This window comes from Megascapheus bottae, chromosome 3 (genome assembly GCF_031878675.1).
Source record: "Megascapheus bottae isolate mThoBot1 chromosome 3, mThoBot2.hap1, whole genome shotgun sequence".
Taxonomy (NCBI): domain Eukaryota; kingdom Metazoa; phylum Chordata; class Mammalia; order Rodentia; family Geomyidae; genus Megascapheus; species Megascapheus bottae.
In genome coordinates, this window is record NC_143511.1 from 20,310,801 (window position 1) to 20,599,158 (window position 288,358).

General features: G+C 39.9%; 4 protein-coding genes, 1 non-coding gene and 1 pseudogene across 7 annotated transcripts in view; 4 read left to right on the forward strand and 2 right to left on the reverse strand.

The window, feature by feature from the left end:
- The first annotated feature begins 7,808 nt into the window (after positions 1-7,808).
- Positions 7,809-39,965, forward strand: Carnmt1 (carnosine N-methyltransferase 1). 3 transcript variants are annotated; one of them, XR_016534897.1, is made up of 8 exons: positions 7,809-8,123; positions 16,639-16,834; positions 17,656-17,819; positions 28,617-28,757; positions 29,901-30,079; positions 33,324-33,437; positions 38,288-38,410; positions 38,637-38,692. XR_016534897.1 is itself a non-coding variant. In XM_090329628.1 (8 exons), the coding sequence occupies exons 1-8, from the start codon at positions 7,879-7,881 to the stop codon at positions 39,456-39,458; spliced, it is 1,245 nt and encodes a 414-aa protein (XP_090185754.1). In that variant the 5' UTR covers positions 7,809-7,878; the 3' UTR covers positions 39,459-39,965. The 3 variants fall into 3 exon arrangements, 2 of the variants coding, with proteins under 2 accessions (XP_090185754.1, XP_090185755.1); XM_090329628.1 differs by lacking the exon at positions 38,288-38,410 and adding an exon at positions 39,357-39,965 and having other exon boundaries at positions 38,637-38,740; XM_090329629.1 differs by lacking the exons at positions 28,617-28,757; positions 38,288-38,410 and adding an exon at positions 39,357-39,965 and having other exon boundaries at positions 29,952-30,079; positions 38,637-38,740.
- Positions 39,966-47,162: 7,197 nt separating this feature from the next.
- On the forward strand, positions 47,163-52,686 carry C3H9orf40 (chromosome 3 C9orf40 homolog). The gene is made up of 2 exons (XM_090329630.1): positions 47,163-47,824; positions 51,465-52,686. The coding sequence occupies exons 1-2, from the start codon at positions 47,426-47,428 to the stop codon at positions 51,621-51,623; spliced, it is 558 nt and encodes a 185-aa protein (XP_090185756.1). The 5' UTR covers positions 47,163-47,425; the 3' UTR covers positions 51,624-52,686.
- A 14,986-nt stretch (positions 52,687-67,672) lies between these two features.
- Positions 67,673-199,390, forward strand: Trpm6 (transient receptor potential cation channel subfamily M member 6). Its single transcript, XM_090329291.1, is given in 39 exon segments — positions 67,673-67,753; positions 87,916-87,989; positions 92,667-92,705; positions 100,500-100,677; positions 101,768-101,981; positions 106,340-106,464; positions 110,354-110,525; positions 112,216-112,384; positions 113,982-114,105; positions 115,591-115,663; positions 115,768-115,868; positions 119,660-119,794; positions 120,441-120,494; positions 123,172-123,312; positions 125,187-125,330; positions 127,640-127,920; positions 130,447-130,675; positions 135,175-135,327; positions 137,393-137,539; positions 142,297-142,425; positions 144,697-144,948; positions 147,850-148,131; positions 148,422-148,588; positions 152,307-152,500; positions 155,588-155,720; positions 160,173-161,338; positions 162,067-162,176; positions 164,468-164,588; positions 166,758-166,849; positions 167,430-167,488; positions 169,988-170,013; positions 172,041-172,104; positions 174,610-174,665; positions 176,874-177,160; positions 177,625-177,707; positions 178,484-178,689; positions 186,093-186,144; positions 195,463-195,569; positions 198,662-199,390. Coding segments are annotated over 39 exon segments (6,285 nt in total). The 5' UTR covers positions 67,673-67,741; the 3' UTR covers positions 198,796-199,390.
- LOC150065039 (U6 spliceosomal RNA) lies at positions 186,872-186,978 on the reverse strand. The gene has a single exon (XR_016535081.1). It is a non-coding gene; the product is annotated as a U6 spliceosomal RNA (small nuclear RNA).
- A 28,517-nt stretch (positions 199,391-227,907) lies between the features above and the next one.
- LOC150065040 (zinc finger MYND domain-containing protein 19 pseudogene) lies at positions 227,908-228,552 on the forward strand (annotated as a pseudogene).
- A 16,041-nt stretch (positions 228,553-244,593) lies between these two features.
- The window catches only part of Rorb (RAR related orphan receptor B), a 186,288-nt gene continuing 142,523 nt past the window's right edge, over positions 244,594-288,358 (reverse strand). The window contains exons 5-10 of the mRNA XM_090329631.1: positions 274,980-275,101; positions 272,945-273,077; positions 268,539-268,646; positions 265,934-266,044; positions 262,374-262,486; positions 244,594-244,985 (exon numbers count right to left, since the gene is read on the reverse strand). Of these exons, the coding sequence (XP_090185757.1) occupies positions 244,830-244,985; positions 262,374-262,486; positions 265,934-266,044; positions 268,539-268,646; positions 272,945-273,077; positions 274,980-275,101 (743 nt within the window). The 3' untranslated portion in view covers positions 244,594-244,829. The remainder of the gene's footprint in view (positions 244,986-262,373; positions 262,487-265,933; positions 266,045-268,538; positions 268,647-272,944; positions 273,078-274,979; positions 275,102-288,358) is intronic.

Genomic DNA, 288,358 nt, shown 5'->3' on the forward strand with positions numbered 1-288,358 from the left:
TGTCCAATCTTCATTCAGAGAAATGCCCCAAGGAGACACCATTTCTCTACCTTAAGCTTGGAAACAAGGGTAAATGAATAGCTGAGCAGGATTCTTTCCTTCACTTTCTATATTATAGCAATGGTAAACCTGTAACAGTGTACCTTTGTTTTTTTTTTGTGTGTGTGTGTGTGTGTGTGTGTGTGTGTGTGTGTGTGTGTGTGTTTTGCCAGTCCTGAGCTTAGGCTCAGGGCCTGAGCACTGTCCTTGGGTTTTCTCAAGGGTAAAGCTCTGCCACTTGAGGCATAGCACCACTTCTGGCTTTTTTCTATGTACGCAGTACCGAGGAATTGAACCCAGGTCCTAGTACTAGACAAACACTCTACCACTAGGCCAAACTCCCAGCCCAGTAGTTTATTTTTAAAATAATCTTATTACAAACCTTGTGTTTCAAGGATCCTTGTTACAACCCAGTCTAGGCCAAAAAGTCCATGAGTCTCTTATTGTCAATTAGCTGTCAAAAAAACCCCAGAAGTGAACTGTGGCTCAAGTAGTAGAGCACCAGCATTTCATCCCTAAGCAGAAGATGGTAAGTGAGAGTGTGTGGCCTTGAGTTCAATCTCTAATATTGGTGTACACACACACACACACACACACACACACACACACACGCACCCTGGGTTCAGTTCCTTGGTATCACATAATCAAAAAATAAAATATTTTTTTGCCCAGTCCTGGGGCTTGAATTTTAGGTCTAGGCACTGTCCCTGGGCTGCTTTCTTGCTCAAGGCTATCATTCTACCCTCTGAACCACAGCATTACTTCCAGCTTTTTCTGCTTGTGTAGTACTGAGGAATCAAACCCAGGGCTTCCTGTATGCAAGGCATAAATTCTACCATTAAGCCAAATTCCTAGTCCTAAAATAACAAATCCTATGTGTTTTGCCTCTCATTTTCCCAAGTTTCATCCCAGTATGCATCTTACAGTCACATAACCTTTGCTCATCCCTTGCCTAGTCAATTATAACATCCCAAAGGGGCTTCATCAGGACTTCCTCTCTTCAGTTCAATCTGTACACACAACTGCCAGAGTTTGTATTTATAAGTTGTAAGTTATCCCATGCCACTCCTTTGATTTAAAAGTTTATTATTGCTGCCACATCTCCTCTCCAATATGTAGTGGGCAGGGCATGTCACTTCTCTAGTGTTGCTCCAAATTGGATACCCTTTGGCTAATTGTGAGAAAACAGCAGGTAAACCTAAATGAAGGGACACTCTATGAAATAAATGACCAAATATTCTTCCAAAGTGTCCAGGTCAAGAAAAGAAGAGGCCCTCAGAGATTGTTCCAGTCTGCAGAAGTTTAAGGAGATGTGACAGCCACGAAAATCCAGATCCAAGGTTGGTTAGGGCATCAGTGGAGGAGTGAGAGTGAATGTATATGTGTGTGTGTTTGTGTTTAAACTGAGCCTGGGGTATGAACTCAGGGCCTAGGTGCTGTCTCTGAGTATATTTGTGCTCTCAACAGTAGCACTCAGGCCATTTTCAGAGGTGTTTGCCTATTCTATTAGAGGAGGCATAGCAGAGAATAGCTTACATGTGGGGAGCCCACAGGCACAGGAACAGGAAAGCAAGAAGGGTCCAGAACAAAAGTCAGTTCCCAAGAATGAATGTACCACGACCTACTTCCTCCAATTTAGTCCCAGCTCTTAGTTTATAGCCCGTCCCCATCATACCATCAGATTATGAATCCATGTAAGGATTGAGTTCTTTGAAGTCAGAGTACTCAGAATCCAGTCACTTCCGCAAAGCCTTCCAGCTCTCAACCAAGCTCCCAATGCATTTCAAATCCAAACTATAACACATTTGTTAAAAAAAAAAGAAATTGTAAAGAAGAAATGAAAAGCGGGGCACTGGTGGCTCATGCCTATGTTCCTAGCTACACAGGAGACTGAGATCTGAGGATTGCAATTTGAAAGTCTATCTGGGCAGGAAAGTTCATGAGATGCATAGCTACAATTAAGCACCAAAAAGCCAGAAGTGGAGTTGTGGCTCAAATGGGAGTCATAGCCTTAAGGGAAAAAGCTCAGGGACAGCATCTAGGCTCTTAGTCCAAGCCCAAGGACCAACAAAAGAAAGGAAGGAAGGAAGGAAGGAAGGAAGGAAGGAAGGAAGGAAGGAAGGAAGGAAGGGAAGGAGCACACACAAAGAAAGGAGGGAGGGAGGTAAGAAGGAAGGAAGGAGAGAGAGAGAGAGAGAGAGAGAGAGAGAGAGAGAGAGAGAGAGAGAGAGAGAGAGAGAGAGAGAGAGAGAGAGAAGGGAGGGTGGGAGGCAGGCAGGTAGAGAGGGAGGGAGGGAAGGAGAGAGGGAAGAGAGAAAAGAAAGAAAGAAAGAATAAAGGAAGAGAGAGAAAAGAAAGATGAAAATAAAAAGAAAGAGGTCCAAGAGTTTGGCTTAGTGGTAGAGTGCTTGCCTAGCATGCATGAAGACCCGGGTTGGATTCCTCAGTACCACACACCTAGCCTTGAGAAAGCCCAAGGACCATGAGTTCAAGCCCCAGGGTTGAAAAAAAAAAGAAAAGAAAGAGAAAGAGAAAGAAAGAAAGAGAAACACAGAAGGAGAGGAAGAAGGTAAAGAAGAAAGAAAGAAAGAAAGAAAGAAAGAAAGAAAGAAAGAAAGAAAGAAAGGAAGAAAGAAAGGTGACAGGAAGAAAGGAAGGTATGAAGTTGATGCTGTTATTTTTAGTATTTTTATATGCTATAAAATAGAGCAACATTTAGTACAGGGCCAAGCACTTATAAACCTATTTATGCATTCCACAGAATGGGTTTTGAAAGTCTTCAAAAAGGCTCGTTAGATTGGATACAGAAATGAGTAACATAGATGGGCCTTCACACTCACAGAACACCCAGGCTAGCTCAGTAGGTCACGTAGCATAATGTGGGATTATAAACTTCCAATGACATATCTGCCTTGAGAACATGAGGCTAATAAAGATATACTTAGGGCCAATGATGAGTTGCCCTTCAGATTTCAAAGCTTTTCTTTACAAACATTTTGTGATTATGAAATATACCCTTGAAAATAATGAAGCAGCTACGGTGTTGACACGTTGAAAGTTACAGTTCAGATCATAGAGCCAGGGCAGAGATGTGTTTCCTTTTTTTTTCAGTTCATCACAATCATCACATGGGTACCTGCTGGAGATATCAGCTTTGGAAATATTATTCAGAAAAGCCATGCTGGATACCAAAATGGCTTAGGAAATCATAGACAAACTAAAGGAGAAAAGAACCAATTAAATCTAGAAAATTGTAGAAGCAAGGTACTGGTGGCTCACGCTGATATCTGAGGATCACAGTTCAAAGCCAGTCACAATTCAATGCCCTCTGTGTCATGTGGTCCCAGGACAGGGCACCCAGTTTAGTATACTAGAACATTTCAAGGTTCCTCAGCTGCATACACAATTGAGACCCAACAATCCCTGGGCGGCTTTCCTGACCATTGGGAACAGTTTTGTAACGAATCTTAGGCTTCTGTTGTCCTGTCTCTTGCTGCCCTACCTGTAAACAATAAACCTGCTTTATGTAGCTGGTTATCTGGAGGTGTTCTGTTTCATTGTGTTCAGTGCGTGGCAAAACTGCTTTAGCTGCCCCCAAAGCAGCTTCCTATCAGTCATGTATTGATGAATATGCTTTAACTGCCTAATAGATTGTGTGTGTGTGTGTGTGTGTGTGTGTGTGTGTGTGTGTGTGTGTGCGCATGTGGGCACACACACACTTACTTGTGTGCATCAATTCTGGGACTTGAACTCAAGTCTCCCCTCCCCCCGCAAAGCCTCCCCCCTCCCCCGCCACCAGGCTATAGCTCCACTTCCAGTTGTTTGTTGGTTAAATGAAAATAAGAGTCTCACTCACTTTTCAATCTGGGCTAGCTACAAACTACAATGGTTAGATCTCAGCTTACAGAGGTGCTAGGATGACAGGTTGGAGCCACCAGTGCTCAGCTAAACCAACAGTCCTTTAGAACAGATAAATAAACAACAGAGTACTTTTGGCTATTCTTTGAAATTAATTGGCCACGTGGTGAAAATATCTCAAAGCCTTCAGTGCAGATGGTTCCACGGTTTAGGAAGATATCCCTTGGGGAAAGTCAATGTAGAGAAGTTAGATCAAAAAATAAGCTTGAGGAGATAAATGTTTTCCAAGGCTAAAAAAAAAAAAAAGTATTCTAAGGAGCAAGGCACTAGTAGCTCACGTCTATAATCCTAGCTACTCAGGTGACTGAGCTCTGAGGATTCTGTTTTCGAAACCAACAAAGGCAGAAAAGTGAACGTGGGAATGCTTATCTCCAATTAACCATTCAAAAACTGGAAGTAGAGTTGTGGCTCAAAGTGATAGAATGCTAGGCTTGCCTGAAAGAACTAAGGGTCAGTGTCCAGGCATTTCTCTCTCAGTGTCCTGCAGGAAAAGTAAGAGTGTTTCTATCTTAGAAATAATACAATTGAGGCTTCATGTGAATTTTTAAACCAGCTATAGAGTTACTTAGTGGCAGCTCTATCAGCTTCTGGTCACCTTCAGCTCAGTAGGAATAGCATAAAAAACAAGAGACAAAGAACACATTTGTTGAAAAGAAAGAATGAAAGAATGAAAGAATGTCAGCTCTACTGTTCATATGTTCCTAGATAAGAAAGTTTTCTCTCAGACTATTTCTCCATCAGTCCTCAGTATTTCTTTGTGCTGAAGTCAAGGCCTGGGAGTTGTCCCTTAGCTTTTTTTGTTAAAGGCTGGATGGAACTCTTTGAGGCATACCTTCACCAATTCTGGCTTTTTGTTAGAACCAGTTGTCTCATGAACTTTCCAGCCCTGGCTGGCTTCAAACTGTAATCTTCCAATCTCAGCCTCCTGAATAGTTAGGATTATAACTGTGTTTCTTCACTTTTTTTTTTTTACAAAATTTTATTTGAAAAATAAAGAAATAAAATAGGAATGTTACATCTTTTCTCATAAACCTAGCATTAGTAAGGGTGAAGAAGTGGCTTTGATTTCCATCCCCTTCACTATCTGTTACCCTCATTACCATGAGTGAGTGATAGATATCGCAAAGGCCTTCAACATTTGTCTTGACGTATACCAAACTCATAAGTGACTCTTGTTCTGATTAATTATGTAGCCATTTTAGTGCTTTGGGTGTGTAGAGACCTGTATGGGCTTTCTGAATGATTTGCTTCAGGATCTGCTTCATGATCTCTTTACTTTCAACTTCCTCAGATCTGAGCACATTTTTTTGCCAGTCCTGGGCCTGAGCTCAGGGCCTGAGCACTGTCCTTGGACTTTCTCAAGGCTAGAGCTCTACCACTTGAGCCTCAGCACCACTTCTGGCTTTTTTGTATGTATGTGGTACCAAGGAATCGAACCCGGGTCTTGGTGCATGCTGGGCAAGCACTTTAACCACTAGGCCAAACTCCTGGCCTTTTTTTTCTATGTGTGCTAGGCAAGCATTCAACCACTGGGCCAAATTCCCGGCCCCTGAGCACATTTTTTGATGAATAACTAAAGGAATAGGTGAGGTGGATCTTCTCTAATAACAGAACATCTTCCTGCTTGGATATACTAGAACTAGCTTAGAGGTAGAGAGGTGGGGCTGGTGGCAGGAAAATTAGTGTGTGAGGAGAAGAGAAGGGTTACAGAGACTGCATTCTCCACATTCCACAATTTTTGTATGTAACAAATGGAGCATGTAATTTTATATCATATTTCAGTCAAGATTCATGATGTATCTAAACATAGTCTGAAAATCCTGCCTGTGATACACCTAAGCATACCACTCCATCTGTCATTTTATACAGTCTTTTTTTTAATTTATTTTTTATTGTAATTAAGAGAAGGGTTACATTATATTCACCAGGAAGAAGGTGAAGTAATACACCTTCTATCTGGTGAATATAATGTTTCTTCACTTTTTAAAGAAATAATAACATTTGCAGAACTGAGGTAAGGAACAACTATGACAAAATAGGAAAACAATCTTAAAACTGTAAAATAATGTTAAAAAGTCATGTTAGATAGTGTCATACTTCAAAAGTACAACCAGATTCACAACCAAATATGGAGATTTAGCAGTAAGATGGGTGGATGTAGTGCTGGTAACTTCCTATATGGCCCTATGATAACACATGATATTTGTTTTCTCAGGTTCCCTCCTCTATGAACACATTTGTGCTTAGAATGGAGCACAGCGGTAGCACAGATCCTACAACTTTCCAGTAATAACACAGAGTCAAATGATGCCTTTCCCGAGAAACGAATTAGAGGGCTAGCCTAGCATGTATCAAGTCCCTGAATTTAATTCCCACAGCTGGAAAAACAATGAAAATATTTTTATATTTCCCAAGAATGTGAAAAAATCGGTATGTCATTATCTTTGGCCTTCTGGGTTATAGTAATTGGGTTACTATGTCTTGTATCAGTATGTACTGCAAATTATCACCTGCATTATTTGTATTATTTGAAGTGTGAATAGTGGCTAATAGAATGAGAATTCATGCATAATTTCCACATGCCAGTCTTTACGAAAAATAGGTATTAGATAGAAAATGTGGATGGATAAGTAGGTTAGGGAAAGGCTAAAGAAATAATTCACGCCTGTCATCCTTCCCACGTTTCTATTATATTCTAAACTACTTTCTCACTATCTTACTGCGAACAGACTTTTTTTTCCACCTTGTCTTTATTTCAACTATTAGTATAAATCGTGAAACACAAGGTAAAGTCACTTTATTTCCATGATGATCCTATCTTTCCAGTGGAGGGGGGGGCTGTCTGGTGAGAGATAAGCATGTTTAACTTTTCTGAATAAAATAATGGTTCTCCCTTCTCTATTATTTTGTAAGATTGATTCATTAGAAGTGCTGTTACTTGGCGTGGGGGTGAGTTATTTTTCTAAGAATACTGCAGCATGAAGTGCAGCTAGGATGGCCATTTGAGCATAGAGCCAAGTGGAGAAATGAGGCACAATGGGAAAGAATGGAGAGGAGGAAAGAGGTTAGGTTCCATCCGGCCTCCTGAAGGGCTGGCGGGTAAAAATGATGATCCCAAGCGCTGGTACTGGATAGAACTGGGTTTCTGCATATATCTCATGTGTGCCACCACGAGAGAAGGTTCAGGACTTCTGGATGTGTGTGTGTTTATAAAACAAGTCCTCTGCTGCCCGGGCTGATGTGGAAACGCTAGACCCTGCTGCCTCGGCCTCTTCGTAGCCGGGGATGCAGCCTCACTGAGCCGGATTGGGGTCTTCAACCACTGGAAAGGTGATTTGTGCCTTACCGGTCCTTATGTAATTAAAGGGAATTCATGCCAAGTGAAGTGAAACAAGCGGAAGACCTTCTGAGAACTTCTGAAATTAAAGATCCCGACTGCAGTTACCAAGATCAGTTGCTTTCCCTGGTGCCCTTCCTGAGCCAGGCGCAGGATCGCGCGTCAGCCCGCCCCTCTGGCCTCCCACCTGCCCGGACAGGTGCCAGCGGTGCAAGCCCCGCCCATCGAGGAGCTCCTCCTCCTCCGCTCGCCCACCTGGCCCCTGGAGCCACGCCCCCCGGGTCGCGTCATCGTGACGCCATCGCGCCGTGGCTGAGACCGGCCAGCAAATGAGCGCTAGCGGCGGCGGCTCCGCGTCGTTCCCGGGCCCGCGCACGCGCACGCGCGCCAGCACCCGGAGTCTCGGAGACCTGGCGGAGCCGGGCGCGGATGGAGGCCTGAGGGCGGCGGGGGCGGGGCGTGCCGCGAGCTGGGGGCCTGTGGGCGGCGGCGGCGGGCGCGGTTTAAAGACAGGCCGGGCAGCCGCCACCACGCTTTCCGTCGCGACGAGACGCAAGCGAGCCAGGCCGAGGGCCGTGGCGGCGATGCAGCGACGGCGGCGAGTGCCGCCGCCCGCCTCTCAGCTGCCGGAGGGCGGCGGGGGCGGCGGGGGCGGCCCCGGCGGGCGCAGCGGGGCGGAGGAGGTGGAAGTGCAGTTCTCCGCCGGGCGCATGGGCTCGGCCGCGGCGGTTTCGGCGGCGGCGGCGGCCACGCGCAGCACGGAGGAGGAGGAGGAGAGGCTGGAGCGCGAGCACTTCTGGAAGATCATTAATGCCTTCCGCTACTACGGGTAAGGAGCCCGCCGTGGGTCCCTCGCCCCGCCGGGCCCGGCCGCGCTCACCGCCGGGCGGGGCGCCCCGACTCCCCTCCCTCCCCCCGGTACCGCCCCGGCCCCGCACACACCCGCGTGTCCGCCCCGCCGTCCCGGTCCGCAGCCCCGCCTCGCGTTCTCCCGACCTCCGGAGCGCATTGGCTCTCAGGCTCTCTCCAGCCTCCTTCTCTTGGCTGGGTTGACTTTGGGGAGGCAGAAGAGGGGGGGAGGTGAGGGGTGGGGTGGCCGAAGTGGTGGTCCGACTCTTACAGGAGGAGAGGACGGGGCTAAAATGAAATAATTAAAAAAGGAAAGGAAAGAAACATCGCCCAGAGCGGAGGGTGATGTTTTTCTGTATGTGAGTTATCGGTGTCTTCCAAACTGAAGCTATGGAGAGCAGCTCAGGTTCACCCCACACGTGGGGTTCTGTAGGACCCACTACCTCCTTCCTCTTCCTCACCCCTCACACTAGCAAGTTGTAAGGACAAAGCCACACACACCCCAAAACTATAGCAAGTTTTGAGGACACCGCCCCCAAACTGAAGCAAGTTGTGAGGACAACTCCCCCACACACCCCAAAACTGTAGCAAGTTGTGAGGACAACCCCACACACCCCAAAACTGTAGCAAGTTGTGAGGACAAATCCACACACACCCCAAAACTGTAGCAAGTTGTGAGGACAACCCCCCCACACACACCCAAACTGTAGCAAGTTGTGAGGACAAACCTACACACACCCCCAAACTGTAACAAGTTGTGAGGACAACCCCCACACACCCCTCAAAACTAGAGCAAGTTGTGAGGACAACTCCCCCACACACCCCAAAACTGTAGCAAGTTGTGAGGACAACCCCCCCACACCCCAAAACTGTAGCAAGTTATGAGGGCAAACCCATACATACCCCAAAACTGTAGCAAGTTGTGAGGACAACCCCCCCACCCCCCCAAAAAAAACTGTAGCCAGTTGTGAGGACAAACCCACGCACACGCAAGTGGTAAGGACAAATCCACACACACCCCAAAACTGTAGCAAGTTGTACGGATGGGACGAATTCACACACACACACACACACACACACACACACACACGCACACGCTCACCCCCCCAAACTGTAGTAAGTTGTAAGAACACACACACACACACACACACACACAGGCTCTGTGTTCAGACTCGGGACTTTGGTGGTGGTGAGCGATTGAATGGTTCGGCCTCCTGGCCCTGAATTGGGGTGAGTGATTTTAGGACAAATTTGCTACTTCCCTTAGGGGAAAGGAGGGAAAGCAAATGGTAGAGGAGAGCCACTTTTCTGCAAATACATAGACACTTCTCTTCCCGTTTTAGGTAACTTGTGATGGGTTCTTTATTCACACTCAATCAGCTTCCTCACTTCTACTGTTTTACTGGTGGATAGTGCGTACAGTCTTTTTACCTATAAACTTAACTGTTTCAAGATCTTGAAAAGTAAGCTGAATTTTCAGATGACGGTAACACACTTATGTAAGGATTGAAGAGTCACCTTACTTTGAGCCTGCAGTCAGAACCAGAGAGAATGACCTCTTGTGTAATTAAAACCGTCTTAGACTGGGTCCTCCCTGTGGTTTATACTAACTTAAAAGAATTGTTATTCATCTCATTTGTACTATGATTGTTGACATACATAAATCTGTTGCTGAATGTGACCTCTTCAAGGGCAGAGAAGAGCCTTATTTTATGTCATTGTTTTGTGTCACCAGTGCTTGGCAAATATAGTCGAAAGTCTATTCTTAACAAACAAAACCGTGATAAGGGAATACCCTCCTATTGTCAATTTTTGGCCAATGGTTAAACTAGCTTGCCACTGTCTGGAATTTAGATCTTAATGTAGGTTTAAGAGGTTAGGATTTAGTTACATTTGTGAAGGGGATTTTTTTTTCTCCCCTTCACTGGGGAGTGTGTTAAGAATTGAACCCAGCTGGTGAAGGCTTTGTATTTACTGGTCCATCGTGGAGCCATGAAAGAAGCTCATGAAAGAAGAAAATAGTGACATGCAGAGATCTTATTGAAATAATTTTTTAATTATAAATTAAATCTTGGAAGAAGAACCAAGGGCTGGGTTACTTCCCGTGTCCAGAAAGGAATGAGCAATTTGGACATTTTATTTCTCCAGATTTTGTAGCAGCCAAAGGAGAGAGACAAAAAAAAATGGAGAAAATTGAATTTGATACAAATGTATATAATTGCACCCAGTTTTAATATATTAGGACCAGTTTAAAGTTGCTGTTGTTAGGCATTGGATGAGTCTTGTGCTGGGTGTGGGAAACTTTGGCAGGGCTGGTCTTGAGCGTGGCAGGAGAGAATAGTGTGCTGTGTGCATGCATGAGTGGGGTGACACTGTTTCCTATACTCATCTCTATTAGCCTAGTATGGGATTAGGCAAGTTTTTATTTGCTTAAAACAAATGAAAAGAAATCCAATGCTTTTTATGTAGTCACTGGGTGAAACACTTTTCAAGTCCCTGAACAAAAAATAGTATGCCTTTATGCCTTAGAAATACTGCACTCAATGTCTAAAAATGAAATGTACTCTTTACTTGACTTCTGTAACTGTAACCTCTCTGTACATCTTTTTTTTTTTTTGGCACAATTCAAAATGACCTTTCCTCAATTTTATCAACTATGTATGATATGTGATGAATTTTTTTCACTTCCTTAATAACAAGAAAAACTGAAAAATAATACGCATGCAAAAAAGGAGCATGGAAAGCATTGCATAGCAGAAACATTTCTTCAACATTGTCCAGCACAGCGGCCACACCTGGATAAATTTAAGTGTACATTAATTATAATTCAGTAAAATCTAAATTTCTGTTGTCCAGCCTCACTACTCACACATTTCAGATGTTCAGTAGACACACATAGCTAGTGTTTACTGTGTTGGACTTGTGTACTTTTTTTGTTTGTTTTGCCCTGGTACTGAGGTTTGAACTCAAGGCTCTCCCTTAAGAAGCTCAAGGCTGGTGCTCTACTGTATAAGAGAGCCAAGGCACAGCATTTCTTGGCTGGGGAAGTTATTTCCATTATAGTAAGTATAGGAAAGATCAGATAACTTTCTTAGGTTTAGTAAAATGCCACCATTTCCATATCCTTGTTTGTTGGTGCATCCAGAAGTCATAAACATACACTCGAAAAACCTCTGAGCTATTTTCAGATGTCACCTATTTTAGGAGTGTTTTTGGGTATACAGCTTACCAAGCCGTAAAGATTGTGCTGCTTTTCGTCCTGCTCTTTAGAGTTACTTTATACCAAGCCTGGATGGCATAACACACCTTAATGTCTCTGCAGTCATGGTAATAAGTAGCCTAAATAGAGAACCAGAAGAGGCAGCTTGAAAGTACATGTGGACATTTTTAATGGCATTTTACATATTTTGATACATAGAGATTTAGTAGTGTCAATTCAGAGAATTCCTTTGAGTGGGCAGGATTGGGCTGGGAACAGCATGCGTGGGAACAATATTCCCAAGTAGCAGGTCTCCCAGGAATCTTTGGGAAACACAAGAGGCACTGTGGTAAAAGCCTTAGAGGTAGGGTAATTTTGAGGTAACTCAGAAACCTGCCCAGGCTGGCTTTGAACCTTGATCCTCAGATCTCAGCCTCCTGAGTATAGGCATGAGCCATTGGTGCCCAGCTTATTTAACATTTTGACAGTGAATTTTAAATTACTTCAACTCCACAGAGTTGCCTGAGTTATCAAGGCTACTTTATATAAAATAGGAGTATCAACCACACAGTCTTTCTGAAAATCATTTTGTATCAAATTTTAAAAAAAAAACAACTTATCCTTTAGGCCTTGTAATTCTGCTTTTGGAAAATTATGCTAATTTTCCTCAAAATAATTCTTGGCTATTTTCTGTTGCTATAACTTGAGTATTTCAGGCATGAGTATACTTGGTTTGTTGAATGCTCAGAAATTCAAGGCCATATGGACATATCTGTCATATCCTTGCTGATGGGAGTCCACAAAGTCAGAGGAAATATGGGGTTTCATGTGGTGAGACACTCTGAGCATGCTAGCACGTCTCCTTGTGAGATTGCAATCTCATGGGACTAGGGGTCAACATAATTGCCTCCCCCAAATCCTCCTTCATTTAAACACCATGATGTTTCCACCATCTGTATACATCATAGTATTAAATTTTAACCTTAGTTTTGGTGGGACATTTAAACCATTGCAAATATGAATACAGAGGTTAATGAAAATGACTAGTAAAACTTAAGAACTTTTTTCCAGTCTGGGAAAATTCTTCCAATAAAAAATGAATTATTAGGCTGAGTGCCAGGGGCTCATGCCTGTAATCCTAGCTACTCAAGAAGCTGAGATCTGAGGATCATTTTTTAAAGCGAGCCCAAGCAGGAAAGTCCCAGAGACACATATCTAGTTAATCACAGAAAAATTGGAAGTGGCACTGTGGCTAAAAGTGATAGAACTGTAACTAGCCTTGAGTAGAAAAGCCCTAGGAATAACCCAACCCCCAAGATTCTACTGATAAGTGTGAACTGACCGAGTTTGCTTCTCATCATATGGAATGCTAAATAGCCATATAGTCATAAAGTACTAAAAGAGCTATTTTTTCAATCTGGACAATGCTCTTCAAATTTTGATGGCCCATCATAGTAACCTGTGGATTTTGGCTCCAAGAAGAGATACCCACTTATCTGCTCTACCACATTTTGAATAGAAAAGTGCTAAACAAAGTAAGGTAGCACAGAAATAATTTTAGAACAGAGAGTAGGACAATGGTTACCACAGACAATGAATGAGGCTGAGACCTGGAAGGGTAGGCAGGGATATGCCTGGAGAGAATGGAGAAGCAGTCACTTATTCAAAAGGAGTAAATGATAAATATGTGAGGTGACAGATATGTTAATTAGCTTGATTTAATCCAGTTTGTACAGACATAATATCACTTTGTCTTAACACAAAATATGTAGGAAATTTTGCTGTGGTTTTTGCCAAAAGGGCTTTTAAAAACCCCGTTTTCTGCATTTTTTCCTGTTTGGATTTTTACTGTGAACATATTTCACAGAGATGCCTTTTATTTTTTGAGTACTTACTAAATTAGCCACAGAGCTAAGTGGTATGGGCGTTAATTCCTTCTTATTTCAGTGCAACTGTGGTGGACTGAAGTGTAATGGTACCTATGGTAATCATTTTTAAAATTTATTATTTCATTTTATATAAGGTAGTTTTGATACAGAGGAAGAAAGGGACCTTGACTATGATACAGGAAATAGGTAGTATAACTTGGGTTTCAGTACATCTCTGTCTTACTTCAGTCTGTCTTCTGTACTGTCTTCAAGGAGAATAAAGCAATCATCAATGCAGCTCTGACCTCTTGATCATTTCACTTCCTCTCTAAAGTCAAAGATAAGATTCTACAAATGTCATGATTTACCTAAGTTTTTGTTAAGAGCTTTCTCTGAGCTTCCTTATTACTGTTCAGTAATTGCAGATTAAGTTGATAAGAGAAGGACAAATCAGAAAATTGTTTGGATGAATAGAGAGAAAAATTTAAGCAATCAAATGAACCAACAGTATTTTTTCTTTTCTTTTCTTTTTATGGGTCATGGGTCTTGAACTCAGGGCCTGGGCACTTTCCCTGAGCCACAGCCTCACTTCCAGTTTTCTGGAGATCAATTGGAGATAAGAGTCTCAGGTTCTTTAGTGCCTGGGCTGGCTTTAATCCTCAGAGCTCAGCCTCCTGTGAGTAGCTAGGATTACAGGTGTGAGCCATTGAGCCTGGCTACCAACAGTATTTTTTTTTTTTTTTTTCCAGTCCTGGGCTTGAGCTCAGGGCCTGAGCACTGTCCTTGGACTTTCTCAAGGCTAGAGCTCTACCACTTGAGCCTCAGCACCACTTCCAGCTTTTTTCTATGTATGTGGTACCGAGGAATCGAACCCGGGTCTTCATGCATGCTAGGCAAGCACTTTAACCACTAGGCCAAACTCCCGGCCCCCAACAGTATTTTTTTATCTTCATTTATTATGGAATGAGTGCCCAAGAACAGAAATACATAGATTTGTATATTTAAAATGTAAGGAGTTGATACGATGAATGCCTGTAAATCTACTATCCAGTTTTTGTTTATTTAAAAACAACAACAAAAACAACAAAGCGAGATGTTGTAAGCTTGAATCCCAGTTCATATTTAGCCCAGGCCGGGAAATCTGTGAAACTTTTAACCAGGAAAATGCTGAAAGTAAATATGTGGCTCAAGTGATAAAGTGCCAGCCTTGAGCAAAACAAAAAAGCTAAAGGAAAGTGCCCAGCTTCTGAATTCATATCCTTGCCCTGGCATAAAAAGAAAACAAATCTAGCCCTTTTCCCTTCACACAAAAGCATGTTTCTGAATTTGAATTTTCTTGCTTGTCCACATCAGCTAACTCCCTAAGCAGCAAAAACATCATGTGTTCTTCTCATTGCTGTTTTCAACAAATATGTTGCTGGTTTTATCCATATTACTGTATCTGTACTTTTCACTACATCCCATTATCTAACTATACTGAACATTTCAGTCTACTGATGATAGACCTGTCAAAATCCTAGATTTGCTGTTGTTTATTTCTAACAGTACTGTTATTCATGTTTTCTTGAACTTGGGCCTGAGCACTGTCCCTGGACACTTTTTTGCTTGAGGCTAGTACTCTGGCACTTGAGCTACAGCCCCACTTCAGTTTTTTTTTCTATGTGGTACTGAGGAATCGAACCGAGAGCTTTGTGCATGCTAAGCAAGCACTGTACCACTAGGCCATGCTCCCAGATGTTTTTGTTGTTACATGTGCAAGGCCTTGTGCTTTCTAGGCAAGTGCTAACATTTGAACCATTCCCCGGGTCTTTTTCTCTCAGTCAGTTTTCCTATCAGGGTCTTGAGGTTTTTTCTGAACATGCCTCAGACCCCAATCTTCCTATCTGCACCTCTGCCTCCCAAGTAGCTAGGACCGCAGGTGCTCACCATCATACCTAGCACTAATGGGAACATTTGAAAAGTTCCTTGGATGTACTTGTAAGGGTACAGTTGCTATGTCATTGGGTAGATAACATATTAAACTTTAGTAGGTAATGCAAACTTATTTTCCAAAATTAATGAACTAACTTGGGAACCCACCATAAATAGATGTGTTTGGCTCCATAGTTCATCAGCATTTGATCTGGTTAGGCTTTACAATTTGCCAGGATACCGTGGCTCACTCCTGGAGTCCTATCTTCTCAGAAGCCTGAGTTCTAATCAAGGTTAAAAAAGCCAGTCCAGGCAGGAAAGTTCTTGAGACAATTATCTCCAGTTAACCTCCAAAAAGCTGGAAGTAGAGCTGGGGCTCAAGCTGTCCCTGAGCACAGAAGCTTACGGATGGTGAACGTGCTCAGAGTTCAAGCCCTAAGAGTAGCACAAAAAAAAAAAAAAAATTGCCCATACGGTTGAAGTAAAAATGGCATAATTGTGAATGTACAGTTAGCTTTTTCTTTTTTATGGTCGGTTGTGGGGCTTGTACTCAGGGCCTGGACACTGTCCCTGAGCCTCTTTATGCTCAAGGCTAGCTCTCTACTACTTGAACCAAAGTACCATTTCCAATTTTTGAGTGGTTAATTAGAGGTAAGAGTCTCACAGGGACTTTGCTGCTAGGCTGGCTTCAGGCCCTGATCCTTTGATCTCAGCTTCTTGAGTAGCCTAGGATTACAGGTGTGAGCCACCAGTGCTAGGCTACACTTAAATTTTTGAAATGACATTTTCTTTTGGGGTTTCAGAAGTAACTAGTTCTGAGCCATGTCATTAAAAGTTACCTGGAGACTTTTGAAATGCAAGTTGTGAATATCGACATAAGAATTTCAGTATACTTTTGTAGTCTGTATGATTTTTTTCATTTTTCAGAATTCAGCTTCATTGGCTTTTGGTTAGTTTTGTGTTTGTTTTAAATTTTAGCATGCTGTTTGTTGTTTTCATGGTTCTGGGGATTAAACTTAGGTCCCTCATTCATGCTAGACAAATATTCTACCTTTGAGCTGTAAGCAGTCTGTTGTAACTTATTTCTACAGGAGCATTTTGCTGATTTAATTAGTGAAGAAGAAATCCAAGACATACAGCTAGTTGTGCTAAAATTAAAATTTGAAAATAAAAATCAGAGCATACAGTGTTGCACATTAATCTTATCTCTGTTGATAATGTTTCACTTTATGAAATATACCCTAATAAAATGGTATATTTTCACTTTTCCTCTTCTAATTGATGTAGATGTCAGTTTTTACCATTCATAGGCCATCATGTGCTTCATTTATCTGACATGGATTAGTAATTAAACATGGAGAAATCTCTAAATTGTTATTCTTAGGAAACCAAAGGATTGTAAATGGAGGGCAGTATCCAAGTTGTAAGGGAGTAATTATATACGAAGACAATCTTAAAATGAGGTTGTCCTCTGATGAGAATTCTTTTGCCATTTAAAAACACCTTTTATGTTTTAGCACCAGTATGCATGAGCGAGTGAACCGAACAGAAAGACAGTTTCGATCACTGCCAGATAATCAACAGAAACTACTTCCTCAGTTTCCTCTTCACTTGGACAAGATCCGGAAATGCATTGATCATAATCAAGAAATACTACTGACCATTGTGAATGATTGCATACATATGTTTGAAAATAAAGAATATGGAGAAGATGTATGTGAAAATTTGTTCTTTTTGTTCTAATTTTAGGGTTAGTTTTTATATTATGAGGTCTTTATCTTTCTGAATTTTAGCTTTATAGTTGTGCACAGGTCATTTACTGCGCTGAGAATGGTTTCACTTGTGTGTTCAGTCATTTGATGAGGCTGTAAGAACAGTGTGGCACAGAGGCTGGTGTTGCTCACTGATTTTGTGTGTGTGTTTTTTTCCCCTTAACTCAAAGATTATTGTAATGGACATTTTGACATCGTGTCTTAAATGCTCTAGTATGTAGGATTAGTCACTTAAGTTTTATAAAAGCATTCACTAGCTATGATACATTTCCCTTGATAAATGAATATGTTTCAATATCTGCTATCAGTGGATAATTCTATACTTTAAGAAATTATTTTCAGTTAAACCTCTAGAGACTGACAGTCATGGAAACTGAAGTCTTCTTTTTGAATCCACAGGGTAATTACAGTTGGCCCGCTGCAGCTTTTGCATGCTGCCCCATCAAGTGACCTGAAGGGACCTTCCTCCTCTCTTAGAGAGGATAAAATGTTTGGTCTCCATAGCAGCTCATTTCTGATCCTTCTCTGAGTAGACTGCTTCGTTATGTGAAGCTTTTATGATTAATGAACCTTTTAATCTATTGAGGGTAGAAGTGATACTACCAAACTATGCATTTAGTATCTCAGCTGCGCTTGAACCCTATTGAGGTGAAGGCTAGGCTTTCTCCACCAAACCACCTATATAACCCTTTAGTAGCATGTCCATTCGAGCATATGCAAAATTGATTCTCTGAAGCTAATTGATTTCTGTCTTTTACACAGGGGAATGGAAAGATTATGCCAGCATCAACATTTGACATGGATAAGTTAAAATCCACATTGAAACAGTTTGTGAGAGACTGGAGTGAAACTGGGAAAGCAGAGAGGGATGCCTGCTACCAACCAATTATTAAAGAAATTTTAAAAAATTTTCCAAAAGAGACATGGTAAATAGTACCTTGTTTTAAGCCACTTTCCATAAGATGTGTAAGCACTTTGTTTCTTTATAAGACATTTTGTTTCTTTATAAGACATTTCACAATCTTGATTCATTTTTGTAGTTGCTCTGTGCCTGCATGTTTTGCATGTATGAGTGTTACATTTGTTTTTGGATACTTCGTGTGAAATTATAGTTCATATCATAATTTTCATGCTGATAACTTATTAGAAATTAGGAATTAAGTGTAGGGTGGTAGCCTTGAGCTGAAGAGCTCAGGGACAGTGTGTAGGCCCAGAGGTCAAGTCCCACAACCAACACACACACACACAAAAGAAATTAGGAATTAAGTAGTAAACCATTAAATGAATATTTATGATTAGTAATGGTGTATCTTTTTTATCATTTTGTAAAGTTTTGTCAAATTACTATATACTTGCAAGCAAATAAAGGGTCTGTATCTCAAGAAATGTTCATAACTTCTTTTGTGACAAGTCTGGGCAGTATGAAGCCTGTGGTCTACATCGATAAATAAATATAATGAAATGCACAGAATGACAAAGGAATCAGTTATTTTGAAGTAAACTTACCCCAAATACTTAAAGCCTAAATTTGTGCTATATATTTTTGATATATATATTTCATACTATAGTGTGAAATACAGTGGCAGCAAGTGTAGTTCTAAAAATGTTCAATGATGTATATGTTTTGAGACTATGAACTGGTAGTCTCAAATTGAAGTGCAAGTATTGTGATTTTTGTTAGCAGTAAAGTGACAGTATTAAGCCTGTTTGTTTCTTGCCCATGTGAATAATTGAAGGTAGTATCAGTTAAAAGTTGGTGAATTTGAACTATAATTTTTTTCTCAATTCCCTTCCCTAGACCTATTGTATTGTATCCACAAAACTTTGGGGATCTACCAGTCCCAGATTCATAGCCCCTGTATTCTTCTAGATATGTCAGTAGATGTGTCTCTTAAAAAAACAAAAAACAACTAAACTTTATTTTCAAATACCTTCAAAATTATAGCTGAGTTGTATGACATGTATAGACTTCTCATATACACTTAATTCATTTATAGCATTTATTATTGGTGCTTCCTCCTTCCTTTCCCTGCTTTATATGTGTCTGAAGCTACACATGTATAAGCATATATTATTTAAGCTATTTGAATGGTCAGTTTCTTTTCATCTCACATTAAAAAAAAATTTCATTATTGTAGAGGTGATGTATAGAGGGGTTACAGTTACAAAGGGGTTAAGTAAGGGGTTAAGTCAGGTAATGAGTACATTTCTTTTTCATCATACCTTTTAAATGCTTAATACTTAATTATTTATTCATAAGAAAAAAGGTGTTTCTTGTAGTTACTAAATTCAGAAAACTTTACCTTAACAGCCAGGCATGGTGGCTCACACCTGTAATCCTAGCTACTCAGGAGGCTGAGATCTGAGGATCAAGGCTCAAAGCTAGCCCAGGCACAAAAGGACCTGAGACTCTTATCTCCATTTATCCTCTAGAAAACATCAAGTGGGGCTTGGCTCAAGGGTAGGGCGGTAGCCTTGAGCTGAAGAACTCCAGGACAGTGCCCAGGGTGAATTCAAGCCCCATGAACCACCAAAAAAAAAAAAAGAAAAGTTTACCTTATTAACCATTGGTATGGAATCTAATCATATACATTCAGATTTCATTGTCCTGTAATGTCCTTTATAGCATTTCCTTTTCCATCTAGTGTGGCATTTAATTGCCAGTGTTTCAATCTTTAATCTAGACCTGTAACTTCTTTTCCTTTGATTTGATGGCATTCACTTAGAAATACAAGGAAGTTTTTTTTAGAGAGTACTATGACCTTTTCCAGACACCAGAAACATACAGTATCAATCCATCAATGAAAATTTTAGTTTTGATCACACATCATTTATGATGTAACTTGACTTTTCTACTGTTTACTTACTATTTCCCTTTAAACTTACAAGTAATTCTGACAAGACAATTTAGACTATGCAGTTCATATCCTGCTTCCTCCCATCCTCCTTCCTGTTGGAATTATCCTCTGTTGATGATTCTTGCATGAAACAATCTGCTGTGATGCTTGTAAATTGGCAGTTCTCTAACTTTGCGAATAGCAGACTACATTCTTCTTTAAAGAAGAGTCCTCTCATATGCATGTATTTATTCCTTTTCAAGAAGGATTCATCATTCCTATTTTACTTGTGTGGATCATAATTCATTATTATTACTATTATTATTATTATTATTATTGTGTATGTGTGTTACTTGGCTTTGAACTTGGGGGCCTTGTACTTGCCAGGTCCATGCTTTACTGCTAAGCCTCAATGCCATTTACCTTTCAGCATTGCTTATTGTTCTTGCTTATGGTTGGACCTCAGTAGGCTTCTTATTGTAGATGAGATCACAGGTACATACTACTATGTTCAACTTCTTTTTGTTGAGATGGACTCTTGTGGATTTTTATGTCAGGGCTTGCCTGCAACTACCAACCTTCAGATCTCACACATATATCTGGAATGATGAACATGTTATTGGGCTGTGGGTTGAGAAGGGTCCTATAAACTCTGTCCAAGATGGATTTTTGAACCTCCAACCTTCCAAGTAGCTGAGATCATTCATTGGTGTGAGCTACAGGTACCCAGCTTCATTATGCCATTCCCAACACCCAGGTTTCCTCCTTGGTTTCTACTTGTCTCTATATCTCTTTACTGTTTTCTACTCTGAGAACCTTAGCTTTTAACAACGCAGTACATTGATTTATTTGTGACAGAATACACAAAATTGTTTCATAAATGCTACATCTATTACTAAAAGTAACCTAGTAAAAGTAGTTTAGGATTTACTAGCTCCCAAGCTAAGGTAAATGAAAAAACACTTTTTTCATAATATTCTCGGTAGAACATTATGTTTTTTTTTTTTTCATTGAACTTTACCATCTTTAGGTTTGTTCTGTTTGTTTTAGTTTTCAAGACGTTCGCTCTCATCCTCGCAGATTTATTTTGCATTTCATGGACTACCCACTAGATAAAAAAGTAGGCAAAAAAGTGATTCTTAGTCATTCCCTTCCATATTCTGTCTATTTTATTTCACATTCTTATTCGGTGACATTGTTAGTTTCTCTCCTTCCACTACTCCCCCTGTAAACACAGACATTTAATATAATCTACCCCTACTCATAGCTACAGTTAGACTGTAGTTTAAATAATCTGCTACATTTGGCTATTTAGATAGTTGATAGTATCTTGCAGTTATAATGCTGCAATTAATTAATGCTGTATTTTTATGTTGCTGAATTTAAAAGGTAAATTACCTTGGTTACTGTATTGGTTATCGATTGCTGTGAAACAGATTACCACAAATGTAACTGCTTAAACTAATATGCTCACAGTTTCTGTTCATCAGATCCTGGCTGTGGCTTAACTGGATCCTCTGTATTGGGTTATACAAGGCTGTAGTCCAAGTTCCTGCTGGGCTTTGTGCTCCCATGGAGGATTGACTAGGGAACAACTGTTTCCAGGGTCACTTGGGTAATTAAAGGCCTTGGCATCTATAGCTAGAAGCTTTCCTTATCTCCTAGAAGCATTCTTGTGTATTTTCCCCCGCTGGCCATGTACTTCATCTCACGTCAGCAATTAGAGTCTCAAATAAAACAGGGTCTTTTCTATGCAGTGAGCACTTCACATATTGCATCACTTTTGCCATATTCTGTTGATTAGAAACAAGTCCTAAGTCCAAGTACACTCAGAGCAAAGGAAAACTGAAGGCGATGGGAATACAAGAAAGGCCAGTTTATTGTCTTATCTGCTACAATGATTGGCTGCATTTTCTTATACATTTTCTTGTACATTTGACCAGCACTATCTGCAAGAATATGTTTACCAACAGCCCTGTCAAGCATTGTGGTCTTAAACTTTTGAGCATTGCCAATCTGATGAATGTGAACCCATCTTGGCAGAGTTATTGTTTTGTTTGTTGTTTTGTCTTGTTTTTGGCCAGTCCTGGGGCTTGAACTCAAGAGTGTGGTGCTATCCCTGGGTTTGTTTTGTTTTTGTTTTTGTTTTTGCCCAAGGTGCTAGGGCTCTACTGCTTGAGCCACAGCTTGGCTTTTGGCTTTTTGGTGGCTAATTGGAGATTATAGTTTGCTGCCTAGGCTAACTTCAAACTAAGATCCTCTCAGCCTGTTAGGTTGCTAGAATTAATATTCCTGAGCCCCTGGTCTGGCTGTTGTGGCAATTTTAATTTATATTTATTTTAACATGAGTAAGTTTGAACACCTTATGTGTTGAAGGGATGTTTTTCTTTTGTAGTATTAGGAATTAATCCTGGTCATAAATCACATCCCTTCTGTTTTTCAGGTAGGGTCTCCCTAACTGCCTGGGCTGGCCCTAAAGCAGGTAATCCACTTACCTTGCTTCCTGAGTAGCTGGAATTAAAGGCTTGTTCCACTGGGAGTGGCTCTTTCATGTTGAACATTATATACTCATTTTTTTTTCTTATAATTGAGGCAAAAGTGTTAACAAGGAGCTTTTAAAGTTGGTTGGGGAGGTATGGCATAGTCCAATGGTATAACATTTAAGGGAGACATTGAAGTGACTTAGATACAGTTTTTTGGTATTTAATTCTGCATGGAGAAAATAAAATGGTATGTTGCTATGAACATTAACCCCAAAATTATTTGGTTACCCAGCACTTGGGAGGCTGAGGCAGGATAAGATCTAGGACATCCTGGGCTGCACAGCAAGGCCCTGTCTCATAGAAACAAAACAAACCCCTGGGTTTTTGTAGCCCTTCAGAATCCAGGGTGGTTCTGGGTAAATCTGGATTTCAGATCAATTCAGAATCTTGCTTGTTTGAATTCACTATATTTAGGATAGATTTGACTTAACTAGCTTTTTGTCCCTCCCCGCCTCCCTGCCTGCTTTTTTCTTGGTTTTATTTTTTTGGTGCCAGTCTTGTAAATGTATATACCTGATTCCAAATAGTTTAATTTTAGGGAAACTTTGGTGGATGTACTTCTATATGTGGAAAGTGTTCATGTAAAAGACATTAATTTTAACATTACAAGAACAAAATATTAGAAATACATGTCTTTAACTGGTAAATTGTAATACCATCATTCACTGGATGATTAAGGAAGCTCTGGGTACTGGTATAGAAAGACGTTCATAGTCCATTCCATCAGGGTTTGGAAAATAACTCCACGTAGTAAAAAATAGCCAGATAGTAAATAGTTAAGGTGTACAATGTAGTGAAGTCTTTTCTTAGGTTGTTATGGGAATAAAGACTAAAACTTGGATGAACAGGCAGAGAGGGGCTTTTCCATGTGGACCCATTGTACTTTATTTACAAAAACAACTCTGGGCAAAGCAAAGAATTTGCTGAAAGCATAGAGATGTGAGCCCAAGGTTTGTAACATCTGAGAGAAATAGATGAGATGATAATTTATATTGATATGGTCATAATTTAAAGTGAGTTTCTGTGGGTTTGTTAAAGCTCTACAGATTTAGATGAGGAAAATCACTTCCAAGATCAGTGAGATGTTGTCTTGCCAGACAGAGTAAGTTCTTTATGGGAGAGAATGATGAGGGGAATTGTTTGAAAGCATTAAACATTGCTGATTTATAAACCACCCAGTTTTTGTTTTACTTAATAAAGATGTCCACACTTAGATGTGTTTAATCTTGACATTTTACCATATTTTCTTCAGATACATTTCTTTTTTATTAAAGAATTTAACATTTAATTTTACATCATAATTCAAATTACGTCTTTAACAAACAAATATTCAAGAAGGGAATCTATATATACAATCACTGGCACTTAGATTTTAGAACATAATTAAAATTAGGCTGATGGTTTGTATGTCATAGATACATATTAACCTATGTAATAAAACATGTCTGTAGAGTCATAGATTTTTATGTCTATGTAGTTGTGTTTATATTTCCAATACCATGTCCATAGCTTTGGGTATGCAAATATTGAGTCTTCGCTCTTGTACTGTTTGGATCTAATAGCCTTTTGTTCCTTTGGTCTTGACTTGTCTCACTCAACATGATTCACTCTAGATTCATCCACTTCCCTGTAAATGCCATTATTTTATCTTGTCTGTTGTCTATGTAAAATTCCATTATGTATATATACCACATTTTTTTGTATCCATTCATCTGCAGTAGGGCATCTGGATTGTTTCCATCGCCTGGCTATAATGAATATTGCAGAGATGGAACATAGCCGAGCAGGTGTCCTTATCATATCCTGGGTTATGATGCTCAGGATAGATGCCCAGGAGTGGTATGGCGGGATCATAGGGAAGGTCAATTTTCAGTTCTTTAAGAACCCCCCACACTACTTTCCAGAGTGACTGAACTAGCTTACAATCTCACCGGCAGTGTAGTAGGGTTCCTTTTTCTCCACAACCCCTCCAACAACTGTCATTGTCTGAGTTCAACATCTTGGTATCTTAAGGGTTGTTTTGATTTGCATTTCCTTTATGACCATGGATGATGAGCATTTTCTCATAAGCTTTTCTGCCATTTTAACCTCGTCTTTTGATAAGTCTCTCTTTAGTTCCCTTGCCCATTTAGTGATTGGCTTGTTGGGTTTGGGGGGGATTAGTTTCTTGAGTTCCCTGTAGATACTGTATATTAAGCAGTTGTGTGATGTATTATTGGTAATTATCTTTTCCCAGTTGGTTGGCTGTCTATTTCAGTAGCTATGCTTTTATCTGTGAAGAAACTTTTTGTTTTTAGGTAGTTCCATTTAAAAAAACAAAACATTACTGATAAAGTTGAAATGGTCCTGCAAACCTGAGAGTGAATCCCTTTTGACACTAGCATGCAGTTGCTTTGTAGTTCAAATATTGTATTGATTTACTATGCCTGAAAAGCACATTGTACTCTTTTGTACAGTTTTAAGGTTTAATGGTTTTGAGTATGATTTAACAATTTTTTTTTTGGTACTGGAGATGTGAGCCCTGCCCTGTGCACTCCCTCCTCAGTATAATGATTTTTACAATTTATGTATATAGACTATCACGGTTCAGAACTTGTGGACATGATGTATTGCACAAATTTAAGATGTGTATTTAATTTTAAAAATAAAAAAGTGAAGTTATTATACTTTAATAACCCAAGATATCTAAAATAATTTCAACATAATCAATATAAAATCATTTATGGAATAGTTCACATTCATTGGCCTGTCATATCTTTTTAGTCTCCTACTTCATATTTACAATGTATTTCATTTTGTATACAACTAGAATGGTTGTGATACAGAGAACTACTTGTGTATGTATTCCTACCAGCAGAGGTCAGACAAGTCTCATTCTGTGTTTCAGCATCTTTTAAGACCATCTTGCTATTCTTAAATGTATAGTCCTCATCTTCTCCACAAAAATACCTTGGTAGAAATTTATAGTATATATATTTATAAAAGAGTACATTAGTTTCATATACATTATATTTATTGTAGTAGTGGAACTTTAATTTTAATTTTGTTTTTAAAATATATGTAAATGTCACATTTTTACTATGTTAATTGTGTAAATAATTTATGGAACTTTTAGTCTGCTAATTCTTTTATAGTTGGATAATAACCTGTTAATAGCAGCTGTATATGTAATACAATTAATCAGTTTTTAATTCAAACTAGGTATATGGAGTACTGATTCTGATGAGTTGTAAAAAATTTTGTAAAAGCTATCAAATGAGCTTTTCACAATGTTTGGTGGAATTATTTGCAGAAGATTTTCTTTCTTTCTTTTTTTTTTTTTTTTTTTTTTTTTTGCCAATCCTGGGCTTGAGCTCAGGGCCCGAGCACTGTCCTTGGACTTTCTCAAAGCTAGAGCTCTACCTCTTGAGCCTCAGCACCACTTTTGGCTTTTTTCTATGTATGTGGTACCGAGGAATTGAACCTGGGTCTTCGTGCATGCTAGGCATACCAAACTCCTGGTTCTAATTCAGAAGAATTTAAAGTTAAATTGATTCCTAATTTCTTTATGATAGTGTGTTTAAAAAAATAAAACTTGATCATCAGCATTAGAAATTGTAGCAGATTAGTAGCAGTTATACTGTGTATGTTCATGCTGGTGCTTGAATTCAGAACTTGGTACTTTTTTTTTTGGCCAGTCATGGGGCTTGAACTCAGGGCCTGGGCACTATCCTTGAGCCACAGTATCACTTCTGCCTTTTTCTGTGAATGTGGTACCAATGGCTTCATGCATGCTAGGCAAGCACTCTACTTTTAGGCCAAGCTCCTGGCCTACCCTGGCACTTTCGATTGGCATTTTCTCTTCATGGCTGGCTCTACCACTTGAGCCGTAACTCCAGTTTTGGCTTTTAACTTTTATTACTCTGTGAATTTGTCTTCAAATATTTTGCTTGCAGTTGCATTATTTTAATTTTACTTTGCAGTTCAGGGTTCAAATTGTATTGCAAATGTCAGAGGAGAAACATTCTGTGTCTGAACTGTATCCCTAGCCCTTATTTATTTATTTAATTTATTTTTGTGTGTGTGGGTTATGGAGCTTGTACTAGGCGCTGTCCTTGAGCTCTTCAGCTAAAGGCTATCGCCCTATCCTTGAGCCAAGCCCCACTTCCTTTTTCTAGAGGTTAATTGGAGATAAGAGTCTCTGGTCCTTTGAACCTTGGTCCTCAGATCTCAGCCTCCTGAATAGGATTACAGGTGTGAGTCACCACGCCCAGCCCTTATTTATTTCTGTAGCTGTGAACACCCACTCAAAGACTCATGGGTAGGAGATAGAAATCCATATTTTGGCAGAGTAATCAGGAACTTAGAAAAGTAGGCCTGGTAGGAAGTGACAGATGAGAATGAAACCTGGGTAGGTTACCATTGTGGGGTGTGTGTGTGTGTGTGTGTGTGTGTGTGTGTGTGTGTGTGTGTGTGTATTTGAATGTACATGGTCCTGAAGATTGAACCCCTGGTCTAGTTTCAGTAAGACCCCTGTATTCATGAATAGTATTATATGGCTTCTTAATATTATTTTACTTATATCAAGTATTAAAGGATATATTAACTGTCTCTTTTAGATGTATTTGTCAGAAGTCATGTTTAACAAGCTTCTTTGTTTTTTTTTTAATATATAAAATCCAACAGTGAGTTTGGAAGTTTGGCTTAGTAGTACTAAGAGTGTTTGCCTAGTATGCTTGAAACTCGGTTCGATTCCTTGGTACCACATACATAGGAAAAGCCAGAAGTGGTGCTATGGCTCAAGTGGTAGAGTTAGAACTCAGGCTAGAGCCTGAGAAAGCCCCAGGACAGTGCTCAGTCCCTGAGTTTAAGCCCTGACACTGGCAAAAAGAAAAAAAAATCCAACAGTGAAATATACATGTGTTGTGTATATATATATATTATATTAGTTTTTCAGCATATTATTGGTTCTGTACAGTACCCTGGAAATTTCCTAAAAGCCCCAGAGGGCTATTTGTGTCTTTTTCATTTCAAAGTCTGATAATGCAAATGTTATCATTTAGGCTACTGGTAAGATGTCCTTGTGTTGTTTGAGCCTGCCTGAATTTTAAAGCTCATATAGTTTAAAAAATAATTGTAAAAAGTAGTTAAGTTTGTAAATTAGATTTGAGTACTAACACATTAGGAAATACAATAAAATTCTGTGTGTGTGTGTGTGTGTGCGCGCGCGCACGCACGCGCATTTGCATACACACACTTCTGTCATCTTGAACTCAGGGCTTCATACTCACTTGGTTGTATTGTTTATGGCTGGTGCTGTTTGTGTGACACTTCCAGCCCACCATTTGCTGTTTAATTGAATCTCATAGACTTATCTGGGCAGGCTTTGAACTGCTAACCTGACACTTTAGCTTCCTGACTAGCTAGGATTACAGATGTGAGTCATCAGTTCCCTGCTGTGAAATTCCTTTTTAATTGGCATGATGCCAGCTGATATTATTTTTCTATAAATATCATTTTACTTTTCTCAAGATTATTTTTTCTTGCCAAAATTTTTATGATGCTAAAGCATTGTCCCCTCCCTCATTTTTTTTTTTTTCAATTTGAAAGAATGTAGCCAAGGGACTATAACCTGGCAGTGTGGTGCTACTAAACGGAGATTAATCTAGTTGTGAGGCAATGTTTTAGTGTAATATGTTTGTGTTCATAAATGCTCAATTAGAAAGCAGTTCCCTTCTAGCACTAGGAAAGCTCTGGTATCAAACCAGCTTGGGTTTCGCAGAGAGACCCTTTTTTAAGAAAAGAAAAGAAAAAAATTGAGGGGAGGGTGGGGGAAGAAAACAGAAAGAAAAGACAGTTGACCATTTTCATATATACATGCCCTTCCTCTTTTTCTAACTGAAATAGTTAGAGGTAGAGTTTCTGGCATACAGAAATAGTAATATATTTTAATCTCTTTGCTACAAGTGAACTTAGTTTTTGTTTGACTGTATCATGATAGAATTATTCTGTTCAATTTTCTCACATGTAATTGGAATCACTTTGGGATAATTTAATTTAAGACAGATATACAGGTGCCTCCTGTGAGGAGTATGAGTTGATTTCACGAGCTTTCAGAAGGAAAGTAAACTATTTTCTTTTGGAAAAAAATTGAGGGGGAATAAAACTTTACCTAATATCTGAGCACATAATTCCTTTTATTTTTAAAAGATTTATGCTTAGAAGTATATCTCAGTTTTTTGAAACCAGAATCCTAGTGAACTTACTGTTGAATAATTGAGTTTTTAGTTGTTAATGTGGATTTTGCCTCTTCTTTTTTTTTTTCCTTTGAGGGGTTGGACATAATTGCCTTATTTCATTTCAGGGATCCTTCTAAAGTAAATATTCTGGTACCTGGTGCTGGACTAGGAAGATTGGCCTGGGAAATAGCTATGCTAGGTTATGCTTGTCAAGGAAATGAATGGAGTTTTTTTATGCTCTTTTCTTCCAACTTTGTACTCAACAGGTATTTCATTTATTTTTTGCTGGAAATAGTAATATCTCACAACCAGGTTGATTTACTTTTGAACAATTAAGAATTTGAAGAGCAGCATGTAATACTTGAATATGACATATATAGATCATACATATATGTTTAATCCAGATGTAACTTACACAAATTACCACTTTAACCAGTGTTTCCTAATTAAGACAATGTTGAGGGCCGGGAGTTTGGCCTAGTGGTTAAAGTGCTTGCCTAGCATGCATGAAGACCTGGGTTCGATTCCTCGGTACCACATACTAGAAAAAACCGGAAGTGGTGCTAAGGCTCAAGTGGTAGAACTCTAGCCTTGAGAAAAGTCCAAGGATAGTGCTCAGGCCCTGAGCTTACCCCCAGGAATGGCAAAAAAAAAAAAAAAAAAAAAAATGTTGAAAGTGGCTGAGTAAAAAATGCCTTTAGAAAATGATTGAGCATTCTATGAAATGGACCTAATTTCAGTACAGAACCATAGGACTAATGAAATTATGCTATAGGAAAGACTTTTGTCATCGATCCTCAAACCTCTTCATCCCTTTGTTTCTTTAGTGGAATAAGAGTTCAGGATAGCATTTTCCTTAATAAGAGTTCGGGATAACTGTTCTCCTTAATTGAGGTCATATTAAATGGCCAAGTATACTTACATGACTTAGTCGGAAGAATCTCAGAACTCCTCTGGCCTCTATCAGAAAAGGTATTAGAACAAGTTACCTATTTTTAAAGTCAGAAGAGCAAAACAAATAGCTGCCTGTTTAAATGGTATTTTATCCCAAGTGGCAGTAGTGAGGAGAAAGAGGGTTGTACAAAATAGTTAAGTAGCTAAGTAAAGGGTAAACTTGTACTTAAAGCAATATTACTTTTAATAGCATGTTTTTCTTGAGTTTGACATTTAAAAATTAAGTTTTAAAAATTTGAATAAAAACATAACTGAATTTAATTTTTTTCTGTCTTTTAATCCATGATTGGTTGTTCCATCTACATGTTTATGTACATTTTCAGCTGAGTGGGGTATATAGTGTTACCACTATTAAGTTCTAAGTATGCAAACCTTCAATTATATTGCAGTCTGTAAGGTATATTTGCTTGGTTAAATCTTTAGTTAACACTGATTGGTATGCTCATATTTTGCAGATGCTCTGAAATTAATAAATATAAACTTTATCCCTGGATCCATCAATTTAGCAATAACCGGAGATCAGCTGATCAGATTCGACCCATCTTTTTCCCTGATGTTGATCCCCACAGTCTTCCTCCTGGTTCTAACTTTTCTATGACAGCAGGGGATTTTCAGGAGATTTATTCAGAATGCAGTAAGTTCAAGCCTTAAAAAGGTCTTGTCCTTTATTTTGCACTTTAGGAGCCACTCCTTTGGTCATTCATTAACTATAGATTATAAAGGAAAGCAGTGACACTTCAGAATATTTCCAGGGTCTTGTATAAGGGCAATGGTGGGAAACATAAGCATATATTTACAATTAAATGTAGTATCTATTGTATCTGGTCATGTAGGACAATATGAAAGAAAGGCTCAGATGTATAATACAAAAGTAAGCTAGGCTGGGAGTTTGGCCTAGTGGTAGAGTGCTTGCCTAGCATGCATGAAGATGCTGGTTTGATTCCTCGGTACCACATACATAGAAAAAAGCTGGAAGTGATGCTGAGGCTCAGGTGGTGGAGATCTATCTAACCTTGAGATAGTCTAAGGATAGTGCTCAGGCCCTGAGCTCAAGCCCAGGACTGGCCAAAAAAAAAAAAAAAAAAAGGTAAGCTAGTATAAGGAAGGTTTTTGTAGTTAGGCTGCGCCTTGAAGTATAAGAAGGCTGTATTTGAGGTCAGCAGTGGTAAAAGGTACAAAGATAAGACCACACAGGGATCACAGCATAACTGGACAGGTGTGGGATGAGATGTAAGTATGTTTGGTAGGCATTGTAGAAGGCATTATATTCTATCAGATTTGGATTTTTGTCTTGTGAACTATTGAAGATAGGTAGGCCTTGAGAAGGAACATACTAATGTGAAATGTAAAGGGTTAACAGAAACAGAAAGAGAACCAGAATGCTAGTCAACAAGGTCATTTTGCAACTTTACTTGCTGAGTGTCTACCAAGTAGCCCTTGTGTTGTTCTTTTTTTTGGCCAGTTGTGGGCCTTGAACTCAGGGTTTGAGCACAGTCCTCGACTTTTTTTCTCAAGGCTAGAGCTCTACCACTTGTGCCACAGCATCACTTCCAGATTTTTTTTCATATTTTTTATTGTAATTAATAGAAGGGTTATATTATATTTGCCAGATAGAAGGTGCATTAATTCACATTGATACCCTTTCTCATGTCTTGTTCCCTTTTCCCTTCCCACCTACCCTCACCCCTCATCTTGTTTTCCCCCCTTCCCTATCCAATTTTAAATAACCAAATACAAATATATCCAATATATCAGATAACAAAGTGAGATACTGTAGCAATATGAGATAACCAAGGGACAGCAAAAGAGATGAGAGATAACATAGTACATTAAGGACAACAATCACTCATTATATGGCTTTTGTTTCTATATCCTAGAGGTCCTTTCATTTAGCATCATACTATATGGCCTTATGTATCTAGGTTTTGCTCTATTGCAAATCTCTGCTAGGAGAGCCCAAGGTTTCTACTGATTATGACAAATGAGGGAAACCATTGAGCCTATGTTCCTTTGAGTTTCCAGCTTTTTTTCTATATATGTGCTACCAAGGAATCAAACCCCGGTCTTCGTGCATGCTAGGCAAGCACGCTACTACTAGACCAAACTCTTGGCCATTGTGTTCCTCTTGATATTGGAAACCAAACTGAGAAAATGAAAGTCCCTATTGATAGGGGGAAGAGATCCAGTAACAATTACAATACTGTGAAGAGAAAGGTTGGGAATCAGAGCAGCTTGGGGGACGGGGGTCTGCTGTATAGAGTTGTCAGGGCAGGGCTTTTAAGAGCAAAACCGAAAAGAAACTTGCTAAGCTGAGAACTGAAAAGTGTAAGAAGTCAAGGCTTTTGTGTATTTGAGGAGTATGTTATAGACAAGGACTAACTGGGCAGATGGTAGCAAGACTCCTTGGTTCTGTTGCAAGTAGAAGGCATGATGGGGAGATGAGAAAGCAGAGCATTGATGAACAGATGTGGAAGCCACAGCAAAGGTGGAGATGGGAAGTTCTTGGAGAGCAGATTAGATTAGCTTAGAAGCATTATGTATTTAGTTTTCTCTGCACTGTAGTTTCAGTCAAGACCTCAGCTTGTTATGCTGGCACTCTACCCCTTGAGCCACTCCAGAAGTCTTATTTTTTCTACATGATAGTTTTTATTTTTCTCTGAATTCTTAAGATTAGGGCAGCCGTGTCTGACACCATTGGCTCATGCCTATAATCTCAATGATCTCAGGAGGCTGAGGTCTGAGGATCTGCTAGCCTGGGCAGAAAAGTCCCCATCTTATCTCCAGTTAACCACAGGAAAACTGGAAGTGACACTGTGGTTCAAAGTAGTAGAGTGCTAGCCTTGAGCAAAACATACCCAGCGACAGTATAGCCTTGAGTTCAGGCCTCATGACCAGCAACACCAACAACAAAAAGATTAGGACAACCTGTACTCTGAAGTTAGAGACAGAAGTGCATACCTGCCCGGTAAATTCAAAATAGGAATGAAGTAATGGAAAGCTTCCCTTAAGCAATAGGCTCTTTTCAAGCACGGTTTGAAGGAGTAGAAGGTGATGGAAGGCTTTGGTGGAATCTGGTACCTGCAATCCTCTTATCCCTCTGCCTGGCAATAACCTTCAAAAGGTTCCTACCTTCTACTTCTGTATGCTTCTTCCCCCTTTGTTCCCTGGAGATTACCACAAGTCACGGTAGGTGGGTTTTCAGGTGTTTTGATGTGATTTCTCAAATTGGGCACAAATGCCTACAGTCTTTCTGGAGCCTGCTAGAATCTGAGGTTAGCTGTGGTTTAAGTCAAAATTTAAAAATTGAAATGATTTGTTTTGTCTAAATAGATTTAATGAAGGCTAGAGGATATAAGCATATCTCAATGCGTTGCCTGTGTAGCAACAAACATAAACACATATATACAAAATAGAGAATCTGGGGCCAGGAACTGGGCCTAGTGGGAGAGTGCTTGCCTAGCATGCACAAAGACTCAGGTTCTAGTCCTGAGTGTCACATCCATACAAAAAGCTGGAAGTGATGCTTGGGCTCAAGTATTAGAGCTCTAGCCTTGAGAAAGCTGAAGGACAAAAGCTCTGAGTTCAAGCCCCAGGACTGGCAAAAAAACAAACAAAACAGAAAGAGAAAGAGAGGCTGAATAGATGTTAAACACACTCTTAGATATATCATTTGAGTAATATCTACTAACAACCTGAGTGCTTTATCAACTTATTGGTAAAGCCTTTATGAACTGGAGTTATCTTCCATAAGTGATTATTTGGTAACATTAATTATAATCCTGATGTGACTTGTAGTTAAAATAAATATCATGTAAGAAGTAACTAAGTTTAAGGCATTATCTAAAAAGCATGCAGTAATTTGATTTGTTTTTTATCAGATACTTGGGACTGTATTGCCACCTGTTTCTTCATAGACACAGCTCATAATGTAATTGATTATATTGATACAATATGGAAAATACTCAAGCCTGGTGGAATTTGGATAAATCTTGGTGAGTGCTTCATTGTTTATTATAAAGAGTTATACATTAATCTGAGTAATTACAGCTGTATTTACATTTGGTAACTTCACAGTCCCAAATGTCCATGAATCTTACAATTATGTTGTGATGTTTGAAAAGCTCTACATTTTCCTTTAGACCACATTCTAGTGTCAGTATATACAACATTTATGTTGTACATAAATATTTATGTTGTACATTTATATTTAGGACAGTCTCATGATAGTCATAACTTGAGAGCATCCTAATTTCTAATATGATGGTAAATATCTTCCCTATCCTCCATTCCATGGAGATAACAAGTTTGTTTCTTTCTTCCTTCCCTTCTTTCGCCCTTAGTTCTTTCCTTCCTTTTTCCATCTCCCCCTTCTTCCCTTCTTCTCTCCTGTCCTTCTTCCCCTCCTCTTTTCTTCTTTCCCTCCCTCCTATGTGCTGGGATTACATGTATGTATCACCACACATAGTCTTGTCTTCTTTGTCTTGTCGTTGTCTCCTCCTCCTCCTCTTCTTCCTTCTTCTTCTTTCCTTCCTCCTTCCTTCTTCTTCTTTCTTCCTCCTACTTTCTTCTTCCTCCCGCTCCCCCTCCTTTCTCCCTCTCTTCTTCCCCCTCCTTCTTCCCCTCCTCCCTTTTTCTCAAGGCCAAGTGGTCTACCACTTAAGCCGCAGCACCACTTCTGGATTTTTCTGTTCCTGTGATACTGAGGAAGTAAAGCCAGGGCTCATGCATGCTAGGCAAGCACTGTACCACTTTCCAGCCCAGTCTTCTTACTGAATTTGGAGGAAAAATTTTAACTTTACAGTGAAAGTCTCCTTCCTAATGCATTCCTGTTACTTCTCTATCTGTAGTTTAAATACAAATAGAAGTACAATTTAACTTATGCAAAAACTTGTCTGTATCCTATTGCTTAATGGTAAAAATTATTGATGAGTATGACATGATCACCCAACCAGAGTCTTTGAGAATTATTAGTTTTCTTTCTAAAATAAGAGTATAATGGAATCTCAGTGTAAGTATCATGACTACAGCGAGATCTTTAAACTGTTATAAAGACTGTCAAGACAAAGTTTATAGCGTGTTCAGGGACATGCATGGTTTTGAATCTTTGGCTTTTAGCAGAGCTCTAGTTTTATTGCTGGATACTGCTTTATTCTGTTACCTGATTTATTTATTTATTTATTTGGTGTTGGTTCTGGGACTTGCTGGTTTTTTTTTCCCCCACTTGAGTAATGTTCTACTTTTGATCCACTGTTGTACTTCTGGCTTTTTGATAGTCTCATGGACTTTTCTGCCTTCAAACCAAAATCTTCAGATCTCAGCCCATTGCATAGTTATTATTACAAGCATGAGCCACCAGCATCTTGCTGACTTTTAAACTTTATTACTACATATTTTGCCACTTGGACTAAGTAGTAGTCTTCCTGACTAGAATTCTATAGGACCAATTGAAAGCAGGTATTATCTTAAGAAATGGGAGAGTTGAATGCCTCAATCAGTTTTCAGAATGAGAATAAGGGAAAATTATATTCATAAAAAATAGCTATTTAACATTTTACAATTAGAATCCTTTGTATATGTTAGAGAATCTTAAAAAATAAATTTCAGAATCCAAAAATTTTTTTTGAGTACTATTTTTCCAGTGCTTTTCTCTTTTTAAAATGTCATGTACTTAGGGTTTTGTTTTGTTTTGTTTTGTTTTTTGCCACACAGTTACGATGTGGCATTCACTATTTTTTTGAGTTCCTATCTGAATCTCTGATCCAGGTAACTTTTGTGTTCCAAGCATGTCTTACTTGGGTTTTCTCCAGCATTTCAAAACCTATGTGTCTGAAGAAAATGGTGACTCTTAACTCTTGCATGCCCTTTCTATTCCATGGTCTGCTTGAATTATCCCAGCCAAACTACTAGGAGAACTATTTTTTTATTAGTTATCATGGGTGCCATAACACTATACCAGACTGACTAGTTTAAACAAAAGAAATATATCCCCTCACAGTTCTGGAGGCTGGAAGTCTAAGGGTAAAGGGTCATCTGGATGGGAATGAATGAAAAAGAGATTTCCTCTTTAGGAGGAGGGGATAAAAGGGATAAGGAGTGAAGAAAATTTAAGTACATTACATATCTTTACATGAAGCTAGCATGGAAAAACTCAAAAAAGCAAGAAGGAGAGGTATCAGGGGCATGTGATAGAGGGGGTGAGTTTTCTCTAGCTATACATTGCTACCCTGTACAGGCCACCCTGTACTATTAATGGATGCTGAAAAAAAAATGTTCTCTTAAAAACCAACAATATTGGCTGAGAAGTGTGGCCTAGTGGTAGAGTTCTTTCCTAGTATGCATGAAGCCTTGGGTTTGTTGCTCATTAGCACATACACAGAAAAAGCCGGAAATGGTGCTGTGGCTCAAGTGATAGAGCACTAGCCTTGAGAAAGCCCAAGGATAGTGCCCAGGCCCTGAGATCAAGCCCCAGGACTGGTGAGGATTTTCTTAGTGAGTTGCACATGACTTTGATCTGGGTATGTGTGGAGGGTAGACAGTAAGAGAGCAAAGGGTAGTCCTCCACCCCCAATGCCTAAAAAAATCCCCCACAAAACTATATAAGTGTGCAACCAACGCTCTGGTGTCTCTTATGAGAAAACTAAATGTACTGGATGATGATCACACTCTTTTTTTATAATCACATTCAATTATCTCCTTTCTGTTCCTACTTCCCAAATGCAGCTAAGCTGAGGATTAGGATCAGTAGGAACCGTGGAAGGGCATGGCACCAACATTCAGCCATGTCACCTTCTCATCTGTATCTAGTCTCTAATAAAAGTTGAATCTTTTGTGTAGGGACAGACTGTCTTGAAGTTTGAGCTCATGGCCCCTCACGTGCTAGGCAAATGCTCTTTAACTGGAGCCATACCTCCAAGTCCTTTTTGCTTTATTTTTCAGATGAGGTCTTGTATTTTTTCAAGTTGGCCTGGGATCATAATCTTTCTACCTTTGCTTGAGTAGCTGGGATACAAGCAAGCTGTACCATGCCCAGCTTTGATGAGATGTTGGCTAACTTTTTGCCTGGGCTGGCTTCAAACCATAATCCTGAATACTGGTATTATTGTGAACCAGTGCTCTGGAATAGTTTCTAAATCTGTGTTCCTAAGTTTCTCAGCTGTGGCACTACCAACATTCGAGGCAGGGTTATTGGTGTCCGATACCTATACGCTGGTAACAGTATCCCTGGTTTCTGCCTACTTGATTTCAGTCCTGTTATATCAACCAGAATTATCCTTAAAGGGGGATGTTGTTCTAGCATCCTTGCTAGCTTGGATTATGATTGTTGTAGTAGGGTCTTGTTCCCCATTTTCCAAACCCCTTTTGGTATGTATAGAACTAAGTGGGCGAGGATGAACAGAAGTACTGAAGACATAGATGGATTCCAGCAAGGTTGTGTGTGTGTGCACACATGCATGCGTCCCTGAGCCAACCACCAACAACAACAGTACACCCCCCAAAAATTTCACAGACTTCTGCCCAGGCTGCCTTCAAGCTGAGATCCTCAGACCACAGCTTCCTGAGTAGGTAGGATTATAGGAGTTAGTCACCAGTGTCTGGTTCAAGCAAGGTTTTGCAGCAATGACTGAAGTTAGTGTTTGAAAGGTAGAACTTTCTCCAGATTAAACATAACATGAGTAGAGGTAAAATACGGCTCAGTATGTAAGAATCACTGGAATGTGTAGACACACAGGTACACACACCAACCACTTTATCAGAGGTTTTATAATAACGGAGCAGGAACAGCCTAAATTTTAAGAGTTATCTATGAAGTTTTGGGTTCTTATCAAAAAGCTCTAGGATGATTTAGTAGGGCTTACTGATACACAATAAAGGGTAGCTATGATCATTATTACTTACACAAATACATCTATGAGTAAGTTAGGTTTGATACAGTAGTTTGATAAGCAACTTGTTTCTATCTTTTGAAGAGTTCTAACAGATGAATTGCATTCACGGTCATTTTTTTTCTACTGTTTTATGTAAAATAAAAGAAGATGAAGGAAACAAAACCCTTTTACCTGCGTAGAATCCACATGATAGCAAACCCTATGGGAGCAGAAACTGTCCTATTTGTTATTTGTTGCTTTTATCTGTCAACTAGCACATTTAGCACTTTTTTTTTTGGTGGGTCCTGGGGCTTGAGTTGGCCTGGGCACTGTTCTGAGCTCTTCAGCTCAAGGCTGCCACCCTACCCTTGAGCCAAGCCCCACATCCTATTTTCTAGAAGTTAATTGGAGATAAGAGTCTCAGGTCTTTTTATGCCCGGACTGGGCTTTGACCCTTGATCCTCACATCTCTCTCCTGAGTAGCTAGGATTATGCCTGGCTTAGCACATTTTTTTTTATGAGGAACAGGGGTAGAGAATTGAATACAGGATTCATAATTAACTCAATGAAAGGTAAAAGAGAAGATTGTGTAAACTAGTCTGAGGTATATTTGTTAATGTTGCCTTGTATGAGATTGAGGAACTGGGAAAAATGTGATAGGAAGATTAGAATTCCCTGAGTATATGGAGTCAGAGGATAGCAGTCATGCACTTAGTGCTGTATTTATGACACGTGCATTGACTATTTTCCACATTAAAGTCAAGTTACACATGAAACTGTTTGTGGCACAATTAAGTGTGTGAAGCTGAGTTATCTCATGTATAAACACTGCACTTAGAAATTCGTCCTTAAGCCCCTCCTTCCAGGAAGTCTTCCTCTGAACTTACCTGTACCTTCACGTTCTCATCCAGGCTAGCTTGATCCTTCTGTTTCATGTCATAACTAGTTTATAACTGCAGTTTTGCATTTGCTTACAGAACTATTATTACAGTATGCCTTTGGAATTTGGGGACTTAACATTCTCTGATTCAGCTACTCCTTCAGTAACTGAAGAGTTACAGATGAAGGCCCACCATGTGGATTATCACACTGCCGGGCAGGTATACACAGGGACTTATCCCCTTGAGTGTAAGCACAGCTCTCAGACATTCCCGGGCCAGTGTCAGAGGTTTGGATAATTGTCCTCAGCAGATGTATGGTTCTTCACCTTTTCATTTTTGTGTCATCCACTGTTCAATTTAATTAACTTGGAATTCAGCCTAACATAGCTACTAGTACTTGCTTCTTACGTTCAAGTAATTCATCTGTAGTATCTTTAAACCACAGGTCCTCTGTTATATCATTTTGAAAACTTGGCAAATGAACTTTCCATAGAATTGAGCTATGAGGATATAAAAAATGTTGTTCTACAATATGGATTCCAGCTAGAGGTAAGGATGGAATGAGATGTTGCCAAAGTTTTACTTTCAGGACATTTAAAGAATGCAGATATGACATTTACTGGCCTTGGTTTTTAAATTTTCTTATTTTCTCATCCATAAAGTGACAATAGTATAAGTACATAGTTTTCAGAATTACAAAGATTTTGGAAAATGTATGCATCAAGGGAAATCATAATTGCTGGTGAAGTTGGCATCTTACAAATACTAGCTAGTCATTACAGTATTGGCCTTGATAAGTTGTAACTAATGGGTATGAGTAGACAAGACTCTGGAGGAGGTAAAAGGTAATGGAGTGGCCCTTTGTAAATGGAATAGAGTTCTCTAGTTCAGTTTAATCGTATGTGCTAAACAAATGTGTATGATGATCATGCTATTTCAATTATTCATCAATTTAGAAGTACCACATATTAGATGTGACTTTAGACAGATTATGTAAGATGTTGTTTTTATGGTGTGATTGTGGATAGGACAATCTCATGTGGGCAGTGTGTAGTAAGTGGACATGCTTAAGGTGATACCTGCCACTTACAAGGAGCTCAGCATTTGCTAGTGGTATTGTCATCATGATCTTCATCAATCAGCATGACTTTTGTTTGTATTGCAGGTGGAAAAAGAATCTGTGTTATCAACATATACTGTGAATGACCTCTCTATGATGAAATACTACTATGAATGTGTCTTGTTTGTGGTCCGGAAACCACAATAAAGTCTTTAGAAAGAGTAAATGCTGAAATAAATAATGAAAATCAACTATCAGTGATGACAGGACACAACCTCAAATCAGCGGTGCCTTCTTATTCCTTACAAGATTTAGAAATAGTGTCTATTTTCTTAATAATGTCTATTGCTTTTTACAGAAATATACTATGCCATGCAGATTTGTAATACAAAAGTAAAAATGGAGGAAATGTCTTCAATACAGTTTTCTTTGAAGCCCACAATTGTCTTTAAGTAGGGAAAAAAAACCCTAAACTCCAATGTCATCATGAAGCTGTCTCTTGCAAGTCTGCCATATTAATGACTGATAGTATTGAAGTCTATAATCTACTTTTTTTTTAATTTGTATGTATTGCACTCGATATTTTTAGAAGAGTCTAAGGATCCTCCGTCACATTCAACATCTGGAATTTGGGACTTTTGTTCACATTGGACCTAAGCAATCTAAACATAAAATGTAATTGCTCTTTTTTCATCCATTCAAATTAGTTAATTTTTTTTTCTCACTCAGTTGAATTTAGAAATGCACCAAACATTTCATTTCACTCTTCTGAAATGTTAAATTTAGTTGTAAAATACATTCAGGTCAGGAAAATGCACTCAGGTAACTGAGAAATTAAGTTTAGCCACTCTAAAACTGAACACTTTGTGGAAGCATACACATCATGGATCATTTTGAAATGTGTGAGATCTATCTCAGCATTCTAAGCAAGGTGCAAAAGCCTTTTTTCAAGTAGTGCTAGGAAACTGGAAAAACAAGGACAAAATCTGCCCATTTGAAATACACGATTTCAAACTAGAAATGATTGTCAGGATCATGTTTACAATGATGTCTTTAAAAAAAAGATCTGGATGATGAAAGCAAGCACTTTTTTAGTTTAAACAGTTATCTAATAAAAAGTCATAATGGTATTATTGTGGGGAATTTTGGATATAAAATTCAGGGATGAATTACTGCCATGGTCTGTGTCTTCAATATGGTAAACAACAGCCTTTCATGTAATTTCAGATTAACATCAGTTTTGTTCCCTGACAGATGGAGCTTAAACTATGTATATGCTGCTTTAAATTTCTACCTCTGGCAGATCTTTATTTGTGGGAGGGTTTTTTGGTTTTTTGCTTTTTAGAGTTTGTTACTGTTTCCAGTAGCTTGGAAAGCACGAGATTACTAATTTTTTAACCTTTTCTTGAAGAAAAGATCATGTTGAATATTTTCACAGGTAATTGTGATTGCTTTAAGAAACTTTTCGTGGCAATTTGGGTTAGGTGGACAATCTTAATAGTAGCATAAGTGTCATGTTTTAGTAGGGAAGTTTACGCCCTCTGTTGTTGATTCTGGGAGTCACAGCAGGCTTGGAATCTTTCTAATTGGGAAGGGAGAGTGCACTTGAAGAGCTTTTGTGACCTTTCCTTCACTCCCTGTAAGCAGTGTAGAGAGCTCCCTGAGAGTGAGCTGACTTCAAGTTAAGTAGGAAAGCCTGCAAAGTATGTGCTGTTGCTTTTCTGTCTCAGTTTCGGCCCTTTTGTTCCTGGCAAAAGTTCATTTGGTGGCAGTTCCCATTACTTTTATGAATGAAATTAAAATTCATCACAAGGGAGAACATTCCCCTTGCCCCACACACTTATTTTTTATTTTATATTTTTTGTCAGTCATGGGGCTTGAATTCTAGGCCTGGGCGCTGTCCCTGTGTTCTTTAGCTCAAGGCTACCGTCCTACCCCTTGAGCCCAGCGCCACATCTGGTTTTCTAGTGGTTAATTGGAGATAAGAGTCTCACAGACTTTAGTGCCCAGGCTGGCTTTGAACCGTGATCCTCAAATCTCAGCCTCCTGAGTAGCTATGATTACAGGCATGAGCCACCATGCCCTAACCGGCACACATTTATGTTTTTAAGGAAAAAAAATCCTAAAAGAATTAGAAGTATTTTAAAATATATCCATTGAAAGGTAGGGAAATGCATGCTGTCTCTGAGTAATTTAGAAATGCTTTTCAATCAAATTACCATTTTTTTCTTACAACTTATACACAAACTTGTTTCTTTCATAAAGGCAAAAACAGCTTGACACTTTTTTAATGTTTCAAGTACTTGTGTGTATATTTAGTTAACTCTGAAATCATTTATTTCATTTTATGATTTCTCCCTCATATCTTTAAATGTTCTATATAAATTTGCATCACCTTTTCTCTTAGAAACTTTTGCATTGAGAATATTCTAAACTTGACTATGTGTTTTCAATATTAGAAGTGTCACTGGAGGATTTATTTAAGTTTGTATTCTTAAGTTCAATCTTAGCTACTAAAATGTATAAGCCTTAAAGTTTTTCATTTTTCTTAGATCAGCTCTGTACACATGCTCATGTTTTCATAAAGTGATCATTGTGCTTGCCTCTTCTTTTTAATTTCTATATTCTGAAGTGGTGCAGATTAGGATAATGAAGAGCAGAGTGGGACACATAAAATAAGCTGTATAAATCACAGTATAGAATGATGAAATTTGGGAACTGTAATGTGTACTGTATTTATATGTAATACGCATTTGAGCAGTTGCCAAAAGGCTGAATTGGAAGCTTCATGTCTGCATGAAATTTCCTACTTTTTTAATGTGTATGATGGACTTAATTTTCTTGAATATTAAAGTCTGCCAATTGCTATGAAACAATATTTGCTTGGTTGTTTCTATTTTAATCATAACCACAAATAAGCCACAGATACTTTTGATTCTTTGGTTAGACTATTTTTGTATGTTTCTAGAAAGTCAGTAAAATGAAAACTTCCTTTGAGACTTTCAGGCTTTGTATTAACAATTTCACTTTATTTCATCAAGTGCACTGTAGTTTTATTGTAATTTGACAAGGAATAAAATCTGAAATGTTGATATTTAGTTTTATTAGATAACAAAAATAACCACAAAGGAAAACAACAGAAAAAGATTTACAGGACCAGCTATTAGAAGGACAAGTGTTTAAATTCATTGGAATCATTTTAGATACCATTGCTGAGATGGAGGTAGGAGAAGGCCTTGAAGATACTTTACTCCAGTTTAATATTTTTTCCTACTTGTAGTCTTCTTTTTCTCGTGCTTTTAACTCACTTTCCAATCTCTGTAACAAACAAAATACCTGAGAAAAATAACTTTTAAGGAGGAAAGTTTTGTTTGGGCTCATGGTTTCAGACCATGGTCATTTAGCACCATTTTGCATTTTTTTTTTTTTTTGCCAGGTCTGGGGCTTGAACTCAGGGACTGAGCACTGTCTTTGGGCTTTCTCTACCATTTGAGCCACAGCACCACTTGTGGCTTTTTATATGTATGTGGTACTGAGGAATTGAACCTGAGTCTTCATGCATGTTTTCAAGCACTACTACTAGGCCAAACTCCTAGCCCCATTGTGTGTGTGTGTGTGTGCGTGTGTGTGTGTGTGTGTGTGTGTGTGTGTGTGTGTGTGTGTTTTAAAGCAGTGGTAAGGAAAGCGGTTGGGTTAACAGATGGAGTCCCCAAGGACATAGCTCGGGCAACTATTCCCTTCACCTCAGTCCTAGATTCTGTCTCCTTCCAATAGCACATCAGATGGTGAATCCATCTGTGGATTAATGAGATGCCCAGTTCCTTCTTAAAAGCACATTGCTGTTTTGAGGTCCAAGCCTTTAGATATATACTTTTCATAACACTGTATCCACAGCACAGTCCCACAGCAGCCTTTTCAGAGCTTCCTCAACAGTGAGGAAAGGGCCTGGTGGTGTCATCTACCTGACCTTTGCACCACTGGAGGTGCAGGTGTTTGGAAAGGAAGTTAGTGCTTTCTCTGGATAAGCATCTTGCTTGTACTATAGTAAACAATAAGACCTATTTCATTTTGGCTTCCTGGTTTACTCTGCCATTTAACACCTGCCAGTTTAGCTCTCAATGGACAATGTTTTTCCCATTGACACCCCCCCCCCAATCCTATCACTTTTAAGGTGCCAACTTCCCTATAGGAAAACGGATCAAGAAGTTTGAGATGTCCATCAATTGCTATAGAAAAGCAAGAGACCCAAGTCTTCCATAGCTGTGTGTAGCCAGTGACAGAGCAGCTAGTTCATTGGAACAGTGAACCATGAGATGGGTAGAAAATTTAGCATTTTTCCCCATTGACCTCTGTCTCTAGGTCTAGTGGCTGGTCATTGCTGCCAGTAGGACTCCTTGCTTCCTCTTTGTGCACATGTCACCATATTTCACAGAATGACAGTCACAGGGCTGCATGGGACCCATCTGTGCACAGGCTGGAAAGAAATATGCTTCCATCAGAAACAGAATGGATCTAGTTGGTTTGCTTAGCGGGGAATTACCTGGGCTTTGACATGGTGCCACTGGATCCAGAGGCCAGTGAAACCAGAGCCTACAACCTAGGCAGTAATTCATTTGAGGCTGGAGGTGTGGATTATAAATTTTACCCTACTTTCAAGCTAGGAAGCTAGCCTGTCCACTATTGTGAATGAAGACATCAGTAAAGAATAAAAATTGGTTACACAAAGTAATCGCAATAGCCAGACTATTAATTGTGTACTAAGTTTATCATGACCCAAACCTCAGAGTGCCTTAAGTGTCAGATAATGCATACATAGACAATTGAGTTGCATTACAGGACAGGAACTGAGTTTTGGATTTATTTATTTGCCAATCCTGGGGCTTGAACTTCATGCCTGGGTACTGTCTCTGAGCTGTTTTTGCTCAAGGCTAGCTCTCTACCATTTGAGCACAGTGCCATTTCTGGATTTTTCTGTTCATGTGGTACTAAGAGCTTAAAGCATGCTGGGCAATCATTCTTCCACTAAGCCACATTTCCAGCCTAGTTTTGGAAATCTTAATCATTTATAATTAGCTTTGGGAGCCTTAATCTTACAGTAAGCAAGCAGCATGTTTAATTTCCCATTGTAAAACATGCTGGAAAAAATAAACATACTTGCCTATGGTTCTGAGGGAATACCTCTACCTTCCAGCTGTGATTATTGTACAAATACCTTTGAAGAGCTAAACTGGAATAGAGGTAGCCAGTGCATCTAAAGCCTGCATGAGATCCACCTCTCGCAACAAATCCAAAATTGTCTTTCACTAGATTGTAGAAACCAGTAAACTGCGTGTTTCTAGTGAGAAACTTGTAATCTGTGTGGTTATAGGCTGAATATAAAACGTACCTTCAAACACTTCCTGTTGAAGGCTTTGGCCCCCATCTGGTAGCACTGTGGAAAGGATCATACCTTGTTGATGGATTTCCTATTCATTGATCAGTTTATACTAAAGATGTTAGAAATAGAGTCTGCCAGGCATTAGTGGCTCTCGCCTCTAATTCTAGCTATTCAGGAGGCTGAGGTCTGAGGACTGCAGGTAGAAACCAGTCAGGGCAAGGAGGTGGCAAGATTCATCTCATTACCAAAAAGCTGGAAGTGGAGCTGAGGCTCAAGTGGTAGAGTACCAGCCTTGAGTGAAAAAAAGCTATCTTATGCCCTATTCTATGCCCTGGTACTGGCACCAAAATAACAAAATTTATGTGTATGCCTGGAAGGATGATTGATAGCACATAGGATAGACTAGAGGACAGTAATGCTATCCCTGTAAAACACCTGACTGGAAATGGTATTCGTGTTAATTTAGCACATACCAGACACTATTCTAGATGTTTTGAAAAAAATGCCAACCCTTCCCACCAGCTTAATTCCCAGGATGAGAGTCAATAATAACAGCAACACATTGAAATATATAACAGATTGGTGGTAGTGCTGGTGGGGGGGTGTAGTGGGGGAGGGGATCCTGGGGCAGGGTAGAATAGGCAGGATGAATCAACAGTATGGGAAATGGGGAGTAAGTTATATTTTTAAGAGGACAGAGTTGGACTCACTGAAAAGGGAGGAAGAGGAAGTTCTGTTCAATTGGATTTCTCAAGATACATTCTTTCACCACTTCTATGGCCTCTAGATAGCTGTGAGGCTTCAGTCTTCCATAAAGATTAGAATAAAGCTGGGTGCAGTGGCACATGCCTATAGTCCTAGCATTGGGGAAGCTAAGGCAGAATTGCTCCATCCCAGTAATCAAGCAGCCTGACACTGTCTGAAAAATAAGTAAATAAGTAAAATTCTGGATTTTTTTTTGTGTTTATTGTTAACTAATAACTTTTGGGTCATTACCCATAAAAAAGTGAACAAGAAGTAGGAAAAGAAATCAGACCTTTTTAATACAAAATATGGGAGTAGAACAGGTTATATATCCTAATGCAAATATTGAAATATTAAAAGTGGTTTGCATAGATGTGCACATTCTTGTTTAAGGTTTCAGAGATGTCTACCTATAACTCATAGGACATTTTCAATATTGTTTCAATACTTCAACTGTAGGTCCACTAGGTCTCAATAAAGCTGTTTAAAAAATTAACAAAATTGAAGTATATTATTTAGGGATATACATGTAGTATACATGAAAACGACAAAAGGTACAGGAATGATAATTCAAAAATTACTTGGAGAAAAGGAAAAAAGCAGCCAGATGGAAAAAGGTCCATAGTTCCTCATGTTCTGGTGCCTGTGATGGTCTACTTCTGAAACTGGACACAAGGTGTTATTCTTTCATCTACATGCATGTTTTGTGAACTGTTTGCATATTTGCTAACTTTCACAACTTAGAAGAAAAAGTGTAAGAACAAGAATGAACCATTACCCAAAATTCACTATCACTGTGGCGCAGGATCCTCTCCAAAGCTTTCAAACAGACCCCCTGGGCTTAAGTTTTGTCTAGTCTGTGTCTCTAGTTTGAACGTGGCAAACTCTTGTGACGGATGGGTTGCCAATATCAAAGAAGAACCCTTTTCTCTCCCAACACTGCCTCTATTTCTGCGCTTGTTAAATATGTGCATAATTCTTTCCCCCACCCAGTCCTTATGGGGTGTAGAGCAGAGAGTAAATATTTCAGTAGTACCTACCAGGTAGAACTATCTTCATCCTTTACCTCCTCTAGAAGTATGCTTCCTCTATTTTACTTTCTCCCTTCCATTTTGTTCTGTCTTAAATAATTAGAATATAAGGCAGCACAAACTTCCACAAGTTGTCTCCTCACTTCTGATTTAATTAGGCGATCAGTGACCATGACAGACAGAGTAAGAAAGGACCTAAGAGCTAATCCATTTTAAGGCTTCCTTTAGAAGAATTGCTGTGCTCCCTTGTCTTGCTTCTTGCCTTACCCAGCTATTTGGGGGGGGGAGTATCCCTTCTGCAAATTCATTTGGTAGTCAGTCAAGAGACCTCCCAGGAAGGTGGTGCCTACTTCATTTCCCACAGCCCGCACTGCAAACTTTGCATACTAAGTTTTTTTTTTCCCCCCCTCCAGCCTCAGGACTCTCCTCTAGCCACTTTGCACAATAACGCCTCATAACAGTACAGCATTTTAAATCTGAATATTCTTTTATTCCCGGCCTTCCCATAACCAATGACTGTAACAAGGGAAAAGTAACACACATTTGAAAGAGGATGCCCGGCGATGTGCCAAATCAGCACACAGCCGCCGCCCCGCCCCCGAGCGAGGGCCCCGCCCCCGAGCGAGGGCCCCGCCCCCGAGCGAGGGCCCCGCCCCCGAGAAAGCTGCTGCCCGACTTTAATCCTCCCGCCACCGATTCCCCGCCTCCCGCGCTCGGGCGCGCACTTCCGGCCGCGAGGGCGCTCGGGAACGCGCGCCGCGAGGCTCCACCAACCAGCGGCCTCGCCCGGCCGGCGCGAGTATGCGCGCGCACGCCCGTGAGTAGGTTCGAATCTCCACAGCTTCGCGGTTGCAGCCTAACGTCCGGGCCGCGCCTCCCGCCTGGAGCCCGGCAGCTCGCGTGGGTTGCGCCGGGCCGCCCCGCCCCTCCGCCTTCCCGCCGCTCCCGGGCTCTCCCCTGCCCCCCCACCCAGCGCGCGCGCGCGCTCCGCCCCGCCGCTACTCCCCCGAGCCTCCGGGCCCATGGCCAAGCGGCGTGCCTCCGAGCCGCTGACGTTCCACGTGCCCTGGAAGCGGCTCCTGCTCTGCGACTTCCCCGAGGAGCCGCCGCCCTGGGTCCCGCCGTCGGGGGCCGCGCCTCCGGGGCTGTCCCGAAAACGCAAGATTGACCCGGTGGCCATGGCCGAGCCGGCGGCCTCGCCCAGCAAACGCCGCGACGCCGGGGAGAGCAGCGTCCGGGGCGGCCAGGAACGACCGGATCACGGCCTGGGGACCGGCGAGCCGTCGCAGACCCCGCTGCCCGCACGGTCTCGGGGGCCGGGGGAGGAGCTCCAGGATGCCCGGCCCCCGAGGGGCGGTGGCGACGACGAGGCGGGGCACGCAGGGCCCCCGCGGGGGGACTGGGGGGCCGCTCCGCGTCAGGTAGGGGTCGTCCGGGGGCAGGGGTCGGAGGGGGCGGCCTGGGCTCTCCCTCACCCCGGGCAGGAGCGGGCACCCCCAAACGGCACGGAGCCGCGGTCCCTCCTCCCGGAATGGCGTCATGGCGGGGAGGGAGGGCGGGCGGGCGTCCGGGAGCGCACGTGAGAGGTGAAGGGCAGAAAGCGCAGGAAGATCCTCGGCCGAGCTGGGACGGGGTGGCGGAGGGGCCGAGGCTGCGACAGCCTGGGGGGTCGCCGCCGGCCGTGACTTGACCTCACGTCCAGCCTCAGCAGCAGACCAGCGGGCAAGGCGACTCCCGCTTGTGCTTTGCCCGCACCGATGCCAGGGTTCTCCGGACAAACCCACGCCGGAGCCATCAGTTACCCGGTGGTGCTGCAGATAGGCATGGGGCGGCTCTTCGGGGTCTGTGAGCCTCACTTTTCCTTATGGGGCGCAGTGGAGGGGGAGCATGCTGTTTTCAAGTCCTTGTGTTTTTCCCTCTGGGAAAAGATGGTTGTTGAAAGTTCACCTTGCGCCCCCAAAGGTGAAAGCACAGATGAGAATCACGAAGGATCTGGTGTGTCCCCCTCCCCGGCTTCTCCCAAGCCTGGTTTGTGTCCACGCTTTTCTTCGGATTGGCAGCCCCTAGCAGTGTGATCATTCAGCAACTCTACTGATGTCCTCAGTCCAAATTGGCATGTGCTGTCAAACAAAACCAACCATAGAGTCTAACGACCTGATAAAACAAAAGAGAAGTCTGTTAAATTTATATTCTTTTGGTAGAAGTAGAAAACATTTTTAACTTGTAAGCTTGTTTTTGTTGTTGTTGTTGTTTGTTTTTTTGTTTTGTTTTGGCCAGAACTGAGATGATGTGTATTCAAGGTCTCCAGCTTTGGCCAGGCTGGCATTCTCCTACATGAACTATACCTCCACTTCCTAAAAGTTTAGTTTGTATCACACATTACGTATGTATTGGACAGCTTGGTCTAGATATAAAAACCCAAGCTGCTTTTTTTGCAGCAGTTCTGAGATAATTTACAGGTGTGTGTGGGAGGGAAGGGGGTAGATGTGGAGTGAAATAGCTAGGTAGAGTGATATAAATTCACCTATCTCAAGTACTGGAGAATGGCTTCCACCAAGTCAGAGTTTAAGGAAGAAGAAGAAAAAAAATGAAGACAAAAGCTACCAGTGGCTCACACCTGTAATCCTGGCTACTTAAGAGGCTGAGATCTGTGTATTGTGGTTCAAAATCTGGCTCAGGCAGCAAACTCCATGAAACTCTTATCCCCAGTTAATCAGCAAAGTGCTGGAATTGGAGCTGTGGCTCAAGGTGTTCGAACACTACCCTTGAGAAAAAAAGAAAATTTTAGGAACCAAGATTTCTTTATGAGAAAAGTAGAGCAACATAATGTGAATATTTTTTTTAATCCCTGTGGTTGTGAAACAGTCTTGATTCACTAAAACACCATATCTGGGTGAAATTGCAGATATTTCTGTTCCCAGAGTTTTTGGAATTTAGAAGGCCTAAGCCCTGTGTAGACTTTTGCTTAGGATTTCTCTTAGAGGTTCAGAATGAAGTCATTATCAGGCATGTGTGGCTCCGGCATGTAGGATCCTGGCTACTCTAGATGCTGACAACTAGAGATTGCAGTTTAAAACCAACCCAGATAGAAAAGCTGCAACATTCTTATCCAGTTAAACCACCAAAAAACCAGTATTGGACGTGTGGCTTAGGTGACATTGAACAAAACAAAAAAGCTCAGGAACAGAGCCTCAGGACCTGAGTTTCAACCCCAGTACCAAAACACACACGCACACACAACTTAGGGGTTGGAGGCATGGCTCACTAGGTACAATGCTAGCTAATGAGCTTCCAGAAGCATCATGTACCAAGTTTGCATGCTGATGTCTGACCAGATGGGGAAATACCACTCCAGCCTATTGGATATGGAGATAGGTGCTGTGTAGTTTGAAATCTTCCTGAGACCATTTTTGTCATCACACATAGGGGCTTACCTTTAGTAGCAGAGCACATCACATCTGATGTTTGTACAGTCTTGGTGCAGAACTAATGAGAGCGCAGTACAGATACAGAAAGTAGGAACCAAAGACTCCTGTAAACCATTGCCTTACCTGCTCAGAATCTGCCAGATGCAGTTTTGTCTTAGCTCTTCTATGAATAGACTTGCATTGCTGGAAAGCCACTGTCGGGAAGAAGCTCGGCTCCAGGGGCTTTTTCACCAAGACTAATTTCTTGTCTTCACGGTGAAGACCCTGGAACACTCAAGTTCCCTCTTTGTGATGGGCCTGGTCCTAAACAGAATGCATATACTCAAATGCATATACTAAAATGTGCTAAAATGTTCCTAGTTTGAAAACCTACTAAGATAATTAATTTTTTAAAAATATCAACCACATGTTGAAATAACTTGGCTATACTGTATCAGTAAGATATTAAATATAATTTCACTTTTTATTTTTTTTTCTGGCTAGTCCTGAGACTTGAACTTAGGGCTTGGGCACTGTCCTTGGGCTTTCTCAAGGCTAGCATCCCATTTGAGCCACAGTACCACTTCTGACTTTTTCTGTTTATGTGATACTGAGGAATGGAACCCAGGGCTTCATGCATGCTAAACCACTAAGCCATATTCCCAGCCCTTACTTGTTTCTTTTTACTTGTATTAGAATGTTCTTCTTGTAGCCTCCACTATATTTCTGTTGGACACTGTTGCTATAGCAAGGATAAAGTAAAAGTAAGAATATAACAGGAGTATATAGATGCATGTCGATCTGGCTAACATATCAGTGTTAAAAATTCCAACTTTGTATGTAATTGTAGGGCTGTTCCCTTTGCACTGTATATTCAGGTGATCCTTGAAAATTTAATGTCCACTTGAATTTTGTTACTTGAAATTATTTTTAATCATCCTGAGTAAGTTGCTGAACTTTTAAGGGGCCAGCGCTGAATTGGGTTGCTAAATTTAAAAAACTGATTTAAAAGTTAGACATGTCCTAGTACCAAGGGAAAACTTTAATACTAAACCGGAAAAACACCAAAAGTAAATTATGAAAAGTATGTATCTTTTGTGTATGTATGCCAGTCCTGGGTCTCGCACTCATGGCCTAGACACCGTCCCTAAGCTTTTGTTTTTCTGAAGGCTTGAACTCTATATACCTTGAGCCACATCTCCTTCCAGCAGTTTTTTTTTGTTTTTTTTTTGGGGGGGGGGGAAGGTTAATTTAATTGGAACGTAAGAGTCTCACATCTCACAGACCTTCCTGTCCAGGCTGGCTTCAGACTGTATCCTCAAATCTTTCTCCTGAGTAAATAGGATTACAGGTGTAAGCCACCGGTAGCCTACTAATAATGGTGTGTATTTTAAAAACCTTATTTTCCTCATTGACAGTTCTAAGATCATTTCCATTTTCCTTGGGTAAAAAGTTAGGAAATCCTGAAAATAGGTGTTCTTGGAAGAAATTCTTTTAAACTGTTAGCAAACACAGTTACAAATCCATAACTGTTAAACTATTCATAACTACTAAACTACACAAAGTGCTTTGATTAAACATATTTAGAAAAATCTGTTTAAAACTGCAAAAAATTAGTGCTGTTAATATGTCTTTATCTCTTTTCACTCTAAAGCACAATGAAGAATTTTGGCAGTACAATACATTCCAGTACTGGCGGAATCCTCTACCACCCATTGACCTGGCAGATATTGCAGATGTCAGCGAAGACAGCCTAACAGTAGCAGCACTTCAGGCCAAGAGTGAAGTTGTTGAGATTGACATGGAGTCCTGACCAAGGAGCCAAAGGGTCTTAATGAATTCACATGTTCTGAAGTTTTGGAAAAGTTAATCTTCCATACTTGACATGCTAGTGTCTTTAAACTTGAAAAATGAGGAAAAGTGGTTTTGAAGATTCCAGCCTATAGTTACCACTGAACTTTCCTATAGGGATTTGTCAAGGCTGTAATACAGTTATATTTGAAGTATTTTGTGTATGTGTTGTTAAAGAAAATAAATTTTGCTAGGTTCTGACTTTGGAGGTAAAACTGATCTTATAAAAGGAAGTTGTAGCAGTTTTAGAAATTGGTGGAATCATTCAACTCTTCCTCTTGTGTGCACCAAAAAGTTATTTGTGGTACATGAAATGAATATCATTTTATAACTGGTATCAGTAAAATATTTTCTTGTATATCTTACTGACTTAGTTGAACAAGTAGCTGAAAGAACATTTGTGCAGACACATTGTGGGAGAGTCTAAACGCTAGTATTGTTTTCAAAGAATTTTATACATGTACACTAGTGAGAATTTCAGTTTGATGCTTAAATCCCTTGTAATATTTGATGTTTGTAAAATAGAGAACAGTGAGAAGTTGCCTGTCCCACCCCCTTCCTCTTTTTAAAAAGGAAAACCTTTGTCATATGATTGGTTTCTTGACTTTAGTTACTTCCAGGGCATGTTTTTATTGGTTATTAGTTCAGACTTGAAGTTCTGCACACTGACAGCACTTTAGAATTCTGCCTAGATCTTTTTTTTTTTTTTTGTCATTCCTGAGGTAGAGTTCTAGTGAGATACTTAGAGGTTAACCTTCTAGTTGGTTTTGTTCCTTTGTTTGTTTGTTTTTCTTTAATCATTGGCTTTCCTTTCCTTCATTCCTCTAAATGTGCAGGCAGGGTTGAAAAACTACTAATTTGGTGGTAGGTTTTTCTGTTTAGAGGAGATAAGTAATTTGTGCTAAGGTAAGGCCTACTTATTTGCTTTGTTATTTTGCTGCATTGGATTCTTTATGGTGGCTAAGTTATTGTGTTGCTATTACTATTTTACTGTTGCAAAATAAAGTATACAATTTTGTGTTGGAGTTAAGTGATTATCAACTACTAAGTTAACTTTTACACTGCATCAAAAGGTTGACTTTGTTACTTAGTATCTTGTCTGCACTTATATAATCTTTGTTGTGGATGACATTAAATCCAGACTTGAGAAAAGAGCAAGAAGCAGCATTTCCTGTGGAACACAGAATTCAAGTATGGCTGGCATTAGTAAGAATAGAGCAGAGACACATGTATAGATAGCACTGTGGTGTCAGGCACTGTTCATTTCCTATCTGTATAATACGGTCACCGGTCTTCACACTTGTCATCTGTCAAATGAGAAATAAATAGTATCTACCTCAGAGCAACTATCTTTATTTTCAAGCAGTGTTTTAAATACAACATCATTTTGCTCAATTCACTAATAACTTGTAAGGATAGATTCAAAGTTTTGTGGGGTACTTTGTGTTTTGGGTTTTTTTGGTGCAGTTCCTGGAACTAGAACTCAGGCCATGTGTGCTGTCCCTGAGCTTTTGTGCTTAAAACCAATGCTCTATTACTTTGAGCCACAGCTTCATTTCTGGCTTTTTAGTAGTTCATTGGAGATATGAGACTTACCCAGATTGGCTTTGAACCAGGATCTTCAGATCTCAGCCTCCTGAGTAGGAGTAGTAATAGAAGCCACCAACACCTGGTTTGTTTTCTCTCTCTCTCTTTTTTTGTTCTAATCCTAAGGCTTGAACCCAAAGCCTGGATCCTCTACCTCAGCTTCTTTGGCTCAAGGTTAGTGCTCCATTGTTGGCACCACAGTGTTACTTCTGATTTTTTAGTAGTTGCCTGCCCTGGCTTGCCATGAAACTCAGTCCTCAAATCTTGGCCTCACAAATCACTAGGCACTGGGCTTTTTAAAAATATTATTATTATTATTATTTAAAATAAATGTTTCCTCTAGATATCTTCATTCTACTTTAACCATTACCCCAAATTTTAGGATGACATTACAATATGCAATGGTAACCTCTATTTCACTCTGTGACCTCTGTTCCTAATAATACCCACAACGATGCCTCTGGGCAAGCAATACCTGTCAGTGTGAAGGTAATACCAGGACACAAACTGCAGGTAGGCATTGTTCCCAGAAATAAAACACTTTTGGTTTTGGGTTTTGTTTGAGACGGGATATTGCAACGTAGCCCAGATTAGGCGAGGATTCCTTATGTACTCTAGGCTGATGGTGAGTTTGTAATTTTCCTGCCTCATCCACCGCACTGTTGGATTTTTGGGGTTACAGTGCCATGCCTGCCTTGTCCAGAAATCAGATAGTAAAGCACTGTAGCACTGAAATAAAAACTAAATACCTTTTGTATTGACTGAGAAGTTAAAAACCACCTGGTACACAAATACATAAATCACTGGATAAGAAAACAAGAAATACTGATACATTGAGTAATTCTAAAGCAAAAGAAATTTCTGAGGGGAGTGGGACAGAGAATAAACAAACTTTCATATATTTACCTCTTGGCTGTTTCTCTTTTTAATGGGTTTGCTGATTTTTTTTTTTTGTACTTTTTAAAACTGTTTCAGTGGGGTTACCATTTCATAAGTCAGGTAATGAGTACATTTCTTTTTGAATAGTGTCACTCCTTTCTTCATTCTCTCAGTTTTCCCCTCCCATCACTGCCCACAAGCTGTACAGTTCATTTTCCACATAGTTTTCAATGAGTACCACTGCTTGTTATTCACTTTTGTTTGTTTTGTTTTTGTTTCCTATTTTTTGGTAGGTCATGGGGCTTGAACTCTGGGCCTGGGCACTATCCCTGAGCTCTTCAGCTCAAGGCTACCACCCCACCCCTGAGCCACAGCCCCACTTCCTGTTTTTTTGTTTTTTTTTTCTAGTGGTTAATTGGAGATTAGAGTCTCAGGGTCTTTAGTGCCCGGGCTGGCTTTGAACCATGATCCTCAGATCTCAGCCTCCTGAATAGCTAGGATTACATGAATGAGCCACTTCACCCAGCTTATTTTTTTTTTTTTTATTTTCATGTATGGAGCTCCATCTCCTGTTCACAAGATACTGTAGAGTCAGCTCTTTAATCTCTTTTTGAGGTGAGTATATTTCTTTCCTTCTAGAAGAAGTATTTATGAAGGAGTGACAATGTAATTAGTATTCATAACAAATCAGATAAAGAAAACCCTAGATTTTTTTTTAATGACTCTAGTGCCTTCACATGTTATGATGAATTCAGCCCTTTCCATCTTTCCATGCCTCCAGTCTTCTGGAAGAGTAAGAAGTGTGAGTTCAAAGACTTAATTTTTTTTTTGGGGGGGGGGTGTGATGTCTTAGTACTAGAGCTTAAACTCAAGGTCTGGGTGCTATCTTACATTTTCCACTCAAGGCTAAGCTACTACTTTGTCCATAACCTCACTTTTTGTTTTTTTGTTTTGTTTTGTTTTGGTGGTTAATTAGATGAGAATCTCACAGACCTTCCTGCTGGAGCAGAGTTTAAACCTTGATTTTCAGTTCTCATCCTCCTGAGTAGCTAGGATTCCAGGCACAAGCCAATGCTCAGCTTAAAGGACACTTTTGTTTTAGAAATGAGCACAGCTGGGATAACAAATAGGGTTACAAGAACATAGAGTTCCTGTTAATGTTACTTATAAACCTTGGGAATTTAAAGAAAAAGGGTCCACATAATCATACATCTTTTCATGTGGGACATAGGAATGAAAAAAAGTACAGCCTTTAGAACAAAAATTTACTAAAAATGACCACTAATGAAGTTTGTAGAGGCCCTAAGTACGTGATTATTTAGAATAACCTAGCACCTACATTAAGTTGGGTCCTGGACTGGGATTCATTGAGGAAGTCTTCTGTGGCCAGAAGTTCTAACATGTGTCAACAGGAGTGTTAATTTTCCCAGGAGGCAATCTTAGTCACAAGTTTCTTCTAAAAGTGAAATTGCCTCCTCCCTCCACCCCATCCCTATTTAAATAGAACTAAAAACTTTTCCCTCCATGAACATTACAGTTTCTCCCTTCTAATTTAACTATCTGGAAATTTGTTGGGCAATTCTTTTTATAGCATTCTTTCCATGAGTGACTCCCATAAGCCAGGGTTTATCTGATTATGTGGTGGATGGAAACTTCTGGATAATTCTCCATGTCCAAAGATTTAAGTCAAGTTTATACTGGCTGTGGTGATGAAGAGGGTGAGTGGGCATTCTTGTTATTACGGTTCAGTTTCTCTCACCCAAGATTTTATACATTGCAAGTACTCAACAATCTTGACATGTGTTGCAGACATCATGAGTCAAAAGGGAGAAATCAAAATGCGCAATGAGCCAAATAGCTTTCGTTTCTTGGGTGGGGAGGGGGAGTCATTTTCATTAATGAAACATTTCTTATGTAATGGAAGGATTATGGCAATGTCCTCTGCACTTCTATAATAATGGTGGAATCTTCAATAAACAGAGTACAGTTGCCTAGGGCTCAGGAGACGGACAGGGAGGGGTGACTGCCAAAAATAAGCTCAGGACAGCTACCATAAGTCATCATGCCAGGATTGAGATACCTAGACACTAAACAACACAGTGTCAAACACAAAGGCACTGCTTATCTCACTCTCATTTTGTCTTCCCTGAGATAAATATATTCAAATATGAGTAACACCTGCGGTGGTATAACCCAGATTCCCGCACTTATAGACTCCCAGATAAATCATGTCATACCAACAATGAGAAGCAATGGGCAAAAGAGCTGTCAAAAACTTGACAGCATTGTGTGTGTGTGTGAGTGTGTGTGTGTGTGTGTGTTCTAGTTCCAAGAGTTGAACTCAGAGTTTTGTACTCAGTTCTCTTTTTCATGTCTGGCACCCTATTACTTGAACCATGCTTTTAGCCCAGCATTTCTTTGCCAGTCCTGGGGCTTGAATTCAGGGCCTGGGTACTATCCTTGAGATTTCTCAAGGTTAATGCTGTACCACTTGAGCCACAGCATCACTTTTGGCTTTTTCTGTGTATGTGGTATCAAGGAACTGAACCCAGGACTTTGTGCATGCTAGGCAAGCACTCTACCACTAGGCTACACTCCTGACCCACAGCCCAGCATTTGGCTGGTTAATTGGGGATGGAATTCCAGACTGCCTTTCCTCTAGAGCTCAGCCTACTGAGTAGCTAGGATTACAAGAGTGAGCCACTGGTGCCCAATTTTGATATGAGATCTGAAGCAAAAACAAAACAAAAAGCAAAATGAAATAACAACCAAAAAAACCCCGTAATTCCTGACACAAATCTTCAGAAGCTTCCTATTCCCCTTAGATCAAACCAAGGTGCTACAGAGAAGCCATGAAGTCCTCTAGAGTGTAGTTTTTACAGATTTAGTTTCAGAGTCTTACCCAGCCTTATGCTCCTGGATTGTGCTTTTTTCTGCCTGAGCTTTTAAAAAGATGCTAATTCCTCTCTGGATCTGAACTACTCATGGTGCAATTTTTTGAGCTCCATTCAGCCTTTTGGCAGGTGTTTTCCCTCCACATCAGTCCTCTCCTGTGTCATTGTGCAGGTTCCATCAGCCATGACCACTGTCTACTTCTTCCTTTTACATTTCCTTTACTCCCTCAGAATGTGTTGGCTGTTTCATGGGCTAATGCTTTGTATCCGCTACTACATTGTATGTTCCAGGAGACAGGGATCATGCAGGTTTTACCTCATCTCTTTAATACTTTATGTAAACTTAATATTTGAAGACACGGAAGTACTTATTGAATAAAGGAATGAATACGTACAATGGACACAAAGCTAGAAATAAAAATGCTATTAAAAGAGGAAGTGGGAAGATAAATAATTAGAATATGCTAATAGGACAGAATACATAATATTTGCATTAGTGTGTGTGTGTGTGTGTGTGTGTGTGCCCCCTTGTGTGTGCACTGGCACAAGTACCTCAAGTTTTGCTTAGCTTTTTCACTCAAAGCCAGCACTTTACCACTTGAGCCCCACTTCCACTTTGAGCTCTTGGCTGGTCAATTGAGATAAGAGTGTTAATGATTTTTTCACCTAGACTGGCTTTGAACTGCAGTCCTCAGATCTCAGCCTCCCGAGTAGCTAGGATTACAGATATAAGCCACCAGTGTTCAGATTTGATTTGTTATTTCTAATTGCTACAATATAAATATCCAATGGGTGATTTTATATTTTACATTTCCAGTAACCACACCAATATTTCCTTTAATTCCTTGTTACTACAGTCTATGGTGTGCAACTTGTATTGTTCCTTCATGTTCCAGAGTGAATTTTTTGGGTATGTTATCTTACCTCAGCAGAGACATATTTCTCTGATGAAGGTGCCATATAGCAAAACAACTTATGAATATAATGCATCTTGATCAGCATCAACCCTAGGATTTACCCCTTCCCTTCCTTTTCTTAATTTTGTGGGATAGAAAATGAGTTCTTGACTGCATCCTCCCCCATTTTCCCTTTTCATTTGTCTACCCCTCTCTTCTTGGCCCTACCGCCCTCTTGCAAGTAAATATTTTATTTTATAGACTATTCGGTATCACATAAAGCTAAACTGGAGTTTCAAACATTTAAATCTGGGGCCGGGAGTTTGGCCTAGCGGTAGAATGCTTGCCTAGCATGCACAAAGACCCATATTCAATTCCTCTGTACCACATATATATATAGAAAAAGCCAGAAGTGGTGCTGTGGCTCAAGTGGCAGAGTGCTAGCCTTGAGAAATCCCAAGAACAGTACTCAAGGCCTGAGTACAAGCCCCAGGACTGACAAAAAAAAGAAGAGAAAGAAAAAAAAATTAAAATGGTCCTGTAAGCTATAAATAATAGTTAAAATAAGCAAGTACTGGTTTAAGAATTTTCTATATTTTGTGAGTAGATTTCTCAAAGTCTAATTTATTTAATTTCTAATTTTATTCATTTATTTATTTTTTGGTCACTTGTAGGGCTTGAACTCTGGACCTGAGTGCTGTCCCTGGGCTCTTCAGCTCAAGACTAGGTTCGTACCACTTGAGCCACAGTGCCACTTCCAATTTTACAGTGGTAAATTGCAGATAAGAGTCTCACTGACTTTTGTGTCCTGGCTGGCTTTGAACCATGATCCTCAGATCTCCAACTCCTGAGTAGGTAGGATTATAGACGTGAGCCATCAGTGCCTGGCTTCAAAGTCTAATTTCTATTATTCATATTTTCAAGGTAAATGTTCCCCATAACCTGTCTCTTTCCCATTCTAGTTTTCAGCTCAAAAATATTTGCTTGCTTTTTACTTTGGACAAGATTACTTGGACACAACGTGCATGCTGCAGTTAGCAAAGTGCTTTTGCAGCATTTCTGTCCATGAACTCTTGGGGATAGTTTATGACAAATACTAAAATAACAGCTAGTGACTAACCTTTGTGCTTTTTGGTTGATAAAAGCTTCATCCTTGTAATCCCTAGGATAAAAGAGGCTCCCACAGCCTTTAAACTATAATCTTGGACTAGTAAATGTTTCTTGGGCAGCAAATTATATTATGTTTGAAAAACAAATCTAGCTTAGTCAAGTGATTTAACTACTTTTTTGTCTCTCTTAATGTTTTTCACTTTTTCAGTCACATGAGTAGAATTTATTGAGCATCTACAATGGATTTAGGAGGACTTAGCATCTGGGGTGCAAAGGGAAAAATGCAAGGACATAGACCTTAGAGTCATAAAAGGTGTGTGTGTGTGTATGTGTGTGTGTGTGTGTGTGTGTGTGTGTGAACTGAGGCCTGGGTACTGCCCCTCAGCTTCCTTTGGGTCAAGGCCGATACTATGTGAGCCACAACCCCACTTCTGTTTTGGTGACTAATTGGAGCTAGGCATCTCAATGGACTTTTGTGCCTGGGCTGGCTTAGAACCTCTATTCTCAGATATCAGCCCCTTGAGTTGCTAGATTACAGCTGTGAGCCACTGGCACTTGGCTGAGGTTGAATATATTCATGCATTGGACACAAGTAGGAGGCAGTATTATCTACATCTCTATTGCCTGTGGCATGATGTATACAAAGCACTCTACATCAATGCACACGTATGCTAAGAGGTACAGCATAGACAGAGAGCAGCAAGGACAGGGACTGCACTCAGTTGTCAAAGAGAGGAAGCCAAAGCAGCAGGAATGACATGATTCCAGCTATCAAGCAACACTATAATGCAGACAGAAAGTTCTAGAGCCGAGTTTTTCTTTTGAAATAATGACAGACTGAAAAGAATTAGCAAACATTGTACGCAGAGGCCAGCTTCTCTGTTACACAGCTATACAGCAATATTAAAAGTAACAAATTAACTGGGAATCAATGGCTCACACTGTAATCCTGGCTACTCAAGAGGATCATGGTTCAAAGCTAGCCAGGACAAGGAAGTCTGTGAGACTGTTATCTCCAATTAACTACCAAAAAGCTCAAATTAGCTGTGACTTAAATGGTAGAACACTAGCCTTGGGCAATGAAAAGCTCAAGAATAGTGCCCAAGTCATGAGATCAAGCCTCAGGACTGGCCCATGCATGGGCATGTATGCATGCACACACACAACTTAAAAAAAAATCAGTATTTGGAAAGTGGATAGACTTTTTTCAAATGCCACTAGCTTTACATATAAGATTTTTTTTTTTTGTGGGTCATGGGGCTTGAACTCGGCCTGGGTGTTGTCTCTGAGCTCTTCAGCTCAAGTCTACTGCCCTAGCCTTGAGCCAAGCCCCACTTCCCTTTTTTACAGGTTAATTGGAGCTAAGAGTCTCAGGTTGGCTTTGAACCTTGATCTCCAGATCTCAGCCTCCTGAGTAGCTAGGATTACAGGCGTGAGCCACTGTGCCTGGCACATACAAGATTTTGTTTCTTGGTTTGGTTGGCTTTTGGTGCTGGTTCTGAGGCTTGAATTCGGGGCCTGAACACTGTCCAGATTTCAAGGTTAGTACTCTACCACTTAAGCCATAGCTTCACTTTTGGCTTTTTGGTAGTTAGTTGGAAATAAGAGTCTCATGGACTTTCCTGCCCAGGGTAGTTGCTTCAAATCATGATCCTCAGATCACAGCCTCCTTTACAGACATGTACTACCAGCGCCAGGCTTGTGTGGAGCTGTTTTGATCAATGAGTTTACATGACATGGAAGAGGAATGAGGAAAGAAGTGGAGATACGCAGAGCTCAGAGAGAAGAACACTGAAGAACTGTCTTTTTTATTTTCCCCTGTGCAAATGTACTAGGTTGTTGAATTGGTTAAATTGGTTACATGCTGTCACAAATAGTACACAGTTATTCCTCTTCTCCCATTTCAATGATCTAAACATTGACAGTCTCTCTCCTAGAAAGAATCTTGATGTTTTTGGTGAATGACTTTTGGGTTTCTCTACTGATGACAGTTGAGTCATGGTAATAACTGGAATCCAAGAGGCTTTGGGAACCTTTAGCCTGGAATGCAGAACAGGTTTTCCAGAGTAGAAAAAATAAGAATTCACTTAAAAGTTTCCCTGGTCTATCTCCATATTGATATAGTTCCTAATGTAACTACTGTCCTTGCATAGAAATATTTATGCTTGTGTGTGTGTGTGTGTGTGTGTGTGTGTGTGTGTGTGTGTGTGTGTGTGCAGGTGCTCATGCCTATTCTGAGACTTGAACTCAGAACCTCTCACTCTCTCTTGGGGTTTTGCTCAAAGCTGATGCTCTTCCACTTGGGCCATACTTCCAATCAAGCTTTCGAGTAGTTAGACATAAAAAGTCCTGTTTGTTTTTTTTTTCTGCCCAAGCTGTATTCGAACATTGATCCTTAGATCCCAGCCCCTTGAGTAGCTAAGATTACACCAGTACCTGACAATATTTAGGCTTTTTGTACATAGTGACTGCAGTGGGGTTGTCGAGAGAAGGGGCTTGGGAAGTTAAAGAAAGCTGTGGTGGTTTCTGAGTATTATAGGCACACACATGGTTTAAGAGTTCAAACCCACTGTAGCCCACAATAAAAAAAAAATAGGAGCCTAGGTGATTGCTAGTCTTTTTGGATTCCTTTGTTCAATAAACAATAAAAAATAAACTGGTGGCAGGGAGATCTTATGTGGCAACAGAGAAGAGTGCTTTGAGCTGCAGAATGCCATCTCTCTTCTGTTCTCTTTCCCTCCCTCCCTCTCTCCCTCCCTTCCTTCCTTCCTTCCTTCCTTCCTTCCTTCCTTCCTTCCTTCCTTCCTTCCTTCCTTCCTTCCTTCCCTATTCATTATTTTTAAAGCATCTATAGACCAGTTTGGCCTGGAACTTGTGATCTTTCTACCTCAGCTTCTCATACTGAGATTAGTGGCAGGCACTTCCACACCCAGCTCTAAGTTTCCTTAATTATGAAATTCAGGACATGTTTCTTTTGTCTCTTCTATACAGGAATTTTGTGATTCATACAATACTAAATACCATTAATTCTAAGTTTTATGGAGGAAAGGTCTTGATCCAAAATGTTTATAATGACAAAAAAATTACACATAAAAATGATCACTTGGACAGGTGGAAGGGAATCAATGTATGTGAATTAATGCACCTTCTATCTGGCAAATATCATGTAACCCTTCTATTAATTACAATAAAAATATATGAAAAATGTCAAAAAAATGACCACTTGGGGCAGGGGAGTTTGGCCTTTGGTAGAGTGCTTGCCTAGCAGGCACAAAGACCCAAGTTTGATTCTTGGTACCACATACATAGAAAAAGCTGGTAGTGGTGCTGTAGCCCAAGTGATAGAGCTCTAGCTTTGAGAAAGCTCAAGAATAGTGCTCAGGCCCTGAATTCAAGCCCCAGAACTGGAAGAAAAAAAAAGATCACTTGGCCAGGTGTCTGTGGCTCACACCTCTAATTCTAGTTACTTAGGAGGCTGAGATCTGAAGATTGTGGTTTGAAGCCAGCCTCTACAGGAAAGCCTGTGAGACTCGTGTCTTCAGTTAAGCACCAAGGAACCTGGAAGTGGAGCTGTGGCTCAAGTGGTAGAGTGCTAGGTGTGAGCACAAAAGCTTAGGGACAGTGTCTCAGTCGTGAGCTCAATTTCTAGACATCTAATATACCCCTTCAGGGGCCACCACCCTCCAGACCTAACTTCCAGTAGGCTTCACCTCTTAGAGGTTCCACCACAGGGTGGCAACCTTCTTTTAGCATATGGGCCTCTGAGGGACATATCAGTTCCAAAGTACAGCATGCTGTTGCTTGTTATTTATCTTGATCTGCAACCACAGCACATGAATTCCCTTAGCGAGGAAATAATTAGCATCATTCTGCTTAATTAGATAGCGATAGATAAAATAACTGCCCTAAGTCTCACGGGTAAGAAATCCCAAGCTCTTCCATGTAACCCATGAGCCATAAAGCATACGCAATAGCATTCATGATAGATCTTGCCATAGTGGGCCCAGAATAGTGATTCCATGAAATGTTTTATTAATCAGGAAGAATAATGGTAGGGAAAGAGCAAGGGAGGGATGACATTGCTCCAAAAGAAATGTACTCTTTATCTGACTTTTGTAATTGTAACCCCTATGTACAGCACCTTTATAGTATCAATAATTTTTTTTAAATCAGCAATAATATTGACCAGAAAAAGTGCACTACAGGATTTCAGCTTTTTCTATGTGTAATTTTAAGGTTTATCAGGTTTGAGTGAATCACCAACTGCTACATGTAGTCTTACATATACATTGAGGTATTTTAAATTTTATTTACTGCACTCATTTTTATTATAATTTTAGAAGCATCTGTTGAATGCACAAGGAAGTTTTATGAACACAAACAATGTCCACTGACCAAGGTCTCCTAGCACTCTCTTGTACCCCAAGGTGGTATTTTTTTTTTGAAGTTACAGGGCTAGGGATGAAAAGTGTTTTCCTTGTAATCCAAATTGTTAAAAATGCCTTTGAAAAGTGTCATTTTCAGGTTCACAAATGATTTTTGAGGGCTTCTATTTCTTCCATCTATGGACACGTGTGTGTGTGTGTGTGTGTGTGTGTGTACCTTAAGAGTTGAACCTAAGGCCTTGCACATGCTAAGCAATTACTCTACCTTGATTTACTTACTCCTCAAATATGAGTATTTTAACCTTTGCTTATGTGATAGGAAAACATCTATTTTCATAGCAAATGGAGACACAAGTTTGAAGCCTACTTCTAGAGAAGTGTTGAATACATGTTTTTCAGCCAGCAAAAGAAAATACGTTGGTTGTTTCCTTTCAAAATGAAATTTGATTTACATAATGAATGAAAGCATTAAATCCCACTCAGCACTATGTATTTAAAAAGAAAGGCTACTGGGCCGGGAGTTTGGCCTAGTGGTAGAGTGCTTGCTTCATAACTATCATTGAGCCTAGATATAGTTGTGGTCACATGACTTATATAGATGATGATGATGATGATGATGATGATGATGATGATGATGATGATGGTGGTGGTGGTGGTGGTGGTGGTGTGTGTTCAGGTACTCAGGTTCTCAGACTCTCAATTGGCTTTTTGGAGTTTTATTGCTCATTGTCCTACCACTTGAGCCATAGTTCTGCTGCTGGCTTTCTGGTAGTTAGTTGCAGATAAGAGTCTCTGGGACTTGCCTGTGTGGGCTGGCTTCACATTGTGATCCTCAGCCTTTAGGGTAGCTAAGATTAAAGGTGTGAGCTACTAGGGTCTGATCATTTTAACTCCTTCAGGAGCCTATAAAATAACCTGGTCCCTGGACCTTACCCAAGAAAATTCTAGAACAATTCTGGGTAGGGCCTGGGAATCTGCAATTGAAGCAGGAACATTAGAGCAAATCCTTTGATAACACCCTGTTCAACTTTGCGAGAGCCTCCACTTTCACCCTAATCAGGTGATGCCTCTTCTTCTCCATTACCACAAAGATTAGCAAGAGCAACTCCTGGAACCCTCACCCTCTAGCCTGTCCCCTGTGGGCCAACTCTTCAGGGACAAGAGTAGCCCCAAGAAATCAAGATTTTAGTTTTTGAAACTTGTTGAGCTGAAAGGCTTCGGTGACTAGCCTTCCAATGTGATCTGCATCATGTGACCCACTCCAGAAAAAAAGACCAGTCTGGGAACACCAATGAAACTCTGCTTTATAGCAGGATGCTCCAGCTTCTTGAGTATCTCTAGCTTTTGGAATAGAAGTCATCTTCCTGCTCTAACACTGATTCTCTGGGCTTAATTGCCTATAGGTGAAGTCAGCCCATGGACTGGGTTAAGGATGTTCCATAATTCCTCTTGTGTGTTCAGATACAGATTGGACCAAAGGAAGCTTGTACCTGAGCCCACTGGGATGCCTTAAATTGTTAGGTGTGAGGGTGACTCATGCCTGTAATCCTAGCTACTCAGGGAAGCTGAGATTTGAGGGTCTTGGTTCAAAGCCAGCCCTATAAGGTAATCCAATTGACCACACACACACAACACAAAAAGGCTGGAAGTGGAGCTATAGCAACAGATGGTAGAGTGCTAGCCTTGAGCACAAAACAGCTCAGGTCCTGAGTTGAAGCCACAAGACTGACAAAGAAAAGAATAGGAAAGAAAAATAAAGAAAAGAAAAGAAAAAGATGCCTAAGTATTAACATTGTTTTGGTACTTTAGATTGTACTTGTCTTGACTGGAAAAGAATATATAACCATGCAAATATATCACCAAAGAGATTAAATTAGATGGAAGTTTGAGGGTCACTGAGATCCTTTAGCATCTTGGTTGTATATATCTTGTCTTTTGGACAGGTCTTCAGATTTCTGGGAGCTTGTTGTCTCTACAACTGTAAGAGAGGTATGAAGAATAAAGTCAAGAGATAGTAACTAGGTCCTGTTGGGTCATGCCTGTTATCTTAGCAACTCACAAGGCTGATATCTGAAGATTGCAGCTGAAAGCCAGCCTGTGCAGAAAATGGGTGAGAATCTTATCTCAGAATAACCACCAGAAAACTAGAAGTGGATGTGTGGCTCAAGTGGTAGAGCTCTAGCACTGAGTGAAAGAGCTAAGGGAACATACCCAGGGCTTGAGTTCAAGCCCCACTACCAGCACAAGATTAAAAAAAAAAGTAAAGAGACATATTTATTTCCCTTGGAAGAGCTGTGCCTACTAAATATTTACACATTACTTCTTTGATGAATTAGTATGCATTAACAGAAAACCAACCAAATGCTAATACATATAGGTAATATTCTAATTTTCTGATAAAGAAATGCTCATTAAAATCACATTGAAGAGTACCTCAAGGAACAGACCATATTGACATTGTTTGCAAATGTGATCTCATCAGGCAAAAATTCAAGCTGGAGGTCACAAGTAGGTGTCCCTACTTTTAAGTCAGTAGGCTGAGATGAATGAGTAGTATTGTTAATGATGACAACACTTGTATAATGTAAGCATCACCTTGTCTCTGGGTTTATATCACCTCTCACAACATGCTAGGACACCCCCTCCCCCACCCCATTAACTCAGCAGCTCATGCCTGTGATCCTAACTACCCTGGAGGCTGGGATCTGAGGATTGTGGTTCAAAGCCAGCCTGGGCAGGAAAGTCCCTGAGACTCTTTTATCCAACTAACCACCAAAAAATGCTTGAAGTGAAACTGTGGTTCAAGTAGTATAGTGCTAGTTTTGAACAAAAAGCTGGGTACTGGTGGCTCATGCCTGCAATCCTAGCTACCCCCCAGGCTGAGATTCCACAATCCAGCCCAAGGAGACTCTTATCTCCCTCCAGTTAACCACCAGAAAACTGGAAGTGTAGCTGTGGTTCAAAGTAGTAGAGGGCTAGCCTTGAATCTAAGAGCTTAGGGACAGCGCCAGGCCCACATGACCAAAAAATTTTTAAAAAAAGTTTAGGGACAGTGCCAAGCCCCAGGACCCAACACACACACACACACACACACACACACACACACACACGCGTGCGCACACAAACTTGCCATCTTCAGCATTAATAATCAAAGGCTACTTAATGTAGAAGAAACCACCCAGAACCACGGAAGTAACAAAAGCATTTTTGCTTTCCATAAAAGTAAAATAAGTGATTTCCTTTGTTTCAAACAATTTTGGCAAGGAAGTTCTTTTCCTTCCCCTTTTTCTTTCTCTTATTATTTTCCCTACAGAGATAAGTCAAGGGAGGCCTTGAGAGCTTCAGCTCAGTGGTCACGTTCACTAAACTCCCAGGAAGTCAGAGTGAATTGGAAATCTGTGCACTGAAATGTAGGGGGGCCCTCACCCCTGCAGCCCTGATTTTACAAGAACAATGCAGCCCATAAAATACGTCCCCTGGGGATGACCTTGAATGTCCCCTCTGGTTCTCCCCAAGTCTACTTCTTTGGCTTCCATCAGGTGGGAGCCACCCTTCTTTTCTCCCCTGGAGAGAACGGCAGAGAGGTATGGTGACAAATACACAAGGCCGTAAAAGGCAGCCTGTGGAGGTGGAGTTCAGACCATCCAAAGCCCAGACCAGGCTTTGAGAGACCCCCAGCTGCAAACCCAGAATGAAAGGCCGCTCTTCCCTGGGGCACAGACAGGTAGGTCCCCTCCCAGAGCTGCCCAGAGTCTTTGGCAAGTCATAGGATCAGACAGAACCCAGCGCTCCAGGTGGCTATAGGTGGGGCCGGGGTGCACTAATGTCTAACTGCCATCTGGAAAAGCTGCCAGTGTCCAAGAAACCCCTTTTCAAGTCCCCGGGTCCCCACGCGGTCCTGTGGATCACAGCTGAAGTTCCAGCCACGCGGTGGACCCCAGGGAAGGGTGCACCCCGCAGCCGCGGGCTGGGGCCGGAGCTGGACCGAGGCCAGCGCGGAGGAGGTGGTGTGTGAGGGCGGAAGGCGAACCTCGGCCGGCCGGGTTTCCTCGTGGGGCGGTGGGGACGGGGTGTGAAGAGCAGTCCTGGAGTGGGGCGGGCGAGGAGGAGGGCAGGAGGGGAGGAAGAGAGGAGAGGAGGAGGGAAGGAGGAGAAGAGGGGAGGAGGCAACTCTGTCCTGGCGCTCCCGGGACTCTGGAGCTGCAGCCGGGAAGTGGAGAGAGCGCAGCAGGAGACTCCGGTGAACCCGGGAGACGGAAGTGCCCCGGCCACCCTTCCACGGCTCTGCTCGGCTGCCGTGGGGACCCCAGGCAGGGTCCCGGCGCGATCATGCAGGTCAAGGTAAACCCAGCCGGGTCCCCGCGCCAGCCCGCGCGCTCCGCGGGGACCGCAGGCGCTGGTGGCCAGGCGGATCTCCCTGTGTCTGCCTGCCTGCCTGCCTGCCTGCCTGCCTGTCTGTCTGTCTGTCTAGTTCTCTCTTTGTCTGTCTCTATGACTGTCTCTTTTGCTCTCTGTTTCTCTCTCTGTCTCTTTTGCTCTCTGTTTCTCTCTCTGTCTCTTTTGCTCTCTGTTTCTCTCTCTGTCTGTCCCTGTCTCTTTCCCTGTGTGTTTTCCTCTATCCCTGTCTCTCTCTCTCTCTCTTTCTCTGTCTCTATGTGTCTCTGTCTCTGTCTCTGTCTCTGTCTCCCTCCCTCCCTCCCTCCCTCCCTCCCTCCCTCCCTCCCTCCCTCCCTCCCTCCCTCCCTCTCTCTCTCTCTCTCTCTCTCTCTCTCTCTCTCTCTCTCTCTCTCTCTCTCTCTCTCTCTCTCTCTCTCTGTTTCCCTCTATCTCTGTCTCTCTCTCGCTCTCTGTTTTTCTCTGTCTCTCTGTCTCTCTCTTTTTCTCTCTCCACTGGGATCCAGGGGTTCTGGGGAGGAAAGATGCCTCTGCCTGTTGGAAGAATCATGGTTTTCTCCTCCAAGGTTGTGACTGGCAGTCACTTACCAGTTTTGGGGAGACTTTGACCCCTCCTGGAGGGAGTCCTCAGTCGCATTTACGGAACACGCTGTGTTGGGGCGCACACAACAGGATGCTGGCTGGAAATCGGCGCATTCCAGCCTGGACTCTTTGGTCTAAACACCTTCTCTGAAGTCAGATAGCCTGAATTACTGACCCTCAACCGTGGACGCTCAATGCTTTAGCTTCCTCATCTGGAACAAAGGGAGAATAGGATTTAGAATTTGAACTTGAAATGAGCTACAGTATGCTGCGTGCTCCCTGAATATCGCTTCAAGTGTGTGGGGCAGATTGTAAACCTTTTCTATTTTTATTATTTCATCCTGGCAATGATCCTTTAAAGACTAAGCATGGGACTGATGCAGTCCTTCAAGGAATAAAGCGGCCACCTAGAAGGTGGGAGGCTCTGAGGTTAAATTCCAGAACAGCCTTAAAATAAAAACACTAAACATCCCTCCAGCTAGAGAGAAATATGAAGGGGTAGGGTGGGGGGGGGCAGGGAAGAAAAACATAGCACTAAGATTTGAATCTAGATCAGTGTCTCCTCTCTCTCTCTCCTCTCCCCCTCTCCCTCCCCCCTCTCTCTTTCTCTCTCTGTCTTCTGGTACTGAGGCTTGAACTCAGGGCCTGACCATGTAATTTTGCCTTTTTTGCTCAAGACTGGCACTCTTCTAGCTTTTTTTTTGCTAGTTGATTGGAGATTAGTGTCTCACAGACTCTCCTGCTCAGATTGGCTCTGAATGGTGATCCTTAGATCTCAGCTTCTTGAGTAGACAAAATTGCAGATGTGAGCCACCAGTACCTGGCCCCAAATGCTGTTTTTGAATGGGGAATGTACAGTGAACAGGATTTTTGTATGGTTGATATAAAAGCAATCATGAGACTACATCTCCATGGTGTTGGGTTTGGATAGCTTTTGTTTTGTTTTGTATTTTTTTTCCTTCTAGAAGTGCTAATATCTCATCAACTGTTTCTGAACCAAATCCCTAAAATACATAAATAGATTTTATTGAATGAACACAGTGTTATACACACACACACACACACACACACACACACACACACACACACAGACTATTACTCAACTTCAAAAAGGAAGGAAACTTTTATGCGCTAGCAGGTGAGTAAACCTTGGAGATATTGTAATGAAGAGTAATAAGGCAGTCACAAGAAGACAAATGATACAGGACTCTACTTAGGAGCTCCCTACAAAAGTAAAATTTATAGAAACAAAAGGTAATAGTCACCATTGATTGGCCACCTCTTTCTGTGAGTTGTGACTTGATTTCAGTCAGAGATACTTTGGAAAATATGATGAAAACAACCACGATGAACTGTCTGGCTGTAAGCCCTCAGCCCTGCTTCCCACCCTCAGCAGAAAATGCAGATATGCAAACTTCTCCTTTAAAGTGAGATATCTTAATGTTCCACTTGTTGATTCAGATATTCAGGAAGATGATATGTAAACCTGTAACACTACTGTTAGACCACAGTTCTTGAGACTGTGGATTCTCTGAAATAAAGATTCATTGAACCATTACAAGTAGTAGCCAGCACTGTGCCATGTTCTGGGAGAGCAGTTAGAAATCTTCCTCTTTGAATTAAGAGACAAGAGTGTGTGTGTGTGTGTGTGTGTGTGTGTGTGTGTGTGTGTGTGTGTATGTGTGTGTGTGTGTGTGTGTGTGTCTGTTGGAACTGGGGCTTGACCTTAGGGCCTGGGTGCAGCCTCTTAGTTTTATTGTTCAGAGCTGGTGCTCTATAAGTGTGGTGGCACTTGGGGGGTTTGCTGTCTGGGGTTCAAGTTGTAGGTACTTTTTAATATATATTCAGGAATGTAAAACCAAGTTTGCTATTGTCATTATTATTTTGACCTATGGCTCTTAAAATAATTTTAATAGCTATTTTTTTCTTTTCTTTTGTTGATTTGATTCTTTTTTTGTTGTTTAAGTGGTAGGCTACAGGAATTGAACCCAGGGCCTCGTGCATGTTTGGCATGCACTCTAGTATGAAGTCACACTTCCTGCCCTGGCCTATGGTTCTTAACTGAATTGACTTATGTCTCCCATACACACCTTTTAGCCCTTGTGAGTAAATTGAGAACATCTCAAAAATTGTCTTTCTTTCCCTTTTCATTCCCCTTCCCTCCTCCTCTCTTTCCTCCCCTCTTTCTCTTTCCCTCTGTCACTTCCTCCCTTCTTCCTTTCCTTCCTTCTCTCCTTCCCCTCTTCTTGCTTTCTTCCTTTGTTCTCTCTCTCTGCTCTCTCTCTCTCTCTCTCTCTCTCTCTCTCTCTGCTCTCTCTCTCTCTCTCTCTCTCTCTCTCTCTCTCCCCCTCTCTCTCTCTCTCTCTCCTCTCTCTCTCTCTCTCTCTCTCTCTCTCTCTCTCTCTCTCTCTCTCTTTCTTCCCTTCTTTCTTTCTCACCCTTCTTCCTCCTCTTCCTCCTCCTCCTCCTGACTCAGGGTCATTATCTAGGACTACAAGACTGTGCCATCTTGCCTGATTTGGACTTACCAACAAGTTCTGTAAAGGTAATTGCGAGGGGCATGAACTCAAGTCAGACTGCTAGTATATGATGCTATAGTCACTACTGAGCCATTGTGCTCCTTGTAAAAATTATGTAATCTTCCTGAGAACCAGTATCCTCATTCCAAAGGTAGGGATAAGAGTTGCTCTGGAGCACTCTGAGGCAGGTTGAGTGAGTTTATAAAGCACTTTGTGAGTTCATAAAGTGCTTTGCACTGTGAGGATGGGGCATGCGCAGACTGAATAACCTGCTCCTTGCTGGTAATAGGAGCATATAGATTGGGCTGGTCTTTGTATATGAAGATACCTTCCTTCTTCTTTTCTTTTTTTTTATGAGAGAAAGTAGAAATCCTCCTTTGACCTATTAAGGACCAGAAGGTCTTTGTAAATTAAATCTTGTAATCATCCCAGGAATGACAGTTTTCTTCTCAGATTCATTTGCTCCATAAAATCCTTTATAGAATTTTGGCCAACATCAGGGGGGAGGGTAATGGGTACCAAGACATGTGAAAGGGTGTCAATGTATGTGAATTAATGCATCTTCTATCTGGCAAATATCATGTAACCCTTTTACTAATTACAATAAAAAAAAAGAATTTTGGCCAACATCATTTATTTCTCTCCAATCTTTGTTACCATAGTTAGTTCTGACTTTTTAGGGATTTTAAAACAAACTAAAACAAAACTAATCCTGATCTTTGGCCTTATCTGGACTACCGACACTCTGCCTTCCAAGCAGACACTTGTATTGTTGAGCAAGGAGATAATTTTTTTTACATAAGTCTAGAGATGAAGGTTGAAAATAGATTTCTTATTTTCCTACACATTTCCTCCTCCTTTTTCTTCTCTTCTACCTTTTTTTCCCTGAAATCCATAGACACAGGATCTCATTATGTAGCTCAGTTTGGCCTGAAAATTGTTATGTAGCCCAAGCTGGCCTGGTACTTTCAATCCTTCTGCCTCTGCTTCCCAAGTGCTGTGACAATAAATACGAATCACTAAGTCAGGACCTGGGGCTTGAACTCCAAGCCTGGGTGTTGTCCTTGAGCTCGTTTACTGAAAGATAGCACCCTATCACTTTGAGCCACAGCACCATTTCTGGTTTTCTGGTGGTAAACTGGAGATAAGAGTCTCACGGACTTTCATGCCCAGGCTGGCTTTGAACTTCAATGCTCAGATCTCAGCGTCCTGAGCAGCTAGGATTACAGGAGTGAGACATCAGTGCCTGGCTGGCCAATTGCTCTTTGAAGACAGGGGTCTTCAAACACCAATTGTTGCTCAGCCCTCAAGGAATCTGCCTGCCTCAGACTTGGAAGTAGCTTAGATTATGGGTTTGTCATTTTGCTTGGCTCCAAGGGTCCAAAACCTTGCAATTTAAACACTTTCTAAAATGAGCTTGAGTTTGTAGGACAGCTTTAAGAAAGGTAATCTAGGGGAGAATTGTGAATTGGCATAAGACTATATATTGCCTTGTAATTCTTACAGGGAGCAAAGAAGAAAGCTATTCCAGGTCATGTTTGTCTTTTTCTGAGCTTCTCACAGCCACTTCCCCAATGAGGGAGTGAGTACTTTATAAGTAATTCTTATCTTGGACACAAGTCAGAAAGAAATCATATCTTGCTTCCTGCCACTTTACCTTAGCAAAGAGCCAGCTGAAAGCAGGGCTGATAGGCAAAGGATGAGGGAGGAACCCTTCTAGTTCTTGCCATTGAGGGAAGGGCTGTGTCTCTTGGTGTCTGGATGTGTCAGTCTTACTGTGGGGCAGGCCTTCAGTTAGAACCAGTCAGAGGGGAGTGGAAGAAGTACTAGAATCCCTTAGGTCTGTTCTCTGCCCTACCAACAATGATGGGATCATTTGAATTATTTTATTATAGCCTGGGTTTGTACCTGGAGTTTGATTTATAATGCAATCACAAAATAGTATGATCATCGGAACTATATGTTTAGAGAAAAAGAAAAGCAAATTTCTTTTTATTGTTTATTATTTTTTATTGTCTACCCTGACAATGTTTAGACAATGTATAGAGGGGTTACAGTTACATTTGTCAGGTAGTAGGTGCATTACTTCTCACACCTTGATACCCCCTCTTATATTTCCATACCCATTTCCCTCTCTCCATCCCCTCCCAATCATCTTGTTTCCCCTTTCCCCTCCCTATTTCAAATAAACAAATAAATGTATATACAATATACCAGGTAATAAAGTCAGATACAGTAACAATATGAGATTAATCAAAGGGCAAAAAAGAGAAGAGAAATAACATAGTACATTAAGAACAACAATCACACAAGATGAAGCCCTTGTTTCCATATCCTAGGGATCCTTTCATTTAGTCTCATCCTATCTGACCTTATTATGTACCTAGGTTTTGAGCTATTGTAATGCTCTGCTAGGAGAGTCATAGATGTGTACTAATTACTTCAAATGAGGGAAACCATTGAGCCTATGTTCCTTTGGGTCTGGCTTACTTCACTTAATATGATTTTTTCCAAGTCTTTCATTTCCATTTCCTTACAAACGGGGCAATACCCTTCTTTCTGATGGCAGCATAGAATTCCATTGTGTGTAAGTATCACATCTTTTTGATCAACTCATCTACCAAGGGGCATCTAGGTTGGGTCCGTATCTTTGCCATGGTAAATAGTGCTGCGATGAACATGCTGCTGAGAGTAGATGTCAAGGTCCCCCCCTTTTTTTGGCCAGTCCTGGGCTTGGGCTCAGGGCCTGAGCACTGTCCCTAGATTTTCTCAAGGCTAGGGCTCTACCACTTGAGCCACAGCACCACTTCTGGCTTTTTGCTATGTATGTGGTACCGAGGAATCGAACCTGGGTCTTCATGCATGCTAGACAAGCACTCTACCACTAGGCCAAGTTCCCAGCCCCTCAAGGTCCCTTTATATGGATAGAATATATGTTGATTCTCATCTTACAATCTCAGAAGAAATTAAATGCAGAAATATATCTTAATGATCATAACCCAGTAAAAATGGAAACCCATCTGGTAGTCTGGCTCTTTGGTGAGTTAGAGAAAGGTATGTAGTCGTAGTAATTCTTCTTTTCCTTTCTGAACAACATTAAAAGTGTAGCCTGTCTCTAAAACTCAGTCCTTTGAACATCAGGAGTAACTGCAAGAGACTGAAGTTAACTGAGCTCCAAGGCTCCAGACTGTCATCTAAGGATTGTAGTTCAAAGCCACTCCAGCTAGGAAACAATGTGAGACTCTTGCCCTCTTATCTCCAATTAACCACCAATCCTATCCCCCAAAACCAGAGTGGATATTTGGCTTCAGCAACAGAGCAATAAAACCTCCCAGAGATAGATCCTAGGCCAAGCTCCAGGACTGCCACACATAAGTTGGAAAAGTTTAGCCTAGCTAGTGATACTTAGTATCTACCAAGCTCTGTTGCTCAAAGGGTTTATAATATCCTGCTGTCTGGCTTCTGAGCACCCCCTTCCTGTAACCACCCTTATTTTGTGAGAACATCTTTTTCCTCCTAAGATTTTAGGGCATCCTGGATATAAACTTTTTTTTTCCTTTTTCTAAATTAAACTGGTTTAGACCCTACCCCAACTCTTTAACTGATATTTGATATGATTAAAATCTTAAAGATTCTTAAAACCCTTTTAACTAATTGCTAAGGCCTGGGGATGTATGTCAGTGATAGAATTCCTTTTTGAATATAGGAATAAGAAAGCCCAGGTTAAATTCACAAAACTAAAATAAAGAAAAAAATTACAACAAAAATAAATCAAACCTTTTTTTAAACTGTTAAACTTTAAACAGTTAAGAGATTAAGAGGAAATAGTTAACTTTTGTGTTTTAAGATAAATAGAAGACTAAGATAAAAATCTAAATTAAGCAGTTGGTGGTGGTTCATTCCTATAATCCTAGCTACTCAGAAGGCTGAGGTCTGAAGATCTCAGTTCAGAGACAGCAGGAACATCCTGTTAGTCTCCAATTAACCACCAGAAAACCAGAAGTGGTGCTGTGGCTCAGAGAGGCAGAATGCTAACTTTGAGTGAGAATGTTCAAGGGCAATACCCAGGTCCTGAATTCAAGCTTCAAGACCAACAAAAATAAAAAACAAAACAAAGCAAAACAAAAATTCTAAAATTAAGATGAAATATTAAGTCGGAAATCTTTTGGGAAAGAAATCTCCCAAATTTTTATTCTATGGAAAAAAGTCTGTGATGTCCTCAGAGAAAAATCCTTGGTCAAATATATTTGACTAGGATGGAGAGTTTATCTCTTCTTGAATGTCAGAATATTTGTAGGTACTAATATGACCACAAAACATTCTCTCATTTTCTCATGTGATACCTTCATTTTACAGGATATACTTTACAGAGCAGTGGCAAAATGCTCATAGATGTGCCCCACCAGGCACAAGGGAGCACAAAATCTCGGGGGAGATGCCATTGACTATAGCAGGACCAAATAGGTCATGACAAAATAGCAGTGAGGGTGAAGCATCCATGGCTAGAACTGGATTCAGATTTTAGATTCCAGACCGGTTTTCCCAAAATATGATATCAAAATTGGTGGAGAAAGGAAAGGAGCTGAGAGGATAACAAACTCCTGGAGGTGACTTCCTGGGCTTGAAGGTTGTAAACTGGAAGCAGAAGGCAGAGATTGAGATAGGGAGGAGCAAGAATGAAGCAAGAAAGCAAGCACCCATCTGGGATGTCTGTGGACTGTGAACCTGATGAAGAACTTTTAATCCTGAAGATAATGGAGGAGCCCCAGAGAGGTTTTACATGAGAATGTTTTGCTCACTTATTCAATGATAGGATTACAGGCTGTATTAGAGAGAATAGGTTGAAGAGGAAAAACCTGGAGGAAGAGAAGCCAGAGTGTGTGCCTAGTGTATAGATGGAATCAAGTAGGATAGTGACCACAGAAAAGCGAAGATGTGATCAGATACAAGAGATGGGAGAAAAAAAGGGAACAGCTGAAACTGGGTAACAGAAAAGACATGTCTATATCACCCAATCAGGAAGAAGTAATTTTATCATTAATATTTGAAGAGTTAAAATTTTTCCCTATGTAAAACTTGAGGTTTTTGTATTTTTTTTTGTTAATCGTAAGCTTTGTAAATCAGAATGCTGATCCGTATAAGTGTGAATGTAAAGACAAGTATTTAAGTAATTACTCAATCTCAATAAAGAAAAAAGAGATAGTTCAGAGATAGTCAATAGTCCTTGGCAGTTAATTAATAGATTTGTTTATGCTATTGCTGGAGTCAAAGCAGAGACTTAGAACTCAGGACCTGTCTCTGAATTTTTTGTTCAAGGCTAATGCTTTATCATTCGAGCCACAGCTACACTTCCAGCCTTTTGCTGATTGGTGATAAGAGTCTCAAGGGCTATTATGCCTAGGCTGGCTTCAAACTCAGCCTCCTGAGTAGCTAGGATTACAGGTGTGAGCCACCAGGACCTGGCTGGTAGAATATATTTTAATGAGCAACTCGTTGGCATATTAGGAGAGGGACAGTGCATACCTGTGTTTTCTTGGGGCTCTAATGAGCAAACTTTATATAGCTTTTTGTGGTGTGTGTGTGTGTGTGTGTGTGTGTGTGTGTGTGTATACTAGTACTGGGGCTTGAACTCAGAGCCTGGGTGTTGTCCTTTAGCTTTTGTTGTCCAAGGCTTGCAGTCTACCACTTGAGCCATAGCTCCACTTTCAGCTTTTTGTTGGTTACTTTGAGTTTCACAGTCTTCAGTCAGATTTCAGCTGAGTAGCCAAGATTACAGATATGATCCACCACTGTCTAGCTATGTACCATTTTTTTTGGTGAGCATGTACCTGTCTCTAACAGGCTATCCAGGCTACTCTTGAGAAATAGCCAACTGTGGAACTGGGGGTGTGAGTGTCTTTCTTACCTCGTCTAGAGGGCACAGCATTTTGGCAACCTGAGAATTTTAGGAAAAGCCACTCTTCAAAAGATGCTCTTTCAAGTCAATGCATCAGGCTTCTGTCACCTCCAGTCATTGATTTAGATATTTCTGACAGCAACTTTTAAGTGGGTATTTGAGGGGTTGGGAATGCACCTGGAAGAGGTCAGTGCATTTAACTGACTCTGTGGTCGGTCATTAAAAATGGAGCCGGGTATGGTAGAAAACAAAGTTATACACACACAAATTGAGATGAAGAAAGAGAACAGGGGAAGTACTCACTGTGTGGCTTTGGCAAGGATTTGGGTGTTGGGGTTGCTCGTTTGGATATTTGGTATTCTGGGTACCCATGAGGGAATATAGTAGAACTTTGGTAGACCATATGCCTGTATTTGTGTTGTGCTTTTCTACCGTGGTGGGGAACATGGGGAGGATTTTTTTTTTTTTGCTGATCCTGGAGCTTGAACTCAGGGCCTGAGTATTGTCCTTGTATTTTCTGAAGGCTAGAGCTCTGCCACTTGAGCCACAGCACCACTTCCAGCTTTTTCCTATGTATGTGGTACTGAAGAATCAATACAGGGTCTGTGTGCATGTTGGGCAAGCACTCTACCACTAGGCCAAACTCCTGGCCAGGCTATTGTATTCAGCTGACTGAGTAGTATAGAGATGAGTAGACTGTCTATCCATGATAGCACTAAGGGGTAACGAGTTCCTGTCCTCCAATTGCCTTTCTCCTGTCTTTCATTAATACATGATGTCTTTAGCTGTATAATCAAACTAGAGCACTTTGTTCATTTAAGACTTCTGATCTTCTTTATTGCTGTTTAGTAGTCTCATGTTTTCCAGTAGACAGCTTTAAACTTCTGATGACTAATGTCACTGTAGTCATTGTGGATGTGGAATGAGATTGATCTTCTGGCTCATTTCTAGACAAGTATTTGTAAACAGGAAGAATTTGGCTCCCTTAAAGTACTTTGGAAGGAAGTAGAGTACAAATCATAAAATACTGTAGTTCTCTGAAGCAATTAAGGGGCATTCTATCAATGTATTGTTTAATGTTTAACAGTTGTTAGAGAGTCATACCATTTGTTTGTGAATCAGCACATCTCTGTAAAGGAAAGGACACTGTGTTTGCTATTCAAGTTGTCTTTGGAATTCTATTTGCAGAATCTGTGGTATGGGCATTCATGTAGATGAAAACTGTCATTTTATGGCCATTTGGTACAACATGTAGACTAATCTATGAATAGATTATTAACTAAATAAATGATTAGGCCAGGCACTGTGGCTCATGCCTGTCATCCTAACTACCCAAGGGTAGCTACAGTAGTGAGATTTGAGAATCATTGTTCAAAGCCAGGGGCAGGTACATCTGAGAGACTCTTATCTCCAAGTAACCAGCAAAGAGCCAGAAGTGGAAGTGTGGCTCACGTGGAGGAGTGCCAGCCTTGAGAGGAAAAAGCTGATACAAGAGCTCGGGGCCCTGATGTTAAGCCCTAGTATGAGGGAGGAAGGGTGCTCAAACACGGTCATTGTGTGCAATGTATGTGATGTAGAAATTGAGCTGTGTGACTTGAGGGTAGGGATGGGAATAGGGCGGAGTGAGTGAGAATGATGGAAGTGGTGACATGCACCAAAATGCACTGACTTCTGGAATTGAAACTCTTTGAACAACTACTTAGGAGCAATAAATAAAAATTTAAAATCAACTCCTAGAACTGATACTCCCTTGTACAGTTACTTAATGAAAATAAGCAAGCCAGTGGCTAGTGGCTCACATCTGAAATCCTAGCTCTCAGGAGGCTGAAATCTAAGGATTGTAGTTCAAAGCCAGACTGAGAAGAAAAGTCTGTGAAGACTTTTACCTTCAGTTACCCAGCAGAAGAGCCAGAAGGAGAGCTTTGTTTCAAGTAAGTGGGAGAGCATTAGCCTTGAGCACAAAAATTCAAGGACCATGCCCAGGCCTTGAGTTCAAGACCCAGGACTGGCACAATAAAACAAAACAAAACAACATAAAATAATATTTTTTAAAAGAAAGAAAAATAAATATACTAAATAAATTTATGGGGCTTCCATACAAAAGGAATGATCATGTCTCCCAAAATATGAAGCATCCCTAAGGTTACAGGTATGTAAGATTATTATTTACAAATGACAAATGGAAAAATCTGGGGCATAGAAAAGTATATGTAATATGCCTCTATTTGCATAAACTATTTTGGTATATATTGCAAAACACATAGAATAACTTTGGAAGAATGTACAAGAAATTGTAACGGATGGTAGCTTTTGAGGTGAGCGTAATGGCTGGGGAGGACTGAAGGGAGATTTAACTGCCCCCTATATCATCTGTTGTCTCTTGTGGATTCTGTACTGTTCACAATACTGCCTATTAAAATTGCTAGGACTGGAGGTGTAGCACCTCAGTAACTCAGGCATGACTCATTCTGGGAGAATGAAATTTCTCTAATTTATTGGTAGGGATTGCCTACGTGGTAGAGAAGAAAGCACATTTGTCCTCCTCTTTCTTCTCCCCTCCCCTTATCCTTTACACAAAATTCCCCTTCCTTAGTGGAGATGTATTCTGAGGTACATGCTTTTAGGGTCACTGATTGGGGGAATTCCTGGATCCTAATCCTGCAGGACTAGTGCCTTTCACATGGGGCAGGCAGTGAGTAGGTGACTTGGTGTTCCTAGTCTGTCGTAATCATGGTGGATACTTGACTGCAAGAGCATTTCACATATTTTGTAATTGCTGAAAAGTTTGCTAAATGGGCATGGCTTTCCCGAGGGGGCTGATAGTAGGGTCTTGGGCCAAAGTACAAAGAAAGACATGATCTATTCTCTGTTAGAAGAGGAAGCATGTTCTTTAAGTCTGAGCCTTTCTTGATGGTCCTTGCTATTTTATCACCTTGTCTCACATCCTATCACAAAGATCTATATAGTCATTTCCATTCTCTGTTATCATCTGTATGTGCTCTCTCTTTGCACTCACTTTTCCTTTGGCTCCAAATGAAATCCTAGTTTTTTCCTTTACATTGCTGGTTTTCTGGCTGTTGTTTTTAATATTGATTCTCCAGAGAGGACAATACTACCTCACTGCCTCTTCTCTTTTATAATCTGTTGTTAGAATCTCTGTTATTTGATTTGTTCATTGTAGACAGAACTGCGGTCATTGGCCAGGCACTTGTGATCATGCCTGGAATTCTAGCTAAGGAGGCTGAGGTGTGAGAATCGAGGTTCAAAGCCAGCCACAGGTAGAAAAGTCTGGGAGACTACAGTTAACTAGTACTAAACACAGAAGGTGGAAGCATAGTTAAATGGTAGAGTGCCAACTTTGAGCAAAAAAGCCTAAGAAGACCCAAGACCTGAGTTCAAGACCCACAACTGGTACAATGAAACAACACAAAACAAACAACAAAAAAACCCTCAAAAAACAACAACCAAAAAACCCAAAGAAATAAACAAAAACCCTTACCATTTTCTTCACTTTCTTTGCAGTACCAATCATAAACTATTTCTTCAAAATTTCTTTGTATTGTAACTCTGTAGATATTTTTAGTACTTTCAGGAATGATGTCACCATTATGGTTAAGAATTCTTTTCATTAGTTCTTGAAGTCTTTCTTCTATACCCTGAAGCTTAGATGTTTCCAATGTTTTTACATCTTTTATCTTCTCTATTCTTTGTTCCTCAGTCATTTTGTGGCTTTTATGGTCACCTTAACAAGAGTATTTCTGAAGGACCTAAGTAGAAATATCTACATTTCTTAACCACAAGGAATTCTGCCACCTTGTCTCTAAACTTCTCTTGTCTTTCCAGGATTTTGCTAGCTTTTGTCTTTTCCATGAAGTCTGTGTGCAGGCAGAAGGAATTTCTCTTTTGGGGGCTGGGAATGTGGCCTAGAAGTAGAGTGCTTGCCTAGCATGCATGAAGCCTTGGGTTTGATTCCTTGTTACCACATACACAGAAAAAGCTGGAAGTGGTACTGTGGCTTAAGCGGTAGAGTGCTAGCCTTGAGAAAGGCCAAGGACAGTGACCAGGCCCTGAGTTTAAGGTCTAGGAAAATGCATTTGTTTCCTTGAGTCTTATGGTTTATGCTTGAGTCATTATTGATACTGATTTGTAAACACAAGTGCATCCAATATGTTATTAATACCTGGTACTGTATTTATCTAATTAATTGGTTAAACCCAGGACCATGCTTATATTACAAAAGCACTTTGCCACAGAATTACGATCTGAAACCTTATTTTTGTTAGAATGTGATGCCATAGCATTCTTTAATAAAAGAATGATGCTATTGTTTTAGAGGTATATCAATGTTTTCTAAAAGGAGTAGATAAACTGGTAGAACATAAGCTTCCTAAAACTTGGTCTTCCATGCCACAGTACTACCAAGGTCACCGGAAGGTCATTCTGATGACATTATCATGATGTGGATGCAGTAGAGCAAACTAAAGTTAGGTATAAAGTGAAAAATGTAATGCAGAAAACCAAACCAAACCAAAAACCCCCTCGAAGTCCCACACATTGCCTGGAAGGTACAGAGTGTGAAGGTTTGATTTGTAAAGTGCTTTTTCTCTCTGCTGGAATTTCCTTCAGTTGAGTAACAGGGTAAACAGGGATATCTTGAAATACTATGATCTACTTATTGGAATGAAGTGAACAGAGTAAGTATGCTATGCATGCAGGAAGTCAACTTGTGGAGAATGGTGCATTCTTGTTCACTCGTCTGGCCCCAGGGAGCCTGCTCATACTTATAGGCTGACTATTGCCTAAGGACTTCTGGAATTCCTAAGACCTTTCTTTTTCCTTTAATTATTTTTCCTTTCCTTTCCTTTCCTTTCGTGTGTGTGTGTGTGTGTGTGTGTGTGTGTGTGTGTGTTGTGTGTGTATTGTGTGTGTGTGTGTGTGTGTGTGTGTGTGTGTGGCGCGTGCAAGCCAGTACTCTAACTCAGGACCTCAGAAATTTGGCTTTTTTTTTTTTTTGCCTAAGGTTGGCACTCTACCACTTAAGCCACATACATTAACTAGCTTTTTGCTAGTTAATTGGAGATAAAGGTCTCACAGAATTTTCTGCCTAGTCCGGCTTCACACTGAAATATTCATATCTCAACTTCCCGAATAACTATGAGTGTGCCACCACCGTCTGGCTTCCTGAGACCCTGAAGTCAAATTTATTTTTATAATAGTATGTACTTTTTACTCATCCTTTTATGAGTATATGTTTCTCAAGGTTATACGATGAATGCAGAACAGTATTTGGCTGGGATGTAGCTCAGTGGGAGAGCACAGACCTAGCAAATCTGAGACTCAGGGTTCAATTTCCAGCTTCCACCAAACACAACAACAACAACAAAACCACAAACACAATGGTCTAAAAAAGATATTAAAATACTCTCTCCTTTTCTAATTATTTATTTATATGAGGCCAATTTTCTTTATAAACTGTAGCACAAAAAATGCTGTGATGCTTTAAATACAGAAGCAAGTAGGAAAATCCAGCTGCCTTTAATTAGGCATTCTTATCTAGTTTTGTATGAAAAATTTCCTTTAAACATTGATTTAATGTAGGATTAGGTTAATTATTCTAATCCATCTATCTATTGTACAGTTGGTATACAGAGGGGTTACAGTTAGATGAGTCAGGTAATGAGTAATTAGTGTGAATTTTTGAACCATGTCCTTCCTCTCATTGCTTTCTCCCAGTCTTTCTCTTCCATCCCTTCCCACAAGGTGTCAGTTCATGTTCCAACATAGTGTCTAGTGACTATCACTGTTGTATTTATTCATCCTGGTTCCACCTTTCATGTGCCTTCCCTCACCCTCCCAAAGACAAACTAACAAACAAAACAAAAGAATACTGCAACAATGGCAGCTAAAGAATGTCTCTTGTTTCCTTTTCTCCTAGTTCATTAGAATATTATTTTCTTATGCTCCTCTGTACATAGCTATTAATTCTTTGTCCATCACACCTTTGCATATCCTTCTTTGGCTTCTATATGTTAATGACGAGGGTCCTACATAATTTATCGTGTCCCAGAAATTGTCCTAATTTAATTATGAGCTAATGACCAATTTTGTTTTTGCTGGTCCTGGGGCTTGAACTTAGGGCCTGGGAACTGTCCTTGGACACTTTTTGCTCAAGGCTAGCACTCTGCCACTTGAGCCACAGTGCCACTTCCAGCTTTTTCTGTATATGTGTTTTTGGGGAATTGAACCCAGGGCTTCATGCATGCTAGGCGAGCATGCTGCCATTAGGCTACACTCCTGGCCTGTGGCCAATGTTTTTAAAGTGCCAATTTTCATTTTAATATGGAAAATATACATAGTCTCAACACACAAATGATATTCAGGACCCTTGATAATATTTTAGGAATATGGAGGGAATCTAAGCTCCAAAAGTTTGAGAACTTCTGATCTTGAGGATATGATTAGCTTGTAGGAGGAAATGCAGAGAAACACTTTCAAAGCTGTTGCTCTTTCTGTTTCTCTCTGCACTCCCTTGCCCTTTCTTCTATTCTTTCAGCCAAAATTTGAAGCTTGTGTATGTGATATGTGTTGCAACCAAAATTTAATAACCAAAATCCTCTTGTGGTGCTCTTTCTGTTCTACTATACCATAAAAAGGACAATGCCTCTTGCATATATAAACTTTATGATAGATGCCATAATAACATTTAATTCAAAATTTCTAATAAAGCTTTTCTGTCCCAGAAACTTTAAGTTTTTTTACACTTTGATTTCAATTTAGTATAACTAAATGGTTAAACATAATATAGTTTCATTATTAACCAAAGAAAGTTTTCTTTTTAAATTTTATTTTATTATCAGAGTGAGGTATAGAGGGGTTACAGTTGCATTTGTAAGGTGGTGAGTACATTACTTCTTAAACAGTTACCCCTTCCCATATTTTTCTCCCACTTTCCCTCCTTCCCACCCCCTCCCAAGCTGTAGAGTATACTCCCAACATATTGTCTTGGGAATATTGCTGTTACAGTGGTTCTGGGGCTTGAACTCAAGGTCCAGGCACTGTACGTGAGCTTTCTCAAGGCTCTAGAGCTCTATCACTTGAGCCACAGCACCACTTCTGGCCTTTTCCCCCCCCTGTGTATGTGCTATTGAGAAATTGACCCCTGGGCTTCATGCATGCTAGGTAGGGCAAGTACTCTACCACTAGCCCACACTCCTTCCTCTTTTTTAAAAAACACATTCTGGACTTGAACTCAGGATCTGGATGCTGTCCCTTAAAACTTTTTTGTTGTTGTTTTCTCATGGCTAGTGCTCTACCACTTAAACCACAACTCACCTTCTGGCTTTTATTGTGGTAGTTAATTGGATATAAGAATCTTATAGACTTTCTTGCCCAGGCTAGCTTTGAACCCTCATCCTCAGCTCTCTTCTGTGTAGCTAGGATGACAGGCATGAATCACTGGTGCCACAAAAGAGAAAAATCTTTAAGATGAGCCTGCTATTTTTTTTTCTCCTGAGTTTATGTTAAAAGTCGACACACCTTCCCTACCCACCCACACCGAGATAATTTAATAAGAAATAAGTTCACATTCCCTAAGCCAGTAGTTGGTAGAGCAGGGTTTTCATTTGTGTATATTTTGGATCTGGAGGTTTCCCTGAGATCCGGTGAGTCAGATGAGGCCTCCCTGCAAGTTCAGACAGCACCCTGTGCAAGGCCCTGGCTGACTCATCCAAATAAGTGGGAAAGCTTCTGCAAATACTTTCCCTCAGCCAACAGATTGCACACGCACCACCAGAAGTCCATCTGCCCTGCACTCATCTCAAAGAAGTCCTGCTTCAAATGTGGCTTTGAAAAAAAAAAGGATCAAATAACCCTCTGAAGCCTGGAAATACTATTTCTTCATTTGAACTATTCTGGTGTTTTTGTGCAGATTGCAAACTCGAGACAAGTACAATAATTCCCTTGTTTCACTTCTACTCTCATTCTGTAGTGCTAGAAATAGAACCCAGGACCTTGTGCACGCCAGGTAAGTGCTTTACCACTGAACTATATCTCTAGTCTAGTCTGTAAAGTTCCCTTCTCCCTGCCCCCCTGTCTTTTTTTGGTGCCTTTTTTTGGGTCTTGAACTCAGAGCTTTGGGACTTGCCTGGATTTTTCCAGGTTGGTGTGCTATCACTTGAGCACCCACCTAGTCCATGAAGATGAACCACAACAAAATGGCTGTTTCCACTCTCAACTGTAATGGCAACAATTTACTACTCCAGTAACAGAAGCTGACACATTGGTTATTTGACTCAGATTGATTTGGGTTGTTGAACTGCAACCAGTAAACATTTGGATCTCTGTTGAGCTAACAGCTAAGAGTGGCATGTGAGGTATGAGGGAAAAGTGCAGCTCTGAAGTGAGAATTGTGTAGACAATGGCGAATCAAGGTGAAGGTTGTTTCCATCGTTTTGAGTGGAGACAGGAACATTGTGGGAAGAAAGCTTCTATATCTTTCTGTGGCACATGCTTATCTCTTTCAGGGAGAATTCTACACAAAGGTGTTTGAAGTCCTATTTTAAAATGTGTTCAGCTTGTTGTCTATTCAATAATCATTGGGTTGGAGCCTGAGACAACAGAAATGGAATGTGAGGCCCACAATAGCACTGGCCATTAGCCTTTTTGCTCCAGGCTGGCACTCTATCACTTGAGCCATGGCTTCACATGTGGCATTGGGGTGATTAATTGGAAGTCAGAGCCTCACATGTTCTTTTGCCCAGCTAGGTTTGAACCTCAGCCTCCTAAGTTGCTAGGATTTACAGGTATAAACCAGCAGCAGTGGACAATCTTAGCCTTTAATTTACACAGTCCTTTCAATAGCTCCATGAAGGAATGTTATTCTTACTCTTGCTATTTTTAGTGCCTGGAATGCTAAACACATGCTTGTCTACTGAGCAATCCCGGTAGCGGAGTTACTATTACTCGTGTCATGTTTATAGAAGAGCAAACAGGTAGGAGAAACTTGAGTGAATTGCCCCAAAAGTCATAGACAGAGAGCTCTTCTCCAGCCTTTGGAAAGAATAGAAGATAGCTGGATACTGGTAGCTCATGCCTGTGATTCTAGCTACTCAGGAAGCTTGAGGTGTGGTACTCATGGTTCAAAGCCAAGTGAAGCAGACAAATTCAAAAGATTCATTTCCAATGAGCCAACAAAAAACTGAAAGTGGAGTTATTGCTTGAGGGACAGAACAGTGGCTTTGAATAAAAAAGGAAAGTAAGAGCTTGAAGTTTGTAAGTCAAGCCCCACTCCCACCCCAAAAAAGACTGAGCTTAACTTGCCTAGTGTATATATTATATTGAGTTTTATATTAGGGACCCTTATGTGCAGCCTACAAATCTATTTATCTATCTATCTGTCTATAATTTATCTACCTATCTGTATTGAAATGGAGGTCTTTATATTGGAGAATCTTCTATGCCGTTCAGGCTGGTTTCAAACTCCTGGGCTCATGCTATCTTTCTGTCTCAACTTCACAACTAGCTGACACTGTAGTTGGGTTCTACTCTTCCTGGTTTACATCTATACTTTCTTTTTATTCTACTTTTGCTGGTAGTAGGAGCTGATTTGTTTGTGTGGCACAGAATTCCCCTGCATCACAGATAACTGTCCAAAATATTTTTGGATGAATTAATGGTTTAAAACGTTTTGAAATTCAGAATGGAGAATTCCTTGAGGACATATGGACTGTTTTATAACACCTTGGTCAGTGCTATGCAAAACTTAAGTGATGGTTTTGAGTAGGGGAAGAAGCATAATGATTCTAAAAGATCGTGGCATTTCTTGTTATTATAAACAGATTTTCTTTTTCCTTTTTTTTTTTTTTGCCAGTTGTGGGACTTGAGTACTTTGTGCGTAGGGCTAGTGTTCTACCACTTTGAGCTACAGTGCCAGTTCTGACTTTGAGTGATAAGAGTCTCAGGGGAATTTTCTGTCTGGGCTAGTCTCAGACCCCAGTTCTCAGATCTCAGCCTCCTGAACAGCGAGGATTACAGTTGTGAACTTCCAGTGCCCAGCACTGTAAATAGATTAACAATCTGCTTAGTTAATTTTAAATTTCATAGCTTTCAGTGTTTCCAAGATTTGGCTTTCAGTGTTTTGACAATTCAGTAATTTTTTTCTTTTGGCTTTGCTTTATTTGAGACGGTGATGGTAGGGCATTTCACTATGTAGTCAAGGCTGGCTTTGAACTTGAAATTCTCCTTCCTCAACCTGCTGAGTGCTGGCTAAGATAGATTACAGGCATGAACTACTATACCCAGTTCTAGTGCATAGGTTTTAATACATAAACATAGTTCCTGACTCTGTGAAAGCAGTAAGGGAATCAAATGATTTAAAATGATTCTGACTTCCATTGGGAAAAAAATTTCCCATGCATATAGATAGCAGTTTAATGCAAAAGAACCAATTAATTACCCTTTACCTTCTTGATTAAGAGGGTCCAGACTGATTATCCTGAGTTCTATTTAGTAATGAGTTGGCACACACAAGACACAACCAAAATACCTCCTTCTATATTCTCCAAACGCTGTTCTGATGTGTGTGTGTGTGTGTGTGTGTGTGTGTGTGTGTGTGTGTAAAACCATTACTATACTTGCAATCATATCAAATGAAAGATTGTCCTATGAGGACAAAGTCATGCTTATGGATTGATTGGATTGTCTGCTGTCACTGGTGTCCCCTGTGTCTAGACTTATAATACAGCTTATGTAATTCAGAAGTTTTGAGAGTTTAATATTCATGCCATAGGATTATAGTACAAGATATTGACATAGGATAATAAGAGTGGCTCTGGATGGACTTAAGTGGACATACCAATTGTGCTTTAGTAGGCTCTTGTTACTCAAAGCCAGATTATGGACCAATGTATTTTATAAGTATTTTCTGGCTTGTTTGTGTGTGTATTGTCTGCCATGGAAACCAATCAGTGCTTAAGCCTGCTTTTGGCTGGCCTTGGAATCTTCATGAGCATCCATGGTATCTAAAGGTGTGTGGCCTATCTGAGCTGCTGTGGTCACACTGCTTTCTCACTGCCTTTGAATATATAATAATGCCATTTTCTCTTCTGTTTCAGAAATCCTGGATTGAAGGTTTATTCAACAAGAGAGAATGTAGTAAATTCATACCCAGTTCAAAAGACTCTCACAGGTACCAGTGTTTAATTGCATTTTTCTTTCTTTTTTTATTGTCAGGGTAATGTATGGAGGGGTTACACTTACATTCATCAGGTAATGGGTGCATTACTCTTTGAACATTGATACCCCTTCTCTTGTTTTTGTTCTCTTTTCCTTCCCCCTGCCCATTCCCAATCATCTTGTTTTCCCCCTTCCCTTCCCTATTTCAAATAAACAAATAAATGTATATCCAACACAGTAGGTAACAAAGTCAGATAACAGTAACCACATTAGATTAACTATTAGGGGGGAAAAGAGAAAAGAAATAACTGCACAAAGTACATTGAGAACAACATAAAACAATACTTAGAAAACTGAAGACACTTAGAAATATGACTTGTCTAGAGGGTTGGGTAACATGTGCAAATGAGTATTTATTATTATTATCTTCAGTTTTGTACTGGTACTAGGGCTTGAACTCAGGACTTGGGCATTATCTCTTAACTTTTGCACTTAAGGCTGGTGCTTTACCATTTGGGCTATAGCTCCATTTCTGGGTTTTTAATGTTTAATTAGAGATAGGACTCTCACAAACTTTCCTGTACAGATTAGTTTGAACAGGCATCCTCAGGTCTCAGCCTTCTGAGTAGCTAAAATTACAGATGTGAGCCACAGTAGCTGGTAAATTTGTTTATTTTAATGTATGCCCATTGCTTTTCCATTACTGGAGACAATGTGGGAAGAAAAACTGACTGCCAGCTTTGTACCTTAGTTAAGCCCCTGTGTCCATTAGTAAGGAAGCTTATCTGGTTAGTGAATTCATAAAATCGACTGAGAAGGAAGTTACATATAATGATATCACTATTCAGACTGTAGTGATTTCATTCCACCCAGTGCTCCTTTTCCGCCCCCTTTTTTTTTTTAAATTTGGACAGCCTGGGTGCCGTCCCTGAGCTTCTTTGTGCTCAGGGCTAGTGTTCTACTACTTAAGTTGCAGCACCCCTCCCTCCTTTTCCTCTCAGTGGTAGATGGGCAAGTGGGTGAGGGGAGGGAGGGAGAAATAGACATTATAGGGAAGTAATACTTCCATTCCAATGGATATTGTACATTCTTTGGATAATGTATAGAACACATTGTCTGCTTAAATCATATATAGTATAAAGAACTGACTATTCAAAATACTGTGAATACTTTATCTCCAGCAGAAGTATCTATGATGACTAGCAGCTGCTCATGACATTTCAGGACAGTGTGTTCAGGTTATATATATAGGTAACTTTAATTCCATTTTCTTTCCAGAGACTTTTTGTATAATGAGAGGGAGAGGGAGAGAGAGGGGGGGAGGGAAGGAGAGAGACAGGGAGAGGGAGGGAGAGCAGGAGCACTGAGAGCAAATGGTTTGAGTTTGACCATGGAATTCTTGACAACCCTTTGGAAACTCAACTTGTAGAACAAAGTTCAACAAGGCTAGACTAAGGAAGATAGAGGAAGGAAGGAAGGAAGGGTTCTGGAAAATTCCCCAAGATCATCAGAACCACTGGAGGATTAGATTGTTTATTGCCTTGGTGGGGACAAATTAAAAGGAAGACAGAGAAACAGTATTTCAATTAGAGGTTATTCTGTTTTTTGGCAATATTACTATACATGTATGAAGGGCAGTGTGGTAAGACTCCTGGCATTCTAATTCTTTGAGGATGACTAGAATCATTTCCCTTTTCTTTGTTAAATATTGACTAGTTCCACCCTTGCTGAATTACTCAGGTTGGTAAGTCCTGTGGTTAGAAATTCTCATTTTACCCATTGACCAAATCTTTATAGAATGCCAAGGTAATATTGCTTTGTTTTCCTTTCATGTTTTATGATATCTTAAAATGTGATGGTGGTCACAAAGCAGATTAAGCTGGGTGTTGATGGTTCATGCCTATAATCCCAGATACTCAGGAGGCTGAGGTCTGAGGGTTGAGTTTCAAAGCCAGCCCAGGCAGGAAAATCTATGAGAAAGCCAGAGGTAAAAAGCTAAGGAAAGTGCCTAGGCCCTGAGTTCAAGCTCCATGACCAGAATTTTAAAAACTGCTGCTTTCTCCTTCTCTTTCTCCTCTTCCTCCTCTTCCTCTTCCTCTTCTTCTTCTTCTTCTTCTTCTTCTTCTTCTTCTTCTTCTTCTTCTTCTTCTTCTTCTTCTTCTTCCTCCTCTTCCTCTTCCTCTTCTTCTTCCTCTTCCTCTTCCTCTTCTTCCTCTTCCTTCTCTTCCTCTTCCTCTTCCTCTTCCTCTTCTTCTTCTTCTTCTTCCTCTTCCTCTTCCTCCTCCTCCTCCTCCTCCTCCTCCTCCTCCTCCTCCTCCTCCTCATTCCTCCTTCCTCCTTCCTCCTTCTTCCTTCCTCCTTCTTCTCCTGGGTGCTGCTTCTGTGCTCTTGTGCTCAAGGCTAGTGCTCTACTACAAAAGTCACAGAGCCCCTGCTGGTCTCCTTGAGGTGAACTGGAGTAAGAGTCTCATGGCCTTTCCTTCCTGGGCTGGCTTTCAACTGCCATCCTCAGATATCAGCCCTCTGAGTAGCTCGGATTACAAGCATGAGCCATCAGCACCTGCTCCTTTTTGCTTCTCTAAGTAGACACATTTCAGAATGACCTTGGGCTTTATGAAAAATGATAACATGACTAAGTCTCTTACAGACTACAAGAAAATATCACTTGCAGCTGTGCCTGTGGCTTATTGGTAGAGACTTCTTGTAGTGTATGAGGCACTGTGTTCAATCTCTAGCACCTGAAAAAGGGTGGAGAGAGACTTTCCCAGTAGCCAGGCTGTCATTGATCCTCCTGCTCCAGGCTCCCAAGTGCTGAGATTTCAGGCATGAAACGCCACATGTATTTCTACTCATCATAATTCTACAAATGGCCTAAGGTTTTCCACATTTTATGGAGGGAAAAAAGCCTCTTTCCTGTGATTATAAAAATTAATGAATGGTAATGGCCATTACGTTTTTGTGAGCCTTTTCTCCTAGATCCTGATATGATTCTTAAAATTGAAGCTTGTGAATGGGGCACAGTGATTCCGGCCTGTTATTCTAGTTATTAAAAAGGCTGAGCTCTGGAAGACTGACAGTTCAAGGATAGCCTGGGCAGAAAAGTTTTATAGACCCGGTCTCCAATATAATGAACAAATATGCATGGCTGGAGATATGGCTTAAATGGTAGAGCACAAGTCTAGCAGATAAGCTGTGCAAATGCTAGGCCCTTAGTTCAAGCTCTGTACTGGTACCTCCCTCCCATGCAGCTTTATACATCTTTATTACAGTGGCCAGGAAGATGGGAGCACTTTATTATTTAAATTTGAATTAAATGTTATCTCCTGTTGATTTTTGTATAGGTCCTAACAAAAAGTAAATGCGTTTGATTTGGTTAAAACACCTTTTTCCCTTCTCATTTTCAACTTGAAGTTTTTAAAGAAAAAGCATCTCCCAAGGCTGGGACAGAAAGAACAAAAGGGTCAAAAGACTAGTTTCTGTTTGTTTGGGTTTATTTTTGTTTGTTTGTTTCTTTTTTGTTGTACGTGTGTGTGTGTGTGTGTGTGTGTGTGTGTGTGTGTATGTGTGTGTGCATGTGCACACACCAGTACGAGGATTTAAACTCAAGACCTTGCACCATTAGCTTTTTCAATCCAAAGCTGGTGCTCTTCCACTTGAGCCATAGCTCCACTTCTGACTTTTTTTGCTTGTTAAAAGTCTCATATAGGGATGGGTGTTTTGCCTAGTGGTAGAGTGCTTGCCTAGCATGCATGAGGACCCGGGTTTGAGTCCTCAGTACCACATACATAGAAAAAATCCAGAAGTGGTGCTATGACTCAAGTGGTAGAACCCTAGCCTTGAGAAAAAATCCATAGACAGAGCTCATGCCCTGAGCTCAAGCCCAGGAATGGTAAAAAAAATTCTCATATACTTTTCTGCCTGGGCTGGCTTTGAACTGCACTCATCAAATCTCAGCCTCCTGAGTGGCTAGGATTACAGGCGTGAGCCACTAGCACCTGACATTTCTGAATTTCTGAGGAATCTCATTTCATGAGCTCTATCTTTCTTTCTATTGCTCAATGAGAGTTTCACACCAAATATATGACCATTGGCTACCTCAACGCTAATCTTCCAGTGTAGGGAATTCTCCTGATTCATAAAAGTAATATTAATAATGTGAATAAGTGGCATGCCTACAAACTCGAATTCAATAAAATACTTATCTAATTCCTACAAAGAATTACTAGGGAATTGAATAAGATTTCATATGAGTATTCAAAAGTATCCAGAAAGTCTGAGAGACTCATTTCCAATTAACCACTAGATAACTAGAAGTATCACTGTGGCTCAAAGTGGTAGAGTTTTAGCCTTGAGCAAAAGAGCTGCGATAGTGCTTTGAATTCAAGCCCCACAACCAACAAACAAACAACTCCCCGAAAAAAAAAAACAACCCTAAATCTAGAAGACTCACTAAATCAAGGAGATTTTTCTATAGTACTTTGGTTCTAAGTTCCATGCTTTGTTAATTATCTTATTCCATTGCTACTGTATATATAATTGTGAGAAATGACAGAGAAAATGAATGATGTATGACTACTATGTACATTCTGATTCTCAGACCATGGAAAATAATAGGAATCTACTGAATAAGCTTCAAATATATTTTCAAATATATCAGAAAACTAACAGAAGTTTTATTTCTTTAATTTAGATGAATACCAGGCTGCCAAATCTGCCAAAACTTAGTCTGGTATGATTTAGATAAATGAGCTTTTTTTTTGGTTGGAGGTTTGGCTCAGTTGGTAGAGCACCAGCCAATGAATGAAAGTTTCTGGTCTTAGACAAAATAAAAGATAAATAAGCCTCTTAATTATAAGTCTCTGTCTCAAGAACAGTGTTGGGATAGTATATTCAGGACAATGTGAGTGTTATTTGATTTTTCACAGGAAGATTTGTTTATTTCTTTTTTCATATATTTTTACTGTAATTAATAGAAGGGTTACATGATATTTGCCAGATAGAAGGTGCATTAATTCACATACATTGATACCCATTCTCATGTCTTGGTCCCCATTTCTCTCCCCCTCCACCCCTTCTCTTGTTTTCCCCCCTTCCCTATCCAATTTCAAATAACCAAATACAAATATATCCAATATATCAGATAACAAAGTGAGATACTGTAACAATATGAGATAACCAAGGGACAGCAAAGGAGCTGAGAGATAACACAGTACATTAAGGACAACAATCACTCATTATATGGCTTTTGTTTCTATTTTTTTTTACATTTTTGATGGAGAGTGACTATTTGAATATAACAGGTTATTTGAGCTACTGAGACATTTAAATGGCTTAAGGGTATTTGGCAAGAGCTTTTACCAACTGAAACACTTAAGTATTATATTTTCCTTTCACTCTTGCACATTGTATTTGAATGCAGTGAAACTGTTTGCATGTAGGTTGCTGTATTTTACTTGTGTCTTGCGAGTAGGGTGTGTGCACACCAAGCATATGAGCGCATTGCAGTAATAACATACATGTTTTGCTTTTTGGTTTCTGGGTCAGTATTGCGGCTTAAACTCAGGGAGTCTGACACTCTTAGCTGTTTTTGTTCAAGGCTGGCACTTTAACACTTGCACCACACCTTTACTTTCAGTTTTTTCTAATTGGTTATTTGGAGACAAATGTCTCTCAAATTTGTCTGCCTGGGCTAGCTGGCTTCAAACCAAGATCTTCAGCCTGCTATCTCAGCCTCCTGAATAACTAGGACCCCAGGCTTGAGTCACCAATGGCCAGCAAAACACACAGATTTTAACAGTGGCATATAATTTAAACTCTGTATTAGCAGTTGGCTTTACTTTTCTTATTTTCATCAGCAAAGTGAAGTGAGATTTCCTTAACACTGATTGTATTTGAAATTCATATTCAGAATGGAACACATGTTAAATTTATTATCTTTTTCCCATTAGTTTTTATTTTGAGATAGATTCTACCAAGGCTTTGAAAGGTTGTCTCATACATGGTTTAAGAACTACTGATGGTTCTTGAAGCAAGATCTGAACTAGAATATTATTCCAAAATTATTTATTTATCATTTGTATTATATTTGTATTATTGTATTTTTTGTACTATGTTGGTATTTGTATTATATTTGTATTGGGGATTGAACCCAGGGCTTCCACTTTCTAGGCAATCTACATCTCCAGTGGAAGTTCTTGTTTTTGTAAATCTAAAAAGGAATTTAAATTTATTAATGTAATTTTATGCTTCACATGGCTCAAAAATGCAAAGAGTGAAAAATGTCACCTTTATTTTTACCTCCATTCCACTTGGCCTAACTTATGTTATCATTATTATTACATTTTTATGATTCCATTCAGGGTAATTTATCTCTATGTAAACAAAAGTAAATACATGCTTGACTTTCTTTTCAGCCTTCACTTTCATAAGCATTCAGATCATAGCTGAGAGTACAACATGAGTACAGGATGCTGAGCTATGCTTTTACCTTCTCCATACCCCGTAGCGTCCTTTCTGCAGCTGGAGGCAACTTTCCATCTCTATTACAGAATGAAAAGGTGCTGAGCGGCATCTGTTTGGGTTGTGTATGTGTGTGTGTGTGTGTGTGTGTGTGTGTGTGTGTGTGTGTGCGCGCGCGTGTGCACGTGCACAGATACGGGGGTTTAAACTCAGAGATTCACTTGGCCTTCTTGCTTAAGGCTGGTGCCCTACCACTGGCACCACCCTCCAATTCTGGCTTTTTAGGGATTAATTGGATATGACAATCTCATGAACTTTCTTGCCCTGGCCTTCTTTGATTTATGAGTCTCAGATCTCAGCCTCCTGAATATCTAGGATTACAAGCATGAATCACCAGCACCTAAGGACTATTTGGGTCTTCTAGTGGCTGGAATTTTAGGCTATTCATTCTTTATAATGTTTGCAATTATGAACAGAACAATAATAATTTGGGGCATCTATAATATATCTTAACTAATATTTAATATGTAGATTCACATTAACATACAATATAATTTATAAGGGAATATCCATATGTTGGCATTAAAAGATTGTTGCTGTTGGGGGAGTAGTTTTCATACAATTTATTATGTATCATTCTAGTAAATACTTTGAGATATACGGCCTGATATATATTTATATTATAGCTATATAATGTACTTATATTTATATATATTACTATATACACATATTTTAATTTGTATAATAATTTATAATTTATTTATAATACTATGATATAAATAAATATATCTATCTTTATAGTTACTTGGGAGATTGAGGCAGGAGGACCTTCTGGTTTCAGTAAAAGATCGTATCTCAAATAATAATACAGGGGCCTAGAGTTTGTCTTAGTGGTAGAGTGCTTGCCTACCATACACAAAGACCTGGGTTTAGTTCCATGGTAGCACATACATAGAAAAACTTAGAAGTGGTGCTGTGGCTCAGTGGTAGAGCTCTAGCCTTAAGAAAGCCCAGGGACAGTGCTCAGGCCCTGAGTTCAAGCCCCAGGACTCCCCAGAAAAATACAGGGGCTGGGAGCATGGCCTATCAGTAGAGTGCTTGCCTAGCATCCACAAAGTCATGGGTTTAATTACTTGGTACCACATGCCCAGAAAAAGCCAGAAGTGGTGTTGTGTATCAAGTAGTAGAGTGCTAAGCTTGAGAAAGCTCAAGGACAGTGCCCAGGCCTGAGTTCAAGCCCCAAGACTGGCAAAAAAACTTTTACAAGATCAAATTTTTATTTTTGTACTGATATTATTAGTATAATCATCAGGCCATAATTTTGTTTTCAGTTGAATTTTGTACTTTATGAGAACTGCTTTGGTTGGAACAGGATAAAATATTTAAATTCATTTAATAGACACACTGCAGTCAGCCTTTGTCAAGCTTATCATCAAGACCAAGTAACGCTACCGAATCACTATCTGATTTGTGGAAGTTGAATTACATGCTCATTGTTAAATATCCAAGTGAGATGAGACTTCTGATATTTTCTTGCTTCATGCAGGTCAGTTGTCATCTGCAGTCTTACTTTAAAGATTACTGATGAACATATAATGAAACTGACTGACTTCATGTCACTTTTTAAAAAATCAGTGACTGAGAAATATTGATGAAAATATCAGTCATAAAGCATAATGCTTTTCCTTGAATTATACTTTTCAAATATGGTTCCAGCTTTTGCCTCTTTAGAGATGTGTGACGGTGATAATTTCACATTATTTTAATCAACCTTTAATGGATGGTATAATTTCATTTTTTTGCTAACTTCAATCAGATTAAGATTTATTAAATACTCAAGATTGCCTCAATGAACAATTACAGCAAAGGCATCTTTTTATTTGTATTTATTTTTTGCCATTCTTGGGGCTTGAACTCATGACCTGAGTACTGTCCCTGAGTATCTTTTGTTCAAGGCCAGCACTCTACCGCTTGAGCCACATCGCCACTTCTGGCTTTTTCTGTTTATGTTTATGTGGTACTGAGGAATTGAACCTAAGGCTTCTTGCATGCTAGGCAAGCTCTCTACCACTATGTCACATTCGCAGTCACAAAGCACACTTTTTTTCCATATATTTTAATTGTAATTAATAGAAGGGTTACATTATATTCACCAGATATAAGGTGCATTACTTCACAAACATTGATACCCTTTCTCATGTCATGGTCTCCATTTCCCGCCCCCTTTCCCTCCCCCCCCCCGCCCGCTCATCTTGATTTCCCCCCTTCCCTATCCAATTTCAAATAACCAATTAAGCATATATAAAATATATCAGATAACAAGGTGAAATATTGTGACAATATGAGATAACCAAGGGACAGCAAAAGAGATGAGAGATAACATAGTACATTAAGGACAACAATCATTCTTTATATGGCTTTTGTTTCAATATCCTGGAGGTCCTTACATTTAGCGTTATACTATATGGCCTTATGTATCTAGATTTTGTTCTATTGTAAATCTCTGCTAGGAGAGCCCAAGGTTTCTATTGATTATGACAAATGAGGGAAATTATTGAGCCTATGTTCCTTTGAGTCTGGCTTACTTCACTTAATATGATTTTTTCTAAGTCTTTCCATTTCCTTACAAATGGGGCGATGTCATTCTTTCTGACAGCAGCATAGAATTCCATTGTGTATAAATACCACATCTTGTTGATCCACTCATCAGCTTAGGGACATCTGGGTTGGTTCCATATCTTTGCTATGACAAATAGTGCTGCAATGAACATTGTTGTGGTAGTGGATTTAGTATGCCCTAGTTTCTGGATGATTGGGTAAATGCCAAGTAGTGGAATTGCTGGGTTCTATATTTAGTCTTTTGAGGAACTGCCATACTGCTTTCCATAGAGGTTGAACGAGTTTGCACTCCCACCAACAGTGTAGTAGTGATCCCTCCTGGCCACATCCCCTCCAGCATCTGTTGTTATTAGATTTCAAAGCAAACTTTTTTTTTTCTAGGACCAATATTTTATTTTATTTTTTTAGTTATTTTTCATTGTAATTAATAAAAGGGTTACATGATATTTGCCATATAGAAGGTGCATTAATTCACATACATTGATACCCTTTCACATGTCTTGGTACCCTTTACCCTCCCCCCACCCCCCCATGTCTTGGTTTCCCCCCTTCCCTATCAAATTTCAAATAATCAAATACAAATAAATTCAATATATCAGATAACAAAGTGAGGTACTGTAACAATATGAGATACCCAAGGGACAGCAAAGGAGATGAGAGATAACATAGTACGTTAAGGACAACAATCATTCGTTATGTGGCTTTTGTTTCAATATCCTGGAGGTCCTTTCAATTAGCTTCATTCTATATGGCCTTATGTATCAAGGTTTTGCTCTATTGCAGATCTCTGCTAGTAGAACCCAAGGTTTCTACTGGTTATGACAAATGAGGGAAACCATTGAGCCTAAGTTCCTTTGAGTCTGGCTTACTTCACTTAATATGATTTTTTCTAAGTCTTTCCATTTCCTAACAAACAGGTCGATGTCGTTTTTTCTGACAGTAGCATAGAATTCCATTGTGTACAAATACCACAACTTGTTGATCCACTCATCAACTGAGGGACATCTAGGTTGGTCCCATATCTTTGTCAAAGCAAACTTTTTATATGTAATTATTTATTAGTTGTTTTTCTTCTAGTCTGAATTACACCAAGCCAAAATAATTTCATTTTAGAGTTAGTGGAATAATTTCTTTGGATGTAATTGATATGCAAAGGGATATATTTTTACTACAGAAAGTTTTAAACTTATATATATTTTTAGTTTCCTTGAGTTTTCTTCTATTTTGTGAAAGAGGAGAAGTTTATTATACTGTTACAAACATGCTACTTTTTTGTTAGTTTTTATATAATTTTGGTCTTAAGGTTTAACCTTTTAATTGTGTAGTCAACTTTGTTCTTTAGTAGAAACTATAACTATTTGTGTTAAGCATTTTTAAAATGCTCATTGTTTATAAGAATGCTTTTTCAATGTTTTGTTCTCTTAAAATTATATTACATATATTAACTATGTTTATAGTCATCTCTTTTCTGATCATAGATTTATATATGTTTTCAGTAAGGTTCTATGCTTACATTTATCTTCAATGTTCCAACTTTTTCCATTGATTACTAATCCTTCATTTTTGTGTGTGAATATTATGTTTTATATAAAACACAATTTATTAGATATGTGTGTGTGTGTGTGTGTGTGTGTGTGTGTGTGTGTGTGTGTGCTGTTACTGGGGCTTGGACTCAGAGCCTCACATTCTTACATGCCTTTTTTTTGCTCAAGGTTAGTGCTCTACCACTTGAGCCATCCTTACACTTCCATCTTTTTTTGGTGGCTAATTGGAGATAAGAGACTCACAGAGTTTCCTGCCTGGCTGGCTTTCAACTGCAATCCTGAAATCTTGGTCACCTGAGTAGCTAGGATTACAGGCATGAACCACTAGCATTTGGCATAACTTCCCATTGAAATGGCTCCCTTGGTTAACCTTGTGGCAACCACCATTTTACATTTAGTCTATAAATTTGGCTCCTGAAGGTTAGTGGAGTCATACATTTACCTTTTTTTTTTCCTGATCTGTGAAACTGTGAGTGTGACTGGCTCAATTAGCATAATGTTCTCATGTTTCTCCTATGTGGTAGCATTTATCAATATTTCCTTTCATTTTCCTTTTTATTGTGTGTGTGTGTGTGTGTATGTATGTTGGTCCAGGTGCTTGAACTCAGGTCCTGGGCACAGTTCCACTTTGAGCCACAATGCCATTTCTGGTGTTTTTTTGGTAGTTAATTGGAGATAAGAGTCTCACTGATTTTCCTTGGTGGTTTTCAATTCAGCCTCCTTAGTAAGCTATGATTACAGATTCGAGCCACCAATGCCTGGCTCAAATTTTACTTTTTAAAATTTTTGAATTATGTTTTTATTTTTATGGGTTGTGGGGCTTGAACTCTGGGCCTGGGTACTGTCCCTAAGCTCTTCAACTCAGGCTACTGCCCTATCCCTTGAGACACAGCCCCACTTCCCATTTTCTAGTGATTAATTGGAGATAAGAGTCTCCAATTAACGTTTTTTTAGTGCCCGGACTGGCTTTGAATCATGATCCTCAGATCTCAGCCTCCTGAGCAGCTGGGATTATAGGCATGAGCCACCATGCCTGGCTTTTTTTTAAAGGATGAATCATTCTAGTATACTTATAAATATGATATTCCATTAATCCACTTACCCATAGAAGGGTATATGGGTTGCTATGAATAAAGTGTACAAGAGATTAGTAAAAAAAAATTCCCCAATTGGCGAATGCTTATAATCCTAGCTACTCAGGAGGCTGAGATCTGAAGAGCAAAGTTAGAAGTCAGCTTGGACAGGAAAGTCTATGAAACTCTTATGTCCAATTAATCACTAAAGAGAAATGGAGCTATGGCTCAAGTGGTAGAGGGATAGCTTTGAGAAAAATGGTAAGAGACGGCTCCTGGGCCGGAGTGCAAGCTGAAGTACTGGCACACAGACACACACACACACACTCATTAAAAAGAAATAATAATAATAATAATAATAATAATAATAGTCCCCAACTTACATTTAGCCAAAGGAGAGAGCCTTTGAAGGTGTTTCTAAATTTAGAAGACAACTCAATGCTGCAAATGTAATATAATTTCTTGTTACTTTTGTTGGTCATGGGGCTTGAATTCTAGGCCTGGGCACTGTCCCTGAGCTCTTTAGTTCAAGGCTACCACTCTACCACTAGAGCCACAGTGCCACTTCCCATTTTTTTGTGGTTAATTGGAGGTAGGAATCTCATGGACTTTTGTGCCTGGGCTAGCTCTGAACTATGATCCTCAGATCTCAGATCCCTGAGTATCTAGGATTGTAGGCACAAGCCACCAGTGCCTGGCTGTAATATAAATCTTGTGGTGAAGTTTTACAGATTTTCAACATACGGCATGTCTATAATACAGTAGGAAAATGAAAAGGCCTTACATTAATTTTGTATTCTGGAATGTTACTCATTTTCTTGGATTCAGATGCCACTGTGGACGACTGAGTGAAGACCATCAAGGGAAAGATCTTTCCTGGACCCACTCAGCTGCCAGTGTTACTGAGAATGAACTATGGTCTGTTGAGAAACACACAGTGAAAAGCCCCACAGACAGTTTTGGCACCATTAATTTCCAAGATGGAGAGCATATCTACCACTCCAAGGTTTGTTAAGAGTCAACGTCATTTTTCTGCTTCTGATCAGAGGCTGTAGTCTCCAAGGGTAAATGGTCAGAAGTCATGGATTTTCCCATGTTACTGATTCCTTTGTCAAAGCTAGCCTGATGCTGTCTTCCCTTGATTTCTGAGAGGACCATTTGCATTCTTCCAAGGTGGTCTGTGCCCAGCTCTGTATTTAACTGATCACCTTCTTTGAGCAAGCCTATACACTGTGCAGAAGAGAAGAGGGATTGGGTAAAATTACGATATAGAAGCAGGCTCTGTTGGGGAAGTTCACTTGAGAGGAAGAGCTGAAATAGAGACAGATATACCAACCCAGAGTTGCTTCCTTCACGTTTATTCTTCAGTTGGACAATAGGAATCATTTTCAAAAGGGTCACCTGTATTTTTTTCTACCTTTGTCTTTTGTGTGTGGCTGGGGAAAGGGGGTGGGCTTGAACTCAGGGGCTAGCTAGGCACTAGTGGTCCCTGAGCTTTTGTGCTCAAGGCTAGTGTTCTACCACTTTGAGCCACAGCGCCATTTCTGGCTTTTGGGCAGTTAACTGCAGATAAGAATGTCAAAGACTTTCCTGCTTGGGCTGGCTTTGAACTGCAACTCTCAGATCCCAGGATTACAGTGCCCAGCTTCCCTGAGCTTTTTTTGTTCAAGGCTAGCAATATGCTATTGATTTCCACTTCAGGCTTTTTTGGTGCTTACTTGTAGATAAGAGTCTCAGAGACTTTCCTGCTCATTTCACCTACTTCTTATGGCTTTCTATGAATGAATTTACTGGTGTAGTGATTTTTGCCAGTTGTTTGAAGTATTTCTGTCGCAGGCTTTCTAAGGAACATTGTGGGTGAAACCTCCCTACAGGGGAAGCTTTCTGTAGTGACTTACAATTCCCAGAAGGAACTTGAAGGGGGTGTGGAATCTTTGGAAGTAAATATTTCCTTATGTGAAGATGAACTTTTAGAGAGGGCTCAACTTCCTGTTGGCTTGTGGCCACTTGAGTTGCCCTGCTGTGTGCTCTTCAGTTCTGTACCCAGTATGGGGTTTCACTGCATTCAGGTCATGAGTCTGTAATCTGTCTTCCAGTATATTAGAACTTCACATGATACCAAGTTGGACCATCTGTTACATTTGATGTTGAATGAGTGGAAGATGGAGCTGCCAAAACTTGTGATTTCTGTCCATGGGGGGCTCCAGAACTTCAAGATGCCCTCCAAGCTTAAAGAGACCTTCAGCCAGGGTTTGGTCAAAGCTGCAGAGACAACTGGAGCATGGATAATAACCGAAGGCATTAACTCAGGTAATAGACATTCTGTCTGTCTATCTGTCTCCTTTCTCTCTCTTTCTCCCTCCTCTCCTCCTTCTTCCCTTGCCTTTTTCCTTCCTTCCTTCCTTCCTTCCTTCCTTCCTTCCTTCCTTCCTTCCTTCCTTCCTTCCTTCCCTCTTTCCCTCCCTCCTTCCTTTCCTCTCTTCTGAGAACCTCCTTTCCTCTCTTATGAGAATCAGGCCATTTGGCATCAGATCTTTGCTCTTCAGTGCTTCCGTAAGTTACAGTGAAGAAAGAAAAACCTATGGCCTGATGACTACAAAATTAGCCCAGCAGAATCATAGGGCTTCCCCCCGCCCCCCCCCCCCCCCCCGCAAAAAAAGATTAAATCAGGGCTGGGAGTGTAGCCTAGTGGTGGAGTTCTTGCCTAGCATGTATGAAGCCCTGGGTTCCATTCCTTGGTCTCACATACACAGAAAAAGTCAAAAGTGGTACTGTGGCTCAAGTGGCGAAGCACTAGCCTTGAACAAAATGTGTCCAGGGAAGATACCTGCTATTGTAATACAACCTCAAATAAACTAATGCAAACAAACCTGTCCTTCTGGAACGTCAGCCTCCTAAACCAAAACTCTTGAGACTGGGACTTCTCTGAAATCAAAGAGAACCTGGAGCCTTTCTAGATGCTGGCCCCAAATGGCTCATGTTCTGGGACAAGTTCCTTGCCCCAGCAGGAGAGCAGAGACAAATGTGTCCACTGGACCCCAGAGCCAAGAGCATTTTTAATAATGACTGCTTCGAAGGGGAAAGCATCCACGGCTTATTTGGAGCTTGCATCTTTCAGATGGTGTGAGTGGGACAATGTAAACTAGAGAAGGGAGGGTTATTTGTAGAAGATTGTTACATGCAAGGCTCAGTAGAAACTGTGTTGGTCACTTGGGGTTTGAGTAGATATTTCAACAGACATTTTGAACCATGGAACATTTGGAATATTTTGGAACAGTCTCTTTTTTTAAATTAGTTTTGGTGCTAGCTTTTAACTGGTTAATTGATCCCTTCTTCCTGTCCTCCTTTGATCCTTGCTGTTAAATTTAGGGTAGCTCAGAAGTATTCTTTTATCAGTATTTTTGTGAGATTAAAAGAGACATCTAAGCAGTGCAGTTATATGGTGTGTGTGAGCCTAGACATGAGCTAAATCCATGTATTCACTGGCAAGGTCTTAAATGTTAAAAATGAATGGTATATGCAAAAATTACATTAGTTTTATTAGCAAAGTAGACAATTTTTGTGCCATGACTGCTAAGACATCTCTATATTTTTCTTCCTCCTCCTGCCCCTCCCCTTCATCCCCCTCCCTTCCCCCTCCCCTCCTTCTCCTCCCTCCTCCTCCTCCTCCTCCTCTTCTTCTTCTTCTCTCCCCACCCCTTCCTCCCCTCCTCCCCTTCTTCCCCCTCCCCCACCCCTTCCTCATCCTCCTCTCCTCCTCCTCCTCCTCCTTCTTCTTCTCTCCTCCATCTACTCTTCCTCCCCCTCCTTTTCATCTTCTTTTCCCTTTCTATTCGTGTGTGTGTGTGTGTGTGTGTGTGTGTGTGTGTGTGTGTGTGTTTGCAGGTGGTACCCTTCAATGAAGACCTTCTTGCAGTGTTATGATTCACCGACTTTGAAACTCCTTGAAATGTGACATTCAACAACCTCACACAGTGAGGGAAACTTTATTCCTACGCATCAGAGTACATGAAGAATCTGTACATTAGAATCACCTGGGGAGCTTTGAAAGCCTATAGGTGCATGTGTGCCTCCACCGTGATGGTGGCATTTCAGAAGTGTGTCTAATTATACAGATGGCATGAGAACAAATGAACACCCTGACCTTTGTCAGCTACTTGCCTGTGGCACTCGATCTTCTCTTTGCTTTTCTCTCTTTTTCTGTGGGGTGCCCAGGTCAATATCTCTGATTAAATGATGCCTATCCTTGAATTAGATCAATTAAAATCATTCAGCAGCCTGTGAGGTCCCAGCTAGAACTTCTCAGCTCTGCCTTTTCATTTCTTCAGCCACTGCCCTGGGCAGCATCTGTGGTATGTTTATATTTGCCTTCCACAGCAGGAGGAGTTCTGACTAGCCCTCTCACCTGGTGATGAACCTGAGGCCAGGGCAGACACATTTGCCTGAGTATTCAGAAACACATAACAATTTAACACATACTTTTTTTAAACTGAAAAGGATTGAAACAAGCCAGTGACAAAGAATAAATGAACAACCAACCAACAGACCTATAAAAAAGCAAAATAAAAATGGAGGATTTGGCCTGTCACTAATAGGTAACTTGGTAGTTCATGAGATACATTTTATAGATTATTGTTTCACATTGTTGGAACAAACAAAAGTCACCAAAGTTCTGAATCTATTGCATAGTACTTATTTGATGTCTAGTAAATAGAGGTAGGGAAGATTCACCAAGTTAAGGAAAAGGTGGTTGTAGACAAGGACTTTTCCTTTAGAATAACATTAGGGTCTTTATTTTACTTACGGCTTAATTTTTTATTTTTTAGATCAGGGCTAATCTAAGGAAAGACCTACACAGTAGTATGAAAATGATTGAAGTGGTTTATCAGACCTTAAACTATACTCCTGATCTCCAGATATTTCTGTGTACATACTCACCTGTCTCTCCTGACACTCTTTGGAACTTCAACAGAGCATAATATGTGGCATCAATATTTGACAATTACTTAAACTAAATGTCACCAGCTTTCAGCATCTTATCAGGTACAAATGCAGTGGCATACACTTGTCATCCTAGCTCTTCAGGAGGCTATGAACAGGAAGATGGTGGCTCCAAGACCACCTCCAGTCTGCCTCCTCCCTCCTCTCCCGAAAGTGGAAGACTTGATTTCAACAGGAAAAAAATATTTTCATGATAGATGGTGCTTGTCATTTTAGCTACAGCAAATATATATATATCCACTTCAGTCAGGGCAAAAATTGAGATCTTAAAATATTCAGAGGAAAAAACAGATACTTGGCTTAAGTGCTAAGTGCCTGTGTAGCAAATTTGAGATGCTAAGTTCAAGCCCTAATACTGAACAATAATAATAATGATGATAATAATGAGGATGCCCAGCTACATAACCTTGGACATGATAGCCTATTTGTCACCATTTTCTTTTATCAGTCCTGGGGCTTGAACTCAGGGCCTGGGCACTGTCCTTGAACACTTTTTGTTCAAGGCTAATGCTCTGCTACTTCCAGCTTTTTTTATATATGTGGTACCAAGGAATCAAAGGGTCTTCATGCTTGCTAGGTGAGCACCCCACCATTAGGCTATGCTCCTGGCTCACCACCATTTTTGTCTAGAAAAATGAACCAAAAAGCCTTCTACTTCACCGTGCAGAAACTTTTAAAGATTGATGCAATCTTATTTATCAAGTCGTTCTTCAATTTGTTGTGTTTCTGAAGTTTTACTTAGAAAGTTTAGTCCCACGCCCAGGAGCCCTATTGTTGCTTCTATGCCTTCCTTTAGTAGTTTTGTGCATTCTGATCTTACATTGAGGTTTTTGATCCATTTTGAGTTGTCCATGCTGCTGCAAGGATCTAGTTTCAGTTTTCTGCATATGGATTTTCAATTTTGCCAGCTCAGCAATTCCACTCATGGATATCTACCCAATAAAACACAAACAAGGTTACAGTAAAGCCACCAGTGCAACCATGTTCATTGCAGCGTTATTCACCATAGCCAAGATAGGGAATGAGCCCAGATGCCCCTCAGTGGACAAATGGATCAAGAAAATGTGATATATATATATATGTATTTACATATATTATACACACACATATATAGAAAGAATGATATATAATGAAGTATAATAGCTTCTGTAGAGAGCTAAAATAGCATAATCTTTTTAAAAAGTTGAGTTCAAAGCCTACCTTAATCATCACTAGGAAACTGAGTTTACCTTAATGTAAAAGGAACACATCTGTAAGCTGTTTTGCTTGGGCATTGGAGATGATTAGAGATAAGAGTACTTCAGACATTCATGATGTCAAGTCTAAGTTTACTGAAAAAGTACAATGCATAGAACATTCTGGTTGGGCAAGATTAGGGTCATGACTGAGTAGAAAGGCAGAAATTGCCCAAAGAGACAGGGGAAGTTATCAGACACAGAGACTGGTGATGATGTGTGATGATGTGTGTTGGTGAGACAATGTATGAGAGAGAAAGTTGTTAAGACAGAGTAGAGGAAATCAAGCATTTAAAATCTAATTCCACTGTGCCAACAACCTCCCCCAGAACAGTCTTTTCCATGTACTTACCATTTATGTCTACCTTTGTGACAGTCACTATTTGTATGCTTCCTGAGTTAACATTTGACATGTAAACTGGTTATTCACAGGCGTGTCCAAACATGTTGGGGATGCCCTGAAAGCCCATTCCTTGAAGTCCTTGAGGAAAATCTGGACAGTTGGCATTCCCCCTTGGGGTGTCATTGAAAACCAGAGAGATCTTATTGGAAAAGATGTAAGTAGACAATCCTTCCCTAACCAAAGACAATGAGCATCCAAACAACTCACTTAACATGGTGTCTTATAGCTCCTCAGATATAATATATGCAAAATCTGGTCCCATCTTTCTACCACAGTATAGCCCTCCTCCTAGTTTGGAATATGGAGTTTCTCAAGCCATAAACCTTATTTGAAATTCAGAATGATATCTTTGTCTCATGCTTCATACCTGATCCTTCAGAAAAGAATCTCATCTCGGCTTTCAAGATGTACTCAAAATTTGACCTCCCTGATCTGGTGGGGGCGGGGTAGGAGAGGGCTTTCCAAGGACCATTTTGGATGCTTTAATGATTGTGATAACCTCTTTTCTTGGTTCTCTTGTCTTGATTCTCAACAACGTAGCCAGACAGAACTATTTCCTGAAATATAATTCACACTGTGCTCTATGCTGCGCAAATGTCTTCAATGCCCCCTGACCTAACAACAAAACATTTGTTGTGGTTTGCATAAGACACATCCATGCAGTGAAAAGCTGTGAAGTAGCAGTGTCATATTTAACTATATATGTATTCTTTAAGGATTTATAAAACCTTCCCATTCATCTATAACCTTTCCTGTTCCCTTTTAACCTTTTTCCACACTCTTATAAACACTTCATATGCTCTTAAACACTTTTTATATTCATACCTACATAATTTTAACAGTGTATAAAATTCTATATAGACACTCACTAGTGAAGTATTTGTTTCCAACCAATATTCTCATTTAGTCATTTATGTGGTACTGGGGTTTGAACTGAGGACCTCGTAGTTGCTACAGTGTCTTGAGCCACTCCATCAGCTATTCTTTAGAATTATAAACCAAATTCCAGACATGACATAATTTCATCTGTAAATACTCACTAGGTATTTCTGAGACATATAAGCAACTTAAGAAAATATAATTTTAAGTTGCTATCTTACGTGAATACCAACCACACAGTCTAGCCAAGTTATTTATTAACTAGTTTAAAATTTCTATTAGTTTAGGGTGTCGGGAGTTTGGCCTAGTGGTAGAGTGCTTGCCTAGCATGAAGACCTGGGTTCAGTTCCTCAGTACCACATACATAGAAAAAAAGCTGGAAGTGGTGCTGTGGCTCAAGTGGTACAGCTCTAGCCTTGAGAAAAGTCCTCAGTTCTCAGGCCCTGAGTTCAAGCCCCACAACTGGCAAAAATTTCTATTAGATTATATTAATTATACAAAATAATGGATTTCGTAATGACATTTTACACAGCTATATATAAAGTATTTGATCAATTCACCCCATTATCCCCCAATCCCCTTTTATTTTCTTTGCCAGTACTGGCATTTGAATTCAGGGCCTGAGCACTGTTTTTGGACACTTGAGCCACAGCACCACTTCCAGCCTTTTCTGTATATGTGGAACCGAGGACTTGAAACCAGGATTTTTTGCATGCTAGGCAAACATTCTATCACTAGGCCATGCCCCTGGCCCTTGTCTCATAATAATTTTCCTTCTGGTCCTCTTCCTCCTTTCAAATAGTTTCCTTTACCCCCTTTTTTGTGCAGGGGCTGGGTGCTGTCCTGTGCTTTTGGGTTCAAGAGTGATACTCTACCATTTGAACCACAGCTCCACTTTGGGCTTTTTGGTATTTAATTTGGAAATAATAACACATCAATTCATCTGCGTATTTCTTTTTTTCTTAAGTACTCAACAAAGACAAGCATTTTCTCATCGAACATTTATTGCTTCTCCTCAAAAAATTTGTGGTACAGTTATATTGGAGGGGTAGAAAAAATTGTTTCATATCTTCTCTTTATTTGACAGTTTTCAAAATAATGAGCAAAATGTAATTAGCATAGTCTCATGGTGAAAGAGTTTTCCTTTAAACTAACACATTTCAATAAATTTGATATTCTAATCTATTAATCATTATCAGTAGTGGAATGCTATTTTAGATGCAAGTTGTCTTATTTGACAAGTAGGGCTCTTTTCTCTCCTGAGAATTCTTTTATATAATTTTCTCATTTCTTACAAGTTGCTACTTTTCAGTATGAACAACAAAAATCTATCAGCACCATGTATATTTTTGCTTCCTAGAGAAATTACCAGTTGCTTTTAGTGGGATAGGATTAGGGAGCCACTGTCAGAGGTGCAGTTTGAGTCTTCATGCCTAGTGGTGTTTGTGTGGATGGATGCTTGAATCAGGACTTGAACTAAGCTTCTCATTTTTGTCCACCTTGCTTGTTCATGGCTGACATTCGACCACTTGAACCACATCTCCAGTGTGGCATTAGACTAGTTAATTGGAGTTAAGAGTTTCACAGACTTTCCTGTCCAGGTTGACTTTGAACCAGGATCATCCAGAGTAGCTAGGATTATAGTCATTGTTGCTCCACTCATGGGTGGTAGTATACTGCGGTATAAAGTAGTAAAATAATGTAGCAAACTACTTTATACTGTAGTATACAGTATATATATTCCTGTACAGTTGGGTTTTTTTGTTTGCCACTCTTACAAATGATAACATTAATTTTGTGATAAGCTATAGACATCTTTGCAACTAGCTTATTTATTTCTCTACAAAAACATTCAAGTAGGCTAGTTGATATTTACATTTCAAAATTCAAGACACTGTACATTTGTTTGAAAAAAAATCCATATTCTAAGGACAGGCTATGAGGGCAGTCCTTACATTTGCCAGATAAAGATCTAGGTTTTGTTATTTTGGGGCTGTCCACATTTACTTTGATTGCTGATATTGGGGCTTGAACTCAGGACCTTGCACTCTTGCTTGGCTTTTTTGTTCAAGTCTAGTGTTCTACCACTTGAGCCACAGTTCCTCTACCTTAGAGACTTTTTTTTTTGCCAGTCCTTGGGCTGGAACTAGCACTCTTACCATTTGAGCCACAGCACCACTTACAGTTTTTTCTGTGTATGTGGTACTGAGGAATCGAACTTAGGGCTTTGTGTTTGCTAGGCAAGCACTCTACTACTAGGCAACACTCCTGGCCGAGACTTTTTTTAAAAAAATATAAGTCAACCTAGTAACATTTTCATTTTTTATGTATACTGTGTCTTTCTCCAGCTCTGATTTTAAATTCTTTTACCATAAACAAAAAATACATAGTAAATCTGTGAGTCATTTTCTTTCTGATTTCTAACCTTGGTGGGTTGTGTCTTGAAATGATAAAGATAACCACAAAAGCTTAATATTTATAAAATTTCATCATGCTTTTTATGTACATTATTTCTTTGAAGCCTCACAGCAATGTTCTGACATAAGTCTGGTTATCGTCCTCATTTATACAGGTGGAAAATAAGCCAGACAAAATGAGGCAGGAATGATCATTGAAGGGTTTTTTTCCCCTCAGTTTATAAGATGCAAGATGGAAGAGACCAAACTTACACTTCTGTGTGTGTGTGTGTGTGTGTTATGAAAGTATTTTTAATTGGAATCCATGGTTAACATCCTTAATTAGTGGAATTATAGGATCTATTCTTTTAAACTTATACATCTTTAGGAAGGGTTCAAGTATATATGTGAAAGAGACCTTGATTTTTTTTTTTGTTGGATGAGATTGGACTTGGCTGGTTGGCTGTTGAGCCCAAAGAAAGATCTGAGCTGTGACCTCTTTTTTGGGAGGCTGGTAGTGAGTCTCGAACTCAAGGCTTCATGTCACTTGGTTTTGTTGCTCAGGGCTGTTATTCTACCATTTGAGCCACATTTCCACTTCCAACTTTTTGCTGATTAACTGGAGGTGAGAGCATAATGGACTTTTCTGCCTAGGCTTTCTTGGCATCAAAGTCCTCAGATTTCAGCTTCCTGAGTCACTAGGATTACAGGTGTGAGCCATAGGCTTTCGGATTCATTTGACCTTCCCTTGTCCTTGCTGTCTCTCAGGTGGTGTGCATGTATCAGACCCTGGGGAACCCCCACAGCAAGTTCACCACCCTCAACTGCATGCACTCACACTTCATCCTGTCTGATGATGGAACTGTGGGCAAATATGGAAATGAAATGAAGCTGAGGAGGAGCCTGGAGAAGTACATCTCACTGCAGAAAATACATAGCTGTGAGTTCTTTCACAGGGCTCACCAACACATGTGGCCGGGGTCCTACTGAGGGGTGAGGTGTTCTCTTGTCATCTATGTAGACTCCAGGTCTGTATGTTAGGTAGAGATCTGTAGGTCAGCCTTTGCCTTTGGCCCCTGGGTCTAGTCTCTATTGCTAACGTGTGAGTATGATATTGTCTACTAATTTTTCTTCTCTCTAGAAATAAGATAAAAAAATAACGATTGAAAAGGAAAATGTTGCCAGATACTGGTGCCTCACGCCTATAATCCTAGCTACTCAGGAGGCTCAGATCTGAGGACTGTGGATTGAAGTTGGCCCTGGCAGAAAAGTCCATGAGACTTTTATCTTCAATTAAGTACCCTGCCCCCCCCCACAAAAAAAGCTAGAAATGGAGCTGTGGATCAAATAGTAGAGGGCTAGCCTTGAGCAAAAGAAGCTCAATGACAGTGCCCAGGCTCAGAGTTCAAACCCCAGGAGTGGCACATATACAAAAAAGGAAAATGTCAATGTGATGTTAAAACTGATAAGAAATCCATACAATTGCTAAAGTCCCTTTTCAAGGTTTCTCCAAACCCTTCTCTTTCATCATCACAGTTAATGGTTTGCTGGATAGCCTTCCAAAAAGGTCTGGCTATGCGTGTAACATGTTGCTATATAGGTATAGGCATATGTAGGTATACAGACATATAAAATATATAGCTTTGTATACACTGTAAACATACAAGTGCGATAAATTATAGATAGCACTGTCAAGCTTTGTTTCACTTCGTATCTTTGGTGGAAAAATGACTCCACAGCTATTTTTTCCATTTTTTTTTTGCCAGTCCTGGGCCTTGAACTCAGGGCCTAGGCATTATCCTTGGACTTTCTCAACACTAGAGCTTTACCACTTGAGCCACAGCACCATTTCTGGCTTTTTTTCTATGTATGTGGTACCACAGAATCAAACCTGGGTCTTTGTGCATGCTAGGCAAGCACTCTACCACTAGGCCAAATTCCCAGCCCTTTTTCCGTTCTTAATATAGGAAATCTGAACAGTGGAAAATGGAATATATTGATATATAAAGAGTTTGAAGTTTTCTCATCCCATCTGATTCCTAGAAATAACTATCATTAGGAGATTATTGAGCCTGTACTCACGCATTTCCCAGTGGGTGAAGACAAGATTTGTTTCCTGAGCTTGTCATTCCTAGCTGAGAACACCTCGCAGTGAGGGAGGTGACAGCGGCTGAACCCCATAACCACATTCACACTGTGGTGGGGCACAGTTCTAACTGAAGCACTTGTGAATTTGAGGCCATCTTGGCCTCAAAGCAACATATATATCAAACTAGAAAAAGGCTGATCATTTATGGAGATGAGTAATCCATGTTTACTTTTAGATACACTTAGAATTTTCTACAATAAGAAGCTAAGATTTCTTGAGGACATTTTTTTTTCTCCTTCCCAAACTATTACTGTACATTTTTATCTGCCCTTTATTTTCTGGCAAAAGCTTGAATATATTCTCACCATCTTTATACCACATTTTATTTGAGACCTGTTTCTGGTTTGCTGTTGGTCTAGGCAAGGCTGGGTAAAGCAGTAGAGAGGGGGGTGGTGCAGGCATGGTGACTGAGTAATCTTAAGATTACCACTGGTCTAGTGATGCCCGGTAACCAGCTGGAATTGTATGTGATCTGAACCAGGCTCACGACCAGGGGTGCCTGTGGTGGGGCTGGTGGTGGAAGGAGGCCCCAACGTTATCCTGTCAGTGTGGGAGATTGTGAAGAACAAAGACCCTGTGGTGGTCTGTGAAGGTTCCGGCAGAGCAGCCGACCTCCTGGCCTTCACTCACAAACACTTAGCAGACGAAGGGTGAGTGGCTAACTCTTCCTTTTTGAAACTCCAGTGACTTCTCCTTCCTCCATTCTTCTTCTTCAAGCTGTGTGTTTATGTGAGCCACACTCTTGGAGCACAGAGTCTGAGATGGGAATATAATGTTCAGTGACTTTATTTGTTCAGTACCAATGCACCCCAGAAGGTCTGCTATATCCTTAGTTGAGGAATGCTCCCTCCCTTTCTTCCTCCTTCCTTCTCCCTCTCTCTCCCTTCCCTGACTTCCTGACTTCCTTCCTTCCTTCCTTCCTCCCTTCCTTCCTTCCTTCTTTCCTTCCTTCCTTCCTTCTTCTAATCCCCTCTTCCTCGCTCATCTCCTCTCCCTCTCTCTTTCCCTCCCTCCCTCCCTTCCTCATTCTCTCTCTCTCTTTCTCTCTCTCACTCTCTTTTGTTGGTCATGGGGCTTGAACTCAAGGACTGGGCATTTGAGCTTTTTGCTCAAAAGGAAAAAAAAGCTAATACTCTACTATTTTGAGCCATAGCTCCACTTCTGGTTTTCAGGTGGTTAATTGGAGGTAAGAGTTTCATAGTCTTTCCAGCCTGAGCTGACTTTGAACCATGAGCCTCATATCTCAGCCTCCTGAGTAGCTCAGATTTAAAGGCATGAGCTACCAGCACCTGGAGTTTCCTTCTTTCTTAAGTAATTTTATTTCTTTATTATCTCTAAGTAGTTGTACAAAGGGATTTCAATTCAATGTGTCAGTTTATGAGTACAGTGCATCTTGATCAGTGTCTCCTCTTTAACCTTTTCTCTTTTCTCCCTATCTTACCTAACACCTAGCCCCTTCAAGTTTCCTAATTTCATTTTCCCATGTGCATGTGCAATTTTTCTCCCCATTCAACCCTCGGCTTTCTAGCTCTCCCTTCTATCTCTCCTCTGTCTTCTCAGACTTCTTTCTTTCTTGTTCATCCTGAAGGAGTCATTCTTGAACCTTTTAGGATTGTTTTATTCTGCGGTTTCCTAGCCTATTGGAAATCTATCAGATGAAGAACTTTTCCCTCTGGGCTGGAACTGGTGGCTCACACCTGTAAGTCCAGTCACTCAGGAGGCAGTGAGTGGAGGATTATGGTTTGAAGCCATGAACCAAAATGAGCAAAATCTCAACAAATAAAGCAGGTGTGATGGCATGGTAGTGGGGGGGGGTAGTATTTATCCTTGTTAGATGGTTGTTCCTAGGGAAAAAGTGAAATACCCTGCTTGAAACAGAACCAAAGCCAAAAGGAGTAGGAGTGTGGCTGAAGTGAAGGAAGAGTAAGATCCTGAGTTCAAATTCTAGTACTGCTAAGAGAGAAGGAGGGGGTGGAGGGAGGGAGGGAGAGAGGAGAGAGAGAGAGAGAGACAGACAGAGAGAGAGAAAACTCAAGAGCCCTGCCTCACCTCACAGTTTTAGGATTGTGGCAGCTCCATTCCTTATCACATAGAAATCCAGCCACTTCCTGGTGCCCTGTACTTCCTATCCGTGCTCTCTTCCTGTCAGTCTTCTCTGTCAGGAGGAAAATGGGTTTCATGGGCTGAGGCCACTGGCTGCATCCTTCTCTGATTGCATCACACCAGGACCATTTCTTTCTCTGTCAGGATACTTAGTCCGCAGGTGAAAGATGGGATTATCAGCATGATTCAAAGCACTTTCAACTTTGACCTCAAGCAGTCCAAGCACCTTTTCCACATTCTAATGGAGTGTATGGCGTATAGGGATTCCGTAAGTATTATGCTTTCGAAAGCACAGGTTTTTTTTTTTTTTTTTTTTAGAAATTACCCTATTTCTCTTCATTGTTTCTGTTATTGCTAATGCCAGTATTGGGGCTTGAACTTAGGACAAGAGTACTGATCCCTCTAGGTTTTTGCTCAAGGCTAGCACTCAACCTGTTGAATCATAGCTTTCACTTATGGCTTTTTACTGGCTAATTGGAGAGAAGAGCCATGGATTTTCCTGGCCTGGATAATATCAAAACTCCATCCCCAGATCTCTGCCTCCAGAGTAGCAGGAATGAGATACCAGTGCCTGCAATTCTCACAGTGTTTGAAATGTGGAATTAAAAAAATCTTGAATGAGCATGGATGTCTCTCTATAGAATTAGCCCTTAGTTGAATAAATATAACTGCTTATTCCACCAGCACAGAACCATCCCTCATGCTTTAGATTCTAGGCTGTACCTGGAACAAAGCACTTCAAATAATCAGCATTCCAGAAAATTTATCAGAAGTACTAAAAATGTAAATATTTTCAGGGCATACTAGCCATGTAGTAAGCCACAGTATGCTTGGAATATTTAAAATTACATTACCCCACCAAATTACTCCCATTCTTTGGTGTCAACCTATTTAAAAAGGTTTTGTCTTCTTTAAGTTGAAACAAATTTTTTAAAGGTAAAAGACCAGGCACTGGTGACTCATTCCTGTAATTCTAGCTACTCAGGAAGCTGAGGTCTGAAGATTGCTGGTTAATCTCTAGTTAGCTACCAAAAAGCTTGAAGTAGAATTATGGCTCAGAGGTAGAGCCCCCCAACCTTGAGCAAAAAACTGCAGCAAGCCTCAAGTTGAAGCACTAGTCTGGTACACACATGTATGTTCACATACAGATACAGACATACACACGAAATTAAACTGTATGTTGTTTTAAAATTATATGAATATTTTCCTCAATCCATTAGCTTCATTATGTGGGTTCTATCATTATTGTACTTAGCATGTGCATCATTCTGTTTCTTTTTTAATCTTATTTTTGATCATTAAATAGTTGTATTTCTTTTATATTTTTATTGGTAGGGCTACAGTTACCTATGTCAGGAAAAGAGTATATTTCTTTTTGGACAGTGTCATTCCTTCCCTCTCTTCAAGGTTTTCCCTTCCCACCTCATCCACAAGTTGTATCATTCATTTTCAACGGTGTCTATTGTGTGCCATTGTTAAATGTGTTTGCCCTTTGTCCTCCATTCCTGTGTTGCCTTGTCTCACTCCCTGCTTATTCTCACAAGAACAGATGAATAAGCAAGACAAAAAAAATAAGGAAACAAAAACAACAACAAAGAAAAACCTTGCTTGCATTTCCTGGAGTTTAGTTTGATAAATATTCTTTTATCTGACCAGAGGTACATAGGCATTGCACCTTTATTTTCCTCTCCTGCATATCCTCCTTTGTTGTCACAGTGTTTGAATGCCTAGAATAATTTCCTAACTATTCTAGATTACCATATTTGATGCAGATTCGGAAGAGCAGCAAGACCTTGATTTAGCAATCCTGACAGGGCTCCTAAAGGGTGAGTGACTGAACCAATCTGTTCCTTGTTTCTTGTTTTCACATACTAGGGCATTGGATTCCAGACAGTTTGAATACATATATGATTTTTTTCTTTTGCCCTAGGCACAAACTTATCCATATCAGAACAGTTAAACCTGGCAATGGCGTGGGACAGAATGGACATAGCTAAGAAACACATCCTAACTTATGGGCAACATTGGAAGGTATAGTCAAGGTGATGTTCTTTGGAAAAAAACATTTTTCCATGTTGGTTTGCTAAGGGAGGACAAATAGAAAATTGAAGGAGTCTTAGATACCATCTGTAAGGCTGGGCACTACTGGAGAGCCTATTCTACTTTGCCTCCCTGAAAATAGTTTTTTTCCACCCGGTAAACTAATTGAAACTGATATAGGAAGTTGAAGGAAAAAACAGAATGGAAGCTAGTTTGTGCGTGCGTGCGTGCGTGCATGCGTGTGTGTGTGTGTGTGTGTGTGTGTGTGTGTGTGTGTGTGTGTGTGTGTTAAGGTATTGAGGCTTGAACTTGGGGCTTTGAGTTTTTGCTTAGGTTTTTTTTTTTGTTATTTTTTTGCTTATGACTGGCCCTGTACCACTTGAGCCACATCTCTACTTTCTGGCTTTTTGCTGGTTAATTGGAGATAAGAGTGTCTTGGTTTTGTTTGCCTAGGTTGGCTTCAAACTACAATCCTCAGATCTTAACTTCCTGAGTAGCTGGGACTCTAGGTGTAAGCCACTGATTCCTAGCTGAAAGGAATTTTAACTTATGATTGAATGGAACAATTCTAATATTGTTCATTAAAACTTAAAAAAATTGTCCCACTTATTTTTGCTTGCATAGAATGTAGTAAGTACTCACAGCAAATCAGGAAACATCATCAAAAGGGGACACATATGCAAATAAATTCTGTGCCCATAACGTAGTGCTTATTAAAAGCATCATGTGTGTTTCCTTCTCCTCTTTCCTCTCGCCCTCTCCATAGTTCTGTCATAAAAAACAGGATCCAGCCACAGGGTCAGATTGATTATAGACTAGGTGCCACATGACTAATCCAAGTTAAAGGTTACAAAGTTCAAAATGGCTGCACAAATTACAAACAGACACCAGGGGAAATTATTACCAAGGAAAACCTTTGTCCCAGGAGATGTCTTCAATAAGCCCCCAGGATTAGGTTGGTGTCAGGCAGCCTGTAGGAGCAGAATCAACATTCTGCTGTAAGATAACACTTGCTACCACTGGACTCTGATAACAATTGCTTAGGTGACTTGGTAGAAACTTGAAGCCTTGCTTTTGTTAAAAATATTGACTTTTCACTGGCACTCACAGATATCTGAGAGCTGACTCAAATGGGATAAACAAGTGACATCTTGGTCTTTGTATTGTGTTTGTCCTTTTGCTGTCTCAAAACTCTTGAGTCAGATATTACTCAGCTCTGAGAGCGGGGTTATATGTCAGTCATTTGAAAAATATTTTATCCAAGACTACTATAGGAAGTTAACTTGACCTACTGGATATGAATTTTCTCTACTACACATCCTACATCTGTTATGCTTGGCGTAAAGATATAATTTGCAAATGGGTTTTTGTGTGCTTTCACTCCATTCTGTTCTGTTCCTTTTTGTTCCTTTGCTCCCTTTTTGGATTCATATTTTCTGAATGTTCAACCTTATTCACTGTCCCTCTTAATCCTTTTTGTCCCTGTTTATGTTCTGCATCTTTCTTTTAGTAGATTTCCTCAATTTTGAATTTTAAGGCCTGTATGAAGCTTTTCTTTTCCTGTAGCACAAGATTAACTTAGTAAACTCTATAAGCCAGATGGTTCTCTGATATTAATAATGAGCTCCTTTTTTCCAGTCCTAGAGCTTGAACTTTGGGCTTAGATGTTGTACCTGAGCTTTTTTTTGCTCAAGGCTAGCACTCTATCATTTGAGCCACAGCTCTGTTTCTAGTTTTTTTTTTCTGAGGGGGGATAGTTTAATGGAGATAACAGTCTCTTGCCTACGTGGGCTGGCTTTGAACCATTGATCCTTAGTTTCAGCCTTCTGAGTAGCTGGGCATGAAGCCTCAGCACAAGGCTAGTTAGCACTTTTGATGTTTTGCTTCCTGCATGGCCTGATTTCTTCCAGTGAGAATGTTTAAAAAAATCTCTTTCTTTTGATCTTTCTATTTATGATAGAGAACAGAAAGCTCATGAGAGACTGTAAACCTGTGGCTGGATTTTTCTTCATTGCTTTGTGCTTTATATTAGGGAGCTCCAAATGCCATTTGTTTGTTGGGAGTCCAATATACTAGAGTATTCATAACATATTTTTCTTGTTTTTGGGGATAATACCTGGAAATCATCTGATTCCTTGCCTGGAAGGTACAAGTTTTGCTGCTGTGTTGTGGAAGTGAGATGGGGAGTGTGAGTGGAGGGTCTGGATATTGCTTGAGTCATGTGTGCTTTTACTTTGGTTTGATCTGTAGCACACTCTGCTTAATATTTCCAACACCAACTTACTTGGGTTTCTGGGGACTGCTAAGTCAAGTATCACATGACTAAGTACTTGCTACTTTCTAACATGTTGATTTCTTAGTTCTGCTTCCTTTTCCTTAAATCTATGGAGTTGTTTTGTTAGTAAAGCCCTTTGACTACAGTATTTTTAAAATTTAGCTCCTTCATGGTATTTTATTGCCAGGGAGATGTATGGGGGGGTTACAGTTGCATTCATCAGGTAGTGGGTACATGACTTCTTGAACTTTGATAGCCCTTCCCATGTTTTACTCCCACCCACAATCATCTTGTTTTTCCCTTCCCTTTAAATAAACAAATAAACATACTTTTTCATATATTTTTATTGTAATTAATAGAAGGGTTACATTATATTCACCAGATAGAAGGTGTATTACTTCACAAACATTAATACCCTTTCTCATGTCTTGATCCTCATTTCCCTCCCCCCACCCCGACCCCTCTTGTTTTCCCCCTTTCCCTAACCAATTTCAAATAAGCAAATAAGCATATATACAATATATCAGATAACAAGGTGAGATACTGTAACAATATGAGATAACCAAGGGACAGCAAAAGAGATGAGAGATAACATAATACATTAAGGACAACAATCACTCATTATATAAACATACTTTTTTTCTCTTTTCTATGTTAGTAATGAGACTTGAATTCGTGGCTATGGTACTCATAGCTTTTTTTGTTTAAGGATGACACAGTACTATTGGATGCAATTATTGCTTTTGGCTGGGTAATTGGCTCTAAGAATCGCATGTATTTTTTTTTGCTGAGGCTGTCTTTGAACTATAGTCTCAGATCTCAGCCTCTTGAGTAGCTAGAATTATAGATGTAAACCACCTGGAGATTGGCTGCAGTTTTAATGGAATTTTAGGAGGAGCATATTGTCATTTATATTCAGAAAGTAGGTAAAATTTAATTATTAATATGACATTACTAAAACCAAAACCAACCAACAATGTATATAATATATTATATAAACAAGTGTTTATATAATAATATATTATATTATCATATAATATAGATATAATATGTATATATACTAAACTAAAGGAAATAACCCTTCTGAAACATAAAAATTTTGGATTTTTTATATGTATAATCAAATGAACTTTTATTTGTAAATTTAAAAAAAAATTTATTTTATTGTCAAGGTGATGTATAGAGGGGATGCAATTACATTGTTACCCCTTTCCATGTTTTTCTCCTACTTCCTCTCCTAAGTTATAAGTTCATTTCCAACATATTGTCTTGTGAATCCTTCATATTAGTTTGGGAAATTAGGATATGACACTAATCAGATTTTTAATTCAAGAGTACAAAATGTTTTCTGATAATTCAGTATGGCTTATTTCTCATTAAGATATATTTTGTGGTGACTAAGTTTGTACAATTTTGAGTTTATATATACATATGTATGTGTATTTCTTTACTTATTTCTATTTTGTTAATTGTCATTATATCTCTTATTTCTTTCTCCCTTTTGAAGCATGGTGCACTAGAGCAAGCAATGCTAGATGCTTTAGTGATGGATCGGGTAGATTTTGTGAAGCTTTTGATAGAAAGTGGAGTGAATCTTCACCGATTTCTTACCATACAGCGGCTGGAAGAGTTGTATAATACAGTGAGTACTGAATCATGTGAGCCTTAGCTCTACTTCTGGCTTTTTATTAGATAATTGGAAATAAGAATCTCAAGGATTTTCCTGTCTGGGCTGGCTTCAAACCAGCCACGCAACCAAAGATTATAGGAATAAGCCAGCACTGCTATGCTATGCCAGTATGAATTATTTGTAACTCTTTTATTTGTAGTACACACATTATTATGTTGTTGCCTATATTTTAGTATAAATATTTACTTTTTCCACTATCATATTATATTTCTTCCATTATAAACAGTCCACGGAATCCCTTATTAACCTGATAGATCGATTGTATTGTAAAGATGCAACAAAGTACCAGTTGATTCAATGTACTTTGTAATTGAGAGACATTTACATATGATGAAAAGTATGTATAAATTAAAATTTATTTCTGCCTCTGAACATATACATTAACATCCTTGCTGTACATATTGCTTTGAAAAGTATTTTATCTAATTGTATCTTCCCTTGGGAAATTCTTCTTTAGGCTGTTATTATTATTATTATTCTTTCCTTAAAGTATTAAATAAAACTTCCATATTCTGGATTAATTATGTATTCAGAAATAAAGTGCTGTCTGGCACATGGAGTTAAAGGGAATAACTCTTCCTATTGTTCTTTATCCCAGAAACAAGGCCCAACTAATATGTTTTTGCGTCACCTTGTCCAAGATGTAAAACAGGTAACTAACATGTGACAATAACCTTTGAATATTATTGTAGCCTTGTGATATTGGATTCACTTGGTCTTGCTTTATTAAATGTAGATTGGGGTTTTATAGTGAATTGCCTGGTCTTCTCAAATATTTTTCAATATTTCATTTTTCAATGGTTTACTTTTATCTCCAGATTAAAAAAGTAGATATTTTAAACAAGTGTGCATATATAATTCAAAATATATTAATATAGGGCTGGGAGTTGGGCCTAGTGGTAGAGTAGTATGCACAAAGACTGGGGTTCGATTCCTTGTTGTGCTGAGGCTCAAGTGGTAGAGTTCTAGCCTTGAGAAAGTCCAAGGACAGTGCTCAGGCCCTGAGCTCAAGGCCAGGACTGGCAAAAAAAATTGTATACATATATATTAATATGACATTAATAAAACTGAAACTTTACCAACTTTTGAATTCTTCTCCACTTACCAAGAGTTAAAATGTGGGAAAAATGATTTTTAGACTAGATAAGGTAGACCATGCATGATTTTGTGCATTTGTATGTATTTTAGGTAACTATTTGCATATATAATATATGTGATAAGGGTTTGCATAATTTTAATCTTATGTGTGAGTTGGAGTTGCTTATTCTTTTCAGATAGGATTCTAAACAATTTTGTCATCACACTATATTCTTGCATTTTCTTCTTTATTAATGTGTTTTAAATTTTAATTCAAGTACACCAAGTAAATGATTACAGGTATAAACCACCTGCATGAAGATCATGATTTACTTTTACTTTTATTTTTTTGTACCAGTCCTGGGGCTTGAACTCAGGGCCTGACCACTGTCCCTGGATTTTCTCAAGGCTAGGGCTCTACCACTTGAGCTCCAGCACCACTTCTGACTTTTTGCTATGTATGTGGTACCGAGGAATTGAACCCAGGTCTTTGTGCATACTAGGCAAGCACTCTAACACTAGGCCAAACTCCCGGCCTCTCTGATTTATTTTTAATTTTTTTGCTTAAGGATAGTGTTCTACTACTTGAGACACAGTATTGCTCCTGGGTTTTTTTTTTTGAATGCTTTATTAGTGAAAAGAGTTTCACAGACTTTTGTACTTGGCTGGCTTTGAACCTTGATCCTCAAATCTCAGCCTCCTAAGTAGCTAGGATTACAGGTATGAGTCATTAGTGTCTGGTTTATGAATTATTATTATTATTATTATTATATTTTGTCTGTTGCAGTTCTTGAATTCAGAGCCTAGTTCTGGGTGTTGTTCCTGAGCTTTTCCACTTAAGGCTAGTGCTCTACTATTTAAGTGACAGCTTCCTTTTCAGTTTTCTGAAGGCTAACTGGAGATAAGAATCTCAGGGACTTTCCTGTCTGTCTGACTTTGAACTGTGAGCCTCAGATCTCAGCTTCCTGAGTAGGTAGGATTACAGGCATCAACCGCTGGCATCTGGCTATGACTTGCTTTTTATTTTTCAGGAACATCAACAATAATATTCTTATTGGTTAAGATGTGCAGCTGTGATTCACATCTTTAATGCTAGTTACTCAGGAGACTGAGATCTAAGGATCACAATTTAAAGCCCATCTGGGCATTTAAGTCCGTGATATGCTTGTCTCCCATTAAACACCAAAATGTTGAATGTGGAACTACGATTTAAATAGTAGCGTGCCAACTTTGGCTAAACAAGCTAAGGAAAAGTGCCCAGGCCCTGAGTCCCAAGTTCAAGGTGCACTATGTAAACACACATACACACACACACACACACACACACACACACACACACACACACACACACACACACACCATGTCTGATGAATAGCAATTCAGAAGCGAGTGGTTATGATGAAGTAGGAAGTAGCATGATGTTTGGGAAAGTTTCAAAATAATTTTCATTCTCACTAAGACCCCTGTAATGGGAAATGTCTATTCCCTCTCCAATCAGCCATAACATTTGTTCTGGCATTATCCCCATTGTTTGATATCTCATGTGGCTTATAATTCTTTTTTCATATGTTTTGACCTGCTCCTTTTGATGTTCTTATTTACATATAGTTAACACGGGGCAAAGTATTCAACAAGACTAAAGTTAAGCCCCTGTTAAATCTGTATTGCAGGCATTTACTACATACTTCAGGGCTTTCATCTGTTGTAATAGCTATATAATTTCTAAATGAAGCTAGCATGTTATATTACATTTCACTATAAATATTCAAATATACACATGTTTATTTAGAATACATGAATTTACATGAAGAAGGAGGGAGAGATAGCAGGAAAAGTGAGTAGGTAGAGAGAAACAGAAACACACACATGAATGAACTTTATCAACCTTATAAACTGATTCATATGACCAGCTACTGATAAGATTTGCTTACTCCAAAGGAAAATAACCTTAGCCTTGATATAGCCTCCAGTTCCAGAGACATGAACTCTACATCTAGAATCATGTGAGCTCTTTTCCTCTGTTTCTCTTTTTGCCTCCTTACTTTCCTCCTACCTCTTGCTCCTTTTCTCTCCTTTTTTTATGTAAACCCATACATTTTGCAAATACACATGCATTTGAATATATAGTTAAATATAAGTATAGTTAAACACTAGTTTTAATCAGGAATTATGTGACAATTACTCTGGTAGCCTGGAAAATGAGATGGAGGAGGACAATGGTAAGGTGTAATTCACTGTATGTTTCCTTGTAGCATACCCTTCTCTCAGGCTACAGAATAACACTGGTTGACATTGGATTGGTCATAGAATACCTCATTGGTGGAGCGTATCGCAGCAGCTACACAAGAAAGAATTTCAGAGTTCTCTACAACGACCTGTACAGAAAGCATAAGGTAATAACATTGGTAGGGGCTCTAGTGACATTAAAGGTGCAGTTCTAAGAAAGAAAGGGCCTGGGAATTCAGGTGGTAGCAGCTTCTAAAAGTATACTGTGACGTGCTCATAGACTAGCATGAGTTGAACATAAAGATTGGGAGTTTCAGAAGTGAAGACTGATGACAAACTAGCCATAACATAAGAGAGGGAGGTAGTATGTGTAATATGAACTTAAAAAGCCATGTGACCTGGCTGGCTAGAGAAAATAAAATAACCACTGTGTGTATGTATGTGTGTGTATGTGTGTGTGTGTGTGTGTGTGTGTGTGTGTGTGTGTATGTGGTATTGGGGCTTGAACTCAGGGCCTTACTGTTTCACTTGGCTGCTTTGCTCAAGGCTGGAGGTCTACCACTTAAGTCACAACTTCACTTTCAGTTTTCTGCTGGTTAATTGGAGATAAGAATCTCATGGGTTTCTCTGCTCCATCTGTCTTCGAATCATAGTCTTCAGCTAGGAATAGCTAGGATTACGGATGTGAACTCCCATGCCTTGGCGGAGCCTGATTCTTGTTAAAGACAAAGATGACATTAGAAAAGGGAGTGTGGGGGCATTTATGTGGAGGGTCAGAGTAGTAAAGGGGCTCACACATCAAAGTGACAAGGGGACCCTTGTCACTGGAGATGACTGTGAATGAATGAAACAAAGCAAGGCAAAACAGATAGGAACCCAAGTATCATCCAGCAGACAATCTCTGCTGAGATCCCTGAGATAGGAAGATTTGTTTAAGTTCCTTCATTCAAAGGCAATTCATACTGCTGTGAGCTCTGCCTAGCAGAGCTCAGCCACTGGGAAGCTTGCAGCCTTTCTGCAACAGGCTCACCACAGGAGATTACTGTCTAGGAGAAGAGCCCAGGTTTATACTGATTCACAGAAGACAGCTGCTATGTTCTAGTAGCAGCCAGCATATGACTTGGAGACAGAAAGCTCTGAGGCTGAATCCTCCCTTTGTCCCTTAGGAGTTATATAATTGTAAGCAATAAGCTCCATACACCTGTTCCATCAAGTAGGAATGTTATTATCCCTTTCATAAATTTATCAGAAGGACTGAACAAAATAATACCTGAAAATAAAACCACTTTCTTTGAACATAATACATAATTGAATAACTTAGAATAGTCGGGTTAATCCATGTCATGATTACTATAATAATACTCTTCCTTCTGTATTGTAGTAAAAATGGTGCTAAATTGAGAGTGTTAAGAAGCCCATTCACTTTTATCCATGACAGAAAAGACAAACCAGAGTTAAACCAAGTGGTTCAAATCCTGTAGTTTGTTAGCCTATCTCTTTGAGAATGCTCCTTTCTGGTTTTGTTTCTTCTTGATGAAAAGCTCATGGTAATAGAATGATTGATGTGGTGCTTGGGCCTTGCTGTGGGAATTACAATGAAGATAATAGGTAATACCCGGAGAAATCCCAGAACTTTCTAATTTCACCTTAACCTTGAACCTGTTTGTGAATGGGAACTTTTTCTTATCACTACTATAAATCTTGATTGCCTACTATGAACTAGTTCCAAGGCTAGAACATCCATTGGTTGTAATGAAATTTCCACATAGAAAAGGAATGCAGGCATGTAGGAGTGAGAAGAGTGTTGTAGAAGGTGTAAGAAATAACAGTATTATCAGATGAGAACATGGGGTGCTCTGGCTGATGAATAATTACTCTCTGGGGAGATTAATTATCCATCATAGAGGAGAGACAACAGTGAATAATTTGGTAGACATTATAGAGTTTTCATATTTTCTACAGAGGAAATATTACCGTTACAATCATTTCATTTTAAAATTGTTTTGTTTTCTTGAAAATACAAAATAACAACATCTACCAGAGAGCCACTAGCTTTGCTCAGAGCCTTTCCCAGCACCCAGTTCACCAGAGACACCCCTCAGACAACAGAGCCGAGCCCCCAGAAGACACACAGAGCACGCTGCGATCCCAGTTCTTCAGAACGGCTCAGCCCTACAAAGCCAAGGTACTACTCATTTCCTCTTAGGATTGAAAGGAAGTGTTATTTTCATATACTGAGACTGTTCTTTCATTAAATGATGGGTAGGGCGGGACAGTTACAGGAATTATTTATGAGGGCCATAAACACATGGCAGAAGTCTCAGGCATAACACAGCTGACCTCTAGGAAAGGATGAGCAGAGGCACAGCGATGACATTGCAACTCCTGGCCTGGTCCTTCAGTTTCTCTTCCCCTGGCTCTATGCAGATGCCAGCTCAGGCTGGCTGCCTCTGATGTGGTATGAGACATTTATAATTCTTGGCCCAATGCCATACCTTCATCCAGCACAAGGCAAGTTGGATGTAAAGGTGGTTTCTTTCTTTGCCTTCAGTTCTCCCTGGTTTCCATTTTGTGTCCACTTTCTAACCTTTTAGAGGCTTTTTTGAAATTAATTTTAGCTTAATATCTTAACAAAAATATAGTCCTGTTCTCCTCTGGGGATAAATGCTTTTGCTGGTGAGTTTCTGTGGGAATGAATACTAGATTGACAGGAAGAAGTTTGCTTTCTGAAGTCCTTGGGGTGGAAAGGTTTTTTGGTCACTCTCAGACATCATTAATGAACAGAGATTCTCTTTATTTCTAGAGCCTGTGTTCACCATTGATAAATATATATTTTTTCTATTTCTAGTAAGAGAGGAAGAAGAATATCTGTCTGTCTGTCTATCTATCTATCTATCTATCTATCTATCTATCTATCTATCTATCTATCTATCTATCTTTTCTATGATCTTCCAAATTACTCAGATCAATGATTGAGGCTAATGTTTTCTAGTACTTGGTTGCAGTGAGAAGAGGGTAGGAAGGAGCAGATACAATGGTGTCTGAGATTCATCCTACAGTATTGTATGAAGAACAGTGAAATGCAGGTGTGAGAAGTGACATAAAAGACATGGGAATTAAGGCATTTAAGATGAGCTATGAAGAGTGGGTCTAAAATAGGAAGAATTATCATCTCAGCATTATTAAAAGATAATGGTCATAACCATCTGTAGAGAAATGGCTTTAGGGTAAAGGAAAGAAAACATGTATTTGGATGTATGTAATAAATTCAGAGATATTTTACTTTCTTTCCTTCTTTTTTATATTTTTGTTTTTGACTGGTCCTGGGGTTTGAACTTGAAACTCAAGGCCTATGGGCTGTCCCTGAGTCTCTTTGGGCTCAACGCTAGCACTCTACCACTTGAGCTACAGCACCACTTCCAGCTTTTTCTGAGGAGTTAATTGGAGATAAGACTGTCATGGACTTTCCTGCCTATGTTGTTTTTGAATCTCGATCTTTAGATTTCAGCTTCCATGGTAGCTAGGATTACAGGTGTGATCCACTGGTACCTGGCCGAGAATATTTTTCTAAGGGGAAGATGATTCATCTGTTTGGTGACATTGGGTTTGTTTTTCTCATTTTTTTTCAGAATTCTTCCCTTTCATGCATTCAAGATTTCAGCTAATTCTCTTGAGAAATTAAAAGTTATCATACAGTTCCTAGATATATCTCAAAGTGAGAGTAATTCAGGTTTTGCTAAATTAATTTAGGATAACATAGTTTAGGGCCCCTGAATCTATGAAATACAAGAAGTGGATTACTACAAAAAGTCTAAATTTTCCTTACTGGATTATAAAGTTGTGTCAGAGCAATTATTACTTCTTTCTTTTTTTCTTTCTTTCTTTTTTTACTTTGTGCCAATCTTTGGGAGTGCTCTTTCTCAGCTTCTTCTGCTCAAGGCTAGCATTCTACCACTTGACCCTCAGCTCTACATTCTGAATTCTTGTGGTTCATTGGAGATTAGAGTCTCAGAAATGTTCCTACCCAGGATGACTTTGAACTATGATCCTTAGATCTCAGCCTCCTGATTAGCTCGAATTACAGGTGCGAAATACCAGTGCTGGACATGGTCTCATGCTTGTATTTTTCTGTGTATGTGGTACTGAGGAATGGAACTCAGGGATTTCTGCATGCTAGGCAAGTACGCTACCAACTAGGTCACACTCCTGGCCCCTTATGTTTGTGGTACTTGTCCACTTGAGCCACACTTCTACTCCTGGCTTATCGATGGGTGATTGGAGAGAAGAATCTCTCAGATTTATCTGCTTTGGCTTCCTTTGAACCTAAATCCTCAGTTCTCAGCTTTCTGGGTAGCTGGGATTACAGGTGTGAATCTCCAGTGCCTGGTTTTCCTCGTATTACTTTTCAAAAATATCTCTAGGATACTTGCATTGCATTAAATGAACAAACTTCATTTGAGTATTTGAGATCCTATTCCTATTTCCATTTTCCAGCAGGAAAAATCTGGACTCCCTAATAAATCAGGGAAGCAGTCAAAAGAAACACAACACGTAGAGGACTCCGAGTCTGCTGGCTTTATCTATCCATACAATGACCTGCTGGTCTGGGCTGTGCTGATGAAGAGGCAGAAGATGGCTATGTTCTTCTGGCAGCATGGTGAAGAGGCCACAGTCAAGGCAGTGATTGCTTGTATCCTGTACCGAGCCATGGCCCGAGAGGCTAAAGAGAGCAATATGGTGGATGACACTTCTGAAGAGCTGAAAAATTACTCAAAGTAGGTATTCCCTCTGCACTTCCTACTAGACTTGGGTAGTAATTAGAATGGTTAGACACTTTCCCGAAGCTTAATATTTGTAATTAGACTTGTCGTGTGCATTAGTCAGGGTTCTTCGGAAAGATAAGACCCCGCCTCCCCCAGTAAGGATGTGTAAGTAAATATGGGACTTGGGGTTTATTAGAGAAATGGCTTCTGGGATTGTGTGGCTGAAGTTCTGTAAGGTCAGTGGGCTAGAAACTCTGGGACACTGGTGGCATGGGTATGAATCTGAAGACCTAGCTAGGTGCCGGTGAGGCTGGTGAAGGAATTACTGGTGTAAATCCTGGAGCCTACTGGCTCTGGAACCTGGACTTGCATGTCCAAGGCAGGGGATGAGTGCATCACAGATTCAGGGCCAGAGACTAATTTGTCTTGTTTATTTATCTTATTTTTGTTCTCCTTGGGGTTTAGGCAGGTTGATGTGCCCATTACACTGAGGGAGAGTCTTCCTCTTAGTTCTTGTGGAAACAAAAACTATAGACACACTCAACATAATTCTTCACAGGGTTTCTAGATATATCTTAATCTAGCCAAGTTGACTGAATGTAAACTATGAGGAAGAGATTTTTCTATTAAAGCATTTAAAAAATATTTTATTTTATGTTTTTTCTATGGAGATAGAGCCTTTTTATGTAGCCCAGGGTGGCCTGGAACTCATGAACATTTTACCTTTGCCTGCCAAATGCTGGGATTCCAGACTGGCAACACCATATGCAGTTAGTTTAGGATTTTAAGGACTAGAAGGAGGAGAGATGGATTTGAGGTCAGGAAAGCTGGGCTGATCCCAAATCCAGATGTTTACCAACTGGACAAGTCAATTAACTAGATTTCTACTATCTAAATTCCTAGCTATAGTGTGTATGTGTGTGTGTGTGTGTGTGTGTGTGTGTGTGTGTATACATAGATCCTCATATGTGTGTGTGTGTGTGTGTGTGTGTATGTGTATGTGTATGTGTATGTGTATGTGTATGTGTATGTGTATGTGTTCTGAGTTCAAGCCCTAGGATCTATGGGCTATCCTTGATCATTTTTACTCAAGGCTAGTACTCTATCACTTGAGCCACAGCTCTGCTTCTGTTTTTTTTTTTTGGGGGGGGGGTGGTGGGTTGGTAGTTTTGTTGAGGTAAGAGCCTCATAGACTTGCTTGTGCAGACTGACTTTGAATTACAGTCCTCAGATCTCAGCCTCCTGAGTAACTGGGATTACAGGCATGAGTAATTTGGTGCCAGGGTAGTTAATTATTTGTAAATGAATGGTGCTAAGAGGCCCTCCAGACTTTCAAAGCCTTTAATGCTATTAAGACTTGTTAGGTGCCAGCAGTTAACATGTAACTCATTTGTGGAAAGTTACAACAATAAAGAAGCAACAGAGAGGAATGGCAGAGGATAGAAAAGATTAAAAGTCTTTCAAATTATTGTGATTACCAAAGTGTGAGTCATGAGTACAGAAGGCAAACTAATGGAAATTAATATATAATCTTGATTTAAGATTTCAAAGAATGACTTATTTGTTTTCATACAAAACAACTTCTTGGAAAAGTCCAGGAGAGTGTTTGCATGTCTGGCTTCTTATTTGTCATCAAATTATTTTGTCAGAGTAAGTAAAAAAAAGAAATAAATCAAGTTTCCAAAATGTTCCTTGGTAACTCATTTAGATTTGAACAGTGTTTTCTGTATTATTAAGAAGACTACACCTGGCTGTACATCTAGTATTGAATGCCTTCCTTCTATGTGCAGTTCAGATATAAAGTAACTCTACACACTACAGTGTAAACACACTTGATCTGAGAATCCCCTTTGCTAACCAACCAGTTTCCTAGTTTTTGCAGACATTTTAAAAAAAATTGTATGTGTGTTCCAGTACTGGGACTTAAACTCAGGGACTGGGTGCTATCCCTTAGCTGTTTTTGCTCAAGCCTGGCATTTTATTTGAGTGATAGCGTTACTTCTGGCTTTTTGGTTAATTGGACATAAAACCCTCATAGATTTTCCTGCCTGGGCTAGCTTTGAACTGCAACCCTCAAATCTTAGCCTCTTGAATAGATAGGATTATAAGTGTGAGCCATTGACACCCTGCTGCAGAGGGGATTCTTATTTAAAATAGAGTCTTATTTTGCTCTCTCTCTCTCTGTGTGTGTGTGTGTGTGTGTGTGTGTGTGTGTGTGTGTGTATGTGTGTGTGTGTTCTGGGGCTTGAACTCTGAGACTAGATGCTGTCCTTGAGCTTTTTTGCTCAAGGCTAATACTCTACTACTTAAGCCACAGATTCACATCCAGCTTTTTCTGACTAGTTTATTGGAGATAAGAGTCTCACAGACTTTCCTGCTCAGATTGGCTTTGAACTACAATCCTCATATCTTAGCCTCTCAAGTAGGTAGAATTGCAGGCATAAGCCACCATTCGCTGGTGTGTTTTGCAGTGTCCAGTCCAGTCTTTTCAACCATTTCTGGTGTCCTGGCCTACCTCTCCATTCCCTGGTTTTCCAGGCAGTTTGGCCAGCTGGCCCTGGATGTGCTGGAGAAGGCATTCAAGCTGAATGAGCCGATGGCCATGAAGCTGCTGACGTACGAACTCAAGAACTGGAGCAATTCTACCTGCTTGAAACTAGCTGTGTCTGGAGGGCTGCGCCCCTTCGTGTCACATTCCTGCACCCAAATGCTGCTCACAGACATGTGGACGGGGCGCCTGAAGATGAGAAAAAACTCTTGGTTGAAGGTAAATTCACTGACCAAAAGGCGTTGAAGGTTTAGTAGTTTCCTGTGGAAGTGAGAACTCTTGAGTGCATGTTCTTTTTTCATCCTGGAAGGGTGTCTTTCAGAGCAGGGCCTTATACTTGATCCTCCCAGGGGACTCTTAGAAAACTATTTCCTCTCCTATTGTCACAGTGACTCTGCAAATGGGGGGATAAATGAACATTTCTCACACTATGTCCAGCACAAAGCCATGCTCATGTGAAGGTGGTTACAAGTTAAGAACACGTGTAATTAACTGCCAGTTTAATCAGAGTCATACCAGGAAGCTGAAGTATATTTTGCCAGGAAGGGGTGGGATTTAAGGGGGCTGGGGACAGATGATTGGGGAGAGATAAGGACATAATATTCACTGTACAAAGGTGAAACCGGAAAAGTGTGTGCGTGTGCCTGTGTGTATGTGTGTGTGTGTGTGTGTGTGTGTAGATCCCAAACAAAATGACTATTTAAAAACACATACTGCTGGGCATAGTGGCTCACACCTGGAATCCTAACTACTCAAGAGGCTGAGATATGAGGATCACAGTTCAAAGCCAACCTGGGCACTAAAGATTGTAAGACTCTTATCTCCAGTTAACCACTAGAAAACCAGAAGTGGTGCAGTGGCTCAAGGGTTAGGGCAGTAGCCTTGAGCTGAAGAGCTCAGGGACAGCCCCACGACTGACAATAAACAAACAAACAAACAAACAAACATACATATGCATACATATGAACATATACGTTATGTATGTGTGTGTTCGAGGCTGTATATACATACATATATACACATAGCTATTGATATTAGATAGATAGCTACAGATATTAGATACTAGATAGATAGACACAGTTGGTGGTGGCAGTAAACTCCAAGTAATGAAAAATAGAAGAGCTTTTAGTTTCCAGTAGGGACATTATAGAAATAAGGGGAATGTTATTCAAAAACTATGAGCCAGGCATCTTTGTCTCATGCCTGTAATCCTAGCTCCTTAGGAGGTTGAGATCTAAGGACTACAGTTCAAAGCCAGCCCCTAAAGGAAATTCCATGAGACTTTTACCTTAAATTAACCACAAAAAAAAAAAATGTCAGATGTGAAGCTGTGACTCTAGAAGGTAAGCCTTGTGGAAAAATAGCTCAGGGAAAGTGCCCAGGCTCCAAGTTCAAAGTTGAATTAGCACAAGGAGGGAAAAAAAAGTGATATCTGATTCCTGCAAATGTGGCTGTGATTCTACTGTTTGCCCATGATGTTTGTGTATTCAGTCTCTCATTCCTGTATCTATTTGTCAAGTTATTTAGTTTTCTTGGGCCTAAGGATGCAATAAAATCTATATCATAAAAAAGTGATATCTGATCAATTCTTATTTAGCAAGATATTGAAGAAATGTAACTGGAAGTTGGAGGCCAGAGACCTAACTTCTGTAAATCTGGCTACTGACTCCAACACACTACTGAAAGAGAAGTGAAGGGTTCAGAGAGATTTGTTATGTGGCAAGGGCACACTGTGGGAAGAGGAATGTAAGTACTTCAGCCCATCCTGGGCTAAGGACATGAACTTTAGGTTTAAATGGGGGAAGATCACCCTGCACTAGAATTAACGCCAAATGGATCAAAGACCTGGAGGTAAAAGCCGACACACTGAAAACTCTACAGGAAGGAATAGGAGATACACTAGGCCTCCTTGGCACAGGTCGAAACTTTCTTAATAAAGACCAAGAATCACAACAAATCAGAGAAAGGCTGGATAAGTGGGACTGCATTAAACTGCAGAGCTTTTGTATGGCAAAGGACATAGCTAGTAAACTAATCAGGAAGCCTACAGAGTGGGAGAAGATCTTCACCAACCATACAGCGGACAAAGGCCTCATATCTAAAATATATCAACAGCTCAAAAAATTGAATCACTCCAAAACTAATCTCCAAAGTAACAACCATCCCATTAAAAGATGGGCCAAAGACTTAGTGAAGTAAGCCAGACTCAAAGGAACTTAGGCTCAGTGGTTTCCCTCATTTGTCATAATCAGTAGAAACCTTGGGCTCTACTAGCAGAGATGTGCAATAGAGCAAAACCTTGACACATAAGGCCATATAGTATGAAGCTAATTGAAAGGACCTCCAGGATATTGAAACAAAAGCCATATAATAAATGATTGTTGTCCTTAATGTACTATGTTATCTCTCATCTCTTTTGCTGTCCCTTGGTTATATCATATTGTTACAGTATCTCACTTTGTTATCAGATATATTGGATATATTTGTATTTGGTTATTTGAAATTGGATAGGGAAGGGGGGAAAACCAAGCTGGGGGGGTGGGGGGGAGGGTAATGGGGACCAAGACATATGAAAGGGTATCAATGTATGTGAATTAATGCACCTTCTATCTGGCAAATATCATGTAACCCTTTTATTAATTACAATAGAAAATATAAAAAAATAAATGGGGGAAGATCTGGAAAGGGGTACAGAGCTGTGCATGATTATTAAAATGTGCTCACCAGTGTAGTGCCGTGGTCACAGGTGAACAGAAGCGTGGCTGGATGTTTGTTATCTCAGCACTGGTCATTATAAGAAAGTCATTGCTAGCTGGGTCCTGCTGGCTCACACCTGTAATCCTAGCTACTCAGGAGGCTGAGATCTAAGGATCACTGTGAAGGCTGCTGGGGCCAAGAAGTCCCTGTGAGATACTAATCTTTGATTAACTACTCAAAAGTCCAAAGTGGTGCTGTGGCTCAAAGTGGTCCAGCGCTAGTCTTAAGCCTAAAGAGGCGCAGGGACAGCACCCAGGCCCTGGTTTCTAGCCCCACATATAACAAAAAAGTCATCATTTCTTATAGCGCAGTGGGCAGCTTCAACTCCTGTGCTGGGATGCTTAGTCTTCAGGCCTGTCCTTCCTGAACTCCAAGGTGACTATAGAAGGAAATGGCTCTGAGCAAAGGGCACAGATTCAAAGGAGAGGTAGAAATGCCAAATGTGAATCCTGCTCTAACATTTGTGGGCCCAAGTGAGGAGTCAGTATCTGCCCCCTCCCCCCTTGGCCTTTTTTTTTTTTCTGAAGTAGATGCTACAGAAAGTGCAATTGTCGGGGGAAGTTCTCTGTTGATGGATGTTGAGTTCAGAATTGAAAATGATGAAGTAGAGATGTGAATGGGTCTCTCTCTCTAATTTCTTATCTCTGACAATAACTTTGTTTAAACATCCAAGGGGGTGAACTATGGGGGATCATTTAGCTCATGGCCATGTCTTATACATTTGTGTGTATGTGTGTGTGTGTGTGTGTGTGTGTGTGCGCGCGTGCGCGCGCGCCTTGATCTCAGGACCTGGTGTAATCTCTGAGCTTTTTTTTGTGGGTTGTGGGGCTTGAACTCTGGGCCTGGGCACTGTTCCTGAGTTCTTCAGCTCAAGGCTAGTGCCCTGCTCTTTGAGCCACAGCACCACTACCCCTACCCCTACCCCTTGAAGTTTTTTTGCTGTTGTTGTTTGAAGCTGGTACTTTACCTCTTGCACTGCAACTCCACTTCTGGCTTTGTGGTGATTAATTGAAGATAAGAGTCCCATAGACTTTTCTGCTTGGGCTGGCTTTAAACTGTGATCCTCAGATCTCAGACTCCTATGTAGCTAGGATTACAAGCATGAGTGTCCTGTACATTTAGTATACTAGAGGTCCTTATTCCTGAAACTTTACTTACGTAATTTTGTACTTCACATCACACACACACACACACACACACACACACACACACACACACACAGAGCTAGACAGAGAGAGAGAGAGAGAGAGAGAGAGAGAGAGAGAGAGAGAGAACTTAACACAAGTAAGACTGTTTCCTATCTAAACAAAGGGTGAGTTACTTAAGATGCCTGACTTATCTTCTTAAAGTCTCAGAATGCAGTAAACCATTGTTCTGCAGTTCTTAAAGCCCAATTATCAGCCAGGCTAACTCCAAGTGATGAGAGTGTAGTAATTTCACATAGAGTTATGTGAAAATTTACTTAACTGCTTTTCATGTGATGGGCTCCAGCCTATTCCTGGGAAATGAGAACTGCTGTGATTGACCTGGACATTGATGAACCCTATTTACATGCCTAGAGGTACACAGTGGGGAAAGGAAATGGGGTGTGAAGCCTCTTCTGGATATGGAGTTGCCATAATGTTATAATTATTGTGTATGGTTTCACTACTTTTCCCTCCCCAAACTAGAAAGGTCATATTGTACGTTGGACATCAGGAAAAAAATAAACAAATGTGTTAGAACTGGAGAAAGTCCAGAGAATCTTTGCAGGAAAGCCAACTTTAAAATAAACCCCCAAAAGGTTATTTCAGCATGAAAAAAAAATACAATGAAGATTAACAAGGGTGTGTGTGTGTGTGTGTGTGTGTGTGTGTGTGTGTGTGTGTGTGACATCTCTTATGTGTTTAAGGTCTCAGTGTTATTCTCTGGATAATAATCTTGTGTATCTTCTTCTTCTCTCATCTTGTTTTCTCTGACAGATCATCCTTAGTATTCTTGTGCCACCGACCATCCTGACATTGGAATTTAAAAGCAAAGCTGAAATGTCACACGTCCCCCAATCCCAGGATTTCCAGTTTACATGGTATTACGGTGACCAAAACCTTAACACCACCAAAGAAAATGTTTATGTGGTTAGTACAGTATCATTCTGAATTCTGTTTTTGTGAATTGACTGTACATGAATATATATATATATTTATCCATAAAGCTTATTCAAATAGGAATCTTTTTGATGGGGACAAGCATAAAGTCTCATTATTTAGCTTAGCTTGGCTTCTAATTCATAATCTCCTGTCTCGGAGAGGCATGCATTCCCACATCTGTCTCCAGTAATTTGAGTCAAACAATAATTTTCTTTGCCATTGCATTTGAGTCTCATGATGTGTCCTGCATTATTCTACAATACCTCTTACTATCTATTAGGCATGTAGTTCTCTTCTGTCTAATCAGAATTTCATTATAAACTGGATAGACAGGACATTAGTGACTGTACAGCAGACCTAATTCACTCCAATTAAGCAATACATTCCATTTCTGCTTTCAAGACAAAAGAAAGGGCGTTTTTATATCATTTTTCCTGGGAGAATAGTATCATAAATTGACCTACTACTGTAAAGAAGCAGTGGTGAAATTCTCACTTATAAAGATATACATTAAGAATTTGTGCTGATTTTCACCGGTCCAATCTGCAGAAAGTTCCCTAGGTTACACTTGGTGGATATCAGTTATTTTACTTGAATCCTTATAGATATCTAGAGTGGCTTCTCTAGCAACCTATGTTCATACAGTCATGTGCACACAAGCCCCACAACTTTTAAAAAATTTAAAAAATGCAATATTCCTGTGAGGTGTAGCAAGAATCTTCTCTGGTACATGTTTAATGTCTTTCCTGTTTTCTTTTCTTTCTTTCTTTTTATTTATTGCCTCACTGAGGCTTCAATTAAGGGCCTCAAATGCTATCTCTAAACTATTTCACTCAAGGCTGGCTCTCTACCATTTGAGCCACAGCTCTACTTCTAGCTTTTTTTGCTGGTTTCTTGGAGATAAAGAGTCTTATAGACTTTTCTGTCTGGATCAACTTTGAACTCCAATCTTCAGATCTCAGCCTCCTGAGTAGCTGGGATTATAGGTCTGAGCCACCACCAGTTCCTGGATTTAATATCTTTTCTGATATGCATTTTGCTTTGTTACAATATTTATTATAATGTTTGAAGGCGTATTCAGTAAATGCTAGGCAGAAAGTAATTATATAATGTTTTATTAATGGCATATGTTCGTGATTATTTTGTGCCTCTGTTCTGATAGGCTAATGTGTCTGCTAAATTATTTTAACAATCACTATCGTTTGGGTAGGTGTGCATTATTTTCTCCTTTTACTTCCTCTTCTTTCTCCATTTCTTCTTCCTCCTTGCTTTCTCACCTTTCTGCTTCCCTGTCTTCCCTCCCTCCATTCTGACTTATAGTTCCACCTGGGATTTTCAGAATCCAAAAGGGCAACTACATTCTAAACATGGCTTTTTTTCTCTCTCTCAAGACTAGCATTCTACCACTTGAGCACAGCTCTACTTCTGGCTTTTTGATGGTTATTTGGAGATAAAAGTCTCATGGACTTTCCTGAGTAGCTGGGATTACAGATGTAAGCTATTGGCCTCCGGCTGCCTAATGTTTTATGTACCCTTGTATTAATGTATTGAATGTTTAACATATGCTTGCATTCAGGAATGTATTTATCATCCATTATCATCCATTATCTAGTTCACAGGGATTTGTAAATCTCTTTGAACTCTAAAAGATATCACTGCTAAAAAAAATTAAATGAGGAACACGAACGTCTTACAACACTTAGGACCACTGACTTTGAGTTTGATCAGCTTGCACTTCAGAATGATCCTGTACCCCTCAGTCAAAGAGTCATATAAGACATGAAATGTTTTGCTCTCTTCAAGCTTAAAGCTGGAGTTTGGAGGCTAGAATATGATTATTTTATATCACTTATTATATGTTTTGGATATCTATACTGTTCATATTTACGTCAGGCACCTGATAGAAAATTATTATTTGTGGCTGTTACTGTTGCTGTTATTATTACTGTCATCATTAGTTCTTGGGTGGGGATTGAACCTGGTTGTCTCCTTCCAAGCAAAGCAGGAACTCTCTTTGAAATGCATGGCTACAAAGTTGTTGTCTGTTTTACAGAAAGACTGTGATTTGGAAAAGGGGCTCGATGAGAAATTGAGTGAAAATCAGCAATTTCATGTAAGGAAGGGACCCCAAGGCCTTCCCTGGACGAGGAAAGTCTATGAGTTCTACAGTGCGCCCATTGTCAAGTTTTGGTTTTACACGGTTTGTGTCTTTCTAATTTTGTTTGATTAATAGTGGATAATTTTGATAATGATATACATGATCCTTCAGGTTGGAATAAATGATAACAGAGTGGCTGAGGAGGACTGGAGGAAAACAGGGAAGACAGAGCTGTGGGAGTTGGAGGGCAAGCTTCTTCCTTCTTGGGTGCTTAGTTAGCACAATAGCATTGAGCATTCAGAGCAATGAACAAAGAACAAACTTGAACTTGGCAGTGCTGTTGGTAGCATTGTCAGATGGGCAAATTCTCTTCCCCTCCTCTTCTGCTTCCTCCTCCTTCCTCCTCTTCTTTTTCTTTCAGTTCTGGGACTTGAACTCGGGCCTGGGCACTGTCCCTTTTATTTTTGCTCAAGGCTCTACCACCTGAGTCAGAGCCACTTCCAACCTTTTCTGTGTAATTTATTGAAGATAAAGGTCACATGGGCTTTTTTCCTGGGGTGGCTTTGAACTCAATCATCAAATCTCAACCTCCTTAGTAGCTAGGATTACAAGTGTGAACCACCACCAGCATCTGACTCTCTCTTCCCATCTTAAACAAGAAAATCATGAAGTGAATCAGATTTCTTTTTCTTTGTAGGGATAATGTGTTATACAGACGAAAATTACAAGTATTTTTTTCCTTCAGGAGAATATGCTTCTGAGGGCCGGGAGCACAGCTTAGAGGGCGAGTGCTTGCCTACCTTGCAAGAAGCCCTTGGTTTGATTCCTCAGTATCACATACACAGAAAAAGCCAGAAATGATGCTGTGACTCAAGTGGTAATGGGCTAGCCTTGAGAAAACCAAAGGACAGTGCTCAGGCCCTGAGTTCAAGCCCCAGAACTGGCCAAAAAAATATATGTATATATGCTTATGAGTGAACTGAAAAGAACCAAAAGTAGAAGCTGAATTCTGTGATCCACTGCTAAATTTCATTTATAGAGAGTAAAGATTCAGAGCAAGCATAAACTGTACTATAAATACTGTGTGTGCTTTTCACATATATAGTAGTGCTTATTTTTCTAATGCTTTAAGTTCGAAGACCCATGGCTTTCTGTTCCTAAAGCATTTGAAGTAAGATTATAAAATGATCTCTATCTAAGTATATGTTCTATTGGCACTTCGAGGTATTACATGGCCAACTATTTTATATACTTATTGAGTAAATATGTAGGTTTGAATAACTTGTGTGTAGTTTTGCACATCAAATATCTCTTCAAACAATGAGATTTTATCACCTTCATGAAGATACAATGAAATATTTGAGCAATTTGATAAGAACTAAGAGAAAATCTTAGCTAAATCAAATAAAAAAGTATTAATCTAAAAACATTAGAAACAGGTGCCAGTGACTCACACCTGTAATCCTAGCTTCTCAGGAGGTTGAGATCTGAGGCTAGGGGTTTGAAACCAGCCTGAGAAGGAAAGCCCATAAGACTTTTATCTCCAGTTGGCCAGCAAAAATCCTGAAGCAAAGTTGTGGCTCAAACCTGAAGCATCTGAGCAAAAAACCTAAAGCACTGAGCACCAACCAAGAGTTTAAGTACCAGTACTGGCACAACAAACAAACAAGTAAATAAACGTAGGTGCAAACTCTGTTGGTGACCATGTAATTAATCAGATTTTCTGGTGCAAAAGGTAGTCATATTTGTCTCACGTATTAAACATGCCTGTTCTACTGTTCTACTTCCATGAATTTATTGACAATAAGAACATTAGATAAGATTATAAAGCTATGAATCTCTAGGTATATATACATTTATTACTCTTTATCTGCAGAGATTAGAAGTCTAGGAAAAACATACACAATTAAAAATTAAATGAACATTTATTAACTGTCTGCTAGGTATCACCTAGAGTGCTGATTTTTTTCATATATTTTTATTGTAATTAATAGAAGGGTTACATTATATTCTCCAGATAGAAGGTGCATTACTTCACATACATTGATACCCTTTCTCATGACTTGGTCTCCATTTCCCTCCCCTATCCCCTACCCCTCATCTTGTTTTCCCCACTTCCCTATCCAATTTCAAATAGCCAAATACGCATATATCCAATATATCAGATAACAAGGTGAAATACTGTAACAATATGAGATAACCAAGGGACAGCAAAAGAGATGAGGATAACATAGTACATTTAGACTGCCGATTTTTTTTAAATCTGCAAATGCTCCTTTTTTATGAGGATTTACAGTAGGACAGAACTTTGCTATTACCCAGAGTATTTTAATCAGCACAAAATAAAAGTCCCTCAAGTCAATGAATTTGAAATGGTCACAATTTATTGAATTTAAGAATCTGAATCTAATGAGTGATTGTTGTCCTTAATGTACTATGTTATCTCTCATCTCTTTTGCTGTCCCTTGGTTACCTCATATTGTTACAGTATCTCACTTTGTTGTCTGATATATTGGATATATTTGTATTTAGTTATTTGAAATTGGACAGGGAAGGGGGGAAAACAAGATGAGGGGTGGGGCTGGGGGAGGGAAATGGGGACAAAGACATGAGAAAGGGTATCAATGTTTGTGAAGTAATGCACCTTCTGTCTGGCGAATAAAATGTAACCCTTCTATTAATTACAATAAAAAAATTTTAAAAAAGAATCTGAATCTATGGTGGGTACTTCTTGGACAGGCTTGGTGCATACACTTACTGTTTCCTGGGGTGATAGTGGTGGTGGGAGGAGGGCCTCACTTCCTCTTGGCTTGCTGCCAGATTGCCATTCTGTATTGGAATGTACAGTCTGATCTGGAAATTCAGATGTCAAATCCTTAGGATAGTGTCTTCTCCATTCAATTGAGAACAGTGACTTTTATTCTCAGCACCAAATCCTGTGATAGAAAATGGTAGATTCTTACACACTTCTCTTTCTCTTTTGCTTTTGTATTTGTTTTGTGCTGGTACTGGAAGTTGAATTCAGAGCCATGGGCACTGTCCCTGAACGTTTTGGCTCAAGGCCAGTAGACCACATGATACCCTCCCTTTTTTGGGGTAGTTAATTGGAGATAAGAGTCTCATGGACATTCCTGCCTGGGCTAGCTTTGAACTATGATCCTCAGATCACAGCCTCCTGAGTTGCTAGGATTACAAATGGGAGGTACTAATACCTAACTCTAGTGCTTTTCTTTTTAATTTTATTTACTTTTTTCACCTCTGCTCCTCAATGTCCTGGGAGTAGAGACCCAGGAGGCAGCATTGTTGTCTTGAGTAAGCCATAGGATGGGGAGCAAAAGCCCAAATTCTGGCTAAATGGGGCTAGCCTTTGCCTGATACGCTGAGATTTTTCCAAGGATAATATATTTCCCTTTAATACTATGGGCTGGTCTTTTCCTGAGGGCCATTTGCCAGACCTGTGAGTTATCTCTGTGGGGCCTCCAGGGTGTAACCTCCTTATTGCACTGACTACTCTTGCCTCCCCACCCCAAGGCTTCTGCCCTAAGGCAGGAAAGGAGCAGTGGAAAATGAGGCTAGAGGACCATTGAAGGCCAAATGGTGAGGACCTTTGAATCAAAGATAAAGGAAGTGCTTTCTAAGTTATTTTGTCCAAAGGTTATTTGTGTCTCCATTTCAAAGGTAGTGTTACAAGCGTAAAATAAAAGCTCAAGCCGTGAAGTAGGCTTGTCCCCATCTCACAGAAGGCTGAGAGAAGAGGATTTCCAAGAGTCTCTGGGTTTGAGGCCAGCCTGGGCAACATGCTGCAGGACTCTATTTCAGAAATGTAAAATATGGCTAAATAAATCTAAGCAATTTGAAGAAGAGAGGAAAGGAGATGAGCTGCCAGTAGTTAAACAGCCATCGTAAGGTGTTGATCACATTTGGTGCTAGGGATAAGACATATTCCTGGATGCTTTGAACCTCAACCCTCAAATCTAAACTTCCTGAGTAGCTAGGATTATGAGCCTCCAGCACCCAGCTCCAAGTTTTATATATATAATTTTTTTTTTGCCAGTCCTGGGCTTGGGCTCAGGGCCTGAGCACTGTCCTTGGACTTTCTCAAGGCTAGAACTCTACCACTTGAGCCTCAGCACCACTTTCGGCTTTTTTCTATGTATGGGTTACTGAGGAATCGAACCTGGGTCTTTGTGCATGCTAGGCAAACACTGTACCACTAGGCCAAACTCCTGGCCCCCAAGTTATATTTTTATGTTGTACTTTTTGAAGATCATGCTTGTGTTTTTTTTTTCTTTTTTATCTTTTTTTTTTTCGTGCTGCTACTGGGGCTTGAAAACATGGCCTTGTGTTGTTTCACTCATGGCCTTTCCACTTATGGCTTTTGCACTCAGGGCTAGTGCTCTCATCTTTTTATCATGGCCATAGTTTCAACACGGGAACTTGTACTGTAGATTATTTCACAGATACAAGTGACCTTTCCTGCCCGGGTACACACTTTATTGAGATCTATTTTAGGCTTCCTGTTTGAGGTAATAGGACAGATCTCTGCAGTTACCACACCCAGCATTTTCCGTTGAGGTGGAGTCTTGTGGACAGTTTTCCCCCTGTGGAAGTCTAGAACTGAAATCCTCCCTCTATGAGCTTTCCATGTGCTTAGGAGAATAGGCGTGTGCTGTTCTGCCCTGCTATTGATGGAGATGCAGACTCATGAAATTTTCTGTCCAACTGTAATCATTCTGACCTGGGCTTCCCAACTAGCTAAGATGATTGCCGCGAGCCACCAGCAGCAGCTCCATGCTTGGGTTTCTCTGGCAGTCCATGCTGACTGGCACTCACATTGGGAACTACTTGTTTTCCCGCAGATGGCATATTTGGCCTTCCTCATGCTATTCACTTACACTGTCCTGGTGGAGATGCAGCCCCAGCCCAGCACGCAGGAGTGGCTTGTGATCTTTTACATCTTCACCAACGCTGCGGAGAAAGTGAGGGAGGTGAGTTTTCTCCTGTGCCAGTTTTCTTTCACACATCTGGAAGAGATCGGTTCAGCTCCTGTGACTTACCCAGGGAGGTGAAGGAGAAAGAAAAGTGCTGATTCTGATTTGCAGGCTACAAGAAGATTACTTGGGGGAAATGTTCGGAGGTTAGCCCTTTAGCCTTCCTGTTGATGGCTGGACTTTGAAAGCTGTTATCTTAGCAGTTATACTTAGCAGTCCCAGGGTGATATGTAATACAGTCTATCTGTCATTAGACCTTCCAACCGTTAGATTCCTACCTTGTCAATGGTGTTTTTGTTTTCTTTTGTAGGACTGATTTTTATCACCTAGCAATATCTCTGGGTTATCAGTAACTACTCTTAGGAGTTATTCATGGAGGGTTGAAGTTACATCCCATAAGAAATTCATTTATGGCATTTCAAAGTTCTTTGTGAGTTACCTTGGAGAATTGAAGCTGAAAATTCCCGTGGGACAAGCTGTCTATGAACCAAACCAAACCAAATTTTTCTTTCTATCTATTTTGCCATTCGTCATTAATACATTAACATTCTCATGTGGCCATTACTATAATTGCAAATGCTGATGGTTTAGACTGGTTTAGACTGTGTGTGTCTGTCCCTTCACATCTATGCATTTAAGTCTATTACTTTTAAATGAGATAATTTGACCAATAGCTATGTAATAAGTAAGTGTAGTCTTAGTTATTATACCTATATTGCCTGATAGCTATGAGGTGAGATTTATAAATGATTTAGACAATAATCCAGGGAAGTACCTTTATATGAATTCTGCCTTCTTATTATGGTATGGGTGTTTTAGGGGAAGTAGCTTAATGGATTGACAGTTCAGTTTAGCTTGCACAGTATTTCAGGGGTAGTTTCTTGTAATAGTGAATGGTATGAAGTGTTCCTAATAGTTTACAACGATGTTTTCAGGGGTGGTGTTGGTTTCCTTGTTGTCAGTTGATGCCCATTGCACGGTGGTGTGTGTTTGATGAATGGAGCTGGAGCTTACAGACCATTGTAATAGTGAGGCATAAAACATCTTGGTTTCTCCATGCTGGCTATGAATCAATGAAAGCTAGACAGGAACCTTTTCTTTTTCATTATAGTTAGGTTTGCTAGTGATGATCCAGCCTGAACACCATTAACTCGTGTATAATTCAGTATCATAGACAAGTTTCAAATCTCCTTGAAATATTGTTTGGTGGGATTTCTTCCTTCTTTCTCCCCTCCCTTCCTTCTTGCTTTTCTTCCTTTCTTCCTCCCTTCCTTCCCTACTCTCTTCTTTTCCTCCTCTCCTTTTTTCTCTCCCTTTCTTCCTTCTTTCCTTCTTCTGTTTTTGCCAGTCCTAGGGCTTGAACTCAGGGCCTGAGCTCTGTCCTTGGGGTTTCTCAAGGCTAGTGGTCTGTCACTTGAGCCACAGCACCACTTCCAGCTTTTTTTCTATGTTTGTAGTACTGAAGAATCAAACCTGGGTCTTCGTGTATGGCAAGCACTCTACTACTAGGCTAAACTCCCAGCCCCTTTCCTTTTTTTTATTGTAATTAGTAAAAGGGTTACATGATATTTGCCAGATAGAAGGTGCATTAATTCACATACATTGATACCCTTTCACATGTCTTGGTACCCATTACCCTCCCCCCCTTTCCTTTTTTCTTTGTGCTGGCAGCTACAGCTTCACTTCTAGTGTTGGGTTAGTTAATTGGAGACAATAGTCTCATGGACTTTTTAACCACAGACCTCAGATTCCAGGCATGAGCCACCTCTGCTCAGCCTTATTACTCTTTCAAAGTATGGTTGATGATTCTGATGAGATTTTTGGTTCTTCCCCTCCTCTAGGATCTTGTATGTGCTAGACATGTGCTAGAACCTGGGGTCTTGATGTTGTAAGCATGTTCTAGATCACAGGGCTTTGTTCTCAGCCTTGAACCTAATTTTTTTTTTGGGGGGGGTGAGTCATGGGGCTTGAACTTGGCCTGGGCGCTGTCCCTGAGCTCTTCAGCTCAATGATACTATCCTACCCCTTGGGCCTGGGTTATTGTCCCTGAGCTCTTCAGCTCAAGGCTACTGCCCTATCCTTGAGCCACACCCTACTTCCCTTTTTCTAGAGGTTAATTGAAGATAAGAATCTCAGGTCCTTTATTGCCCACGCTGGCTTTGAACCTTGATCCTCAGATCTCAGCCTCCTGAGTAGCTAGGATTACAGGCGTGAGCCACGGTGCCCGGCTTTGAACCTCATTCTTGAAATTTCCCTTTCTCCTTTTAGATTTTTATTTCAGAACCTGAAAAGTTTACTCAGAAAGTGAAGGTGTGGATTAGTGAGTACTGGAATCTGATGGAAATGGTGGCTATCGGCCTGTTTTTAGTTGGTTTTGGCCTTCGTTGGGGTCTCCCCCCATGGCACACAGTGGGGCGACTCATCTATTGCATCAACATCATCTTTTGGTTCTCAAGGCTCATGGACTTCTTTGCTGTCAATCAACATGCCGGTCCATATGTCACCATGATTGCCAAAATGGTGAGTACAAGCTGATGTCATATGCAGGTATTCTTTCTTAGTTTTTTCTTTTCTGGTGGTACTAAGGTTTGAATTCAGGCTTCTGTTCTTGCTTATGTAATATTCTGCTGCTGAGCTATTTATGAAATCCCTTTTTCTTTTCTTTCACTGTTTTCCTTCCTTTCTTTTTTTTTTTGTGTGCTGGTGCTGAGATTTGAACTCAGGGCCTGGACTTTGTCACTGAGCTTCTTTTTGCTCAAGGCTAGAAATCTATCACTTGAGCCACAGCTCCATTGCTGGTGTTTTTGATGGTTTAGTGGCGATAAGAGTCTCATAGACTTTCCTGCCCAGGCTGGCTTTGAACTGCTGTCCTCAGAGCTCAGCTTCCTGAGTAGCTAGGATTATAGGCATGAGCTGCCAACACCCAGCTTGCTCTAGTTATTCTTGAGATACAGTCTTGCTTTTGCCCACGTCAGCCTCAAATGGCTGCTTCTCATTTCAGCCTCTAGCAGAGCTAGAATGAAAAGTGTGAATCCTGAAATTGTTTCTAGAAGCAAAGGCCATGAGATAATTTCATCACTACTTTCTAGGTAATTACAGACACATATTTAAGAAACATTATTGGATAACCATATTGTATTGTTGGTCCAGATAACCAATCTATCCTTTTGGTTAGGCCAGATGCTATGTGTTGAATCTAAGCACAATAATCCCAGAGAGCTATAGATTAGGTTCGTTCCCTCCCCCCCCCCCCTCTCTCTCTCTCTCTCTCTCTCTCTCTCTCTCTCTCTGCCTCTCTCTATCTCTGCCTCACTCTTTCTACCTCTCTCTCTGCCCCCCTCTCTCTTTCTGTCTCTCTCTTTCTCTTTTTGCTGTTCCTGGGGCTTGACCTCAGGGCCTGACTGCTGTCTCTGAGCTTCTTTCCCACAAGGCTCTCTAGTATTCTACCACTTGAGCCACAGCAACATTTTCTGCTTTTTCCTGAGTAGTCTATTGAAGAATCCCATGGACTTTCCTTCCTGGGCTGGCTTTGAGCCATGATCCTCAGATCTCACCCTCCTGAGTAGCTGGGATTACAGGTGGTTCTGAACCCCCTGGAGTATCAGTTTATACTTTTGCCATTCACTGTTTCTCTGGTACTCAGTGTGTGTGTGTGTGTGTGTGTGTGTGTGTGTGTGTGTGTGTGTGTGTGTAGTTTGATCTTAGGACTTTCAGCTTGCTAGGCAAGTGTAACACTTGAGTCAAACCCCTAACCATTTTGCATTTAGTTAGTTTTTTTTTAATGACAGGGATTCACACTATGTGAAAAACAATTACCTCCTATGTAGCTGGGATTACAGGCATGAATCTCCAGACGTGGCCACCCTATTATTAATAGTACTTATTATAGGAAGGACCCTGTGCTAACTTCTTTGTATATATTAACTAATTTAGTCTTTTTAGCAACTTTCTCTAACAATAAGTCTTCTCCCCCTTTTATACTCAACAAAATAGAGGTTAAGCATATTTTTCAAAGACCTACATCTTGGAGCCAGGATTTCAAAGTGGGTCATCTGCATCTAATATTCCATCTGAGCTTGTTATGCATCGGCCTTTCCATCCCAGACTTAGCCCGTAGATCAAGACCATCCTCAAGTTTTCCCTCCTAGCATACTCATTGTCGGGAAGGGGCAGGTTCTGGAGGGTGAGGCATTGTGCAAACCTAAGGGATATGAACCTTCAGGACTCTAAAACAGACTTTTCCTATGTCACACTTTTTTTTCTCCTATAGCAGAAAGCATTTCTTCGCTTGTGGTGCCATCGGCAGCTACTAGGTGAAGGAGGCTGGAGTTACTAGTCCATCTCAGGGGAAGCCTCACTGGGCGTGTGTCTAGGTAGACATTTAGGGTTACGGAATCCCCTACATGTCAGTGTAGGGGCTCCTAAGGTGGCCTGGAACAGGGAATGAGAAAGATGGAGAAAGTCTTGGGGTGAAGGTTCATCACTCTGGACCAGAAGTGATGCCTGTCATTGTTGTTCCACTGGCTGAAGTGGCTCTCAGGGGCCCAGCCTAAGGACAACAAGGTAAGCAAACTCATGGAATCCAGAGGAAATGTGTGGTCAGTACGTGCTCAGTAGAAGAAAGGCAACTAGCTGGATTGATTTCTCAAAATTATCTTCCCAGAACATGGTTTGGGGAGGGAGGAGTCGTGGAGCTAATTTTCTTCACTTAACCTGTGGCCCCGTTGATGAAAAGTCAGGTGTTAGTGAGTAAACATTTTGCTCATTTTAGTACAGGTTAGAGAAAGAAGAACTGGGAGTTGGTAGCTCATTCATATAATGATAACTACAGAGGAGGCTGAGATCTGAGGATCATGGTTCAAAGCCAGCCTGGCTAAGAAAGTCCTTGAGACTCTTATCTACAAATTAACCACCCCAAAGCCAGAAATGGAGTTGCAGCTCAAGTAGTAAAGTGCTAAAAAAAAAAAAAAAAAAAGCTCAAGGACTTGAGATAAGAAGCTCAAGGACTATATCCATGTCCATGTTGGCACAGAAGAAGAGGAAGAGGAGGAAGATGAAGAAGGAGAAAGGGAAGGATGAAAAGGAGAAGGAAGAGGAAGAGGAGGAGGAAGAGGAGGAGGAATAGATGGAGGAGGAGGAGTAGATGGAGGAGGAGGAGGAGGAGGAGGAGGAGGAGGAGGAGGAGGAGGAGGAGAGACCATACCTCTACATTCAGTACATATATCGTTATTCAGAGTCCACTGACTTGAAGCACATACTGTGAAGAGAAAACAGTTTTGCCAAGGAAAACTGAGCTGCTATGGACTAGGGCATTTTAGGCATTTTAGATTTTATTGTCAATAACTATGAGTGCTGAAGTGCTAGATGCATTCTGGATTTTACGTGTGTGTGGGAGCTCAGCTGTGTTGTGGTCTGTTGCAGGCTGGAAACATGTTCTACATTGTGATCATCATGGCTATTGTTCTGTTAAGCTTCGGGGTGGCACGCAAAGCCATCCTTTCACCCAAGGAGCCTCTGTCTTGGAGACTTGCTAGAGATGTCGTGTTTAAGCCATACTGGATGATCTATGGAGAAGTCTATGCTTCTGAGATAATTGGTATGACTGGGATTTCACCAGCAGACACAGATGGATCTATTGTAGACATCGGTAGTAACAAAAAGATGTGGAAAGGAATAACCTTTAAAATGTATAAAGAGCTGTGTGCTGGTGGCTCCTACCTTTCATTCTAGCTACCCAGAAGGCTGAGATCTGAGGATCATGGTTTAAAGCCAGTCAGGACAGAAAAATCTGTGAGACTCTTCAATAAACTACTAAAAGAAAAGAAAAAAAGCTTGAGCTATGGCTCAAGGATAGCTAGCCACTAGGCTCCAAGTTCCAGCCCCAAGACTGGAACATGCACACACACACACACACACACACACACACACACACACACACACACACACACACACACACAAGGCATTGAAGCAAAGTTAATGGGCTGAGTGTTAAGGATCATGGGATGGTGATGCGTCTGATCTCTCGTTCTTTCACATCCTTTGTAGTTTGTACAAACGAGACTTCCTGCCCGCCCGGCTATTTCCTCACCCCGTTCCTGCAAGCTGTCTACCTCTTTGTGCAGTACATCATCATGGTGAACCTGCTGATTGCTTTCTTCAAGTAAGTGCTCCCCTTTCAATGTGGCCGACTTAGGAAAACAAAACAGAGGCACGTAGGTTGGGTATGCAGTCCATGTTTTGATTACTATGGGTTTTTAAAGAAATTATTATTATTATTATTATTATTATTATTTTTGTGTGCTGGTCCTGAAGCTTGAACTCAAGGCTTTGTCTTTGGCCCTGAGCTTATCTGCTCAAGGCTAGTGCTCTACTACTTGAACCAGAGCTCCCAAGCCAGCTTTTTGATGGTTAACTGGAGGTAAGGATGACAGATGTGAGCCACAGGCTCCTGGCTAGTATAGGATCTTCTTTAAAAAACAGAGAATTGAGCCCGAGCATGTGTGTGTGTGTGTGTGTTTGTGTGTGTGTGTGTGTGTGTGTGTGTGTGTGTGTGTGTGCCTGTACTGGTCTTTAACCTCAGGCTTCATGTTCTCACTTTCTTTCTCACTCAAAGCTGATACCCTACTTCCTGAGCCACACCTCCAGATACAGGGTATCAGCTATTATAGTACATCTATATTATTATTATTAATGATTATTATTATTATTATTATTTTGGATGTGTATATGCTGATATTAGGGCTTGAACTCAGGGTTGAAGCAGCATTTGTTAGCTTTTTCACTCAAGGCTGGTGTTCTGCCACTCAAGCCATACCCCCCTACCAAGTTTTTAGTGGTTAATTGGAGATAAGAATCTCACAGACTTCCTGCTTGTGTTAGCTGGAGATCTGAGTTGATCCTCAGATCTCCGCCTCTGGAGTTATAATCTAGGATCACAGGGATAAGCTACAGGACCTAGTACAAATATATTTTATTTTTGTATCAGATGACTATTCTCCTGGATATACATTCCACAAGGTCAAATATCTACATTTTTGTTCGTGAATCTATGCTAAAACACAGGAAATAACATCTGGCCTGTATTTGTTTAATAGATGAAAGCAACCAAGAGAAGCAATGGGTGGGGGCTGGTAGTTCTAAAACACAGATGCTGGCAGTACCTGAGGAAATTTATTCACTTATCTCACTAAGAAAAGTAAAAATTGATGTGAAGTCTAAAAAAGTGGAGAAGACGGGTGCTGGAGATAGGCAAAATGAATCAGCATGTAAAATGCTGGTTAAGGAGAACACATATCTTCCTTCCTTCCTTTAACATTATATGTTAGCCTGGATCTGGTGGTTCAAGCCTGTAATCCTAGCTAGGCTGAGGATTGGGGATTGAAGCCAGTACAGGCAGGAAAAGTCTATGCGATTTTTATTTCCAATTAACCACTAAAATGCCGAAAGTGGAGTTGTTGCTTAAGTGGTAGAGCACTAGTCTAGAACAAAAAAGCTCATGCAGAGTACCCAGGCCCTGAGTTCAAGCCCCAGGACTGGGGAAAAAAAAAAGAGTCTGATGTACGCTGTAAACATTAGCATCTGCTGAGAAGCTTGAGTTGAAGACATGGAAGTGGTCTTCAGAGTGGCTTATGCATGAGGATCTCCTGGCAGGAGGATTCCCAGAAACACAGATTAGTGCTCACCCACTCCAATTCAAATCCAGCAGTTCCAGACTGCTCTCGGGAGATGTCGGTGTTGCAGGTTCAGCGAGCACACTTTGAAACCAGTGTTCTAAACTAGTTGTCTAAGTGTTTACCATCTGTGAAGTGACTCTTGTTCATTTCCCAGGATAGTTCTGGTTCCTTCTAATCATCACTACAAAAGTTATTTTTATTTATTGAGTTCAGATCCCCTCCATACTCAAGTTCTACTTTGGCATCTTTCTCTGCAGAAAGTTAATTTTGTTGTTCTTACCACAGTGTGAAAAGGGATGTTCATTACTCTTTCCACCCACATTATGTTGTCTATGTGAGTAGTATGCTGTTTTGAATCATTGTCTCATGTATCTATCATAATTTCCACCTGGCATTCTACAATATCAACACTGACTGTTGTCCTTAAATACTTATTATTTAAGGGAAAAACTCAGGTAAGGGGCTATTCTTATTATAAAGTTAATATGAACTGTTTATAAAACTCTTTGGAAGCTCTGCTTATGAGTTATTTTAGTTTTTTTCTCTATCTCATTTTCTTCATTAATACTATTTCATTGTTTCGTTTTTTTCCTTGTCCAGAGACTTGAACTCAGGGCCTGGGTGTTGTCCCTGAGCTTTTGCACTCAAGTCTCATGCAATACCGCTTGAGCCATATCTCCACTTCTGGCTTTTGAGATGGTTAATTGGAGATAAGAGTCTCATTGAATTTTCCTGCCCTGGTCAGCTTTGAACTGTAATTCTCAGATCTCAGCTTCCTGAGTTGCTAGAATTATAGGTGTGAGCTACCAGTGTCAGCCTCATTTAGGTGTTCTAGCTACAGTTATTCTAGAAGTTCTAACATTTTATTGGGGGGGGAAATTATTGATTATTTTAGTATGTAAGTGTCCAATTGCCAGTGACAGGAGAGCATTCTCAGTTAAAACCCTAAATTAAGACTTCTTTCATCATTGGACAAGACTAAAATGATTTGATTAAAATGGACCATGGCAATATAAACAGGATTTAACTGGACAGGAAATGGTGCATTCTGAACCTATACTTAACTTCCATAGAATAAATTGTCAGTTTTGAAACAGAGAAAGAAAGCTAAAATGCCATTTCAACACATTTTCAACAATGAGCACATTTTTGTTTTCTTTTCAAGAACAGTCATCACAATCCTCACAACACTTGGCTTTTAAAATGTATCCTTCAAATGAGACCATGTTTAGTAATTATCTAGTCGCTGTAATAGGGGAATGTGGTTCTTGGTAATTTTATGTTCATTGTTTATTATTTATGATTATGTTTTTGTCATTGATTCAATAAATTTTTATTTATTCAAAAAGTCAAAAAAAAATAATAAAAAGTATCCTTCAAGCCCAGCCCCCGTGACTCACACTTGTAAACCTAACTATTCAGGAGACTGAGGTGTGAGGATCATGGTTTGAAGCCAGGCTGGGTAGGAAAGTGCACAGGACTTTTCTCTTCAATTAACTAGCAAAACCTGCAAGTGTAGGCCTGGTTGCAGAGGAAGAGTGCTAGCCTGGAGCAAAATAGCTAAGCACGAATGTGATGCCCTGAGTTCAAGTGCAATAAATAAATAAATAAATAAACGCATCCTCACGTTGGGTTCCTGTGTCAAGTCTGTAATCCTACTCAGAGCATTGAGGTTTAAAGATTACACTAGGCAAAAAAAAAAAAAGTCTACGAGACTCCTCCTCCAAAACAACTGGCAAGAAGCTGGGGCTGAAGTATGGCACAAGTGGTAGATCCCCAGCTGAGCCAGCAAGCTAAGTGAGAGTATACGGCACTTGAGTTTAAGGTCCCTTAGCTGTGTATCATGAAGATCCATTACCCAGGGGAAAAGAGCTTCTGGAGAAGAAGAGATGGGAGCATGTATAGCGCTGACTGTAAGACCCAAGGTTCTGTTCCCTGAACTGAAAACATTTCCATCTTTTTTTATCCCTTTAATGTCTGTCTTTTGCTCCATTTTCTACTTATCCTCCCTGGGTCATTCAAAATACCTAGGTCGTAAGTATTTTGTAGAAGAAGAATCATAAAAATATGGTGGATTTTGTTTGTATGGGTTAAGGGCTTGTAATGTCAGGTGAGCCAGTCAGCAGAGTAGCAAACCAAGGATAGCTCGGGCACGTTTCAAGATGGCATGCTGAAACACCCTCCCTTTCTCTCTATGACCTGCAGCAATGTGTACTTAGATATGAAGTCCATTTCAAACAAGCTGTGGAAGTACAATCGCTACCGCTACATTATGACCTACCACGAGAAACCCTGGCTGCCTCCACCCTTCATCCTTTTGAGCCACCTGGGCCTTCTCCTCCGGGGGTTGTGCTGCCAGCGGGGGTCACGTGACCACGACCAGGGGGATATGGGCCTAAGTAAGTTGTCCTGGTGGGACCCGGAGGAAGGGGGACAGTAAAGGGTGGAAGGCTCCCGAAGTTTGATGGTAGCAAGTCGGCCCTGGGTCTGAGTAAACATATTGACTGCATTATTGGCCATTTGCCACCATTGTCTGGTTCTTTGAAAGGAAGAAGCATGATTTCTGATCATCTGGAAACTGGGTGTTTGCTGACTTGGATGCTTGTTAGAAAAACCCTTGGGGAATGAGTCACCTGACCCATTCCCTGTGTGTTATGGCAGGTGGAATTGTTGGAGAAAAACTTTCCCAGAGGCCCAGAGTCTAGGGAAACTGAAGAAATTGTGGCATATAGTTTCTTTATTACTTTTAAAATTATAAGTGTGCATATTCTGAGAAGTTTTCTAGTTGGTCTTATTTCACATGTCTTGCCTGTGTGAAGAGACTCTTACATTCTCACAGGTCTGTAGTTCCTACCAAGGACAACTGCTGTTGGTACCAAGTCCCTTTCTAGACACTTCTTCCACTGACACCAAGTAGCTGAAATAAAGTTTCTGTATCCCAATTCTTTGAAATACATTTGAAAGCTGAAAAGTGGTTTTGATATTCTTGCAAGTTGGGGAAAAGATTCATTGCCCAGATGAGGTCTACTAGAAGGAATCGATGTAAAGCTGTTTATTCTTTGTGCCTTAAATAGTGTGATTTTCTTTTTTGTTGTTGTTGGTAGTGGGACTTGAACTCTGGATGTTGTCCCTGAGCTCTTCGGCTCAAGGCTACAGCCCTATCCCTTGCCACAGCACCACTTCTGATTTTCTGGTGGTTAACTGGAGATAATAAGAGTCTCACAGACTTAAGTGCCGGGGCTGGCTTTGAACCATGATCTTCAGCTCTAAGCCTCTTAAATAGCTAGGATTATAGACGTGAACCACATGCCCAGCTAATAGTGTGATTTTTTTTGGGGGGGGGAGTATCCTGGGGGTGGTGGTGGTGGTAATACTAGGGCATGAATTCAGAACCTGGGCTCTGTCCCTCAGCTCTTCTGCTCTTCTGTAAACTGTTGGCTTTCTATAGAAAGCCATCTCAGCCATTGGCTACAGAATGACCTCAGAAAAGATCCTGGAACGGACTAGTTTTACCCAGATATTTTTATATCATACAAAAGGAACTTTCCTGGAATCATATTTATCTGAATTTATGGAAAATATAACTGTAAAGCACAAGTAAAGTTTTTTATTGAAAGTGAGTTCATTCTGCACTCTGGAAAATATTTTTGACATTGCTTTCTGGCTTGTCTATACATGGCACAGCAGTGCCACCTGGTGGACAGTTCCGGGAACATTCATACTCTGTGCCTGTCACTGAAATCTTTCTTGTTTTGCTTGTTCCCCTCCCCACTGCCCCCACCAGTTAGTTCTGGTTACAGAACTAGTTCTTATTTATTTATTTTATTATCTTTAAATAGCAGTACAGGGACTGGAGGTGTGGATTAAGCTGTAGAGTTCTCACTTAGTAAGCACAAGGTCCTGAGTTCAAATCCCAGTGTCAACAACACAAAAGTAGTACAAAGGAGTTGCAATTTCACAAAGCAGTTTGTGAACACAATGCATCTTGATCATCATCTTTCATTATTCTCACCTCCTCAACTCATCCTTTCCAGTACTTTTCTTATCTTTTTATATGTACTGCATTCTCCCCCACTTCTCTTCATTCCATCTACCCCTCTTTTGCAAGTACCTATTCCCCAATACTTATTTTGTAGGGCTTTGACTTTTGCACCATTTGAGTTTTTCTAGGATCAGATAATGCATTATAATCACTTGCATACGACCCAATGTGTTTACTTCTAGAATTATAGCCAACTTCTAGCTAGTTCTGCAAATAAGGAAAACCATGCAACCTTTGTCTCTCTAAGAGTTACTTCACTTAATGCAATTTTCCCCAAGTCTTTCATTTCCTAAAGAATTGTACAATGACATGTTTTACAATGGATGAATAACATTCCATTGTGTGTATATCGTACATTTTCTTTCTTTTTTTTTTTGCCAGTCCTGGGCTTGAGCTCAGGGCCTGAGCACTGTCCTTGGACTTTCTCAAGGCTAGAGCTCTACCACTTGAGCCTCAGCACCACTTCTGGCTTTTATCTATGTATGTGGTACCGAGGAATCGAACCCGGGTCTTCATGCATGATAGGCAAGCACTTTAACCACTAGGCCAAACTCCCGGCCCCTATATAGTACATTTTCTTGATCTATTCATTCAACCAGGGGCATCTGGCTTGATTCCATACCTTGTCTTATAGCAAATAGTGCTTCAGTGAACATGGTTGTGCTGCTGGCTTTACTGTAACCTGGCTTGTGATCTTTTGGGTAAATGTCCAGGAGTGGAATTGCTGGATTATAGGAATTTGCACTTTGGACTGTTTTACCATTATTACAGATTATTAACAGCATTACCTTCTATGGTATGGAGGAAATTTTGTAGCCACCTTTGGTTGTGGTGATGAGCTCAGGGGCTGTGTTTGTTTAAAATGCTGTGTGGGGCCATTTTTTCTTATCTCAGCAGCTCATCTGTACATTGTTTAGCACATTCAAATACTGATCTCTCCAAGTATTTTTCACTATACATAATCCAGATATCATAAGAAATATGCATTAATCGGTTGCTTATGTTATTGATAAGGCTTCCAGTCAATAGTAAGCTATTCGAAGTTATGTTTTGAGGGAGTCAAATGCAGATATTTTTGACTTCCTAGGTGTCAGTGTCTCTACTCCTCTGTGCAGTTTAAAGTTCATGGGTCACCTGTATTTAGCTTAGAATCTGGGAAGCTGAAAGAAGAAGAGAAGCAGTTGGTAACATGGAGAGACAGGAAGCAAGAGACTGAAGTGAGGCCAGGCTTGATGTACTATCCCCCGAGGACTACATGAATCCCTTGAATCTCCTCATCTCTTGATCTGCTCAGCTCCCCACACCCCAGCACCATTACATTAATGACCAACCTCCCAGCTCAGGAAGCATGGGGTATCATCCTCTAACCACAGTGTGTTCTCTGTCAGCCTCTCCTCAAGGGCCAAGAATGATGTTTTTCTATGTACAATGTTTATTTCCACAGAATTGTATCTGAGCACGGAGGATCTGAAAAAGCTTCATGACTTTGAAGAACAATGTGTGGAAACATACTTCCACGAGAAGGCAGAAGGTCTGAATTGCAGTTTTGAGGAACGCATCCGAGTGACATCGGAGAGGTATTTCCAAACCCCTGCCCAAACCCAGTTCTATTAGACTGTCTAGAGATATAGAGAACTACTTTCAAATCTCTGAGGTCTGAGTCCTGAGTCATTGTATTTATAGAGAGTCTACTCTGTTCTAGGCCTGCTTTCATTACTAGGTGTCAATGGGGGAATGAGAACTAAGTCACTGACCTGTTAGTACTTCCATCCTCACGTGTGCATTGGAGGGTACAGAGAACAAACACATGTCTCTAGATCAGTAAGTAAAAGAGCTCTGAAGAATGCTAAGTAGTCAAGGAAAGAGAAACAATAGGACCACTGGGTTGGAAGTTGGATTAGACTGGTTTTGATAGCCCGGTCCTGCAGGCTTGTGACAAGGAGTTTGCAGACAGGCCTGAAGGAGTGGGAATGCAACAGGTAGGGCTACCAGATGCAGTAGTGCAATAGCACATGTAGTCTCCTGAGGTAATATGGTGACTTCAGCCTTATCAGGTAGACCCTGGAGAAATAAGTGGTAGGTATGATGACTGTAGGGTGTGAGTGCCAGCCTTAAGAAAGCTCAAGGACAGTGCCTAGGCCCTGAGTTCAAGCTTCAGGATGGGCAAAAAAAGTCTTATAGGTTTTGCTGCTTGGGCTGGCTTTGAACCACGATCATCAGATCTCAGCCTCCTGAGTAGGTAGGATTACAGGTGTGAGCCACATGCATCCAGCCAATTTGGTGATTTATGGCAAAGCTTGTGGAGATAGCACAACAATAGAGGAGAAGAAAGCACTCATGATGCTTTTAACAGAGCAGAGGTGAAAGGCCCAGGGTTCATTTGCCTTTTGTTCCTTCGTGGTGATGCTTACCTATCTTACACATACCTGAGTCACTAAGATCTAAGAATTTGGACAATGTTATGGACAGCCCCAACTAAGAGATGAGGATGTGAGTGTTCATCATTGTGGCTGGATTTATGTTCTGGGTAGATTCCTTTGGTTACAGTATGAATTTGAGGGGTCAGAACAGGGGCAAAATGCAGCTGGGCAAATCCCATAGCCTAGTCATGGTTGGAATGCAGTAGATGTATAAAATATAGCCAGACTCAATAATTTGTGAGTTTACATGAGAAGAGGAAGTGTCTCTGCTGGTGGTCATCAAATGGAAGGTGGCACTGCCATGACAAAGAGTGTGCAAAATGTAGGGGAAAATGGATTACAGATTCTTTGAGTTTGAGATTGCTATTATTATTATTATTATTTATTGGTGGTACTGGATTTGAACTCTAGCATTTGCTAGATAAATGCTCTACCATTTGAACTGCATCCCCTACTTTTTATTTTTATTTGAGTTAGGGTCTTGCACTTTTGCCTAAATCAGTCTTGTTCTATGACCCTCTCACTCCTGCTTCCTGAGAATCTGGGGTTATAGGCATGAGCCACCAAAGCTGAGATTTGTGTGATTCATTTAGCTGGAGCTGTCTAGGAGACTCTGGATGTATGAATGGGAACTCCTGGGGGAATGTTAGGACTAGACAAGAAGATGGCCTGTCTGTTTGGATAGCCAAGTGCAGTTGACATCTATGTATTATAGGAAACAAAAGTATGTCAGAGAAAGGAAGTTGAATGAGGAAACTCAGTGTGTGAATTGCCAAACTCTGGGGGCTGAAACACTTGCCTAGGATGCAGGAATCCCTGGGTTCAATTCCTTAGTACTACAAACACAGAGAAAGCTGGAAGTGGTGCTATGGCTCAAGTGGTAGAATGTTAGCCGTGAGCAAAAACAAAAAAGCTCAAGGACAGTGTCCAGGCCCTGAATTCAAGCCCTAGGTCTGGTGAACAAGAAGGAGAAGGAGAAGAGGAAGGGGAAGGTGAAGGAGAATGAGAAGGGGGAGGAAGAGAAGGAGGAGGAGGAGGAGGAAGGGGAGAAGAAGAAGAAGAAGAAGAAGAAGAAGAAGAAGAAGAAGAAGAAGAAGAAGAAGAAGAAGAAGAAGAAGAAGAAGGAGAAGAAGAAGAAGAAGGAGAGGAGGAAGAAAGTTATAAGGGATAGTGCCCAGTCTCTGAGTTCAAACTCCAGTACTGGCCCTGAAACAAACAAACAAAAAATAAGAAAAGAAATAGCCAAAGAAAACAATAATCAGAAATGTATGATTTTTAAATGACTGTATAATGTTCTTTCTCTTAATAATGTGAGGCATATTTGTGTGAAGTTAGCTATCTTGTGTTGCAGTATTACATCCCTGCCACTATGGAGTTATTTTAATCTTTAATTTTTTTCTAGTTTAAAACAAATGTTGTTACAATATAGATGAAATTTTTATGGTGAATTTCATCTCTGCTATTGAATGAGGGTGATTTCTTGTGCTCCCTTCCCTTTTGCATTTCATATTTGGTAAATTAAGTGTTCATGTCTCTGTGGGTTTTTTTCCTTCATACATTTTGAAAAGCTTTTCAGTTATTAAAGGTTACATGAATCTTTAATCATATTTGCTAGGGTAGTGATTTTCTGATTTGGAAATTTTGTAGTGTTTTTACACCAAGTTGCTTTTACGCCTTCAAATCTGACTTGGTTGTTTGTAGGGTATCTGTGGACTGTTAAGATTGGATGAAAATATTTTCTTTCTAAGGCATTGAAGGAAAGTACCCCACGCTGGGTGCTTTTGCATTAGTGGAAAATTATCATCTTCCATTTCTGAAAGCTGGGAATCTTGTGTCGAGGTGTTGGCAGGTTGTGCTCTCCAGGACAACACCCGTCTTACAACTTCCCATGTCTGCTGGAAATCCTCAGAGTTTTTTGGTTTTCACTGTTCAGGCTGGTCCTGGCACTGTCTCCTCTTGGTGTTGTCCATATTTCCCCTCTATGTGCCTGTGTCTTCTCTCTTATGGGCCTGTGCCAAGATTTCCTCGTACATCTAGATGCCACTCAGATGGGATTCGCTTGTAAAATAGTGAACCCAATTCAGCTTAATGTTAACTCCATCACCACTGTGCCTTCTCCTTCCAAATAAGATTGCATGCTGCCATACTGAAGTTAACACACCGGTCTTTTTTTTTTCTTTTGAGGAGCATAAAACAAAATTCAATCACACCAGAGAAATTTGCAGAGATAAGTACAGATAAGTGTTAGCTAGTATTTTCTCTCCCCACAATGGAATTGATATATTTAATTCAACTTATTTGTAGTTTACTGTTTACACATGTACAGATGAAAATGGGTTGTATTGTTTTCATATGAATCAATGGCTGGATGTCATAATTTGTAAAATAAAATTTTTGAGTTAGTTCCTCAATATATAGGCCAGGATAGCTTTGAACTTACGATCCCAAGTTCTGAGAAAATAAGCATGTGTTACAATTCCCTGAAAAGGACCCTTAGGTCCTTTTGTGCCTGGGCTGGCTTTGAATCTTGATCCTCAGATCTCATCCTCCTGAGTAGTTAGGATTGCAGGTATGAGCCACTACACCGGCTTAAATATGGATTTTTCAAAGTGAATTTGGTTTGGGACTTGTGAATCCTGTTTCGATTGTAGAGTTGGATATTTTTCCTTTATTTTGGTATCTTTTCAGGTTGTCTTTTCTCTATTAAAATCACATAATACTTGTGGGTAGGGGTTATTCAAATATGTGTCATGACGAATACATTAGTGAACTGGAATGGAATTAGTGATCAAAGAATTGAAGGAAAAACTAGAAGATTAGGAAACATGGATTTGAAAATGCTAGACAAGAATGAAGGCTAGGAACAAAGATTCATAATTTTTTTTCTTCTTGGGGTTACCTGGAGAAAGGCTGATACTGAAAAGCCTTAATATCAGGTCCTTTGTCTCTATGGTCTTGAAGAATGAGTCTAATGACACAGAAGAAAAACCAAGAAGATTTACTGAAGGAAAAGATAAGCAGTGCTCCGGTTAGCTGGAAGGGGTCCCATGGAAGGGCTCTGCTTGGGATGTGTGATGTAGAGGTGAATAAGGTGTCTCCAGGAGACCTATGCGACTGCTAAGATCATTGGATAGCTTGCAGGGCACGTCAGCCCCCAGGCCCAATCAGAGGCTCTATATAGCCTGCACAAACTCTCGAGATATCCTTTAGCCCTTCTGATTGGTTGTCGATTCCAGCACATCTGGGGTCTGTTCAGTCCACAGTACATGTACAAGTTTCCAAGGTGTACTAGACCATGATGTGATGCCCAGAGGCCTGAAAGCATAACTGCTGAAGGGCGTGTGATGAAATCTCTAGGGAGCCTGTAGCTAGGACTGCTCAAAGCCAAGGTGAAGGAGGCAGCATCTCTATGGGGAGGGGGCTTTTTCCCTGATTGCTTAATCACACTGTGCTTCTGCTCTCAGAGACCACCTGCTCTGCAAGGCAGGCTTCACTTTGGAAAATGGTGAGGCTTAGTCATCCCCTCTGGGAACAGGTGCATAAGAAAGCAAGAACGCTTCCCAGTGGCTTACTGTGCTGTTTTGGTTTGTTCCCTCCCTTCCCCATTAGGGTTACAGAGATGTACTTCCAGCTGAAAGAAATGAACGAGAAAGTGGCTTTCATAAAAGACTCGCTGCTGTGTTTGGACGGCCAGGTGGGACACCTCCAGGACCTATCAGCTCTGACTGTGGATACCCTAAAGGTCCTCTCTGCTGTGGACAGCTTGCAGGAGGACGAAGCTCTGTGGGGAAAGAACAGGCACTCGGCCGACAGAAAACTTCCTCACAGCTGGAACAACATGGTCTGTTCCCAGTTTCTCAGCAGCCCGGAGATCTCTGCAGGGAAGAAATTCCAGTATTATAGCATGCCCCCTTCTTTGCTGCGGAGTCTGATGAGAAGTCAGCTTCCCCCCAGATCACAGAGGGGGTCCCTTCTTGATATTACCCCCAGTTCAAAAGAGGCCTCCAAAAGGAGAGAAGACCAAGAGGAACAAGAAACAGAAAAAAGCACAGTTGCTTCTAGGGTGCCCTCACACAGGCTAGCACCCTCTAAGTATGGCCAGTTTCTCCCGGTCCCTTCGAATCTGAAGCAAGGGCTTGTGTCTACAGATGCCGACTTGCCTCTGTATAGCCCCTCTGAAGAAGCAGATATGCCACATGTGGACCCGATGTCCCAGAGTGCAGGCCCTGTCCACTTGCCTGAGCAAAGCCTTGGAGCCTCTGACCAACCAAAGCTTGATCAAGCAAGCTCTTTGGCTGACCCCAAAGAGCGGCATGAGCTGTCCATATCTCAGGTGTTGGATAAACAAGAGGAGATGGAGCAAATTCCATCCACTTTAAGTGCTGCACCTGTCCCCAGAGTCTCAAGATCCCTCCCCTCCCAAGCTAAGAGCACGCACAGCCGGATGGGCTACGTGAACTGGGCGTTTTCGGAAGGTGATGAGTCTGGTGTGCTAAGCCTCACCAAAACATGCCAAGCTTGCTTACCCTCCACTTACTCCAGTGACTCCACACAGAGTGAATCTCAAAGCCCAGTGCAGACAGGAGACAGAGCTCTCCTGGGTAACTCCACGACACTAGCTTGGAGTAGTGACTGCTCTGAGCACTCTGGCCCATGGCGCCAGCCCAACATATTCTTCTGCATCAATCCTTTCCACAGACACAGGTCCCTCATCCGGAGCCATACTTTTAGGTTCCACAAGAGGGAGAAGCTGATGAAGATCTGTAAAATTAAAAGTAAGAAATAAAGGTTTTTGTGTCTGTGCTGGTCCTGGGGCTTGAACTCAGGACCCTGGGGTCTGTCATAGCGTTTGCCATCAAGATTGGCCCTCTACCACTTGAGTCACAGCTCCACTTACAACTTTTTGCTGGATAGTTGGAGATATGAGTCCCATGGGCTTTTCTGCATGGTCTGGCTTCCAACTGCAGTGCTCAGATGTGAGCCTCCTGAGTAACTAGGATTATAGATGTGAGATACTTGTAGTGAACATTTTAAAAACCCAGTCTTGTGCCTTGCTGTAGGTGCTTTCTCCCCCCTACCTCCAATACTGGGAATTGGACTCAAGTCCTTGTGCTTGCTAGGTAAACACTCTTCCCCTTAAACCACAACCCTAGACCTTTTGCTTTTAGCTTGCATTTCAGATAGGGTTGCATATTATCTATGCCTGGGACAATCTTGAAACACTATCATCTTATGTCTGCCTCCAGACTGGGCTTGGAAGTGTGAACTTCTATACTCAGCCCTGTTTTAGAATGGGCACGACTCTTCAGTGCATTATAATTCTCCCCATTCTCTCAGACCTTTGCATTAAACAACATTGTAGATAAGGATATGGCTCAACTGTACAGCACTTGCCTTGCAAGTGGAAAAACCTGAGCTCAGTCCTCCAAACTCACACATGCCCCCAAAATCTCCTTTCCATATGCTATCTTTACCTCTCTCATAGAAACCAATTTCTTTATAGGACATTCAAGATCCTCTGATACAGAGTCATCCTGGAGCAAAACAAAGACACTAACGAAAGATAGGAGGCTGTCAAAGAAAAAGACAAAAGCTCGAGCACTGCAAGTGCCAGTAAGTGGACTGTGTTCTGTGTTTTGGTTTGGGGCAGCTTGCCTATTCTGTGTGTGTGTGTGTGTGTGTGTGTGTATCTATATCTATATAGTTATTTGTGATTGTGTGTTTTTGTGTGTGTCATCAGAGTTGCATGGGCTTATATGGTCATATAGAAAAACATTCGGGCTAAGCACTCGAGGCTCATGCTTGTAATCTCAGGAGGCTGAGATCTGATAATCAAGGTTTGAAGTTAGCCCTGGTGTGAAGGTCTGTGAGACTCTTAACCCCCACTCAACCATCAAAAAGCCAGAAATAAGCTGTGGCCCAAATGGTTGAGCACCAGCTTTGAATGGAAAAAAGGTCAGCTAGAGCTCAAGGCCCTGAGTTCCAGCCCCAGAACTTGCAACAAACAAATCTATAAATAAATAAATAAATAAATAAATAAATAAATAAATTCCAAACCCAACCCAACCTCCCCTCCCTCGCCCTTCATTAAATATTTGTATTGTTTTCTATATCACAGCCTCTTGGGTCTGTAAGATTTCCTTTTATCCTGTTGTCTTTGCTTTGTCTTGTTCTTCTCTTTTGAGTTTGTAAGATGGAATTTTTGGTCAGTAATTTGGGACTTTCTTCTTTACTAATGAGGCTATTTACTTCTATAAAATGTTCTCTAAGAAATGATTTAGTTCTATCCTACAAAGTCTATGTTGTTTTCATTTTTATTCAATGATTTTCATATATAAGCATATAAATGAAAAATATATGTCTTATATGTATATCTTATATACAAATGTATTTTATATATTATCATGTATTTATATGTGAAACTATATTAAAATATACATATATATTTATATTTTCATGCATAGGAATATATGAAACATATGAGAAATATAAGTTCATTGAATGTATATATAAATGTAATTAGGGAGTATTGATCTGAATTTGGGATTTTAATTTGCTTCCATGGTTTTAATCTCTTGCTTCATTTTTCTACTTTACTTGTTTTTTCTAAGAATAATCTGGATGCTTAAGAAACACCTCAGTTTCCATTAGGCTGAAAAGCAGAAGCAAAGAATGAGTATTGAGTTAACAAAGTAAAACTACCATGAGGACGAGATTTCCATTGAGAAGGAAATCTTTTTTTCTCAAGGAAAATGCCAAGAGCTGCTAGAATCCCACCCAAAGGCATGTAAGGCGTGGTACCAGTGACTTATTCCTGTAATGCCAGCTATGCAGAACAGTGAGATTTGAGGATTATGGTTCAAAGCCAGCTAGGGCAGGAAAGTTGGTGAGACTTTTATCTTCAGTTAGTCACCAAAAAGCCAGAAGTAGAGCTACTTCTCAGATGGTAAAGCACCAACCTTGAGGACAAAAGCTAAGCACCCAGGCCCTGAGTTCAAGCCCAAGGAACACTACATGCACAAAAAATACATGTAAGGAGATTAACTTTTGCAATACTTCATATGGCCAGTGTTCAGCTAGGAATCATAACTGACTGTGCTGAAGTACATTTGTCTTTTAAGCTACGGAGTTTAGCAATTTGTCTAATTTGTTTTCTGTCCTTGGCAAACATAAGATATTTTATTGACTATTGATTATTTCAGTTGGAGAGAGGGAAGCACAGGTATTGAATGATTTGCCCAAGTTCCCATAGCTTTTAACTCACAGGCTAGAATTCCATTGCAAATGCTTGAAATCCATACCACTTTTCCCCCCTTTCTGCCCATTGTTCTCAAAATAATAGTTTCCAATCTTTGGAGTCTCTATGGCTTCCCTGAGGAACTCATTAAGATTCAAACTTTCCTATTTCAACTTGCTGAATAGTGAGCCTGAAAGTGATTTGTGGTTTTAACCCAGATCCTACTTCCCTGAGCCCTGGAATATTCTTTCCCTTTTTCTTTTTTCTTTGGGCCAATACTGGGGCTTGAACCCAGGGTCTGAGTGCTATCGCTCAGCTTTATCTGTGCAAGGCTAGAGCTAATCCTGCATTGCCAGCTTCTTGGTAGTTTTTTGGAGATAAGAGTCTTACAATTTTACCTGTCTGGGTTGGCTTTGAACCATAATCCTCAGATCTCAGTTTCTTGACTGGAGTCTGGCCCCTGGGTGAATTGCTCTGTTCCCTAGTTCTTTATCAGACTTTGAAGACAATACAGGGATGGATATTTCTCCTTGCCAGCCTAGGTGAAGAGATTCAAATTCTCAGTCTGTGTTTGTTTCATTTTTCCACTGGAGTGTTTCAATGACTGTGACTCAGAATGGTCCCAGATTAAGGTTGCTATGCTTGAACGAGTGACTTTCTTCTTCAGGTCATCACAGTCAACACCTGCTGTCAAAGTGACCAATTAAATTCCCACCAGGGAGAAAATAACACCTCAGAAGAGGAGGGCAGCAAAAATTGGCTGACAGTCTCCAAATTTAGCCAGATAAGTATGTGCCAGTGTAGGCATCTTGTATCCCGAAACCTTGGGCAGGTTCTACTCTTTTTACACCATTGGTTCTCTAGTGTCTACTTTGCTTATGGTGCTGGGGTCCAAACATAAGGTTTCAGTATGCTAGGCATGTGTTCTACCACTGAGCTACATCTTAGTTCTGCCCTTTTGGACTAAGATGAAAGAAGGAGAAGGTAATAATACCCTCTAGGGGAAGAAGTAGGTATAACGTGTGTGTATATATGTGTGTGTGTGTGTGTGTGTGTGTGTGTGTGTGTGTCCATCCTGGGACTTGACTTCAGGGCCTGGGCATTATCCTTGAGCTTTTTATTTACTTATTTGTTTTTTGCTCTACTACTTGAGCCAAAGCTCCACTTTCAGCTTTTTGGTAATTAATTGAATATGAGTCTCATAGACCTTCCTTGCTCGGGCTGTCTTTGAACTAGGATTCTCAGATCTCAGCCTCTTGAGTAGCTAGACTTATAGGCCTGAATCACTTGGTCACCCATTGTATATTAATTCGTTTTATAGAGGGGACAAAACTGTATTTGTTTAAAATAATATCCATTAGAATCTCAAAAATGTGTCTTATTACAGAAGCCTTTTTCTCTAGGTAATGTTCATTTAGTCTTATTTATGAGATGGGGGTCTTGTCTAATTTTATGACCTTTTAAGGTTCAGGTGACAATGATAAGGAGCCACAGACAATAGTCAGAGGTTCAACTCATCCACATAGATGGTTGCTCTGTAAAGATATGTCCCTGGAGCTTAATAACAACATTTGCAGTAGACCTCAAACTGGTCAACTAACTGGGCACAGAAGTGATGAACCAGTCATAGAATGTGAACTAATATAAGATGGTGGCAGGTTATGGACAGAATGGCAGCAAATGATCAGAACTTTTAAAAGTTTACTTTAGATAAATGGGTTTTACTGTTATAATTACATTTTTTTAAAGAAGGACTGTATGATCCAGGAGTCACAAAGATTGAAAATTAGTAAGGAATTATATGCCTGCTGCATGTGATATTTCTCAAGTCACAGGTTTAAACACTAACCGATGGGCTGGGAAGCTGGTTTAGTGGTACAGTGCCTGCCTAGCATCTGTGAAGCCCTGGGTTCTATTTCTCAGTACAGAAAAAGCCATAAGTGGTGCTGTGGCTCAAGTGGTAGAATGCAAATCTTGAGCAAAAAAGAAGCCCCCACAAAAGCCAGTAATGATGATGGCTGGGAATCAGTGGCTCATGCCTATAATCCTAGCTACTCAGGAAGCTGAGATCTGATGATGGAGGCTCGAAGCAAGCCTTGGCAAGAAAGTCTGTGAGATTCTTATCTCCAATTAATCACCAAAAAGCTGGAAGTGGAATTGTGTTTCCAGTAGAAAGGGTTGCACAGAGATTAGAGGTAACACCCAGGCCCTGAGTTAAAGCCCAGGACTTGCACAGGAAAAAAAAATAACGACAATAATGATCCTCTTTATCCTTTTAAAGACAAGAGTGAGGCTGGGAGTTTGGCATAGTGGTAGATTGCTTGCCTAGCATGCACAAAGACACAGGTTTGATTCCTTGGTACCACATACATAGAAAAATCTAGAAGTGGAGCTGTAGCTCAAGTGGGAGAACACTCACCTTGAGAAAACTCAAGGACAATACTTGAGTTCAAGCCCCAAGGCTAGCAACAAAAAAAAGAGTGAAAATTGAATCTATGCAATAACGTTTCTTTATGTCTTTCTTTGGTTGTTTAGTTTACTGAGATGTTTGGTTAGTTTCCTTCGTTACTAAGGAAGGGAATTTTTTTTAACTATTTAAAACATGAACATAAATTATGGGCTACAGTGTGCAGGAGAGGGTGAATTAAAATGGGCAAATATGCCAGTTTATGCAAGAAAATATTATAGATCACTTAACTTTTGACTTTGGTGGAAAGATATAAGTTATGATACATCTAAAAGTAACTAGAAGGAAAAAATTAAAATAGATAGCTTTGAATCCGTTGAGAAAGATAGGTAAAGGAACCATGAGAAATCATTGGAAAAAAAAGAAAGAGCTGACTTTATCAAGTTTGTGCTTGTTCTAGTTCTTCTCTTTGGAAAATGTGGTTTGGATTTAACACATGATCATGTAATTTCTGATTCCCCCCCCCCTTTTTTTTTTAAAAAAAATCAAGGTTTAGAACCTTATCTATATCAGAAAATGAAGACTAAAGAGATTGAGCGGCACGTTGTACAAGCCAGTGATTATCTGAGGCAGTCTCAAGAGGTAAAAATATTTTGACAGTTTTTACCTAAAACATTTCTGTACATGACACTGAACTTGACTATATTTCTTTGGCCTTCATGTCCTTTGATATTCTAATGTACTTCACTGGTAACAAGAAAGACAATTCCCTGAGTAATGCTCAGAATTGACTAGCTCTTTAGACATAGTACTTAAATAAGTAGGACACAGAATGAAGTAGAGTCCAGGCAATGCTACTTGTATATTCATAATCGCAACTTATGATCTTCTGTCCATGATGGGATACAAGAATCTTAATTCCATCTTTCAGATCATTAATTGTCCTTGTATGTTTGGTCTTCAGAGAAACCTTTTGTAGGTTACATTTTCTTTTCCATGGACCCATACAAGTGATTGCATGCTGCCAAAGCCTGTTATGTATTGGGTTACACAGATAGACTGCCAACTTGATCTATTTTCCTGGCTCAGGTTTAGTTTCTTAGGAGAGAATGTGGAGCTAGAGGAAGGAGAAAGGCCTGTGTTTGGCATACGTGTTACTGGCATCTGGGAAGGGCTGAGTTAGGAGCATGTGTCATGCCTTTTTCTTTTATTTTTGGTACAGAATCTGTCTGAAAATTCCTCCTGGAGCTCCTGGAGCAGCAATCTCAGGAGGAACCTTCTGTGAGTATTTTTAAAGGAGTCTGACATAACCAGCTGCTGGTGGCTCATGCTTTGAATTTCAGGTAGTCAGGAGGCTAAGAGCTGAGGAACCTGATTTGAAGCCTGGTCCTGGCAGCAAAGTCTGAAAAATGCATATCTTCAAGTAATCTGCAAAAAGCCACAAAGTGGAGCTGTGACTCAAGTGGTAGAGTACCAGTCTTGGATGCAAAAGCTAAGAGACAGTGGGTAGGCCCTGAACACCAAAACAAAACTAGAATAAACTTTTGGTTTTAGTTTTTGCTTTGATTAGGAAGAAAGGTCTACTTTGTATACACACATTTTTCACAAGAAATTTTAAAGAAGTATTCTCTTGAGTTTTCAGTTTTTGGCAACAAGCTCTAACTTGAGTCCCTTTAAGAAATATTGCAATGAAACTCATTCATGAAGAGCAAATTAAATATTTCCCTTTTTATTGTCACATACGCACATATACACATACGCAGAAAGAATAACAATTACTTTCGTGAACAAGTGAGAAAGCAAGCTTGTATTACAGAGTAAAAATGAGATAGTTTGAATGAAATCCTTTTGTTCAACTACCTAAAATTAAATTAAGGGGCCAGGTGTGTAACCTAGGGGTAGAGTGCTCACCTAGTATACATGAAACCCTGGGTTCGATTCCTTGGTACCACATACACAGACAAAAATTGGCACAGACCGCTTGGCTGTGGCTCAAGCGGTAGAGTGCTAGCCTTGAGAAAGTCCAAGGACAGTGCCTAGGCCCTGAGCTGAAGCCCTAAGACTACAAAAAAAAAATTAAAGAGATTCTAGGTGCCAGTGCCTCATGCCTATAATCTTAGCTACTCAGGAAGCTGAGGGTTGAGGATTGCCATTCAAAGCCAGCCTGAAAAGGAAAGTCCTAGAGACTCTTATCTCTAATAAACTACCAGAAGAGCCAGATGTGACGCTTTTGTTGAAGTAGTAGAACACTGGCCTTGAGCAATAAAAAAAATTTCCGGCTTTTTTTTTCTATATATGTGGTACCCAGGAATCAAACTTGGGTCTTTGTGCATGCTTGGCAAGCACTCTACCACTAGGCCAAGCTACCAGCCCATTCTTTTTTTAAGAGTAAAATGTATCTTGCCTAAAACAAATTCCTGAGGATCTGATTATATTTCTTTCTCCTCTTCCTCTTCCTCCCCTCCCTTTCCCTTCATTTCTTTTTCTCCTCTTCCTCCCTCTCTCTTTCACTCTTCCTTCCTTCCTTCCTTCCTTCCTTCCTTCCTTCCTTCCTTCCTTCCTTCCTTCCTTCCTCCTTTCCTCCCATCCTCCCTTCCTCTCTTCCTCTCTCCCTCCTCCCATCTCTTTCTGCCATTTTTCACTATCCTAGTTGTCAAACCAGTAACTCTGAAGAGAACTGGGACAGAGAGAAGGTAGCTTGGAAGTATAATGAATTTATGGAAAGCTCACCTGTCCATGGCATTGAGTATTGACCTGGAATTTTATTTATTCAAAGAAATAAAATTTGGAAACAAAGAAAAGATGATTCCATTTTATTTTTTACTTCGTTTGTTCAAAGACAAAGGTCTTGCTATATTTCTTAGACTAGCTTGAACTTGCATGCTTAAGTGGTCCTACTATCTCTGCCTCCCTTTCTCATGTGACATCAAATTATCCACATTACCACAAGGGGCACAATTCAAATCATCTACTCTACAGGAAAACCAATCTATGCTCTTAGCAGGTAGAAGGTGTTTCTCAATGGATGGTCATCAGATTTGTTGGAGATGGCCTATCTCAGGATCTACCATCCCGGCAGCACTGCAAGCCTGCCTCTAGACTTAGAGGACTCATGACTTTCTTTTCCCAAAGGTTCAATAGTTTATGTTCATGCAGAGTGGTGGGTTATTGCAGCATGAAATTAAACAATAATTGTAATTGTACTTTCTTCCCTAAGGACCTTAAATACTGGAGATATTCTTTGAATGCATTTATTCAGACTTGCCCATGGCCGCTTGTGCACTTGAGCAGGGCAAGTTACAATTTAAGGAGAGCTAATTCCAGCTTTTGAACATTTAGGGGCCACGTGGGCTAATGAAACTGATTTGTAGGCTTGTCCGGAGACATTCACACACTCATTTGTAGGCATCTACTTTGCATAGTTCAGTAACCCCTTAGTCTAATTGATCTAAAACAGCACAAACACAGTTAAATCTTATATATGTTGTGTGATCACATAGCTAATTAAAGAAAAAAAAGAAGAAAATATGCAACGGCTTCTTAAGTAGCTTAGGGTGTATATAGCAAGTAACTTAAGTGCATATCTGGTGCTTGGCTTTTTATGAACATAATTGAAGGCCTATACATTTCTCTATTGATAAAGTATGAATATTTGGTTATTATTAGATGATATTGGGTGGTTATACATACATATGCGTTGTTGTTTCTGTCTCAAGTATTTCTTTTGTTTCGTCAGAGAAAGATGTATCTAAATATTTTCACTTCTTTCTCCCCAAACAGGAGGCAAAGTTCAAGTGAAATCGACAGTAAGTTTTTATTTGTATATTTTTATTTTCTCCATATTAATGTTGGGGTTCGTTGGCCTGCTGAGTCTTGTATAGGCTTTGAATTTATAGTTGTGGTCTACTGTACTCTATGGAAAATGTATTAGAAAAATAGCATTGATTCTATTTTCGCAGCTAAATCCAGACCATTTTGAAATATTTGTTTTGACTGATATTTCCCCATTTTTTCCCACGAAGGAAGGTAAACCCACTGAGCTTGTTTCTACTATCTGACAGTTTTTAGTGTCATTTTGTTTTGGTGTGCTGGGATTGAACTCAGGACTTCCGTTTGCTAAGCAAGGACTCTCTATGTCTTAAAATCTTTTGCTTTTAGTTTTTTTTTGTTTTTAAGATGGGATCTCATGCATTGTTTTGCTGTATTTATCTCCATTTTCTGAGTAGCTGGGTTTACAAGCATGAGCCACCATACCTTGGCACTTACTGTCATTTAAAAAATCACATTATCCGTTAAGGACCATTCCTTATATTGTTTGTAGAAGGCATCTCTTATAAAGTTTCAATAAGATTATATCCCATATGACCAACTAGAAGCAACTTCTATAGGCAAAGGCTTTATTTATTTGCTTTGCTTACTGCTCTTTTTCTTGAGAATAGGCCACGGACTACCTTAAATACTTCGATAAACATAATCATATTTTCCAGGTCCTTTCATGATGAAGCCAGTAATGAAACTAAGGTTTATGACATTCCGATGCTCACGTCTTGTAAAATAGACCACACTGTCTATAAAGCTCTTATCTCTATAGAATTATATGGAATTAGTATATTCCATAAACACTTCAGTATTTATCTTTGCTTAGCATACAGAATTTGGTCCTGGGGCTTGAATTCAAGGTCTGGAACATTCTCCCTGAGTTTTTTTTTTTTTTTAAATCTCACGTTAGTGGTCTACTACCTGAGCCACAGCTCTATTTCTGGTTTTTTATTTTGGTGGTAGCTAATTGGAGATAAGAGTTTCACAGACTTTGCCTAGGATGTTTTAGAACAGCAATCCTCAGATCTCAGCCTCCTGAGTAGCTCGGATGATAGATGTGAGTTACTGGTGCCTGGGCAGTCTTCTTTCTGTATTTTTAATCTACTATATTGTACTTCTTTTTCTCTAGGGCAGGAATGTCACCTGATTTGCCTCTCATTACCTGTAGTGGGTGCTGAAAACACACATTTGATTACCAAAATAATTTGCTGATCCTTTTTTTCTTTCTTTCTTTTTTTTTTTGCTATGGACCCTCAAAGAATTCTTGCTCCCTTACTTACCCAGTCACAAGAAGCTGCTTACTAGGTAGAAAGCAGTTGTTACCATGAGACTAAAGTTTCTTCAATTTAATTTTGATTTTTTAAAATAAAGTGGCAAACTGTTGCAAAGACATTCTCTGGAGTCCTGGAATTTAGATTTGGAGCAGATGGAAGAGAATGAGTTAAACTCAGAAGAGCTTTCCCCAGCATAGGTGTGCAGCCAAACACAGTTTGTCTCCTCCACCCCTCCCTGTGCTGTCATAGTCTCCATCTCCTCTTTGTTTCTGGTATCTAATCTCAATGCATTTCCATCATTTTGTCATTATTTCAGGTCCATGAGGCAATGCTGATAACTTGGCATTAATAATGCCTTTCTGTTAGTAGTGCATCTTGGCAGGGAGCTGTGAGAATCAAGCTTCTGTGGTGTCATGAACTGTGATAGGCAGAGAAGTACCGTCTGGTACCCAGCGGTGTAATTGGTTCAGAGGAAATCCATCTTGGAGGCTAATATTACCTGTCTTTCTTCAATTCCCTGTATAAATGTGTTTGGAGATATTACATTGATGATTAGAAGCTGTCAGGATACCATGCGCAATAATGTGGTTAAAAGATATCAGGAGAGCTTTTTTTTTTTTTCACAGTGAGAAGTCATTCTGATTAACCTGGTCAATAATAACTTTGAAGGCAATATCTTCATATGTGTGTATTTATCTCAAGTCAACTAATTAAAATGCCAATCTGTCCTGTAATTTCAGGCATCTCAGCCTTCTTCAAAAGCCCCCAAGAGTCTCACCATCATTATTCAGGTAGGAAGCATGTGTGCATACAGGTCAATTGAGTTAACTGTCTGAATTTGGGATTGGAAACAAAAGTGGGGATCAATTCTATAGTAATGGTCACACCCCACACTTGGCAATTTGTTTAATCAGATGGGAAATGACATCTAGATGTGTTTTGGCACTGACTTCAAAAAAAACAAGTTGTCAGGATTTAAAAAAATTTGGAACTGAGAATGATGATACACACAGGGGAGGCTGGGAGACAGGAGGATTTCAAGTTTGAGGCCAAGTAACTTGGGCGACTCAGCAAGATCTTGTCTCAAAAACAAAGCAAGAAAGCAAGAAAGCAAAGAAGAAGAAGAAGAAGAAGAAGAAGAAGAAGAAGAAGAAGAAGAAGAAGAAGAAGAAGAAGAAGAAGAAGAGGAGGAGGAGGAGGAGGAGGAGGAGGAGGAGGAGGAGGAGGAGGAGAAATAAAGAAAGAGGAAGGAATGATGGAAGAGAATTTTGGATTAAAAGATAATTATTTCTACTCTGTATATCACCTTCATAATAACAGCTAAAAAATAAAAATTAAATAAAAAAGATAGTTATTTCAGGCCTTCATTGGATGTACTACGGTTAAGGAACTCCCCATATGTGGCTGTCTTTCTAGCTTAGTGTTTAGGTTCTTTGCAATGCAGAAACTTTTTGTTTTGATGTGATTTTGGGATTCTTTTCAAAATCTTCCTGCCTGTGCCTGAAATGTTTCTCCTGATCTATCTTGCAGTCATTTCCAAAGTTTTAAGTTTGACATTGATCTACTTTGAGTTAATATTGGTAGGTGATAACAGTACAATTTTCGTTTTCTACATATGGATGTCCAGTTTTTCCATTGCCAATTATTGAAGATGTTATCTTTTTCCATGTACAACACCTTAATAATAACAATACAATTATATTTTAAAAATATATATTTCAGCTAGGCACTAGTGGCTTACACCTTTAATCCTAGCTACTCAGAAGACTGAGATCTAAGTTCATGTTTTAAAGTGAGCCTGGGAGGAAAGTCCATGAAACTCCAATTAAGTATAAAAAATGCTGGAAGTAGAACTGCGTCTCAAAGCTCAGGGACAGCCCCAGGCCTTGAGTTCAAGCCCCAGGACTGGCACTGAAAAGAAAGAAAATTCAAAAAAAAAATTATATCCAAAAGTTCTAAATGTTGAAAGGGAAAGATAACCTTGGTATCTTAAAAATTCTTTAAAAGCTCTAAGCCATCCCCTAACTAGAGATCTTAATGCGTTGCGCTTGAGATAAGACAGACCTTTCGTTCTTAGTGGAGAGTTTTGCATCTTCCAAAGGTCCACAGTGAACATGATCACTGAATAGATGCCAATACCACAGAACAAGTCCAACAAAGCTGGCCTTACAAAGATGTTATTAAACAAAGATGCCAAGGGTCTTGACTCTCTGAAGCAACATCACTTTACAGTGCTTCCATTGTCTTTTGTTTTTTTTTTTCAAGAGGGAACAATTGTACTGCCCCTTCCTCAGGATCAGTCTGTCAGAGGGCCAGTTGAGAATTCAAGAGAACACACTTTGAAATGCAAAACAATGTAACAACCAACTGGACATGTGCCACTGGGTGGTTTCTTGGGGGTCATTGTTCTCAGCTTTGGAAGGGATAATACCCAAATCCTTTACACAAGGTTTTTCAGCCCAACAGTAATCTGTTATTTTGACTCCAGCTGTCAACTTTAAAACGTCTCTGGTGAGGAATAGTGTAACTCATATCAACTTTGATCTATTAGGCTATGGCTCTTAATAGGAAAATGCAGATAACTTGCTTCTAATTAAAATTCGTCTTCAGTTCTCTCTGGAGGAGAAAAAAAAATTGATGAACTGTGCAAAAATCAACAGCAGGTGTCCCCATAGTCCACTGTGTTTTGTATTTGCTTTGGAAAAGGAAAACCAGAGAGATGATCATGGATTATGAAACCATTTAAAAGAACGTTCCATATATATATATATATATATATATATATATATATATATATATATATATGAATTAGCATGACAGTTGTTGTCCGGGACATCCTATTGTGTGGACTATGTTGCAAAAATCTTATAGAAAAATGTTCCTAAGACATTTGAGACATAATGTATAGCTTTAGAATACACATAATTGATTTATTTATTTTGGTTGGTCATGGGGCTTGAATTTAGGGTGCTATTCCTAAACTCTATTAGCTCAAAGCTAGTGCTCTACAACTTTGAGCCACAGTTCTACTTCTGGTTTCCTGGTGATTAATCAGAGTTAAGAGTGTCAGGGCTTTTCCTGTCAGGGCTGGCTTAGATCCAGGATCCTCTGATCTCAGCCTTCTGAGTAGCTACGATTAGAAGTGTGAGCCATCAGTGCCTAGCCAAAATATATTCTGATTAGGAAAAAATGAAAGAGTGTCTGAAATGAGTTATCCTGGTATTACACGAACATATTGAGGTGGGGAGGTTTCCTGTAAATTTAATGCATTGATAAGGACTTAAAACAGCAAATCTGCTTTTGTTTAAGGAATAATTTAATGAGGCTTTCTCAGACCATACCATTCACGCCAATCCAACTGTTTGGTGAGTAGCATTTCTACCTTCTCAAGTCTGGGCTAGGGACTGAGGTATGACTCTGACTACCAAGGAGAGCTCACAGAGCAGGTGCATTTTTTATTTGAAAATTTCCTTTTGTTCATGGTTGTAGGTTAGGGAGATTCATTTCCTAAAATGGACATTCTTGCAAAGTTCAGGATTTAGGGTCAACAGCTACCAGTGAGTAGCAGCTGGAAGAAACTAATAAGGTTGTACCTGGCATTTATTGGGTGAAGACCAGAGTGCATAAGAAAGGAAATAAGACAAAGTCTTTTAATTGTCATTTATATATTTATCTTTTACCAGTACTGGGGCTTGAACTTAGGGCCTCATGTTCTTGCTCAGTTTTTTCACTCAAGGCTGGTACTCTACCCCTTGAACCTCATCTCCACTCCTTTCTTCTTCACTGGTTAATTGGAGATAAGGGTCTTATGGAGTTTTCTGCCTAGGCTAGCTTTGAACCTTGATGTTCATATCTCAGCTTCTTGAGCAGCTAAGATGACAGGTGTGAGTCACTGGTGCCCAGCTGTATATAGCTTTTCACCTGTCTGTTTTATTTCGAACCCACTGAATTCTCTGACCCCAGAGGGCAGGTGCCATGTTTCAGGGGTGAATCTCCAGCTCATATTAAGCCAAGGCTAGCAGGGACTGTCTGTGTAGCAGGAGAGATCACAATCAAACAGTCAATGGAAGGATGTTCCTGTTACCTTTGAACTTGGATCTCAGCCTGCTCAAAGGAGAGACCAGGCTGGACTGATTGCTAATGCCTTTTCCTCTACTTGGCTGCTTGGCTGTTTTTACAAATCAATAGCTCTGCTGTAAATCCTTTAGGGATTAGGTCTCCAAAGTGATTTTCAGTGTACCAAGAAGAAATAGTTGAAAATATGTTATTAAGAATTCTCTAAATGTGTTTATTGGTAAGGAATTAGACACAACAAAAGGAACTGTATTCACAACAAACAAACAAAACAATAAACATTGGAAGCAAAGAAGTAAGCAAATGAGCCAGTCTAAACTCTGTTTAGGTGATGTTTCTTCTGACATGCAGAGTTAACACTGCACAGTGGAGTCCAGGCTCAGTAAGACTTGCTCCCTGGTAGATAGCTTATGGTAGCACTACTAAGCTTAGAGTTTTGTGTCTAAAAGTCTTTTGCATGGGATTGGATTTATATTTGTGGCTGTAGCTCCTGTTAGCTGTATTATTGTGGGTTTTTTCTTCTTCTGGGGTTTCAACTCAGAACCTAGGTGCTGTCCCTGAGCTTTCCCCCCTCCCCCCACAGGCTAGCTCTCTACCACTTGAGCCACAGCCCCACTTCCTATATTATTATATTTAATCTTTACGGTAAAAGAAAGAAGTGAGAATTACTTTCTATTACCATTTTAATGAATGAGGAAATGGAGGCTTTAAGGGACTTCTCAAGGGAATGAAGAAAGAAGGGAGAGGTTCTGGGTTGTGATGTTGATACTGTCTGCTATCTGACCCTAATGAGTTTAACCATGCATTCTCAGTTGGGTACTATCACCTCTAAAGAAGGAGTACTACCTCCCAACACACACCCAAAATTTCCATAAAGCACAGAAGCACAGATACACATAGAGCTCATAAACAGATATTGTGTATTTTTGATATTAATATATCAAGAAAATGAATGAGAAAAACATACCTAATAAGGTCCTCAGATGGCAATAATTATAGGTTAAATTACCTTATTAGAAATATTTGCCTTAACAAAAGAAACATACCCTGGCATGGATATTGTTTTTTGTCTATTTAGAATCTATAATAAGTATAATTTAGGTTGACATTTCTTTTTCAGTTCTGAAGGTTGCTCAGGGCTTTGAACTTGCTGAGTATATGTTCTACCACTTGAGTCAGACCCTCAGCCCTTTTTACTTTAGTGTTTGTTTGTTTTTAATTTAAGATCTTTATTTTTTTCCGCCTAAGCCAGCCTGGACTGTAATCTTTTTAGGATTGCCATAGTTAGAATGACAGATGTGAATTATCATGCCCAGTTTATTAGTTGAGGTTGTGTCTTGATAATTATTTGTGTACAACGGTATGGAGCTATATATCTTATCTCCACTTCCTGAGTAGCTGGGGTTGCAGAAGTGACCTACTGAATCTGGCCTAGTGTAACAGTTCTTGAATATTTTGTGGGAACTCACTGCACACTTGGTCCTCACGTGTCTCTGCAGCAGGAGAAGAAGTGACGATCTACAAGCTGGAGGAGAGTTTCCCTTTGAACCTTGATAAAAGCATGTCCTCTTGGTCCCAGTATGGGAGAGCTGCAATGATCCGGGTGTTGTCTCAAGAGGAGCTGGGCGGTGGCCTCCGAAAAGCCATGCGAGTTATCAGTACTTGGTCTGAGGATGACGTTCTCAAGCCAGGGCAGGTTTTCATTGTGAAGTCTTTCCTCCCTGAGGTTGTGCAGACGTGGCATGAAATCTTTCAGGAGAGCACCGTGCTTCATCTTTGCCTCCGGGTAAGTCTGAAATCCAGAGACCCAGAGCCCAGATGGAGAGATCTGCTTGGATTCCCATCCCAAACCATTATCTGCAATAAGAAAGGAGCCTGTTACCTTTTGAAGAGGTCGAGTTTTGTTACTTTTGCTTTGTAAGGCTTTTGGTTTGGTGAGTAGGGAGCAATGAGGATTACATAATGTTAAAATTTCACATTTTGAGCAATTTCTAAGATTTCTGTGGTCATTAGTTAGTAGGTATATGTTAGTAACCATGTATCTGTATAATACACATATATAACCATGTATACACATTGCCCATATTTACACATTACATATATTAATTATGTTTTTATTATACATGCACGATGTATGTATATGTGCAATATATACAACATATGTAACATACATTACATATATGCATGTAATATATGTAATATGATATAGAAGTATACATATACGTACATATAAAATGCCTTGTTTTGTAGGAAATTCAACAACAAAGAGCTGCCCAAAAACTAATCTATACCTTCAATCAAGTGAAACCACAGACCATTCCTTACACACCAAGGTAAGGGAATCATAACAATTGAGTCCTTTCTTTTAAGGATGTCTGTTGCTGTCTTCTCAGTCCATTAGTCTTGATAAATGCTGGACCCACTGGAAATTCCCATGACCTTAGTTTTGGATTCTTCCTCCTATAGTGATATATAAACTGGTGCAAAGAGCATCAGATTGTCCAGAGATACATTAGACTCTATCTCTGAGGAGTTTTAGGCAGACGCTATGACCTTCATCTCAACCATCTGATGTTGGGTGGAGGTACATGCTAACACCCAGGACCACCAAGGTAGAAGAGTCTTCCCACTTCAAATGTAATTTCTCCCTTTTCCTCAGCAAGTTAAAGGGATTTTGGGAAATTCGTAAGAATAAACCCTTACCATGTTTCACTTGAGTGTTTTCACACACATGTATGTACTCGTTTACCAAGCCCGATCATAACTGAGTGCTAAGAATTTACAGAGAAGCTTTATTTCTTTCCTTTCCAAGGAACTTTAGAGAGCACAGCAAGAAAAGTTGGGTCGAGTACTGGTAAAAACTGGGAAGCTTTTCTATAGGAAGGAAGGTGTGATACATAGGGGGCAAAGCAAAGCAAAACGAAACCAAAAACAACACCAAAAAAACCCCACCTCCCAGGTTTTTGCATTCGACCCTGTACGGAGAGAGCAAGGTCATGCGCATTGCAGCTATGTCAGGGCAGAGTTAGGAGAACCATCCTGCCATGCTGATGGATAAGTCTCACTACTGCTGTCTTGTGTGAGGCCAATGGTGTCTTTTCCATCACAGGTTCTTGGAAGTTTTCTTAATCTACTGCCATTCAGCCAACCAGTGGTTAACCATTGAGAAATACATGACAGGAGCATTCCAGAAGTATAACAACAACAATGGAGATGAAATTGTCCCTAGCAACACCCTGGAGGAGCTGATGTTAGCTTTCTCTCACTGGACCTATGAGTACACTCGAGGGGAGCTGCTGGTTTTAGACTTGCAAGGTGATTGATGTGCAAAATGGAACTCCACAGGCCTGGGACAAAGCTCTAACTAATCTTGCCAAAACTTGGGTGGGCCATGAAGTGGGGCACACTGTTTAGTGGAGTGTGTGTGTGTGTGTGTGTGTGTGTGTGTGTGTGCCTGTTCTGCTACTAAGGCTTGAAGTCAAGGCCTAGATGTTGTCACTTAACATTTTCACTCAAGACTGGCCCTCTACCACTTGAGCCGAAACTTTAAGCTTTTTGATGGTTGATTACAGATAAGAATCTCATAGACTTTTCTGTCTGGGCTGGCTTTGAACTTCAGATTTGAGCCTTCTGAGTGGTGCACAGATCTCTAGATTTGAAGGGAAATAGAGCCATTTTTCAGTGATGACATGAACATCTGGTATTCGGATTCCTACTCAGAGTAAGGAAGCAATGAATATAAGCAGCTGATTGATTAGCTTCTCAGAATTTAAAGATACAAAAAATATGGAATTAGATGGAGAATGGTTTTTCTTTGAGAAACTTCCAGGTTTATGGCTTTGACTTGGGCATTTGACTACCATTAAATGTAAATGTACATGATTGGATATATAGGAAAGTTTAAATTCTGGCTATGTTTTTGTAGAATTTTGAGTTTATTGCCTTAACAGTTTATAATTGAGCTTGTTCTCTTTGCCATGTCGCTGGATGTGACAGCTCGTGAGAGCATAGGATCAGTTCGAGAGAGTCAGTGGCTTCTAATTTAGTGCAAGCCTTTGATCTGCACATCTCTCTACTATGGACACCTCACATGCGACTTCTAATATTGCAGCACACACAGAGTATCTCCAGCAGGCTTTCCTTGCAGGGATTGTACATAATATGTATTAAGGTCAAAGTTTAGTCCTTGGGCTCACTGACTGAGGCTTTGGTTTTAAATAAGGGATTTAGCCTAGGAACTTTCATAGAAGCTATTTCATTTAATCCCAGAAGCAGCACCTCCAGGTAGGTATTATGAGGAATTTAGGCCCAGAAAGTTTAAATAACTTGCCCAGGGTTGCATGGCTACTTAAAGGGAAGCCTAGATGCAGATGTAAGCTGAGCTGACCAGCCCTGTCCTTTTCTTCTGCCTTATTTCTTTAACAGCATCATGCCTAGAGGAAATTCTCACCTCATGATGCCTTTAAACAAGCTAGGCCTTTTGTCTCCCTCTTGTCCTCTCTGTTTCCCCCGGCTCTTCATTTCTGAGACTCTGTACTTAAAGCCATGCTTGGAGGTGGAAGAATGTCTAGAAAAATATACTACTTTGAGGCAAGAAGAGCAAGAGCCAGTAGGATTGCAAAGTCACTTTGGAATTGGTGTCCCATGCTCAAGAAATGAATATATACTTTCAAAACTACATAAAAGTATTCCTTCCTTTGCGACTTCTGCTGTTCACAAAGTTGGACTGTAGTTCTAAACCCTCAAACACAATATTTTAGGAAGGCATCTACACAAATTGAAAATGACCCAAACCATTCTGCTTTTTAAACCAGCAAGTGCAGGGTGAACAGAAACCTGGGACATGATTGCTCCCTGCCCCATCTGTTTTTGTCACTCAAGTTGGGGAGTTTGATTGTTTTCCTCTGAACTCCACAGTTTGTGTTTTGACTTTTGGGGTGGAGTTGCTTAAAAAGCAAAAAAAAAAAAAAAAGGAGAGACAACAAACAAACAAACAACAACAACAACAAAACAACCAAAGAAAAATTTTAAGGAATTAATGATGACTCTTTAGTGTGTTTTGTATTCCACTTGAATAGGTTTTTGTTTAATGATGTTTATGTTTGGGGATTTTTATGTCTCTTAGTAATCCAAAGTGACATTAAACAGAACAAATACTGTGTTGATAGTCTTGGGGGGAAAAAGGGAATTAACTTTATTCTCTTCCTTAGTAATTATGTGAATTACAGAAATAGGCCACTCCAAATAAGCTATGTCAAAACATGGACCTTCAAAGAAAGGAAGAGAGTGGACATCATAGAGTGGGTGGGCCAACATTTGAGGTAGTTATCCAAGACTTTGGGGTAATTCGTTAGCCCTGAATTTATGGGCCAACAGGAATCCTATAGTAGTAATTATAACCAGCCCTCCTGCTGCTACTGGTTAACAGTTACCAAGTACTTATTTGTGCCAGGCACTTGACTAAAGGCTTATGTGCATTATCATATTTAATCCAAACCAGGATGGAAATGAAAAAAAAAAAACCAAAACAAATGGGAAGAATAGAAGGCATTTAAAAAAAACCGCCTAATGGGTTTGGTTCAGTTTTATATTATATTTAATTTACTTTTCTTTCTGAGTTTTGGAGAGATGATGGCTGAGTTCTGCCTGGTGGTTGGGGATGAGGGTGGAGGGGGGATGAGGGGCTCAGCAGCAGCCCTTAGGAGGAGCTTTGGAGTTGTGGCCCTGGCTCTACCACATTGCAGTCCCACTTCCTTCACTGGTGCTTGGGAAAATAATATGCACTTAAAAGTTGTTAGATTGTTAAGGAGCTGCACTGAGACATGCCCTTGGCACATGGTAAATCCTCAATAACTGTGAATTCCTGTTGTTTCTCTGCTCTGAGTGACCATGTGTGCATGTGTGTACATGCAGGTGTGTGCCTGAGGGCTGGGCCTTCGTTTTATTGCTCAAGGCTAGTACTCTGCCACTTGAGTCAAAGCCCCTACTTCTAGCTTTGTTTGGTGGTTAATTGGAGATTAGAGTCTCACCTCACAGGATTTTTCTTCCCTGGGTGGCTTTGAACTGCAATACTCAGATCCCAGACTTTTGAATATATAGCTAAGATGACATATGTGATCCACCAACACCTAACCTCTGAATGGCTTTTTTTTTTTTTTTGGTAAGTCATGGGGCTTGAACTTTGGCCCTGGGCTTTGTCCCTGAGCTGAGCTCTTCAGCTCAAGGCTAGTGTTATACCACTTGAACCACAGCACCACTTCCAGTTTTCTGGTGGTTAATTGGAGATAAGATTCTCATGGACTTTTGTGCCCAGGCTGGCTTTGAATCATGATCCTCAGATCTCAGCCTCCTGAGAAGCTAGGATTACAGACATGTGGTGACCGGCTGAATGGCGTTTTTAAAGCCGAAGTGAATCTGCGGGTAGGCAGGCTGCCCATAGCACTGTGGTCACTCTTAACCACACATTGATGGGAGACTCCAACTTTAGTCTCTGTTCCCTACTGCTTTAAGGGGTAGAAGGAGTTGGAGACAACTGAGTGTGTTATTCTCCCAGTTCCTTTATTTATTTATTTATTGTTATTTTGTTGTCTTTCTTCCAAGAGTGTGCCAGTCATTCACCCAGACACCACCATGCCAGGCCAGGAAGCTGAACTTGAAAGAGTGGTGGGGCCAATATCCCATCACTTGTAATTATACTGACGTTTTCCGGTCTTTGTTCCACTTACATATGAGAGTCTGAATCACCATTATTTCACTTGGAACCCTACACTAATTCCCAGCAATGGAAATTAAAAACAATTGTATTTCACATTATAGTGATGTGTAGCCTTCTTTTAAAAAAAATCTCATTATATACATTTTATTTTCATTTCCTCCCAAAGCTATTGGAGATACAGTATTAATATTTTTCCAACAGAGCAATTTCTGGATTGATTCATCATCCACACCATCACCATTGTGAATGGCAATGCCACAAAGAGGGTAACTTCCTTTTACAGATTAGAAGCTCATTGATGATTCAAAACTGGTTAAGATCAGAGAATCACTATATGATTTTTCTTCTGTTGCCTTGGCACTGGCATTTACTTTTAGAAGTCAGAGCTATCATGACAGGTTTTAAGGGTTAGGATTATCATTTTCCCTACATTTTCCAAATATCCAGATGCTATGTATATACAAGGGGCAATGATTACGGTTTGTCTATTGGGAAGCACTTCTTTTTACCTTTTCCTTTCCTTTCCTTTTCTTTTCTTTTGTGCTGGTCCTGGGGCTTGAACTCAGGGCCTAGGCATTATCTCTGAGCTTCTTTTGCTCAAGGCTATGCTCTACCCCTTAGCCACAGCTCCACTTCTGACTATTTTAGGAATTTATTGGAAATACGAGTTTCTAAAGTCTATGAGACTTTATTGCTGCAGCTGGCAGTAACTGTAGTCCTCAGATCTGAGTAGCTAGGGTCGTAGGCATGAGCCACTGGCATCCAGCCAAGTGGGCAGTCCAGTGTAGCAGGGAGAAACAGGCAATGTGTGGCATGGCTGCCGCACACTTTGAAAGGCCTCTAAACGTGTACTTAGAAGTGAAGCTTTGAACTGTTATAGTTTGTGGATACTTTTACTGTGTGTGTGTGTGTGTGTGTGTGTGTGTGTGTGTGTGTGTGTGTGTGTGATGCTGGGAATTGAACCCATGATCTTGCACATGCTGTTACACAAACATCCTCATTCGTAGCTATATCCCCAGATTTTGTAGATACATTTTAACCCCATCCATTTAGCAATATGGGAAACTTCTTTTCTTCAGCCAAGAGCATCATTGAGAAGATATACAGAATAATCAATATAGGCAGACAGCTGTGGGGAGCTGACAAGAAGCCCACAAGAAGTGCATATGTCTGCTTCATCATGTGTCAAATGATTTTGGGGGGCAGTGTTTTCCTTCATCCAACAGGAGTTCTATTGATTAGGAAATATTTTGGGGAAAGGAGATAAATCAGAAATACAGTTTTACTGTTGATTAAGGAAATTTAAAAATTTGACTTTATAAAAGGGCGTAGATAGAATAAAAACATTAGCTGACATTCTCTTAGCTGCTTCTTCTTTTCTTTTTTCTTTTTTCCTTTCTTTCTTTTTTCTTTTTTGTTAGTTGTGGGGCTTGAACTTTGGCCCTGGGCATTGTCCCTGAGCTCTTCAGCTCAAGGCGACTTTCCTACCCTTGAACCACAGTACCACTTTCAGATTTTTAGTGGTTAATTGGAGATAAGAGTCTCATGATCTTTAGTGACCGGGCTGACTTTGAACCATGATCCTCAGATCTCAGCTTCCTGAGTAGCTAACAGGTCTGAGGCAACACACGGGGCTTGGACAAACTCTTCTTGACAGAACTTCCTTTTTCCCAACTGATACTACCTCTTCAGACATAGCATATTTCTAGCTCAAATTTACACCACTAAATTAAATCAGGGTAAAATTTATAACTTTTGTTCTCTCTACTGCAGTACTTGAGATAGTTCTTCCTGTCTTTCTCCTTATTTATTCCATGGTCAGAAAAGCAGGTTTTCCTAGGCTGTGCGATGAGAAAAGTAGAAAACCCCACCCTGCTTCTTGCTTTGAAAAGAAAAAAGGAGAGAGCAAAGCATGTTCATTTTGCACATTTCCTGTGTGTTGCTTTACTGTCTCCTTTCCTATTCAAAATCAGTGGCCAGAGGTTCTTAAAAGGCTCCTGGGTAAGACTAAGAGGATCCATGGACTTCATTGAGAAAAATTAGACCTTATTAAGCCAGTATCTAAAATTTTATCATTTCCATCAATTATGATGTAGACTACAATCTACATGGAAATTATATATAATATATAAAATATAGTATACATAACATGAATTATGTTTTATAATTTTAATTATATAATGTAGACTATGCAATATTAATTATATAATAGTCTGTTATGTATAAGTTATATATTATAAAGTAATATATAACTATATAATATATGTATATATGAGCATATTAACACAGCATCTTACATTGTTGACAGATAGCTCCAAGTTGGCTGTCACAGTAGATTCTTTTATGTAGAATATTGATAAAGAAGTGTGTGTACGTATTGTAACACAGCATTTCAATATCAGTTTTTCTTTTAATACTTTGAATTTAAATTGTGCATGTTAAACTATTAATAAGAAGGTCTCTTATCTTTACCAACAAATAAAGAAGGCCCAAAGAAAAGTTGAACACTAATTCTAATCTCAGACTACATTATTTCCCTAAGGAAATCAGTCTTCATGGGAAAAGGCTACATGGATTACCTTTGCATAAAAAATGTTTAACATAGTAGAAAAACTACAAAACACAGAAAAGACCTTAAAAGAGTTCAAGTTTGAAACTATGATTTTTGGCTATGTGCTGGTGGCTAGTGTGCTGATGTTAGCTGCTCAGGAGGCTGAGATATCGAAGAATTGTGGTTCGAAGCCAGGTCAGTACAGAAAATCTGTGAGACATTTACCTCTGAATAACTGGAAGTAGAGCTGTGGCTCAAGCACCTGAGGGTCAGCTTTGAGTGAAAAAGCCAAGGAACAACATACAAGGCTCTGAGTTCAAGCCCTAAGTACCAGCACAAAACAAAACCAAAGCAAAACCAAAATAAAACAAATGCAGAAACAAAAACTCTTTTCCCTCAACCAACAGAACATAGAAGTTTTGAATAATCACCCACAAAAGTTAATTTCTTTCCAGCAAAGAGAACAATACAGGTGTGGGTTTGCGCTCAATGGGTTTAATTGCTTCTTTAACTGGTCTGAAACAGCACAGCCGCTGGAAGAACACCCCTTGATTGCTTGTATTTTGTAACAGTGATTCACTTTGATTGTTGACCCCTGGATGGGTAAAGCCTAACTTTTAAATTGCGCCTCTGTTATCTTTTCAGGCTTTGGTGTCATCTTTTAAAAGGCAAATTTTATTGAAGACACTTAGATTAAAAAAAAGTGCCCATACCATAAGCACACATCTCAAAAAATTTCTCAGCTGGGTGTGTAGGTGGAACCCCCTTGGAGATCAAAACCTTGGTGTCATTTTTATTCTCCTGTTTATAAGAGCTATATATATATGTAGCATTTGATGTGCCTCTTTGATGGGGCAGAGACCGTACCTGCCAAGCCTCACAGCACCGTGTACCTTGCTGAGCCTTGATGGAGTCCATCTGAAGAGACCCTGATGGAGTGGGAGGAACATAGCTTTGCCCAGCTTTAATCCTGTGAAGGCCACCTACGGTCTGAGCAAACTGACAAATTATTCCATGTCTTTGAACATCAATGTACTCATTGATGTAAATGAGGATGGAATGTAAAATAAGGACAGGCGGATCATATTTCCTTTTCTTTTATGATTGCTGAGAATCAGAGAAAATAAAATTAGAAGGTCTGTGTATACCAAATAGTAAATGGATGGCAGATGCCCTCATGGGTCACTGTGAATGCAGCACTAAAACATTCATTTGTGGCCTGGAAGTTTGTTATAACAGAAGGGCTAGTGGGGCACAGCACAATAACTCAACTTTTCCAGTGTTCCTGGATGATTTTTATAGTACATCAAATTCACATGGGGTTTAATTTGCTGCAGAGTAAATATAATAACCTTTAAAAAAAAGAAAGAAGAGTTTGATGATTGTTTTCTTGAATTTCTAAGAAAATAAGGCCCCATTTGCTAAATGAGTTTTTTTTTATCTTCTTTTGAGGTGTTGGAGAAAACTTGACAGACCCATCTGTTATAAAACCTGGAGACAAACAGTAAGTTATGAGTGATCCCTTGAACAACTGCATTGAACTTGTACAATTTTTTTAAAGTTTATTTTTAGCTATGACATAAAACTATAAAAATTATATGTGATTAATGGGGCACCATGTAACATTTTGGTAGATAAAAATATTGTGTAATGCTTAAATGATTTGTGACTTTTTTAAGCAAAGAAAATGATTTACAGAACATTGTCAACAGACTTTAGGATTAGTTTCTTGGTACATGGGCTTGATCGTAGGGCCTGAGAGCTGTCCCTTAGCATCTTTATTCAGGACTGGAGCTCTACTACTCAAGCCATAGCTCCAACTTCTAAAGTTTTGCTGGTTAATTAGAGATGAGGCTTTCAGATTTTCTTGTCTAGGCTGGCTTGGAACTACTCCTTCACAGCTGAGATTGCAGGAATAAGCCACGATTACCTCGCTACCCGTACATGATTGTAAAATCATTTTATTATCATACGTGCTTTTTGTTAAAAATTGTAAAGGTGATGTACAGAGGGGTAGCAGTTTCCTAAGTCAGGTCATGAATACATTTCTTTTTGAACAAATGTCACCCTGCCCTCATTTTCTCTCACTTTAACATACATGCTTTTGCCTAGTTCCTATAGTTTGTTTTTCATATAGAACTAAAACAATAGGGTTTTCTTACTTTTGTTTATAGACTATGGAAACTTATTACTATTGTGTTTTTATCATCAGATTTTAGGAACTTGATCTTAAAAATGTGGAACGCTTTATGAATTTAAGTGTCATCCTTGCTCAGAGGCCATTTTAATCTTCTTTGTATCGTTCCAATTTTAGTACATGTGCTGCTGAAGTGAGCACAACAATAGGAGTTTCTAAAAACATAATTAGGAAATGAGAATAAAAAGAAAGTTTGATGAATCAAGACCCCTTTGTACAGTCACTTAAGGATAATAAAAATAAAATAAGAGGAGTGTTTGGAAATAAGACCACATCTGTAGCTGGATTTGTAAACAGAAATAGAAACGATAAGGGCCAATGCATCAGGCAGGATTTGGTGGCAAATTTGTCTTTGAGATGTTTAGTGGTCCCAGCGTAAGTGATATATGAAGGAGGCTTAGTTTCCACAGGAGCTGATGCTAACACAATGTCTCTGTTACCTTCACAATGGAATTACTGTCTCTGATCTCAGTATCTTCTATCACATATTGATGAAACAAAATTTGTTGACCTTAAGTGCTCCTCAGGAACAGTAAATCGGGAGAGGTCAAAGCAATGAGCCTTAAGAAGGAGGCACCAGACTGCCCAACCTAATTCCAGCAGAGTCATAGAGAAGAACCCCTCAGTCACCTATCCATCTTTTGAATGCCCAACGGCATTTTGTCCCATCAGCAAGCTTTGGGGAAGATGTAGCATGGAAGGATCCAAGGTTGTGTTCTTGTTACAAGTAGAGTTAAAAGAAGTGATGCTGACCACAATGCTGTCAAATGTGTGTTTGCATCAGGATCACCAGGAGAGCTTGCTAAAACAAGCATTTCTAATATCCTAGGTTTAAATTGGACTAATAATCTGCATTTCTAACAAGTTCCAGGCAATTCTGTGTTACTGTTCCATTGACTATACTTTGAGAACTGCTGGCATAGAACATATTAACTTAAGAACTTTTCTATCTATCTATCTATCTATCTATCTATCTATCTATCTATCTATCTATCTATCTATCTATCTATCTATCTGTCATCTATCTTGCACCACTATTGAGGTTCGAACTCAGGGCCTTGCACTCATCTGTTTTTTGTTTTGTTTTTGTTTATCTGCCACTCGGGCCACACCTCTGCTACGAGCTTTTGGTTCGTTAATTGGAGCTCTAAGTGTCATGGAGTTTTTGACTGGGATGGCTTCCCACTGTGGTCCTCACATCGTAGCCTGTTGAATTATGGGCTTGAGTCACCAGTGCCTGGCTCCTCCAGCTCCTCCCTTTCCTCTTTCTCTCCCTCTTTCTCTTCCTCTTCCTTCTTGAGTCACATACCTGAGTCTTCAAGATGCTGAGATCATAGGTGTGGACTGCCACCTGTGGTAACATTTTTAGTTTTGTTGACTTAATGTGGTTACTTGCACCTTGAGCAGTAGTCTATATCTGTATCTCTTCCAGCAATGAGCTATGTCACCACCTATCTAATCTATATCTATATCATCTGTGTCTAGAGCAAAATTGATGCAATAAAATTAAAAAAAATTATGTTTCCTCTCCTGAAACTCATATAGAGGTAGTCATTTCAATGCCCTTTTTCTTTTCATGAATTATTATTATTATTTTAACAAATCCAAATATAGTCCCATGTATAGGCCTGTTTGCAAAGACTGCCTCATATTAAGAGAAGTGTCTTAGCTATTTCATTGGATTAAGACAGCCACATCACCCAGAAGCATCACCGAATTCCTATATTTACTTGACCATGTAGTCATGCTGTAACTCTTAGGACACACATAAGCCTTTATATTACTTTTCACTTTAGGAGACCTAGAGAGTTGTGAACCAAGAAAATGATTTCATTATCCCCTTGTGCCCAAGGTAGCAGAAATTGTTCTAGAAGAACTTTTTTAGGGGGTTGGGGGAAGGAAAGAGGGACAAAAACATGATAAGGGGCATCAAGGTATCAAGTTTTAAGAAGTAATGCACCCATTACCTGACAAATGTAACTGTAAACCCCTATAATTTTCCTGGTGATAAAATAAAATAAAAAACAGAGAAATTTTTTTTAATTTCCAGTCTTGGGGCTTGAACTCAGGGCCTGGGCATTGTCCTTAGGTTTTTCTCAAGTAGTACTCTACCACTAGAGCTATAGCACCTCTTGTGGCTTTTTTTCTCTGTATGGGGTACTGAGGAACAGAGCCTGGGCTTCGTGCATGCTAGGTAAGTACTCTATCACTAGGCCAATGCTCCCTTCCCCAAGAACTTTTTCAAAAACATTTTTTCAGTAAAGAATTTTTGCATATATTATTACAAACCAAGTTTATGTATATATATATATTTCTATTGCTCATTAAATTTTGACCTTGGCATATATTACTTAATGTGACCTGAATATTTTACCATTTTAGAATTCTGAGATTGTGTTATTGTTATCCTACTTGACAGGTAAGTATTTAATTGCCTTCTATAGGCAGTGGTTCTCAATTTTTATTAAGGTCACTAGGGTAACTGAAAAAAAAAAAAAAGAAAAGAAGAAGCCTAGGTTTATCAACCAAGTAGGATGTCTTCATCTTTACATTTTCCCATATGATTTTATGAACAACTAGATTTTGTGGGAACTTTTTTTTATGACTTGAGAACAATCACTGTGAACTTTGGTAGAACAGTATTTGAGTAGAATTTGTGTAAAGATTAGTATGTAGAAGATGCTTCTACATACTAACTTGGGGTGCAATTTGGCTTTATGGTGGCCACAATAAGAAGTTTGATTTTCTCACATTAATTAGTACAATTAGAATGATGCTGAATTCACTCATGTTCTTTTTTTTTTTTGCCAGTCCTGGCTTGAGCTCAGGGCCTGAGAACTGTCCTTGGGCTTTCTCAAGGCTAGAGCTCTACCACTGGAGCCACAGAACCACTACTGGCTTTTTTTTCTATGTATGTGGTACTGAGGAATCGAACCCGGGACCTCGTGCATGCTAGGCAAGCACTCTACCACTAGGTCAAACTCCCAGCCCTTACTCATGTTCTTGTGTGCAGGTCTTGTCACACAAATCATGGACTGGTAATTTCAGCATCATAGACTATTGTTAGAAACGAAGTGTCTCACGACACTCCCTAGACAGACAGAACCAGAATCTGACTTTTCACAAGGGCTTCTGGGTGATTGGACATGAAGCTTGGGAAGCAGTGATTTAAGCAAGCACTTTAACATATTTATTTACTTTAGCTCTAGTAACAACACTGAAGGCAAATGTTTTTAGCCACAGCCTACAAAGAGGAAAACTGTGGATTCAAGTTTTGAGGGCTTAATTTGTTAAGTTTTGTGTGTGCTAGATCCTTGTCTGATGAATAGCAGGTAAAAATCTCCCATTCAGTAGGCTTTCTTTTTAGCTTGTTTGGGGTGTCCTTTACTGTTTAGAAACATTTATGCTTGATGCTTTGATTTGTTGTGTTTCTGGATCTTAATGATGAAATGATGAAGAGTTCAAATAGTACAAATTTCTTTTCTTCCCCCTCCCCCCACTTTTTTTTTTAAAGAAAAACAAAATCAAAACTTAACACAATTAGCACCAAGAAATGGGTACTTGTAAGGGGTGGGGTGGTACCAAGATGAATGAGATAGACAATGAAATGAAGAAGTGGTGATGATGGAGAGAGTGAGTCAAGAATTCATTGTATATTCCAAAAAATTAAGAAGTGTAAGAGAAGGGTGGGTCAGAGGGGGCTGAGATTGGTGATGGTCACACGAGATTGTTGAGTAACACAGATCAAAATACATTGCATTTATGCACTGCTTTGTTAAATGATACTTCCCTTGTACAACTACTTAAAGATAGTAATGAACATAAAATTAGAATAAAAAAGAACACTGAGAGTTAAGGAGTCAATGTAAAAATATAAACTTACATCAAAAGAAAAGATGCTGGGCTGGCTGTTGTGATTCTCCCCTCTAATCCCAGAACTTTGTGAATGAGCATAGGAGGATTTTGTAGTTTGAGCTACATATGAAATTGTTTGAAAACAGTAACAGAATAAGGAACAGAGACAGAGGAGAGACATTGAGAGAAGTTTGTATGGTATAACTTCTAATATTGTTTAGAATATCCATTACACTTAACTTTCCATACCCTTCAGTCTTTTGGTTGATAGGTGGGGGATTATATTGTATTTCTAGATAATTGGTCTCATGGTTTTAGATAGTTGACAAGGAAGAAATGATGATGAGAGGTTCTTTAGTAAATCTAAGTATAGATATCACTTAATTAGCATTTCCTTCATTTGGAATCAAGCCACCACCTGCATTTGCTGTGTTGGGAAAAATCTGGAAAGCAGCTAGTTATGTGTGTATTATTACTATTTTTTAACAAAGAAGCTAGTTATGTATTATAGTATTACTATTTTTTTAACATATTTATCTGAGACTTCAAGGTTCTAGACATGTGGTAGGGGTAGAATCTCCATACAACCTCTCCTTTTTTTCTCTCCTGTTTTCAGTGAGTGATCTAGGCCCAAGTTTATATATATATATATATATATATATATATATATATATATATATATATGGAGAGAGAGAGAGAGAGAGAGAGAGAGAGAGAGAGAGAGAGAGAGAGAGAGAGAGAGAGAGAGAGGGAGTTTGTAGTAATTTTGATTCTTTCAGGAATGACAGGGAGAAAAAAGAGCAAAGGGAGAGGGAAAAGGAAAGACAGAGAAAGACATATATATGTATATTATATATATATGGAGAGAGAGAAGATTTTTTATTCATATATTTTTATTGTAATTAATAGAAGGGTTACATTATATTTGCCAGATAGAAGGTGCATTACTTCACAAACATTGATACCCTTTCTCATGTCTTGGTCCCCATTTCCCTTCCCCCACCCCGCCCCTCATCTTGTTTCCCCCTTTTCCTTATCCTATTTCAAATAACAAAATAAGCATATATACAATATATCAGATAACAAGGTGAAATACTATAACAATATGAGATAACCAAGGGACAGCAAAAGAGAAGATAGATAACATAGTACATTAAGGACAACAATCATTCATGATATGGATTTTGTTTCTATATCCTGGAAGTCCTTTCAATTAGTGTCATACTATATGGTGTTATGTATCTAAGTTTTGCTCTATTGTAAATCTCTGCTAGGAGAGCCCGAGGTTTCTACTGACTATGAAAAATGAGGGAAACCATTGAGCCTATGTTTCTTTGAGTCTGACTTACTTCACTTAATATGATTTTTTTCTAAGACTTTCCATTTCCTTACAAATGGGGCAATGTCGTTTTTTCTGACAGGAGGATAGAATTCCATTGTGTATAAATACCACATATTGTTGATCCAGTCATCAACTGAGGGGTATCTAGGTTGGTTCCATATCTTTGCTATGGTAAATAGTGCTATAATGACAATCGTTGTGCTAGTGGATTTAGTATGTCCTTGTTTCTGGATGATTGAGTTAATGGCAAGTAGTGGAATCGCTGGGTCATAGGGGAGCTCTATGTTTAGTCTTTTGAGGCACTGCCATACTGCTTTCCATAGTGGATGAACGAGTTTGCACTCCCACTAACAGTGTAGTAGTGATCCCTCCTGGCCACATCCCCTCCAGCATTTGTTGTTATTAGTTTTCCTGATCCTGGCCATTCTAACTGGAGTGAGGTGGAATCTTAGAGTTGTTTTGATTTGCATTTCTTTTATGGTCAGAGATGTTGAGTATTTCTTCATGTGTCTATAGGCCATTCTTATTTCTTCTTCAGAGAAGATTCTCTTTAAGTCTTTGGCCCATCTTTTAATGGGTTGGTTGTTTCTTTGGAGATTAGTTTTGGAGTGATTCAATTTTTTGACCTGTTGATATATTTTAGATATGAGGCCTTTGTCTATTGTATGGCTAGTGAAGATCTTCTCCCACTCTACGCTTTCTAGTTAATTTGCTAACTATGTCCTTTGCCATATAGAAGCTCTGCAGTTTAATGCAGCCCCACTTTTCCAGATTTTCTCTGATTTGTTGTGTTTCTGGGTCTTTATTAAGAAAGTTTTGACCTGTGCCAAGGGGACCTAGTGTATCTCCTATTCCTTCTTGTAAAGTTTTCAGCTTTTACCTCAAGGTCTTTGATCCATTTGGAGTTAATTCTAGTGCAGGGTGACAAAGAAGGATCCAACTTTAGTTTTCTGCACATGCTTAACCAGTTCTGCCAGCATCACTTGTTGAAGAGGCTGTCTTTCTTCCATTCTATATTTTTAGCTCCCTTATCAAAGATTAGGTGGCCATAGGTCTGCAGGTTAATATCTCTGTTCTCAGTTCTATTCCATTGGTCTTCAGGCCTGTTTTTGTGCCAGTACCAAGCTGTTTTGGTCAATATAACTCTGTAATAGAGTCTAAAGTTTGGTATTGAAATTCCTCCTGTGCTGTTCTTTCTGCTAAAAATTGTTTTTTGCTATACAGGGTCTTTTATTATTCCATATGAAATTTTGGATTTCTTCTTCTATTTCTTTAAAGAATGACATTGGGATATTGATGGGTATTGTGTTGAATTTATAGATAGCCCTTGGCAAGATTGCCATTTTCATGATGTTAATTCTACCAATTCAGGAGCATGGAAGGGTTTTTCCATATCCTCAGTTCTGCTTTAATTCCCCTTTTCAGGGTTTTAAAGTTTTCATCAAAAAGGTCCTTTACATTCTTAGTTAATTCCTAGGAGAGAGAAGATTTTACGTATAGCTTCTTTGTGAGAATCAAAGTTGTACTTCTAAGTTGAGGTTTTCATGCTTTCCTGGGAGGGAAGAAATGGAAGGCACACTAGAAAAATATTCCAAGAGGTTGTGCTGGAAAGTCTTGGAAAAGGAATGTTTCACGGTGAATGACTGCATTAACACCTTTGATTTTTGCTTCATCCTGATGGTAGTGTTTCCCTAGTCTAAATACCGAGTTTTCTTTATTTTCCCCCTACCTTTGGTTTAACCTTACTGAAGTGGTATCTTACCAGATGGACTGAAAGTGACATAGTTCAGTGACATGGTTAAAAATCATCAGAGCTAGATTTTGCACAATTGAGTGAGGAACCAGAAAAGTTAATCTTAAGTGTCTTTCTACCCTGTCTTTCCAAGAGATTTCCCCCACCTCTTGGCCACAGAGAAGAGAGGCAATCCGCGATCAGACTGAAATCAGCCCTCACTCTGAGTTTGGCACATCTTCAGAGCAGCCACTGTTTCTCTGCCAAAAGGAAGTGGAAATTGAGATAAATGTTTCAATACTTGGATGGAAAAAAAAGTCCAGTTTTACACCATGTCCCTTTTGAAAAACCACATTCCTTAGAAGCAAAGTTTATTGTTTCCTTTTGTGATATTTTTCTTTTTTTCTTCTTCTTCTTAAGTCGTGGTATTTAAGAGTGGTAATTGAGATCAGATTTTAAAATGTGCCGTTTCCACTCTGCATGTCATTAAAATAAAATATTAGTTTTCATAAAGTTTCATTGGAAGTGTTTCTGGTGGGCTGTGTTCTGTGGTAGGCAGAGTGTCAAAATCTAAAGAAAAATGGTTATTCCCAAGAGGAGAGTGATGAACAAGTCATTTTAGAATAAAGAATCTTGGAATCTGCCCAGATCTATTGTAACGATGGAATGTGTCTCATAGATAATGATTTTATTTGTGTTAACTACAAGGAATATATATGGTTGATTTAAACAATCATGTGGTCAAGTATTCACCTTTCTATAAAGAGTCTGGTTATTGCAGTTTTTAGGGTATACGGTGGCTTTTGAAAAAGCCCTAGATATTGGCTCTAGGATTTAGGTATTCTTTTAAATCATTTTTTAAATTATATTTTTATTATCTTTAAGAACCTGTACAAAAGGTTTACAATTGAACATGTGGATTTATGAGAACCATGCATCTTGCACAATATCACCCTTTCCAGCTTTCTCCTTCCAATCCCCATCCACTGTACTTTTAAGAAAAGTTAAGCTAGGCACCAGTGGCTCATGCCTGTAATCATAGCTACTGAGGAGGCTGAGATCTGAGGATCACAGTTTGAAGTCAATAGGGAAGAAAAGTCTGTGTGACATTAATCTCCAATAAACTACTCAGACAAAGCTGGAAATGGTACTGTGGCTCAAGTGGTAGAGCACTTACCTTAAACATAGAAAGGCTCAGGGATAGCACCCAGGCCTTGAGTCCAAGTGCCAAGACCAGAAAAAAAGTTATTTGGGCTGCAATCATGTTCATGTGTCTTTTAAAAAAAAGTTTATTAAAGAAGGTGTCTTCCAGTATTAAATTTACTAACTTCACGCCTTACCTTTTGGGGTATTTGAATGGAACATTTGGTAATGAATGTCATTCTCTCACTCCATATGTATTCAAAAGAATTTTACTGTATTTTGTTGTGATGGAGTACATAGAAAATTCACTGTTCTATCAGATTCACGCTGAAATGAGTTTCACAGTAGGTCTTGGAGTTGGGTACAAAGATGTAAGTGCATTTGAATTTTAAATTTACAAACCTAACATTGTCCTTCCCCAAAATGCTCTGTTCTTTTCTGGCTCCTTCAAGTTACTGGGTTACTAAGGGATACTGCTCACTGTCTCAGAGAATCCTGGTTGAGCTTCTTTTTCTCTGCTGTGATCTCATTGATATTCTGATATTTCCTCCAGATCAAGAGGAATGGTGTTTGGACCAGCCAATTTAGGAGAAGATGCAATTAGAAACTTCATTGCAAAACATCGTTGTAACTCCTGCTGCCGGAAGCTCAAACTACCGGGTATGCTGCAAACAATTCTATTTTCCACTCAGTCAATCTCTCCCCAGAACAACCTTGATCGTAACTTCGGATCGAGGAGGAAATCTTAATCACATTTAAAAAAAAAATCTCATTCACAGTCATTCACTGACTTTCTGACTACAAACTTTTCAAGACTTGGAAAGGATTAACGCAGTGGGGATTTGCTTTAGGTTCTGCCACAACATGATAAAAACAACATGAGTGATTTGTTGCAGTCACTCCAAGGAGAGGGAGAAAAAAATTGCACTGGTTTAAATGGGAAGAAATCCTACTAAGGCCTTTCCCCTCCCCACTCTGATTCCTAGGGTACCCCTAGCCCTTCTGCTCTGTTTTAATTTGCTTATTGGACCCTTGGGAGGCAGACTATCTAGGGACATGATACAGAAAACCGTACTTTTCTAGTCTAAAAGGCAGTCATTCTAGTTATTTTTCTGTCTGTCTTGGAGGAATCAATCCCAGAGTCTAATACAGGCTAGGCAAATATTTTATTGCTGAATTCCCAAACCTGCCATTTTAAAGTATATATTTTAATGATATGCAGTAATATGGCATACTTTCTCTGACACCTATTTAATCACACTTGGTATAAAAGCAGAATATTTCTCTGCCCCCAACCTGGTAACCCTAACTTTGCTGATCCTTTCCTCTCAGAGGGGTGCTTGATGTCTGCCTCAGCTTGTTCAGTCTACTTTCCTAGGCCATATCAAACTTGTTCTCATATTGGAAGTTCACATGATTCAAGCTGCTTTACCAGAAGTGATTAGAACCTTGAGTCAGGCCCATGGCCCATGCCTATAGTCCCAGTTATTTTAGAGGCTGAGGCAGGAGAAATATCTGAGCTCTGGAATTCAGAACCCAGTCTGAGTGACACATTACACACACACACACACACACACACACACACACACACACACACACACACACACACAATGAATTGGAAATCCGTAAAATCTGGGATGGAACAGTGGTAAACCTGCAATAATTAAAGGTAATTTTCAATCCTGTTTGAGTAAGAAGAAAAGGGAGACAGGCTTCTGTGGGTGTAAGACTGTGATTCAAAGCACCCTGTGTCAGTGAGAGGTGGCACAGATATTGAATAGGAAGATCAAGATAGAGAAGAGACAGACTCATAACACTGGTCTCTGCTCAGGATTTGCTATCACAAATCGATCACCATTTAGCAGAAGTCAGAGGATAGCACTTTGGTATCCAGTCTGGTTCAAAGAATCTCAGAGGGGAAGCTCGGCTGGGCAGCCATCTCTTCAGGAAGGTTGCGATGCGAGACAGGAGCTGAGGAATGTCTGAGTTATCCCATGGAGTGGGAGTTTCACTAAGGAACTCAGAATCCTCAGACACTGGTGCCTGCCTAGTCTGATTGCACAGGGCAGTCTCCATTCTTAGACCCAGGACAACGTCTGTCTAGTCAGCGAGGAACCAAGAAGTAATGAGCCATAGTTCACTGCTTCTAATCCTTGAGCCCCTTTTAAATTCTACTATATGATCCAAGAGTGAAGTCATCTCCTTTTTTTTTTTACTGGATTGGTGGATAATTCAGTAGTCTCTTTATCTTTAGATCAAATCGGCATCACCTTTCCAAGTGTTATTTTTGAACTAAATTTATGTGGAAATAAGAAATACCCTGATTTACTTACAAATTTTTGGTAATCTAAGGAAAGGATTTAGTTTGAAAGACAGGATTAGAGATGGATTTCCTTTTTTGTTTTTAACATTTTCCTTTTTTCCCCTTCTTTAAACAGAGGCAATATGAATACAGGACTGAGAGGCAGGAATCTGGGCTCTTATCCTAGTGTTTCCACTCACTGCATCCCTGACCTTCTGTATCCTCCTGTGAAAGTGGTCCTTGTTTCATTAAGTTGGTGTGAGGGTTAAATTAATATATGTATATGTTTGATAAGTGTTGGTTAATAATTTTTATGTCCATAGAATCTCCATTTAACATAGCAAAGATTAATACTACAGTTCCTCCTGTACCCATTTATGTCTTGAGATTGAACCCAGGGCTTCCTGTCCATCAACTATATACTTTACCACTAAGAAGCCTCCTACTTCTACAGAAACACATGTTCAATATCAGTAAATTGAGTTATAACAGCACAAAAATGTCCATAAGTATTTATCACCCATTCCTGTCATACTCCACCCTCCATTTTTGAAGGTATTAGGGCTTGAGTTTAAAGCTTTGAGCATTTTTACATCAAGGCTGGCACTCTACCACTTGACCCACATCTCTACTTCTAGCTTCTTGCTGGTTAACTGGATATGAGAGTCTCTGTGGGAGTTTTCTGTTCAGGTTAGCTTCAAACTACCATTCTCAGATCTCAGCCACTTGAATAGTTTGGATTGCAGGTGTGAGCCACCAGTCTGTCTCCTTCCTTGCCTCCCTTCCTTCTTTCCTTCCTTCCCCTCCCTCTCTTCTCTCCCTCCTTCTTCTTTCCTACCTTCTTCCCTTCCTCTCTCTCTCTTTTCTTTTCTCCCTCTCCCCTTTCCCTTTTCCCTCCCTTAGTATTGGGGTTTGATCTCAGGGTCTTAAGCCATGTTCTCAGCCCCTTCTCTGTAATATTCTCCTGAAGATTACCTCTGGTAGTATTTGTTTTTTTCCCCCCACAGGAAAAGGGAGACCTTAGAAAATAGAGATTCTGATCACTGAATGAGGCTTTTGTAGGTAGTAGACAGATTTAGATATAGCTTTTGTTGCAGGAAATGGATTTCTGGGATTCCAGAATCTACCACTTTGAACAGTCTACATGACCTTGCCTATGACTGGTATTTCTCATTTGCTTCATTTAACTCTGGCCAGGTTGTGCTTTATGGGGCATGGTACATTGAATCAAACAACCAACTATTCCCTCTCTTGTGGTACTCATCACTTAAATGTAGTGGGCAATTCAAATTGTACATGGACACTGGGGTGGAGAAATGTTGGTTGGGTTTCATATACCATGGTGAGGGAGTAGTAGAGACTCCCTGAATATTTAGCCACCCCTAAAGTCTAATCTGTGCACTCAGTGCATTCTGACAGATAGATCCCTTAAAGCTTGTCTTCCTTGCAGATCTCAAAAGAAATGATGATTCCCGTGGAAGAATACATTTCCACTGTGGACCTGAGAAGAAAACAGAACCAGTGGAGAGGCCTCCAGAAAGAGAATGGAATAGGAATTCCCTAGAAGAACACACGAGACTATAAAAAAGGAATGGAAGAGAGTGGCCATGGTACTAGCCCTTTCTGCAGTGCACATTTCATCTTGATGGAGATACCCACATTATAACGTAATGTTGATTCCACCAGGAGACCTTACTTTATGCCCCAGGGCTTCCCTGGGACACGCACTCTCGAGCCTCTAGTTTGTCCTTGTCAAGAAGTCTCACTGGAGGATAGCCAACAGGTCTCTGTGTGGGACATTGTGCAGGTCGTTTTGCTTGTATTCTCCATCTTCCAGTTCCACGTGAAGAAACTTGGATGAGTCAGCTGGGAATATTGTTCCTTTATACCTCATTGCTTTAGCTGGTCACTTGGAACCATTAGAGCAGAATTTTGTGCATTAAAGACCAGGGGGTTGAATTAATTTATTTTCTCACTGTGTGTGCAGACTCTGCCCCCCACGGCTACATCTGCTCATCCACAGATTGTACTTATGTATCTATATGTACATTAACAAGTTACTTGACTTCCTCTTTTCTCTTACCCAGCAGCATCAGGCTTTGAATAGCACCAACCAAAGAAAATGATGGACCGAGTGTGTGTTTGCACACCCTTTCTCTACCAGGACAAAATTAAACCATGCTACAATCTTAGATTCGTGTGTGTGTCCATGAATCATATGAAGCCTGGGTATTTCAGGTTCTTCTGAGAGGGAAATAATTTTTAAAAAAGGAGTGGAAGGAATTTGGAGCACATTCTTTTGCCTTTTTTTTCCCCTTATACTTTCTCCATAAGAAAGCAAGACGCTAGCACTGGTGGCTCATGCCTGTAATCCTAGCTACTCATGAAGCTGAGATGTAAGGATCAAGGTCCATAAACTATTCTGGATAGAAAAATCTGTGTGGCTCTTAATCTCCCATTAACCAGAAAAAAAAAGCCAGAAGTAGTGCTGTGGCTCAAATGGTAGAGTACTAGCTTGAGTCAAAATGCTAAAGGACAGCACCTTATACTGTTGCGTGTGCGCACACACACACACACACACACACACACACACACACACACACACACACACTCAAAACAAAAAGGAAAGAAAACCAGGGACAAGGATATGTATAACTGGAAATTGTTAAGAAAAGCTTGCTTCCCTTAAGCTTAAGGATTTCATTAGAGAATAATTTAGTTAACCTCTATAATTCCATTCCTCTTCTAAAGTTGTATACATATTATGAACCTTGAGAACTGCTCTGTTTGGTCTTATGGAGAAAGATGTGGTTTGAGGCAGAAAACATGGTTTTTGCAGGTGTTTGTTCCTTCCAGAGTGAAGTTCTGATGATTCAGTCCACCTTGAAAACCTATCAGGAGTTTTGGAAGCTTAAAGTGAGAGTTCCCACAGGCCTGTGTAGCCTGATTGCAGGAGGAGCCACACTTACATGCTAAATGGGGTTGCCCTTTCTTTGAGCAAATACAAGTTTTCCATACAAGCAGTGATGAGGGCTAGCAAATCTCTTTTTTTTTAATTTTATTTTTTTTTCTAGCAAATCTCTTATTTTGCATCTTTTGCATTCTTCTGACTCAGTCTGTCAACAGCAAGCCTGTTGGATTCCAATGTTTTCAGCTTATTTTTATTTTTAGTCCTTATATTAGGTGGCTTGCTTGTGAATCTGTTTTTAATATCTGTACTCCTGCATTCTCAGGTAATCCTTCAGCAGGAATGTTTGCATGAGCAGGAGGAAGCCAAGAACTCTAGATGCAAAGAACTGTGTCTGGTTCTGGAAAGAATTTGTGTGCTCATCCAAGGATACACCAAAGGCTTTGGTTTGTTTGCCAAATACATGGAACCTGGATTGGAACTCAAAGTGCAGTTTAACTTCCAATTTTTGTGGTGTGCTTTTTGTAATTTTAAGGAAAATCTACCGAATCACATTTACTTATTCATTTATTTTAGGTTCTGATACTAGGATCTAAACTAAGGGTCTAGTACTTTCCCTTATCTTTTTTTTTGTTCAAGGCTGACATTCAGGCTTTTTGGTGGTTAATTGAAGATAGGAATCTCACAGACTTTTCTGCCCTAGGCTAACTTTAAACCAGGATGCTCAGATTTCTGCCTTCCTGAGTTGCTAGGATTCCAGGCATTAGCCATGGCTCTCAGCTCAGAATCACATTTTTAAATAATGTGCTTCTGGGCCAGAAATCACTGGGATTCTTTGCCCATAATGCGACAATGTCAAATTTGATTGACTTGCGCTCATAAAGGATGCAGTGTTGTTTTTCAACTGGTAGTTAAGTGCCATTTGTATTCTGCAATAACAATGAAACTGCAGCACTGAATGTAGCAACTTTGCCTTTTTAAAAAGCTATGTTTCTTTTTTGTTTATTTAATTTTTGTTTATTTAATTTTTTGTTTTAAGTTTCAATTTCTAGTAAATGTGAAAAACTATTTCACCACTGGGTAAATGTCAAATTATGAAATATGTCTCATATCCTACCTGCCAGAAGAATGGGTTCAGATTGGGATAAAAGAAGAAAACAAGTCTTTCCATTTCCTTACAAATGGTACAATATCATTCTTTCTGAAGGATGAGTAGAATTCCTGTATAAACCACATTTTCTTGAACCATTTGTCCACTAAGGGACACTTAGGTTGATCCCATATCATGGCTATGGTAAACAATACTGCAATAAACATGGTTGTAATGGTGACTTTAGTGTGGCCTGGTTTGTAGTCCATTGGATAAATTCCTAGGAGTGGAATGACTGGATCATAGGGAAGCTCACATTTAGTCTTTTAAGAAACCTCCATACTGCTTTCCAGAATGGTTGAACAAGGTTATGTTCCTACCAAAAGTGTAAAAAAAGGGGTTTCTTTTTTACTGCATCCCTGCTAGCATTTGTTTGTTACTTTGGGCCAAGGCCAAAGAATCATAGGCTACACGGTTTCCCTCATTTGTGGTAACTAGAATGAGCCTATAAATCTACAAGTAAACACACTGAATGACTAAAATAAATAAATAAACAAACAAATAAATAAATAACAGTGGGACATGAAAAATTATATAAAACCCTAGTCATTAACATATAGATGCCAAAGAAGTGCACATAGCAGTACTTATTAGCTATACATAGATGATCATATAAATAATATTCTATGGAATGAAATCCCGGGAAAGGAAGCAAAAGACATTCTTCAGCTGCCATTGATGCTGTTTTTTTTTTCTTTTCCTTTTTGTTTGTTTGTCTTTGGAAGGGTGGGGAGGAAAAATAAAAGATGGAACAAGGATGAACACATACAACAGTGATACTAGCCACTATGTCTTGAGCCAAAGAAGCTCAGAGAGAGTGCCTAGGCATTGAATTCAAGCTCAAGACTTATACAAGAAAAAAAAAAAAAACAAAAGCAAAAAGCAGAACAAATAAGATGACAGAGATAACACTTTGGAGCACCCAAGTTAGAGTCAATCCCATGACCCATTTCTGAAGACAACACCTGTCTCACAAGTAGGATCTGAGATGAACACCACAGAAGCAGCTGGGATCCAGGAAATTCTCTCTTGAAGCATCCGATATCTTGCGGTTTTCTTTCTCAAGCTGAAAATGGAGCTCCATTCATCTTCTATTGCTATCTTCAAATTTCTTGCAGCCCAGAGGAATGAAATCTAATATAGTTTTGGGTATTGTTCTTTTTCTTTTCTTTCTTATTTTTTGGGGGGTGTGGCTTTGCCAAACAAGGACTGACTAAGATTTTCCAACAATCATTTTAGCCAGTGCTTTTAAAATGGGTGTGTGTGTGTGACTTATATTAGAAAACATCAAAGGCTATGGTTGTAAAAGTTGTGACAGAGACATTGTTGTGACAAAGTATGCCACTTTCAAATATATATATAGATATATATTTAAAGAAATAATAAAAACCTTAGTCAAGGGACTTCATTTACTAATGAATAAAAAGTAAAAATTTGCATTTTTAATCTAAAAAGAAATGATTATTGAGTCCTTAAAAATCCAACACAATTATTTTAATTTTCTAGGAAATAGCTTTTAACCACCTACACCTTGTATATTGAATTGCCAACTAGTTCTTGTTCTTATCATCATGGTGATAATGCCAGAGTGCAATTCTTCGCTGGGGACTATTGAAATGAGATGATAAGTTCCCAGAAACTGCCTAGCAATAATCGCCACCTTATTACCCTTTGCAAAGAAGATTGAGAGGAAAGTCATTTGAAAGATGGCTCGTTACCATGCCCTAGTACGATTTCTTTACCCACATCTCTCTAAAGCTTGAGAACAGGAGGATTATTCTCTGAGGTTGATATTTGAAGGCTGTGTGTTTGCCTCTTTGAAGTCTTGGTATTTAATTTTCTCTAGTCATTTTTGGGCAATTTCTAAGAAACTAGTTGAAGTTCATTTGTTGTAAGTTAAAATTAAATGACAGAAAAGTTTTTTTTTAATTCTGCAGAGGTTAGCTTCTGAAGGTAGATGAAACTTAAATAGTATTTCAAATCTTTAATCACTTGGGGTAAGGATGGAGAATAGGAAGTATTCTGAAAACCACACTTTATTTTATTTTAGTTTTTAAAAATTTAGCACAGTTCTTGTTTGGTGACTTTCCTGTCTAATTCATGATATACAGATTAATATTAGATTAAAAAATAAAACAGCCTAATAGGAACAATTACGTATGTTACCTAATTTTTTAAGAACAATATATTTAGTCCTCAAGGTCTCCATCACTTTCAGACTTTTAATGCCAGTTTATATAATTTGTCTAACCCTTATAAATCATCAGCTCTGCAATGGAGACAAAGTTCAAATGAAGGTGAATGTTAATGAGAAGAGAGGCACTTATAAATTCCTCAGAGACATTTATTTTTAAAAGTGTGTGTGTGTGTGTGTGTGTGTGTGTGTGTGTGTGTGTGTGAATATGGTCTCCAGCTCAATAAATAGTAATGGCTTTTATTTCTGATATGATGTGATCATTATGTACTGTTGAAAAGGAAGGCTCAGTGGATCTGCATCCTTATGAGCAATAAAGTGAATCTAGGTAGGGCAACGGTGATGATGCTTGTAATCTCAGCTTTGCAGGTAGCTGAGATCAAAAGGCTGGATGTTCAAAGACCATCATAGCAGAAAAAGTTTATTCAACTCCATCTCCAAAATAATCAATAAAGCTCATGGATGGTGACATAGTTCAAATGGGCAAACACCAGCCTAGTAAACTCGAGGCCTTGAGTTCAAATCCCATGATTGCAATCCCCTGAACTCTGCAATCTCCCAAACTGATTCTGCTATTTCTCCTTTCCCAATGGAAAATATTGATAGCACACCATCAACGTTCCCCTCCACCCCACTTTTTTTTTTTTAAAGAAAACAAACCAGTCTTGGGACTTGAACTCAGGCCTGCACACTGATCCAGGCACTTGTCCATGAGCTTCTTATTCAAGACTGACACTCTACCACTTGAGCCACAGCACCACTTGTGGCTTTTTCTGTTTATGTGGTACTGAAGATTGGAACCCAGAGCTTCATGCATGGTAGACAAACACTTTACCACTAAGCCACACTCACCACCCCCACAACTCCCTTTTTATTAAAGCTTAACAGGTTAGTTTAAAATCAGGAAATTCACCATTTCATAGTTTTCTCTACTTGTTTGATTTTAGGTTTACTTGGCAAGTTATTTTTGATCATCTTCTATCCAAAGAAAATGCATGTAGGACAAGAAGTAGAGCAAGGATATTAATGTTTGCAAAGCAGTGTTTTAAAAAGTGTCTATTAACAATGTGAAGTGGCGGGACATGGAACTTAGCTAAGCTTCATGAGAGGCTGGTTGCATACACTGATCTCTTGGGGTGGAAGAGCCACAGATCCAGCACCAGTAATCCTGATTCTGCCTGTTGGTTGTGGTGCTGAGAAAAGGACACAGTGCCAAAGTAGGGGGCATGTAGCATGGGGGGACTATAGAGAAAATTCGGTGATATACATGGCTGTCCTCCTACACACAGAACCTGTACTTGGGAAGAAATGGTTTTTGAAATGGTTTATGAATGTTTGAAATGCTGGTGTATCAAAGTAAAATATTTCAGGTGTTTTGCCAAAAAAGTGTTTCTTAACAGTCATTTCAATATTGTCTATGTAAGGATGCATAGTAATAAGGCCATTCTGTTCTATAGCTTACCATCTTCTTTCAGCACTTAGCCTCTTTGAGAATTCTCATCGTGTGATGTACTTTTTTATTGTGAACTTTTAGAAATTCCACCTATTAAATGACTTACAACTTCTTCCGATTACTGTAGTAAAAATTGTTTTGCTAATGACGATATAAGTGTGGACAATACTAGCCTCTTATTAGTGTAATTTGAAGATTTATCACTCGCATATTTTTGCTTTAGCTTGTGTGTGTGTGTGTGTGTGTGTGTGTGTGTGTGTGTGTGTGTGTGTGCCAGAACGGGAACAGGATCTAGATGCTCTTGTTTCTGTTGCTCAAAGCTAGCAGTCTACGCTTGAGCTATACTTCTACTTTTGGCCTTGTTTAGAAGCTCATTGGAATTAAGAGTCTCATGGATTTTCATGCCCACGCTGCCTTCAAACTATGATCCTCAGATCTCAGCCTCGTAAGTAGCTAGGATTACAGGCATGAGCCTTGGGTACTTAGCTTGCTTTGGCTTTTACTGAACCTTTTGCTCTGTAGGTTGCTGGTAATTAAGCAACAAGTCACAGAGCTTCAAGTTGTTTTTCTAACTAAAAGAAACCTTCAGTTGGAAGTGATGGTGGCTCAGGCCTGTAATCCTAGCTACTTAGTTCATATCAGCCATGAAACTCTTCTCCAGTTAACCACCCAAAAAGTGGTAGTGGAGTTATGACTTGGAAGTGGCAGTGTGGCTCAAACAGTAGTGTGGGAGTCTTGAGTGAAAACACTAAGGAACAGATTTCAGGTCCTGAGTTCAAGGCCCAGTACTGGAAGAAGCTGCAATTAAAAAACTGGACCAAATCACTGACACAAAAATCGTAGGCGAGCTGGGTGCTGGTGGCTCACTCCTCTAATCCTAGCTCACAACTCAAGGGGCTAAGATCTGAGGATTGTGTTCAAAGCTAGCTTGGACGAGAAAGTCTGTGAGGCTTTCATATCCAATAAATGACTTAAAAGTGCTGGAAGTTGTGCTATGGTTCAAATGATAGAGGGCTAGCCTGAGCAAAAGCAGCTCAAGGACAGCACCCAGTCCCTGAGTTCAAGCACCAGGACTGGCAAAACAACAACAACAACAACAAACTAAACTCTAAAATAACAATAACTTAAACTAATAAAAACAACAATAAAATTTATGCGAATGAGCTATACTACTTGTGAGTGGGGAATGGGTGAGAAAAACTGGGAGAAAGTAAAGGAAGAGGTGACTGGGTTCAAAAAAATACACTATATAACCTGACTTACGTAACCGTTATCCCTTTGTATATGACTTCTACAATAACCATAAAATATATTTTAAAATGCACAGTTAAAATTACCTCTCATAGTTTTATACATAAATTGGAACACTGGACTCTAACTTAAGCTGTCAGACAACTTAAACTCTCAAACTAGGCCTGTAGACTATTCCCTGGTGTTTTCATTTCTTCTGTCACATTAAAGAAATCTCTTGTGGATGTGGCTGGTCAGCTGTAAACCCTGTGAAGTGGTAGAAAAATAACTTCACCTTTGACAAGACCTGAGGTAGGTAGGTACAGGATGACAGGTGGGTCCCTTGAGTCTGATCCTTAATCTGTTAAATCTGTTTTCCTGCTTCCACTTCTATCTCCTCCTTCCTCTCCTCTTATCCCCCCATCCTTCCTTTCTTCCTTCCTTCCTTCCCTCCTTTTCTTCTTTCTTTTTCTTTCTTCTCTCTGTCTCTTTCCCTCTCTCCACACTTTCTCTTCTCTTCCTTCCTAGTAGACAATTAAATGTTCATTAATCCCCACAATACTTACCATTTGATACCCTCGATTGGTGTGCTAGTTTATCAATATATAGTGAAAAATAGAATCTATGCAAGCAACAAGTTTTTTTTGCCAGTCTTAGGTCTTGAACTCAGGGCCTGAGCACTGTCCTTGGGCTTTTCTCAAGGCTAGAGCTCTACCTACCACATGAGTCTCAGCACCACTTTCAGTGTTTTTCTATTTATGTGGTACCGAGAAATCGAACCTGGGTCTTCGTGAATGGTAGGCAAGCACTCTACCACTCCCAGCCCAAGCAACAAAATTTTTATCAGCTTGACCCATTGCACTACCTCCTGGGAGGCTTGGCTTATAATTAAAAGTTTGCTTGAAAGTACATGGAATCAGAACAAAGAGAGGTAGAGAAGTCTAATTTTGAATGGAATATAGTTTACACATACTGTTTCGTCTCATTTCTTTGGAGGGATGGACCTTCCAGTGGGAGTGGGCTATGTGAAATCAGACATCCCTCAGCCTCATTCCTAAGGGTACAGCCAGTGTCAAACAACTCTTAGGTGAAGTGTGGGAAGCATGGGTGATGATGAGAGTCTTTCTTCCTCTCTCATCCTTTCTTCTCAGTGTTTTTCCCTTCTCTCTTTCTTTGTCCCCTCCCTCCCCCCACATCTCCTTTTTGTATGGTTCCAATTTCCTCTTTCTGTTACATTTTTTTGCCAAGACCCTAGGTGCATCATTAATTTTACATGTGCATCATTTGTTTTCCCAGAAATGGGTAGAATTAGAAAATGAGTTTAAAAGGATAGGTAAAGACAAATCAAAATAGATTTTACCTCAGCAGAATTAATTTACCAACTCAGCAATGACTAGAACTCAGACCTCTAGTTCAGCAGTGGTTACTCTAAAATTGAGCACATGTACATGTAAAAGCAAATCATGTTTTCTTTTTATTACTAAAGTCCTTTTGTGTACCTGAAAAATTCAGATGTTTGTATGAATATGTTTTACACTTGGAACTTGTCATAAAATTGTCATTAAGGTGGGTCAAGTGAATGTTTATTGGTCTGTGTATTGCACTGAGAATAATTTAGGAGGCATGTGACTTTAGAATGCTATTGCAAAATACTATTGAAAATTAAATTATTTTGTTGTTTCCTTGGCTTGTGTGTGTGTGTGTGTGCATGTGCTTTCATAAACAGAAATTAGCTAGTTGGCTGGCCATGGGAGCTTTCAAGTCAAAAGACTCCATACAGTTTGGCTTTTAGCCACCTATAGTTATATATGCTTATAATTCCGGTTCTTAGGAAAGTAAGACAGGAAAGTCATAATTTTGAGGTCAAACTGAGCAACAGAGTGAGTCAAAAACCAGTGTGGTTATTAGATTTCTTGATCATGGCCATTCTAATTGGAGTGAGGTGGAATCTCAAAGTTGTTTTAATTTGACTTTCTTTTATGGCCAGAGATGTTGAGCATTTCTTCATGTGTCTATAGGCCATTCTTATTTCTTTTTCAGAGAAGTCTCTCTTTAAGTCATTGGCCCATCTTTTAATGGGATGGTTGTTTCTTTGAAGATTTGTTTTGGAGAGATTTTTTTTTTACCTGTAGATATATTTTAGATATGGGGCCTTTGTGTGTTGTATGGTTAATGAAGATCTTCTCCCACTCTGTGGACTACCTAACTTGCTAGCTACTCCGTTGCCATACAGAAACTCTGCAGTTTAATGCAGCCCCATTTATCCAAACTTCCTTAATTTGATGTGTTTCTGGGTCTTTATTACTAGGATGTGGCCAGGAGGGATTGCTACTACACTGTTGGTAGGAGTGCAAAATCATTCAATCACTATGGGAAGCAGTATGGCAGTTCCTCAAAAGACTGAACATAGAGCTCCCCTGTGACCCAGCAATCCCATTCCTTGGCATTTACCCAATCATCCAGAAAAAAAGACACACTAAAGACACTGGCACAATGATGTTCATTGCAGCATTATTCACCATAGCAAAGATATGGAAGCAACCCAGGTGATCCTTAGTAGAGGATTGGATCAAGAAGATGTGGTACTTATACACAATGCAATTCTATGCTGCCATCAGAAACAATGACATCACCCATTCGTAAGGAAATGGAAAGACTTGGAAAAAATCATATTAAGTGATGTAAGCTAGACCCAAAGGAACATAGGCTCAATGGTTTCCAACATTTGTAATAGTACACACCTAGGACTCTCCTAGCAGAAGATTTACAATAGCTCAAAACTTGGGTACATAAGGCCATATAGGACAAGAGTAATTGAAAGGATCTCCAAGATATGGAAACAAGGTTTTTATCTTGTGTGATTGTTGTTCTAAATGTACTATGTTATTTCTCATCTCTTTTGTTGCCCTTTGGTTAATCTCATATTGTTATAGTATCTGACTTTGTTACCTTGTATATTGTATACACATTTATTTGTTTATTTGAAATAGGGAAGGGAAGGGGGAAAACAAGAAGATTGGGAGGGGGTGGGGGAGGGAAGTGGGACAAAAACATGAGAAGGGATATTGATGTGTGAGAAGTAATGCACCTTCTATCTGGCAAATATAACTGTAACCCATCTATACATTACAATAAAAAATGTGGGCGAAACAGCAGGACCCTGTCTCAAAATGAAACACTTAGATTTCTACAGGTGCTTCAAATATTTTATTTTATTCAGAACATTTAAAATTACTTTTCATTGGCATAAAAAGCCTCCAAGTCATCCAGAACCTGCTTCTAAAAGAGGTCCTATGGACTAGCAGAGAATTCTTCAGAACTTTGAGTCAGATGGATTTGAGGTTGAACTAAAGCCTGCTAGAAAATAGTAGTGGGTGACTTTGGGGAGCTTGTTTAGTTCTGCATTTTCATTTATCATCTGGAGATGGCAGGATTATCTGCCAGATGGAAATGGACTACTGCTTTGTGTGGTTGCTTGTCACTATTTCAACACTCCAAGTACTTTGGGTTGATCCCAGAGTTTATGATGTCCCAGTATGACACCTTTTCTCCAAGATCCCCGAAACACTGATGAAGGCTGTAAATTCCACTCTGGGAGAGTGAAGTGAGATTGAATCTTTGGGAAGGAGGGTGTGGTGAGTTCATAGATATGAGTATTAGGAGCTACAGCAAAGAAGTCACTGGGAACATTCTATGTCTATGCTGGTTATGGAGAAATTGAACAAATGGAGCCATTTGCTGTGAATGGAGATTGGAGAACTATGTTGAAATAAATTATTTTCTATCTATCTATCTATCTATCTATCTATCTATCTATCTATCTATCTATCTATTGTCTGAGCCTGGGATTCAGACTCTTGATATACGCTCTCACTCACTGGCCTGACACTCTACCCCTGAGCCATGCCTCTGACTCGCATATGTCATTCTTATGCATGCCTGCTGTGAAGTAAATTCCTACACGTGGTCATCTAATATATACCAAGCCGGATTGTTTTTTTTTTTTTTTTGCCAGTCCTGGGCTTGAGCTCAGGGCCTGAACACTGTCCTTGGACTTTCTCAAGGCTAGAGCTCTACCACTTGAGCCTCAGCACCACTTCTGGCTTTTTTCTATGTATGTGGTACCGAGGAATCGAACCCGGGTCTTCATGCATGCTAGGCAAGCACTTTAACCACTAGGCCAAACTCCCGGCCCGGATTGTTTTGAGAAGTAAGAATTATACTGAACACTTGGTATACAACTTGCATGAGAAGGCATGATGAGTAATGGATTTTGCTATTTGTTTCTTTACCATAAGGATCTCCAAATTCAAAATGGATGAAATTGGAGCTGTTTTTTCTTTTTAAATTACAGACTAACTAGTTCATGATATAGCTCCTAGAATGATAGTGCTGGAAGAGTCCTATATTATTATTGTGGGGCTAGGCAGTAAATTGATACTCAAACATGGTGCCCTTGATATAGCAGGCTTTGATTTCTTACTTACTTAAAAGTTCATGCAGAGCCAGGCATGGTGGCTCACACATGTAATCCTAGCTACTCAGGAGGCCGAGATCTGAGGATTAAGGTTCAAAACCAGCCTGGACACAAAAGGACCTGAGACTCTTATCTCCAATAAAGTTCTAGAAAATGGGAAGTAGGGCTTGGCTCAAGGGTAGGGTGGTGGGAACAGTGCCCAGGCCAAGTTCAATCCCCATAACCCCCCCACCCCCCAAAAAATAGTTCATGCAGAGCTGGATACTGGTGGCTTATGCCTGTATCTTAGCTACTTGGGAAGCTGAAATATGAGGATCATGGTTCAAAGTTAGCCTGGGAAGAATATTTGATAAGTCTCTTATCTCTCACCAGCTAACAGCTGGAAATGCCAGCACATATAAACAAGAGATTTTCTTCTTCTTTTTTGTTATTTTCTTTTCTTTTTGGTCCTTTTGATTGTTTACATGTCTTTGGAAGGATAATAGGAGGCACAGAAATGGAAGGATAAAGGGTAAACAAATGCATTAATGGTACTCAGTAGATACTAAGTTAAAAAGGCACTATGCATCCTGTGGGTGGAGATGGGAGGAAAACACAGTGAGAGATCAAGGGAAGGGATGGCATTACCTAAACAGAAATTTACTCTTTTTTTTTTTTGCCTTTTGTCAGTAGTGAGGCTTGAACTCCAGGCCTGAGTGTTACCTCTGAGCTCTTTGCTCAAGGCAAGCCCTCCTCTATCACATTGAGACACAGAGCCACTTCTGGTTTTATGGTGGTTAATTGGAAATAAGAGTCTCATGGGCTTTCCCGCCTGGGGAAGCTTTGAACTGTGATCCTCACAACAGGTGTGAGCCACTAGTGCCCAGCTCAAGAAATAAACTCCTTACCTGACTTATGTAACTGTAATTCCCCCTCCCCGCCCCTATATATCACCTTTATAATAACAAGAAAAAATGCTCGAAGTGGAACTATGGCTCAAGTGATAGCCAGAGAGAGAGAGAGACAGAGAGAGAGACAGAGACAGAGAGACAGAGACAGAGAGAGACAGAGACAAAGAGACAGAGAGACAGAGAGAAACAGAGACAGACAGAAGAGACAGAGAGACTGAAACACACACACACACAGAGAGAGAGAGAGAGAGAGAGAGAGAGAGAGAGAGAGAGAGAGAGAGAGAGAGAGAGAGAGAGAGAGAGAGAGAGAACACCAAACAAACAAGTGAGAGCACAAGGTCCTAAATTCCTGCCTCAGGACAGGTCCTAAAAACACAGTAAGAATTGACAGCAGTCTATGATGACTTAGCTGCTCTGTTCTACTTCTTGTGGGATCAGGTTGACAGGATTCCTGCCACCTTCAATGGGTGCATCGCCAGGAAGCCCTGGGGCTTCTGGAGTCCAGTCCCTAAAAGGGTAGCAACGTGGCTGTGTCTCCATGGGAGATTTTGTGTATCAGCCCTCCAAGGGGGGCACTGTTCCTTTCTTTCACATGGCATCATCCAGAAACCATGCTTAACTCTGAAAGAGGCCAGGAAATGCACCCTTGAAACAGTCTCAAGAAAAGGAGAAAAAGGGTTTTAAAGAGCAGGTATCAACATCTATCACATTAGGAATTATCCATGCTGTTGCAATTCTTCATTTGACCATAGAAGTTGAATAGGGTCTTTCTTTCCTCCTTTCTTTATTTTCTTGCCTTTCTTTCTTTCTTTCTTTCTTTCTTTCTTTCTTTCTTTCTTTCTTTCTTTCTTTCTTTCTTTCTTTCTTTTTCTTTCTTTCTTTCTTTCTTTGTTTCATTTTTGTCAGTTGTAGGGCTTGAACTCAGGGCCCAGGTTCTACCCCTGAGCTCTTTTCCTGGAGGGTAGTGCTCTATCACCTTGATCCACAGCCTCATTTCCTGTTTTCTGTGGTTAATTGGAGAGAAGAGTTTCACAGAGCTAAATGAAAGGAGCTCCAAGATATAGAAACAAAAGCCATATAGTGAGTGATTGTTGTCCTTAATGTACTATGTTACCTCTCATCTCTTTTGCTGTCCCTTGGTTATCTCATATTGTTACGGTATTTCTCCTGGTTATCTGATATATTGTATATATTCATTTTTGGTTATTTGAAATAGGATAAGGAAGGGGGAAAACAAAATGAGAGACGGGGGTTGAGGGAGGGAAATGGGGACTAAGACATGAGAAACGGTATCAAAGTATGTGAAGTAATGCACCTTCTATCTGGTGAAGGTAATGTAACCCTTCTATTAATTACAATTACAATAAAAATATGTGGAAAAAAAGAGTCACAGAGTTTCCTGCTTGGGTTGGCTTTGAACCTTGATCTCCTAAATAGCTAGGATTACAAGTGTGAGCCACCAACACCTGGCAACATCATAGTTTTGACTAACTCCCCATATCTTCCTAATCAGAAATCCTCAAAATCTCATCATAGATGTTCTCACTTACATTTCATCATTCATTTATAATGGCAAATGTATTAGACACAAAATGTGACATCTAATTGAAATGAGAGTTGGCTTTATTGAGCACATTGTCTTAGTGACAGCTGTAAAATATGGCCATTGTCACTCTCCTTTTGCTGCCTGACCCTCATCCCACAAGTGCCTTTAAGCAGCATCATGTGAAATCAAACATTTCTTGCCCTCTTTTCTAAATTGCATGCAACCAGCTAGCAGGCAAATACTCAGTGAAGTAAGAGTAGAAATTTACATAAGGAGCCTATTAATATACTATACAAATGAGAGTCCTGTGGAGACTTTTAACTCATTTCCTACACTGAATGGTCATGATCACTGTAAATTTCCATCATGGCGAGAGCTAAGATTGAAGTGGAGGGCTTGGGTGTACATAAGAGACAGGAATTGACTAAATTCTCTGAAGAGAGTTAATTATCTTGTATTTTTCTTCTCCCCCCAAATAAAAGACTAATTTAAGAATTTTAAGCCGGGAATGTAATGTCTAAGAATCAATCATCTCAGATCATTTCATGAAGAGATATTGATGTAGGGCGCTGAAATATTTTGTTAAAACCTTTTAATTTATTGAAGTTCTTAATGGGAAGCGTTCTAGGGTGAAAAAGTTATGATCTAGCTGTGTTCAGGTCCTCTACACTATGATAAAACACAGGATGACAAATCGTGTGCTCCTTTTGAATCTTCCCATTCGTTACTTGATTCCTTTATTCTTTCAGTTGCCTTATTGATTTAACTAAGACTAATTTTGGTCTCATTTCCTGAGCGCTACACCACCATTATAAGGTGGGCTTGAGAAGATAGTCATACTGAACACTCTCCTTGCACCAAGAGCTACAGTTGAGACTTTTTTGCATAATCTTCTGGGAGTCTAATGCAGGAGGGCCCTTCTTCTTCCAAGATGAGCCGAAGGACTTCGTAAAGAAGGAGAAGAAACCTTTTGTGCCATGGAGGAAATGGGGGATGGGAAGGGAGATGTTTGGGGAAATAGTGAGTAGATATGAAGTTGGCCCACAGAGCATGTAATGGATAAATTTAGGATGCAGCAAGAGAGGAAGTTGGGGAAAATGTTTGGCTAACTTCAACAACAATAAAAAAAGTTTTGCTTTGTTCTTGAACTAGTCTTGGGGATTGAATTTAGGGCTTCAAACTCTAACTTTTGGTGTTGTTGTTCAAGGCTGGTGCTCTACCACTTGAACTATACTTCCATGTCTGCTGGCCAATTGGAGAGAAGTATCCAGGACTTTCCTGTCCAAGCTGCCTTCAAACTGCGATCCTCAGAATATCAGCTTCCTGAGTAGACAGGATTACAAACCTGAGCCAACATTTCCTGGCTATGTTTATGTAAAGTTTTAGAGTCTTTCATATCCTCATGCTGGTTTAAGTTTTATGAGGCAGGCTAGGAAAGTTAGCAAATGTTTCAATGTACTTCTGTGTTAATTAATTCACTTAGTAAACACTTATGAATCATCCACTTAGCACAAATCGGGCAGCCTTCCAAGTGTGATTTGATATAAGATGCAGTTCCTGCCAAAGGAACTTAATAGTTGGGTAGATTTTGGTGGGAGGGATTTAACCACGTATCCTACCCCATCCCCTTTCAATTTCACTGCATGCTTACCTCTTCAGTGTGGCTGATGGACATTTCCTCAAACCATGTCAAATATAGTTTTAGGAATTATTGTGATTCTATTGATCTATTGCACAAAACTATGGGAACACAGCCAGGTGCCAGTGGCTTACACCAATCACGCTAGTCAGTCCGGAGGCTGACGTGGAAGGATTGCTGTTTGAAGCCAGCTTGAACACAAAAGTCTGTGAGACTCTTAGCTCCAATTAACTAGCAAAAAGCCAGAAGTGGATCTGTGGCTCAAGTGGTAGAGTGCTAGCCTTGAGCAGAAACACACCTAGGCCCTGGCATGCACGAATGCACACATGCATGTGTGCATGTACACACACACACACACACACACACACACACACTATGTAAAAACAATTTAATTTCTTCAATCTGATTTCTTCCCTCCTACATCCATCCTGTACAGAATTTCTGGAGCAGATAAAGACAGCTTTTACTAAACAGGGAGACAAGGGGTTGTACTGTGAATCTTGTGTAAATTTGGGGCAATCTCACGCCAAATCAATCATTTTAGTACATAGAAAAATGTGGTGCATGGAGACAGAGAAGGAAGAAGAAAGAGAATAAGAAGAAAGAGGAGGAGGAAAAATAGAAGGAGGAGAGAGGTGAAATAACGAAGAAGCTCTTTAGTGGGCACTGAGTGTGTGTGGCAGTGGGGGGTGCTTACTGGAGGGGATTCTGGCAGGGGTGGGAAAAGGCATTTTAAGCCAAGGGCAAGCCGGGGAAGAACAGGCTTGGTTTGGTTAGAGCATCCAGTGGACTAGAATGACTGCTCTGGCTGCTCTGTGGAGGTGGTATTGTTCCTGAGTGTGGGGAATGAGGACATCTGGATGAATGAAAGGTTTTGATGGCAGTGTCAGGTGCATTTGGCCACTAGCCTCCCCCTATCATTATCCCCTGAATTCAAGGGAACTGTGGGAGGGAGAAAAGAAGCCCACTTCTAACTCAGCAGAACCCTCTTATTGGTTCCCACTCTTACTCCAAGAAATCTCATGAGAGCAGATGGTGGTACTTGGTGTGTGCATGCTCCTTACATGTGTGAGATCCTAGGTCCAATACCTGGACACACACACACACACACACACACACACCTGCATGCACACATGCACATACTTGATAAAGTCCTAAGAGTGAGACTCTCATGATGACATTCATGGCTCTGCCAGAAGAGTTTTGAACGAATACCTGTTCCCTGTCTTGCCATGAAATGCCCTCCATCTTCCACCACGTTGTTCTTCAGCAAGGCCCTCACCAGATACTGAGCAGTTGTTAGCACTTTGTATTTGGACTTCTCAGCCTTTTTCATGCTGAACCACACCAACTTCCTATTTTTTTTAATTCCCCAGACTCATTCATTTCATGATAGCCACACAAACAGAATAGGGAAAGTGCCAAACATTCCTTCTGCCATGTAGTAAGCCTGACATATTTACAGATTTTGGTGTATCCTGTTTTAACCAAATGGTCTTGTGGTTACAAAAAGAAATAGATAAATAAATCAAAAGAAATTTCAAGGGCTGGGAGTTTGGCCTAGTGGTGGAGTGCTTGCCTAGCATGCACGAAGACCTGGGTTCAATTCCTCGGTACCACATACATAGAAAAAAGCCGGAAATGGTGCTGAGGCTCAAGTGGTAGAGCTCTATCCTTGAAAAAGTCCAAGGACAGTGCTCCTCAGGCCCTGAGCTCAAGCCCAGGACTGGCAAAAAAAAAAAAGAAGAAGTTCCTTGAATTAAAAAAAAAAGAAATTTCAAAAAAAAAACCCTGTGTATTCTGCAATTCAGTGGGTGTGTAGAAGTTGAGTTAGTGTTTTTTAATCTCATGATCTGCTAAGTGTCCCCACGCCTTTAATTTTGTGAAACGTCTGTCTCCACAAAAGCAAACAAACGTCTAAAATGCATGGTATAAATTATTGCAATCATTAAAAGCCAAAAAAGGTCTTAATTGAAGTGAGACAGTAAAACTCTTAGATTCTTTGAAAAGTGGCAGGTCTTTAGTGGAAGCTGGGTGGAGTTATAGGAAAAAATGAATCAAACACCCATAGTGTTTGAGATAAAGAGCATGGAATGAGACCTAGCTTTTGGTGAGCAGTATTAATAAATGCAATGGCAAGGTCCATGTGGTTTCAAATTAGGGATGCTCAGAGTTGCGGTACAAATGCACTAGGTAAATCTGAGTAGTTCTGAGTGCTGAACTCTCTGCATCCTTGAATGCTTGTGTGTGTGTGTGTGTGTGTGTGTGTGTGTGTGTGTGTGTGTGTGTGTGTGTTTTCTCTCAATGTCTGTCTCCTTGGAAACATGGCATTCACAGCTACAAAGGATCTACTCTCGTATATTTTCAAGGTTTTTAGCATCTCTTTCATGATCTTCATGTCCTAGTCTGAAAAGCTGAGTTTCACATTTGACCTTTGATTTCCCTTGGATTGAATGGGCCACCTGGATTAGTAACAAACTAATTTTCATTGGACCTCAAGTGTATGAACCTGGGAGTCAGGAGAAGACTGAAGTGGAGAGAAAACACACAAAAAGACTATAGATGTACAGAATATAAAACATAGCAGGAGGTCTTGCCCTCATATGATTTTTAGAGGAAGCCAAGAAACCCAAGTGTAAGGACACAGAAACGTGGGTTTCATACACATGGGTTTCCCACAATGCCAGAGATTACTGACCCCCTCACTGGCATCTTCAGACACACACCCTACTCTGCTGGTTCCACCTCTGGTAAAGTTTAAGCTTATTTGCTCTTCTTTTCTCTTTCTTCATGGAGCTGAAGTTAAGTCCAAGCCCCAGTGCATGGTAGGCTCTGAGTTTTAGCCCCAGCTCCTTTCTAAACTTCCTTTATGAAGGCTAGACAAGGTACAAGAATTTGCCTAAAGAAATGAACTTAGAGAAAGTGAACTATTCTTTTCTTACCCTGGAACATGTAGCATCACCTTTTCTAACCTGTCTTTCAGTAGTGTCTCTTTAGCTGCCTGTGTGAACAGATCGACCATGTGCAATGACTGTGAGTCTTTGGTTTGTTCTTTGGACCTGTAACTCCTAATGCTTGGCCCTGTCCTTCCTCCTTCACAGGTACACGAAAGGTTTTGGATGGTGCCTCTCCTGTGATGTATCTTTGAGTCTCTAAGGGAAGAATTTCTTTTTTTTTTTAATTTTTTTTTTAATTAGTAAAAGGGAAGAATTTCTTTAGGCTTTAGAAAAGGAACTGGAAACTCTGAACTGTCCTCTGGGCAAAGGAAGGTGTTTCTTGCAGCCCCTTGGCTACGTGTGCGGAATGCATTGGCACGCTGGAGGAGGCGGAAGACACATGCATCAAGCATGCCAGTAGGCTCTTGCCCCTGTCTCCTGACACAGAAAGCTTCTGTGCCTTCTCATCCCATTTCTGGCCTCTCTCAGGTACAGTAGCCTCCTGCTGCTGCAGCCACAATCAACACACTCACCCTAGCCTCCAGTCAGAGGCTGTCAGCACCAACTAGGATTTGAACTCCGGGTCCCCAGTGCAGGGTGGATTAGGCCTCTAGGGCTCCCGAGCTGACTCCATTAAGTCGAATATCTCCATTATGTTGAAACAGCTCTGTTAACCAAACCTATTATCTTTCCCCCCTTGGTTTTTTAACTTGAGAAAGGGAAAGCAACTTCTTTAATGGCCCACAGATTGATGATTAACATTTTACATGTCCCTGTTGCTAAGTAAAAGAACTGCTTTGTGGACAGTGAAAATGCCTAGGAGAAGGAAGCGGGAGTCAACTTGGTTTATTAAGTTGTGCCGCTTCATTAATCACAATCTTTCTTTCTTTCTTTTCTTTTTTTTTTTATGGCAGTGCTTAAAGGCCCATCCATTGTACTTCTGGCGAATTGGGTAGATCAAAACCTAGTGCTTTTAGTGCACCTTTGACATCTGGCATAGCAGCCGGCTATCTGCGATATTGCCCTCCACTAGGATAGGGAGCCGCATTGGCTGTGACCGTGCTGGCCCCTCTGATTTAAGCTACTGCAGAGGGCAATGAATTACCTTAAAGGAGCTCCACTGCGCAACTCCAAGGTTTATGCCGGACCCCCGCCAGCTCCCTCCACTTTCTGGGTATGAACAATCAGACAATTGAACTGATTTGACTCTGCCACTCCTGGAGTTTCATTGCCCAGCAACCTGGGGTTGTAATGATTCCAAGGCCATGCTAAGTGCTGCTCTGACTAGCAGCCGTGCCCTGCCACTCGTTCAAGTAGGGCACCCATTCTTGTTAGCTGAGAACTGCTCTGATTTGCAGCAAGAGGGAAAATAGATCCCATGCAATCAGATTAACTCAACTCTGAATGTTATTTTCATTTAACACTGTGGAACCAGGCAGTGTCCCAATTTTTTTTTCTTCCTTTTAATGGTAAACTCATTAAAAGGCAGGGTTCTTTGGCAAGGAGTCTTTCAGCACCGATGTAGAAGGCACCTGCTAAGTCCTACTACAGACTGCTGTCATATATTCCCCTAGAAACTTCCAGGTTCGCACACGTGGACATCTCTGTCACAGGAGGCTCAAGCTGTCTGTTCCAAAGACTATGAACAATACATTGCTGTTCAATTGATGGATTTAAGAAGACAAAGCAATTCCCCTTCAAAGAACAAAAAACTGCAGTGACTTTGGCAGAAAAAAAAGCACAATGATGATAATAAAATGTTTCCTGCTGATGTTTATGCAAAGCATTAAAATGTATTTCTCAAGAATCCTATAGTTACCAATTTCTCATTCTTACGTAAAAATGGAAAAATATTCCAATATGTGAGATTATGAAAAGATCATCAAGTCCTTTCCTGGATAATGCAAAAAAAAAGAAAAGAAAGATTTTCTTCAAAAGGAATAAAAATGAGTCAAAAAAAGGGTAAAAGATAATACCAATAATTACTAATGTTTTTGTGTGCGAGACATTCTTCTGGGTGTATATATTAATTCATTTAATCATTTTTGTGCGAATCAGTGCTATAGCTTCTACTATTGTCTTCCACTCCAGGGAAAAAGTCAAGGCAGAGAGGGAGAGGCTCAGCTAGTCTCCTGCTGTGTTATACATGTAAGAGAGGGTTGCTAGGGCTTGAACTGACTCAGCTTTTGGGTTCCAAATTTCCCATCTAGTCATTACATTATATTACCTTTCATAACCCTTTAACATTATCACAGAAATTAACACTGATGATTCCAAATGGGCACTTTACTTATTTTCAAGATTCAGGGCTAAAACCAAGGATTTCTGTTTCAAGTAATAGGAGGCAGAACCTGAGGAAAGTTAAAGAAGTACAGTAACACATTTTTTTAAAAAAAGAAAAGAAACAAAAATGGCATCATCATAAAATCATCTTATGATGATAAAAAATGATCACTTTGATAGTGATGATTAGATAAACACAGAATTAAGTACATTCTTAAGGGAAAATGCTTTATTATAACTCATAACAAATGCGAAAGTGTTTTCTACCTACAGGTTTGATCATGCTCCTGGGAAAAGCTCTAAAAATCTGTATAAGGACATATGATAACCATTTAAGAGTATCAGGCTGACACATTATGACTTAATTGAGAAGAAAGGCAGCTAGTCAGAGTGAAACAGTAAACAAGGAAATCAGTCACTGTAACAATCTATGACAATAAATAGGAGCTTAAATTCTCTCATTAACAGGCAACTTATTGAATTTTTAAATAGTCTCACCAAACTAATAAAAGAGTCATAGATCTATATCTATATATTTCCATCCTGTTTCTGGGGATAGCATCTCCCAGGGAAAAGGGCCCAGTTAATTAAAACGCGAAATAAGATATATAATGCTGGTGCTACACGTATAAGACATATTTCTACACCCTGTGTATGTAGCAGGGAACTAAACCTCAGTATGTGGTATTGAGGAACCCAATTCAGGGCTTTTGCATGCTTGGTGAACACTCTGCCACTAGGCTTTGCTCCCGACCTGGTGCTTGGTTTATTACAGGTAAAGGAAGAGATACTTAGAGCAGAAGGGGTTTAAACATGAAGCTCCCGAATTTATGGAGATGTTACCTCTTCTTCATTATGCTAGGTGACAATACAGATGGAATGCTGCCAGACCTGGAGATTCACCCAAGTCTCTGATGTCTGGAATTAATATCCAGGCTTAGTCACCTACTGCTGGCAAAGTTCTTAGTTTCCATGCACTCCAGGAAGAGACTATAATTTGACTTTCGAGTTTTCCTAGAGAGCAGCATTGATAAGGAATGGTCCAAAGTCCCGCTCCTAATTGCATTATTAATCCCTCCAGTGGCCAAAGCTTCCAGACACACATAGACAATCTTACCCTTTCAAGATTCTAGAGTACTTTTGTAAGGGGTAAGGTTAATTCTTCAATGTATATGGATAAATACATGGTAAATGTCATGAAGAATAATAAAAGCAAGGTAAGGGAGAGAAGGGAATCAGGAGAGCTTGTCTTGCAGTGGTAAGGGAGGTGAGCTTTGTGGATATCTTAAGTGATAGTTCCTGGGTGGGGCAGAGCCAGAGTTGTGGACCAGTAGACTCTGGGTTTCTTGGACTTTAAACAAAGCAAAGTCAGGAATGAATGGTAGTACTCTTTAGAGTAGTTGTTGTATTTATTTAACAATGATGTCCTTTTAGTAAATTACCTGAAACACAGGGGCTTCCCTTTGTCAGAAATATCTGTTTAGGGCTTATTTCTTATTATTTGCATCTTTTTTTTTGCCAGTCCTGGGCTTGAGCTCAGAGCCTGAGCACTGTCCTTGGACTTTCTCAAGGCTAGAGCTCTACCACTTGAGTCTTAGCATCACTTCTGACTTTTTTCTATGTATGTGGTACCAAGGAATCGAACCCGGTCTTCATGCATGCTAGGCAAGCACTCTACCACTAGGCCAAACTCCCGGCCCCTATTTGCATCTTTTTATTAGCCATATCTCTCCAGTTGGTGTTTTATTCTTTTGCAGTATTAGGTTTATAAACTCAAGATCCTGCTCTTGAAGCACTCTTCTACTTGAGTCGCATTCATTCCTAGCACTTTTTACTTCAGTTTGTGTTTTCAGATAGGATGTTAAGGATGCTGCTGCTGCTGCTGCTGCTGCTGCTGATGATGATGATGATGATTTTGCCTAGGATCAGCCTAGGAGTGTAAACCCCCCCCCACCTCTCACATTACAAAAACCATCACATCCAACTTCTGTCTTGTTTTATTTTTTATTTTCTGTACTTTGTATAAGAGGTTTTAATTCAACAAGTCATAATATGAGGATAATGCACCTTGGCTGATATTACCCTTTCCACCGTTCTCTCCCATCTCTCTCCAGCTTCTTTCTTCCTCCCTCCCTCCCTTCCTTCCTTTCTTTATTGCTTCCTTCCTTCCTTCCATCTCACAGACTTCACTGTACTTGCTGGCTTTGAATCGCAATCCTCTGATCTCAGTCTCTTGCATAGTTAGGGCTACAGATATAAGCCACCAACATCTGACTCTAGCTTCTTTTATTTTTACCTCCTATACCTCTGGTGCTATGAGTTAATGCCAGCATACTGGGCCTTGATTTATTCTTTATACCCAGCTACTATTTTCTCAAATCATTTTTTCATCATTTTTTAAATTTTTCATAAATTCTGTTTCCTAGGTTTGTCTCTCATTTTTCTGTTCTGTAGTTATTTAACTGGGTTCTAACCTTTTTATAGCTGCAAGGGACTCACCCAAATCCAGGTGTCAGTTGGGTGGTTGTTGCTCAGCCAGGATAGTGTTGTGGTAGGTGAAAGGGAGGAACATAAACTTCTGCCTGCAGTAGAAGGGGACACTTGCCTGTCAAAGGTAAAGCTTGGTCTTATGGTTGCTTTTCTTTGAGCTAGAAAATGGGGCTGGAGCAGACTCAGAAGTTGGGAGCATGGTCTGTAGAAATAGATGAAGGGGGGACAAACAGGGTGTAATTTCTTCCTCCTGAAGACAGGATGAATCATTTAAAAAATGATGCTGCTCAGAAGCTCAAAAAGAATTGATAAAACTTCCATAACGGTTAAATATCAAATTAAATTAAATTCTCATACAAATCACTAATGGCTATGGCAAAGTTTAAATGCATCCCCCAAATTGATATATTAATGGTATATGGAGCCTTTGGTAAGATTAGGTGAGGCTTAGGGTAGATTTTTGTTGTTGTTGTTGTTCAAGTCCTGAGGCTTGACATCAGGGCCTGGCACTGTTCTGGTCTCTGTCAGCTTAAGGTTACTATGCTACTATTTGAGCTGTAGCACCACTGATAGGATTTTCAGTAGTTTATTGAAGATAAGAGTCCCACAGACTTTCCTGCCTGTGACAGCTTGGAACTACAATCCTTAGGTCTTAGCCTCATGAGTATCTAGGTTTACAGGAATGAGCGACTGGTACCCTGCTGGCATAGTTTGTTTGTTTGTAGTTTGTTTGTATATTTGTTTACTGGTCCTGGAGCTTGTACTCTGGGCCTGGGCACTGTCACTGTCTTTGAGCTCACAATTAATGCTCTATCAACTTGAACCATACCTCCACTTCTGGCTGTTTGGGACATTAATTGGAGATATGAGTCTCATATCTTTCCAGCTCAGGCTGGCTTTGAACCCTGATCATCAGATCTCAGCTTCTTAAGTAGCCAGGATTGCAGGTGTGAGCAAACAGTACACAGCTATGAGTAGCTTTTTTTTTTTTTTGCCAGTTCTGGGCTTGAACTCAGGGCTTGAGCATTGTCCTTTGGCTTTTTCCTCAAGGCTAGCACTCTGCCACTTGAGACACAGCACCATTTCTGGCTTCTATGTATGTGGTACTGAGGAATCGAACCAGGGTCTTTGTGCATGCTAGGCAAGCACTCTACCACACTAGGCTAAACTCCTGGTCCCATGAGTAGCTTTTTGAGAAGAGGAAGGAAGACTAGCTTATGTGCCTGCTCTATCTTTCTCTGTGATGCTCTTCACATTGCTATAATACAGAGATGACTCCTGTTAGGTAACTCTGCTACAAAGAGGGGCTTCTGAGCCTCCAGAAACATAAGCCAAGCAAGCCTCTATTCTTTATAAGTTATCTGTTACAGCAACAGAATATGGACTACTCCTTTTTCTTTTTAACTTACTTCTCCTTCCCAATCCCAAAGTGTTATTTGTATTTGTAGAAAGTATATTTTGTTGCTTTTTTTTTTGCCAGTCCTGGGCTTGAGCTCAGAGCTTGAGCACTGTCCTTGGATTTTCTCAAGGCTAGAGCTCTACCACTTGAGCCTCAGCACTACTTCTGGCTTTTTTCTATGCATGTGGTACCGAGGAATCGAACCCGAGTCTTCGTGCATGCAAGGCAAGCACTCTGCCACTAGGCCAAACTTCCAGCGCCTATTTTGTTGCTTTTTAAGATGAGATATTTTAGATTAGTGGAAGATGATGGCGGTTCAGTGTAAGTCTTTCTGAGCTCTCGCCAAGATAGGAGTTCTAGCATCTTAGAGGAAAGCTCATACCCAAACATCGATCCTAAGTAAGCTTTCGCACCACAGAGATCTCAGTCAGAGAGGAGAAAGGCAGGAAACCAGCACAAGAAGACAGTGTAGAGCGGTGCCAGCCACTCGGAGCTGCTGCAGAGACAAAGCCTCCCTCTACCACCTGAGCAGACAGCGCTTCTCGGCAGCGCAGACCAGCCGGCTGCAGACAGAGCCACACAGAGCCTGCATGAGCCCAGAGCCGACACCTGGCCATGCACGGGCCTGCCAGCTTCACGGAACCAGAGAATCCAGCAATTTGTGAGTACCTCCATGGTCATTTCCACTTCTACTTGCAGAACGGCATTGGGAAGAAATCCCCTCCCCCACCAGCTGAGGGCAGTGCCATCTTGACTGCTGGCAAAGACCTGGCCAAACCAACTGGAGCCTGAGAAGTGGTGCTGGCAGTGCAATCATTCCAAAGGGCAAAGGTTTTCCTGGCCGCGCCCATTGCTAGTGGAAGTTCCTCCCCCTGGGCGGGGCCACGCTCTTGGTAAACAAAGCCACTCATGACTCCACTGTTTTTTTTTTTTTTCCTGCCCAATCAAGCAAACTGATCAGAAAAACTGCAAAGCCAAATCACAAAAGGAAAAGACTTTTTGAAGTGTTTGGATTCCGAAATTGGTGGAGACATAAGTTTCCTATCCTGTTTCCCCCCCCAAAAAAACCCAAACAAACTGAATACCCTTTTTTTCTTTCTTTCCTTCTTTTCTATCTTTTTTTCTATCTTTTTTCATTTGCATTTTTATGTGTTCTTCTCTTTTTTTTTTGGCATTTTACCTCCACTTTTTTTTTTTAATGTTATGATTCTTTCCATTTTCTTCCTCCCCTTTCCTTCTGTCATTGTGGTCTTTCCGAGCAACATAGTGACAGCACTGGGTACAGACTGGATACAAATGATGTTTATATTGATACAGTCACCTGCTTTTTAATCTGTTGGTTCTTAACTCTAGTATTTCTTGTCTAAGAACTGACAATTGTGTGAGATCTCCCCTCACCTTTTTTCTTGTTTTTCTTTTTTTCTTTTTCTTTTTTAAGTTTTTATCATTGAACTCTCCTATATTTACCTTCCTCTTTTCTTTATATGTTCTTTTTATTACTCTTCTTATTTTCATAAGTATAACTTATTTTTTTCTAAATTTTGTACTCAACTATTTTACCTTTCTACCACCATAGGTCAATTATCCTTACACTATCTCTTTTCAGTATTTCTGAATCTGCACAGGTTTGTTTTATGCTCTAAAATGTGGTCTATTTTGGAAGATGTTCCATGTGCTGCTGAAAAAAACGTATATTGTGATGTTGCTGGGTGAAATAATTGACAGATGTCTGTTAGATCTAGTTGGTCTACTCAGTTGTTCAATTCTGAAGTTTCTCTGTTGAGTTTTTGCCTGGCTGATCTGTCCATAGGTGAGAGTGGTGTGTTAAAGTCACCAACAATCACTGTTTTGATCTATGTGTGGTTTTAGTGAAAGTAAAGTTTGCTTGATGAAGTTCAGTGCTCCGGGATTCGATTTGTAGATATTAGGATGGTTATGTCCCCCTGGAGAAGATATCCCTTTATTAGTATGTAATAACCTCCTTTTTCTTTTGTCAATAATTTTAGTTTGAAGTCTATTTTATCTGATATGAGGATGGCAACTCCAGCCTCTTTATAGGGGCCGTTAGCTTGATAAAGTTTATTCCAACCTCTCACTTTTTGGGCAAGATTTGTCTCTTGAAGACAGCAGAATGATGGATCTTGCTTTTTTATCCAACCAGACAGTCTATGCCATTTAATTGGAGAGTTAAGTCCATTGATATTGAGAGTAGGATTGAAAAATATTTACTTGTTCCTGCCATTTTTAAAAGCTTTCTTTCGGGACTGGGAGTTTGGCCTAGTGGTAGTGTGCTTGCCTAGCATGCATAAAGACCTGGATTCGATTCCTCGGTACCACATTCACAGAAAAAAAAACCCGGAAATAGTGCGGAGGCTCAAGTGGTAGAGTTCTAGCCTTGAGAAAGTCCAAGGACAGTGCTCAGGCCCTGAGCTCAAGCCCAGGACTGGCAAAAAAAAAAAAAAAAAAAAAAAAGCTTTCTTTCATTAGGGCCTGTGGCTTGACAGTTCGTGTGGTACTTAGCTGGTATGATTTTTAGGTGCCATTTCTTTGTTAGTATCCTGTTTGTGCTGGTTTTCAATGTGTAGAACATCTTTGAGAATTTTCTGTAATGCAGGTTTGGCTGCTACATAATGTTGCAACTTTTCCTTAGAATGGGAGGTTTTTATTGTTACCTCAGTTATGAATGAGAGCTTAGCTGGGTACAGTATTCTTGGTTGGTAGTTATTTCTCTTAAGGGCATAACATATTTCCTTTCAATCTCTTCTTGTTTGAGAAATCTGTGGTTATTCTGATTGGTTTTCCTTTGTAGGTGATTGTTCTCTTCTCCTTGGCTGCCTTTAGGATCCTTTCTTTGGTCTATATTGATCCTGTACGGATTATAATGTGGTCATGGGATGTCCTTTTCTGGTCAGGTTTGTTTGGGGATCTAAAAGCTTCTTATATCTGGATGGGTCTGCCCTTCTGGATATTTGGGAAGTACTCTGAGATGATTCCCTAAAATATATTTCCAATACCATTGACCTCTTTCTCCAGGCACTCCTCAATACCAATTAGCCTTAAATTAGGCTTCCTAATTGTATCTTGGACCTCCTGAAGCATTCTCTCATATTTCCTAGATTTAGTTTGACTCATTTTCTGTTCTTTATCTATAACAACCCAAATGTCCCTCAGTTGACGAGTGGGTCAACAAGATGTGGTATTTATCCACAATGGAATTCTATGCTGCTGTCAGAAAGAATGACATCACCCCATTTGTAAGGAAATGGAAAGACTTAGAAAAAAATATATTAAGTGAAATAAGCCATACTCAAAGGAACATAGGCTTAATGGTTTCCCTCATTTGTCATAATCAGTAGAAGCCTTGGGCTCTCCTAGCAGAGATTTACAATAGAACAAAACCTAGACACTAAGGCTAAATGAAAGGACCTCCAGGATATAGAAACAAAAGCCATATAATAAGTTATTGTTGTCTTTAATGTACTATGTTATCTCTCATCTCTTTTGCTGTCCCTTGGTTATATCATATTGTTACAGTATTCCACCTTGTTATCTGATATATTGTGTTTTTGCTTATTTGGTTATTTGAAATAGGATAAGGAAAAGGGGAAAACAAGATGAGGGACAGGCGTGGGGGGAGGGAAATGGGGACCAAGGCATGAGAAAGGGTATCAATGTATGTGAAGTAATGCACCCTCTATCTGGTGAATATAATGCAACCCTTCAATTAATTACAATGAAAAATATATGAAAAAAAAGATGAGATATGTTGTTTTGGAATTTATGAAGGATGTCTTTTTGGACAATACATAGGCAGTGAATGTTCTATGAGTTTGAAAATAATGTGCATTTGAACATTTATTGGGTACAGAGTTAAGTATTTATCTATTAGATCAACTTGTTAACCATAGTATTAAAATCTTCTTGGGGCAGGTCCGGCAGGCACGAGGCGGTGGTGGTCGGAGCCCGGACCAGCCTGGTCCGCTCGGGGCCCGCCCTGCTCTACCCCGGTCCTGGCCTGCCCTGTGGTGCTTCGGCCTCGCCCGAGCCTGGCCGGGCGCCTCTGAGTGAGCATTGCCGCCGGCCGAGAGCGCAGGCCGGGCCATGACCGACTTCAAATTGGGCATCGTGCGGCTCGGCCGGGTGGCCTGGAAGACCAAGTACACACTGATAGATGAGCAAGGCATCCCCCTGGTGGAGAGCTACTCCTTTGAGGCTCGAATGGAAGTAGATGCTGTTGGAAATGGTGGAAGGGGCTCGGGTAGGCTCCTCCATGAGCTGCTGGGGAGCGGCACAGGGGAGGTGTGGCTCCTGGGTTTCAAGTGGTGCATCGCAACTCGGTGACAGTGGACAATCGCCTGGACAACTTGCAGCTGATACCATGGGGTTGGCGGCCCAAAGCTAAAGAGACCTCCAGCAAACAGAGCAAAGCTTGTACTGGCTTGCAATCCAGCAACTGCCATGGACCCCATAGAAGAGCAGGTCCCTGTCCTGAACGTGACACGGTACCACAATGCCAGTGGGGATGTGGTAGAGGAGGAAGGGAATTCCTACACCTACTATGAGTGTCATTATCCTCCTTGCACAGTAATTGAGAAGCAGCTACGGGAGTTCAACGTCTGTGGGCGTTGACAGGTGGCCCGGTACTGTGGTTCCCAGCGCCAGCAGAAGGACTGGCCTGCCCATAAGAAGCATTGTCGGGAGAGGAAGAGTCCCTTCCAGCATGAGCTTGATGAGCAGGAGCGATGACGGGCAGAAGAGCCACTACTGCTGCAGGGTTCTGGCTCTTCTGTGGGCACAGAAGTCAGACTTAGCGGTTGAACCTAGAGGTGTCCAAGAAGCTAGCAGTGGGCCCAGAACAGCCATGAGACTCCCCAGGGCATGTGCAGTCTGTGAGGACAGCTCCCCTCAAGTGTTATCTCCAACAGAGACAATGGGGCAGCTCCCCAGGACCTTTCTCATTATGTATGTGTTCATATGTTTGTAAACTCATGTACAGTTTTTTGGGGGGAGGGAGAAGGGGTTTAGAAACTACAAATAGAATCATTTGCTGTAATGTTCAAATGGCATAAGGTCAGCCACGTCTAAAAAGTGTCATGTAGCCAAGCTTCTCTCCTGGGCATAGGAGCCTCAAGAAGTGGCCTGTACAGAGTTGTGTCTGAAAGGGTAGAGTAAAGGGAGGAATCATCTTCTGAGTTGAAAAAAATAAATAAATAAAATGACATCTTCTTGGAAAAAGAGAATTTGACCCTCTAAGGTCTAAGAACTTAAGGATTTTTGTGGTTTTTCTGATTTTTTTCAGGGAGCTTTGACATATTTCTCTTTGTATATTTTAGAACTACAACACACACAAGATTTGGGATTCGAATTCAATACTTGAATATGATTCTCGAGGCACTGCTATTTCGTGTCTATAATCTTAGCCATTCACAAGGATGAACTCTGAGGATAAGCCTTTGCAGGGCAGCAAAGTATATGAGATTTTTATCTCCAATTAATCACACAAAAAAAGTCAGAAATGGGGCAGTTGCTCAAGTGGTAGACAACTAGCCTTGAGCTTGAGCAGAAAAACTCAGGACAGTGACTAGGTTCTGACTTCAAGCCCTAGAGCTGGCACAAAACTAGAACAAAAGCAAAAGCAAAGCCACATGATTGAACATATATTTCATGTGCCTAATGTAGGGAACTTTTGAATCCTCGTGGTGATTTTGTAACTTTTTCAAAGAGTTAATGACTCACACTATCAATTCTAATTTTGTGTCCATTCTATTTTGTCTGATTTCTAGTTCTAACATGGCTTTCTGTTAGTGTTGACCTAGGACATTCACTTTCATTATTTTATCTTTTTGCCAGGTAAGTGCTATTACATTGAACTAAATCCCCAACTCCACATTATTTTACCATTACTTTTTCTGTTTGTAATTTAGCTTTTCAGTTTTATTTTATTTTCAACTTTATAATTTCCTTTAAGATTCTCTTTAAGAACATTGCAAGCTGGCATTGGTAGCTCATGCATATAATCCTAGTTACTCACAAGGCTGAGATCTGAGGATCCCAGGTAAAAGTCGGCCCAGACAGGAAAGTAGATGGGATTCTTATCTTCAATTAACCACCAAATAGCCCCATGAACCGTAGCTTATTTTGCCTTGAGTGTCAAAGCTAAAGGACAGTACCTAGGCACTGAGTTCAAGCCTCAGTACCAGCACCAAAAAATGTATTTGGATATTTTGCATCTATCTTTAAAAGAGGAAATAACAGCTGTTACATTTTTTTTGGCCAGTCCTGAGCTTGAGCTCAGGGCCTGAGCACTGTCCTTGGACTTTCTCAAGGTAGAGCTCTGCCACTTGAGCCTCAGCACCACTTCTGGCTTTTTTCTATGTATATGGTACCGAGGAATCAATCCTGGGCCTTGGTGCATGCTAGGAAGCACTCTACCACTAGGCTAAACTCCCAGCCCAAGTTATACATTATTAATATACATGAACTTAACTTGGTATCATGTTATTACATTTCCATAATATCACACATTTATTGTTAGTCTTTCTCCCTTCAGGGATGCAGTGGTTTTGTTATTTTAGGCTCAAAATGAATTTTGTTCATACTTTTCTTGTTGAATTTACTTTATGGTGCTGTAACTATAGCATGAGTTTTCTTCTTCTATTTCATCTCATACTCATAATGGTACTTTTTCTTTCCGGGTATTGGGGTTTTGAACTCACAGCCTCAGGCTTGCTAGGCAGATGTTGAATTTAGGAGATATGCATAATGGATAATCTGCTTGCTGATCTTCTATGAAACTTGTCTTATAATAAGCTGTTGAGAGGTTTACATGAAGTGTGTGTAAAAGCTGTAAGATGTGAGGAATTTGGCAACAGTTCCATGATGATTACATAGGTACTTAATCAGTATAAACTTAATTCAATTTGATATTTAGCTTGCCAACTTTCACCACATGCTTCCATTCAATTATCTGGGCCTTTAAAAGAAAAGTGAATATGAGATTATGGGCCCAGGGGCATCATGAAAATATAGCAAGTGTTTATTTAGAAATGAGTTACAACATGCAGCTGCCTTTGAAAGACAGACTTTGGGGTTTTCTTCCCCTGTGGGTTCTAACCACATCTCTGTGAAGGCACAGTCTCCCAGTGGTCAAACACGAAGCTGAGCAAATGCTTGCTGAAGCTCCAGCCACCTGGCAGGCCATTGTTGGCTTGGCAAGAGCCTCCAGACTGGGAAATTTGAGGAGCATATTTCACCCCAGCTAAAGGCAGGATTATGAGCTGCTGATTTATTGTGAGACCCCAGGTTTACTATAGACGTCATTCGGGATGGGATGGGAGGCTTGGGGGATTTGAATTCATCAGGCTCAAGGACCAGAAGCCAGAAGGTGAGTTATGGCCCAAAGCTGTTTCACCAGCTGGTGAGGTCTTTGGAATTCAATATTCCAGTGCAGGTAGAGATGCACTCATTAGCAAAGGACAATCAGACAAGCTGGCAGAGACTTTTGCCAGGGTTTTGGACTACAGGGGAAGTATTAGTCTACTGGGAAAGTGGAGACTCCAAGAGAAAATATCCTGAGTCTCCTAAGTTGAGTTCCATGAACTACTTCTCTAGCAGAGAACTAGAATCTCAGAAAGTGTTTTGCATCGAGATCCTTGGATATTTTCAGGGACTGCAGTTCCTGAAAGTCTAATAAAGAATAATGAATCCTATCAATGTTAATATTTATTATAAGAATCTCAATTGTGTGTGTGTACGTGTTTTATAAGTAATAGAAGCCATCTTTCTGGAGTGGGTAGATATGAGTATAAATAACATGCACTTTCCCCCTTCCATACCAACATAGATTATGGGAGCCAGTTCCATTGCTTTATAAAAGAACCATGACAGCTGGGTGCTGGTGGTTCATGCCTGTAATCAAAACTACTCAAGAGGCTGAAATCTGAGGATTGCAGTTTGAAACTGGCCCAGGCAGTAAATTTTTCATGAGACTCTCTTTTTTTTCTTAATTTAATTTTATTTTCAGGTGATATCTTACATATGTAAGATTGTGAATAATTTTTTTGTTGAATATTATTACCCCTTCCTACTCTTATCGCCAATTAACCACTCAAAAAGTGGGCATGGCATTGTGGTTCTAGTGGTAGAGCGCTAGCCTTAAGCACAGAGAGGCTCAGGGATAGTGTCCAGGCCCTGAGTTCAAGCCCTACAACTGCCAATGACAACATCAGGACCATGACATGGCTGGCAGTCCTGGTGCTTGTGGCCTATAATCTGAACAACTCAGGAGGCTGAAGTCTGAGATCATGGTTGAAGCCAGGCTAGAGCAAGAATGTACGTGAGGCTTATCACAAACAAACCATCAAAAAAATTTAAAGTAGACCTATGATTCAAATGGCAGAGAGCCAGCTTTGAGGAAAAAAGCTAAAATACACAGCATCCAGGCCCTGAGTTCTAGCCCCAGTGCTGGCCCACAAAAATAGAACCATGAAAAGGAATATAAATCCATTCCTTGATCTAGCTTCTGTGAGGGTGCTGAAGAAATATTGAGCTAAAATAAGCTTCCAAGGAGGCTTTCCAGTATTTTGAAACAGCCTGCTTCTGACCTTTCTCCATTTCTCACTGCTGACCTGGTCTTCAAGGAAAGCTAGCGAAAAGACATCTTTTCTAAAGGGAGAAGGCATTAGTCACATCTTCTTTGTGTTCATGTGGGAATGATGTTGCTAGCTCTTCTATGTATTTTTTTCTTTTCTTTTACTAAAGAATCTGGAAATGTTGATTTAATTTGTATTTTCTCAATTAGTGGAAAGACAAAAAAAACATGCCAGAGTTTCCATTTGCTCTATAATTTTATTTGTTATTATTTTTTCTTGGTTTTGCTCTATAATTTTATTATTATCATTATTTGTGCTGTCCTGGGGCTCAAACTTCTGGACACTGTCCTTGCGCTTCCTCATGGTTAGTGCTCTACCATTGGAGTTGCAGCACCACTTCCGGCTTTTTCTGTGTGTTACCCAGGAATTGAACCCAGGGCTTTGTGCATGCTAGCCCGGCACTCTACCACTAGGTCACGCTCCCGACCTTGATCTATAATTTTAAATTCTCCCTCTCCCTCCCATTCTTTACTGCTTCTGACACTAGATGTGTTGACACTAATCCTAGCCCCAAGTAGACTTAATCTGCTTTTCCTTTCCCAGAATCCTCTCTTTAACACGTGTTTCAAATGTGACTGAATTTGTCTGCCTTGCTAGATTATGAAAACCCCACTGACAGAAACAATGTTAACTATCCGTTATTGTATAATGCTCACCATGTAATACACTCTCAGTTAGTACTTGCTGAATACCTGACAGAAATAGACATGTTTCTGGGCCATGAATCCTGCTTTTCTTTACATGGGTTATTCTTCTTGCCAAAAGGCAAGGCATGTACTTTATTTATTCTTGATCACGATATCTTTCTCAGGAAAGTGTTACCCCGATCTTCAAGGACAAGCAGAAGAATGGCTGCTACAATCAAAGTGAAAACCAGTGTGAAAAAAAATTTCTAGCTGCTTTGAGCAAATGACTGGGCTCTTTCTTTGAAATCTACTTATAAAGCGTATTTTTTTTAACTTTGCAACCCACATAGGGCAAGGGGGCAGATACTTGTTCTGACTGGAGTGGAAGAAAGTGAGTGAGAATGCTGTACATTGGATGTGATTGTCTAGAAAACACTTGGGAGTTCTTTCTGAAATATTCTGACTGCCATCATCCATGTGGCTGGATAAGATATTTAAATTCTGCTAAAAAGTAGATGGTTAAACCTATAATCCTTGATATTCAGGAGGCTGAGATCTGAGAATTATGTTTCAAAGCCAGCTCAGGAAGACTCTTATCTCCAATTATCCATCAGCAAACCTGGAAGCGATGTATGGCTAAAGTGGTAGAGTGCCAGCCTTGAGTGGAAAAACTAAGAGATGATGCCCAGGCTCTTTCTGAGTTCAAGCCCACATAGAAAAAAGTAGATTACTATTTTCCTGTAAAACACTCAATAATTAGTCATCTGAGAGTTGAGATTAAAAAAATATTAGTTTAGAAATTCAAGTACTAATTTCAGAGAGCATTGATAATTTGCAAAGACAAATTTAGTAAGCAAACCTTTAGAGCTTCCATCCCAATTAATTAAATCTCTCCCTCTTTCCCCACTCACTTCTCTTTGTTGACAGTAGACAATATTGGGATTTGAACTCAGGACTTTGTGCTAACCAGGGAAGCATTCTACCACTTGAGACACACCCTCAGCCTTTTGATTCCCCCTTGGTTATGAACAACAATCTCCTCAGTTAAGAATACAAATGTGTGAACTGAGGATAGGACATTTGTGCTAACTGAAGTGCTTTAGGGTTGCTATTAGTTGTGATTCACCTTATCCAGAATCAGCCTCATGCCCCCTAAAATAGATGTTTAACTTTTCCAGGAGAAGAAGATCCAATCAGCATTAAAGCTATGCATGTCTGAGGACTTGCAGTGTGTGTTGAGGATGGGACGTGCGGAGAAGTTGCTAACCAAATCTCCATGGCACCCACAGGATTCCCTAGGGATCACAGCACTGGGGAAATTGCTTGCCATTTGTGAAATTGTTCCTGCTGCTGTTGGAGCTGTAAAAGGATTGCTAACTCCCATCTCCACCCTCCTGGCAGTGAGGGTGGTGTGGATTTTTTTGGGGGGCTTGTGTTTGAATACACACTGGTGTCTTTGATCCCTGGGAAGAATGAAGGGAAATTTGGAATTGGTTAGCCATGTTTGTGTGTCAGAATTCCCACTAAACCCAATCACTTCTTAGCTGTCCTATTTTTCTTCCGATAACGTTGTTCTTTCCTTCTTCCTGTTTGTTTTCTGATGCTGCTTTGATTCTTGTCCGAGGCATTAAGAACAAGCTGTGCGGTCTGTGTTTCAGTCCATAAGTGCAGTTTTCAAGTAACATTTTGGCATTCTTGAATTAATCTAGAGAATCACCATCTCATCAAATGCACAAGATAATTCAAAATAGGCATGTGATGGGAAGAAAGGAAATGAATTTGAACACCTGGAAAATCAGAATGTGATTTTATTTGGAGACGGGTTTTATGTAGTGGTAAATGAATTACAGTGAATCCGTTAGAGGGCCCCTAAGCCAAAATGACATATGTCTTTATAACAAAGGGGAATCTAGAGTCAGATAGCACACAGAGAGCCCACTATATAAAAACAAATGTAGAAACCAGGTCTGGTAGCTCATGTTTACAATTCTAGCTGCTCAGGAGATCTGAAGATCCGGGGGTCCAAAACCAGCTGGTACAGAACATGCTTTTCTATTTTCTCTTCTCTGGGGACAAAGACCTAGAGGACATATCTTGGTCATTGTTTACTTCTATGCAGTGTCACAGGATTCATTTTGAATGGTGAAATGTAGGGACTTAGCCCGTATAAACCACCTGCGTAATGATTTTTTTCTGCTTATTTTACCTTCTAGCCCCGTACAAATACTCTAATAACTAAGATAATTAAACCACTGCGGTAACAGAAACACATGATTGCAGTTCTAATGTTTTCCATCTCTTAAAAGATAGGAACTTCTTGCCACATACTGGTGGCCCGTGCCTGTAATTCCAGCTACTTCTAGTATAGATGGGTTAAAAAGACTCATCTCAGTCAACAATCTAGGCATGATAGTGTGCTCTTGTTCTCTTACTACAAGAGAGGCATAGAGCGGGAGAGCACAATCCAGTCCAGCCATGCAAAAACATGGGACAAAAATCAAAAGAGAAAGTAGGTATGGCTCCAGTGGTAGAATGCTTACTTAATGAGTGGAAAGCCCTGAATTCAAGCTCAAAGAGTGTAAAAATAAAAATAAATAAACAGTCTATTAGAATAACATTTATTCAATCACTTCAGCTTCACAAGTCTGGGAGCTGAGAACACCAGGAAAGGAAAGAACTTGGGGAATAACATGACGTCTCTGTAACCTGAGATACCCCTGCCAGGATGCCACTGGAAAGTTTCTTCTATTTCTGCCTCTTCTTCAGTGGGGTCAAGGGTCTGCTGTCACTTAGAGGATGAGGGCCAAACACAGATCCTTCGGGCCTTCCAGTCTGAGTGATTAAGAGAACAGGTGCTAATTCTGGTGCTTAAAGGGAAGAATCTAGTACTGAAACTAAACCTTGTAACGGACGGTTTTAATTCGTCATTTTTGGTGATGCTCTCAAAGGTTAAAACTTGTCATGTTATATGGTTCAAGATGAACTTAAACCCAGTAAGAATTATCTTGTAATTCAATGCTGCTTAGGTCTAGCCACCTTTGACTAGTCACTTGAAGGGCTGGCTAGGTACCCAGGGACATAAATGGCCCTCTCACAAAAACAATTGTGTGCTCTATTTCTTTGTCCTCAGAGCAAGGCCTCATGGGCTGTGGATGTCTTCAGTGGAGAGATCATTTGGAACTGCAAGTATTTTTACTGGTTAAAAAAAAGACTTGAGAGCAACTTAAAAGGCCTTCACAAGCTCAATGTATTGTTTGAGTCAGTACTTCGATTACAGAAAAAAAAAAATTCTTGCTGGAAGCTTCTTTTCTTGGAGCATTTGGCTCTGGGGAGCCTAACCTGTGGCAACTTTCAACTACCTGAAAAAAATTGTTAGCCTCTGTTAAAATTACTCCGTGATTTCCTGCAACCCCTACTGGGTGCAGGTGGGTGCTAAATAAGATACTGGGCATTCACATGCTGATGAGGATTTGCTGAAAACAAGGAAACCAGCTGGTAGAGGCATTTAATCACTAATTATTACCTGCAAGGTACATCAAATGTAGATGTTTCCATATTCATTTTCAACCTGGTACAGCTTATTACAAGAAGCATTTGTGGGGTAGTAGAACTGTTACTATTGTTGAACAATGTTGCTCTTGTTTTAATTGTAACTTGATGATCTATTTGCCTAGAGTGGTCTGGGTCTTTTCTCAATAAATATTTGTGACTCATGACATATCTACATGGACTCAAGAATTTTTTCAGAAAACTTTTAGGATTGCTGGAAAAGGTACTTCTCTGTAGGGAAGAATACATAGGATGTTCAGAAGGGCAAATATAGCCAGGTGTGTGTGGCCACTTATCTTACCTATTCAGGGTGCTGAGATTTGAGGATCATGGTTTGAAAACAGCTGGGACAGGAAAGTCTGTGAGACTCTTATGTCCAGTTAAGCACCGGAACAGTTGAAATTGGAGTGTGGCTCAAAGTGGTAGAAGTTAGCCTTGACAGAAAAGCTCAAAGATTGTGCTGGCCCTGAGTTCAAGCCCTATATGACTGGTATATGTGTTGCTTTTCCTACTTTTTCCTTGTTCCCTGTAGGTTAAAAAAAAAGAAGGCAAAACTGTTTTTTTCTTCTTTTAATTTTGTTCAGCATTAAAGGAGGGAACTTCATAAACATTGATTGTCATTTACAGAAAACATTCAGAAATCATCTGTGCATTATCTGGGAATGCTAACAGTATTCAACTAATCATTTACAGGACATAAAATAAGGACAAAAACCTATTACATTCTAAAGTAATAGAAAACTTTTTTGAATTGTTAGGGTGCGCTGTTTTAATCTAGTATATTTATAATGAAAAAAAAAACACAAAACCTCAATGCTTACTTCCTAAGTGACTCAGGCTGCAGTTTTACTCACATACACAGAAATCAGGGCTTATATATGAAACAAGGAGAGAGAGATCAGAAACGTGTAGATTTGCAAACTATATATGTTACTGGGTTTATGTGTAGTTTCCTTTTTGCCTCTAGAGACTGATAAGAATATACAATAATAATGTAATTAAGCTCCAAAAGGAAAAATAAATCAATGGTTGACTATCAGAGACATTATTCTTTTAAAAAAGTATTAATTATGCTGTTCCGAGTGAAGAGTTTTGCCTTATAGACTGTGGCAATGCAACATTTGGGTGTCGCCAACAGTGCACGCATGTTCATAAGTGGTGAACTCTACCCCTTCTGTGCTGCTTCTCCAGGTAAGGCTGGGAGTGGCTGCAGTCCAGCCCCAAGACAAGCACACAGTCTCAAGTACTGGAGGCCTTACAGTCACTCTGCACTCTATAGGTGTAGGTTGGAGCTAAGGTAAAAACATTAAATCTCTGAATGCTGGAAGTATATGAAAATCATTATTTCTCTCAATCCTAAAAGCAAGGAAGCATCATCAGGGATTTCAAAAATACTGGAGCGTCTCATTTAAATCTAAATCTCTCTCTTTTTTGTTTAAATTATTATAAATCGATCATCATAAAATACTAGTCTCTTAAAGTCATATTTGGATGCAGGAAAAGTGTCAGTTTATGTGGACCTGCTCCTGCCTGAGTTGCTGGAGTCATGACACTTTAGATTTTTCTCCTCCTTCTCTGTCTCTTCCCATCCCTCCCCCAAAGTTCTTTACAACATTTATTTGGTGAAGGTCAGTTATGGCTTCAGCGAATGAGTGGTCTGACCTCAGGTTATTAAGAAGAAATAAACATGTACAAAAATATTTTGTTCATCCGAAAGTGGAGTTTGTCTTCCTTCAGTTATTTCACATAGAAAGGATTTTCACCGACCCAGCCATTTGCTATGAGAAAAGGTGATTTCACTTCGACACTATTTGCTTAAGACTTTCCTTTCTTGTGTAGTTTGCAAGTCTTAGGCCAATCTTCAATGCAAATTCATTGGAGCAGACCAAATTGATAGCCCTGTCCCTTTCTTGGTTGTATTATAAAAAGAAGAGTACACTTAACACCAATGGCCCATCAGGATGCTTAAACTGTTACAATCAGTTTTCATTTAAAAAAAAAAAAAACAACGAGAAGTTACATAACACTCAGAAATGAAGCAAGTACAGTGTTTGCTCTTTGTTGGTTTTTTTCCCCCTCTAAAAAATTTGTTACAAAGTCTTATGCTTAAACAGAGACATAGAAAAATCAGTGTATCCACTGTCTCCAGTTATTTACAGCAAAAATTACAGAGACAGCATACATCGTATTAGACCTTCCACAAGCATATATTAAAAGTAATTACATTTGAAAAAATATTTTTATTTTTCCTCTACATTTCTACAATACATACTCAGTTTTCTGTGGGTGTAGTTTTCATTCTTATTGTGTGTATTTGTCAGAGGACATGGACGGTACTGTGCCTGGGTGTGTGAGATTTGTAGCTTACAGCTGTATTTCAGGTGTCTGTACCTGGGGCTGTGACCATGGCATCAGAATGCTGGTTCTTTAGCCACAGCCAGAATTTCTAGAGTTAAATGTCAGAATCCAGCTGCCCAGCTGGGTTATGTGGGATCAGCAAATCCCTGAACTGGGCTTACTGGATTCCAGTTGTCCTTGTGCTTTTCTTTCTTTCTTTTTAAAATTTCTTTTTTGGCCATGAGAACAAACACTGGGTTGGTCCCTCTGACCTCATTGGAGGTCATGTCTATTTCATGCAGGAGGCAAAGATTATGATGGCCAGTTTATACAAGCGGAGGAAGTTCAGCAGCTTAGGGGGAAAAAAAGTGCATAAACAGACAACCCCATTGGCTGCATAGGAACCCGTGGTCTGCACTGTTCAGAACAGGGCAGAGAGACATGCAACTAAGGGAAAAGTGAGAACTTGTTGCAGATAGCAAAGCCAGATATTGAATAATGCATGTGGAGACTCAGAAACATCAAAGTCATGCACTTGACTTTCAGGAAAAGAAAAAAGTGGCAAGAACTTTAGCCCCCTGGTTCATGACAATGGGAGAGTGCATGAGACAAATAGAAATATCTGGAAGTATCTGTGTTTTCAGGTTACTGTTTTGTTCAAGCAACTTCTTAGTTTACCACCTTCTTGAGCAGTGATAGGCAAGTAGAGAAACCAAAGGGAGAGTGAACATCTCCTTCCCCTCCATTCTAGGCTTGCTCAGGTGTCATTATTGATGAAATCGGGCCTGTCTTTCTCTGTCTGCATAGGCAACCTTTGATATAAACCAGAGGCTACAAGCTGGTGGACTGCAGACCCTCTTTTGTTAGGAAGAATATTCATTGGTCTGCCCTCTGCATTGTGTCATCTGTCAAAACTGATCGTATAAAACTCGTAAGTCTTAACAGCACTCAGCTTTCGGCATCGCGAGTGTCCCCTTTCACGGGGGATACTAGCTTTGCCAACTTGCCATAGAACTAATTTGCTCAACTGCAACAAGGCTGATATTTTTGGGTTTTAACTTTTTAATCTCTACTTTAAATGGTCTATGTACCTCTGGTTCCCTCCCCCAAATTAATAAATAAATGAGAAAAAGGCTGTCAACTGCCTTCTGAAAAAATTCCCATAGTTCCTCACATTGGGCCTTTTATCTAGTTACCCCTTGTGGCAGCACTTGCCAATCGATCATCCCCCAGCACTTCATCTAAAGCAGATGGTAGGTTTCCCGCTTCTTTACAAAGTTGCACTCCAGATGTACATGTTAAAGTGATTGCTGTGCTATGGAATGGGGCATCTGTCACCCAGCACAGAGGTACTTGTCTGAATATACTGACCCTGGTAGTAACTTCACTGGTCACACAAGTTTATATAGGGGAAAAATGAAGAACTGGTCTCTAACTTCTAATGGCACTAGTTTTTTTTTTTTACATGCTTCTGTAATACACAGAAATGAAGAACATGATAGGATACTAACATGATTTGCATCTTACAGGTGTTTTTTTTGTAAAAACAAAGAATAGAAGTTTTAAGTGGTTCTTGGAACACAGACTTATTTGCATTCAGAGCTTGCATATCTAGCATTACAGAGTAGGCTTTCCATCTGCATGTTTTTCTACAAGTCAGCTTGACAACTCAAAAGGTATCTTTTAAACAGGGCACCCATGATGGAATCATTACTGATGTCTTTATGGTTATTGCTTGTTAATATCTTGTGTTCAGTAGAAGTCAGGGTCTCTTATATTCTGTCAAAATAATACAACTATGACCCAAGAGACCATTTATCTCCTCTATTTTCACTTATCCATAGTTTCTTTCCATCCAGAGGCCTGAAGGAAGTGTTCAGACAAAGGAAACCCATAAAGGATGTGTTTATAAAGTAAATGCTTATCCTCAATCTTTGGGAATAAAAAAGCCACAGCAAAAGAAGTAAAAGGACCTTTCACAGACGAAAGGGCCATCTACAGTTGTCAAAACAATGTTGGAATCTCTTATTCTCCCTCTTCAAATTTTCCCCTCCCCAAACTGCCTTTCTTTCTTTTTTTTTTTTTGGTAGTCTAAAGATATGTGGGAATTAGAATTTATATAGCTTCACTTCCCTAATGTTTCCAATACTGACTAGGTGGTGGTATTTTCCTTGATCAGGGGTTTTGATAGGAAGGTTAGATTTGCTGTGAGATAAGTCTTTCTCTAGTGGGACAAGTGGTTTATTTGGTGATCAGCAGATTTTCATAAAAATGAAAACAAAATTGTCCTCACTTAGGTGCAACTTTTGGGCAAGTCCAGCTAATAGAATTAGATTCACTTTACAACATGAAGTTGCTATGCGATGGGTCTGAAAGCCTGGTCAGAGAGGTTCTGGGTGGCATGTTTAATTTACATCATTTACATTGTGTGGTCATTTTCCTATTTTCCCCCCTCTTCTCAAGTATCTTTTCTTTTTTCTTAATGAAATATCCCTGAGTGGATACAGTGCAACATCTGCATCAAGCAGTGATTGTCATTTAGAAAACATGAAATGAGAAGTTCGGATTACAGGGTACCTCTTCCAGCTCACAGGCATCTCAGTAGTGTGGGGGGGATCTTTTGCTGATTTGCAGGGTGAGGGGGGTAAGGGAGGGGTGGGAAGGGGTGAAGCACTGGGAAGGCCTGTTGCAGAATGAGTTATTCTTACCCACATTTCAATTAAGTCATGGCATGTCACAGAAGATGTTCAGAGGGCAGTGATTTTTAAGGCTTTGTTTCCATTCAACCCAGGACTTGATTCTCTGTGAAGGGAGAATTTGGCAACTGTAGCCCCAACTGGAAATCTTTCTCTCAACTAAAGTAGACTGAGCCTTTACTGGTTTCCATGGTTTTGTTCTGGTTGGGTTGCTAGCTCTACTTCCTGTCTCTTAGACTCAAAACATTCATGCCATCTCAATAAAATGGTTTTTTTTTTCAGTGGAAATGACACAAATTCAAAGCCAGTACCTCCCGAGGCAAATGGGGGCTGGGGTGGGTGGGAAACAATCTTTTTCCTACACCACCCATGGGACCAGGGAGGTAAAAAATTCTCAGCTCCTTCATCAACTGAGCCAATTTAAATCCTCTAAGGTAAATGAGAGCCAACGAATGATTCCCCGTGCAACTGAGTGGGAATTGCAGGCTGACAGTGAGAAACACTAAGCCAACAGAAACCATGAAAACAAAGTTGGACGTGAGTTCAAAGCTCAAAGGGAAATGCCAAGTAGACACATTAGGCATCACCCATCACAAGCCAATCATAAAACACACATTGCATTTGGAAATGGCTTGGTTAAATTGAGTACCTTCCATTACCCTGTTTTCCTAGCAATCAGTAAAGTAATCTTTCCATTAGAAGGAAATATGACTCTTGGAATTAATTCTTTATACAAAGAGCTAGCAGGAGTGACATTTACACCAAAAAGAACTGAGTCCCTGTAGCAGCATAATAAGCAGCCTACAGCTGTCTTCTCAGAACCAAAGGTAATTTGGTTCAATGTAGTTAAATTAATTGAAGATAACAGTAGTTGAGAAAGAGATTCATTATTTTAAAGCCTTTTTGTTTTCCCCCATGGCTTTGGAATCCGTCAATCATGAGGTGAGCAAAGGCCCCGTTTTCTAAGAAGAAAAGTGTAACACCATCATTTTGAACATCAATCAGAAATTCTGAGCCATCTTGGAGAAGGCTCTCAACTCTGAACTTCAGGAGAGTATCATAGATGAAAACAAATTCAAAACTTCCACTGATAGAAGTTTGCAAACTAGTGTGTGTGTGTGTGTGTGTGTGTGTGTGTGTGTGTGTGTGTGTGTGTGTGTGTAGGGGCTGGGCTACATTTATAGGAGGTGGTCGTTTTCATTATTTTCTATACAAGTTTCTCTCTGAGCTTCCCTCATCCAAATCTTACCATGGGTGAGTCCATACCAAAGGCATGGGCCTCAGGACAGGCAGAATAAATGCCTTGACATGGATGATTTTTTGATACTTAATTTCACTGGAGAACAAGTAGAGAGGGAAACCCTTGAATAAGTCACCCCTGGTTTCTATGTATTTTGAAATAGGTAAGAACAATAATAAGTTCAGGTTGGATAAATGATTGACTTTCAAATTTCATAGGGAATAAATACTTTTGGCATTGGGTATACTAATTCCAAAGACAAAACATATGTCTTTTTAGTTGGGCAAGATTCTGCTTCTTTCTTTTCTTTTTCTTTCTTTCTCTCCTTCTTTCTTTTTTTCTTTCTAATAGGGTAGCATTTTGGAGTTGAAAACCTGAGGGTGTTCAGCTAGCACACAGGAAGTCCCACCTCCCCTTATTGGTGCTCTAAAAAGTATATAATTGAAAAAAGAAAAGAAAAAGAAAGCATGTAATAGGATGAATATCAAGAAGCACTTCTTTTCTTTGTATGTTTGATTATGTTCTTTGCCAAAATATTGTTAGAAAATGTTTACACAAAATGACACTGGAACTATGGATCACATTTTTAGTTTAAAAATTTTTAAAGCCATTGCTGGGAGCCATAACCCACAGATTTTTTTTTCCTTTTTGGTTGAAAACATAATAAACATCAAAGTCAATTTAGAATTGGAAATTTAGAATACAGAGAAAAAAGTGTTTCATGTATACTGGTGAAAAATAGGCAATTATCTATTGTTTGATTTTAAAAAGTACTGGACCTTACAGAAATAACTGAAACCCATTTTCCTTCCTTCCTTCCTTCCTTCCTTCCTTCCTTCCTTCCTTCCTTCCTTCCTTCCTTCCTTCCTTCCTTCCTTCCATTTCTGCTTGCCTGCCTGCCTGCCTGCCTACCTTCCTTCCTTCCTTCTTCCTTCCTCCCTCCTTTCTTCCTTTCCTCCCTCTCTCAGTTCCTTCCTTCCTTCCTCTGTTTCTTCTTTGATTTGAACTCTGGGCTTTGTGCTTGCTAGGCAGGTACTCTACCACTCGAATACCACCTCCAGCCTCAGCCCAATTCTTAAAACAGGAAAATGGCTCCAAATACTTCCTTTCCCCATCTTGTTAGGGCCTACCATTTGACAAGGCTTTGATGTAGTTGATAAAAATAGAATTAGTGTGTTTGTTTGTTTACAGAAGCCATGCATTATATTTATTCCTTTGTAGGCTTAACTGAATTGGTACCGTCCTGCTATTGACTATAGATGAAAACTCTGACTGGAAAACAAAACCCTGATTGTCTAACATAAAAATAACGCAGAACACAGAGGGCAAAGAATACGAGAGCCCGACTGAACCTCCACTGCTAGTAGGAATGGCATTTTAAGCCACAGTGCATGTGCATGTATATGTAATAGCCGTATATAATATTCACCCATATTATATACTCATTACATACATGCACGGGACTTTGCAAGACAGCTACAAATTTACACATGCACCAGCTATCTAGAAACATAGAAATAGGTAAGCCTATTAAGTGGGATTTTTTTTTAAATTATATTGGAACAATCAACAGGAAACGTAATCATGTAAAGTACCGCTCTGCTCTTGTATATATCTACAATAAAATTCTATAAACAGTTGTCTCCAAAACATACCCGAATAAAATTAAAAAAAAGGATAACACCCAGTGTCCTATATTTGTATATTTATGGTCATTTCCAAACCAACAAACAACAAAAAGAGCCGCACTCAGGTGCATATTTACATTCTTCAAACTGTAGCGGTGAAAAATAATTCTATTAAGTGCAGGACATTCCTAACATTGCAGTAGTGACATTTTTGTTTTCTGAGGTCTTCATGAACACATTGCTTTTGTCTTAAAAGTGATGCATTCCACGACCAGGAATTGGTTGTCTTGTCCCCTTCATTTGCACACAGTGGCACAGTCAGGGTTAAAGAGCTCCTTGTACAAGGGAGGGAACAGTGTATTCACTATGTCTGGATGAGATTGCTTAAATACCTGTAGCTTCTCACCGTGCAAGTTGCAAACCGCAGTGATGGTTGGTATCTTGGCTATTAACTGTAGAACCAAGAGAGACAAGGGAGGGAAACAAAGAGGAAAGCTCATTAGTGCGCTATCTTCTGAACTGGTGGTGTCTTTGCAAGGACCTCAGATAAAGGGAAACTGGCTTGGGGAAGATGTTCTGGAAAGAAAGAAGGCTCACTTTCAATTGCTCTTTAGAACAAAACAAAATGAAACAAAACCACACCCCCATCCATTTCTTAAAGGAAAAAAATAAAGAGAAAGCAAGCAAGCAAGGCCAAATGTCTTGAGTCCTTGTTCTGAAATAAAGACTATATGGGGAATGTTCCGTGAGATAATGACAGGGGAGGTGTGCGGCAGGTGCTGGAGTAGAAAGCCTGCTTTCACAATAGCTCAGCCATGGTGTGGCTCAGAGGTAAAATGGACCTACTAACGGTATTGAAAGTAATTGGTATAAAAGTCTTAAGGACAATAGAGGTGTGAAGCTTGTTAGCCATTACTACTATTATTATTTTCTTTTGTTTTGTGTGCCTGGACTTTAATTCAGGTCCCTAAATTTTTTTTTTCCCTCAAGGCTAGCACTCTACCATTTCCAGCTTTTTGATGGTTAATTAGAGATGAGTCTCATGGGCTTTTCTGCTCAAGCTGGCCACAAGCCATGATCTTCACATCTCAGCTTTCTGAGCAGCTGGGATGCAGGTATAAATCAGTGGAATCAGGTAATTAATGTGTGTGCACGTGCGTGGGTGTGCCTCTTGCTCTTTCTAGTCTTATTCATTCAAAGCCGGCATTCTACCACTTGAACCATACATTTATTTCTAGCTTTTTCCTAACTGATAGATTTGTTTACCTAGGATAGTTTTTAGTCATGATCCTCATATTTCAGCTTGCTAGGATTGCCAGTGTATGGCAGGATCACACATCTCTAATATAATTATTATCCATAATTTCCTGAAGGTTTGCATCCCACAAATACTAGATTTCTGGGTTTAGGAAGTGATACTATTAGGAAAGCAGTCTGAGGTGCAACTCATACTTATCTATATTGTCTGGCAGGTCAACTCCCCAATCCCTTTCTTCTACAATGTATAAGGTGAAACTACAAGACAGAGAGAGAGAGAGAGAGAGAGAGAGAGAGAGAGAGAGAGAGAGAGAGAGAGAGAGAGAGAGAGAGAGAGAGAGAGACAGAGACAGAGAGAGAGACAGAGAGACAGAGACAGAGACAGAGACAGACAGAGAGAGAGAGAGAGAAAGAGAGAGAGAGAGAGACAGACAGACAGATAGACAGACAGACAGAGACAGAGAGACAGAGACAGAGGCAGAGGTAGAGACAGTGAAAAGGCAGAGACAGACACAGAGAGAGACACATAGAGACAGACAGAGGGAGAGAGGAAAGGGGGAAGGAGGGAGGAAGAAAGGGAGAGAGACATTTTAGGGAGGTATTTCAGAAATGAATTTATGAACATTCATTTATAATCACTTTGTTTATATATATATATATATATATATATTGGTAGGTAGGTATGTCTTATCTAGGAAATAACCTTTTTAAGTAAAAGTGCCTAGAAGTAATGTTTTATAATCTACAATAAATGTTAGATAGGTCTTAAGAGAGGACCTATTTCCAGTTTTTAACATACTGCAACTTAGGACCACTTCAAAATGATTCTTTACTGTCAAATTAACTTAAACAAATGTCCATCTGATCCTATTTCTTTGAGAAGTGAGACATATTTTCTTATAGAATACACTAAGGATAAGCATGATCATTCATAGAGCTGATGGAAGATTCACTGAGAAGTCATGATAATAAAACACAATTAAATAAATCCATCTGGACATCAGTTAAGCTCATTGTCTTCCCCAGCCCATTCAATACGAAGAATTAGTTTCAGCCTTTGAAGTCAAAGAGGAAATAGATAATTCATTACTTTATGGATTTTCAAATTGGGAAATTTCTAGTATTTCATTAATTTTTCCTATTCACAGCTTTGGAGAATATAAGCATACCATAATCATGCCAGGAGCAATTTAGAAATAATGTCAAGATTAGAGATGTTGACACATGAAAGGAGTCTAGAGTGTTTAATGGTGTTTGAGATTCAGGCTTTCCAAAGAAGGCACTGAAGCCCTTGGTGCAGAACGATAGAGCAGGTAGGACTGGAGAAAGCCTGTTAGCATCTGGATCTCAGTGCAGATACCTCTGCTGATAGCCTCTGTCTGACTATCACCTCTCCAGAACACCAGTGGGCATAGGTATTGGCTATGATTGTCCCAGGCCTGATGGGGGCAACAATAATTCACTGTAGTAATATGTCACTTCAAGCCAAAATAGTGGAACATTAGAGAAAGGTACACTTTTCACTGAGAGCCAGATGAAATTCTGACGATAGAATTTTGGTTTTAGGAATCACTGGTTTGCTTTCTAGCTTTCTTATGACTAGTGTGTGATCCTGAATAAATCATTTAATCTTTTTAGTCCAGTTTCCTCCCATAACAAGGACATTAGACTAAATGATTTCTGGGTTTCTAACTTGGCCAAAATTTCTAGATTTCTAGATAGATGACTTATTTTACTATGCTGTTGCTAGGAATATGAGTTAATATTTTTGAAATTACTAATTTTATGTTGAGTTTTAAACTCCATAGTTTTTATCTTCAATTTAATAAAACCACTTGATAATGGGAAAGATGGATATACTGACATGAAAGGGTAGGGAGGTAGAAGAATGAAGAGAGGAAGAGAAAGGGAGAATATGGTCATAAAATTCAATGCATATCCTACAAACTTAAGAAAAGTGAGGGAAAGGGTGGGCCTGGGAGAGATGGGGAAGAATCGTGAAAGGGATGACATTGATCAAGATGCATTTGTATACATAAATTGCTTTGTTGAATGGCACCTTCTTTGTACACCTATGTAAGGGCAATAAAATACGTTGAAAAAGGCAGGCACTAATGGCTCACTCCTGTAATCCTAGCTACTCAAGAGGCTGACATCTGAAAGTCATAGTTCAAAACCAGCCCAGGCAAAAAAGTCTGTAAACCACTTATCTCCAATGAACTACTCAGAAAAAGTTGGAAATGGTGCTGTGGTTCAACTGGTAGAGTGCTAGCCTTGAGCAAAAGATGTTCAGGAACAGTGACTAGGTCCTGAGTTCAAGCCCCAGGATCAGCACTATATATATGTCATATGCATATATTATATATTATATAGTAAGAATTAAGACTTTCCCATATTCTGAATAATAAATTATTTTTTTCATTCATGATATGCTACAAGGGTTAATCAGATGTTTACAGTAGAGTAGGCTTCAGCTCAAAACCAGAACACAGGAACCAGTTATGGTTCTTCTCTGCAGTCTACTTGTTGAGACAGCTGTGAAGAATGTTATCATGCTGTGAAGAGCAGATGCAAAGCTGCAGTGGAAGCCATAGAATAGTAGATGAGAAGCTGTAGGTAACAAGGGGTCCTGACTTCTTTGGCAGGCCTGAAAGGCTTCCTTGACAACAAATCTGAGCTGAGAAGGAAGGGGGATGAGAGTCAATGTGGGGTCACCCAGGATCAGAGCTAAGGATGGTACAGTGGTTGGAGAACTGGAATAACTGAGGGCAGTTCTTTAGCAATGGGGGAAGGGGTGAACATGTTTTGGGATAAGGATGGAGAGGTAAGCTTGGCCTAGTTGTGGAAAACCTTGTGGTCTATGCTGTAGTCTTTTTTTTCATAATTATAGTATTGTTTTTTTTCTTTCATATATTTTTATTGTAATTAATAGAAGGGTTACATTATATTCACCAGATAGAAGGTGCATTACTTCACAAACATTGATACCCTTTCTCATGTCTTGGTCTCCAGTTCTCTCTCCCCCACCCCCACCCCTCATCTTGTTTTCCCCCCTTCCCTATTCAATTTCAAATAACCAAATACAAATATATCCAATATATCAGATAACAAAGTGAGATCCTGTAACAATATGAGATAACCAAGGGACAACAAAAGAGATGAGAGATAACATAGGTCATTAAGGACAACAATCACTCATTATATGGCTTTTGTTTGTATATCCTAGAGGTCCTTTCATTTAGCATCATACTATATGGTCTTATGTATCTAGGTTTTGCTCTATTGCAAATCTCTGCTAGTAGAGCCCAAGGTTTCTACTGATTATGACAAATGAGAGAAACCATTGAGCCTATGTTCCTTTGAGTCTGGCTTACTTTACTTAATATTATTTTCTCTAAGTCTTTCCATTTCCTAACAAATGGGGCGATGTCATTCTTTCTGACAGCAGCATAGAATTCCATTGTGTACAAATACCACAACTTGTTGATCCACTCATCAACTGAGGGAAATCTGGATTGGTTTCATATCTTTGCTATGGTAAATAGTGCTGCAATGAACATCGTTTGCAGAGCTTTTGTATGGCAAAGGACATAGCTAGTAAATTAATTAGGAAGCCTACAGAATGGGAGAAGGTCTTCACTAACCATACAATGGACAAAGGCCTCATATCTAAAATATATCAACAGGTCAAAAAATTGAATCACTCCAAAACTAATCTCCAAAGAAACAACCATCCCATTAAAAGATGGGCCAAAGACTTAAAGAGAGTCTTCTCTGAAGAAGAAATAAAAATGGCCTATAGACACATGAAGAAATGCTCAACATCTCTGACCATAAAAGAAATGCAAATCAAAACAACTCTAAGATTCCACCTCACTCCAGTTAGAATGGCCAGGATCAAGAAAACTAGTAACAACAGATGCTGGAGGGGATGTGGCCAGGAGGGATCACTACTACACTGTTGGTGGGAGTGCAAACTCGTTCAACCACTATGGAAAGCAGTATGGCAGTTCCTCCAAAGACTAAACATAGAGCTCCCCTATGACCCAGCAATTCCACTACTTGGCATTTATGCTGTAGTCTTTGATCGGGTGTTAGATGAAAACTAAGATGATCAGACCTCATTTGGAAAATGTACTATTTGTGGGTGAAAACCTGTGTCTTTCTGTACTTTGGTAGGTGAACTTTAGTAGAGATGAGTGTCCACTTAACTGGAATCCCTTAGGAAGTTATTCAAGCTCTCTTAATCAGCTGGCTCACACGGAAGGAAACTACAATTTAAGCACACTTCTTGCATATTACAATTCTCCCTCAAATAGCTATTGAATGCAGAGAGGCTGTGACAGCCTTCTAGAATCATCTGTTGTTGAATTGATGATGTGCCAATCTCCTGAAACTTCCAGATGCAACTCTGCAATGACTCAATTGTTAGTGTATACAAGAATTCTTAGGGTGCTTCCTCAAAGGACAGATTATGGGGGTCTAATCTTATTTGTGTGTGCCAGTGTGGTGGTGGTGGTGGTGGTGGTGGTGTGTGTGTGTGTGTGTGTGTGTGTGTGTGCCAGTGCTGGGACTTTAACTCAGGGCCTAGTTTAGACAAAACTCCACTGTTGGCCCTTAGCTGGTTAATTGGAGATGAGACTCACAGACTTTTCTGTGCAGGCTGACTTTGAACTGCAATCCTGGGCCTTGTGAGTAGCTAGGATTACAGGTATGAGTCACCAGTGCCTGGCCTGGGGTCTATTCTTAGGTGTTTAGTTTTGGTAGAACTCAGATCACATGTTTGAAACAAACATTCCCTGTGATTCCTCGAATATCCAAAGGAAGAGGCTCTGAGAAGCAATACTTCAGATCTTCACATTTCAAACAAGCTATCACAATCAAAAGATAAATTCAAACAGTCCTGTCAGAGTGACAAGGTAGTACCTTTTCAGAAGGCAGATGAGAATATTCTTCCCACTAGAGAGGATGTGCCCTTATCTCGTTCCGTTATGTGGTGAAGAGCAAGGGATAAAATTCTGAGACACTGAGACATATAAATACGAAGAAGAAGAAGAAGAAGACGAAGGAGGAGGAGGAGGAGGAGGAGGAGGAGGAGGAGGAGGAGGAGGAGGAGGAGATGATGATGATGATGATTTGGGAGTTGGGCTGCCTGGGTTTGGATCTGTACTCTGGGGTTTACAGTGATGTGATCTTGGGCAAGTCACATAACCTCTGAGCTCCCAAGTTGGTCATATGGCAATTACCACAGTCCTTATGTCAGAGGGATTGTGACAAGCTTGCTTGAGTCAACACAGAGGATTTTGTGGTGGCATAGAGATACATACAACAGCTGTCATCTTTTCATTTCCAATTAAGGCTTCCTTCCTTCCTTCCAAAAAAAAATCAAGGCCATACTATTAATGATAGGATATTTATCTCTTAGCAAAGCACCAAATATCAAGTCTCTGTATGCTACTGTGTTTACTACTATATTTCTTTTTATTAAAGTGAAAGACTGACACCATACTGACTTTTTATTTTCTTATAGCAATAAAGAAATTTGCTTATTTTATTGACTCTGGTTATAAAGTGGAATCCTATGTATCAGAATTCTTTCAAGTACTTTTATATTTATTTGTTGAAGGGATGGTATGGGAAATTATGCATCTAAAAGATGAGTGAAATCCTTCTGTAGTTACTCATTTAATGGGAAATAGAAAATGGCATGTGTGGTTTCAGAAAGTAAATGTGAGCTCTTTGATCTTTTTGCTAAAAGACAGTGTCTAAGAAAGAGTCTGGTTCAGACCCCTGAGATTTAGACTGAGTCTCTGTTGCTCATCCATAGAATGGATCTAATGGTTGAAGAAATCCTAGATAGTGCCAGTGAAGATCACTGCAAAGGACTGGGAGCGTGGCCTAGTGGTAGAGTTCTTGCCTAGTATGCACGAAGCCCTGGGTTCAAGTCCTTGGTATCATTTACACATACAAAAAGCCAGAAGTGTAGGGGGCCAGGAGTTTGGCCTAGTGGTAGAGTGCTTGCCTAGCATGCACGAAGACCCGGGTTCAATTCGTCGGTACTCCACATACATAGCAAAAAGCTGGAAGTGGTGCTGAGGCTCAAGTGGTAGAGCTCTAGCCTTGAGAAAGTCCAAGGACAGTGCTCATGCCCTGAGCCCAAGCCCAGGACTGGAAAAAAAAAAGCCAGAAGTGGTGCTGTGGCTCAAGTGGTACAATGCTAGCCTTGAGAAAGCTCGTGGACAGTGTCCAGGCCTGAGTTCAAGCCCCAAGACTGCCAAAAAGAAAAAAAAATAGGAAGGAGCTTCCTCAAACACTATGCTCTCAGAAAGGGCTGGATGAGAGGTCCAGCCAGCTGTGGAAATCAATGTGCTGACCGGGACATCTGTCACTCCGTGGGTACAATGGGTCAGAGGCCATGTGGAGGCAACAGTGGCACTTGTCAGAGCCCAGAAAGGTCCATGGAAGAAGCGGCAGGCAATCACTTATTGCTCATTAATATTATGTATTGTAGCTGGGGGACCCCATTTCAAAGGGAGCTTAGAGCAGCTTCAGCAGCAGTTAATGGCTCAACAACTTTTTAAACAGCTGGGGAGGTAATCCAGAGGCAATTTGGGATGGAAGGAGTAGTCGATTTCACATCATCAAGAAATTCTCCATGTTTAAATAATCCCCCTCGCAGAAGTAGACAGAGGGTCTGTAAAAAGGCCTTACCACACTCATCTCTTTCTTATGACAAGCATTTCTTCTAAGAAGGGAGCTTTAGCTTATACCTACAGGGGTCTGCAAGAAGCAAATATAGCTGTTTGAGAAGAGATAATAACCCCGTGTTCCTCTCCAGAAGGCAATTTTATGAGAAAATTCACAATGTCATGACTGGCACGTTTGATGTTGGAAAAATGGGACCAAAAAGTGGCTAATCTTGTTCGTGTGAGCTTTCTGACCACCAGGATGCCTTCCACCAACATGAAGCAGGAAGCCAGCGATGTTTTGATCAAAGTAGAGAAAACTTCAGGAGCTCTGATGAAAACAAGATGCCTAAAAGGCAGGCTGATACATCCTTGTTCCCTGTCCATTCCCTTGCTCTTTTGGTTTTTGTTCAGCTCATTTGGATTAGAATGATAATGTTGAAGTTCAGATCATCTTTCCTGGTCACAGGTCAACTCCACAGCCCTCCACATTCTGTCTCATGTTCTTTCTACTATGGACATTTGGACATGTCTGTAGAATTGGACCTTGGTCTCCAGTGGGCCTGGAGTTTGCAGTTAGGCTGAGCCATCAAGGGACTTTCTAAAGTAGCTGAGACTGCCAGTAACCTAAGGAATCTAAGGCTGGGTGTATTTCACCATATGGACCAAGGAGCCAAAGAAACTGGTGTTCAGAGAGAAAGAGAGAACAGTGAAGTAGATATTGCAAAACAGATAAACATGTAAGACAGAAAATCCTGAAGGTCATCTGAATTATCTGCCCCAGGACCTTCAGGAATAGTGGCTCAACTTTTCACTTTAGATTCTATGATAGAATTCTCATTTATTTTGGTATATATATATTATATACATGTAATATATATACATATATGCACTTAAGCTAATGGGAATTGGTTCCCATTACTTGTAACTAAAGCATCCGTATGAATACATCAACTTGCAACTTGATAAGTGAGAAGTAATACCAAAACCTCTCTTCTCATTTTACAGACCTTTAATGTGATGGAGAACCCTTGGGATTTGGGGGTGTTGGATTTACAGTGCTTACTAGGAAGCTATAAATAGCTGAAATAGTCTGAAACCATCTGGAGTCCTCAAGGAAACGGCTCTTCACTTTTTCTCCTTGCTCCTGGCGCACTATGTATTTGTAACGAGATGTACACTGACATGGAGAAATACCCCAAGAGACAGTTATGTTCCTTGAGCAGAGATTTGAAATTTAAAAATTGGGGAAATCTCTGGAGATGCATGCTATCGTGTTGTCTATTTGTGCATTATTTTTAATGTGTTCTCTGCTGTGAAGTAGAATCTTGAGGGAGTTTGCCAGGCACCCCAAAAGTGGTGACACGAGTATGGTAATGGATCATTCAATGAACATTGTGCTTCCAGTTTAAGATTTTAATATATGTGCTGTATTTTCAGGAAAGTATAAGGGTGTGTGTATAGGGGGGGTGCCCACGGTGGGACTTGAACTCAGGGCCTGGGTACTGTTCCTGAGCTTTAGTTGCTCAAGTGTAGCGCTCTACCACTTGTGCCTCGTATTGGATTTTTTTTTGTGTGTGTTGTTGTTGGTTAATTGGACTTCCTTGCATGGGCTGGCTTTGAACCAGCTATCCTCTGCTCTCAGACTCTGGAGTGGTTAGGATTAGAGGTATGAACCACTGGGTCCTGGCAAAAGTGTAGGCATCTTAAAGTAGAAAACCAATTCCTACTCAAATAGAAGTGGCCATGAGAAGGCTGAGATCACAAGTCAGGGGAGGAATTACTCAAGTGCTGATTAGACTGATGACTGCGTTAAATTTCCTGTTGAAATGGAGCCCGAATCTTTAATCCTACCTAACAGTACTTTCAACAGTACACAAGCTTTAGCTTGTGTATTCACAGCAGAGTTAAGTTTGATCTCATGGAGAAAGTGAGGAAAATCAGTATGAAAGGCCATTGGCTGTTTCCTTGATCCCTTAATGGGTGTTTGATCTGTACACTCTACGGGTCAAGTGGTTGTTTCTTCTTCATGAGTATCACAATAGCACACTCATGTATAGTTTCTTTCAAGAAACATTTCAAATGCCAACACATGAAATAGGGATGATTTTAAGCTTTGAGTAGCCTAGTAATGTGACAGTAGGAAGGAAGATGGGCTTCTCTTCTCCAATATAGCTTTATTATCTTTTTGTTGTGAGAAATATATTTGGAGGCTAAGAAGTTAGTGAGCCTTTTAGCAAGTAGCTTTTCTAGCTCAACCTACGAGAATTCTCTCTGGGTAGGTGGGAACTTTCCCTTCTAGATACCTGAATTGAATGAATCTCCTTCTGACCCCAAATATCTGAGAGTAGCCACATTTAAATACGAGGGTTGGCACAGGTTCAAATTCTAGCTCCTCTATTTTTTTCTAGCTGGTTAACTTTGGACAAGTTGAACTTTCAAACTTCTCATTTATAAAGGGAGATAATGAGAGTATAATGTTGAAAATATAAGTTGATCTATTTAGACTATAGAGTAACTTACTCAGTCACTGTATCACCACTATTTTTTAAAAACAGTCTTGAAATTGTCTTGATTTTTTTTGGAGAATGATTCTGATAGTGTAATCTAGATTGGCCTTGACTCAGGATCTTCCTGCCTCAGCCTTCTGTATACTGTGATTGCAGGCATGTATCCCTGTACCTGGACTAGTCATATGATTCTGGGAATACCTTATTTTTCATTATAGTCATGGAGGTATTGTTTTTGTCTTCAACGCCATGTGATCTTATATCTCACATATGTTTTTGCATCTTGTATATTTGGCTTGTAATAAGTAATTCTTGAACAAATAAAATTGGTGAAAAATTTCCTACCTCATCCTATTTCCATATGGGTATTTCTTTTGCAGTATAAAAGCTGTATCTATGATATGTATTAAGACAGAGCATTGCATTTTGCAGAGTTAAAACTGCATAGTCTTGAGTGTATGTCTAGGTAGGAAACAGGGTTTTGCTGAGCCAGAATGATGGAAATGAGAGGTTGTATCTTAAGTAGGAAAGGCAAATGAATTTCCTTTTTGTCTGAACTTTGGAGTCTAGATTGGAAATGTCCAACAATAATATAATATGGGCTACAAGAATAATTTAAATTTACTCTAGTAGCCACATGAGAGAGTTAGAAAAAATAGGTGAGGCCGGGAGTTTGGCCTAGTGGTAGAGTGCTTGCCTAGAATGCACAAAGACCTGTGTTCGATTCCTCAGTACCACATACATAGAAAATTGCTGGAAGTGGTGCTGTGGCTCAAGTGGTAGAGTTCTAGCCTTGAGAAAGTCCAAGGATAGTGTTCAGGCCCTGAATTCAAATCCAGGACTGGAAAAAAAATAAATAAAATAAAAATAAAAACAGGTGAAATTAATACTGAAAACCTTGTCATTTCAACACATAATCATAAAAAGTGTGACTAGGACACTTTATAGTCCTTCGTTTTTGAGACTGAGTCTTTAAAATTCCTATATATAGGCCTAGAAACCCAGGAATGAGAGCTTGCTCAGTAGAAGATCAAGATAGTACATCTTTCCTTCCCGTGTGTGTGTGTGTGTGTGTGTGTGTGTGTGTATCTGTTGTACTGGGATGCTGGACCTTTTAAACCCAATAATTTGTATTACAGTTGATTAGTGCTCTCTGTGTCCATGCATCACATCTTTTGAAAGAGTTCAAGCCTTTTCTTGATAGTATTATGTGGTTCTAGACAGAAACCAAGTGTTTACTAAGGAGCTGTACTATGAGGGACAGATGTTTCTTCTGAGGCTCTTTGGCAATGACAGAGAACCAAACAAAAGATCTATGACCTAGTGTAATCTCCAACAAACAGGTTTATAACCACTGAGTTTAGTAACTAGCTAATCTTAAATTTACATTGCATTTTATTACTATGACATACATAACCACAGACCAACACTTTGTAGATGGAGATGGAGTTTCTATGGAGACCAGAACTTAGGAAAACTCACTGAAAAAGAGAGAGTCTATCAGGGAACAAACAAGTAACTTCCTGGCCAGTTAGGATAAGGAAGAAAGAGTAGGATCGTGATTCTTGCCCTTGGCATAATTAGTTCAGCTTCTTCCATATGCTAGAAGAATTAGGAAAGATTGTCTGCACATAACTGGGGTGGGGGGCATCTAAAATCACCCCAAGTTTTGGTATGATCTATATACAGCAAGCTGGTATATACAACATATGTTAAGGCCTTTGTATTGGACAGGCTTAAGAAATTAATTAAAGGCACAAATTCATTGACATGTTACAGTTTTGGCAAAATAAAAAGCACATTCCTGGCTGGATGATTGTGAATTTGAGGCTGGCTGGGACAATATAGTGAGACCCTGTCTTAAAAACCAAAATTGTATAAAATACTATGTGTTGGAGCTATGGAGACTGAGATCTGATGATCATGGTTCAAAGCCAGCCTGAGGGGGAAATTCTGTGAGATTCTTTTTTTTTTATTGTAATTAGTAAAAGGGTTACATGATATTTGCCAGATAGAAGGTGCATTAATTCACATACATTGATACCCTTTCACATGTCTTGGTACCCATTACCCTCCCCCCCACACCCCCCACCCATCTTGGTTTTCCCCACTTCCCTATTCTGTGAGATTCTTATCTCCAATTAACCACCCCCAAACTACAAGTGGAGCTGTGGCACAACGTGGTAGAATGCTAGTCTTAGCAGAAGAGCTCAGGGACAGTGTCCAGGCCCTAATTTCAAACAATAAGGAATGTAAGGAAAAAAAGAAAGAAGAATGTTAAACAGACGATGTCTGGGTTGTGAGTATTAGTGTGGGGGAGCTTTCGAGGTTCAAAAACAAAAGAGGAAAGGAGGGTGAACATGGCCAAAGTATGGTCTGTACATGTTTGAAGATGGAAAATAAAGGCTTTTGAGGTTGGTTTAGGAAGGAGAAAGAAAGAATGAAGGACAGTGATGGAGTTGTACACCTGCACAAACTCCCTGTGTGCATAAGTGGAGATGTCAGAACGAAACATCCGTGTTCAAGGCATTGATGAGAATACAACTTTGGAGAAAACCACCAACACTAACAAAAAAAAAAGTATATTTCTTCTTGACTTGCTTGTATATGGAAAGCTGGATGGGCTTTAGACACCAGTTTCTCTTGGATATAGGAGTTGCTAATAGAAGTGTGTGTGTGTGTGTGTGTGTGTGTGTGTGTGTGTGTGTGTGTGTGTGCGTGTGTGTGTGTGCGTGTGTGTGTGTGTGTGTGTGTATGCTGGAACATAGGGCCTCGTGTTCTTCCTCAGCTTGTTTGCTCACTGCTGGTGCTCTACCACTTGAGTCATACCTTCAGTCCCAGAATTTGCGTTTATTAAATTTCTCAGTACAATATTAGGCAAGAACAAGATTTGAGGAGTTCTAGCCATTGACCGGAGTGCTGGAAAAAGTAGACGACTTTGCTGGGCACAGTGGCTTACACCTGTAACCCTAGCTACTCAGGAGGCTGAGATCTGAGGATTACAGTTCAAAGCCAGCCCTGGTAGTACAGTCCATGAGATTCTTATCTCCAATTCACTACCAGAAAGCTAGAAGTAGCACTGTGGCTCAAGAAGTAGAGAACTAGCCTTGAGCTGAAGAGCTCAGGGACAGTGCCCAGACCCAGAGTTCAAGCCTTATGACCAACCAAAAAAATAAATAAATAGAAAACGCAGACTACCTAAGTAAAAATAAATATTTACTGAGGATTACAAGGGTAAGACACCATTGCAGAGCCTTTATAGTTTAACTCTCCACTTCTGATCTCCAACCCTTTGTTCTATCCCAACAGTATTGTGGGAAGAAAGAGCACCATGGTAGGTGCTCATGAATATGAATTATGACAGCCTTCCTTATATAAGGAGATGGAGTACAGGAATGCTCATCTCTGCACACAGGCTTAATCAGCAGTGCATATCTGCAGCTTTGAGGATGGAGGGCATCTTAAACTATATGACTAGAAGACCCAGTATATAACTTCTAATTTAAATCTGTAAGATATGGTGAAGTGAATCTTTTCCTTCATTTATCATGATGGTAAAACATCTAAAGGCTCCTCCAAATAATTACGTAGGACCAAATATTTGGAAGGTAAAAGAAGATGTCAGAAGAAATCTTTTGCTTTTATTTATTTTTTATTACATCACAGAATGCTCTACCAAAGGGATCTTAAAGACCATGAAGTCCAACCTACTCCCTTCCCAGACCAAAAAAAAAAAAATGAAACCCAGAGAACAGATGGACTGCCTCCCTCTAGTCATATGGGGCTTAAAAATATATACGTATATTTATTTTTTCCCAGAGCCTTAGTAAAAGTGACCAATGTTATCTCATCTCCTGGCTCCTCCAATCCAAGTTTCAGCCAAAATGATTATTTATAGTCTGACTAGATGGTATACTCTTCTATCTCCATCCTTCATCTCCCCACCTTTTCAACTCGCATCCTTTAAAAAGCCTTTACCTTTCAGAGATGGCCCCCAGGCACTATGTATTTTGGATAAACATTTCCTTACTGAAAGAAGCTTTTTTTTGCCAGTACTAACAACTTCTCTAATGATGCAATGATATTTATTTCCTAGCATCAAATGGGAAGCTTACAAAATATTTATCACATTTAGTAATCCAACTAATCGTATGACATTGGTTCTTGCTTTAGTCATGTTGTATGAACAAGGAAATTGAGACAGTTTAAATCTTGTGTCCAGGGCCCTGAACTAGCAAGTGACTCTGAAGGTTTACAACCAGCAGACAAAAAAGCTAGATTTTTCAATATATTTTCCCTAGACCCCAGTACCCTTAAAACAACAACAACAACAACAAAACACCAGCTGATTAATACAGAGGAATTGAAACTTTCTATTTGGTGGATATAAGACACTTGAATTTTCCAAGCATCCTAGGTTAAAGTTTAGGCAACAATCTAAAATGTTGCTTCTTGAACTTTGATTTCTTTTATTTATCTTTCTTTCCTTCCTCTCTCCCTTCCTTCCTCTTCCCTTCCCTTCCGTTCCCTTCTTCCCTTCCTTCCTTCCTTCCTTCCTTCCTTCCTTCCTTCCTTCCTTCCTTCCTTCCTTCCTTCTTTCCTTCCTTCCTTCCTGCTTGCCTGCCTGCCTTTCTTCCTTTCTTTCTTTCTTCCTTTCTTTCTTTCTTTCTTCCTTCCTTCCTTCCTTCCTTCCTTCCTTCCTTTCTTTCTTTCTTTCTTTCTTTCTTTCTTCCTTTCTTTCTTTCTCCCTTTCTTTTTCCCTTTCCCTTTCTCTTTCTTTCTTTCTTCCTCTCTTCCTTTTTTCCTTTCTTCCTTCCTTTTTTCTTGTGCTGTTACTGGTGTTTTAAATTCAGGGCTTTGTGTTTCTTCTGCTTAAGGCTATCATTCTACCACTTAAGCCACACTTTCAGTTATGGATTTTTTTTCTTGTGAGTCATGGGGCTTGAACTTAGCCTGGGCCCTGTCCCTGAGCTCTTCAACTCAAGGCTACTACCCTACCCTTGAGCCAAGACCTTTTGTTCCTGGGCTGGCTTTGATCTGATCCTCAGATCTCAGCCTCCTGAGTAGCTATGGATTCTTTTAAACTGATTAGCTGATACAAGAGCCTCACAGACGTGTTTTCCTGGTTTGCTTTGACCTGTGATCCTCTATGATTCTCTTGCTATGATGACATGCTTGAGTTACCTGTGCTTGTATGAGTTTTAATGTCAAGAACTTGGTATATCCTTTTGCCATTGCTCAATTTGACCATGAACAGGTAAAATAAACAGAAGGCTTCAGCAAGCACAAGGCTCACACAATCTCTGCATTTCATCTCGGAAGAAGAGTCTCCTCCAGGTTACTTCCTCCAAGCCTGTCATTGTAGCTACTCAGGAAACTGAGAGGTAAAGATCACTAGTCAAAGCCAATCAGGGAGAAGAAAACAAAAAAAACCCTTCATGGCTATGAAGGTCTAGAAGCATTTTTGAATAGATGAGATATAAGTAAAAGTTATTCATTGTGAGAGTTCCATGAGAGGTTATCTTTTATCGTTTGGATCTGAAATGTACCCTTGGGATATATGTGCTAAACCCTTGGTCTGAAGCCTCAGGTACCATTAGGAGATAGGGTTCCCAGTGGAAGAAAGTTGGGTTATTAGAAGTGTGTCCTTTGAAGAGGCTATTTGTACTCTTGCTTCTTTCTGTTGTCTCTCTCTTTGCTTCCTGGCAGCCATGAGATCAGCAGTTTTGTTCCATCATACACTCTTGGCCATGATGCTATGCCTCACCACAGACCCCACAACACTGGAGCCAGGCCAGGGTCAGTGGTGGATGCTGGTACCCTTAGCTATTCAGGAGACTGATATCTGAGGGTAGCAGTTCAAAGCCACTGTAGACAGGAAACTCCATGAGACTGATCCAAAAAGCTAGGACTGGAGGTGTAATTCAAGTGATAAAGTGCCAGTTGTAGAATCTAGGCCCTGAGTTCAAGCCCCAATACAGGTAGACTAAAAAGCAAACAAGTTACTGAGCACCTAAACCACTAGAACTAAATGACTGCACTGAAATCTTTGAGACCTAAAGCTAAAATAAAGCTTTTTTCCTTATATGATATTGATGTTAGGGTCTCTCTGTCTCTCTGCCTCTCTCTCTGTCTCTGTCTGTGTATCTCTCTGCCTCTGTCTCTGTCTGTGTGTATCTCTGTCTCTGTCTCTGTCTCTGTCTCTCTCTCTCCCTCTCCCAATCCTGGAGCTTGAAATCTGGGCCTGGGTGCTGTCCCTGTGCTTCTTTTCTTGCTCAAGGCAAGTGCTTTACTACTTGAGCCACAGTCTACTTCAACTTCAGCTTTTTTTTTTTTTTGAGAACAATTGCTGAATGGTGAGTGGCAATGTTTTTCCCTGAGATGCATTAATCTTAACAAAACATTGCCATAATGAAGCAGCACATTTAACTCATGGAAGTTTTGTTTTTTAAATGTCAGTCCAGGGCATGTGCAAAGTAAAATCTGATGATATCTTCAAATAAAGTCTTTCCCTTCCTCCTCTTTTTAAATAAAGAACCTCCAGGGAAGAGTGGGAGAGTTCAATGATAAAAATATATAAAGTAGCATTCTATCGTCATTAATCAAGAATAAACTCAGTTCTGTCTCTTGTCCCCCAAAACATCCAGATCTTAAGAAGTCAGAGACATTTTAAAACTTAAAATGATGTGGTTCTTCAAAGCATTTTAGTTCTTAAGAAATAAAAAAAAACTTTAAGAGTTAAAACAAGGATGAATAGTAATCATTGATAATTACTTCTTTCTTTTCTGATCATGTTAAAAAAATGTCTCTGGGATATTTTACCAAGCTACAAGAATCTTAGGGCAAGTCTATCACGAACAGAAAAGAAAGTTTGTGAGTCATCGATGTACTCTGCCTCTGTAGGACTATTTTTACATGTATATGAGAAGTGACAGGCAGAATGTACTAGCTTTTGGTCTCTGTGACATGAAGGTCACTATTTCACACATTCACTCTGCTGCTTTGTTCAATAAATCTTAGCATTGGATACTTCCTCCAAATTCTGAATACCAATCAAATGGCTCTTCATTTTGTCCATACCTGATACCCAGGTCGGTGCAAAAATCTTTTTATTTCTCACATATGAATTTTGAAGACTTCTTTCCCTACTTCAGCCTTTAGGGCCTCCATAAATCACCTGTGGTTCTTTTGATTCCCATGTTGTGCCTTGGGCTCACCTGTGTCAATGGCACCCTTCTCTACGCAATCTATTTGTCTTACCATCTATTAGAATTCCCTGTCTCCCTATAAAAGAGCATAGCTTCAGTCGCTTTTGGAAATTATGAACACTGACCAGTTTCCCTTGGCTCACTACATCTGGCAGGACATCTATGATCTAAATACATACCTTTGCCAAGATCTCATCATCCAGATGATTTTTCTGAATCACATGTTGAAGTGCAAAATAAATTTTTTCCTGAAGCTTCTGGACCTTCCTGGGTTCGATCAGCCATGCTCGGTCTAACAAAGAAGAAAACAAAAGGAGTAAGAAAAAAGACAGGGATGAGAATCTTTGTTTTCGTTCAACTTCAAGTTCTGAGCTGCAAACTTAGTGTGGACTCCTCAGCTCTAAATCATTCCTAAAGAGATGTGATTACTTATGTGAAACATAAATAGTTCATAAGCAAAAATATAAGGGTGCCAAGAACATACAATATAAAGTCACAATTGATTGCCATGAGGGATCTGGAGGAAAAGGAATAGTAGTTTAAACAAACACCTTCATTTCTGAGTGTTAGTGGCAATTTTATCTCTCTAGTGGGAGATGTGCTTGGGTTTCTTTTTAAAGAGAAATTAGTGATTTGTGAAGGAAATGAATTATAGTGGTCAATAAAACTTCTCTTCAAGAGTATTGGTGGTCTTTTGGACCCCTTTGCTTTTTTTCCTCTCGGCTTCTTTCATAGACATAAATCCAAAGCTATGTCTTACTTTAGTTAGCATAAACATGAGTCATTTTTTTAAAAAAGTGCTCATCTTATTTTTATATACTAATTTTCAAAAGCATGGATTGAGTAATCTTCCCTCCCTCCTCATTATTTCCTGATTCCCTCTTTTGCTTTTTACTGTTCTTTCCTTTCTGCCTAAAACCTTTATACACCAAGGTGACAAAATGCAAGCTAGTATCCTTGCCTTAGTTTGATGTTTCATTGAAGAGACATCTAGAATCTCCAAACACTGGACAAGTACTCATGGAAAAGAATGTGAACATGATCCTCTCAAACACAGTTCAGGTCAGGTGAGAAACCTGAATCCTAGATAGGAGAAGGGCAAGTCTAACCAAGAGTTAAGCAAACCCTTACGTAAGTGAGCACAAAGGACTCAGTGACAATTGTCAACCTGAATAAATTAAGCTTCCTTCCTTCTCCGTTCCCTAAGCTATTTGGAGGTGAATAGACAGTAGCTGTTAAGTCAAGAATCTAGGGAAAGTTTAGGTCTGGCAGGAGATGGACATAGGTTACAAATCTGTCTTTCTTTTCCTTTTGAGCACGGCACTAAAGCAAGGTGGAAAACAAGAGTATTTTGTGCAGCAAAGCCTCTGTGTGTTGGTCTGAAGGAGCTGAAGGGCTAAAGTATTCTCAGCTAGGCAGGGCAAGTCAATTTCATACTTCCACAGTCTACAAGTTCTGATGATGGCCTATTTGTTCAAGAAAAATGAAAACAGCTCAGCTGATATCTTATTCATGAAGCCCAAGCTAGTCTTCCATCTGGGGCTGTCATTTCCACAGCTTGTTCATGTTTGATAGGTTATGCCTTCAGCTAGCAATTTGCTGACTTCCACAAACATGCCTCCCTGTCCCCCTAAAGAGAATAGTTCTTTGTAAGGCTGTTCCTTTGAGCAAGCAGGAACCAGAGGGAAAACACCTCCCTCATTTATAGACCCATAGGCTTAGAGTCAGTCTTCTTTTGAACTGTCTCAGAAGTAATCAAATTCAAGCAACAATTTGGCTTATGGTTGTTATCAGAAGTGTTATCATCACTTCTTTCATCTATCTTTATGCTTTCAGGTGGAGGAAACTTTCTAGGGCTCACATATACACACGTACACATATACGTACACATGCACATACATCCCGCTAAGGTTCAGAAGAGCAGAGCCATAAAAGAAATTTAGTAAAACTGCTCCATAGGACAACTTATTTCCATTTTTGATAGTTTAATAAAAATAAAATAGGCCGGGAGTTTGGCCTAGTGGTTAAAGTGCTTGCCTAGCATGCATGAAGACCCGGGTTCGATTCCTCGGTACCACATATAGAAAAAAGCCGGAAGTGGTGCTGAGGCTCAAGTGGTAGAACTCTAGCCTTGAGAAAGTCCAAGGACAGTGCTCAGGCCCTGAGCTCAAGCCCAGGACTGGCAAAAAAAAATAATAAAATAAAATAAAAATTTAACATCCAGATATGACTATATGGATCCTTTGGAGAACCATAGAGCCTACTGGTAATAATGCAGAGATTGATTTTGTGAGTAAATATATCTACAATGACATGCCACAGATCCTAGATGAAATCTTACATCACTCGTAAGAATGATCTCTTACAACTTCACTGAAAAATATGTTAGGGTATTTGAAAAGAGATCCATTCCTGAGACAAACGGATCATGGAAGCAATGTATCTCCTGATCTTAAAAGTTAGACAGAGATGCATTCTTCTTTCAACAGAGAGCTGCCAATATGGCTGCTGTAACTTGGCCCCAATCTAACCAACTACACAGTTGACTCTGAATTCCCATTCTGCTTGAAAATGGAGTATATATTTATTATCATAATATTTTAATTAGATTACTGTGATTATATATTGGATTGCTATTAATTTTAGGCTGACGTATGCTTTGAAAAACATTTTAGTTGTATATGAAATATTTTAGCTTCTTTGACTTTTTTTTAGCATTTTATTGCATTTCAGAGGAAGAGGAGGGCCCTGCTATTATGGAGTCCAATTGCTTTAGTACATAGGTGAGGAAACTGTGGCTTTGAGTGGTCAAGTGTTGAAGACCACATAAATCATTGATGATAGAGCTGGTACTGGGAGGTCTATGTCTGAAATTTTTCTTGTTGCCACAGACACTTCACTATAGGAGCCGTTTACCCCTTTTAGCTGTCCTTTCTTTCTTGGGAAGCTGAGGGAAGAGGCATATCATTGCCTGAATTGAAAATTGGGTAGAAAATCTAAACAAAAAAGTAATAAAAGAGGAGAAACTATAAATTTAGTTTCTCTGCTTGTTCTTTCATATAGATATATTTCTACAAGTTTTACTCTGGACTTCTGTTATTCCTCTCCTCTCCTCTCTTCTTCTCTCTTCTCCTCTCCTCTCCTTTTCCCTTCTCTTCCCTTCCCTTTCTTTCTTATGCTGGTACTGGGACTTGAACTGAGGGCCTGGGCATTGTCCCTTAGCTTTTGCAATCAAGGTTGGTGAAATACAGCTTGAAATACAGCTCTACTTCTAGCTTTTTGCCAGCTAATTGGAGATAAGAGTTTATTTGTTTGCCTAGGTTAGCTTTGAACCACAATCCTTAAATCTCAACCTCCTGAGTAGCTAAGATTACAAGCATGATTCACCAGCACCCAACTTTATGACGTATGTTCATAAAGTCAAGAAGTTACATAATTGTTCGCTTGGGCCCATCTGTCTTTGTTTACTTATTGAGGAACAATTTTGTTCATCTGGATCTGAAGCACTCCCTAGAATCTACTCCCATTCTGCTTTGGAGCAGAATTGGTCATTTTGATTAACTTGAGGCTACTTCCTTCCGTTCACATTGTCCAAAAATATCAAAAGCTTTCTAGAGAAAATACAGTTCTTTTAAAGTTTGTCCTGAACACTTTGGCGTGAGTGGGTGTAATTGATGTTAAAGATAGTAAAGCAGGTTTTAAAAGAAGGTAAGAGACCTGTGGTTCCCTGCACCCCTACCTGGAGATATCAGAACAGCAGATGAGAACAAAGCAATTTCCTCTTCAGTCAGCTGCAAGGAACACAGATTCTTTGCAAAGTCAAATGCTTCATTCACTAGGTCATCAGAACCTATAAAGGAAGAAGAAAAATTAGCCGGAAATACTGGAACTTGGAATAGAGCAACAGTAGGAAAAGTCTTACTATTAAGAAGTTAGTCACAGATTTTTTTCATACTAGATATCTAGAAAGACATTTCTAAAGCTCCAACCCATAAAAATGTGTTTGGAGGCAAATTCTAGTATGAGGAAATTGAGTACTACTTTGGCTATGTGTCTGAAGTTTGCTTTAGCCATCAAGATGCAGACACTAAGTTTTCAGTGTAAACTCCGGTGGTATTTCCAGCTAAAGAATGGTAAATGAGCTCAAGGACATTCAGAAGAGAAATGGCATTCACAGAAAGCCTAAAACATTACACATTGGGGCTGAGACATTTGGTATTAGTAGCACTTAAACTTGGTGGCACAAGGTGTGTAGGGACTTCAAACTGAGATGGAAAAAGGCTTCTTACAGAATGAGCTGTGGTTCAGTGTGGTGAGTTCCCTTCACACTTGATGAAGGAGGTAGATTTGATACATCGCTACTTTCTGATGAATGCCAGCTCCAAGGGCAGTTACTTCGGCATGGTGAATTTTGGCAAAAATAACACTGATACCTGGTCCATGTTTATTTGATGAAGCTGGAAAGATACTGAGTTTGCTTGCCAAGGCTTTTCCACCTTTCCTTTCCTGAAAGTCTAACCTTGAGAATGACATGGATGTGTATCAGCTGCAGCAGGCAGCATCGCCAGCCTGGATGGCCTCGTGGTTGGTTTCCAGATCAGCTAACAGCACAAGAGGCCAAAGGCCAGTGGCTTCTTTGGTGTCCATGAACAGGATATGGAACATGGCATGATCAAACACTCAAACCTTTCCTGGCATCAGCCTATTTTTGCTGACATTCTTCCTGTCCACATTGAACTGCTGACTGAAGATAATAACATGCCACAAGGCAGGGACTGCCTCCGCTAGGGCCTCCCACAAGAATGGACTGGACTTGGGCTGGGATTATGGCTTAGTGGTAGAGTGCTTGTGTAGCATGCATGAAGCCCTGGGTTCCATTCCTCAGTACTATATAAATAAAAAAATGCTAGAAGTAGTGCTGTGGCTCAAGTGGTAGAGTGCTAGCCTTGAACAAAAGAAGCTCAAGGATAAGTGCCCAGTCCTTGAGTTCAAGTTCCAGGACTGGCAAAAACAAAAAGGGACTGAATTCATTCTGATCATGTCAGCACCAATTCTATTTATACCTCTAGAGCTTCCTGACTTTACAGAAAACCACTACTGTGGGTGAGAAATGAGTGAAAGAGTTCTTCTTTTAATGAATTCTCTTCATTAAGAATGTATCATGGTTATATACATAAGGCCATATAGTATGAAGCTAATTGAAAGGACCTCCAGGATATTGAAACAAAAACCATATAACGAATGATTGTTGTCCTTAATGTACTATGTTATCTCTCATCTCTTTTGCTGTCCCTTGGGTATCTCATATTGTTACAGTTATCTGATATATTTGTTATCTGATATATTGGATTTATTTGTATTTGGTTATTTGAAATTGGATAGGGAGGGGGGGAAAACCAAGACGGGGGAGGTGGGGGGGGAGGGTAATGGGGACTAAGACATGTGAAAGGGTATCAATGTATGTGAATTAATGCACCCTCTATCTGGCAAATATCATGTAACCCTTTTATTAATTACAATAAAAAATATAAAGCAAAAAAACAAAAAAGAATGTATCATGGTTATAACTTTATCAACAAAACTTAGAGGTCAATTGGGTATACCGCCATAATATTCTTTGTAACATAGTAAACCAGAAGTTAAAAGAAAAGCTGATTGGATGGGCTTGGTGACACACATTTGCAATGCCAACACTCAGGAGATTGAGGCAGGAAGATCATGTGTTCAGGCTAACATGGACTACTTAGTGTGATTTTGTCACAAGATATATATCAGATGTCTGATGCTGGTGGCTCCTGCCTGTAATTCTAGTTTTTCAAAAGGTTGAGATCTGAGAACCATGGTTTGAAGCTAGCCTGGGCACAGAAGTCCATAAGACTATTATCTCTATTTAGCCACCAAAAATCCAAATGTGGAGCTATGGCTCAAGTGGTAGAGCACCAGCCTTAAGCCAAAAAGCTAAGGGACAGCGCTCAGGCCCTGAGTTCAAGCACTTAGTAACAGCCCCCCCCCTGCCCCCCAAAAAGAGAAAAAATAACACCAATAAACACAAATAGCAAAGAAAAATTGGTTGCACTGAAAATGACCTACAATGTAATGTCAGCTGTTTGAGCAAAACAACCGGGCTTACTTATTTATGTGTCTCTTTTTTCCTTTCTGATTAGAAGCCACAATTTTAGGATCCATAGAATTGAATGATACACTGCAGGTTTACCTAGTCTCTCTCTAATTGAATAATGAGATACTAGTTCATATTAAGGAATCAAGGCATTTCATTTGTCAATTGCAGCCGAGGTAGAGAGGCAGAAGGTAGCTAATTGTGTCATCATCAAGGGGAAACTTACCTAAGGCTTTGAACATTTGCATTCCTCCATATTTTCCTTCAAACAGAACAGTGTTGTTTAATGGGTTGAAGGCACGGCACATTCTCACCAAAACCACTTCCAAACAACCTAGGGTTAAAAAATTGAAAGTATGTATTGTATATATATAGAGATATATAGATATATACATATATATACAGTAATAAACTGGTTATAGTGCATATAAGGCAAGAGTCTTTCAAGAAGTGTAACAGAGGAATGGGGCTTCTCCAGTTCTCCCCATAAAGCTGCTATTTTAGAAATAGTAATCTTAAAAGAATCAAAGAGAAAATCTACCTTAAAGGTGGCAGAAACGGAAGCGACGATGACATTGACCAGGAGAGAGTATCGTTTTAAATTTAAAAATATTTATTCAATGGTTATACAAAGGGGGTTCAATACATCATAACAATCTGTGAGTACAATGTACCTTGATTAGCTTTACTCCTCTCATGTTCCTCCCCTTTTCTCTCAACCCCCCTCTCCACATCCCCTCAATTCCCCTGGTTCCCTATTGAGTACTGTAATTCATCCACTTTTCTTCTCTCCATTAGTATGCCTCGCCCACCTCATCTTCATCACTTTCCAACACATATTTCAGCTTCCTGGCTGTTATTTTCTTTAAACTTTAACTTTAGTTGTATGAAGGAATTATATTATTGCCATCTTCTCACGAAATTACCATGCTTGAGACAATATGTTTATGTACATATGCTGTATTTATACATCTTCATACATGCTTACAATTTAGATCTAGCTTCCCCTTTGAAGAGAAAACAAATCCACTTTGTCTCTCTGAGCCTGAATTTACTTCACTTAACATAATTTTATCTAGGTTGATCAGGAGAGTATTTGTGTGTCTTCCCCTGCCCCTTCTCATCATAGGGCTTGAACTCTGGGCCGTGGCGCTGTCCTTGAGCTCAAGGTCTTAGTGTCTGGGCTGACTTTGAATCTCAGATCTCAGCCTCCTGAGTAGCCAGGATTACAGGCATGAACCACCCCCCCCAGCTGTTTTTGACTAATGTTCATTTTAATTTCAATTCCTTTTTCAATGTTTATTTTTATTATATTTAAGAGGTGTACAAGGATGTTTTACTTCAATATGTCAGTTTATGAGCAAAATGCATCCTGATAGATGACACTCATTTGTAATAGATAAATAGTTCAGAAAGTAACTTTGCAGCAGCTGTGCTGTCTGCCTGCTAACTTTTGTACAAGGTTGGTTTTTGGAGAGCCCTGCTTTCTGTGTCTCTGCTGCATGGAGTTTCTCATAGGCTTGCATATTTCAGCATGTATGGTTATGGGTACTGACTTTTGAGGGCTATTACTTGTGAGCCTCATTTGCCTTGGATGCTTTTTGCAATTCAGGTTTCTTAGTCAAATATCTTTTGACAAATGCTAAATTATCTCTCTGCAGAGAAATATAATCATCATTTATAGATCAAAGGCTCGAGAGCTCCTGACCTTAAGAAGTTGATTAACCTTGATGAATCAAGCTTCCTAGATTCTTTTTTTTTTTTGTTTTTTCTTTACTGGTGGTCACTGTCAGTCCCATGAGAGCAAGTATGTACAGTCATTGTATTCACTCCAACTCTGTGACCAAGAAAACTCTCCGGTGCATAGGATGTGATTAAAAATATTTATTGAATGAATTTATGCATCTATTTTTTCTCCCTCTCAACATTTATTGGCATTTTGAGCAATGACTGCTGTATAGTTTCTGCATATTTTGGAGAAATTGGCTATTGCCCCATTGTTACTGCAAAATGATGAATTCTATGAGGGCATCTAACTAGTGATTAAGCCACTGTTTTGCTGCCTCTCTTAGGCCACCAATTTATATTTATGTCTGTGTTTACCTCCTTTGCTCTGTCAATCTCTTTCTCTGGTGTATAAGATTATACATAGGAGAAGATTTACAAGATGAACTGAAGCAACACTTTCTGACATCAACAGAGAGATACTATTTACTGGAATATCTACACTATGGAAAGCTTTTTCTCTTACATTCATTATTCTATTTATTCCTTGCAATAATCATTTTAGGTGAGTTTTATTAGACATTTGTGTGTGTATGTGTGTGCCTGCCCATCCTGGGGCTTGACCTCAGGCCTGAGCATTGTCCCTGAGCTTTTGTGCTTAAGGTCAGCACTCTACCAGTCTGAGACACAGCTCCACTTCTGGCTTTTATTTTTGTGTTTTTGGTGGTTAACTGCAGATAAGAGTCTCTCAGATCTTTCCCGCTCAGGTGGCTTGGAGCCATGATTCTCTGGTCTCAGACTCCTGAGTAGCTAGGATTATAGTTCTGGCTATCAGCTAATATTTTTTACTGTGAACAGAGGTGTTAAAGATTATGTATTTCAGTGGTCAGTATCTAGATTGGAGATACTTGAGTCTTAGGCATCCTGTGAACTTGGATCCGGGATTCTCTCGGGGAGGTTTGAATCCTACTATTTGTGATGTGTCCGAGTTGTCAATAAGCTCTTTTGCTGCTTCTGATGCCATTCTAAGTTGGGAATGTACTGTTTCTAGTTATCTGTTTATTTCACAGATGAGGAAACTGTCATCTTGAGGATTTGTTTAAAGTCCCACAAAGTGGGGCAAATTTTATTTTCCACAGAGTTACGAAAATAGCTTCCATATCACATGCTGTTGTAGGCCTTTCTTCTACTTCCATGAGGAAAACAGAATCTGTGTCTGCTACTCTTGAACCCAGAATGGCCTTCGTGAGTCCATTGACTGAGAAGAGTATTGTGGAAGTAACCAGATATGACTTCTGAGACAACTGAGAGGATCTGCAGACTTCCTTCTGCCTGTGCTCTTGGCATCCTAGCTTCAAGAACCCCGTGATTCTGTTGTCAGGAAGTCTAAGCAAACCTGGACTCACGTGGAGAGCAACAGAGACCCCCCATCCCAGAGCCTTGGCAGACCTCCAGGCTGACAGCTTCCCCAGCTGTCCAGTTATGTGAGTGAGGAAATTCCAAGATGGATCAACCAGCTCCCAGAGGAATCACCTCAGTGAACACTGGGAGAGGCCTTGTAGCACCAAGGAAACTAACCCTGCATAAAGCTTAGTCACAAAAATAAGTGACTCTTGTTTTAACTAAATATTAAGATGGCTAGATCACTGATAACACTCAAATCAGGGCTTGAGTCCTGGTTTTATATGTGTATATGTATATCATTGAGTAAAGAAACAGTAACATCTTAGAATAATAATAATGCATGGCTCCAGTCCACAGGTCAGCCATGCAATGGCTTTGTGATGTTGGATGTATTTCTTTTCTTTTCCTTCTTTCTTTTTTATTTCCTTCCTTCCTTCCTTCTTTTTTCTCCTTCCTTCCTTCCTTCCTTCCTTTCTTTTCTTTCTTCTCTCCCTCTCTCCTCATCTTTCTTTCTTTTCTCTCTCCATCTTTCTTTCTTCTTTCTTTTTCTCTTTCCTTCTCTCCTTCTGTCACTCATTTCTCTCTCCCTTCCTTCCTTCCTTCCTTCCTTCCTGCCTCCCTCCCTCCCTCCCTCCCTCCCTCCCTCCCTCCCTCCCTCCCTCCCTCCCTCTCTCTCTCTCTCTCTCTCTCTCTCTCTCTCTCTCTCTCTCTCTCTCTCTCTCTCTCTCTCTCTCTCTCTCTCTCCTTTAGCTCTTTTAGTTGATCAGCATTCTACCACTTAAGCCACAGCTTCATTTTCAGCTTTTTGGCAGTTGATTAGAAATAAGAATCCTGGGACTTTCTTGCCTGAGTTGACTTCATCTCAGATTGCAGCCTCTTGATTAGCTAGAATTATAGGTGTGTGAATCAGTGGCACAGGATTTGCTTTCTGTTTTCAAAGGAATCCAAGAAAGAGGATGGCATCTGCAAAATTAATTACCTGAAGATTTTCTTGGGATACTTCTGAAGTGAGTGTGTGTGTGTTGGAGAGTACATGAGAGAAGGGAGGGAAGAAAGATACAGTTGGTAAAATATTTTCCTGAGCATTATGGCTGCAGGCTATTGTCATTAAAGGGGTGGGAAATGACCACAGAGGCAAGGTCAGCTAGCTGGTATTATTCCCTCTCACAGAAGGCAAGGAGCAGGTTTCAGTGCCAGCTCAGCAATTCGCCACTTTCACACACTAATTACTTGCACAGCCCGTCAAGCTGGGTTTCTCAGCCTCCACAATTAGTAGCGCCACTTTCAAGAAGAAAAATTACATCTGACTTCAAAGGGGGGAAATGAATGTAGATCAGGGCACTGTTATTACTAAGACTTTTCTTCGGGAGTTTGCTGATAATGTAGGTGGCAAAAAATGTGAGCTAGCTACCTGTTGGAAGGAAGCGATTCTGGGACTGTCACAAAGTAAAGGATCAAATGCATTTGGGTTTAAAATAAAGGCCCCATGAGACTCCCGCTCACCTGACTTCAGAAGTAGAATCTGGTCATTCTGACAGAGCTCCATGAAGCCTGTGATCCGCTTTGCAAACTCTACCACGTACTGGATGGCGTGAGTGATCTGGATGGCGCACTGCTGCCACAAAGCTTCCCTGGACTTGAGAGAAGACAGATTGTGGGAACAGTCAGAGACACCACAGTGAGTCAAAGAAATAGTGATATAAGGGAGGAAATTGACTGGTAGAAGTTCAGAGCAATGTTGGTTTTTTTTTTTATGTGTATGTTTTGACCTATCTGAATCTCAATACACTACCATTGCCAAAACACTAAGACAAAATTAAAAGCATTGTCCCCCCTCCTTGCTTGCTCACTGTCTTGGGTTCAAGTTACTTGGTACCTAAGGCTTTCACTCATTGGCTTGCCATCTATCAACTGAGCCATGCATCCAACCATAGTAGTCTTGTTTAAAATATTTATTTATTTATGTTTACTACTTTTTCCTTTTTTTCACCCAAACAAATTCAGTTCCCTAATCTACCAGATAAAAATATGATTTCACTCATAGCCTTCAAAAATGTCATTTCCATGGGTCTGGAAACTTTAACATTTTTATTAATTTATTTGTTGGTTGGTTGGTTGGCTGGTTGGTTGGTTGGTTGGTTGACCTTAGGCTTGACCTTAGGACCTAGGGGCTGTCCTTGAGCATTTTAGTTCAAGGCTAGTGTTCTTTGCATTGACCTACAGCACCCTTTCCAGTTTTCTGGTAGTAATTGGAGATGAGTGTCACAGATCTTCTTTTCCTGGCTAGCTTTGAACTGCAATTCTTAGATCTCAGCCTCCTGAGTAGCTAGGATTATAGGCATAAGCCCTGGTGCCAAGCTCCTAATTCTTTCTTTTTTTTTTTTTTTAATAAAATGAATGCTAAATGGAGAGGCATCACATCAAATGAAATCATTCTCATAGGTAATATACTATCCACTCTCATCATACCACAGAATAATATAAAGTATAAATGTATCTTAGTTCTTCAGCTATTGTATTTGACCTGAGAATCTTAAATTCACATCATGTATATTCTGCTTTGTTTTCACCCTAGCAATATCTTAATTTAATAATGTTTGTTGTTCTGTGAGAGAAAAACCAATCTGATTGTAAGCCATACATTTAGATATACATATATTTATATATCTGAGTTTTTAAAATTTCCATCAAATTTGGGCACCAATGACTCATACCTGTACCTGTAATCCTAGCTACTCAGGGGGCTGAAGCCAGCCTGGGCAGGAAAGGCTCTGAGACTTTTCTCTTAAACTAGTCAGAAAAAGCTAGTGGCTCCATGGTACAGCATTAGCCTTGAGCAAAAAGAAGTTCAGACACAGCTCCTAAGCCCTGATTTCAAGTCCTACTGTTGGCTCACAAGAACATCTCCCTCCTCACAATTTTTTTCCCACATCCATTTGTAGATCTTATTGTTAAGAATCCTGCAGTCAGGGCATATGAACATTGAACAAGAATCAACTACTTCCCTTTAAAAAGTCTCTCATAGATCTACAGAAATGTTACCATTATTAATAAGGTGAGAGTTGTCCTTTATTTCTTGTGTCCTTTTTAGTGATAATTGCAGTTCAAGTCAAGCCAGGAAAGGAAGGTCTGTGAGACTCATCTCCAATTACTACCAGAAAACTGGAAAGGGTGCTGTAGCTCAATGCGATGAGCAGTAGCCTTGAATTAAAATGCTCAAGGACAGCCCCTAGGTCCTAACGTCAAGAATACAAATTTAAAAAATTTTCTTTCTTCTGTGTGTGTGTGTGTGTGTGTGTGTGTGTGTGTGTGTGTGTGTGTTAGAGAAGGTTAACATATACACACAACAGGCTCAAGAAGCCAACATTCAATGTACTATAACCATGTGAGAAAGGCACATTGTCAGTTAGACAGTGCCCTCTACTAAGCCTTGTTTGGTATCCAGGAGTGGTTTGGACTAAGATATCACTGGTGCTGAGATTGAAGGTGCCAGAAATGAGGTGATTACAGAGAAGAGTCCAGTTGTTCCGCGGAGTACCTTGCTTTGATATGCTTTGATTTCCTCATAGGTGTGGGTCTGCCATGCCAGCTGGTGCAGCTCTTCCATGGTGTACTGACATGTCTCCAGGTGGGACTTAATGATGTTCTGTGCAATTCGATCTGTGAGAAAGGGTATCAGTTTGAAGGTTTGCAACTGAAATCATTCTAATAAGTTTACTGCAGGAAAGCTGTCTGGAGATTTTCTAATCACCTGGAATATTTTAACACTTAACAGCACAATCTCTCTTAAAATCTCTAAATACTTTTTCTTTCTTTTCCTTTTTTTAGACAGGGCCTTACTACTTAGTACAGGACACTATTAACTATGCTATGCAGCCCAGGCTTGCCCCAAATCCATTATCCTGCTTTCTGCCTTTCAAATATTGTGCTTACAGGCATGAAGCACCACATTTGACTAAAATCTGCACTCATTGTTTTCAATCTTTTAATCACTATATTCTGCTTTTTACGTGTCCCTGTTGGATTACAGCTTTGAAAATTTGCATGTTGTAAAGGATTTAAATAATGCCTTTCTTTAAAATAAACATAAAGTCATTTTGCCTTATTAGTTTGAAAAATAGTTTTGTTATATTTAAGTACTTCTATAAAGGGGCTACTATTCAACAAATCAGTTTATAAGTATAAGGCATCCTGATGAGTATTGGCCCTTTCATATAAGTTTCTTACTTAATGTTGGCCTGCATGTCCATTAAAAATCCTAATGTATACCTTCCAAATACTTTAAAATGTTTTGATACTCACTAATATCTCATTTTATTGCATATGTAGGAAATATAAATATATTTGCCCCCTTTAATGTCTTTATCTTTAACATACAGGAGGATTTAATGAGCTTTAAAAGAAGATTATAGGAAAGAAGGGACAGATTAGAAGGATAGAGATAGAAGCACATTTCTCAGATGACTCTAGTCAGGTAGATTTGCTTTTAGAACATGTATCCACCTTACACAGATAGTAACAGAAATAATACATGAAATAATCTGGGCCCTTGAGTTGATTTTTAAAGTTGCGTCATGGAGCCATTATATTCAACTCTCTTAACTTTTTATATAATATTTTTCCCTTTACACAAGGACATGTTAAATTATACATCTGATATTTATTAAAATGAACTCCAAGAAATGAAAACAAGAAGGTTTTTTTGTTGTTATTTTGCTTTTGTTTCTGTTTGTTTTCCCTTTTGTCGCTGCTTTTTCATTTCTGAACCCTGTATCTTTCATGTCAGTTTATCTGATTTGGGGAGGATAATGGGAAGCACAAAAAATGGCAGGATAAAGGGTGAACTAACTCAGTATGGATACTCACTAGACATTATATTGAAAACGAACTATACAACTTGTGGGGAAGAGGGGTTGGGAAGGAAAAACTGGAAGACAAGGTGACACTGTTCAAAAAGAAGTGTAGCCAGACACCGGTGGCTCACACCTGTAATCCTAGCTACTCAGGAGGCTGAAATCTGAGGATCACAATTCAAACGCAGCCCTGGTACTAAAGTCAGTGAGACTCTTATCTCCAATTAACAGCCCCCCCCAAAAAAACCTGAAGTGGCATTGTGGTTCAAGTGCTAGAGCACTAGCCTTGAGCTGAAGTACTTACAAAAGGGGTGACAAACATAATCTCTGTGTGTGTGTGTGTGTGTGTGTGTGTGTGTGTGTGTGTGCGTGCGTGTGTGTGTTTGGAATAATTTATTCCAGATGAATTGCATTTATCTTGTGTCTTCAATAACCACAAGTTTGCCTTTGATGTGCGGAAGAGGAATGAGAGAGTCAGAGAGAAGAGCTCTTCTTCAGGATTTCTGTGAGGCCCCTGGTGTTGGTGGAGCTGGCAGGACGTCTTCTTTTGTCCCATCTGCTGTTTGAACATTTGGAGAACGGGACAGCTTGACACACCAAAATACCCAGGATTTGTATGTGAGGTGTGCATGGAATGAAGAGGTCTGGATCTTCTGCCTGGTAATTTCTTGGCTCATGCAAAACTGGGAACTTTTTCTTGAAAGGGGTTATACCCTTTCAAATGCAAGTTCTATTTTTTCCCCCTAAATGGCTTTCATTTTTCCAGGACAGTCCTCAAAATGTGTTTCCTATCCTTACCTCTTGAAGCTTCCAGTCACACATGATATGGAGTCAATTTGGGTTTCACTCATGCAGACGCTGAGAAATGTTTAAGTTAAGGTTTGAATGAAATTTCTAAATCAAACTCCTTCGCTGGTTGCCTGGCATACTAAAACAAGTAGACGGCAGCCATACCGATTATCATTAGCACATGCTGTAGGGTTTGTCTCCATGGAAGCAAATTAATGATTCCAATAACAGAACAGAGATGCTAACTCTAAGCAATCATTGTTACCAAAAGAAGTTATTTCAATATTTTTAATTCTTTTTGCCCATCAAAACAGGGGAAAAAGAGATAAAATATACTGCAAAAGGTTAACATAGTGATGTTTATACTTTATTGAGCTAAACCTTGAGCTTTTGTGGACTTTCAATACCTATCATAGCACAAAATCCTTTCTTAAAAAAATCCTACAGTACCAGGCATAGTAGTGTATGCCTATAATCTCAGATATTTGAAAGTATAGGAAGGTGATCTAAGGCCAACCTCTATAATAAAGCACAAGACTAAAGCAACAATTAAAGCAAAAATGGTCTGGTTGGTGTCACTCAAGTGGCAAAGTGTCTGTCTATCAAGAATGAGGTCCTAAGTTCAAACAACGGTATTAACAAACAATTCCAAATCCTCTATTTCTTTATTCTTCTGTATATCATATCACTGAACTTTAGTAAATCATGGTTCAGTATTATTTAATTTCATCTGTGCATTCCAATTATTTATATTCTAACAAACACACATGTGTTCTCTGATAGTTAAGTGAAAACATGAAAGATCTCATAGCTTTATCGTATTCAAACTTTTGTCTTCATGGACTAGTCCGTTTTCAGGTTCAAAGAACTGCTGATTGGTTGGCAGTTTGCAGGCTCCAGTGTTTGGAAGAACACTAGAATTGTTATTTAAAATTGAGTTATGAAAAAAAAAACTGTCCTTTTTTTATTCTTCTGGTCCTAAGGTTAGAATTTAAGGTCTTGTGTTGTCTCTGTTAGTGATATAACTTGAGCAATGTTTTCAGCTGGGCTTTTAGTTGGCTGTTTTGGAGATGGAGCTGTGTGAACTTTTCTTCCTTGGTGTGGTTTTGAACTGGAATTCTCCAGATCTCAGCCTCCAGAGTAACAGGGATCACAGGTGTGAGCCACCAACACTTGGCTACTATTTGTTCTTTTAGATTATCTTTTGGGAACTACTTGCCAAAGCTTAAGAATTCTGTTCTACCGCTGGCTGCTCAGTCGTATTATGGAGTATTAGGGGAGAGGTGCAGACATAATAAATATATGGGAAGGCAAAAACATGCACACTCCAGGACTCCAGGACTTGACTCAGATGTCTGCTTAGTGGGAGGGCTTCTCTGGCTTCCCTATTTCTTTGTGAAAGGGCTGTTCAATCTCAGTTTCTTGATTCTGCCTTCCACAGAGGAGCCCTTATTTTACTGCAGCTCCTGCTGTTTGATTCTGTCTGCCTCAGTCCTTTCCAGACTGCGAGCTTATTGGGGAACTGGGTGATAGCAGAGCTCACCCGAGGGCTGTCCCAATGTTTTGTCCACAAATAGATTTTAAGCAACTCTTCTGTTATGTATCAGACATAATATAAAGACATTGCCATTTTAAAAGATCCTGCAATCATATCATAACACCTATTCCACATAATTGTGGGAAGCCCCAGAATGAAGTATCTAACTCAGTAGAGAAGAAGGCTCAATAAGAACCACAGTGGAGCTCAGCTGGGTCTCCAAGAATTGAACAGGTAGGAGGAACAATACCATAAAGGCATAGAAAAATTATCTCCTGACTCGATGTCTTATATTGTCACTGCCCTTACTTCTGTATAACCAACCTCCCTTTGATTTATTTTAATTTTTTCCATGTATTCATTTATGTGGAGACAAGATTTTGTCATGTATGTAGTCAAAACTGAACTTGAGCTTGTGATTCTCTGGCTTCAGCCTCCTAAGTGCTGGGATTGCCAACCTTGTTTTTCTTGGGGGTATAAGGGAGGCTCAGAAAGAGGGAGTGACACACTGGACTGGTTTTATTGAGTTAGTAAATGCTATGCTATGGAGGGGCTCATCTTTTGTGATAAGAGTTCTGGTATGTTTGCAGTTGAGTGTGCTTGCAGGGATAGGGAGCATTGAAGATGAGATGGAAATTGTGACAGGAGCATGAACAGATAAGTAATCAGGAGTTCCATCTTGTAGGATTCTAGATCTTATCTTGGATTTGTTTTTAAATCCCCAAAGCAAATGGGAAGCAGCATGGTCAGTTCTTTAAAAACACTGATCCTAGCCATGACAAAATGGCATTAGGGAGGAGGTGAAATTAGCCAGGCTGTTGTGAAAAGTCTGGTAGGATTTAAGATCTGCTAGAGATGGAATGGAGGGTCGAGATTCAAAACAAATCTCAAAGCAAGAGCAGAAGAGCAACAGACACAGCAATAAGAGAATGAGGGCACATTAGAGTATGTGCTTGATCAATGATGAGTTGTTAAGGATAATATTGAGAATGTCCATCCATCCATCCATCCATTCATCCATCCTTTCATCTGTCCAATGGAGACTGGACAAATATGCATCTGTCTTCTGCTTTATTTTGCAAAGCATTTGTGAAAGCTAAGATGAACTTTTTATTTGTTAACTCTAGAGCCCAAATACTCAGAATGACTTAGAAGCCCACATGCAGCAGACACCATTTCCCAGGCCTGTATGGCAAGCAGAAAAATCTAATCTCTTGTCACAGAAGACTTGCAAATGCAAAGAAGATAAAGCTGCAGGAGCTACAATTGCTGCTAAAATCCACCTCTGCTTTTTCTCCATTTTGCAGTATAGAGTTATGTCACATGCAAACTCCGATTTGACTTTCACAAGATTCCGGTCCTTAGGGCATAAGATTTACTGAGTAAAGTAAGCCTCATGGGAGCGAGGCTGGAAGGCTCATTCTGGGGATTAGAAAGAACCTTGAATATCAGAGGAAGATAGTTTGCTTGGACTGAGCGTCTACAGTTGTGTAAAAGGCAGAAGGACTTAAAAGGAAGGAACAAAAACAGGGACAAAGAAAACAGTATACCAAGTTTCTTCTGGGGGCCAAAGGAACTTTCAAGAGTCTTTGCCTGGAAAAATAGGAAAGGTAATCGTAAACTCAGTCCCCTCCAGGGACCAACCACATGAGAAAAGTCCAGACAAAAGAGATGGAGGCAAAGAAGCCTAGGAGATGCAATCTTTCAGGGCAACTGAACACCCTCCATCTTTACCCTGACTTGGGTTGCAGCTCTATCACAGAGTTCAGTTTTTTGTTGGATTCTGGAGCTTGGGCTGCAGATGGTACTTACTGAAGAAGGAGCTGGCATTCATTTTGCTAGGGAAGCAATATGGACCAGTAACTCATGGGAAATTCTGACATCTTTAGCGGCACATGGACAAGGAAAAAGGTGATGTGTTTTTAAGCAGACATGACAGTGAGCCTATGGGGAGAACACAGTTTTGTCTTCTTAGTAGTTAAGGTTCTAATGTGTGTTCATTAAAACAGAGATTAGGTTAGAACCCTGGAGCGTGAAAGCCGTTTTGATAGTAAAAACAAGTTCACAGTTAGTTATGTTCTATTCTTAATTTCATGGTTAGTAGTTGCTTTATTTTTATCTTTTTATCTTTCCCCTTCCCTTTCCTTCCATTCCATTCCCTTCTCTTCCCATCCCTTCCATTCTCTTATTCCTATAAAGATAAACATATAAACATTTTTTTCTATAAAATTTCTATTTTGTTTTAGTCATTTATTTTTAGGGAAAGGTTTATTCTAACCTTTATATTTGATTATATAGCTATAGCTATATCTCTGTCTATATATTTGATTTATATTTGATTAATAGAATCTGTTACTTCATATATGAGCTAACTTTATGGGATAGAAAGGAGAATAATTGAAATGAAAAAAACAGGAAGCCAAGAAAGTTTTTAAAATAATTGATATAAGTCAATAAACTATGATCTCTAATGCTAAATGCTAAATGATGTTGAAAGTGTCACAAACATTTCTCTGAAAACCTTAGGGGTAATTTTAACTCTACTTCTTATATGGGCACTAAAAAGAAATTACGTTTTTGAAGGGGGAAATGGAATAAAATTCGTAGTAATTCTCTATAGTACCTGCAGTAATTATAAAACCCAGAAGCTGGGACTCACCTCCTTCCACTAGCTTCAATCAGACCATATCTTAATACCTGTAAGTTGCTCTCTATCTCCTTCCTACCTTCTAACCTCCCCAGCCCCCACCCCTCACCTCATACACGTGCACATACCATACACAATAAAGAACTATCACATTCCCTACCCATTCTCAACACTCTTCAGGTGAACTCTTCCATAAATCCAAGAGGGACAGGGTGTCCTTTTTGAAACTGAGATATGGCAAAGTTTACACAGCTAAGTAGAGTTTTAAAGGTCAGTCCTACCAGAGGATGCAAAATGATGTAAGGGAAAAAATAGTCCGGAGCACTGTTTAAAGAAATATAAGAAAAACAGCTTTTCCTGCATATTGACTCAATAATAAGACAATGTTTGAAAACAAGTCATCCAAATTACCTAATTTCTATGTAGAAAACAGGGTATCTCTGCTTATTTTGGCAAGAAAGAAGTAAACTGACAAGACGACAACTTCTTGTTTGTAAATATGATGTTATAAACGGAGGAACCAGCTTACAACTTGCAGCAAATGACCTTTTGAGGCTCTGATTTCAGCCTCTGATTTCAACTCAGCAGGCTTTTCCACCAAAGGGGCTTATTTTAGCTCTCAGTAGACATTCCTAGCAAATGGTGCTCTCCAAAGGCTACATTGGGTCAGATACAGTTTGCAAGGGTGGTTTTAGAAGAAGCCCACACCCTGGGATTGGGGAGAGTTGAGTATTTCCTTAAAACAGGTTACCTTGACGTTGATTATCGAGAAAATCATGGACCAGCTACAGTGGCGTGAGGGAGCAGCTGAGATTCAAACTGGCCTTAGCAGTAACGGGTGCTGGGTTTGGATTTCCAGATTCTCTACATGCCCACCTTCTTCCTCTTCTCATGGAAAGAAGTATGCTTCTTGAACTGTAGTTTCTCCCTCGTTTTCCTCTACAAGGCAGCTTATTTTTTTTTCCCTTTTAGACTTGGAAGTATTCTCCTAAAAGTGCTCTCTCAGCCTCAATCAAAATGATTAATGAATTTTTAATTTGTCACTTGCCTTAAGGATCTGGAGAACCTCTGTTTTAGTTTATACGATTATTGTGAAAAGTGGGATTCTTAAGGGATTCGCTTTGAATGAATGTCAAGATATCTCTGTGGACTTGCTCAAGGCATGCTTTAAGAAGTGCCTGCATTAGGTTTTCATGATATCACGTTTTCTTAGAAGCCACACGTTGGAGCTGTTAGCTATATTATATCAAACCAATGAGTTGTAAGGTGAAACAATTTGGCAAACACACTTTTTTTTTTTGACAGTGAATCACTAATTTTATGTGTTTTCTGTCACTAGACAGAAAAGGCCTGGTGGCTTGTTATTGATGACAATGAGAACACAGTGCCAGTGTAAAGGCCTCCTAGAGTTTCTGGGTCTCTATTCGGAGATCATTGCTTTTAGCATAAATATATTATTAACCTTTAAACTTAAAACAAAAATGTTATTAGTGAGCCATTAATGTCTAACAAAATAGCATTTATGAACTTGAATTCTTTAGCCTGTACTGAGGATTGAACTCAGGGCCTAGTGCTCTCTTTTTGGCTTCTTCCCTCAGAGCTCATACTATACTACTTGAATAACATCTTTAATTCTAAGTATTTCTTTACTAGTTAACTGGAGATAAGAGTCTCACAGTTTGGGCTTTCCAAGGCTGACTCCCAACTGCACTATTTAGATTTCTGCCCCCTGAAAAGGTATTATTATTGGCCAGAGGTACAGTGCCTGCTTGGAAGTTCTTTAGGAACAACGATTTTGCTGTCAATAGAAGAGCTCCAGTCTTCTTTTCATGTAAAATCTAGCAAGTCCTTTAATCCGAAACTGGTATCCTTGATTTTTTTTTTCACTTATGCATCAAAATATTCTAGTTTTTTTCCAGAAAAAAATATGAGCAAAACATCACATTGTATCACTAACTTTAAAATTACTGAAAATAAGATAAAATATAAATGACTATAAATCAATCAAATATAAAAGAAAAAAGTAATGAAAATCAGATTAATGAGAATAATAACAGGAACTAGGCAAAGACTAAGTGAACAGTTTAAGAATGGCTAGCATTTTCTCAAATTTCATGAAATTTAGCATTTAAATAAAAAGTGAGCTGGTACTGGTGGCTCACACCTGTAATCCTAGCTACTCAGGATGCTGAGATCTAAGGATCATGGTTTGATGCCAGCCCAGGAAGAAAAGTCCAAGAAACTCTTTCCTATAATTAAGCACCAGGAAACTGGAAGTGTCCATGTGACTCAAAATGGTAGAGTGCTAGCCATGAGTGGAAAAAGCTCAGGGACAACACCCGGGCTCTGAGTTCAAGTACCATGACAAAAAAAAGAAAGAAAGGAAAAAAGTGAGAAGGCAGAAAATGAGAACCGAAAGAACTCATATAACATTTGTGCCTAAGTAGAGTATATAAAAATAATATCACAAACAACAAAGCACATTAACTATAAAGGGGAATGCTTTCTTAATTGTTGACTAACAGAAAGATGCTTTCGATCACAAGTGTTTGTTCTAGTGCATTAGTGCATGTCTAATTTTGAGGGAAATTACAGTTTCCTTTCTGCAACTAGTTAATAAAATTGAGAAAGAAGCTCTTATGAAAACATTACATTTCAAAGTTAACTTTCAAGTCAGAAGACCTCCTTCCTAGAACAATCAGAAAAGATTAACATAGGAAATGTCCTGCAAATTGGTTGAGTTCTGAAGGAAGCTGTAGGTAAAGTGAGGGAGGCCAAAAATAATTCCTTTCAGACTTGTGATTTGTGACTTTGGGAAAGTCATCAACTTACTGAAGTTTAAGATTTTTTTTTCTTTACTTCAGCTCTCCACACACAGAGAATCAGACAGCAATGATATATTTTTTTCTTTTTGCTTAATTTGTGTTATTACCAGGGCTTGAACTCAGGGCCTTGGTCTCTTATTTGGCTTTTCCATTCAAGGCACTGTGGCGCTTGTAGCTTTTTGCTGGTTAATGGTAGCTAACAGTATGACCAAGGTGGCTTGGAACATCACAGACTGCAGATCTCAGCCTCCTAAGTAGCTAGGCCAGTGTCTGGACTTTCTGTTCCATCCTTCCTTCCCTCCTCCCCTCCCTCCCTTCCTCCCTCCCTTCCTTCCTTCCTTCTTTTCTTTTGTTCTACTGGGGCTTGAACTCATGTCCTTGTACTTGCTAGTCAGACATTCTACAGCTAAGCCATACCTCTACCAGTTGTGGCAAACTGGGTCACTGAGAGTATCTATGGGAATTCGATGTAAGTGATGGCTTGCAGAAGGAGGAGGAAGACAGCACTGTTTCTAGTCTCAAAAGCACTTGAAAATCAGATAAGACAAACAGACAATATGGATTGGCGCCCATGCAAATCTCCAGGTCCTCTCCTTTAAAAGCTGCACCTCCACACATTACCAGAGGAACAACTCTAGGGGGTCATGGATGATGAAGGCTAATTATAAAAATTGCTCGGGGCCATCATTAGGATTGATTCTCACTGATGGAGTTTTGTTGACATATGGATTGGTTGTTAATTTAAACAGGGGCAATTCCTCCTCCACCTCACTACCCTTTTGGAAAGGCAGTCAATGCATTTCTGACCTTTTTGGAAGAAGTAATTTGGAGGTAATCTAGGAGGCCATTTTTACATTTTCAGACACTTAACCTAAACCTTAAAAAGTAATTTGATTATTTAAATAATGCATTCAATTGACTAATGTTTTAAAATAAGTGCTTTCCAAATAGTCCAGCATCAATTGTTCCAAAACAAACATGTCTGGAAACCAATTAGCATTTCCCCAAAAGCCTCACAGATATCCTCAAATGTAAACAGTAATTTCATGCTCCTCACTGTTGAGGGTATATTGTCAAAGAAAAGTGTATCTTCAAAAAAATAAAACAAAACAAAAAATAGACATATCTAGGAAAATTTCCCACAGGTTTGTTCACATTTGCAAATGTTACAGAAATAAAACTCATACTGGCAAAAGCCTGTTGTGTTAACTATATATATACAGTTAATGATACTTACAGCGTATTGACCTTTGTTAACCATTTCTGGTTTTCAGGGCCTATGTGGTATTTTAACCCTACCCAGCTCTTCCAAAAATGAATTTCTGAAAAGTAAGGGTACACATTTCCCTTTACTGGAGCCAAAGCAATTTTGAGGTCTGAGAGCCAATGCCCAAAAGCATGTTAAAAGCATGTTTTCTTTTTACTTTCATTTCTTCCCTCCCCCTCCCTTCTTTCCTCCCTTCTTCCTTTGTTTTTTCCTTTTCTCTCTTCCTCTCTTTGATTGTGATTTACATATTTAGTTTGCTTTTCTGAGTGATGGTGGTTACAAACTGTGTAACTGGCCAGGTGATTGTTTTTTTTTTTTTTTAAATCCCAAAGAGGAGTACTCACTGACTCTTGCCCCTGGCAAGTTCTTCAGCATTCTTTAGGATTGCCCACCAGTGCCCTCTTTCCCCAAACCACGTTGTTGCTTCTGGTAGTTTCTATTCTCTATGCCATTTATAATAGGATGTATCGCGAAAAGTGGGTCTTCGAAACATAACAACCCATTTGGGTTTCTTAATAGTGAAGAATGAACCATCAGTAACTTTCATAGACTTTAGCAAAATAAAATACCACTAGTGAGGTCACCTACATTTCTTTGTGGCCCTGAACAGAAAAAATAGGACCATAAGAAGCAGCAGATACCTTCTAAGCCCGATCTCTTTTTGTAATCTTCTTTAGTTATTAATCATCAGCTTCTATAGTAGCACTAAAAATGAGGCTTCTTTCTTTTTTTTTTCATTATTTTAGGGCAGTACTGGGGTTTGAACTTAAGGCTTCATATTTGTTGGATAAGCTCTAGTTTTAATTTTTAACTTTTATCTCTATCCGTCTATCTGCCAATCTCTCATCGGTTTGTGTGCCTATTTCCATAGAGTCTTGTACATCAATCTCCAGCTCTGAGTAAATGGAATTACAGGCATGTACCACTCTGCCCAACCCTATTTCTATTTTTTTGATATTTAAAACTCCACACTTTATAAATAGATGACCAAACGAAAATTAAAATAAATCTATGTTTAGCATCACCCAGGAAGACATAATTGAGATCATTTTTGTCTAAAACACAAATCTGCTTTGGAAGTAAGATCGCTTTGCACAATACCAACGTCAGGTGATGTGTGTTAAGGGTAATTGATTCCCTCAACATCACAGCTAATTTGGTGGAGACAGTTTTGCTTTATGAAAGCAGGTTGTTTGGCTGTTTGAATTGTCTTGTTGTCTGACACCTCCCAGAGACATTGTCAATCATCTTCCAGCCTAAATGAGCTTTCATTAAGAGTATTAGTCCCCTAGATCATCTGAGAGCGATAATGGGGGAGCAAAAGTAAGAGATGGTTGCTTCTTTGCTGAGTATCCCTTAGCTACATTCCTTTCTCTAGCACCAATTGCAGCAAAATCTTATTCCTGAAGATGGAACACATCCATCATGTGGGGTTGAAGTAAGTTACCAGCCAAGTCCTTTTAGTACCACTGCCTAAATATTAATTTGCAGCTTTCTTCTGTTCGTTATTTTATGGCTTCTTTCTCCTTGGGGATTTTGAAAAAAACAAAGATGTAATTCCAGAAATATTTCATCTTTTTTTTTCTTCTCTATTTTTGTTTTGCTTTCTATTCTCAAAATTTTGGAAAGAAATGTTCCTTCTGTGAGAGGTTGCTCATCTCTCTTATGGGTGGTCCCATTATTCTCATAACTGTCCATTCCAAAGTTTTCTATGATTATTATTTTTTTCAAACACTGTGGATTGAACTCTGGGCCTTGTATATGCTAGACAAACATTCTACCATGGAGCTATACTTTCAGCCCATCCATGAAATGTTGAATCACAATTATTTATTTTGCTGTGTGTCTCTTGCCCAGTGAAGTTGTTAACCATATGTGTTTTGAGTGATTGGAACATATTAAAAGAAAATTTGGAAAGCTTGCCTGGAAATTTAGAGTAGTGGAGTGACTTAATTCATTTTTGCTCATAAACTAACTCTGTGCCTTAGCAAAATCCTTCCTGGCTTATAGTCCTTATTTTCTTCATCTACAAGAGGATGGTTTATTTACTGGTGCACATTGAAAAATGACTAAAATGCCTGAAAGGATTTTCCACATTCTCCTTCCTACACTAACCGTTACTATTGAGATCTTAACCTAGGCAGTCAGAAGGCCTATGGTCATTTACAGAAAGATGTGTTTTTGTGGGGTGATATTCCCGATTCTTTTAATATCCCAAGGTGGTCTTAAAAGTTGTTAAGATAATCCAGCCTTAGTATGATAATCTGATTGTACAAGTGTTCTTTTTCCTCAGAAAACAGGAACAGCAGATTAGGACTTTTAGGAGCCAAGACAGATGTTTCCAAAAAGGCTTCGATGTAATAAAATCTTGTGTTCAGTTTTCTGCTCAATATGTTCAGGGTTCTTTCTGTGACAACTTGCTCCCAACTCTATTGGAATTTGATGCCTACTAATCAAATCAAGTTGAGATGTCAACAAGTAAATTCTATAAACTCTAGTGTATACCATCTAGAAAAGTTGAGGTGTGACATTTCTTGATCCTGAGACCAAATACCTTTCCCATTTTTTGCCACATTATTATGTAACTTCAGAGCCTTAAGTTTTGCATCCATAAAATGGGTATACCAGTATACAATATACAGTCAGATCATTTATTTATTTATTTTTGGTGCTGATCCTGGAGCTTAGACAGGACAGGTGCTGTCTTGAGAAATGATGAACATTTACAAGTAGATGTAAATTTATAAGCATTTATAAGTAAATTTTCCAAGGGAAAAGGCACAACTAGGTTTTGGACTCTGGAAGTTTGACTCCAAGACTTAGTCAACACACCATAGCAGTGATGTCATTTTGTCAGTCCTGTGTGTGTGTGTGTGTGTGTGTGTGTGTGTGTGTGTGTGTGTGTGTGCCTATACTGAGTGTTGAACACAGGGTCCCATGCTTGCTCACATTTCTTGCTCCTAGCTTGGTGCTCTACCACTTGAGCTATACCTCCAGTC

What these genes read in the sequence shown, in the direction of transcription:
- Carnmt1 (XM_090329628.1), top strand. Translation starts at nt 7,879, where the DNA reads ATGCAGCGACGGCGGCGAGTGCCGCCGCCCGCCTCTCAGCTGCCGGAG. An exon ending in TGGAATTTGGATAAATCTTG is followed by an intron (nt 33,438 to 38,636) that starts GTGAGTGCTTCA and finishes TTTAAACCACAG; the next exon opens with GTCCTCTGTTATATCATTTT. An exon ending in AATATGGATTCCAGCTAGAG is followed by an intron (nt 38,741 to 39,356) that starts GTAAGGATGGAA and finishes TTTGTATTGCAG; the next exon opens with GTGGAAAAAGAATCTGTGTT.
- C3H9orf40 (XM_090329630.1), top strand. Translation starts at nt 47,426, where the DNA reads ATGGCCAAGCGGCGTGCCTCCGAGCCGCTGACGTTCCACGTGCCCTGG. An exon ending in GGGGGGCCGCTCCGCGTCAG is followed by an intron (nt 47,825 to 51,464) that starts GTAGGGGTCGTC and finishes TTCACTCTAAAG; the next exon opens with CACAATGAAGAATTTTGGCA.